This window comes from Homo sapiens, chromosome 13 (genome assembly GCF_000001405.40).
Source record: "Homo sapiens chromosome 13, GRCh38.p14 Primary Assembly".
Taxonomy (NCBI): Eukaryota; Metazoa; Chordata; class Mammalia; order Primates; family Hominidae; genus Homo; species Homo sapiens.
The window spans coordinates 21,473,187-21,737,017 of record NC_000013.11 but is presented as its reverse complement, the minus strand read 5'-3'; the positions used below and the strand labels follow the sequence as shown (position 1 = coordinate 21,737,017).

At 40.4% G+C, this 263,831-nt stretch overlaps 2 protein-coding genes, 1 non-coding gene and 4 pseudogenes across 8 annotated transcripts, besides 17 other annotated features; 5 read left to right on the top strand and 2 right to left on the bottom strand.

Annotated features, from left to right (window-relative positions):
* FGF9 (fibroblast growth factor 9) lies at window positions 32,520-65,945 on the bottom strand. Of its 2 annotated transcripts, none has more exons than NM_002010.3 (3): window positions 64,829-65,945; window positions 55,873-55,976; window positions 32,520-35,828 (listed from the first exon to the last, which is right to left on the bottom strand). In NM_002010.3, the coding sequence occupies exons 1-3, from the start codon at window positions 65,103-65,105 to the stop codon at window positions 35,583-35,585; spliced, it is 627 nt and encodes a 208-aa protein (NP_002001.1). In that variant the 5' UTR covers window positions 65,106-65,945; the 3' UTR covers window positions 32,520-35,582. The 2 variants fall into 2 exon arrangements, with proteins under 2 accessions (NP_002001.1, XP_011533298.1); XM_011534996.3 differs by lacking the exon at window positions 64,829-65,945 and adding an exon at window positions 62,025-62,460.
* Window positions 49,877-49,996: an enhancer, noted in NCBI's record as "active region_7441". NCBI's record gives its function as "activates an Ori minimal core promoter by ATAC-STARR-seq in GM12878 lymphoblastoid cells {active_cell/tissue: GM12878}" and the evidence as "EXISTENCE:reporter gene assay evidence [ECO:0000049][PMID:35858748]".
* Window positions 61,522-61,571: a silencer, noted in NCBI's record as "silent region_5170". NCBI's record gives its function as "represses an Ori minimal core promoter by ATAC-STARR-seq in GM12878 lymphoblastoid cells {active_cell/tissue: GM12878}" and the evidence as "EXISTENCE:reporter gene assay evidence [ECO:0000049][PMID:35858748]".
* Window positions 62,982-63,111: a silencer, noted in NCBI's record as "silent region_5169". NCBI's record gives its function as "represses an Ori minimal core promoter by ATAC-STARR-seq in GM12878 lymphoblastoid cells {active_cell/tissue: GM12878}" and the evidence as "EXISTENCE:reporter gene assay evidence [ECO:0000049][PMID:35858748]".
* Window positions 63,132-63,351: a silencer, noted in NCBI's record as "silent region_5168". NCBI's record gives its function as "represses an Ori minimal core promoter by ATAC-STARR-seq in GM12878 lymphoblastoid cells {active_cell/tissue: GM12878}" and the evidence as "EXISTENCE:reporter gene assay evidence [ECO:0000049][PMID:35858748]".
* Window positions 65,958-66,017: a silencer, noted in NCBI's record as "silent region_5167". NCBI's record gives its function as "represses an Ori minimal core promoter by ATAC-STARR-seq in GM12878 lymphoblastoid cells {active_cell/tissue: GM12878}" and the evidence as "EXISTENCE:reporter gene assay evidence [ECO:0000049][PMID:35858748]".
* Window positions 66,038-66,087: a silencer, noted in NCBI's record as "silent region_5166". NCBI's record gives its function as "represses an Ori minimal core promoter by ATAC-STARR-seq in GM12878 lymphoblastoid cells {active_cell/tissue: GM12878}" and the evidence as "EXISTENCE:reporter gene assay evidence [ECO:0000049][PMID:35858748]".
* Window positions 66,868-67,127: a silencer, noted in NCBI's record as "silent region_5165". NCBI's record gives its function as "represses an Ori minimal core promoter by ATAC-STARR-seq in GM12878 lymphoblastoid cells {active_cell/tissue: GM12878}" and the evidence as "EXISTENCE:reporter gene assay evidence [ECO:0000049][PMID:35858748]".
* Window positions 97,909-98,028: an enhancer, noted in NCBI's record as "active region_7440". NCBI's record gives its function as "activates an Ori minimal core promoter by ATAC-STARR-seq in GM12878 lymphoblastoid cells {active_cell/tissue: GM12878}" and the evidence as "EXISTENCE:reporter gene assay evidence [ECO:0000049][PMID:35858748]".
* RPS7P10 (ribosomal protein S7 pseudogene 10) lies at window positions 107,959-108,620 on the top strand (annotated as a pseudogene).
* Window positions 132,516-133,134: an enhancer, noted in NCBI's record as "H3K27ac hESC enhancer chr13:22178023-22178641 (GRCh37/hg19 assembly coordinates)". NCBI's record gives its function as "activates a minimal SCP1, AML or CMV promoter by ChIP-STARR-seq in primed H9 embryonic stem cells {active_cell/tissue: H9 hESC(primed)}" and the evidence as "EXISTENCE:reporter gene assay evidence [ECO:0000049][PMID:30033119]".
* Window positions 132,665-132,734: an enhancer, noted in NCBI's record as "active region_7439". NCBI's record gives its function as "activates an Ori minimal core promoter by ATAC-STARR-seq in GM12878 lymphoblastoid cells {active_cell/tissue: GM12878}" and the evidence as "EXISTENCE:reporter gene assay evidence [ECO:0000049][PMID:35858748]".
* MICU2 (mitochondrial calcium uptake 2) lies at window positions 132,848-244,327 on the top strand. Of its 5 annotated transcripts, XM_047430142.1 has the most exons (13): window positions 132,848-133,079; window positions 134,200-134,274; window positions 170,074-170,221; window positions 197,330-197,361; window positions 197,641-197,716; window positions 214,368-214,415; window positions 215,691-215,773; window positions 222,600-222,665; window positions 226,917-227,014; window positions 233,921-234,092; window positions 240,858-240,966; window positions 241,700-241,857; window positions 243,665-244,327. In XM_047430142.1, the coding sequence occupies exons 3-13, from the start codon at window positions 170,134-170,136 to the stop codon at window positions 243,767-243,769; spliced, it is 1,035 nt and encodes a 344-aa protein (XP_047286098.1). In that variant the 5' UTR covers window positions 132,848-133,079; window positions 134,200-134,274; window positions 170,074-170,133; the 3' UTR covers window positions 243,770-244,327. The 5 variants fall into 5 exon arrangements, with proteins under 5 accessions (XP_047286098.1, NP_689939.1, XP_047286097.1 ...); NM_152726.3 differs by lacking the exon at window positions 134,200-134,274; XM_047430141.1 differs by lacking the exons at window positions 134,200-134,274; window positions 241,700-241,857; window positions 243,665-244,327 and adding an exon at window positions 241,176-241,626.
* Window positions 132,905-133,114: a silencer, noted in NCBI's record as "silent region_5164". NCBI's record gives its function as "represses an Ori minimal core promoter by ATAC-STARR-seq in GM12878 lymphoblastoid cells {active_cell/tissue: GM12878}" and the evidence as "EXISTENCE:reporter gene assay evidence [ECO:0000049][PMID:35858748]".
* Window positions 133,135-133,754: an enhancer, noted in NCBI's record as "H3K27ac hESC enhancer chr13:22177403-22178022 (GRCh37/hg19 assembly coordinates)". NCBI's record gives its function as "activates a minimal SCP1, AML or CMV promoter by ChIP-STARR-seq in primed H9 embryonic stem cells {active_cell/tissue: H9 hESC(primed)}" and the evidence as "EXISTENCE:reporter gene assay evidence [ECO:0000049][PMID:30033119]".
* Window positions 140,566-140,615: an enhancer, noted in NCBI's record as "active region_7438". NCBI's record gives its function as "activates an Ori minimal core promoter by ATAC-STARR-seq in GM12878 lymphoblastoid cells {active_cell/tissue: GM12878}" and the evidence as "EXISTENCE:reporter gene assay evidence [ECO:0000049][PMID:35858748]".
* Window positions 141,439-141,498: an enhancer, noted in NCBI's record as "active region_7437". NCBI's record gives its function as "activates an Ori minimal core promoter by ATAC-STARR-seq in GM12878 lymphoblastoid cells {active_cell/tissue: GM12878}" and the evidence as "EXISTENCE:reporter gene assay evidence [ECO:0000049][PMID:35858748]".
* Window positions 142,249-142,318: an enhancer, noted in NCBI's record as "active region_7436". NCBI's record gives its function as "activates an Ori minimal core promoter by ATAC-STARR-seq in GM12878 lymphoblastoid cells {active_cell/tissue: GM12878}" and the evidence as "EXISTENCE:reporter gene assay evidence [ECO:0000049][PMID:35858748]".
* Window positions 156,825-156,944: a silencer, noted in NCBI's record as "silent region_5163". NCBI's record gives its function as "represses an Ori minimal core promoter by ATAC-STARR-seq in GM12878 lymphoblastoid cells {active_cell/tissue: GM12878}" and the evidence as "EXISTENCE:reporter gene assay evidence [ECO:0000049][PMID:35858748]".
* Window positions 185,608-185,714, top strand: RNU6-59P (RNA, U6 small nuclear 59, pseudogene; annotated as a pseudogene).
* Window positions 205,184-206,332, bottom strand: FNTAP2 (farnesyltransferase, CAAX box, alpha pseudogene 2; annotated as a pseudogene).
* On the top strand, window positions 209,118-209,218 carry LOC124903270 (small nucleolar RNA U13). Its single transcript, XR_007063969.1, has one exon. It is a non-coding gene; the product is annotated as a small nucleolar RNA U13 (small nucleolar RNA).
* On the top strand, window positions 252,844-253,184 carry H2BP6 (H2B histone pseudogene 6; annotated as a pseudogene).
* Window positions 259,661-259,710: a silencer, noted in NCBI's record as "silent region_5162". NCBI's record gives its function as "represses an Ori minimal core promoter by ATAC-STARR-seq in GM12878 lymphoblastoid cells {active_cell/tissue: GM12878}" and the evidence as "EXISTENCE:reporter gene assay evidence [ECO:0000049][PMID:35858748]".

Genomic DNA, 263,831 nt, shown 5'->3' with positions numbered 1-263,831 from the left:
GCAAGTCACCAGGACACTCAAGGTGGTCGGTGTCTGGAGATCTCAGATAGGGATAATCCCTTTATTTAGAGGGGGTTTTTAAAATCTTGAAATCAGGAGATCTTTGCAATAAACAATGTGCGTGCCTCCTTGCAAAGTAATGTAAACCAATAACAGGCTCCAATAACGCTATTTTTAAAAGGCTTTAAATAACTTTTCCGATGCAAAACAACCCACTTAACCAGACTTAGTTCATTTTATGGCCAGTTCTAAAGCTGAACCACTAGTGTTCCGAGATCATCACTGAACCAAACGGAGCCATTTCATGTCACCACCACACAGGCAACTTGCTCTGTGACATTAAACCAATAGATTCCACATAGGTGCAGGCCAGAAAGAGTACTATTTGCGGGGCTCCCTTCACTCCCTCAGTGGCGGGCACTGCCCTAATAGAATTCCCAGTGTTCTTGACTGTGCCTGTTTCATGCACCAAAAGGAAAAAAAAAAAAGTTCTTCATCTGAGCCTCTGGCTCCTGGCAAACCTGGAGATAAGTTCAGCTGATGTGTTTTTCCCGATAAGTTAGTGTTACAGGCTTCACAATGGTGACCTCAAATCCACATTGCGATGGACAGCAGTGCAGCCAACGCACCAAGCTCGATAGCCCACTGCCTGCCTTTTAATTAAAATTCCAAGTTGGTGTTTTTGTTTTCAAAGGAAGGATGGAGCCCATCAAGGTCACTCAGTGCAGCCAGGCGCTGCTGGGAAGAATGCCTCGCTGCATATTTACACTTCAGCAGCTCCTGGGAGGGCAGCACGCTGCCGCAGGAAGGATTTCTAACAACTTTCAGAATGGTTTCCAGATATAAATAGCCGCTATGGCATGATATATTCTAGCAAGAAAGACTGGAACAAAAGTAGGTTATTGACTGGCAGAAGCCTGCCTGCCAGTGGGCACTGGAGCCTCCGGGACTGGGCTCTTTCCAGCTATATTTAGCATCCACATTAATGTACTGCCTGCCGAACAATGCCCTCTAGAAGAGCCACATAAATCAGAGGAGGAAAGATTACTCAAATTTATGAAGCAATCACGGGAGAAACCCCTGGGCACAATCACTGTGATAAATACCTTGTTAAGCCCCCTGCCCATCCCCACCTTATGCTTCCTGTTAACACGAGGGGTCCATTACTGAGCGCTGCTACTTCCCAAAGGAGAAGCCATCTGCATTGAGGAGCTGTGCAGCAATCTGGGCCCAATCCAACCTGGCAAAGCCATTCTTAGAATTAAAGAGATGGAAGAGCCCGCTAAACAAGCACGCTCCCTCCCTGGATTTTTCAGGGCGATCATTTGTTCTTTTCAATGGCAAAATCTTTTTTTTTTTTTTTTTTTGGTAATTTTGTTCTTTTCAGTCGCAAAATCATTAAATACAGAAGCAAAGAGGTTTTCATGTTTGTTCCTTGACACGATTTTTTATGTAAAGAATTGTCAGGGAGCAATCCTGGCTGGGCGCGGTGGCTCACACCTATAACCCCAGCACTTTGGGAGGCCGAGGCGGGTGGATCACCTGAGGTCAGGAGTTCAAGACCAGCCTGACCAACATGGTAAAACCCGGTCTGTACTAAAAAATAGAAAAATTAGCTGGGTGTGGTGGTGTGCGCCTGTAGTCCCAGCTACTAGGGAGGCTGAGACAGGAGAATTGCTTGAACCCGGGAGACAGAGGTTGCAGTGAGCTGAGATCGTGCCACTGGAATCCAGCCTGGGCGACAGAACGAGACTCTGTCTCAAAAAAAAAAAAAAAGTGTTGTCAGGGAGCAATCATTTGTTGGACTGTGTTCCCTGGTTCTGGGGTCAAAGATGAGGAGCCCTCGCGGCTTTGAACTCCCCATTTTGAAAATGCAAGTGAAAGGACACCTCCCCCACAGAAGAGCAAGCTGGGCCACATGAGAGGCAGTGTTGGGTCTTGCATCAAGACATGGCACCAAGGGCAGCATGCCCCCTGGACAGGAAATTGGATCATTACCTCATTGATTCTGGCTCCTGGTGGGACAGCTGATTTCACGGTGGGCACACAGTGTCATGGCTAAGAATAAATCTAGTATCAGCTCCATCACTTACTGACTCCATGATCTTGGGCAAAATCCTCCAATTCTCCCAGCCTCTGCTTCCTCATCTGCAAAATAGGCGTAAGAAGAGACCCCACCAGGAGGAGCTACTGCAAAAATAAAATGAGAAAATGCAAGTTGTAAAGCACTTATTGCAGTACCTGGCACATAGTGAGTGCTCAAGGAATATTAGCCATTATTTTGACAGATGTTGACGATTCCTCAAACTCTGCCTGCATCTCCCCCAAGCCAGAGAGGATGCAGGGTAGACAGGTGAGGTCAGGGCTATCCTGCCAGTTTGCCACTGGGAGTGCCATTCATTCATTCAAATATGAATTGAGTCCCTACTGTGCAGTAAGTATTCTATGAGTGGGCATCATGTCTGTGCCTTTGTCTTCCCTTGTATGAAGTAGAATTAGGTATCTATGTTCAAAGATCATAATTCCATAAATCCAGTCCACTAATTGGCTGATTACATTCACACAGATCATTTTCCTTTTTCATGGTGATAATGTGAATATCATTCACGGCACACAATTTTCAGAAATAAACTGAGCCTGAGAAACGTTAACGTAATTGGACAAAGCAAAGACCTTTCATGTATTAAGCAATATAGACAGACTGGAAATAAATTATTTTTCCCTTAAAACTCCAGTGTCTTTTAACCACTTGGAGCAAGATGTCACTATTGAATGGAACAGTGCTAAAAAGTGGTGAGAAAGGATCTTTTGCTGACGTAAGTATTACTGTAACCTAATGTGCTAAGATCTAAATAACAGAGAACAAAGGGGTGCCTCCACACTCCCCGAAGACAATGGAACGGGCTCCCAATTCTTCAGCTTCATCAGGGTGTGAGTCACTCCGAACAAATCACTTCACCTCTGCAGGCTTTCATTTCTTCATCTGTAAAAAATGCAAATAATGACACCTAACTCCAAGGGTTTTGTGAAGCTTAACTGAGGGAAGCTGGTGCTTAATGATGTGGGACACAGGAAGTAGAGACCCTCCTATCCCTGGGGAATACCCCTCCCCCATCCAGTCTCTACCTAGGGCTCTCAACAGGAGAGTGAGAAGTTTCGAGCAAGGCCAGTCACAGGCGGCCCCTACCCTCCTGTATACCCCAATGTCTCTACATAGATGGACTTAGATTGCTAGGAACATCAAAGCAGGGTTTGAATTTTCCTTCTGCCCTCACCACTCTACTGAAACTCGGCAAGACCTTCTAATCTCTGAAGCTAATGACCTTTGGCCAGGATTCATTTTCCTCCCTCTTTTTGCAGCATTTGACACTGGCTGATTTTCATCTTGAAATCATTTTCTCTTTTGGTTTCTATGATATGACGCTGTTCGAAGTTTCCTTCTATCTCTCTAATACTTTCCTTCAAACTCCTCATTATAGGCTCCACTTGTCACTCTGATTCATAAATATACACAACCCCAACATTTCTAGACCTCTTCTTCTCCCTCTAGATTCTTTCCTTCCATCTATTTTATTCATTTCCATGGCTTCAACTCTCTCTTCACATCTCTCTTTCTAAAACCAAATCTTTATCTGTGGTCCTGACATCTTTTCCTAATCCTACAACAGGTGGTTGAGCACTCAAATACCTACAGGGGCCAGGCAGGTAATATGGTAATATAAGTAACAAGAACAGCCTGGACCAGAGAGGATTATAGGGAGCAGTGGGGACTGCAGCAAAGTGGAGAGCCTGTAGTTCACTCACAATTCCACCCTTGTAGTTTTGTAGGAATGAGTGCCCAGTATTTCCAAAGCTTAACATTTTTCAAGATAAATCATAAATGCAGCTATAATAAGCAATTAACTTTAAACAAATTCAGTTTTTAGATGTGCAGATCAACCCCATGCAGGGCAAATTGCACCTAAAAGCCAAATGTGGCCCATGAGCACCTAATTTACCTTATCTTTCTAGTCTCACAAGTTTAACTGCCCATTTTATGCCTTATTGCAAAGTCTTGCTAGAACTTCAAATTTCACATTATTCAAACCCACCATAATCTTCCCTAGGCCAGCTCTTCTTACTCATGCCTATAATTCAGATATTGCCAAACCCATTCCCCCCAGCACACAGGTTTGAAACTTCTACATCACCTTTGACTTATTCACTTCTACTCTCCACTGACCAGCTCCGCTACATCAACTTTGCAATGAGTCTTGAGTCTAAAAGCTCCATTACATGCTCACTGACACCATTAATTCTCCACTGTGATGTTACAGTAGGCTTCCTGGTCTCCCCATTTTCTCTTTCTCCCCTTCTTAACCCATCTATGTACTACTGACCACCTTCCTAAAATACTCCCTTTCATGTAACTCCTCTGCTCAGGAGCTTTACAGCTTCCTATCAACCCATAATCATGAAGTTTAGTGTAGATCCTTGTCAACCTGGCATTCAAGATCCTGCAAACTCAGATACTACCAGTTGTTCTTTAATGTACATTCTCTCCTTCTGTGGTAATAGAACTCCCAGTGATCTGCTGGGAACATAGACACGTAAAACACAGTCTGTTTCCCAGCCTCTCTTGCAGCTAGGCATGGCTGTGTGACCATATTCTAGTCAATGGAATGGACATAAAGTTTTATATGGCTGTTTCTGTAAACCTTCTGTAATAGATAAGACATACATGCCACTTCCTCTCCTCCTTCTTTGTCCCTTTCTCCATTCTGATGTCTAAAATATGATTATATTAGTCAGGGTCCTTCAGGGAAGCAGAACCAGTTAAATATAGATATATATAAAAGGATATTTATTATAGGAATTGGCTCACGCCATTCTGGAGGCTAAGAAGTCCCAAAATCTGCTGTCTGCAAGCTGTAGAGACCCAAGAAAGCTGGTTGTGTAATTCAGCCCAAGTCCAAAGGCCTGAGAACCAGGGAGCCAATGGTGTGAGTCCCAATCCAAGGCAGAGGGGCTGAGAAGGAGGGTACAGGCCTTGGTGTAAGTCTTAGGGTCCAATGGCCCAAGAACCAGGAGCTCGATTGCCCAATGGTGGAAGAAGAGGGATGTCTCAACTCCACCTTTCTGTTCTATTTGGGCCTTAACAGAACAGACCATGCCCAACCACACTGGTGAAGCAGATCTTCTCTCTTCAGTCCATGATTCAAATGCTAGTGTCTTCCAGAGACACACCCAGAGATGATGCTTTACCAGCTATCTGGGCATTCCTTAGCTCAGTCAAGTTGATGCCTAAAATTAACCATCACAATCTTGGACTGTCAATTAAAGACCCACACTGTAGAGCAACAAGGTAGAAGAAACCTAGGTCCCTGACACAAGGAGCACCATTCCAGACTGGACCTGCTGGGCTTCACATATTTATATCTTAAGTCATGGGTGCTTTTGGTTTTCTGCCACTCTTAGCCAAACCTTATTCTCACTAATATAGATTCCCCCTAACCTACCTCTTCCCACTCCCCTAACCTTATCGTATCCATTATTCAAACTGTTCCCCAATATGCACCTCTTTTTCTGCCTCTCTGTCTTTTCTCATACTACATCTGGATTGCTTTTCTCTCATTGAAATTCTATCCCTCTCTCAATATCCATCTCAAATCTCATTTTTCACTTTCATAAAAACTTTTTTCTTCCCTCTAATAGCACATGATCTCTCTCATTAACTCTCTCTCTCTCTTTCTCAATCCCTCTCCCTCTCCCTGAGAGGCATTTTGTCTGTTTCTCTTTCTTCTCCTTGCACATATGTATCCTAACACATGCTCATACACACACAGCCAGCATGATGCCCCAACATTGCCGGCCTGTGTATGTTGAACAGAATGGGTCCATGATACAATCTGTAGAACTGAATAGAGAAAAATCACCCACAAGGGAATAGCAAGCAGCTGAGGAATGGGTACAGAGGAAGTCCCTGCAGGTCTTAGAATGTCTGGGGACAAGGGCAGGTTGTGAATAGGCTTTCTGTACGTCTGTGAGCTGGAGCTGTTGGATGCACCCGCTGACAGAGCCATGTCTACATCCCTTCTTAGAGCAACAGCATGGAATCCCGCCTTGCCGCTGCTCTCCCTTGGCCTTGCTCCTTCCCAGTAAACCCGGGGCAAGGATAGCCTTGGCATTAACCACTTGATCATCAGACCATTTTGATTTTGTATTTGATCAGGCACACATTTTACAACTATTCACTTGGGCAAATCTCCGCTGCGCCCTAAGATCCACACACCCTTCCAGATTTTTCTTTTGGAAACTGCTCTGAATGACAATAAGAATAGCTTGGCTTGGCAGAGGGTCCAGGTTAGGATTACATGACATATGGCCCTGTTGGATGCAAGCCACACTTCTTAGATTATCCAGGGGACTGGTCTTGGTGCCCATGAGCTACTTACCTAAGAACCCCTTTTACCTCTTCTCACCAGAGAACTTTGACAAAAGATGACATTTGAATATAAATACCAAAGAATGGAGTGGGAAAGAAGACAGAAATATCCTTTCCAGGCTCCAGGTTACTCTGGGGCTGAGCCTGCCAAGCAGTCAGATGATCGCCCCAATATCTCTCCTGGGTGACATATGTTCTCTCAGGAACTGTGGGCTCTTCAGCAGTCTGGGCAGGAGGCTCGCACCATCTCTGAAAACATAGCTGCTTGCTCCTGCCTCTGTCCTCCCAAATGCACGTCTTTAGATTTCTAAACCTAGGTTCGTGCTGAGGGTAACCACAGATAGGAAGAAAGGAGAGAGCATCCGTGTCACAGGCTGGGTGCATGGTGAGGACAGGAAGAACACGGCAGAAGAGGAAGGAGATGGGAAGGGGAGAATGGGGAGGAGCTGGCCTCCCCGTAAGACACTGAGTGTGGCCTGCCGAAGGCTTCTTCTCACTTCTTGAAGCCTTTGTTCCGAGCCATCGATCCCACCATCATCACAGACGCAGACAGCATTTACCCAGGCACATTCAAAGAGATTAATTTAGACAAAGACCTTGGGTTGGACCTTAAGTTTACTGTTGGTTTTTTTTTTTTATCCTTTGCTTTTACTATTTTTTCTATCCTTCTTTTCGTGCACTACTTTTAACTTATTCTCTGTTTTTATTAACTTAACATTTCATCATTTACCTGTATATTTTTAAAGTGTCCAGCACCATCGTATGGTGCCTCTAAGATGTCTTAGATCTGGGGTCAGCAAATTTTTTCTGGAGAGGGCCACATAGTAAATATGTTTAGGCTTTGCAGGGTTTATGGTGTCTGTCGCAGTTACTCTACTGTTGCTGTAGGAAAGCAGCTATAGACAAGACGTAAACAAATAAGCGTGCCTGTGTTCCCATAAAACTTTATTTACAAAAACAGGCAGCAAGCAGGTTTGGCCTGGAGGCTGTAATTCGTCAACCCCTGCCTTAGATCCAGAACCAGAGAAGATACGAAGAACCCAAGAAAAACAGCTTCAGAAAGAGCCAAGTGAGTGAACAAATCTCACTGTCCTTTCAACCAGGCACCCACTCCTATTCCCAAGCTTCCAGTTCCTGGTGCTAGGATCATGGGGCCTCTTTGCTCACGTCTGAGTCTCTTAGTAACCGTATTTTTTGGTCTTCAATAATCACCCAGAAGCCCTGCTAGTCAGACTGTGGACTGAACCTTTCTCATTCTCACTCATTACTGGCACTGATCCTATATATAGTCTAGTTTTCATCTCCACCTAACATCAGATTATGAGACTTCTTTCCAGACAAAATGCTAAAGAGAGCATAGGGCATCCAAAATGTATCCATGAGTCAGGTGAGGTGGCTCATGCCTGTAATCCCAGCATTTCGGGAGGATCACTTGAGCCCTGGAGTTCAACACCATCCCGGGTGATATAGCAAGGCCCCGTCTCTGCAAAAAAAATTAAAAATTAGCCAGGCATATTGGTGCACACCTGAGTCCCAGCTACTCGGGAGGCTTAGGCAGGAGGATCCCTTGAGCACAGGAGTTTGAGGTTATAGTAAGCTAATTGCAACACTGCACTCCAGCCTGAGTGACACAGAGAGACTGCAAAAGAGGGGAAAAAAATGTATCCACGGTTTTATGAAAGGCACCACAGAGAAGGCAGCATATGAGCTGAGTCTTTACCGGGCAGAGAAGAAAAAAGTACATTTCAGGGAGAGGGGAAAAAATGACTAAATAGAAAACTGACATGATCAGATTTTAATTTTAGGAAGGTAAATGGCTTCAGTTTGCAAGGAAAGAGTTGGGCAGGACCAGAGGCAAGGAGACAAAACAATAGGCTGTTACGAGAGCCCAGGCAAGCGAGGATAAAGATCCAATGAAGGCAGTGGTAACACAGCTGGGATGTCATCTCACACATGAACAGTTTCTACTATAATACTGAGAGAATTAAGTGATCTGCTGAATACGAGCAGTAGGAGAGAGGAGAGCGGGGTTAGGTAGTATTTGGGTTAGGATTAGAGAAGGGTTTGGGCTAGAATTAAGGTTAACACTGGTTTACTCCCCATTTGAAAACATGATTCAAAAGATTCTCATAACCTGTCATATTCGCCCCTTCTAAAACACATTCTTTTTCCCATTTTAATATCTCTAATTATAAGAGGTATGTTCGAACATTCTTTGTGTCTTAGTTTAATTGACAGTATATTTTATCTCCTAGTGATAGCAGCACAATTAACCATTGTGGATCTTCAAATCGATGGCATCTTGGATTTTATGAAATATAGTGAATGTGTTCAAAACACAATAGAAAAATCAAATGATTCACATTAGGCCAGAGGGAGCAGAGCCATCACTGATGTGTATTGTTTGCTAATCATATTTTAAATCTTGTGTTTTAAACAGCAGATATTTTAAATCTTGTATTTTAAAGCTTGCAGAGACTATGAAGTGCTTCCCTGAAGAAAAGCTAATCAAACTCACTTATGGGTTCAGGAGAGACTACAGAGGGTCAGGTAGTTACCTTGGTGGTGTTCAGTCAACGACATGTAAGAACACATAAAAATTAAACAATAAAAACTGACGTGGATTCTAAAAAAATAAATAATAATAAATAAAAAAACGAAAATGGAGTTCTTAAAAAGAGAAGGTAAGAAATGCAACAGAAAGTATAGGAGTAAATTACGACACAAGAGTTATTATGGGAATTTAGTTCAGGAATATATCAAGCAAGTGAATTTGGTAAACAAATAGCTATTTTTAAAATAACTTGTGACTCATTATCAACCTAATGTATGATTTGAGTTCATTCAAATGGGTCTTTTGTTGTTGTTCAAACTGGACCGCGTGAGTATCTAATAAACAAAGTGTCATGTGAGCATGTTAATTGCCTAAATCCGGAATAGGGCTAGAAATCCTAAAAGGTGCCTAAGGATAAGAAACTAAAGTCTCCCTGAAAAAGAATTCTGCTTTCCTGCTTCTTGGCCGCACATGTAGATGAATATAACCGCCTCCCGTTTGGAATCCCTGACTCTGGTCTTATCTGATCCAATCTATGCCTCATGCCTCTACCACCCTAATTCTTCTTAGATACCATTTTCACATCGCTGTTGTACTCCGAAACCCTTAACAGCTTTCTAGTGCCTCACAATTACCATCTAAACATTTCTGCCTGACTTGTAAGGCCCCTGATCTGGTCTACGTAGCTGACCCAAATTCCCACTCTTTCTTTCCTTGTGGCCTCCACTACCAACAGCTAATCTCAGTCTATCATCTGTACCTTTTCTAAGATGTTTTTCTCCCAAACTGATATACCCCCTTTAAAACTCCTGCCCATCAAGGTCCACTCTTTCAGAATCTTCCCCCAACGCAGTCAACAGGTCAGTCAGGATGGTCGCAGTACCCAGAGCTCCCTGTGACACACACTTTTATAACCCAGCCCTGGAGCCACAGCAGTTCCAAGGGGCTCCTTCTGCATAGGTGATCATGCTCCATATGACCGAGATACTTTGGCCAGAGCTGATTGAATAAGGGTAGGCTCCTAACCTAGGTCGATAGTCAAGAGGCTGGCCAGGGTCCCATGAGTTTGCCAGATGTGAAAGATCTGCTTAGAAAAGAACGGTGAAGTTGCCCAGACCGATGGGATCCCCTCTCTTGGAAACCTCTGCAGAAGACACAGAGAGCAGGAGTCCTTCCAGGAGCAGGAGTGGAAACACCAGCGAGCAGTCAACACTCACAGTAGAGCCTGAGAGGTGAGTCGGGACCTGCTGCGCCAGGCCACAAGACTGCCTTGTTACTAGAATGCTTTTGCATCTGGTACAGCCCCCCAAGTCCAGTTTCCATGGGGCCAGGTATAACACTGTTTTCATTTTCCCTAAGAACCCTGTCTGAAGGACCTTTTCTGGGATCTTGTGAAGCCTGATGACTGAGGTTCCTGTTTCCCATGCATATCCATACAATACCTAAGGGAAACAGAATGTATTAATTCCATAAAACAAACAAACCTGATGCACACACTGACCTTCACTGGTCCCTGTTCTCTGAATGTCTACAGCATTTCCAGCCTGAGCCCACGCAATCTGGCACTTGTTTGTAACATCTTCTAAAAGTCTCTGACATTGCATATGCTTTAATTTTGCTTCCCAACAGATTATATACTTCCTTAGGGTAGGGTTCACAGTTCGTGTTTCTTTATTTCTCATCGCATAATGACCTTAAATAAGGTATTTAACCTCTCCAAGCATCAGTTTTCTCATTTTCAAAATCGGAATAACAATAGTACCTAGTACTTAACAGGCTAATCTTGAAGAATAAATGAGAACACATCTATTAAGCAATTGACTTACTGCATGCCATACAATAGGTGCTCAATAAGTGCTGCTGGTGATAGTGATGGTAGTGGTAGTATTGGTAGTGGTAGTGGTTGTGATGATGGTGGCGGTGGTAGTGATGGTGCTAGTGATGGTGGTGGTGATGGTGGTGGTGATGGTGATGGTGATGGTGATGGTAGTGGTGATGGTGGTGATGGTGGTGGTGGTGGTGGTGATGGTGGTGGTGGTGGTGGTGATGGTGGTGATGGTGATGGTGCTGATGGTGCTGATGGTGGTGATGGTGATGGTGGTGATGGTGATGGTGATGGTTGGTGGTGGTGGTGGTGGTGATGGTGGTGGTGGTGGTGGTGGTGGTAGTGGTTGTGGTGGTGATGTTGTTAGTATATGCATCATATACTTCTGAATATATAGTAGATAATTTGGGAATATTTCTTGATATGTGGGTTGTCTGGCAAACTATACGCTACATGAGTTATAAAGGAGATAAGAAGTAGAGATAACTGGAAATGAAAACCAAATTTGTGAACCAACTGCTTGAATATCAAGCTCTGTGCAGGATATATTATCTCATCTATACCTCACAAAAACTGATTGGCAGAAATTCAAATTTAAAGATGAGAGAAGTTAGAATAAAATAAATGTAATTACGGGCCAAATTTTACAATACTAAGAAATAACAGTGGCTGTGTTTGAGATCTGATGACTCTGGTAACAGCACCTTTCCCACTACCCCATGCTATTGCACAAGTAAGCCTCTGGGTAATTAATGGCCAGGAAGAAGAGAAGCCCAGCAATGTTTTTTCAAGACCATGATGGTTTCAAAGTATAAACTTCATAGTTTTTCTCTGAAGGGGCCACCTTTATGCATACTAACTGTATCTATTGTATCCTGATCTCCCCGTCAAACTGCATTTTCCATCGACAACTGATCAGGGTTTAAGTGTTAGCGGTAATAAAATTGAATACTCAATTTCAACTTTGATGTAAAAAGAAGAGGAAACACGACAGTGAGGTGTCAAGAAGCGCTGAGGCTGCGGGCTGGGAAGCCGCCATCAGGACGCACGTCGAGTGAAGCTCCATTGAGAAACCTCCTCAGATACATCATCAGCGAATTCTGTCCCTCAGAATTCAAATGATGGAAAGAGCTGCTCTGTCGGGGTCTGTTTCACTGAGCAAGTGAGAGAAATTAGAATAAAATTAATGTAATGACTCGCCCAATTTTACAATACTGAGAATTTGGGTGACTCTTGAAGCTACTTTCTGGACAATTGGCGTTGAGGGAGGCAGGAGAGTGCTAATATTTACGGAGCATCTAGGAAAAATTGAACCTCCACTCGCTTATTTAAGGAGCTCAGTGGTCCTCTGAGGATCTACGTTTTCTCAGGATGAAGGAATGAGGCCCAGACAGTGCTTGCTGGGGCTCCTCGGTGAGCAAACGCCGAAGCTGAACCTCACTGCCGCGTCCGTCATGGCCGCCTGCCTCTCACGTCCCCTCTGGAGAAAAGCAGAGGCTGTGGAGTCAAGCCGGCTTAGATTCCAACCCAGCCGAGCCACCTTCAGCTGAGTGACATCTGGACACTTACCTAAATGTCCCTGAGCCTCAGTTTCCTCAGTCGGCTAGATGGAATTCTTAGGAGTGTTAAATAGGGGAATCCATAAATAAGCCTCAGCACATAGCCTAGCAAGTAGGCAGCACTGGACACAAGCGGCGACTATTACCGTAATTAATTATACAGCTAGACCTGCTCCCTGGGTCTCTGTTCTCGATTTTTTCTTCCTCAGATTCTCGCTGCTGATCCCTAACAGCTAAAAGCTAGCAAAACCACTGTAGAAGCACCAAAGCCAGCACTACGCATCAAGCAGCCGCTCTGGCTGTGTGGAAGAGCTGCCAGGGTGATGGAGAAAAGAAAATGAGATATGAGTTAGTCAAGCCGATACAGCAGCAGAAGGGCTAATGCAGTTGTGGGCTTTGTTCCCAACGGTTTCATCAGCGGAGAACAGGGGTGAGAGGCCTTTCTAATAGCCTTTCTCCAACCCCACCTGGAAAATTACATTAAATTCCGGGCACTTCAATACCATAAAGATGTAGAAAAGCTGAAGGGAGTTCAGAGAAGAGTAATAAAAATGATGGGGAGGTTGGGAGACTTGATTTACTAGGAAAGATTAAAATAACTAACTATGTACAGCACGTCTGGGTGGTGATGCTTGGGAGCAGCGGGGGGAAAGCTCGCAGCCTATAAATAATGGGGCCATGTAAACACCGGGGCAGAACTATCTACCCGGTGCAAGGAGGCACAGCCCCCGGGGAGGAGGAGACGATGGGAAAGGACAATGTATGAAGAACGCTGGGAAAGTTGTGTCGCTGGGTTTTGGGTTTTGATGTTTTGTTTGGTTTGGTTTGGTTTTAAGACAGCAAGAAAGGCAGAGAAATTAAAGACACCAAGGAGTAATGTTCCAACTCAGCAGAAGAAAAAAAAATCCCCCTTTTTTTTTTTTTTTTTTTTAAGATGGAGTTTCCCTCTTGTCGCCCAGGCTGGAGTGCAATGATGTGGTCTCGGCTCACTGAAACCTCCGCCCCCTGGGTTCAAGCGATTCTCCTGCCTCAGCTTCCCGAGTAGCTGGGATTACAGGCACCTGCCACCACACATGGCTAATTTTTTTGTATTTTTAATAGAGAGGGGATTCCACCATGTTGGTCAGGCTGGTCTCGAACTCCTGACCTCAGGTGATCCACCTGCCTTGGCCTCCCAAAGTGCTGGGATTACAGGCATGAGCCACCATGCCCGGCCGAAAATCTTTTTTTTCTATATCATACTGGTTTCCGGTCTCTGCAAATCTACTACCCCAACTTATATAACACTCTATTGCCATTCCTTCCCAATAGATTGTCAACCCGGCAACAGGGGAAATGCATCCGTTTTGCTCACCGTTGACTCCATAGCCCCTAATGCAGTACTCAGCTCATAGCCATTATTCCATAAATATTGGCTGAAAGGGAAACTGAATGAACAGTTTTCAAAGAAATAGAATGAAATAATTGATTACCAAAAATGATATGTAGTATTGATCATTTTAAAGCACCAAAGATCTCACAAGATCGTTGCCATGGATTGTAAGATATAAAATTTGGGAGTGAGAGGGGCCATTAAAAGTCATATTTCAATGATTCTCAACTTTTCTTCCAAAAGCATTACATGTACATACCTATATTAATGCACAGTTTTCAGGACATTAATACATTTCTGTTTCTTTCTTTCCACCTCTGGAAATGTGTATCAGTCAATGGATGAATGGATAAAGAAAATGTGGTATATACATACAATGGAGTACTATTCAGCCTTTAAAAAAAGAAGGGAATCCTGTCCTTCGTGACAACTTGGATGAAGCTAGACGACATGATGCTAAGTGAAATAAGCCAGACACAGAAAGACAAACACCGCATGATCCACGTATGTGTGGAATCTAAAATAGTCAAACTCATAGAAGCAGAGAGTAGAATCTGTGGTTAACAGAGGTTGTGGGGAGAGGAAAATGAGGAGATGTCGGTCAAAGGGTGCAAAGTTTGAGTTTGCGAGGTGCCTCAGTTCTGCAGCTCTGCTGTTGTACGGTGCCTGTAGCTAACAACATTGGATCGTTTTCTTGAAATTTGCTGAGAGCGTAGATCTTAAGTGTTCTCACTACAAAAAAGAAGAAAATGGTAACTATGTGAGGTGATGGATATGTTAATTACCTTGATTGAGGGGATCATTTCACAGGGTATCATATATCAAAACAGCAAGTTGTAAGCCTTAAATAGATACAAGTTTTATTTGTCAATGATAGCCCAATAAAGTTGTTAAAACAATTTTTCTACAGTGTGAAATAAAAGGAAAATGCAAAAAAAAAACACCTCAGAACACAGCCAGATGAGAGTGGCATTACTACATGAATAACCTTGACGGCACTCTTATCTGTTAAAAACAAATAAGTAAATAATTCATGGGCTGTTTGTATTAGTCCTCCTTGACTGCCCCTGAGCATTGCTTACTTACAATCTGTGTCCCCTCCTGGGCTTTAACATCGCTGCAGACAAGGGCTGCCTGGTTCTTTGCATGTCCTCAGCCCTGAAGCAGGGTCCAGCACATTCCTAGGTGCCTGAGAATATTTTTTTGTTTTGTTTTGAGTTTTGAATAACAACAGTATTTGTTCCATTAGCCATGTGACTGTGACTTGTGTTTTGGGGTAAACAGAGGGCTGGAGACCACCATTCTAGCTCAACATCTTCCTTTTCAGATTAGGTGGCATGGCTCCCCAGACAACCCAATTCACAGCACATTCAAAACTATAGTGATCCCTCAGACTGACTGAGTTTACCAGCACGGTTCTTAGTATGCTGTTGTTATTTACCAATGAGGAGACTGAGGTTTAACAAGTTCAAGAGTTGCCTAGAGCGAGCGGTGAAGGCTGGCTTGAGCACCTGCGGAGCCCACCTGCCCAATGCCCTGCCGTGCTTCCTTACACAGCCTCACCCACTCCGCAGATTCCTCTGCACCAGGTCATCAAACAAAGCTACCAAGCGCAGGCTCATTGAGATTGCTGGTGAACAATTTTCTTTGTCAGTCTGTCCAAACAGTTACAAAATTTGGAGGCAAAGCCCAGGCATCCCTTGATGCAAACATTTGTTTCTGCAAAAGCTCACTTTAAAGCCTAAAGTCCATCTATGGAACTCCAGCTCCCCCATTAACACCCACAAGAAAATGGCAAATATATCCCAGGCAGAAAGCTAGGAGAGAGAGCCCTTTCTTCAGTTTGCTCAGTACCCCTGCCTAGCGCCCCTCCAGCCTTTGGCCCTTTGAAGGCACTGGGAAGACAAAGGTAAAGGAGACTGAGCCTTTCCCTCCACCAACCTGGGGACAAAAACAAACCGCGCTGTACCACTGTGCTGCCAGGCGAGTGAGGGGAAAGCTGTGATCTTGTGGGAGCCCAGCAAGGGAGCAGGAGAGGTCCTAGGGAAAGGGGCTGCATGAGCAAAGGTGAGCAAAAGCATAAAGTCAAGAATCGCTGGGGTGTGCAGGGGGGATGCAAGCATTTCAGGGACGCTGGGACAGAGAGAAAGAGGAGCAAATGTTGACCCTAAAGGAGTCCAGGGAGCCCAGGTGATGGCAGATGGGATGCTCTATTAGAATTTGTCCCGCAGGCTAACGGGAAGTTCCTAATGCAAATAGGGTGGCACAGGCACAGTGAAATTTAACTGAGGGTAGACAACTTGGAATCCGAAAAGTTCAGAACGTGAAGAATCAATTCCTAACATATTGGATGAAAAAATCAGACCCAATCTAAGCTTAGGACATAGGCAAAACCTGACGTGCCTTGGTCTGAAGCTATGTATAGACTTTATTTTATCCACTTAATGTGGTCAATTTTTCCATGCAGAAACATTAATGTGTTGGAACATAAGGTGCTACCTCAGACCCTGCTGGGTGTTACATAATATATGGTGTGTATGCTACATCACCATTCTGAAATCTGGACCATTCCAAAACACAGCAGGCCCCAGAGGTATGAAGTTGCAGCTCTGTACTCTCCTGGCATCTCTGTGAAGGATGGATGGGGGCCATGAGCCTAGGCGGGGAGTCCAGCTCAGATGACTTGGGGGAGCCTAACTGTGACATGGCAAGAGAGATAGAGGAAAGGAAATGATTTTGAAAAATAATTTGATGATAAATCTACAGGATTTGATTATTGTGACATGTAAGGTTGGAGGGTTGGGGACAAGGACTCTCAAGTTTCTCCCTGACTGCCAGGGTAGATGGTGGTACATTGTTGAGATGCTTCCCCCAGAAGTAGGTTAGGGAGTAACATCATATGTTCCGTTTGGGATACACTGAGTTGGAGGCACCAAGGAGACATCCAGATAGAGCTATCCAACAAGGAGCTGGATATACAAGTCATAAGCTAGCTCAGGGGGGATGTTTGGCAATGCGTGGTGGTAAATTAAAATTTCATAAATTGATACTGAGCAAGAAAAGAGAGAAGAGAGAAGAGGCAATTCAGAGAATTCTTTTCCACCTACCAAGAACAGAAGGCAGAGAAACTCCAGCCAGGCTCTCCAGCAACTTCCTAAAGATGATCAGCCATCTATGCTGAGGCAGGTGCTGGAAGTCAGAGAAGAAGCTCTTGAATTGCCCCAACTTTCTGTTCCTCCTGCCTGCCCTGTGCTGGCTTGGTCGCATACAAAGCTGCTGACTCCCGTCAGCCCAGGTCGGCACCCGAACACCTCTCCTTGGACTAGACAGCCTCCACTGCGTCCCAAGGATTGTCACCCCAAAGGGCCTCTTTCATTAATTCCAGAGACAAGTTGTCAGGTGAGCAACATGGTACTAATTCAAGCTCCATTATATAACTAAATAAAAACACCTTGTTGGTATTTTTTTTTTTAGTTTCGCTTATTTGTTTTGAGTTATGGAGGTGGAAGAATGTGGATTTGGGTATGTTTTAAAATTGGTGGAATAAGGAGTTACGCGACCTCCTGTGCCGGCTTTTTATTAAGTGTAGGTAGAGTGAATGACTCAACATTCCTGTCTCCTCCCACCTGCACTTCTCCTAGTGCTCGGTTCCATGTATACAGATTTGTGTACTCTTCTCTAGATGTCTCTGAAGTGTTTTTAAAAGTCATTTATAAAATGCAGGCATGATCCTTAGAACAAACACCCAAATTCCAAACAGGAGGCAATGCGTTAACAGTATACCCAGCAAAGGGTCACTAACGAGGTGGTTTTATTCAAATGTGCAGTTCTAGAGAGAAAAACAAACAATGATTTACCCAAGCCTGCAAAGTCATTTTCTATGAAACAAATTATTCTCACTCAGTGAATGTAGATGAGCAGCACCGTTTATGAGCCATTTTTTGTTTTTGTCTTTGGGGTTTGTTACTCACTTAAAGTGGGTAAAACTCCATTGTGAAAGACCCAGCATAAAGCCAAGGTTAAGGCTAAGATAAAACAAAGAGAAGCAATATTATAGTCTCAAATAATATGTCCTTGTGGGTTTTTTCCTTTATTTATTTTTTAATTGATGAATAAAATTGCATATATGTTGTAAAACATGATGTTTTGAAAAATGTATACATAGGCTGGGCACAGTGGCTCATGCCTGTAATCCCAGCACTTTGGGAGACTGAGGCAGGTGGATCACTTGAGGTCAGGAGCTCAAGACTACCCTGGCCAACATGGTGAAACCCCGCCTCTACTAAAAACACAAAAATTAGCCTGGTGCAGTGGCACGTGTCTCTAATCCCAGCTACTTGGGAGGCTGAGGCAGGAGAATCACTTGAACCCGGGAGGCGGAGGTAGCGGTGAGCTGACATCGCGCCACTGCACTCCAGCCTGGGTGACAAAGCGAGACTCTGTCTCAAAAAAAGAAAAAAGAAAAATGTGTATATTATAAATGTATATACTAATATTGCAAATGACTAAATCAAGCTAATGAACATAGGTATTACCTCACATTTATTTTGTGGTGAGAACACTTACTATCTACTCTCTTAGCAATATTTAAGTGTACAATACATTATTTTTAACTATTGTCATCATGATGTATAATAGATATCTTGAACTTGTTTCTCCTATCGACCCCAACTGTTGTGTCCTTTAATCAATATCTTCCCAAGCCTCCCACCCCAGCCCCTTTCTACTCTGCTTCTATGATTTCAAATATGTCCTTGTGAATTTCTCTCTTCCATGAGGACATTTAGGGAACTAAGGTCTTTTCTCTCTTGTACCTCCATCATGCCACCAGCCACGAGGCTGCAAGGTCAAAGCTGAGTCTCAAGGTCAGATGTGTTTCATGGGCCTGGCTACCCACCAGTTGGAAAGAAAAGACCCCACCTTATTGTACAGTCTGAGGTCTTCTGCCCTCGTGCCCAGTGATAAGTTTGGCCCAAGCCAGTGCTGCCTCTGGATCCCCTGACTACCTATGTAGCCCAATCTCCTCAGCATGGAGGAGGGAATAGAGGGATTTAGAAGATGCAACAGAAGGGAGACAGCATGTTATTGGGAGACATATGTGAGAACTGGACAATCAGGCTTCAAAGGTGGACTGCATCTCACTCCCAGTGGCAACCAAACCAAATCAAGTCACATCATTTCTTGAATTTCCATTTGTTTTCAATTTGGAAATAAAGGAGGCTCGCCCAGGGCCATTGCATCACCTCTCTGGAATGTGGTGAAGGTAAGTGAGATTGTGCCTGCCCACTGCTTTGCATTCCAAGAGGCACCACGGCTTGCAAAGAACCTAACCTCATGGACGCCACATTTGAACTGCCAGAGCAGAGGCAGGAGGGGCACCCCGAAGGCCATTACAGTGCAAGAAAAATGCTAGGTGGAACTTTCTGGAAAGTAGAAATCTTAGTGGGCAGCACCCCTCAGGTGCTATAATATAGTATAGAGAAGAAAGCTAAGACCAAGTCAGAAAGCCTAGGTCCAATCACAGACATGATATGAACTACCTAGTTTGTTATTCATAAAACAGGGATAATCACAGCTCCTTCTTATGTTACTTTAAGGATTCCAGTGTGAGATATGTAAGGACAGCCAATATCTGATGAGTGCTTACTACGTTCCAGACGCTATTCAAAATGCTTCACAGACCTTTACTTAATCCTGACAGTCCCTGCAGAGGCAGGGATAGAGGACTAAGCTAAGGCACAAAGAGGTAAGTAATTTTGTTCCAGGTCACAAAGTTAGAAGAAATGGTGAAGATGAGATTCAAATCTAAGTGACCTGATTACAGTGTCCATGCTTTTAAACACTGCTCAGCCGCCTGGTGGAGGGTGTTTAACAGATGTTGAAGAATGACACTATAATGTTACCTCCACTATCCTTAAAATATTGATGTCTCACTGATCTCCCTCAGTCAGCATCCCACGAAAATTCAAATAAATATTATTTATAAACTATTATTACCCAAGTGTGAATTCGTACCAGCACAAATGATTAATATTTTAATGGGCTCGAGTCTCCTTTTTAACTATTAATAGTTCAGCATCACAGTCAGAATGTGTAATTTTTAAGTCCAGAAGATTCCCCTTTAGTGTTGGGCACAATGCTACATAATGAAAAGCAAAAAAATAAAAAATTAAAAAAATTTTTAAAAAGTCCCCATTTCCAATGAGACAAACCACAGCTGACTTATTTACTGCCCTGCTAATAAAAAGGTTTCATGTCCAGTTGTAGAAAGCAAAAATAAGGCTTTGATTGGATCTCCTCTCTTTTACACATAACTTGTTTTCAGACCATTCATCCGTCATCCTACAGTCTTGACCTTTCTTTGTGTCATATTTTAAATATAAAGTCCTACAGCCCTAAAGATGGGTAATTCAGTCATCGTCGTATTAATTTTTCCCTCATCTCTCGTGAACTTCACAGCATATGTCTGAACTCTGGCATTTGCTTCAAATGCTCAGCCTCTGATAGAGAGCAGTAACTGATCAAGTGAATTTGTAATGTGTTCATACATTTGTCACATGGCCCTTAATATAGTTTCTTGAATGTGCTCAGAACCATCGGGCGTGGTTCCTAATTTAGCCTCCTGACAGTCACGTGTTTCTGTGATAAAAACAGCTAAACAGGAATTTTGCAACTTAACTGCTGTTCTGAACTAAAAATATAGAGCTAATCATTCCAAGGCGCATCAAAAAGATATTCCGTATGACATTACATATATGACTTGATGTTCTTTTTTGATTTGCTTCCACATCTCCTTTACTGTATATTGTAAGTCAAGTCACTTTGTAACGGAAGGCTAGAGTTTCCCGTACGCAGGTTTGGTAGAACCCAGGTGGAGGTCTATTTGAACCTTCACCCTCTGTAATGCTCTCCCTTGTCCCCAGATTCATCCACCTGTCTCTGGCAGATCACTCCACCTCTTAGAGCTGAATTTTAGAAAATGGCAGTCAGGAGCAAATATCCCGATATTATTTCTCTTCCTCTGAATTTTTTCTATCTTTGCTATTTAGCAATTTGAGGAGAATGTCCTTGATGGGAAAACATCAGTCTATAGTTGCAAGGAAAGGGGGCTGACTTAGATTTGGACTCCCTGACATGCCAGGATCACAACAGCATCCCTCATTTTAACTGCATGACAGCTCTGGAAGGTCATTATGGTTTGTGAGCATTTCATATTATATGTTTAAAATGTGTCATCATGGTACAATTGGCATACAATAAATCTGCACACAAGTATATACTTTGACAAGTTTGACATATTCATACACCTTGTAAATCAAGATTGTTAACATATCCATCACCCCCAAAAGTTTTCCCATGCCTCTTGGTGATCCCTTCTCCCACCCCTGCCTCTCCTTGTCATCCCCAGGCAATCAATGATCTTTCTAGAACTCTATACTAGCTTTAACTTTCTAGAATTTTATGCGCATAGAAATGTACAATATGTACCATTTTTTTCTCTAGCATTTCTCCTTCAGTACAACTATTTTGAGAATCATCAATGCTGTGGTGTGATGCAGTAATTAATTCTCTATTACTGCTGAGCAGTATTGCACAGTATAGATATACTGTAGTTTATTTATTCATTCACCTGTAGTGTTTTGCCCAGTTTTTGGCTGTTACAAATAAAGCTGCAAGTTTTTGTACGAACATATGCTTTTAGTTCTATTGGGTACAAACATAGGAGCTGAATGGCTGGATCGTATGGTAGGCATATGTTCAACTTTTTAAGAAACTGGCAAAATGTTTTCCAAAAAGATTGTAGAATTTTACATTCCTACCAGATGTGTATGAGAGTTCCAGTTCCTCCAAATCCTTACTGACACATAGTAAATTCCATTTTTTTTAAATTTTAGGCCTTTTAATATGTGTTGTATGACTGTGGTTTTATTTTGCATTTCCCTAATGAGCAATGATGTTAAGCATCTTTCCATGTGCTTGTTTGCCATTCATATATTTTTTGGTGAACTGTTCAAATATTTGGCCATTTTTTTTCACCTTAGTTGTTTATTTTCTTGAGTTTCGAGAGTTCTTTCTACATTCTGGATATAAGTTCTTATCAGATTCATAATTTACAAATATCGTACTGTCTTAATTACTGCAGCTTTATATACAATGTTGAATTTATGTAGTGTCAGTCCTCCAACTTTGTTCCTTTTCAGAGCTGTTTCATCTATTCTAGAACCTCCACACTTCTATATGAATTTTAGAATCAGCTTGTTAATTTCTTAAACTAAAAAAGTATAAATGCCTGTGAAATTTTGATTGGAATTGCCTTAAAGATATAGATCAATTTTCAGGAAATTGACATGATACCAACATATAAACATGATATATCGCTCCACTTATTAGACTTTTTTAAATTTATCTGAGCCATGTTTTGTAGTTTGCAGTATATTGGTCTTGAACATCTCCTGTCATTTCTCATCTCTATTTCATTCTTATCCTATTAAATGGTACTTTTATTTCAACATCCAATTGTTTATTGATAATATGTAGAAATGCAGTTGTTTTTTGTACAATCGATTGTTCTTGCATCCAGAAGCCTTGCTAAACTCACTTTTTAATTCCAGTAGCAACTCTGTAGATTCTATCAAATTTTCTACATACATGATCATGCAATCTGCAAAAAAAACAAGACAGTTTTTCTTCTTAGTTTCTCATCTGGATGTCTTTTATTTCATTCTCTTGCTTTATCACACTGTCTAGATCTTCAGTACAATGCTGAGTAGGAGTGATAAAAGTATACATGTCTGTCATCTCCCTGAGTTTTGCAGTAAAGCACTCATTCTTTCATAAGTATGATGTTCACCATAGGTTTCTCATAGACCCCTTTTATCAGGTTGAGAAAGTTTCTTTTTTTTCTTCTTCTTTTTTGAGACAGGGTCTCACTCTGTCACCCAGACTGGAGCACAGTGGTACGATCTCAGCTCACGGCAACCTCTGCCTCCTGGGTTCAAACGATTCTCTGCTTCAGCCTCCCAAGTAGCTGGGATTACAGGCACCCGCCACCACGCCCAGCTAATTTTTGTATTTCTAGTAGAGATGGGGTTTCACCATATTGGCCAGGCTGATCTCAATCTCCTGACCTCAAGTGATCCTCTCGCCTCGGTCTCCCAAAGTGCTGGGATTACAGGACTGAGCCACCATGCCCATAATAAATTAGTAATAGAAAGAAACTTTCTTTTACTGGAAAGTTTGTATCCATATTCATGAGGGATATTGGTCTGTACTTTAGCAGTGGTCTAGAATTTTTGATATATTGTATTTCAATTTTTATTCAATTCAAGTGACTTTATAATTTCACTGTTGATTTCTTCTTTGAGCCTTGGGTAAAAGGATATCATTTAGTTTCCAGTATTTGGGGATTATCCACAGATCTCTCCAGTAATTGAATTCCATTGCCAGAGAACATACTTTTGTGAATGCTTCTAAATGTATTGAGATATGTTTTTTGTTGTTGTTGTTTAATTATACTTTAAGTTCTAGGGTACATGTGCACAACGTGCAGGTTTGTTACATATGTATACATATGCCACGTTGGTGTGCTGCACCCATTAACTCATCATTTACATTGAGTGTATCTCCTAATGCTATCCCTCCCCCCTCCCCCGACCCCATGACAGGCCCCGGTGAGTGATGTTCCTCACCCTGTGTCCAAGTGTTCTCATTGTTCAATTCCCACCTATGAGTGAGAATATGTGGTGTTTGGTTTTCTGTCCTTGTGATAGTTTGATCAGAATGATGGTTTCCAGCTTCATCCATATCCCTACAAAGGACATGAACTCATCCATTCAGGACATAGGCATGGGCAAGGACTTCATGACTAAAACACCAAAAGCAGTGGCAACAAAAGCCAAAATTGACAAATGGGATCTAATTAAACTAAAGAGCTTCTGCACAGCAAAAGAAACTACCATCAGAGTGAACAGGCAACCTACTGAATGGGAGAAAATTTTTACAATCTACCCATCTGACAAAGGGCTAATATCCTGAATCTACAAAGAACTTAAACAAATTTACAAGAGATATGTTTTATGGCTCAGAATACCTTGGTAAATATTCCTTGTGTGCTTGAAAAGACTATGTAATACTCTATTGTTGGATGGAGTCTTCTATAAATATCAATTAGATCATATTGTTTGATAGTACTGTATAAACATTCTGTACTGGTAATAATGTGCTGTTTACTTGTTCTATCAATTATTGGAAGAAGGTTATTGAAATCTGAAATTATAATTGTGAATTTGTGTATTTCTCCTTGAGGTTTTATCACATGTTGCTTCATGCACATTAAAGCTCTGTTTATTAGGTATGCAAACATTTTGGATTTTTATGTTTTATTGATGAATCGACCCCTTTATTATTTTGACATGATCTTCTTTATCCCTGATAATATTCTCTTCTGTGAGATCATCTTGTCTGGCATTAACATAGCCATTCCTGCTTTCTTTTAATTATTGTTAGCATGGTGTACATTTTTTCATTCTTTTACTTTTATCCTATCTGTGTCTTTATATTTAACATGTCTGTCTTATAGGCAGCATATAGTTGGGTCTTGCTTTTGAAAATCTGACAATCTCTGCCTCTGGGTGTTTAGGCTATTTACATTTAATGTGATTATTAGTATGGGTAGGTTTAACTATATCATCTTGTTATAGCTCTTTATTATTTTAGTGATTGATTTAGGATTGATACCACACATCTTTTAACTTGTTGTAATATACCACTTCAGGTGTAATATGAGAACCTTACAATAATAAGTTTTCATTAACACCCTCCCAGGTTCGTACTATTGCTGTCATCTATTTTACTTTTACATAGGCAATAAATTTCACACCACATTGTTATTATTTTTAAAGTCAATTATCTTTTTAAATGATTTGAATAAAAAGAAAAAATATTATACATTTATTCACATAGTTATCATTTCTGGTGTTCTTCAGTCCTTTGTATAGATCCATATTTTCATGTGGTATCTTTGTCCTTCTTCCTGAAGGATTTTAACATTTTTAACATCAACAATTAACATTAAAAAAATTTTTTTTTTTGAGACAGAGTCTCACTCTGTCACCCAGGCTGGAGTGCAGTGGCACGATCTCGGCTCATTGCAAGCTCTGCCTTCTGGGTTCATACCATTCTCCTGCCTCAGCCTCCTGAGTAGCTGGGACCACAGGTGCCCACCACCACGCCTGGCTAATTGTTTGTATTTTTAGTAGAGACGGGGTTTCACCATGTTAGGCAGGATGGTCTCGATCTCCTGACCTCGTGATCCGCCCACCTCGGCCTCCCAAATTGCTGGGATTACAGGTGTGAGCCACCACGCCCGGCCAACATTTACAATTTTAACATTTCTTACAGCATGTCAGGGTCAGCTGATGAATTCTTTCAGTTTTTGTAGGTCAGAAAAAAATCTTCACCTTTGTTTTTGAAATATATTGTTGCTAGGTATATAATTCTAGTTTCACAGCTTTGTTCTTTCAGTACTTTTAAGATATTACTCCTGGCTAACACAGTGAAACCCCGTCTCTACTAAAAATACAAAAAAATTAGACCGATGTGGTGGTGGGCGCTTGTAGTCCCAGCCACTCGGGAGGCTGAGGCAGGAGACTGGCGTGAACCCGGAAGGCAGAGCTTGCAGTGAGCCGAGATCACGCCACTGCACTCCAGCCTGGGTGACAGAGCGAGACTCCAGCTCAAAAAAAAAAAAAAAAAAAAAAAAGATATTACTCCTTTAATAAAGATATTAAAGATATTACTGTTTTCTTTCTTATATTGTCTCTGATAATAAATCATCTCTAATCCTTAACTTTGTTCCTCTGTAAGCAGTGTGTTTTTTAAAGGGCTGCTTTTCAGATTTTCTCTTATCAATGGTTGTCAGCAATTTGATTATCATGTGCATTGGTATAGTTGGATTTTTTTGTTTTCCTTATACATGAGGTTTATTGAGCATCCCAGATCTGTATGTCTACAGTTTTTTATCAAATTTAGAAATTTTCTGACCATTATTTATCCAAATTTTTTTTCCTCCTCTTCTCCCTCTCATCTCTTTTGGAGACTCCAATTACATACATATTGAGCTACTTGAAGTTGTCCCACAGTTCAATATTTTTAAATTCTCTTTCCTCTGCTTTTCATTTTAGTCTCTATTGCTGTAATTTCAAGAGAATTTATCTTTTCTTTTGCTTTAAATTGCCATTTTTAAAATACCTTCATTCTAGTGTATTTTTCATCTCACACATTGTAGTTTTCGTCTCTAGAAGTCAAATTTTAATCTGTTCTTGTATCTTCCATGTCTCTTTTTGAAAATGTAGAACACAGTTATAAAAACTGTTTCCATGTATTTTTCTACTCATTCTAACATCTTTCTATTTCTAGGTCAGTGATATAATTTGGTTTGTCCCCGCAAATCTGATGTTGAAATGTAATCCCCAGTGTTGGAGATGGGGCCTGGTGGAAGGTGTTTGGGTCATGGGGGTGGATCCCTCATGACTTGGTGCTGTCCTCGTGATAGTGAGTTCTCATGAGATCTGGTTGTTTAAAAGTGTGTAGCACCTCCCCTCCCCACTTTCTCTCTCTTGCTCCCGCTCTCACCATGTGAGACGCCCACTCCCGCTTCACCTTCTGCCATGACTGTCAGCTTCCTGAGGCCCTCACCGGAAGCCAAGCAGATGCCAGCACCATGCTTCCTGTACAGCCTGCAGAACTGCGAGCCAAATAAGCCTCTTTTCTTCATAAGTTACCCAGTCTTAGGTATTTCTTTATAGCCATACAAGAATGACCTAACACAGTCAGGTTGAATTGACTGATCTTTTTCTCCTTAGTATGAGTTACATTTTCCTGCCTCTTTGCATGTCTGGTGGCTTTTGGTTGGATGCCAGGCATTGTTTATCTTCTTGGGTGGTGGATTTTTTTAATTCTATACATATTATTGAGCTTTGCTCTGGGATGAGCCTCTTGAATATAGTTTTATCCTTTTTGGTGTTGCTTTTAAAATATGTTAGGTGGGGCTGGAAAAGTGTTTAGGACTAATTGTTCTCCATAACCGAGGCAAAACCCTTCTCTGTACTCTACCCAGGTCTCTGTGAATCTTGACGTTTTCTAGTCTGGCTGTAGGAACAAGCACTCTTCCTGGCCCTTTGTAAGTGCCAAGCACTGTTACCTCTCATGTTTTAGGGTGGTTCTTTCCCTGTCCTTAAGAAGGTTCCTGAAACTCATGCACTAATCAGTTCACAGCCCCTTTCTAGAGAGTAGTAGCTAATCAAATATATTTATAAATTGTTCATACATTTGCCACATGCTCCTTAATATAGTTCCTTGAGCGTGCTCAGAACTACTGGGTGTGGTTCCCAAATAAGATAGCCTCATGACAAGCTGTCACATGTTTCTGAGATAAAAACAGTCACATAGGAATTTTGAATCTTAACTACTGTCCTGAACTAAAAATATAGAACTAATCATTATAAAACATGCCAAAAAGGTATGCTAAATCACCACATATTGACTTTATGTATGTTTTATTTTTCAGAAGCACAATTCAAAATCAAACCAAGAGGAATTCTTTTGGGAACAATTTTAAGCACCCAGCTGAATGAGAAACAAAATATTTCCAAATGGCCTAGGTCTGTTATTTAAAGTACTTACTTTAAAGAGATAGTCTCTATTTTAAGTCATATCCCAGTCCCTTTCCCCACCAAGGAGTGGTATTTTCCATAAGGAAGACAAGAAAAAAGAGCTCATGAAAATTAGTTCACCTCACTTCTACAAGAGGCATGCAAAAACCATACGGATCAATATATATTTATATTGTACATGAAAACAGATTTTAATAATTGTTTTTACTTTAATCTTAGAACATAGTATTTATCAATAATTGCTTGCTGAATATATTAGTAAGTTTCAATGAAAAGTTCCCTTCACTTGAATTTTGGTCAGGTTCTAAGCTATATGGGAATTATAGACATGGTGAAAAATCGTGGGTTTACCTAAGACTAAACTTCAACTGTTGGCCAGTTTTTAAAGGTTTGTTGTTGTTGTTGTTGTTGTTTTAAAAAGGCATCAAATATGATTCATGACTACAAAAATAACCTTTATTATTCATACTATAATATTTGCTATTTGTATTTTAATTCTCCTATAAGCTGACATTTTGATATTTGAAAAAATATATACAACCCAAGTGTCTATTAAAATCAGTTCATTAGGACATAAAACAACTCATCTGAGATGTAATTTGGCCATTTCAAGGTACTGATACTTTTGAAACACATTTAGGACCACATGGAATACAGAATGGGGCCAAAACACAGAAATCTGCTTTTGGGCTCATGGATATGGATTAGAGGTGACTAGACTATATTTTCAGTCAGGTGAATTTATCCACTTCAACAAAAAGCATTGTTAATTCAATACAACTCTTCCACCCAATAATCTATATTTTAAAAGAAATAAGCATTTTGCATCTGGAACAAAATGAATGCTCTGAGATGAAAATAGTAGAATTCAGCCTGCTTGCACAGGAAATATGCCAAGAGGAAGAAAGAGGAAGCATACATTAGGCACATTAGAGTCACTACAAATTGTAAGTCCCTTCTTTGAAGCAAATAATCAGAAGAAATGGCCTGATTTCTAATTTTGTGCCCACTTACCAAGAGTCATTCATAACCCTCATCTATCTCCAGATGGCACTTCAGATGCTAGGTGAATGGCAGCATCGTGGAAATGTTTAGGCTTTACTCAACCAGTGTCAGTCATGAAGTATCTCCTGAAGAATGGAGAGTTTCTTTGTTTGCCAAGATGCCCTGCTTTGAATACTGCTCTGATTCAATTCACTCTTATTTCCTAAGCCAAATTTAAGATCATAAGACTCTTCTGAGAAAATTCTAAAGACCATCCATCACACTCTGTCCGTTCTACTTATTCTGTAATATGAACCTAAACATTTCTACTCTTTAAACATGGGATAGGGAAAGGGAGACCCAAGAGAGTAGGAATCCATGGTCCACCCTCTCAACTAGGAAAGGAAATCAAAGCAAGCCACAAGGAATCCAGAGACAGATTAATTACGGATTTGTCATTTGGTGAAGATGAGCAAAATGAAAGGTTTCATCTCTCTAACCAAGATGTACAATTTCATCTCTCTGGCATTAAACCTATGACTATATATTAGATGCCCATTGACATTCCAATGAGAAGGGTTTAATGGGAGAAGAGGAGGCATTTTCCAAGCTCCATCAGTCCTTTTAGCCCACTAAGTGATGTCTTCACTGAGCTCTCATACCCTTAAAAGACATCACAAATCTACAACTGAAAAACTTGGAATGCCATTGCCTTTTCCTTTGAATTTTCCCAAGGAGAGGAGGTCAGGGAACTGTTTATTTCAAAAGAAACTCATTTTCTGCCAAGCAGTTGCTCATCTACCGAAACAATCTGTATCATCAAATTTGAGGACATTCTTTCCATGCCATCCTACTTAAACCAACAGAACTTGAATAGCGCTGCTTTGAACTGAGTTCTTACATATTAAGGTAAATTAAATACATAGTTGAAGAAGAGCAAAGTTCATGAAGAATTGCCGAGGTGTCCTAATTTCTTTGGATGTGGGCATCCCAGTCCTACAGTTTCTTGAGCAGGTACCATGTGTCTATAGATTCATTGACATAGAACTCAGCTTGGTATTTAAGTAACAAGATCAGAATGTTGTCTTATTTTTTACTACTATATCCCCAGCCCTGTTTCATATCATATAGCAGTTGCTCAATACAAATTCATTGAAAGAATGAACTGGATATTTTAAAGATTATGTTTTTGCCTCTTTTATTTTCCTGTATTTTAATTATTTTTACACTGCAGATATTGCCTGTGACATGAGGCAAATGTGAGAGGGATAATTAAAATAAGTAACGTTAATAAAAACATGTAGGGGCGCAGTGGCACATATCTGCGATCCCAGCACTTTGGAAGGCTAAGGCAGCCAGATTGCTTGAGCCCAGGAGTTCAAGACCAGCCTAGCCAACATGGTGAAACCCCATCTCTACTAAAAACACAAAAAATTAGTGGGATGTTGTGGTACGTGCCTGTAATCCTAGCTATTCATGATGCTGAGGCGGGAGAATCGCTTAAGCCTGGGAGATGGAAACTGCAGCGAGGGGAGATCGTGCCACTGCACTCCAGCCTGGGTAACAGAGTGAGACCCTGCCTTAAAAAATTAAATTAAATTAAATTAAAACACAAATGAGTAGGATAACCTCTCTCTGGAAAGAAACCAAGAACAACAGAAGAGCATTCTGAAAGAGGCCACAGGTGAGCCCAGGGCAACAAAGCTGATCTGACGCAAAGACTGTGTTCTGATTGTCTCCACGAACCAACACCCCCACACAAGGCTTAGGAAACCCTGCAAGACCAAAGCTGGCCCATCAGCCAGCACTTTTTACCTCAGGCTTTTTACGTCACTTTTATGTCAGGCTCAGCCACGGTTATCTGGGAAACATCAGAGATAGAATAAGCCCAAGTTCACAAGGGAGAAAGCACTTTCTTGACACATATAGAACGCCAGAGAATCTATAGCTGTCTTTTCCGTAACCCTTCTCATTCTTTGCGTTTCACCGTAAACATCACATCCCTGGGCCCTTGTAAGTCCGGATTGCGTGCAACTTACTTTCTACAGCTCCCAGTACCTTCCTTATCCCAGTATTCATCACGATGCACCATGATGTCTATTTGTCTAAACTGTGTGTGTGCCACCAGTGACGTGTCTGTCTTCTTCATCCTGACTCCAGCTCCACATAATGAAATTAAGGAAGGAGGGAGGGGACTGAGAAGAAAAATAGGCAGGAAAGAGGGAGGACGAGTGTGGTCAACCACAGAGTAAGGGGACATCTGGAGTATTGCTTCCCTCTGAAACAGGAGTTGTAATTCTAACATCTTCACAGACTAGGAAGAGCCCTCTTATTAGTAAGTGGTAAGAAACAGAAATCTCACCAGGCTGCAACCCTGTGCCTGTGCATACACCAGGAGCTAGAGGCAACAGCCAGGAGGAACTTAGAGAATGTTTTGCAACATCCCACAAAATGGTAAGGAAAAAGCCTGCATGAGTGTTTCCAAAAATAAGTTTCTCCAAGCTGGACCATGAACATTGTCAATAATGCTTGCCCTTCCCCAGTGTGAGGAGGGCAGCACTGGTTGTTCAGCTCTGAATGCTCTCAAACACAACTTTTTCTTTTAACTCCTTTTAATTCCAGATTTTCCTGAGTCTACTAATAGGATCATTACAATAATAATAATACAATGGGAATCATAACCAAAACAGCATAGCTAGAAGGACCTTCAGAAAGGGACAGAAAAAAAAAATAGCAAGAGCGCAGCTTGCCAAAGGCTATTCAGATATCCAATTATGCCTATTTTTTTTTTTTTTTTTGAAACGGAGTCTTGCTCAGTCGCCCAAGCTGGAGTGCAGTGGCGTAATCTTGGCTCACTGCAAGATCCGCCTCCCAGGTTCATGCCATTCTCCTGCCTCGGCCTCCCAAATAGCTTGGACTACAGGCACCTGCCAGCATGCCCGGCTAATTTTTTTTTGTATTTTTAGTAGAGACGGGGTTTCACCATGTTAGCCAGGATGGTCTCGATCTCCTGACCTCATGATCCACCCGCCTCAGCCTCCCAAAGTGCTGGGATTACAGGCGTGAGCCACCGCAACCTGGCCCAAATTTTTAAATTAAAATTAAATTAAAAAAATTTTCCAATATATAAGCTGGAATATGGCTGGAGAATAATGAGAATTTTAAGTAAGAATTTTCTTTTCCTATGAACCCAAACAGCAAAGAGGCCTCATAACTGGCTGACCTAAGAGCCAGATGTCTGTCTAGCAACCTGGTGACTAAGCTGGTGGAGAATACACATTAAGAATATTCATTTTCAATTTCTTCCAAAAGAAAATTACAGAAGTGTCTATTTCTTATTTCTGCATGTTCCTCTCTAATGAAGGGTACTTCAAAAAGTTTTTTCTAAAGACCTCAGGGCAATGATAGAAGCGTGCTGCAAGTAAAAGGTACAAATCACACTTTGAGCCGTTTATTCACACATTTGTGACCAAACATTCTGTGGCCAGGGTCCATCCTACAAACCTGAAGCCCTGAATTTTGGACCGTGTCCTAAGGAAGTAAACGCAGTTTATTGTTATAATTCCTCCCCATTCCACTTTTAAGAATAAAATATAAGTTTTAAAATGTGAAATGTCTCTGGATGCATGTGGGTATCATAGAGCACGTAGGCCACATGTATACACACGTACACTTGAGAGGGCCTTGGTGGCTAATATTTCTTTCTATTCATCTGGCATACTCCCCGACCCCCACCATTTCATTGCTTTTTCGTGCAAGTGACCACAAACAGTGGATCTAAATTTGGCACATTTCAAGGTCAAGTGATGCAGCAAACAGAATCTGACGTCAAACAATATGACTTTGTCCATTCACCCGTCCACGTAAATGTGCACACACACTTAGCCTCGCTTGCTCCAAGTTCATAAATCTTCATCCCAGAACATGACTTGCTTCTTCATCGAACACTTACAGAGAGAACACATCTGGATATGTTTGTTCCTTCCCCTCCATCCCCCATAACCCTCAACCCCTCAACACATAGCACAGCTGTAAGAGCAAGGAGAACATGCTTTTTAAATTCCATTGGCTCATGTAGGCACAGAATGTGAAGCAGCTCCAAAATGGACATCAAGTAAAAAATACCAGTTTTCAAAACTCTGTAATTATGTATTTACACAAATTACATAATCCTGTATGTATTTACATACAATTACAGATTATCAAGTAAATAACACAAGGTTGTAGTGTTAATGAGATGAAATAGAATAAAAACACCAGAAGGCAGCCATTTGTTTATCTACAAAACAGGACCTGGCAGGGCAGGTTCCCCAACACTGACCTAGCATGTCCTTCACCACTGCTTGGGGACATTCACATGACAGATGGGAAGGTTGTTCAGCCCATGCTCGGTAAGTCTTTGACCACAGTGCAAGTGTTGGCACCAACAAGACAGTGGTTTGGCTATCTAAGCATCTGTTTGTGAAACCAGAACCCCCATTCCACAGTGGCTCAGGGCTGCCATTCACTGGGCTTTGGGTCTCTTAAGACAAGAACTGGATGCAAACCCATGAGCTGGGGATGACTCACTCTACTGCCCAAGAGACAATGCCCACACCGAAACCCTGAGCCATCCACTCTCCCAGTTCCACTATTTACATAAATCGCATGAGTCAATATTTATTTATTTACAGACCATTACAGTTTATTGTATCAATTGCCAAAAGCATATAACAATTTGCTCGTCTTAAAAAAAAAAAAAGTACCAAACAAAATTAACTCCAAAAGTAGACCTTAAAGTAGCGTTTTATAGGAATGCATGAAGATTTTTGTCTTTTTCACAATTTTCTTTCTTTTAGGTCGATTATCTAAGGTCTCATGCTACTTTAAGACTACTTTTGGCTGTCACCTAAAATCAATTTTTTCAGTGCTACATAGTATACCTATGACATCCTAGAAACTTGATTCTTCCCTGTGGTCAAATGTTTAATATTTTTCAGCCAAAAAAAAAATGCCTTTTGGAAAAACTAAAGCCTGAATATGTGCACATTTTAGCAGCAGCAAAGGGTTAAATAATAAATAAGAATACTACTTTTTGGAATTAAATGCAGTTTCTGTTTAGAAAGGAAAATAAAACAAGAAAATAAATGAAGAGGACATTCTGAGCTTTATCATAAATCAACTATTTTACATTGCTTCTGTCCCCTCCCCCTAAAATATATCTTAATTCCAAATATTAGACTTAGATTTTCCTTAATGCACATCAGCAGGAGGGCATTGCCATGTACTCCAACTTGGACCACAGAAAGGCAAGACATCGTCACAATAAGTCATGCGCTTCTAGCTCATAACAGCTGTCACTCACCAGTGACACACTTTTATTTTTCATAGAGAATGTGCATCAGAGCAAAATAAAGTTTGAATAGTAAATTTTAAAATTAGTTCAATAAATCCCAACACATGTTTAAACCGTCACTTTGCACTTCTCAACACAACTGGCTAGAAAGTGTCATATGTAGATGAGAATTTGTTATAAATTCCTTTTTTCTTAAATATTGCTTTAAGAATTTGGCTCTTTTCTCCTTAGTATATAGTAAGAAATAGTCTCGCTTGCCCAAGGGCAAGTTCCAAAATTATTGCTACTAAAGAAATACGTATTCTTATGCTTTTCAGCATAAAATGTTATAAAAGCCTTGTAAAAGATATTCTATATAGTAATATCCCCTCTAAAAAAATTGAGCGCTTGTGGAGACCATTTTAAAAAACAAAACACAGTCAACAAGTATAATACTTTCCCCCTCATTGTCATTATTGATAACGATTTATTAGTTTCATTTTGCAAGTTTTACTAAGGGTGCTATTACCACGTAATTATGACAGTTCACACTGATAGCCATTTTCTCTAAAAGATGTTACAATGACCCCTATGATACTTCTATAATTTCATATTTGATAGCCAAGTGAACCAAAAAAAGTTTACAAGTATGATCCTGTTAATCTGATTCTTACGTCTTTAAAAAAAATAGTCTGTGCTATGTACTTTTTTTTCCTTTTTTGAGAATTCTAAATCAATACAATGTTTGATGTTAATACTGTCATTCTGGAGATCGGCTAAAATGAAAGCATAGTTATTATTTAGCTTTGGTATATTCTGCGACAGATTTAAACAAGTAAGACATATATCAACCCTCATATTTTCCAACCATGAAGTTACAATAGTGGAGTCACTTATGAGAGAGGAAATATTGCAGACACAGAATCAAAGTTTGAGACCCAGTTTATCTTTAATCCTCTGGGATAAGCTATGAAACAAGCAGTCTGAAGAGTGAATACTCAGTGTCATGAGCGATGTGCATAAGTTTACAATAATATGGGCACAAAAGAGATTGTCGCCTTTAGTACATTAGGGTCATTAGAATTTCTTATATCCATGCACCATTATATCTACTTGCATGAATTTACCACAGGTTCATAGCGGACTTTGCCATTTAATGCTTACAGAGCCTAAAGCTTCCAAAATGCCTATCTGGCCTGTACATGTTTCATTAAAAATAAACTCTATATAATAAATAAATATATAAAATAAATAAAATGTTGCCTTTGGAATTTCTATAAATAAATTTAACTTTTTTTATTTTTATTTTTTATTTTTTTTTATTTTTTACTAAGAGGTCTTTGCTTTAAGTTCACTGCGATGATACCAGTGAGAATTAACTGAAAGTCTTTTAAGTAAGACTGCACCCTCGCGCAGGCCACCAGCCAGAATCCTGATAAGTCGAAGTATGGCAGCTGTGCTGATATAGGATGAAGTACAACTGATCAGAAATGAAAAGCGTGTCTTTTTCCAGCATGCATCAGGCCGCAGTCCTTTTGCTCTCGCTCCGCCCACATCTCCCGCTACACACATACACACACACACACACACACACACACACACATACACACACTCCTAGCGCTCAGTCTCTCTCTCTCTCCTCTTCTCTCATGATAAATCAAGCAAGTGGCCCTAGGCAGCCCTCCAGGAGGAGAAGCCTTTAAGTGCAGAACAAAATCAGCATATTCCCATCCAAGCCTCCATCATACATTATGCATGCGACAAAGTTTGGCAACAGTGGAGCTGATGTGATGACACAGCGAATCAATAAGAACCCACCGCGTGAAACCTTTATAGTGGTTACTTTTTTAAGGGCTCAAGTGAAGAAACTGTCTTTGTCAACTTTGGCTTAGAATATCCTTATACAGTTCAGGTACTTTGTCGGGGTCCACTGGTCTAGGTAAAAAATGTGTGAATTTCTGGTGCCGTTTAGTCCTAGTCCCTTCTCTCGGGGTCCCATCTTTATTTAATGCAACATAGTATCGCCTTCCAGTGTCCACGTGCTTATATAGGTTTGATGAGTACGTATTATACCAGTTTTCTTCGAACTGTTCTCTGAATACACACTCTTGGGTTAGTTTTTCCTGTAAAAAGAAAAAGAGGGAGAGCATTAGGAAAAATAGCTAATGCATGCTGGGCTTAATACCTAGGGGATGGATTGATAGGTGCAGCAAACCACCTTGGCACACGTTTATCTATTTAACAAACCTGCGCATCCTACACATGTACCCCAGAACTAAAAATTAAAATTAAAATTTTTTAAAAAGGTAAATAAATATGTTGCATAATTAGCTACATTCAATATTAAAAGTAACATTCCGTTGCTACACAATATAACCCCCATGAGAAAACACTGATGTTTTAGCCCATTTTAACCATTTTAATGCATTTTGCAAAAACTGCCTAACCCTACAAATTTAACTACATTCTAATCTCTAACTCATAATGACTAAAACACTAAAGAGTCTAAACGTTTTCTAGTTAAACTCTTGCACATACCAATCATTTGAATGAGTCAAATGCAAGGAACACCTAATGTCATACGTTGTTCCCATTTTTCCTAGAGCAGCTATGTGGTGACCACACTGGGAGGGAGAGCCTGTGCCTGTGGCAAGGCTCAGATATAACAGCTTTAACACCAGTATATATTTTATAAAGTACCTGCTGCAGAGATCAACATTAGCAACATGATCAGTGATGTCAGATATGTTCTGCCCTTTTTAGCAGCAGCATTTACTTACTACTCTCTATGAGTGGTTTTTAAACTTCATTCCGTGTATAGCAGAATCACCTGAGATGCCTTTTCAAGATGCAGACTTCTGAGCCCCAAACCTTTAAAACTCTGATTCAGCAATTCTCAAAATATGCATTTTTAACAGGTCCCTGGGAGAATTCTAATGCAGAATCCTAACTCTCAGTCTACATTTTAAAACATAATGCTTCTATCATGACTGAGTTTTCCTGAATCCAACGTAAAAGCAAATATTCCGGCCTTTTCCTTGAATTTACATAGAAGAAGAGACCCCTAACTAAAAAAGCTACATTCTCAGGTTCACAGATACCAAGAAGAAACGTGCATTGATCCAGATCACAAAGCTTCTGCATCTTCCCAGATGGACTACACTTCCTCTCTACTCGAGCTTTATGAAAGCTGGGGTTCAGTTGAACCCCACAACCTAGGGCTCCTGGGGTTGCAAAACTCATGGGCAGTAACAACAAAAATAACACACACACACACACACACACACACACACACACCACATCCCAAAGCTGTGAACACGCCCCAGGCAAAAATGTGTGCATTGAAGCTGGCCCCTAGAGAAATAAGGTGACAGGACTTACTGGCCTTTTTGCTCTTCTCACTGTTCAACTGAAACTTTTAAAATCGATATCTTTAGTGTTTAAAACAGTAAACACGAAAATAACTTGTTAGAAATAGTTTCTTTTCTCTTACCTACCTGGCGCCTTATATAAATAAGAAAACAAGCAAATACAGATAAGGACATTCGTTTCTGTCATTCAGACCCAGGGGACAGACAGTAAACTTTATACATCACCAAAATACAGACAGTTCTCTTTCCAAGTATGTAGTTAAGGACCCAATTTAATAAAATGAATTCACAGATATCAGTTGGGTAGAATCCATCATCCCCAACTCCTTGCAGAGTAAGTCAGGAGAGCAAAGGAGAGGAGAAAGGGACAGAATTTGACAAAATCAATCAACAGCCCATCATGAGGCCACCTTCTCTAGGTCCCCTCCCTAATCCAAAGGCTTAAACCACACTCAAGAGGTCATGAGGGCCGGCACTTCCTGACAAGTGCTCTTCTATGTGTTTGGAAGCACTGAGTAGGTTTTTAGCAAAATACTATCTCACTGGACAAGTTTTGCTAAGTGAGCTGAAATGGGGGGAAGCAGAAAGGAAAGACAATGCATCAGGCAAAGACAAAAAGGATGGGAAAACTTTAGACCTCTGGTGCTGTGTTCATGGGGACAGAATGAATCGCAGAAACCAAGCCCCACCCCAAACTGGAATACTCTCACCTGAGGGTGGCCGGGAGAAGCAGCTCTACCCCACAGGAGGGGTGCACAGGAGAGAGGCACTCCTGCACCCTCCTCTGCATGTGGGCCTAGAGGGGTGCTCTTCTGGGGCAACCCAACCTCCTCCTTAGCTGGGGAGATTGGGCTGAATGTGACTTCCCTCTCATCTCTATTGAAACGGATAGAAGTTTAAGTGTGTTAAAGACATTAATGGCTATTTTAGTCCTTACTTCCATTTGCATAATAGTCTCCTCACAGGCAAGATTATTCCTGGCTAAAAATAGCTGGTTTCGGTTTGCTGTAATTAAGTGAAATTTCTAAACAAATATGTGCATTTTTTTATCATTAATAAAACAGACCAAAAGATGGGATTGGATGAGCTTTTAGTTCTACAAGGGACAAGAAAAACTAATTAAAAGTCAGCTTTCTTTTTTCCAGCAGGAAATCACATCACCTACAAACACTACGGAATTAAACTGTATTTTAAATGTAGAACACTTCCTCCTCCTTTTTGAGCCATGAGTGAGGTGCTAGCTTATATTTCCTCTGCATACATAGCACACCCATAGCACAATGGTTTTTCTTGGATCAGAAACAGATACACAAAAGTCCCAGCAGAAGATAATGAGTTTATGTGATGGGAAAGCCTGACGTTGGAGTGAGAAGCCTGCTCCTATCCCAGCTTCACCCGTCACTAGCTGCAGGGCTTTACAACTGGTTCTCTCACCTCTCCAAGTCTCAGTAACCTCATCTTTACAACAGGTTAGTAATAAGTGTCTTGAGGCAGGGTTGTGACAGAGATCCAATCAGAGAGCAGTGCTGAACACCGAGGAAGCTCCCAGTCAACAACAGTGTTGTTAATATCACATTAACATCTTAACATCTTAGAACCTGAATAAACCTTAGAAAACAGCAAATGCAGCTTTTCCAGTTAAAATACATGGGACAGCAAGGCCCAGATGTGAAGCAATTTGCGCCTGGTCTGTGCCACAGGATCTTGTTATTATGTAATGAAGCCACCAGAGCAAGAAGTTTCCAGGAGCCCTAGCACAGCCACCACCCTCTTGGGACCAGGCCCTTCCACTTTTCACTTTTCACTAAGCATAGTAAAAAGAGTCTTACGTGGGGGCCGGGCGCAGTGGCTCACGCCTGTAATCCCAGCACTTTGGGAGGCCGAGGCGGGCGGATCACGAGGTCAGGAGATCGAGACCATCCTGGCTAACACGGTGAAACCCCATCTCTACTAAAAATACAAAAATATTAGCCAGGCGAGGTGGTGGGCGCCTGTAGTCCCAGCTACTCGGGAGGCTGAGGCAGGAGAATGGCGTGAACCCGGGAGGGCGGAGCTTGCAGTGAGCCAAGACCGTGCCACTGCACTCCAGCCTGGGCGACAGAGAGAGACTCCGTCTCAAAAAAAAAAAAAAAAGAGTCCTATGTGTCTATTTCAAAATGCAATTTTTGAATAATTCTATTTATCTGCAGGAGGAATGAGTGGAGAGGGCAGGAAAATAGCAATCGTGAACAAAATTCCGCAGTGGTAGAGGTATCACTATCTAAGAATGAAACATGAAATTGTTTTCAGTGCTTAAGAAAAGATTCTCATTTTATACTTTTTTAAAGAATACGAAAACCCCCCTTTTAAAAAAGTAAATATGCTAAGAAATTGAACTGACCTTTTCACTGCCAGTTAACACTGCCCTATTTCCCTAGCAGGCTATTAGAGCATCGTTCACGCACACACATAACTCAGAAAATAAAGCCAATTATTCAATTTCAAACAGTATCATTGGCCAGGCACAGCAGCTTATGCCTGTAACCCCAGCACTTTGGAAGGCCCAAGCAGAAATATCACTTGAGGCCAGGGGTTCAAGACCAGCCTGGAAAACATAGTGAGACCCCCATCTCTACAAAACAAAAAATTAGCTGGGCATGGTGGTGCACACCTGTAGTCCAAGCTACACAGGAGGCTGAGGCAGGAAGGTCACTTGAGTCGAGGCTGCAGTGAGCCGTGATTGTGACACTGCACTATAGCTTGGGCAACAGAGTGAGACCCTGTCTCTAAAAATCAAAAACAAACAAAAGAAAAACAGTATAATCTACAGCCAGCATTTTTTGTGATGGCTGAGTCCAATTCCAATTGTCTCATACACAGGAGGGTTATATAACTTCAGTCAACAAGTTAAATGAGATTGTGCAAACATGACATTGCAAAATCACCGGTACATTTTAGCTCCTGCAATTACACCAATTATGCCACACAGATCAGTTTAGATCCCTTAAAAATTAAAATTATCATGAAAAGTTATAAAGACTGTGTTACTCATCTAAATCATACATATGCTTTTAAATAATTTCTTCCTCTTATTGGGGATTATGCCAATGTGTGATTTTTGTTTTAGACGGAGTAGCAAGATCTACAGAAATAATCTCTTTAGGATCACACTTCAGTACTTAGTGATACAATATTTAGTTGAGGTGAAAATACTTATGTTATGTATTTCTACTCCAAAATCATTTCTCTAAATAAAAAATAAGTAAATGAATGCAAATTTGGATAGCAAAAAATATTAACCTGTATTCTTATATAGATGTGCGGATGAAGGGAAGGGGTAGGGGAAGGAGTGTCTGCCTTCAAATAAACTATACACTCTAGAATTATAGAACTCAGATGTTTTAAAACCCACCACGTTTCTAATGCAGACGGTTTATAGAGTATTCCACTATAAAGTGATCAATTCTTGTTTTATTGTGTTTCCATGTTTTAATTTTTTTTTAGATTATTTAACTATAGCTGTTTATGGCATACCTATCTTTGAACTGTTGGATTATATCACTAGGCTTGGGTGGAGAATGTGGATTTAATTCAAAAGTCTACTAAAGTCCATGCTTTGGAACAAAATCTGGTGAATGTTAGCAACGATGGAAACCTCTTTTCATTTTATATCATCAAATTCCAAGCGGTGGGAAAAACTGAAATTAAAACTTCAAAACTTTTACCAAATCCTATTAAAACCAAAGTATGAGATAATAATGTGAAAATTATAGTACAGCCCAGGGAATGCTTAGGAATGTTATAACACATAAACTTATACTGACACTATTTAAAAATATTAGACAATTTGAAAAAGTGTAATCCACATGGGCAACATTATGCTCAATTCGTATCTATGCCCACTTAAAAAATGAAGCCAGAGTTGTTTCAAAAGTCAAGACTTAGTAATAGTTATTGAAAACGTATAGACTTACGCCATGCTGTTATTTTAAAACATAATTTCCATATTAATAAACATGTGGTGTCGTTTTGTCCACATGTTTGCATTTATTCTACTCAATGGGCCGCTTAGACTACTTGCTGCTATGTTATAAACTACTACAACACATCAGCTTATGATCAGTGACTGTACAGACATTGACTTCACTGTAGAGGTCCCAAACATTTCATAAGTTAATGACTTCAATGTAATCATTCATTCTCATATCTACTGTTTATTACAGTCATGATATTGTAAACCTCCCTTAACCACAATTACTCGTACAGATGTACTCTTCCTCATTAATAATCTAGCAGTAAAGCCTTAATGGGAGTTGTTGCAAGGATCAGGGTGATTAAATATAATGACTAAAGGACCGTTAATAAGAAGCCAGGTCTTTTCACTCTCCTCTCATGGGAGAAGTCCCCAACTACACAGAAAGCAACAAACACAGACAGACGAGGCAAGAGGGCACTATTTATTTCATGAGAAGCTCCCACCCAGACCCAACCCAATATGGCTCACCTCAAGCCCTGTTTTCCAAAACCTCTAAATTCCCCAGTATTCCAGATGGGCCCTGCTTTTATATCCACATTCCTGGCCATCAAAATTGCCACCAGAATTGTGGGAACAATTGAATCAGTTGTGTCTGGTCCACATAAACAAAATAAACCAAGTAGGTAGGCCATTTTTCATTTTGTCTCATCAAAGTATATAGGAAACTAAGAATTCCTAAATTCTCTCCACTCCTCCTCCACCTAAAACAAAAAACGAAAAGGAAAACAGAAAAGACCCTTTCCCAGAAGCTGCTTACGTCAATATTTGGGAACTCAATGATATGGGTCCCAGGCTGAATCTAGTCTCTCTCACACACACACACACACACACACACACACACACGCACACACACACACGCACACATCTTCAGTGCTGCATGCTCACCAACCATGTGGTACCCAGTCTGCTGCCAAGGACAGAACCTGCCAAATATACCACAGGACAAACTAGACAATTGAGAGGTCTTCCTTGGAAGCTGCCTATAAAAATGAATGTTTGTTTAGCAAATCATATTAGCTCATAAACTTTTAACACATGTTCAGAGGGGTACTCCCACAGAGGAAAGAAAGTCTTGCTCAGGGAATAATAGAATTCAAGTTTTCAAAGTTTAATATTTACTTTGAGAAGTATTTTTGCTTGTGTTAATGTTTAGTCAATGTACATTTAATCATTCCATAAACAAACCTACAGGAAAAATTCATCAAATTTAACATCTTACAACATCAAGTTGAAAAAAAAATCACATATAACATTTTTCCCCCATAGACTAGTGTCTGGTAAGAGTAGTAAAATAATTCAATGATCACTTAAAATGCACATCAAAGATATGCAAAAGCTGAAAATACTTCAAATTAAACATTACTCAGTAAAAGCTGAGAGTAGAATGCCCTTGAAGGATCAGATTGGCAGACAACAGAGGAGAAATGGAAAGCTAAAAGGCTGAGAAGTAAAATTAAGGAAATAAGGATTCAAGAAAGACATGCTACAAAGACAATTGACTACATCTACTTTGTTCCCATGATAATCATGGGAGATACTGGAAGGGGCAGAATTTTTTTTAATGTACCAGACTTTCTATGATAGAGAAAGCAGACTAAATTCAGCACATGATTTGTAGAAATAAAAGGACAGAAAACGAAAGATTAACAAATAGAATGACAGTATAAGCTCAAAGACAGATTTTGAAAACTAAAAGATGCACAGAGTGTCCCTAGTAGAGGCATGCTGACCTTCCAGCAACACACACACATACTCGGGTAACTGTGGGTGAGTCGATTAACATTCCCGGGGCTCCATTTTCTCCTCTGTAAAAATGAAAAAATTGCACTAAGATGTCTAAGGTCCCTGTAAGCCTAAGATTCTAGTGATTCAGTCTTGGAAACATCAAAATGTGGAAAGCAAAGTTATCCACAGTAACTCTGGAAGGACATATTGAACAGGAAATGAAAAAAGGGACTCAGTGCAGTTGGAAAACAGGGAAAGAAACCAAATGAAACGGGCTGCATCAACTTGCCCAGTGCAGCAGGGAGGGGCAGAGGATGGAAAACACAGACTGCGTTCACGCTTCCAGAAGGCGGCAGAGAATGAGATTGCTGTTTCAAGGAGGAAAGGACAGGGAAGAAGACAGCCACTTTGGCCCCAGGGGCTCTCCTTCTCTTCCCCGGGAGACCACTGGGAGGATACAGTCCTCGAAGGCATCGCTACTTCCTTGCACTCTGGGGCCTGCCGCATCCTCTTCCCAATGTTGGCCTCAATAGACAGGGCTCATTCATGAACTGTCGGCTTGACCAATAAACCCTACATCATGAACTGCCCAAAGAGAACTTACTGGGAAGAAAAGCCAAATCCCATAAGAAAACAAAAAGTTAGCAATGTCATAGCACACTCAAATCTGGGGGAGCAGCTGGACATAAGCACAAGGCAGAGAAAACGCACCCTGAAGATCAATGATGCCAGGGATCCCTGGGCACTATATGATATTTCCACGTGGCTCTTGAATTTCTCAGATACCCACAGCGGATGCCCATGTCCCCTCAGCACCCCCATGTCCACCCAATACCCACAGAGAAGTCCTAAGCAAGAATGCAAGGGAGATGAGGCTGTCCCTGGCACCCTCCCCACTCCTTGGGCCCCAACTCCTAGCCCCCACTATACTCACATCAGCCCCGATTTCTCGGGAACTCATCCCTTATGCTGACACCACCTTTTGATAGATTAATAGAAATGGCCCTTCCCCTCCTCAACACTGTGGTGGGCTATGTCTAATTCTCTCAAGGATAAGGTGACCTGACCATCTGGTCATTCCATTCCTCCAAGACACCAAATGAATATGCTGGCATGGACCTTTTTAAAAATTGTGCCTTAACCCTGAGAGACCGTCTCTGATGACAGAATTTTGGGTGCTATGGCAGCCTGTAAGTTCACCATGTAAAAAATAATAAGTATAATCACAAAGTAAATTAAACCCCTCATAAAAGAAATTTGTTTAATTGAGCAGATAAAATAATCATGAGCAGCACATGAGAATAAAGTATGTAAAATTAATCTTGGTAAATAAGGCTTTATTGTTGGCATTTTAATATATAATTTGAGGAATGTCATGTTGGGATCTGGAGGAAATTTTTTATTTATCTTCGGAGGCTGTGTCATGGGTCTTAATTTCAGAATTCAAACTCGCAAGAAACACAGTGTCAGTGCGTCTCTCGTGTGAGTACAGCATTTCTGTCACCCCCACACACTTGGGAGCGTGACCATGTGCTGAGCAGACACAAAAGTCAAGCACTACATGGGCCACTTTGTAGGCGTCATCTTCTCTAATCCTCACAGCCCAGCTATGAAGTGTCTATCGTTAGCCCGTTCTATAGCCTCAGCTCAGAAAGAGTGAGAAGACGGCCCATGGCTGCAGGGCCAGTGAGTGACAAAGTGGCGATCCCGGGGCCTGTGCTTCCACTAACCGTGCTTCATCTCCAAGTTGCAACTGGTCAGCATGCAAGTATAGACTAGAGTCTCCCATCAAAACGCAGCAAAATGAAAATCAGCTTGAAAAAGAGAGAAAAGGAAAAAGAATACAAGCCAAGTCAACACAACCAGAAGAAAAATAGCTGAAACACAGAAATTCACATGGAAAACGAAAGAAGGGGGGAAAAGGAAGGGAGGAAGCAAAGTGGGGAGGGAGAAAGAAAGGAATAGAGCAGGAGAACCTAAAGCTGAGAGCGGACAGCTGATTATGTGTGAACACACAATGCAACATGGCAGCTAAATAGGCAAAAATAATTCAGGGCTACAGCAAAACAATCACGCTATGTACCATGGGGACAGGGATGTCTTTGGTACGACCTTGGCAAGTCTGTTCTTAGAATACTGCATTTAAGCTTTGGGCACTTCATTACAAAGAAGCAGCAAACTTCAACAGAGATTTCAATGAAGAATTACAAAAAAAAAAAAAAGATTAAAAGGGAATCAATTAATGTCAGGATCGTAAGCATTTAGAGACAGCATGAAGAAGACAGCTCTGAGTGTGGCTCTCACACTTAGCACCATAACCTTTTAGTCCTCGGGGGAAGCCCTCTGCAACGGGGGTGTCAGGGATGCAGACATTTTTCTCAGCCGGTTGTCACAGTGCCACTGAGGCACACCAGGCCAGCCGGCTGACAAATGATGTTTCTGACCAAGTTCAAGTCAGTCCCTGGTGAGGGGGAGTCGGGAGGGGTGAGGCGACCAGGCCACTGCCAAAGCTGGCCCAGGACAGTGGTTCCCACTCCACTTTGTAAGGATGGAGGGCATCTCTCGGGCCAGGACGCTGAACGACAGCCCCGGAGGGGCTGCTGATGCTGACAGGGGAGGACTCTCCACATGTCAGCAAAGATGCCTCTGGCAGCAACTAGGATAAACAGAAGCAGAGACAAGATGAGGCAGATGAGGCAGGGACAGAGGAAAGACCACAGAATCCGGAGACATCCAGAAGCCTCCATGTTTCTAAACCCTGCAGCAAAGTTGCCTTCTTGGCTGAAAAGGTTTCTCTACTGAGAACACCTGCCTGTTTTTCTCCATCTCCTCTGTGAATAATCCTGACATTCTCTCCTACTCCTAGAATTAAGCTCCCTCCTGCAAGCTCTCCAAGCCCCTTTTGTTTATAATTCTAACATTCATCACACCAAATTATAATTCTTGGTTTACATGTCTGACTCCCTCAATGAAGTTGCAAGTTCTTCCTGAATCAGCTCTAAGATCACCCACATGAGGAAGTACATTTGCATTTGTAGGTACAGCTGATTCTCCTTATTTGAGGTAGTTAAGTTCTATAAAGTCTCCTAGAATACTGAACCATTGCTCCCGGGGGAAATACAGGGTTGGGTTCCTGTGAGCCTCTGGTCATAAGATTTTTGTCAGCCAACAGATACGTAACCTTGTTTTATGTGTGTTTCTGTTGAATGACACCTCATTTAATATCTGTTGCTGATTAATTAACATCAAACTCACAACCAGCGGCTTCTCTAACACACATATTTGCTCCTTAAGCCGCATTACAGCCTTCTTGCGCTTAGCAACAGTTGACCGCACTTCAGTATTACACTGAGGATGTTTTCTACAGCAAAATCACCAATAAAAAGCACAAAACATGGCACATGGCACGAAACAGATCCCAAAGAGGACCCTTGCTTCCAGCAGAGCTGAGACAAGAACAGCATCTTCTTCAACCTCAGCTGGGAGCGTGTGCATGGATGCTACTCACATTTTTTGCCCACGACCACAAATAACCATGAAAGTCAGACAAATATTGATTTGGGGGTTACAAGCAAGTTTTAGTAAGTAGGCGAATTCACAAAAACCAGAATCTGTGAACAATGAGGATCAACGTATTTCCAGCACCTACAAAGCACCCAGCATGCATTATTAGTAGGTAATCAATAAGACTTGTTGACTTTGGGAAAGAAAACAAGAAACAAGGGGTTGTGAGGTAGTGCATGAGTATGAGGGTGTGTGTGTTGTAGGTGAATGCTAGTGTGTGAGTGGGTGTGAGCAAGTGAGTGTGTGTATAAGCACGTGGGTATGTCTGTGAATGGAAGAGTGAGCAAGTCAGTGTGTGTGAGTGAACTATGAAAAGAAGAATGTGTGTGAGCAAATGAGTGTGTAAGCATGGGAGTACTTGTGTGAATGGGAGTGTGTGAACAGAAGAGTTAATGTGTACATGAGCATGTAAGCGTGTTATGTGTGGATGGAAGAGTGTGTGAGTGTGTGAGCGAGTGTGCGAATGTGTGACTGATTACAGAGAGCTTCCAATTTGAGCCCTATTCTGAATCAGGCTGTGCAGCAGTATTAACTCAGGGAACCCAGAGAGACTACGCTACCCTGGAGAGAAGTAGGAAGCTCTGCAATTCAGGAACTGACCATGACACTGAGGCTCTGGTTGAGGGGTTCTCCAGGGTTCCATGCAATGAACAATCCATTCTGAAAACAGGGGTGATGTGGGAGAGGTGAGAGGAAGGAATGCCAGGATTTAGGAGGCCAGGAGGTGGAAGAAGCAGGAAGAGCTTGGAGACGCTGGGCTTGGGCCTCTGTTGTCCCTGAAGCCACTGTCACCTGGTTATCCTTGCAGACCCTAACTTACAAGCTGATCAGACTTCTCCAGTGTGCCTCAAGGCTCAGGATGAGGGGAAGCAGGAGTCAGCACTGTCAGGAAGCCACAGACAAGAAAGACCCTCACACAGACTGCTCAGTGAGGAATTCATTTGAAAGTGTTAATGAATTCAGAGGAATTGCTGTCATAATGCATTCTTTCAATCATAAGACACTTAGAAGTGCAATTACTAGCATGTGGGGCTCCCTAACACTTTTTATCAAAAAAGGAACCTTATACTCAAAATCAGGAACCACAGGTCTACATGTCAACTCCTCCAGCTCTCAAATACCTATTCAAGAATCAAGTACTTATCAACTAGGGTCTGCCTAGTCCATTTTTTGTAAGAAAAAAAAAAAAGATGATTTGGGATCCCACTGACAATACATTCATTCGTTCAACATTCATTAGGTGCCAAGTGCATGCAAGACTCGGTTTTAAGCACTGGCAGGACCATGGGAAGCACAGTCACCAAGTCCCTGCCTTCGCAGAGCTCTGCTTTACAAAATGGGGCAGCTTTAATAGGCATCTGACTCAGGGCTTCCCAAAACTACTCTCTCAGGCTCTCTTATCAGGCTTCTCAGGCAGGGACCCAGGCAGGGGCACTTCAGAAAATGCAGCAGTGTGAAGCAGGGAAGAGAGTAAAATCCAGCGTGGGAAAGAGGGGCGTTGGGCTCATGTGCGAAAGCTGCACCTGTTCTTAGGAAAACTCTGCTCCGGGATTCCTGAGCATGTTCCTGGGAACCCACGACAATATTCCTCCAAATTCGCATCCCAGACGGGAAATGTCTCTGCTGAGCAACTAATAATTTAAAATAATCCTTTCCCAAACCTGGAAAATCTCCAGACCTGTGTTCTATACTAGCTTGGGATGTTTTAAGTATGCCTTAGACAATTAGTAAATGTAGCTACCATGCTCAACACTGTAACTAAAATCAAATAGATACATTATTTTAAAAGACGATTGTCCACTAACTAATGGCCAGCAGTATAGATGCTAAGGAAACAAATGAACCACTAAGTTAAAACTAGGCTACTGGAAAAAAAAAAAAAAAATCCTCCAAAATCACATCTGTGTAAGAAATATTAAAACCTTGCCCCACTATATGGTTAATTCCAGTTAAAAATATTCATGTGATTAATTCTAGTAAATATATTTTTATTTACAAAAATGGATGGCCACTCTTAACATGCATATGTATCAGACAAGATTTACTAATTTACCTACATTCAAATCCTGACTTGTCATCATCTATGTGACCTTCAACAAGTCACTAAGCCACTAAAATCTCACCTCCTCGTCTCTAAAACCAGGACGATGTATGGACTCAGTCATACAGCAGAAGCTGCCCTCCATATCGTCTAAGAATTATTATTCAATTCTTTGAAAATTGGTCACGCACATATGAAACACAGCATAAGGCAATGCTCAATTACTCAAAATATCCGTTGAAAACCACCCATCTCCAGGGCATGCCTGTTATCAGGTAGGTTACTAAGGAAATGAACCTATTCATCTCCTTTGTGTGAACTGCATTCTTTGTACAGGACGTGTCTGAACGTCTCCCATCAAAGCAATCGGAACTGAACCACTACAGTGACAAATCAGAAGCTGAGTGGTCCTTGCCATGTGGTGTGGTATCCTGTTCCACGAACACATAAGGTCATTCTCCTTGTTCAAAAGTGGCTCCAAATTGCTCCTGCAGAGCACCTGACGGAGACAAGGGGGTCTCTGATGAACTGCATGGGTTGGCCTCCGTCCCCAACTCTGACCCTGCCCAGAGCTTCGTGCCTATGCAGTGTTCTCCCACACTGGCACCGCAGATACCTAGAAGGCAAAGGGCATAATCTGCGGGGCCACAAGTTCCCTCCAAGAATGTCTTTACTTTGCCTTTCCAGGTCAATGAAAAAGTACTAGAATTGTTTTAAGGGTATCCAGGAGCCCACAGATGACCATCCCACAACCACATAACTGTCCCCCAAGAATGGACTGGGGTTTAAAATTATTGTCAGTGGTACACAGTGCTACAATACTTTCACCATCAGGACCAACAGGAAAAAGAAAAGGCACACTGAGTACATCGGTGGTGTGTCTGAGATAAGTGAAGATCAGATGAGATCATTTGTTGTCCCAGGAACTCACATAGGAAGAAGTGGGGCAGGGGAACAAGTCATCCTGAGGTGCTCTGCAGAACAGGCACCCTGAGCTCACAGGAAGCTGCACCAAGCGCCAAGGCTGGATTTACAGTGAGGCAGCATCTTCGTCTCAGTCAGGGAGCATCTTCCTTCATATGAAATCCACTGTGTCAGTGTGCATTTTACTGATCTTGCCGTTTAACTTGAATTTTGGCATATAAATGTTTTGAATTATAGTTGTCAAAGAAGTATAAGGAATTTATATCTAGTTATCTAGTTTAATGTGTGCACATATTCAAATAACATAATAAAAATAACCTAAGTCGATATAGGATTTTAAGGATCTGAGGTACTTCATTGTCTCCTTTTAAAGAGGTGGATATGTCTCTCAATTCTGGGACAGAGGGACCTACAGGGCTCCTGCCACCTGCCCCACAATATGGAACACCATGCAAGAAACTTCTTTGACTCATGTGTGTCTGCCCAGCAGAAAAAACTGCCCCAAATGAGGTATTTACTAAAGGAAACTTTCTGTGCTTTGGAAACAGAGTTGAAACCCATCATACCTTGGTTACTGATTACATGGAGCCATATAAACCAGGGCCCTGTTGTGTCCTTGGAAACATAACCAAACCTACTAGTAAACACCTGTTTTAAGAAGCACCTGTCAGGATGAGGCTAGGAACGGCTGCAAAGTACTGGTCTGAGGCAGTCAGCATGAGGCTGGTCCTCACTCTGCATCTACAAGTTTTGGGCCTTTGAGCAAGTCACTTAACCTCTCTCATTTTCAGTTTCAGTAGCTGACTAATTCCTGTGGAAACACCCTGACTCTACAAGTTCACAACCCTGTATCAGTGCTATCACTATTCGATGCTCATGTACAGTAGACACTGCATGTGCGTGTTCATGACGGAGTGAATAATTGGGTCAACAAACATTTACCATGTGCCAACTGCACATAAATTGCCCTGCCTGGTCTTCAAGAAATAGAAAAATTATAAAGCCAAAGACTCTGACTCCAAAAAATTTCATCTAACAAAGAGACCAGCAGGAATTACAATTCTGGGCAAAATAATGTAAGTGCTACAAAGGGATACAAACGAGAAATGTTAGCACCTCCCCCATCTCTGCGCCATCCTCCAGTGTCACTTTTGCAGACTCCATGCTGTATGTTCCAACATCCTTACAATGTTAGTACCTGTACCAGCTACGTTTTTTAAAGAAAAGGTCAATTCCTTTTGTTAAATGCAAGCTTCTTGAAGGAGATTAATTTTTTCATGGCATTCTTTTTTAAGGAGGCATTTATTATGGTCAATTATTCTTGATGTTTTAAAGTATCTTGAAAGCCAAGCATGGGGGCTCACGCCTGTAATCCCAACACTTTGGAAGGGTGAGGCTGGCAGATCACTTGATGTCAGGAATTCAAGATCAGCCCGGTCAACATGGTGAAACCCCATCTCTACTAAAAACACAAAAATTAGCCAGGCTTGGTGGCACGCACTGTAATCCCCGCTACTCGGGAGGCTGAGGCAGGAGGATGCAGTGAGCTGAGATCATGCCACTATACTCCAGCCTGGGTGACAGAGTAAGACTCCATCAAAAAACTTCTTTAAGTATTTTTATAATACTCAAACAGTTTAGATTAAGACTCTAAAAGTAATTATCAGAGCCATGCCTCTAAACTTTCTGATAAGAACAAAAGTGACCAATGTTAATGAATACTCTAATCCCCTGGCCAAGTGTGTAATCTAACATCCTCTCGAAATTTCAACCTGGCAGCGTATTTTAATTGTGACATTTGAAGGGTCACGTGACCTAACCTGCCTGCCCTTCCTTTTCTGAGGCTCCTATTTATCCCTCAAGACCCATTTTAAATGCTACCGCTCAACCTCCCCAAGCAGTTATTTAAACACTCCTCTGGGATGCCAAAACATCTGTCCATTCCTCTACTATGGGAAATTTCACACTGCCCTGAATTATTTACAAGTATAGCTATCTGTTTCATTGCTTTGCACTCATCACAGTGCTGGATGAGTCAAAGCTATAAATAGGAAATAAATAAGCAAATGAATGAACGGATACATGGACAAATTATCACGTGAATACAATAATCAAACACCATCCCCAAGTTAAAATTATTCATATTCTCCTTCTAATCAAATCGTTATACTCATTAGCAATATAGTTTTTCTTATTTCCACATTCTAATAGGATATCAGAATCCTGTATATTTTTCTGAAGAAGTATTAACCCATTTACCTCTGACCTTTTAGATCTACTCTCAAGGTAAACCTGAAGACAAAAACAAGCAAACAAAAACTACATAGATGAAAAGAGAAAATTAATCCCAAAATAGGAAAATACGCTTTAAATGAATTTCACATTTACACATTTACTTTACGAAAGTGATTTCCCCAAATCTCCTATTTACCTTCTTTCGTAATGAGATCAGTTTCTAACCGTTTAGAAAAAAAAAATCTCCAATTTAGTTTACTGAGCTTCATGCAACTTCACACAGATAAAGATTCCTGGAGGCTCCAAATGTTAGTGTATTTAGTAACACAACCATTGCCCGTTTCTTTCCTTCTCTCAATCTCATCACAATGAAAATGAGATATTTTAGTCACTCCTCATTCTCACTGCCACACGAGGCATGATAACCACAAACCCAGTGGGAAATATGAGATTCCAGCCCCTGAGGAACAAGACTTTCACTCTCACCTTCCCCCTCACCTGCTGGAGGAACAGACCAAAGGGAAATAACCTGCTGCCCAGGAGCCTCCCTCCCAGCTCCTTACAAAAGAGACAAAAAGGTCTCACTGCACAAACATTTTGTGTGCACAGAGAACATCATGGGTCACACAGAGAAGACTTGAGAAAGAAGGCTGAGAAATTCAAACTACAGAATTCTTGGGATCCATCCAGACTGGGAAGAAACATTCCAGATGTCTAACTCGAGCTCTTCATCTTACAGAAGAGGAGAAAGAGGGCCTGGTGCCTACTTCGTAGCAGATACAGAATGAGAGTTAACCATGCCCTTGACACTACATTATCTTTCCTCCAGCTTCAGCCTCATTCCCCCTCAGGCCACACACACCAGAGACAACACAGGCACACACAGGCCAATTATGCATAGAAATGGAAGATGGTGATTCCTCCTTCAACTGGAGACCTAAGTACACAGCAGCCATACAAGCGAGATACTGTGAGGCCACATCTATGCATCCAATGCGGGACAAAAATAATCATAATTTTTAAATCAGTTCAACCCAATGAGCGTTCATCGAGCACCTACTATGTACAAGAGCCATAGCTGTGTGTTAGGAAACCAAAAAAAAAAAGAATGTGGTCCATGCCCTTTAGATACATTAGGGAACAGAGAAATACAATTGACCACACTGTAAACTGTACTGTGACTTATGTAATAATGGGAACAAAGTATTCCTAGGGCCCAAAGGAAAACATAAGAAATGCTAACTAGAATAAATAGGATTAGAACTGGGGGTGTAATGAAGGTTTTGCAGAAGAAGTAATATTTCCATTGAATTTAAATAAAGAGTCCTGCTTCTTCAGGTGGAGAAGGCAAGAGAAAGGCATCTGAGAGAGAAATTCACTTGGCCACAAGTATAAATCAGACTGCATGATGTGTTTGGAAAACAGCAAATAGACAGACTCGAGTTGCATAGGCAAAGAGGCACACAGGGTGCTCCTGGCAAAGCAGATCCAGGCAGCGGTTCATCCTAAGCATTGGGTGCCACATTAAAGAACGTGGGCTGTATCCTTCAAAAGCAAGAATTTGAAGGGATCTCTGTGCACAAGTGACACTCCTGTCTGGGTTTTGAAGGTACTTCTGCCATCAGTGTGGAGAATGGATTGGAGACAGAAGACTAGGAAGGCAAGGAAGCAGCTGAAGACGTTTCCGCAAGGAAAGCATAATACGGAAAAGTGTCTCTCACAGCCACCCTTCCTTGGAGCAGTTTCCAAGCCTGGGCACTCTTCACGAGAGAAGATGTGTGCTTCTCAAGCACACACGGAAGAAGAGCCATTTTACCCTTTCTTTCATTGCCCTTTGCCTGACTGGGACTCCATGACTGGACTGTCGGCAAGATGTGCAGCTGTATGGCAGTGGTGACAAGTCTATTCCTGCCCACGCACTGTGTGTGTGCTCAAAAAGCCCAAGGTGAGGCAGCCAGGAGTCACAGAAAACCTAAGAAGACAGCTGGGCTTCCCAGAAAAGGGGAAAGATGGTGCTCTCCAGCTGTCTACCTGGCTGCCGTGTCCCACAGTATTGTCACTGGCACTCCGTGGGTCTACACTCAATGTCCCTCTCATGCTGCCCCAGGCACTGTGCTAGGAACTGGGGTGTGCCAGGCAGGAAGGCATGAGTAAGAAACCATTTAAATCATCCAGAAGGAGAGATGAGACAGCCTGGGCAACAATCCTACCAGCAGCTTTGCTGAACACAAAATTAGACATGCTCTCCTTGTCAACCAATAAACCACAGGAGTCTGAATCATGCTGGTGATTTCATCTGAAAGACTGGTCAGCTCTCAACTGGGAAAAATTCAGAGGGGTGTGCAAGGTGATCCTTGGAGTGGGGAACAAATAGTAGGGCCCTATTTAGGTTTCCTCATTCATTCTATTCTTTAAAATTGTTTACTTTGCTGTATCTCTTATAAAATAACATATATAAACTATACTTTGAGATAAACAATTTTAAAATAATTTAATATTTGAGATGCATACTCAAATTAAGTATATTTATTTGAAATGCATATGTTGAGATGCATATTCAAAAAAAATTTTTTTGGTGGGGATACGTGATCAAAAAATTTGGAGGCCACTGTGATAAAGTTCCATCTACACACTAAAAGTCAGAACTTCTCTTCTACACACACAAAAAAAGCATTTTATTGAGTTCAACTGTGACCCACTCAAACCCACATTACATACCTAAAAGCAAAAAAAAAAAAAAAAACTGAAGTTGTGACAAAAAAGATCATTTTCTATTTTTTTAATGTAAGTTTCCTTTATCTTGTATCTTATCTTTTTTCACACTTAAAGGTATTCACAAAAATTGTGTAGGGAGTTAATAATTTTGCCTAAACCATCCACTGTGTTTAAAAAGCTAAAGTCAATCCTATACTTACAAATACATTTTAGCATTTTATATATATGTATGTGTGTATCTATATATACATATTTTTACAAGCCTAATGGTAGAAAATTATATCTAGAAAAAGTTTTGCCCTTCATTTCTGTGTATTGAGAACTCCAAATCTTTCCTCATTCTAAGCTTCTTTTCATTTTCAACTTTTTGTAAACTAAAGTTCTCATATTTCAGAAAACATGGATTAAATTCTCATTTGACCACCAGTAATTGCAACGATAAGTTACTTTGGGAGACCAAGGCAAGAGGATCACTTGAGGCCAGGAGTTCAAGACCAGCCTGAGCAACATAGCGTGACCTTGTCTCTACAAAAAAAAAAAATTTTCGTTAACTACGTGTGGTGATGCACACCCATAGTCCCAGCTACACAGGAGGCTGAGGCAGGAGGATCTTCTGAGCCCATGAGTTCCAGGCTGCAGTGAGCAATGATTACACCACTGCACTCTAGCCTGGGCAACAGCAATACCCTATCTCAAAAAAAAAAAAAAGAAAGAAAAGAAAAGAAAGAGAGAAAGAAACGCTACAGATTAATTTCATTACAAGTTTGAAAGTTGAAAACCCAAGTTAGTATATATTATTCATACTTATACATTCAGCAAAAATGTATTAAGTCCCTGCTGCGTACCACACACTGTGTTTTAGGTACTGCATTAATAGGAGTAAAGTGATACCATGATGGAAAGTTAGTCCCCGCCACAGAGTGGAAGAGTAGACTTTGTCTCATTCACACCTCAGCACCTATAACAGTGCCTGTCTGGCACCTGGCAGAGCACAATAAATACTTCTTCACTGTCTCCCATGAGGACCTTACAACCTAGTGGGGATGTGGAGTGGGAAAAAAAGAAATTCATAACATTTGCAAATAATTACAATATCGTAATATTCTTATTCACGTACAAAAATATCTGACAACAATTTCCATCTCCCTTCTTCTCTGCATAATGAAAATCTTGGATGTAGCTCAGAGAGAGTTTAGATTCACTGCATGGTCTATTTCTAGTTTTAATTACAATGCTTGGCAAAGCTTAGGAGGAGATCATTTCAATTCATTTCAAAAATAACTCTCATTCAATACAAAGAGATGGGATTTTTCACACTTGTAAATTTTTTTATTTACTTGATAATTAAGATGGTTTGGCATATAAATAAAGCATTTTCTTAGCAACTTTGGTCTAGTGAAGGTGCAGAGCTGTTTATCTATTAATAAAAATAAAATGGCTTTCCTCAAAAAGTAAAAACTTACACTCGCCTTCCAAACAGACTCAGTTGCATTTCTGGCCCTTTTTAATCCAGAGAAAAGACAGCTGTTCAAATCAAACATGGAGATAAAGCTGGATGAAGTCCCTCCAGTACTTACTGATCCATACAGCTCCCCCTTCTCATTCATCCCGAGGTAGAGTCCACTGTCCACGCCTCGAATGCTGACCAGGCCCACTGCTATACTGATAAATTCCAGAATGCCTGTAGACAAAGGGTAGAAGGCAGAGGACAGATCAGATCACAGAGCATGTCCTTAGAGTCCCAGCATCCCTGGGGTTTTGGAGAGGACACTAAGCCCAGCTCCCCACTTGGATAACCCCACGCTAGTTAAAGAAGTGTCTTCTCTTTGAAAATCACTGTGTAAAAGAATTGATTTTCAACTAAATTCTATCTTATCATAATGACACAAAAATACTTACCAACATGACTTACACAAAAAACAAAACATTTTAAAAATTAAAAAGTTAGTATCTACATAGATATGCTAAGAAGTAATAGGACAGAAAAACCAGTGTGTACATAATCTAATTAACTTCAAAGAGTAGAATTTAAGACAAAGACAACCTACATCCACTTTGTAAACATGAAGTTAAGCATCTGTCTGTGATTCTCTTATTTTGAGAGACATAAGACCATTCGCTAAACAGAATACTTTTTTAGAAAAGACAACCTATTTCCACTTTATAAACATGAAGTTAAGTATCTGTGTGTGAGTATCTTGCTTTTGGACTTCCCAGCCTTTAGAACTGGGAGAAATAAATACCTGTTTAAGTAGCAAAAAAAAAAAAAAGTATTCTGTTTAGAGAATAGTCTCTCAAAATAAGAGAATGAAGTGCTAACTAAAGCCTTGATTGGTTTATACAGAAAATTATCCAGCTCTCTATTGTGTTAACTTTTTTTAACTCTATCTAGAAAACTAAAACTGCCCACATACATCCCAATTATTTTTGCTTAAACAAAGTATTGGTTTTTGCTATACTTATCTAAACCTCAAAGAGATAGTTAAGCAATTAAAATAATAATATTCTGAAGAGATAAATACTGCTCTTGATTTAAAGTAGGCATGGAATGCTGTATTCCAAAATCAAATCGACACAATGATCTTATTTTACTTCCTTCTTTCCCCTTGCTTACCTCACTAAGAATAACACCTAAGCTGGGCATAAATCCAGAATTTTATGGCCACACAACAGCAGTTTCAATTTCTGTAACTACAGTGTGGTTATAAGATGATTAGCCCACAGTATATTTAGGACACTGCTAATTTTTTTTTTTTTTTTTTTTTTGAGATGGAGTCTTACTCTGTTGCCCAGGCTGGAGTGTAGTGGTGCGATCTTGGCTCACTGCAAGCTCCGCCTCCCGGATTCACACCATTCTCCTGCCTCAGCCTCCTGAGTAGCTGGGACTTCAGGCTGGGACAGCCACCACGCTGGGCTAAATTTTTTTTTTTTTTTTTTTTTGTATTTTTAGTAGAGACGGGGTTTCACTGTGTTAGCCAGGATGGTCTCAATCTCCTGACCTCGTGATCGACCCGCCTCGGCTTCCCAAAGTGCTGGGATTACAGGCGTGAGCTACCGCGCCTGTCTGGACACTGCTAATATTATTTGTACTCAGCCATTTTTTCCTTTTTATTGTAAATTAAAGTGCTACATTTTATGTAGACCTTACATTAATGCATATCAAATATTGAGTTCTTGTTTTAAAAATACTTTCAAATATTAAAAATTTTACTTACATTTAAGAGTTCAGAAAAAAACTTAGGGTAACAATGTGCTATAGTCAGTCTCATGTGACTAATAAAAAAGCACTTACATGAATTTTTCAACAATTAATTCTGCAACTCTCACAAAATACACTGGTACTGCAATCAAAAGAAGACATGAACAGCATAAATCTAATAAAGGATTAACTCAAGAGGAAACTATTTCAAGGTGATGTAAAAAAGAAGAGCTATTTCTTCTAAAGGGGCATTCCTAATTCTTTTATAAGGACAAAATGTAACAAATTTATCTTGTGCTTAATGTAATTATTTTAATAGGATGTTAAACAGTATATCAAAAAAAGTGAAATTACAAATTGTGTTTTGAATCTGATAATCTATGACTCTATGATGGAGAATACATGCAAAAGAAGCCAGTTTATTACTAGCCTTCCCTACTTCAAAAGCAAATGGGAATATAAATAAGGCAATATTTCCATGAGATTCATTTTTCATGAGATGCACTCCCTTTTTGATGCATTTTATTTCATTGTACTATTCTTCTGAGTCAAAATAACTAAAATTGTGGCATTTTATTATTATTAGCAGTCACATGTATGTGAATATCTTCTTAGTAACCTGAAAGCACACCAAAATGTGGGTCATACATACCCTGAAATTAATGTAATGAGTTAATTAATGTTCAATTTTCGTCGTAAGATGAAATGCAGGAAACATTTGGCCCCTTTTGAGGTCTGAATGATTTAATTTACCAGGTCAATAAGGAAAGGTTTAATCATAAAACTAAAAAATATTTGCAGCTTCTAAGGGAGCATGTGATGATCTTTCTGCTTTCCCTGCACACGGAGTAGCTGAGGACTAATAATGAATATTAGCCAGTGTTGCCCATCAGGTCCAACAAAGAATAAGGTGCATGTGATTTCACAAAACCTTTTCACTGGCTGGTCTGCAGAACATCAAGAAAAAAAAATAACAGCAGCAGCAATGATAATTGTAATAGTAAAAATTCTTGAGCATTTAGTCTATGCCAAATGAGAGGCCGTCTCTCATTTAATCCCCAGAACAACTCTAGGCATTACAATATTCTAATCCCCAGTGTACAAATGGGGAAATTGAGGTTTAAGGAGGTTAATAATTAGCCCCCAAGCAACTGGACTCCAAAACCTATTTCCTTAACTATTATGCACATCTTACATTTGGTTTTACCTTTTTTAATGTTTCTGTGATTTCTGTACCATTTTCATATAGCTGAGTTCTGAAAGTATTACTATATAATTTAGAAATGAAGATATCAAGATATCTATCTCGTTTCTTTTTCTGGCATTGACAAGACAGCTGTAATTCATATTCGTTCACTTTTTCATTCAAGAAGCTATTATTGAGGGTTTATTATAAGCCAAGCACCATACCATTTATTGAGTATATAAAGATGAACCGGATATAGCCTAGGTCCTATTACCCTCAAATTTTTGCTCACCATCTGTTGGGAAGAAGAACACGTAAACAGATAAATATAACAACAGTGTGGCAAATGCAGTTGAGAGGGAGCTGTTCAGGGTATGGGCAGTCCAAAGATGGGCAGCTCATCTGGGTTTCTGAAGGCAAGTCAGAGGCTTCCCAAGAAAATAAATACCTGAGATAAGTCTCCAAAAAGCTATCCAAGCGAGAAGGAACTACCTACAGACCCCAGGTGGAAAAGATTTCATCACCTCAAACCACCACCCATTTCTCCGCAGTTCCTTAAAAATAGAGACGTCAAAATAACAGCCCAGCTTTTTATGTGGTCACCTCAGTGATGCAAGGACAAGCAGACCAACTGAACGTAGGAGTCACAGTCATTCTCCCCCATGCAAAGAATTCCACTGTTGTAAGGTCAGGAAGATCTAGCAACCCCGCAACAGGATCCCACCCCAACCAGACCAGAAACCTCATCATTCCTGGTACCCTCTTGTCCACAATAAATTCTATAACCTCAACCAGGTCCATTCAGCTCTCTCTGGGGTGGAGCTGGTGCCAGGCAAGTGCTTCCAACTACACTCCCTGAGTACAACCCACTCCACATGTTATCTGCTCACATGACTGGGCAGCAGAGGGGGCTGGATCAATAACAGCCAGGAGAAGCCTTCTGTGCAGAGACATCTGAATGTTTAATGATCAAGGAGAGAGAAAGGGAAAGAAGGAAAGAGCAAAGAAAAGAAGGAAGGAAGAGGGGAGGAGGAAGGGAGGGAATGATGAGTTTGTGCCTAAAATTAGAACTGTGGCACACACATGTGTACCATGGCAGCCTGTCGCTCATTTTGGGCAGACACAGCCTTGACATCCTTAGCTCAGACGGCCCACAGTAATGGGTAGTGATAGGGTGACATGGGAAGCACAGGGTCGATGACTGCTGTCATTTCTTTGTTCTCTTCCACAGCAGTCAACAGTTCCAAATGAGGATATGCTCATTGGGACCCCATTGGATTTGATGAGGTGTGAGATCATCCATGGTCCATGAGAGACCAGGTCAATGCCTGGACTATTTCAGGAAAATCACCACACCGGACCTTCCTCATTGCCCCAGACTCACTATTAGTGACTATCCCCAGAGCTGATGGGCTGCCCCAGTTCTGTTCACATGGACCATTATCCCAAAGCTGGCACCGCCCCCTAGAGCCCATCTGTGCTGGGCCTCACCTCCAAGGCCAGGCAAGGCAGTGGGAGAGGAAGGCAGTCAGAGCTGCTCCACTCTGGCCCTCATGACATGGTTCTCTGGCTTAAGAGCCCCCAACGCATTACAGAACCGCACTCTTCAGACCACACAAATGTAGGCAGACTGTCGAGAGGGGCAGGGCATGAGGCTGCAGAAAATTAATGATTAAGCCTCTTCCCTGCAGAGCTTCCTGCTCACCCAGAGAAGCTCGAACCAGGGCTGCCAGATCAACCATCTCAGATCCTGCACCGGGGTAAGTTCGGATCTGTAGCAACCTGAGCACATCTCATAGAGTTTATATAGGAAATGACTAACTGAATGGGAGTTATAACTCCACTAATTTTTCCAGAACCTGAAGCAATCCTAAAACCATCTCCTTAAACACCCAGTGTTTTCCTGAGACATTGAAGAGTCAGATACATAGAACAGAATTAAAGTTCAAAACCCTGGAAATAAGTTTTAAACACCTGTTTAAAAAAATCATACTATCATATTTCTCCCCTCTAGTAAAACCTTCACCTGACCCAATTTGAATGGAAGCCCCAGTTTGGGTGCTCATCTGAGGTCCTGATGAAGACCGGCCTTTCAGAGCTACCTAACCCCAGCCAAAAAGGGAACAGACTTAGGTTTCCTAAACAAGTTAAATAGCAGATCAGGCCCAGCGTTCATGTTTTTATTATTTTACATTACTATTTCCCCAAATGATTTTCTGCTCACATTTCTATCCATCTAGCAAGGCTGGAGTGCTTTAAAAGTGAGCTCTATATATAGGCATATAGATATACAGATGAAACAAGACATCTCGCTCCCCCAGCCTACTGCACAGAGATACAATTGCGAGTTCCTTTTCTCCTTGTTCAATCTTATCTCCACACCACCAATCCGAGGGGGAAAAAAAAAAAAAAAGGCTCCTTCAAGGTCCCACCTAAGTTGTCACCTCTGCAGCTCCTGCTGGAACAGTAAGACTCCCCCACCCCCACGTCCTCTGCACTGCTGCTGCTGTGTCACTGCCAAGCTTGCCAGCAGCTGCAGTCACCTGCGGCTGCATGGGGGCGGCAAAAATCCTTTTTCCAGCGCGTTTCCTTCTGCTGTTTGATTTCAGGTAGAAAATGCACCTTCTATTTTAATCAAGGTGTAAACCCACCGCACCCCCCACCTACAGTTACTCTTTTCTAGAGAAACTGAGTGTGAGGACGAACTCCCCAGAGGGGAGCCGGGCTGCGGAGGAGAGGCTGCTGCCGGAGGAGGAGGAGGGCCGAAGGTGAGGCCGCGGCGGCGCGCGGGAGCGCCAGGTGTGCCAGAGCCGGGGCACCGCAGCCCCCTCGCCCCCTCCCGGCGCCTGTGCCCTCCCTCCGCCCTCCCCGCGCGAGCCGCGGTGTCCTAGCGCCGCCGCGGCCTCGTTCCGGGCGGGGCTGGGAAGGCGAGGGTAGGAGGCTCCCGGCACACGCACCACCGCTCTGCGGAGGTTGCTAATATTGGGACCTGCCGCAGCGGCAGCAGCGGGAGACCGCGGCACTGCTGTCACCCCGGGGGCCCGCTTCTCACTGCAACCGGATGAAAGACTTAAATAACCCTCCTGCCTCACCCTGCTTCCCCACCCCCACTGCGCACAGCCACCCACTCAACTCCATCCCAGCCAGAGTGAGTGGCACAGCGGAGCGCCAGAGCGCCCTTCCCCCTCGGCCGACGCCAGGCCGACGGGCTAGCTAGCGGCTCGGCGCCCCCAGTCCCCAACCTGGGCCGGGGCTTCCGCTCCCCTCCCATCCAACACTACCCCTAGCCCCTCCCCCCAGCCCCCACATCCCCCCCAGCCCCCACATCCCCCGCAACACTGTACCGAGAGCGTCTAAGGAGTGGAGATGCCACTTCCCTGACAACACCTTTCTCTGACCTCTAGGGGTGAGGGGTCTAGCTTTTTGTTTAACGGTTTCTATTGAGCCACTGTAGCCCGCCGCTGTCCTCATCCGCTCACCCTAGAATGCGCCTCTCCTGCCCTCCCCTCCCGCGTGGCCCCCGCCCTTGCATCCGCGCTCTCTCCAGTGGCAGAGTTACGGGATTTCTAATGACTCGACTGCATGTGGCAAACGTCCTATCCTAAAGGTGACTGCATCAAAAAAAAAAAATGCTCATGGAGGGAAGGGGTGCGTGAAGAAGCGCCAACTAGAATATCCCATAATCTCTGCACACCAGGGCCCAGTCGTGCTGCACCGGAGTTCTAATAGGGTCTCTCAAAGACAGGCTCGGCTGATCCACACAATAAAACCGGCTCGGGCCCGCCGCGGCGCCCCTGCAGCCGTGCGCCCCCGCCGCGCTCCCGCGCACACCCCGGGCTCCCCCGGTTGTGAAGCCGGAGCGGAGGCGGGGGCGCGGGAAAGCCAGATCGCGATCGGCGAGCTCGCGAGCTCTGCTCTCGGAAAGCGGTTAACAATAGCACGCCGCCCCCTCCGCCCGCCTCCGCGGCCCTTTGTCCCCCCCACCCCCACTCCTTTCCCTGCGGCTCCGGCCAGGGGCCCCCGACCCACCTCCCGGGCACCACGGAGCCCTTCGAGTCTCCAAAACCCGGCTGCGTGCTTCAGAAGAAGGACACGGAATGGGACAGGGGAGCTCAGGGGTCCGACCTCCAGCCCGTCCTCTGTCCCCGCCACCAACTCTCCTGCCGCTGCGCGCGCCTCCAGCCGTTCCCACACCGCAAACCACCGTGCAGCCCAGGGCGGCGGCTGTCAGCCCCGCCAGACCCACTCTCACACACAAAGAGAAAGCGAAGGGGCTCAACTTGGGCCAAAATGAAAAACCGGATTCCCTAAACGCGGCCAGAAGTGTGTCAGCCCCTGCCTGCCGCCCCCCGGCCCCCGTGGTCCCCGCAGCACTGAAGGGCGCACCCGAGCCAGGCGGAAAGGGAGCCGGAACGCGAGCGCGTTTAGGACCGCGCGGAGCCGGCCGGGCAGCCGCTAAGTGCGCCGCGGGGCCCGGGCGGCCGAGCGGGCACCTGCCGACCGCGAGCGCGGGAGGGCTGGAGCTCCGGCCGCCTGGCACACCTAGGCCGGCCGCCCACGCCGCTCGCTTCGGTCGGCGCGGCCCCGACACCCTGCGGGTGGCCGCCGCGGCCCCGGACACGCTCGCTCGCCCACCCAGGGCCGCCCACTGCCTGTTGTTCTGGTATCGAACGCTAGGCAGGGTGGCAGCCCTTAAAGAGGCCAGATGGAAACGGCACTTTTAGTAAAGTTTAGTCTTCTCTTTGCAACAACCAGAATCTACCTTTACTTCTGGGGTGGGGAGGGGATAGTTATATTTCAACTGAATAATTGCAAAGCAAAGAGCTATAACTTTTTTTTAAGCAGCGAGTGGAGACGGCCGGAGCAATTTCACACTACTAGGCTCAGCTGTGGGCTTAGGCTCAGGGGTGAGCATGAGGAGCAAATCCTGGGCCTCGTGGATCTGGGACCATCCCCAGCCCAGGCCTAAGTCCTCCTCACCTTCTGGCATCATCCGCAGCCGCACGAAGCTAAACATACAGTTTAGATTGTGTTCAACATCTGGCACTAAAGCATGAGGAAGAAAAATCACCAGAGGACTTTGTTTTTTACGACCTAGTTTAAGTGTTGTCAGGTGGGTTCACTCAGAAGTTAACTCCTTCCAACAGTCTAGTTGCCCAAACTGGCGCTTATTTTTTTTTTTTTAAGTAAGGAAAAAACTCAAGAGTCCACCCAATTGGGACTGTGTTAGTTGACTTCGTGCCGTTGGGCTCAGGGTGCCCCGGCAAGCACGTGTGTGCAAGCATAAAGTGGGCAGAGCCACCAGCCCTCGAGTCTGCAGCCCTCAGTGCTGAGTCACAAATACCCTCCGCTGAAAAATGAAATCCTCGGAATGCCCTTTAAAATTCGCTCGCAGCGTTTGCACGCGCGCACACACTCACACCAGAGAGCCACGCAGGAGACCTACACAGGGCTGCACACTATGGAAATTTAAAAGCAGAGGTTATCACTTGATAGCTGGAAGGACAAAAACCCCTGAGCGCCCTGCCTCTTCCCAAGTCATTTTCCCCCAAGCCTCTGCCCCTGCTTTTCACGGAGCCTAAAATATGACTTTAGTCCTCCCAACAGGACAATCCGTCAGCAACCTTCGCCTATGGGGCTTTCAGACCCTCACAGGGGAGAATAAACAATGCACTTAATATACAATTCAAGTAGTATACTTACTAGAGGAAAGGGGGAAAGGAAAAAAACCTTAATTTGGGCACAAGATACCCACTGCCTTCAAGAAACTGCATTAAGTTCTTAGTAGTTAATGATTAAAGCTTTAAACTCGTGCAATCAGTCCATTCAAAAGAAACTTCCTAAACCCGTGTATCTGATGCAAAAGAACTGGAAACTTGTATTATATTTATAAATTATGCCCCCCTTTAAATTAAAAGTAGGGGGCCTTTCAGTGTATACTTGCATCAGTGCCAGCAGCAGATCTGCAATTCCGGAGGCATTTTTTTTTCGGAGCTGGCAAGACAGAGAGAGAGAGAGACAGAGATACAGAGAAAGAGGGGAGGAGGGGAGAACCCTTCCCACGTCCCCCACCCGGCCACCACCTTCTTGGTAGTTATAATTTCAACATGTCATCTCATGGACACTAAAGGGTTAATGGTATACCTACCAAATCGGCTGTGGTCTTTCCTGGTTCCCTGGATAGTACCATTGGGGAAGATTTCTAAGTGAAATCCAGTCCTGCAGTATAGCTGCCTCCGCCTGAGAATCCCCTTTAAATGATCCAAGTCCGTGACTGCGGGTCCCCTGGGGAGCCCCCCTGCTTCGGACTGACCCAGGTGGTCACTTAACAAAACCGGGCTGTCCACCGGCAACACGGGCACATTCCCAAACGGTACCGCATCCTGCACACCGAAATAGTTCCCAACTTCACCTAAGGGAGCCATCAGAGGACTCGGCTTTTGGAGCACAAGAATAAACAATAATGATGGTGTCAACCCAGGAGATATTAGGCGAGGTATATCCAACTCCCCTCCCTTACTGCAGTTGCAGAGAGAGAGAGAAAAAAAAGGTTCTTTTCTTCAATCCATTAAATGCATAAATAAAAGTAATCTGCTGTTTCACTGGCACAGGTTCAAGGTCAAACCACTGATAGTCTAAGAAACCACCACTTTATACTCACACACTGACATATTGATAAACATATCTATGTATCTCTATAGATAGATCCCCAGCTCTTAGCAGGCAGGAAGGTCTTCATCCCATCCGACCGTAATAAGGAAAAAAAATCCGTAGTTTCTCCATTTGGTTTGAGATCAGAATGACCATAGCAACTTAAATGCCTAGGCGTTATTATAGGGATTTTTAAGATGCACGGGCTACGTCAGAATTTACGGATCCTGACTCCAGGAAGGCATGCGCTGTTTTTACTCTCTAACCGACTCTGCAGACATCAGCATGAATCCTTCAAGGGGAAAAAAAAATCTCACGTTGGTGGCGGCGACAAATCTCCCCTCCCGGTCCCCCCTCCAAAAAATGATAATAATAATAAAACAAAAAGAAGAAGAAACTTTAGGCGTCCAAAGCTAGTATCCAGGATTCTCCAGAGGCTCGGCAGATGTCCATTGGCTTAGAACGGGTGGCGAGCGGCGAGCGAGGAGAGCCGCGTCCGGGAGCTCGCGTGCCGCCCAGGCTGCCGCGAACAGGTGTTGCCGCGCCGGCTCGCGGAGCGTTGTAGCCGGGCGGAGCGCTCCTCCTGCGCAGCCCCCGCCGGCGCGCAGAGTGGCGCAGGCAGCGGCATTGGGCTGGGTTTAAGGTAGCGCCGCCGCAGCCCGGGCTCCCCGCGGTCCTAGCGCCCGGCTTACTGCCCGCGCCGCTCTGCGGCAGGCGAGGTGCGGCGCGCCAGAGCGCAGGACTTCCTGGGAGGCAGTCGAGGAGCCCTGGCTTTACAAAGAAAAGCAAATGAAAGATGCACTGCGAGAGGCGGGAGGAAGAAACCCTGAGTCTCCCGAGACTCAAAGTTCTCCTGCAGAATAGAAGCCGGTAACCTACAATCTAGCTGGCTGGCTACATTGATGGAGGGTCAGAGTGAAACTGGGAAACTAGTTTTCACTGGGGCTCTGTAACCTTGCGTTGTATTATAGAATATGACTGAGTTGAGAGAGTCGGAGGGAAGGGGAGTTGATTTAATGGACTCGGATGGCCATGGCAGTTTCTCTTCCATTCTTCGGCCACACACACAGAAGCGCAAACTATGTTTCAGGTAAGATCAACTCCTCTCCCCCGTCACACACACACACACACACACACACGCAGATGCGGCCACCGTTTCTGTTTTGTTTGGAGCGTTCTGCTGGGCATCTTTGGGTTGGGGCTATGTTTAGGTCCCGCCCCGCTGCTCGGGTCCCGGCGGCCGCAAAGCAGTCGGCAGGGGGGCGCCAGAGAACCTTCTCTGTCCCCGACTTCGACTCGGGCGCGCGTCTTCGGGAGTCTGGGTGGAGGGGAGCGCTCCAGTAGGCGTCTTCTCGCCCTCAAACCACGCTGCTTAGGACGAGCGGCGCCATCCCAAGCCGTGCATCGGCTCGGGGAAGCGAAAGGCGAGTTCTGGTGTCTCACTCCACCGTCCGAAGCCCGCCGCGGAGCTGGGAGGGCCGGGCACTGGATGCTTGCGGGGCGCCCCGGGGCTGCAGCCGCTCCTTCCTGCTCTGCCCTGCGGGGCCGCACGTGGAAGCCTGAGCTCCGTTGCGCGGGCTCGGGTTTCTGTTAGCCGCCGGCGGCCTTCGCGCCCAGCGGGAGTCAGGGACAAAGAAACCCGCCTCCGGGGGCCGCCAGGGGCCCTGCCGGGCCGGGCCCGCCAGAGAGACTGGAGGCGGCGCGCTCTGCGCCCGGGACAGCCTGCCTGCGCCCGGATCCCCAGTGGCGGCGGGCGCGGAGCGCGGCGCCCCCCAACACACACACACACACACACACACACACACACACACACACACTCGCCCACAGCCCTCCCGCGGGGCCCCCCTTCCCTCCCCCTGCTCCTCTTTGTTCACATTGTCTTAGAAACGGCCCGACTCTCGGGTCAAGATGGTGAAAGTTGCCGAGACTTGAGCGCAGCTCCACACTGCGGGGCGTGCAACTGAGAAGCAAAGTCGAAAGCAGAGACTGAACCCCTGCGGTGGGGAAGCGAATCAAAACCTGGTTATGGGGGAGAAGTCGGATCCGCCTTAGTAGTCAGCTAAAGGCTGGAGATGCATAACTGGGGCTGGCCCTACTCCGGACGGGAGGGCTTCGCCTGAAGACGAAAGGGAGCGATGAATTTGCAGATTTCGGGGGCGCTGGAGGTGCCAGCGACCTGGAGCGACCTTCCCCTGCCCTCCGGGGAGGAAGGCGTGCTCCGGCCCGGGCGAGGAGGAAGGAGAGAAGAGCGAGTGGTCCTCCCCTCTTCCTTTCCCACCCCCCCTTTGCCGCAGTCCAGGGTCATTGGGTGTCCGGGGCTGGCTCGGTGCGTCTTGCTTACGTGTTTCTGAAGCATGAGAGCCCTGCCCCGTGGTATTTACAGCAGTCACATCCGCGGTGGTACAGAGCGGGCTTTAACGTTAACTGCTCGGCGGCAGATACAAGAAGCTGGGTATTAAGTGTCACTTCTCATAAACCACCCGAGTCGCTCGCATTAATCTCCGAGGCAGCCAGCAGTGATGGGTACAGCAGGGGCGTTCCTCGACCAGTTGGGTACAGTGCGCCGGGATGGTTACTTAGTGGGGAAAAAAGCGATGGAAGAAACAGAGACAGGCCCAGAGAGACAGGGAGACGCTTCATAAGAAGAGAAACGAGCAGCACGTGGACATTGGACATTTCCAGTGAAGACAAGACTGGGACCATTTCCACCAGCTGTCTCCAACCACATTCTTTCGATCTGAATTTAGATTGTCATCCAATGAGCAAAGACCATTTCCGCTTCCGAATCCTGCAGCGTGTGACTGTCGCTTTAAAAAGCGTTGCAGCAGTGGAAGAGAGGGCGAAGTAGCTGATGGAGCACTTTCCCAGGTTGAGCAGCCTCCCCCACTTGCAGTTGGCTTGATCCACCTTTCATCCGCATCCCTAACTCCAGCTGCAAGAAGCTTTTGCTGCTTCCTCGCCACTTCACCATCAGATTTCTCTTGCTTGGTTTTGTTGGTTGATTTGGTCGGGTTGTTTTTCTTATTGTAGTAAGAGAAACAGTGTCCTTCCTTGCATTGGCCACATCACATTTTTCCTGTACTCACCCCACTCGTTAGGGCTGACATCCTCAAGGTTCCTTCACAGCTCTGGCAAAACCATGAACTCCTATGTCCAGGACTATGAGTATGTTTTACAAGTCTTCTTCAGTGAGTACATAGATGTTAGTACACAAAGAAGACTGAGGCCTTGCCTTCTAGAGACACGTGGTGTAATTGGGTTAATAACTCCTGCCTCGAAAGACTGTTGTTAGGAGTAAAAGGAAAAAAAAATGCACACGAAACAAGCAGCACACAATAGACCCTCAAGACATAGTCGCTATCATTACACTATTCCTTATATAGTTCCCCCATGGATTTCTCCCATGGGGGTATTCAGCAAATACTGTTATTGATTTTAATCCCAAAGCTCCCTGAGGCTCTGTCTTCTCAAAACGTTTTAACTCCTCGTACTTTCCTTTCTTCCCCTTTCCTGTGTTTTCTATCATCTTTGTCATCTGTCTTTTCTGTGGTCAGTTTAGTACTTAGGCCCAAATGGGAATAAATGACAAGAGAAGTAAAAGAGGGCTATGAAGAGGAATGAGCACTGGAATGGGAGTCTGCAGATCTGAAACACATCATCTGACCCTCTGCCTACTCCATGTGTGGCTACGGGCCCTCTCCTCACGGGTCCCAGCTCTTTGCTGTGAAGACTGGTTCATGTAGGTTAAAGTGGCCTGTCAGCTATAAAGTCCTCTGCAAATTTGAAGTGGCCCTTTGGAAAAAGTCCACCTTCCCCTCTTTCTTCATTAGCTTGTCTTCCTTCAGTTTCCCTGGACCCCCAGATGCAAATCAGTACAGAGTCATTTCATTCCTTCTCTGCAGTAAAGGTGTCACTGGGCCTCTGCCCTTCCATCTGTTTCCTTCGTTCTCCTCCTCCCCACCCCACAACCCTTCAATCTACTTATGGGCTTTTGTTTAGGAGCTGTAAGGAGCATGGGATGGAGGGGAATGGTTTGGGAAGGTTGAAGTCTATTCCCAGTGTGACCCCAGGAACTAGGTTTGAGTTTCATGGTAAGAGGATAGAACCTTTGTAGCCACCATTTATTGACTGCTTACTGTGTTTCCAACACCCTGCTAAGTGCTTTTGTGCTTTATCTTCTTAATATTGAAAACTGTCCTATGAGGTATTATTTTATCCCATATTATAGATGAGGAAACTGTGGCTTATAGAAATTAAGTAGCCTGCCTATTGCCACAGTGCTAATAAATGGTGGAGCCAAGTTCATAGACATCAGACCCTCATTGTGTAACACTGCCCTCGATTATAACAGGCATATACTTTTAAATTGTTTAATAGGATGTCTTCTCAAAATACACAGAAATAAATGATGGGCATATATACTTGTATATATCAACAACCAGTTACACTGAGTGTATATGAACAACAACCAATTAGAAGACAAAATGAAGGAAGGAAAAGACCCCAGTTACAATAGGTTTTTTAAAAAGGAAAGGAAAGTGAAGGAAGGAAGGAAAGGAGACATAAGATCCCCAGGAGCAGAATTAACAACAAAAAAATGTACAAGATCTACATGAAGAAAAAAAAAATTTTTTTTTTTTTTTTGAGACAATGTCTCACTATGTTGCTTAGGCTGGTCTCGAACTCCTGGGCTCAAGAGATCCTCCCACCTTGGCCTCCCAAAGTGCTTGGATTACAGGCATGAGCCACTGCTCCCAACCAAGAAATACATATATATATGTGGTTTTTTTGGGTTTTTTTGTTTGTTTGTTTGTTTGTTTGAGACAGAGTCTCACTTTGTCACCCAGGCTGGAGTGCAGTAGCCTGATTTTGGCTCACTGCAACCTCCGCCTCCCGGGTTCAAGTGATTCTCCTGTCTCAGCCTCTCGAGTAGCTAGGATTACAGGCATGTGCCACCAAGCCTGGCTAATTTTTGTATTTTTAGTAGAGATGGGGTTTGCCGTGTTGGCCAGGCTGGTCTTGAACTCCTAACCTCAGGTGATCCGCCCGCCTCGGCCTCCTAAAGTTCTGGGATTACAGTCATGAGCCACCATGCCCGGCCTGACCAAGAAATATTTTAAGATATTTCTTGGAATACAAAAGATGCCCTGAACAAATTGAAAGGCATATCATGTCCTTAGATAGAAAAATTCAATTTCATAAATATATAATCCTTCCTAAATTAATCTAACCACAATAACAATAAAAATGCCAAGATGTTTAAAATTAGATACACTGATGCTACAGGTAATATGGAAAAATAAATTAAAATTGACAAGAAATTTTTTTAACAAGAAAAATTAAGGGGTAACTAGCCATACAATATTTTAAAATATTTTTTAAAGCTATAATAATTAGAACAGTGTCATATGAATTATTTGTATTAGCCTATGAATAAACAGATAAAGCAATAACAGAATAGAAATTACATAGATCCAAATACATATTAGAATTTTATATATGATAATCAACTAATGGGAAAAAGTGAACTATGAGTAAACGGTTTTGAAACAACAGAATAAACAACTAAAAAACACAAATAGTGTTTATTCTTCATACTTACATGAGGATAAAACCCAAATGCAAATATTTTAAATGTAAAAAATAAAACTATAACAAGTCCTAAAGGAAACAATGGAAGAATTTCCTTATGATCTGAATTGTGAAGGCCTTTTTAAATGTGTCATAGAATCCAAATGCCTAAAAGAGAATATTGATAAATGCAACCACACACACACACACACAAATTTTTAACTGCGTGGGAGAAAAACATGAATTCAAAAGATAAATGATGAAATGGAAAAAATGCATCTCATATAAAGGACTCATTTTTCTAATATATAAAAAGCTGGCTGGCGGCCAGGTGTGGTGCCTCATGCCTGTAATCCCAGCACTTTGGGAGGCCGAGGCGGGCGGATCAGGAGATCGAAACCATCCTGGCTAACACGGTGAAACCCCGTCTCTACTAAAAATACAAAAAATTAGCCAGGCATGGTGGCGGGCGCCTGTAGTCCCAGCCACTCAAGAGGCTGAGGCAGAAGAATGGCATGAACCTGGGAGGTGGAGCTTGCAGTGAGCTGAGATTGCGCCACTGGACTCCAGCACAGCAAGACTCTGTCTCGAAAAAAAAAAAAAGCTGGCTGGCACGATGGCTCATGCCTGTAATCCCAACACTTTGGGAGGCAGAGGCATGAGGATTACTTGAGGCCAGGAGTTTGAGACCAGCCTGGGCAACATAGCAAGACCATGTCTCTACAAAAAAATTAAAAAATTAGCTGGGTGTGGTGGCACACACCTGTAGTCCCAGCTACTTGGGAGGCTGAAGTGGGAGGATTTCTTCAGTCCAGGAGGTCAAGGCTGCAATGAGCTGTGATCATGCCACTGCACTCCAGTTTGAGTGATGGTGATATATGTGTGTGTGTATCTGTGTCTGTGTGTATGTGAGCATATATATATTTTTATATGTGCACTCATCTGACCCCGTTTATGTAAAGCTCCTACAAATCAATAAGAAAAGTTGGTGTCTGATCCAACATGTTAAGTGCTTGGAAGTCATCATTCCCATGCACACAAGGAAAAAGATGAATGAACTGAAAATCAAGAACTCTTCTTAGATCCATCAAGAATTAAGGTCATAGGAGAAACTGCTGCCTTGAAAATTGGAGAGGCAGACAGGCAGATACAGAGAATCACAGCTTACCAGAGCAGAAGCAGAAGAGTAGGAGCCCACAGCTGGAGCTGGTATCGGTAGGAACACTTTAAACTGTAATTGCTGGAGGCTCATTGTGACAAGCTTGAGAGTTAAGAATTCATCGAAAAACTCTCCTATGAATTTTCTTACAGGAGTCCCCACACTTTCCTGAGTTTTACCTTCAGGAACCCTACCAGGTTCTCCCTGTGAAGATCTGAGAAAAATCCTCTTCTACATCCCTCAAGAAGAAAGGAAAAGTGACCATTTTGAAATATGCCCAGGGTTCTCTCTTCTTAGCAAGGCCTGCCCTCAAGGAAAACTATTTGAGCAGAGCCTAACCAACCTGGAGAAGGGGAAATATACAACTCCAGCCCCTTCTAGCCTTCAGCGTGGAGATAGGGAAATACCCAGCCCAGGCTGACTAACAGACTGTGCCCTAATCATAGTAATCTATAACACGTCTCCTCACACCTTACCACTACATCACTAGAACTAAACTAAACTACACTAGAACTAAAAGAACTGCAAGACTCAGACACCAGGAATCTCTAGGGAATCCCAAAGACAACAGAGCAGACTGAAACAAGGACATCAGAGGACATTTTAGCCTCTGACACCTACAGCTACAGCAAAGAGTAAACACAGCCTAACCCCTAGCCAGATAAATATAAAACCTCACACTAAAGACCTATCTACCTCAGTCACTTTTATTCAATATATCATGTTTAGCTTTCAACAAAAAATTATAAGACATGCTAAACGGCAAAAAAGTACAGTCTGAAGAGACAAAACAAACAAGAACTAGACTCAAAAACAGCAGAGATTTTGGAATTATCACACTGAAAACTTAAAATAACAATGATTAATTTGCTAAAGTCTCTAATGGAAAAAGTGGACAATATGCAAGAATAGATAGGTAAGGTCAACAGAGAGATGGAAACTAAAGGGAAGAATCTAAAAGAAGTGGTAGAAATCAAAATGACTATAGCAGAAATGAAGAATGCCTTTGATGAGATTGTCAGTAAACTGGACACAGCTGAAAAAGTGATTAGGTGATTAGGGAGCTTGAAGATATGTCAACAGAAACTTCTCAAGCTAAAATCCAAAGATTTTTTTAAAGATTGAAAAAATAGATCAGAATATGAAAGAACTGTGAGACAATTATAAAAAGTATAAATATTCTAATGGGTATGCCAGAAAGAAAAGAAAAATAAATGGAAGAAAATTGGAAGTAATAATAGTTGAGAATTTTTCAAAAGTAATTATAGACTCCAATCCATCAACTAGGAAGCTCAGAGACCTCTAAGCAGGATAAATACCAAAAAAATTACACCCGGGCATATATTCAAACTGCAGACAGTCAAAAATAAAGAGAATATCTTGAAAGAAGCTAAGGTGGAGGAGGGGAGCAGGGGACACCTTTACTATTGCTATGGTTTGGATGTGGTTTGTCTCTACCAAAACTCATGTTGAAATTTAATTGCCAATGTCAACAGTATGGAGAGGTAATAGGACCTTTAAGAGGTGAGTCATAGGGACTTCGCCCTCACAAAGGGATTAATGCAGTTCTCCTGGGACTGGGTTAGTTCTCTCAAGAGTAGGTTGTTATAAGGTGGGTTGGCCCACTTCGTCTTTCTCTTTGCACGCACCTGCCTCCCCCTTCACTTCTCCACCATGCATGATGCAGCGGGTGGCCCACACCAGAAGCTGACCAAATTTAGCTGCCCAACCTCCAAAATTATAAACTAAAGCAACCTTTTTCCTTTGTAAAGTACTCAGTCTGTGGTATTCTGTTACAGCAACAGAAAACGAACTAAGACAGAAAATTGGTAACAACATTGGGGTTGATGCTATAACAAATGCCTGGAAATGTAAAAGCAGCTTTGGAACCAGGTAATGTGTAGTGTCTAGAATTTGAAGGAGTCGGCTAGAAAAACCCTATACTGTGAGCAGAGCATTGAGGGAGATTCTAGTGAGGGATCAGAAGAAGACAAAGACTAGGGAAAGTCTGGAACTTCTTAGAGATTATTTAAGTGGTTGTGACCAGAATTCTGATAGAAATATGGACAGGAAGAACCATTCTGATGAGGTCTCAGATGGAAATGAGGAACAAGGTATTGGAACCTGGAATAAAGGCATCCTTGTTATTCAGTTGCAGAGAACTTGGCTGCATTGTTTTTATGCCCTAGGGCTTTATGGAAGGCGGAATTTAAGAGAGACAACTAGAATATCTGGTGGAAGAAATAGCTAAGCAGGAAAGTGCTCAAGATACTGCATGGTTACTTCTGGCCACTTACAGTGAGTTACAGGAGCAGGGGAAAGCAGAGTGTAAAGATTTGGAAAATTCAGTGTGGCCATGTAGGGAGCAAAAAGTCAATACAAAGATGCAGCCAGACTATTGTTTGCTAAAAAGATTAGCAGACAGAAAGAAGCTAGGTTTTGCTCATCAGGACAATGGGAGAATGGTCCTGAAGGCATTATAAAGATCTTTGAGGCTGCTCCTCTCATCTTGGACTCAGAACCTTAGGGCCTTGAGGGCAGAACAGGCTTGCTGCCTAGGGCCACCTCCAGACTGTTCCCCACATCCCAGGGAAGCAGTTGCCCTGGCAAGGCTCACATGACCCCAGGTGTAATTCGGGCCACTGCTCAAGAGGGCACACACCATAAGCCTTGGTGGTGTCCATGTGGTGCTAACTCTGCAGGTGTGCAGAATACAAGAGCTTTGGAGGCATGGTTTTCTCCACCTAGATCTCAAAGGATGTCACAGAAAGCCCACGGGACCAGCAGAAACTTGCCACAGAGGTAGAGCTGCCACAGAGTTCCCACCATATCAATGCCTAGTAGAACCATGGGAGTGGGGCTGCCACTGGGACCCCAGAACTGTTGAGCCACCAGCAGCATGCAACACCTGCCTGAGACAGTTACAGGCACTGGGAGAGTGGCCACATAGTCTGTACCCAGCAAAGCCATAGCGGTGGGGCTGCCTGAAGACTCAGGAGTTTACCCCAACCCCAGTGTGTCCAAGAGGTGACATATGGTGTGAAAGACTATTCTGGAGCTTTAAAAATTTAATGTCTTCCCTGCTGGATTTGGGGCTTGCTTGGGGCCTGTTACTCCCTTCTTCCTGCCTACCTCTTCCTTTTAGAAGGGGAATGTCTACCCCATGCCTATCTCACCATTGTAGTTTGGAAGTAGATAATTTGTTTTGATTTTACAGGCTCACAGCTGGAAGCAGTCTGCTTTAGTCTCAGATGAGACTTTGGACTTTTGAGTTAATGCTGGAACACATTAAGATTTATGGTACTATTGAGATGGAATGATTGTATTTTGCATGTGAGAAGTATGTGAGTTTTGGGGGTCCAGGGGCAGAATACTATGGAAGTGGTTTGTCCCCTCTAAAATTAATGCTGAAATTAAATTCCCAACATAACAGTACTGAGAGGTAATGGAGCCGTTAAGAGGTGTTTGAGTCATGGGGGCTCTGCCCTCATGAAGGGATTAATGCGGTTCTTAAGAGACTGGATTAGTTCTTTCAAGAGCAGGTTGTTACAAAACAGGTCAGCCAGCTTCATCTTTCTCTTTGCATGCACCCATGGTCCACCATGTTATTACACAGCATGAAGCCCTCTTCAGAAACTGAGCAGATGTAGATGCCCAATCTTGGACCTCCCAGCCTCCAGAATCATGAGCTAAATAAACCTCTTTTCTTTATAAATTACTCAGTCTCAGGTATTCTGTTATAGCAACAGAAAGTGGACACCTATAGAAGAACAAGGTTAAGAATTACATCAGACTTATCTTCAGAAACCATGCAAGCAAGAAAAGAGTGGAATGAAATATTTAAAGTGCTGAAAGAAAAAAATATCAACAATAGAATAGAATAATCAGTTTACAGAAAAGGAAATACAAACATTTCTTAAACATTAATAACTATGCTTAACTCTGTTCATAATAAAAGAAATGCAAAATAAAATTACATCAATATACCATTTTTAGCCTATAAATTTGACAAATATTAAAAAGTTATATAAAACAATATGTGTTAGAGTTTGGGAAATCAGGCACTCTAATATACTACTAATGGAGATTAAATTGACACAGTCTTTATGAAGAGCACTTTGGTAAAATCTATTAAAATTCCAAGTACATGGACCCTTGGACTCAGCAATTTCTCTTCTAGAATTTACGTTATATATGTCTATGCATGCATATGCAGACTTTTATGTGCCAAAGATTCCACACTGTGGCACTCTATACAGTAGCGAAAGATTGCAAACAGCTGTGTGTCCATCCAGAATGACTGATTAAGTGAATTACAGTAAACCTATAAAATAGAATCTTATGTAGCTTGTTAAAAGAAAAAATAGGGAAGCTTTTTGGATAGTGGTAGGGATTAATTGTCAAAGAATATTAAGGAAAAAATACATTCCAGAAGAGTGTATATGGCATGCCTTATTTGTATCCTAAGGAGAAACCTTTTATATTTATACATATCAGTAATATCTCCAGAAACATATATAAGAAACAATTACAACAGCATTGGCTACCTTTGGAAAAGAAAATTGCATAGCTGGGGGACAAGGCGTGGGAGGGAGAATTTTCACTAATACACTTTATTGAATGTGTTATTTATTTACAAAAATAATAAAGTTTAACTTTTCACTATTATTACATATTCCTGTCTGAAAGGCATGGAAGTACCATGCCTGATGCAAAGATCTTGTGAGCAACTGCAGAAAATGACATAATTAGGGAGCACTTTCCCCCACATACCCCAGGTGTGTGCATGGATACATCTCCGAAAATGTGAAGACAAACTCATCAGGCCTTTGGGGAGCTTGGCAAGGTCTGCTGCTTTCCAGCTTTCCACTGTAACTCTTGTCTTTCCTCAGCCATGTCTGGCTTTTTTTTTCCTGGTCATTTTACTTTCTAGCCTCTCTCTATTTCTCCTGTCAAAAAAGATGGCTGACAAAGCCCTGGGATTTTCTTCACTTATCACTGTCCCCATATTACATCACATTGCTGGTTCAAACTGTCCCATCTCCCTCTCTGAGTCCAGCCTGATGGCCAGTAAAGCTGCCCAGCTTCCTGATGTGACCTCCTCCTCTTCATTTGCCTCTTCATTTCCATTGCACTTCACTCTTCTTTTGGTCTCACTCCAGCATAACCCATTTTAACTTTTCCTACTTTCATAATATAGATGGGGCATAAATAATAATATTAACAACAATTATATTTATCAAATACACACTATGTAAAAGAACTTCACATATTTCATTTAACTTCATTACACTACAAGTTCAACATTGTTATCTCTATTAGTTAAAGCTGAGGAAACTGGGGCTTTGAGAGGTTAAGATGCTTGACCAAAGTCACACAGCTAGGAAGTAATGGGCAGGATTCTAACACAGATCTTTCAACACCATAGCCTGTGTTCTCTGCTACTTAGTCCACTGGAATGTAAGAATGAGTTAAAGCAGTTTTTTTTAATCTATTACGTAGCTAGCTTCCACTGAACATGTGAGCGGAGAAGACTTTCTTACTTTTTTGCAAAGACATCTTTAATATTTGCTTCTCTTTTGAAGTTAGTGGGATGCTCCCAGTATTCTCCAAGGATGAGTAGGAACAAACTGCTTTTCACTGGTACTGCCATCATCTCCTGAAATTAATGTCCAACTACGTACATCCAGGGTCAGTTCTCAACCTACTCAATTGACCTCTCGGCAGAATTTGGCAGACTTAATCCCTCTCTTGGCTTTCATATGCTTATTTTTTCATCTGTCATCTATGACAGATGAACACATTCTAGGTTTTACTCCTACATCACAGATCGTTTTTTCCGTTTCCTTGGCTGCATCTTCTTCTCAATATCCAGCATTTGGAGTATCCAACAGCTCTGTTTTCAGGGTTCTTCTTTTCCCTATACTCACTTCCCAGATTTCATCTACTCCCAAAGCTTTACATGCCATCCACTCACTGAGGCTTCCCAAACTACATCTCTAGCCCTTCCCTACTCCAGTGTTTACCCAGCTGCTTCCCTGACACCTCCGCTCCATATTCTAGGAGACCTGCAAAACCCAACAATACATACCTGGAGCTCTTGCATCTCCACAGCCTCTCTCCCCAGAAACCTGGGCTGCAGGTGTTCCCTGTCTCAGCAAACAGCACCGCATCCACTCAGCCACCCATGCAAACCCCAACAGTTCTGCTTTCAAAGAAGATCCAAAGTCCAACCATGTTCTGCCATCTTCTCTGATCCCATGGTGGCTCTAGCCACCAGCATCTCCCCCTGTGGATTACTGCAGTGACTTCCTCACAGTCTCCCTGGATAGGCGTCAAACCCACATGCCACACAACATAAGCCCAGTCTATCGCTCTGTTACCCTCATACCGGATTACCTACAAGAGCATTCACTAGCTGACTCCACCTCCCGCTATCATTCCATCTCCTACCACCATCTCACGTGTTCACACTACTCCTGCAAAATGGGTCTCCCTGTTTTTTCTCAAGATCTGGAACGTTTCCATCTGCTAGCAGACCTACTGGGGGATTGCTTTTCCCTCAACTGTCCATGCCTTTTTCCCTGGCTTCAGTAAGCTCTCTATGGAATTGTGACTGCTCAGAGAGGTTTGCTTTGATCACTCTAAAATAATCCTTCACCTATCACCTACTATCACTATTTTCCTTCATAATATTATAAGTATTATATATTAAATTAATTGTAATATAATTATTATATATCTAACTAGTTATAATAATTTTTACTGGCTGACATATTTACAATGATAAGACAGGCAAGGACCTCGCTGTTGTGGAGCTTACATTTTGTGGAGAGAAACAATAAGCAAGTCAACAGGATAATTCTAGATAGTACTGAGTGCTATTAGGAAAATAAAACAGTGCTGTGGAAGGGGCTGAAGCTTTGCTTTCTAGGGCTTTCTGAGAAGATGACACTTAAATTGAGACTTGAATGACAAAAAGGAGCTGGCCTTGCTAAGATTTCAGTATAGTCGTCCACCCTTATCCCAGGTTTCACTTTCTGCAGTTTCCACCACCCGCTGACATCTGAAGTCTGAAAATATTAAATGGAAAAATCCAGAAATAAACAATTCATGAGTTTTAAATTGCATGCACCATTCTGAGTAGCATGATGAACTCTTGTGCTGTCCTGCTCCATTCCGCCTGAGGCATGAGTCATCCCCTTGCCCAGCAGATGCATGCTGTATACACTCCCCACCCATTAGTCACTCGTAGCCATCTTGGTTATCAGAAAACATGAGTATATGTAGGGTTTGGTACTATCCACGGGGTCAGGCATCCACTGGGTGTCTTGAAATGTATGGCCCATGGTTAACAGGGGAACCTTTGTACAGGGAATTCCAGTGGAGGGATTACTGAGCACAAAGACCATGAGGCAGGAATGAGCTTGAAATGATCAAAGAATAGAAAGAAATAGCAGTGGCAGAATAAGTGAGGAGCCCAGTCGTGTGAAACGAGTCGGAGATAGACATGGACCATATCTCGTAGTACCATATAAGCCTTGCTCAGGAGTTGAGTGTTACTCTAAGCATGGTGAGCAACCCTTGTGATGGATGACGATTCCCTTAAAAGAATCCACAGGCTGCACAATGCAGTTTCTTCACTTTTCAAACAGAACAAATGCTAAGCAGTGTTGAATAACAATCATGAAATCCTCTGCCTGGAACTTGAGTAACTCTCATTAGAATCACAGTCTTTACCTTTCCCAATACTTTCTATCACTAATTATCCTTTTCCAAAACCCTATCTCCCTCCCAACACCCCCCACACACACCTGGTTCCTCTGCTTCTACTTCTCTCCAACTTAAACCTAATTTATAATCCGACTCTCACTGAGTTATCTGCCTATATTCTCTTCTTCTCCATTTGTTTCCAACTCTTGCCTTTGTTATCCTCATTAATGAGGATACTATGAATAATGGAGCATTGGTCTGCTTTACTTCTTATAGTTTTATGCTTTTTTGTGATTCAATGAATAATTACCAAGTTACCATTTTTGTAGTAAGTATGACCTTAAAACATAAGACATAGGAAGAATAGAAAAACTATAAAAGTATAAATTATATTGATATGGTTTGGCTGTGCCCCACCCAAGTCTCATCTTGAATTGTAGCTCACATAATCCCCATATATTATGAGAGGGACCCAGCAGGAGGTAATTGAATCATGGGGGCAGGTTTTTCCCATGCTATTCTCATAATAGAATAAGTCTCATGAGATCTGATGGTATTATAAAGGGCGGTTCCCCGGCACATGCTCTCTTGCCTGCCGCCATGTAAGATGTGCCTTTGCTTCTCCTTCACCCTCCACCGTGATTGTGAGGCCTCTCTAGCCATGTGGAACTGTGACTCCATTAAGCCTCCTTTTCTTTATAAATTATCCAATCTCAGGTATTTCTTCATAGCAGTATGAAAATGGACTAATACAATGGATATTAAGAATAAAATAATATCAGATGTGACTTAAATGTGTACAAGTCATATATCAAATATGATGAAGGATGAGTGAAAAAGAAAGAAAAATGGTAAAAAGAAAATTATTAAAGAAGAGCATCTAACTCCTATTATCTCTCTGCCAACAAAAATTTCATATCATTAAATAATTGCCTTTATAATTAGATCAGAATTTCTTTAGGGGAAAATATCCAGAAAAAATTTTCTGAGCACATACTTTGTATAAGACATTGTACTAGAGTTTGTTTGGGACATGCATACTACATATAAAACATGGTTCTGAATCTCAACTTTTATTTGTTATGGCCTGTATTTACTTACATTTGTGCTTTCTTTTATTCCACACTGAATTTCCCTATTTTCATCTGGAATCATTTTTTTTCTTCTATTTAAAAAACTCTTTGTGGTTTTTCTTTTAGTGAGGGCTACCAGCCACAAATTCCCTCCATTTTTGCTAGTCTGAAATGTGTTCATTTCACCTTTTAAGGACATTTTCACCAGGAATAGAATTCTTGGTTGACAGTTATTTTACTTTATTATTTTAAAGTTGTCATCTTATTGTCTTTAACTTCTGTATCTGTGGATGAGATGTCAGCTGCAAGTCTTATTGTTGTACTTTGCAGGTGATGTGTCTTTTATCTCTGGATGCTTTTAAGATTTTTCTTTTTTAGTATTTAACTTTCAGCAGGTTTAATGTGTTGTCCCTAGATAAAATTTGTGTTTACTCTCCTAGGAGTTTTCTGAGCTTCTTAAATCTATAATTAATGTCCTCTGAATTTGGAAAAATTTAATCATGTTTTTAAATATTGCTTCATCCCTTTTCTCTCTCTTCTCTTTTTCTGGGACTATAATTATGTGTATGTTGGACCTTTTTTTCTATTAGTTTTTCTCACTGTGCTTCAGTTGGGACTTCAGTTTGTGTATTTTCTATTGACCTGTCTTCCAGTTCACTAACCTTAGTCTCTACTTTGTCCCTTCTGCTGTTAAACCAATTCACTTAGCTCTTAATTTCAGATATTGGCTTTTTTCAATTCTAGACTGTCTACTTGAATTTTTAATAGATTCTCATTCTCTGGTGAAATTTTCCATATTTTCGTCTGTTGTTTCCATCTCTCTCTTTCTTTTCTTGAACATTATTTTTAAAGTTCCTATCTACTAATTCTAATAGTTTTATCATGTGGTCTGGTTCTGCTGTCTTTTTTGTCTCTTTATTATCATGCACATTTTCTTGTACTTTTGTATGTCTATATATTGTTAATTGTTATGCCAGACATTGTGCATAAAAGTGGAGCCACCAAACCATGTTATATTCCACCAGAGAATGTGTCTTTTTTTTTCCTTCTTTTAGACAGACTGGGTGAGAGGCTATGCACCTTAATCCAATCAGGAATTGAATTGAGGTGGGGCTTGGTTACAGTTTTAGTAAGACTTCATAGATCTTTGGTTCATCCCTGTCCCTTGGGTATACCCCTCTCAGACCTTTGATGGAGAGTCTGGTGGGTATCAATTTCCTCAATCATGAAAGATTGTGAGAAATGTATCTCTACCCTTCAGAGGTTTTCAAACAAGCTCACCAGTCTCCTGGCCCCGGAAAATTTCAACATCTGGCAAAGGTCTTAATGGGGAAAACAGTCATGTGCTTATAGCAGGCTCTACCCTCTAGATGCTTCTTGTTTCTTAAGAGCATAAGCCTGTGGGAGGTTTCATTTTACTTTAGACATTTTCAGACTCACTCCTCGGTATCTTGTAAAGTCCAAGAACTCAGAAAATATCTTGTGAAGAAAATCAGTTCTGAGTTTGAACCACTCCAAGTTTCCAATTCATCACACTAGCCTCACGTTGGTTAAAGCTTTGCTGGTTTGTCTTTCCTTCACAAGGACCCTCTGCCTGAACCAAGTCCAATCCTCATCCTGTGTCCAGGATCAACAAATGCCCCTAGGGCCAAAGAAAACTGTCAATCATCAGCTTACCTTGGAACAGTTTACCCCTCTCTGTAATTTTAGCTCATCTAGTACTCGTTTCTTCCACAACTCTCAGGTTTTAAAAAATATGATTTTTGTAATTTCTCCAGTTTTTTCTAGTTGCTGCAGTAGAACTAGCTATATTCTATCCAAAAGTAGTAGTCTCATATTTTATTTTTGAAAATGAGAAAATTATTATATCAAGTATTCTACCCTATATTTCATAGTGTTTTATAGTTTTCAAAGGCCTTGCACATTCACTTTCTCAATAAAACCTTTTCCTAAGTCTGTGATGTAGGTAAACCAGGGTATCTGAGTCAGCAGAGAGTCTCTGAAGTCACACCACCTGAGCACAACTGTCCATGTGAAAGGCAGGGAGGGCTTTTCCAGGTTCTTCTGAGGCCTAGCTTGTCTACACTCTCTCTAATTTAAGGACATATACATAAATAGAAGAAATGCACTAGGCCAAAATCTTCAACAGAGTTGCTTTTTTTTTTGAGACAGATCTCGCTCTGTCGCCCAGGCTGGAGTGCAGTGGCGCGATCTCGGCTCACTGCAAGCTCCGCCTCCCAGGTTCATGCCATTCTCCTGCCTCAGCCTCCGGAGTAGCTGGGACTACAGGCGCCCGCCACCACACCCGGCTAATTTCTTTTGTATTTTTAGTAGAGACGGGGTTTCACCGTGTTATCCAGGATGGTATCTGTCTCCTGACCTCGTGATCCGTCCGCCTCAGCCTCCCAAAGTTCTGGGATTACAGGCGTGAGCCACCGAGCCCGGCCCAGAGTTGCACTTATTAGTCTTTGTTTATAAGACTGCATGAATGCAGATTCGAGCTGAGATTTAAACTTACTCCTGAATCATTTTCCTAGATCTTGGTAAAGGCAAGTTCATAATATTTATAAAACCATCACCTCAGGCAGCATTTTCCACTGGGTTGCTGACTGGAGAGAACAGGAAATCAAAAATAGCATTCCAAATTTTTCTAAGGCTAAAATTGTACCCTGTATGAACCTTCTGGCAGGTTAACTCCGTGACTTATGCTGGTGTGTAGGCTCACCTCCTAACATCTATCCTGGCTTCTCAATATTACATAGGACTGAGAGGATATGTTTGTGCTTACCACCTCTCTAGAGAGCCTTACCAAGCTGAAGTTTCAAAGAAGTGGAATGGAAAACATCCTTACGTATCTTCTAGATAGCTTTTGTAATCCAGCAAAGCTCCTTTCATTGTGCAGGGTAGTTGCTACTCAGCTGAGCTAGTCTTTGGCATAGCGATCAGCAGCCCTTATGTATTGTCCTCTGAAGGAGGACCAGAACGTCTCAATGCTCAAAACCTCCACCAGCACTAGCACAATTTTTTTAAAAATCAGAGGGGAGAGGAGAGCAAATCTTGTTCATGAACTAGCCAGACCAAGAAGACACACAGTTAATTTCAAGTTGTATATAAGCCTTTACTCAAGAATAATTGAATAGCATGGGTACCAAGAAAAGTAGGAAAATATGCCACTCTTGCAATACACAGGAGCTACTTGAGGACAAAGGAAGTGAAACTGTGTTTTAAAATGCCAGTAATGGTAATCCTTCCTTCTCTGCAGTGCTATAATCTGATCATGTACATATTTTAATTATCACTCATATTTGGGATTGTTGAGTTTAGTGTTTGTTTGTTTCAATGTGTTGAACACACAATGAAAAGACAATGAAAATTTCTTAGTATTTCTAAGCAGAACCAAACAGGGAGGGAAATCTGTATTTTGAATCACTTCTTGCACCTGAAACATAAGAACTCCCCTGATGGTGCCCAATATTAATCTTTGAACATTTCCTTAACAATAACCAAAATGTATGTATTCATTCATTTATTTTATTTTGCATCCTTCCACTTGGATTACATGACCCTGTAGTACTTTTTCTGTTGGCTTCAAATATGTACCTGATTATGTGGAGTTCAAATGGTATAATTACCAGTGACTGACTCCAAGCCTACAGACTTCATGGCTTTATCCTCAGTAAAAAATTATTGAAATGTGAACTAAATTTGAAAACATGAACAGAAGTGAAACATCAGTAGTCACGCATCTAAAAGAAAAAAGGTATGGTTCACTTTGCTAAGTTTAAGAAACTCTCATAAACTAGATGGTAAAAAATGAAGCCACATGTTGAGTCTTGGCACATGTTCTTTTTCACAGAGCAAGATGAAAAGGAATGCTCTCCCATAGTTCATATATCCCTTCATCCACAAAAGAAAACAACGTAAGGCCGGGTGCGGTGGCTCAAGCCTGTAATCCCAGCACTTTGGGAGGCCGAAGCAGGCAGATCAAGAAGTCAGGAAATCAAGACCATCCTGGCTAGCACGGTGAAACCCCGTCTCTACTAAAAATATGAAAAAATTAGCCGGGCGCGGTGGCGGGCGCCTGTAGTCCCAGCTACTCGGGAGGCTGAGGCAGGAAAATGGCGTGAACCCGGGAGGCGGAGCTTGCAGTGAGCCGAGATCGCGCCACTGCACTCCAGCCTGGGCGGCAGAGCGAGACTCCGCCTCAAAAAAAAAAAAAAAGAAAAAGAAAATATAACGTAAAATTAGCAAAAAGAGGCAGTACAGCAAGGTAGAAGGAGCGTATTCTTCAGAGGTTCTCCCATCCGGCAGATTGAGGGAGCTCTTTATTTGTTCCAAGACCAATTTCCTCATTGGCACACTGGGAACGGTAATAACGCTCACCACATACTTGTTTTGAGGATAAAAAGAGATAGACCATGTGAAATGCATAGTTCAGTGTATGGCATCCAAACACAGCTCAATAAGCCTACATCTTTTTTGTTGTTTTGTTTTGTTTTTTTCAGGCGGAGTTTCGATCTTGTCGCCCAGGCTGCAATGCAATGCTGCGATCTCGGCTCACTGCAACCTCCGCCTCTCGGGTTCAAGCAATTATCCTGCCTCAGCCTCCTGAGTAGCTGGGACTACAGGCGCCCACCACCATGCCCGGCTAATTTTTGTATTTTTAGTAGAGACGGGGTTTCACCATATTAGCCAGGCTGGTCTCGAACTCCTGACCTCAGATGATCTGCTCCCCTCGGCCTAGCTACATCTTATTAATAAGCATAAACTAATTTTATCTCAACAGTAAAGATATTTTCAATAGGAAAAAAAGAAAAAAAATGATGTATATGAAGACTAATAACGAGGGGGAAAGCAGGGAAAAAACGTAAGTATAGTATGATTACCACTAAACAAAGATAAATGCATAATAAGGTAGGGGTTCAGGAGGGAAACCTGAAGGAAATACCCCAAAATACTGGCACTAGTGATGTCAGGATCATGAATTTACTGGTGTTTTTGCTTTGTTTTCCAGAGTTTCAGCTGTGTGATTCTATTACTCAAATAATGAAATACACATATATATTTACACATGTATTCAATACATATATACATATATTCAATACATATATATGAAATACAAATGTATGTGTATATATGTGTGTATTTCATTATTTAAGTAATAGAATCATTTAAGTAATAGAATCACACTACTGAAACTCTGGAAAACAGGGCAAAATAGAACAGAATCACAGGACTTTATATATATATATATGTTTATATATATATGTCTATATATATATGTCTATACATATATATAAAGCTAAATAATGCCTTTTTAAAACAAATTACCTACTTCCTAGCAGATAGTGTTTTATATGCTCCAGAGCTGTTTGCAATTATTGCTAACAATGATTTCATTCAATCCATCATTTACTGAGAGCCATATCCCAGCCTCCAGGAGGAAACAAAATAAATGAGATAAAGTCCCGTCCTCATTATGTCCCTTGATAATAACAATGGTGGTGGTTCTCCCATTGTAAATCAGTGTGAGCATTAAGGGTCACTGTATCAGTCAGGATGCCACCAGGGAAACAGAGAAAGAGGAAGAAGGAGGGGGCTGGGGAGGAGGAGGGAGAGAGAGAGGGGAAAAGGAAAAGAAAGGAGAGGGAGAGGGAGGTTTATTACAAGAAATTAACTGGCTTACCGAAATCTGTAGGGCAGGCTGCAGGCTGCAGGCTGGCAGTTCTGGGACAGAAGCTAACCCTGCAGTCCACAGGCAGAATTTTTCCTTCCTCAGGGAAACCTTGGTTCTGATTTTAAGGTCTTTCAACTGATCTGATGAAGCTCACCCAGATTATCTAGGATCGTCTGCCTTACTAAAGTCAAACGAACACTCATCTCTATCTCGGCAGATGTGATCAACATCTACAATCAGTTGACTTTGCATCATTAGTTCTGAGGTTGAGACACCCTAGTCTACACCATCCTTGTAGGAGTTCGGCCACAAATTACAGTCTCGTTCCTCAAAAAACAGGTCTGCAAAGAAAATAAACTTGTTGGCCAGGCGCAGTGGCTCACACCTGTGATCCCAGCACTTTGGGAGGCTGAGGCGGGCAGATCACGAGGTCGGGAAATCGAGACCATCCTGACTAGCTGCAGAATGGCGTGAACCCGGGAGGCGGAGCTTGCAGTGGGCCGAGATGGCGCCACTGGACTCCCGCCTGGGTGACAGAGCGAGACTCTGTCTCAATAAAAGAAAAAGAAAATAAACTTGTTAAATTTTCTTAACCTTTAGTTTGCTGGCTTTGCTGAAAGTGCCTTTTGTGTCAAAGTTTTGAGTGATTTTGGAAGGGTAAGAGGAAAAAATCGTGTCCTTTTTTAAAACAGGTGAAAATACTAATTTCCTGAATTAGTGAAAGTTATTGTTACTGCCTATAGTAAAAGCATTAAAACTTTAAATACAATCACATGTATAACATGTCTACCAACCTGCCGTTAATTAGTTTATCAGGAAACATAGTTTATGTTATTAATTTTTTTTTTTTTTTTGAGATGGAGTCCCGTTCTGTCGCCCAGGCTGGAGTGCAGTGGCGCGATCTCGGCTCACTGCAAGCTCCGCCTCCCGGGTTCACGACATTCTCCTGCCTCAGCCTCCTGAGTAGCTGGGACTACAGGCACCTACCACCACGCCTGGCTAATTTTTTGTATTTTTAATAGAGACGGGGTTTCACCGTGTTAGCCAGGATGGCCTCGATCTCCTGACCTCGTGATCCACTGGCTTCGGCCTCCCAAAGAGCTGGGATTACAGGCGTGAGCCACTGCGCCCAGCCTATGTTATTAATTTTTAAAGTTACATATCTCCGGAGATTTATTCAATTTTCACTTGACATTTTTGAATTGAACTTACACATTAAACACCATTTGCTCATTTCAAAATCTCTTTTGTCTCAAAAGAGGAATAAGAGGAAGTTTTTTTAGATTGTAACAGTAGCATCCTCATGCCCCATGTGTCCAATGTATAATGAACACAGCACATATTTTCTGCTAACAATCCAATATGTTTGTTGAGAGGAAAAATTGGCTGAAAATACACTGAAAAGCATGTATTTTTCATTGCCCATGATATTAGTCAGAATTCTCCACAGAAACAGAATCAACAGGAGATATATAAAGATATATATAATAAGCTAGAGAGATTTTCTTATAAAGAATCGGTTCACATGATTATGCAGACTGGCAAGTCCAAGATCTGCAGAGCAGATTTCCCGCTTCAAGGCCAAAGGCCAGAAGCTGCTGTAGAACCAGGAAGGGGCCATGTCTCAATCCAAAGGCCATCAGGCCCGCAATTCGGCCACACAGATATATTCTAAATGATTGCTTTTTAGTGTGGTAGAAGATTGTTTAGTGCCATGGAAAGGTTTCTTAAATACTATTGACCAGGTCTCTGCAATCATAGACATGAATGTTTATAGTACCTTGAGATATAACTCATCCCAGCCTATAAATTTGAACCCAGTTAGAGTGCTCAGGTCCTCACTTACTAAACCCATAAAATAGAATCATATGGCCAGAAGGAAACTTTGTGATCATCTCATCCAAATCCCCGCTAAGAGTGACTTAAGGAACAGTAAGGCAGTGCTTTCAATTTATCTGAAATTATTGATGGAGACTTGATTCCAGACACTTTTAAAGTAATAAGCATTTAAATATGAAATCAGGATCTGATGCTGACCACAAAATGAATAGGGAAAGTACAGACCTGTGTTGGTAAATAATGTTCCACTATTGCTATTTTTTCTGAAAGTCAAGATGGCATAGGGAGACCAGTCGACACTCTGTAGAGACTGTTGCTAGCATCCAAAGGAAATTCCAGGAGTAGGTCTTACTCCTGGCTGTACCTCAGGACTATGTGTGGAGTGACATAAAATTACAGTTGCATGGGACCCATCTCAGACTTACTGCTGAGATTTCCCTCCCCTTCAGTAGAGAATGCTAATTGAGAATTCACTGAAACTTTTGGCTTGCTTTATTTAGACGTGCCAAGGCAAAAAGCAGAAAAAAAACACTGGACATGCAAATTACAATTTTTTTAAAGGCCTACAAGTTCAAAAGCAGTGTTTTCAGAATTACTTTTCTCCACCTGTAAAATAAAGTTTTGATCAGAGAAAGTCTTATAAAGTCACTTCTGAAGATAATCACCAAAAAGTAAAAATACAGAGTATTGATTTTAAGTTTATCTATGTCTGGGACCAACCTTTCAGAATTCAGTTATAAACTTAGAATACATCTATCTGTTCACAATACTTATATGTCTAAATGCCACCCCATTGGAGTTTAAAGCTCTGATATTGACAAAAATATTCTTCCCGTACCATGTGGTATGCATGAACTGCAACAAACTCCAAAGAAACACTGGTTCTTATTGCCAGGATATGACTTTTAATTATGAATCTGAAGAAAATGTGGCACATATACACCAAGGAATACTATGCAGCTGTAAAAAAGGATGAGTTCATGTCCTTTGTAGGGACATGGATGAAGCTAGAAACCATCATTCTGAGCAAACTATCCCAAGGACAGAAAACCAAACACCGCATATTCTCACTCATAGGTGGGAATTGAACAATGAGAACACTTGGACACAGGTGTTCACACCAGGGCCTGTTGTGGGGTGGGGGGAGGGGGGGAGGGATAAGAACTTCTCCTACTGGTGTAAATGTAAATGACGAGTTACTGGGCGCAGCAGCACACCAACATGGCACATGTATACATATGTAACAAACCTGCACATTGTGCACACGTACCCTAGAACTTATACTAAAAAATAAATAAATACATACATAATAAAAAAAATTATGAATCTGTTACTTTTGTACTGAGAAGTGAGGACAGTACAAACTCCAACAGAACCATTATAAGAAGAATGACTATAAAACACATTAAGATCATTGGATAAAAGTGCCACATAAAGACAATCTCTGAAGCCACAGCATTATTACAACTGCAGTAACCAACATAATCAGAAAATTTTTCTTTCATTTTGCAAAATCAGTTACTGAAATAAGTTTCCTCTATTGAAAAAGTTGATGAACTAATTATTCTTAAGCTTAATTCAATAATTTATCAAACACCCTCTTTCTCACAGTCAACAGCCTCCTATAACTAACTGGCTGCCAAATGAGGATGCTGCTACTGAACCACTCTCTGGGGACAGAGCGTTCTAGAGCTTTACCTGGAAATCACATGGGATCCTTGTTTAAATGCATGTTCCTAAGATCAGCCTCATAGAGATTCCAATTCAGCATCTCTGGGCGGGGTCGGAGGTAGGGGGAGTGAAACAGCTGCATATTTAATGCATACCCTAAGTGATTCGGAATGGTGATCAGGAAACACATACTTGGAGAGACTCTGCTATACAGTGTAGCCTTTGACTGGTTTCACCTGTTGTGATTTTTGCTGATTGACTTGCATTCTCTCACCTGGCTTCCTTCTTAACCTAATGGTTCAAAAACTTGGCTGAGTGTTGGAATCATGTGGGAGCCAGACCTCACCCTCAAAGATCCTGAGTAAATTAGTCCAGGGGGACCCCACCTCCATGAAGTTTTGTAAAGCTCCCCAGGTGTCAGTCCAGTTTGAGAACGTCATCAGTAGTCTGCAAACCAGCTGTAACTGGCCCCCTGGCACACTCTGCCAGCCTCATCACCAAGTTGTAAGTACCTGAGCCAACTGCATGTTAGGGTGCCCAGGGCCAAGACCCTAACTTCAGGGGACAACAAAATCACAGAGATTACAGACCTTCATGCTAAACAGAGAGTGGCCCTTCTGAACTGAAGCCTCCCCATCCTGGACACAATCCCAGAGAGGCCCTTTGGGGACACTGCTCTTTACTCTCCACCAAAAGAAATCCAAGCCCAGTCAAATAAGAGGGCTTTCAGTCAGAGAAAATAGGATTTTTCCACTAGTAAAGGAGGGTGCCACTCCCTCATGAGAACTCTTCTGCTTTAGCTAGCCAAAAGCAAAGAAAGAAATAATAAATACTTAAGTATTTATTAAATTATATATATTACTAAATATTTATTAAATATTTAATAAATGCTTAAGATATTTATTTATATATTTATTTTTGGCTACTAAAACAGAAGTTTTCATAAGGCTGAGGGACCCTCCTTAACTAGGAATATATACATATTTGTGTGTGTGTATATATATAATACACACACACACACAAAATATATAGGGTATTGCAAAAGTAATGCAAGCTTGTTTTAAAACACTCAAACAACTCAGAAGTGTGGGAAGTAAAATTAAACAACCCCTCCCGTCCTCTCAAAGGCACTCACTAGTACTTGGTGCAGATCCTCCCAGAACTTTTTTGAAGTACTGACATATATGCATAGGGTTGTTCCTTTAATAGGAACAAAGTGTACATATTGATATTCAGCATGATTTTTAAAAATTAATACTATACCCTGGCTATCCTCCTCAGTCAGAACCTTCAGGCTTGTCTCATTCTTTGTTAATGGCCACTTCATTCTCCATAGTATCCATGTACCATGATTTAAGAACTTCTACTGGTGGATTTCTGGATTGTCAACAGTTTTTCAGTCTTCCAGACAATGCCATGATGAACATACTTAAAAACTGAGCACAGTTCCCTCCTGAAGTGAACACCTCTCTTTGCACAACTGCAGGGAGTGGGGCTTGGAGAAGACAAAAGATATGCCCTGGAGTTGAGGTGAAAGGCCTGCCCCAAATGACGGCTCCTTTAGCATAGTTCTTGGTCTTACAGTTCTCCTTGAGGAGGCTTTCCTTGCCACTTTGTAGAATTCAGCTCAGACCCATAAACCTGGACTGAGCGCCCACTAAGTGCTCAGCCCCATGCTAGATGCTAGGGATCCAACACTATGTGGGACGTGGTCTCTGCCCTCAAGAAGCTCTGCCATAATGCCAGGTGTCAAGTCCCAATCTAGTAATAGAAACAGCTGCAAAGGGAGAGCCAAGGGGGACAGAATGGCCTCACCAGCCCCTGATCTAAACCTCTGCTCAAACGTTCACTAATTATGCTGCCAGAATAACCCAGCTGCTATCTCAATACCTGCCTAACTTTCAAGAGATGACATCACTCTAAGAACATCTCAAACATTTCTCCTGTGGGAGATATGTTGACTGTACATCTTGCAAAAACCAATAAATTATATATCACACACACATATATACATTATGTGTGTGCATACAACACACTAGAAGTGATAAACCAGCCTCGTGCATGGATGTTACAGTACTCATTACCTCAGACGGAAAAAACTTTTCCCTCTGTATAATCCCACTCATCTACCTACAAGTTAGACACAAAATGTATTTGTTCTCTAGATGCACAGAACTATGTATGGTTTACTATTTTGTATGTATCTCTCTGAAACAATGATTCAGTATTAATTTATGTTCAATAAGTTTACAGCTGTTTCAAGTGTTTAAGATAGAATAAATAAAGCTTAAATATTCTTCATGGGCTTGGTGCGGTGGCTCACGCCTGTAATCCTAACACTTTGGGAGGCCGAGGCAGGCAGATTACCTGAGGTTGGGAGTTTAAGACCAGCCTGGCCAACATGGTGAAACCCCATCTCTGCTAAAAATACAAAAAATTAGCCGAGTGCAGTGGCACGCACCTGTAATACCAGCTACTTGGGAGGCTGAGGCAGGAGAATCACTTGAACCCAGGAGGCAGAGGTTGTGGTGAGCAGAGATCACACCACTGCACTCCAGCCTGGGCTACAGAGCGAGACTTTGTTTCAAAAAAAAAAAAAGATTCTGTGATGATTAATCTAATGTGTCAACTTGACTGGGCCACAAGGTGCCCAGATATTCGATCAAATATTATGTGTGAGTATGTCTGTGGGGATGTTTCTGGATGAGCTTAGCATTTGAATGAGTGAACTGAGTAAAGAAAATGGCCCTCCCTAATGCGGCCTCATCCAATTCATTGAAGGCCTGAATAGAATACAAAGGTTGAGGAAGAAAGAATTCTCTGTCTGCCTGACTGCCTACAAGTTGGGACATTGGCCTTCTCCTCAGGACTCAGACATGGACACCATCACTTTTCTTGGTTCTCAGGCCTTCAGACTCAGACTGGAACTATACCTCAGTCTCTCCTGGGTCTCCAGCTTGCCAACTGCAGATCTTGGGGCTTATGGGCCTCCATGATCAAATGAGCCAATTCACTACAGCAAATGTCTTTATATATATTTCTGTTTCTCTGGAGAACCCAGACCTCTTCCAGTTTCAGGAAGACTACACATAATTTAGCTCTTGTGTTTCAGGAAGACTACACATAATTTAGCTCTTGTTTTTCCCTGCATCAACATTGCATGCTAGTTCTCATTGCTGCTCTTCCACATCTTCGAGTTTAGATTTCTTTCCTAGCATTTGGCCTGGTTCATTCTGTACTATCCTCCAATGGAGATGGTCACCAAGATAACAATTCTTCATATATGTGAATACCATCAATAAGTCTCATTCTAACTGTGTCTTCCCAAACTGAGTAACACTGATCTCCTTATTTCATTTTCATTTTCCTCACCTTCCAACCTTACACTATATATTAGATTTCCTCGAACTCTCTATTCAGTAGAATATGTTTCCCCATGCCCACCCAATTGTAACTCTTTGTCCTGTTTGCTGATGTATCCAAGTCTTAAGAAAGGGGGCTGGTCCATACTAAGCACTCAATGACAATTTGTTGTCTGGCTAAATGGATCTCCCTGTCTCTCCCTTCTACGTCTCAGGTCTGATTATATCTGACAAGTGTACCAATTAAGGTTATGTGCCAAAAAATTAAGTTCTCCCCTCCTGATCATGATTGTACTGGTTATCAAGATGTTTGATTAGACCTTAAAGCCATCTGCTTGAATATAAGGGGAGAAGTTTTTAAGTTCTATAAAATTATTTTTGTGACCTATAATGCCAAATAGTATGTCTATCTTGCAGATAGACATACTATTGGAAAGTGACTACTTTCCCAACTTCTATCACTCACTCAAGGCATTTTATATTCTTCAACCTTGATGTTACAGCATTAACTTTGCCTTCACCCATGTTTCATTTCTGGTTTCTAAAAAGCAATGCAGTGTTTCTGTGCCAAGTTCCAGCTGTGCAATTATTGATAAGAATGCATAGTTTGGCATTATAGGTCAATGAATATTGAGACTTGGAGTAGAAACCAATTTTGGAACAAAAGGCTAACGCTAACATTTTTCTTTTCCTTTGTGGGTGATTATTTTCTGTTCAACTTTTGTTATAGAGCACTGTGATTTCTCTAAGAAGCTCCTTGGCTTGGAAAAGCTGGGGTAGATTGACTCTCAGATAAACTAAAAACTACCTTCTTCACTTCTTTATGCTAAGGAGTTTTGCTGTTTTTCCTTAGATTATGCAAAAAGGAGAGAAAAACTTAAAAAGAGGAATCTGAGAAACTATGAAGGCTCCATTAGACCTTGGCAGAGGCCCAAAGAGACCACCAAGCTTGCTCATAAATGCACAGTGTCTAATAAAAATGCAATGATTATTATTATTATACATTTATTGAGCAGCAAAAATGCACTAAATTAAAAAATATATGCACTGTGTTTTTCATATCTCCTGATGGGTATGTAGAGACTGCGGCTGTTTGTTTTCCTCAGTAATTGGCACGTCGTCCTCACAGTCCTGTGGCTGCCAGGGGTCACCATTCTGCTCATGTGCTTGAGGTTTTCTGGGGACCAAAAACTGCACCTAATGCCATCACTTCACCTTGGTACCCCTAAATTACGGATCAGTTTCATTCTATGGATTGAGTCAGTGTGGGACAAGAAGGTTTATGAAGCCCATTGGATTTTTTTCTATTTCTCCAAAGGAAAGGATTCAGTTGAGCTTTTGAAGTTGAGGAATTTGCTTCTTAACCCAAAGATCACGTGCAAACGTGACTTCCTGTGCTACCCTACTTCTGATTTAGGAATCAGCGCAGGTAACCACTGCTGTCTTAAGCAAATTCCCATTCTATTTGGAGAATAACAACAAAAAATTGGCTCCTTGGGGAATTTAAAAACTCCCTCAATAACCATTACTTTACAGGCACGTTATGAACTCTTAGGCAAAGTGTTTAAAAAATACATCAAATGTTTAACCAATGGGAAACCATACTTGTATTTCAAACCAGAAATAGCTGCTTCGTGAATTGCTTGCCATCTCTCAATTCTGCGATGAAAAGAGTAAAATTCAGTCCATAGAAAGCTCTTCTTTTAAACACCATTAGGTCTGCTGTTTCTCTTTGCACCTCTTCCTCTTTAAAGCTACAAGTCACTGAAATGACTCAAACCAAAGTTGAGAATGACTGTTGCAGGACCCAGCTTGCCTGGACATTATTACCACAGCACACCTAAGGCCAGTTGCTTGGAAGCTCCCCTCCCTTTTTGCACCTACAATTATTTTCATGCACAAATAATAGAAGTGAAGTTGGTCATTTGGGAGCTGAATTCAGCACTGGCTCCTCATTCTGACTGAATAAGGGATGATCTGGAGAAATCATATTCCATGAGCAATTTTTGTGTCTGCATGCTACAGTTGAGACAAATGCTTAACCCTAAAAATGCCAATCACAACTCTTTTAAAACTTAGTACACGACATATTTGTGATTTTATCTTGTCCTTCATGCTGTCTTTTCTAAGATGATAAAGGAACAGCTATCATACATACACAAATCCAAAAAAATCTAAACCACATCCAAACTGTCTCATTTTTCTTTTTTTGAACAAAAGTAACCAGACGTGTCAGTCAATTATGCTCAAGGAAAATTATTATGGTGGGAAAGACCTAGCTTATCTTTGAGACCACTTAGTTGCTGTCTTAAGTTTTGTTTTCTTATATTAAAAATATTTTGCAACTTGGCCAGGAGCGGTGGCTCATGCCTATAATCCCAGCACTTTGGGAAGCCAAGGCAGGCAGATTATTTGAGGTCAGGAGTTCGAGAGCAGCCTGGACAACATGGTAAAACCCCGTCTCCACCAATAAAATACAAAAATTGGCCAAACATAGTGGTGCACACCTGTAGTTCCAGCTACTCGGGAGGCTGAGGCAGGAGAATACCTTGAACCCAGGAGGTGGAAGTTCCAGTGAGCCGAGATTGTGCCACTGTACTCCAGCCTGGGTGACAGAGAGAGACCTTGCCTCAAAAAAAATAAAAATAAAATAAAAAATAAATATATATATATACACACACACACACACACACACACATATTTTGCAACTCATTCAATACCTATATCTTTCTACACAGAAGATATAGTCTCTATATATGTCCATATTATGTCAAATTTAGCAATGTATTAAATTTAGTAAAAATAAATTAATCACATCATTTAGAGAAAGGATTCCCATGACTGAAAATTCAGTGGTTCTTCTCAGGGCTAAGACTGGGATGAAGCGAGCAAGGTGCTTCTGCTGCAAAATTTGATAGGCTCTCCGTCCCTCCCTCCCTCTCGGGAGCTAGACCTGTACTGGCATGACCCCGAGAGGGAGCACATGAGGTACTTACATTTTGCATGTGGGATGCCTCACTCTGGTCAGACAAGTTCATTTCCTTCTGGGGTCCAGTCAATGCTGCCATGATCGGGCAAGGCTGGTTATTCTCACAGATGAGGCAAAGCCAACCATATGAGCCACCGGGAGCCGTCCTGTGGCCTGAAGATACAGGGCTCTCCTGGGCAAGGACAGGCAGCACTCGTTTTTGTCACACTTGTGTTATTAAAACCTGTGATAGTAGCCTGGTTCAGTTATCCTAAATAGCACTGAACAGCTCTTGCCGCTGGAGTGAATCCAGCCTTCCTTATGGACTAGCGTCAGGTGAACGCCCTTCTGTCTTTTGCCCCTCCATTTTCCCTTCCGAAGTGCTGCAGTTTGTAAACGTGAAATCAGAGGTTGGGGGTTGGCAAATGGATCTGTCTGTGACTTACTGCTCCATACTTGTTGAATGGAATGCCTGAAATCAGCAAGAGGCTAGCTCTGCAGAAGATGGGTTTTGAGAGAAAGCATGGTTCTTTTTTCACTCGCTATTCCAACTTTGTTTTTGCCAATGGGAACAGGTTCGTGTCGCATGAAACGTGTTTGGCTTTCTCAGGAGCTCCTCAACCTCCAGGAGACGTGAAAAACACTTCTAGCCAACAACGCAGAAGTGCTAGTCACTGAATGCACATTGTTGCAGGCCTGTTGTTGCTCAATGAGATTAGTCTCTAACTGATGCACACGGGTCTTATTGAAAAGGCTATTCTGTAATTGTTGCCATTAGTGAGGCTACCATTAGGCAGTTGCCTAAAACTTCCTGGAGGGACTCACTGGAGGCTCCAGCAGCCACGGTTCACTCATGTAGAACAGCAGGAGCTGCGCTAATTTCCACTCTCCCATCCATTAGGGGAGAGAAGCAGCTCATTAGAGGTCCTCCCCTCTCAACTCCAATTACCCTGGGATAATGACAAAACATGGAGCACAGTAGAAACTCTGAGAGCTCCACAGCCATTCCTCTCATTCATGATCTCTGTTGATTACATCCACAGAAATAAACTCCAGACCCCCAAATCTTCGCACAGCCAAGCTTGTCGACATAATCAGCCATGTGAATGCCTGGTCACATTAATTTAAAGGCTGAGCGTTTTAATCTACATATGAGACTTTTAGGGGAAATGCTTAACATAATAGCATAGCCCAGAAAGTTGTTTTGTTTTGTTTTTTCCACGTCTTCTTCCTCTCACAAGGAAAGAAACTCTCACAGCAAGGTGAAGCAAAATCATTAGTCTCAAAAGTTTTAATATTATATTTCTAACCTTTGTAGAGAACTTAAATGCTAACCCAGATATCCCCTCCCAAAGTCATATTAGTTCAGCAGCAAAAAGATTGTGGGGGTGGGGGTACAGGGGGAAAGGCTGGGTGAGAGAAAGAGAATTATTTCCCAGAAAAGCATAAAATTGCAAGAATCTCAAAAAATTGCATCTCCCTTTGCCACTGTATCATACCACCAGGCATAACGGGGCCCTGGGCCGCAGGGCCTGTGACTTTCACACACTTTTGTTCAATGCCATTAAAATTTCAGTTCTGCTTTTATGCTCTCTTATCTGCTTAGTTGATTATTTATGTTGCAATTCACACTAAGTTCAAAAGCCACCACTTTTTGATTTTCAGATGTCTTCATCCTCACTGGTGTCCACCTCATCCCCAGGCCTATCTCTGGGACAGGCAGCCCTTTTCTTATTTCTGGATGGGATCTGAGAAACTGTCATGATACTTGTCTGAACTTGTTAGTGGTAATGTCTCCATAGTGCTGCAATAAGCAAATGTATCATTCAATTGTCTCACTATTTTAAGTGAAGCAACCAGTTGCTTTCTGTGTTATGTAAATATTCTTTCAAATATGCAGAAGCATATTTTGGAGGGGGCTATTTTACTGACATCTTTTTCATGGGCACTAATGAACGAGATATTTTTACAGATAATCTAAATAGCATAGAGCTCATGTATTATAAGGATACTGTTAAAAAGAAACAGTGCTAACCACATATCCCAAAGTCCTGACGGAAAAAAACTGTAACTGTTTGGAATGTAATAAAACTGTCCAAATTTTACATGAAGTCAGCTCTGCAAACAGCAAAACATAAGTCACTCTTCTGTTTATTCTGTGCCAGTAATAAACATAAATTGTTGCTTCCAGATAGAAAATAAAAACAAAGAATAGAGGCGCCCTCTTGTGGAGAGAACCAACACTACCACTTCAAAATTGCTAGCTTTCTCCAATTCAGACCATGTCCCAAATCATATGTTCATTTTTAAAGGAACTCGCCTTCCTAATTATTGCTCAAGTGAATAGTTGTGCTACTAAGCAAGGGATTCGTAGTTTCATTTGCTCTGCAATCAGAGGCCTTGCCTCCCAAATTCTAGTTCTTGGGTTAACTCAGCTGACGCACCTGTGAGTTACCATAACCCCATGACCTCGCCAAGGGCCCATATACATAGTGCCTCCTTTGCTGGAACTTCCCTCAATGCCTGGGGCCAGCCTGGCTAGGGCTGTGACTCTTAAGGGTCTCACTTCAGGTTCTGCCCCTCTGGGGACATACTGACCCTTGTTACTACATGTCTGATGAACTGGTCTTTCTCTGTATTGTACGTTAATTTTATCTTCATTATTTGAAAAAGAAAACCTGTTATCAATAAATCTTGCAGTCATTGTCCTAAGAGCAATAATTGTGCTGTTCTTATGTTTCGAGAACAAGCTAGAGCAAGCAGTGTTTCATAGCATTTATTATGGTTTTCCAAAATTGCTGAGCTTTTTCTGTCTCTCCTCAGATGACAAGCACTGGAAAGGCAGAGACCCTTACCTCCTTTGACTTCACACCGTCAGGGCCTTTCATGGTTTCTAGTATACAGTGGGTGCTTAATAACTAGGTGTTGCACAAATAAATCCCATTTCCACATCCAAATTTGGTTTGCTGAAAGCAGCAGCCAAGACAGCCACATAGGTAGTAACGCGCACAAGGGAGCGGCAATGCAAAGAGGAACTGTGGCTGAGGTGCCCGGAAGCTCCGCTTTGCAAACCGGGGACTGCAGGGGAGAGAGGACGGAAAGGCCGTGGCGGCCGAACTTCCGAGGCTGAAGTATGACACATCCACCTCACTCTGCCGCACCCACACTTCAGTGGGATCAGGCTCCCTTGGAGGGTTTGTTAAATGCAGGGTGCTGGGCTCCACCCCAGAGGCTGTGAGTCAGTGGCTCTGGCGTGAAGCCCAGAATATGCATCTCTACCAAGTTTCCAGGTGATGCTGTTGGTCTGCAGAGCACACTTTGAAAACCACTGAGGTAAAGCAGTGCTTGATTCACACTCCGACTGCAAATAAGGAACACCTGGAGACTTCTGAAAATGTGGGTCGGCCACACCACGTCCAAGACAACTGAAATCCCTATGGGGGAGACTCAGGTGGCAGTCATCTTCAACTCCACCCCCACCCCACCTGGCAGAAGACTATAGACAGAAAGTCTTGGCCAAAGTCCAGGGCTTTGTGTATATGTTATTAGTTTCATGGAAAGAAACATACAATAACACGTCACTTTACTGCGAAGATTTCCCCTACATTATCTCATTTGCACCTCAGACAATCCTGGGGGGAAAAGAAAGCAAAAAATGTAGCTCAATTTTAAAGAAAAAGAATTGAAGTAATAAATGGCAGCCCTTGGACTTAAGCCAGATGATTTCTTTTAAAATACCACCTTTAGAGTTAAGTAAACTTGGAATAGAGGTCAGGGTCCAGCTAGGGAACCAGAAGCCTCTTGGAGAATTTAATAAACAGCTTGGCTACAGAGGGGATGGAAGAGCTGAGCAAAGCAATTCAGGGATTAGCAACACCAGGAAACTGCCACCAACCTGAAGAAAGCGCGAGAGGGGTGAGTGGCCTTCACAGTCACCTGGTGCAGCAGGACCCCGATGGGCCTAGCAAAGCCATGGAAGAGAGAGAATGAAAGGGAGAGATTCACTGGCTTCTCCCTTCCTGCCAAGCTCCAACCAGTGTCTCCTATTAACCCAGCCAATGCAGAAGCCACCTGACCTGGAGCTTGGGAAATGCAGCCGGGCAGGCTCAGCAGAACTGTGAGGGTCCTAGCACAATCAGGCCCAAAGCTGGCCACATGGACTTGAATCTCAGGTCTGCCCAAGTAAATTGGGTAACCTCGGACAAGTTACCTGACCTCTCAGAAATGGAATTCTTCAATCCATAAAATGGAATTCTTCAATCCATAAAATGGAGATTATATCTAGATTCAATAATTGACCCTAGCATGTCGCTGGCCCTGAGCAGGTGCCCTATAAATATTAGTTTCCCTCTCTTCTCCCTGCTCCTCTGCTATCAAAGCTGTTGGTCTTCTCTCTATCCCACAATTAAGAAACCACTGGAAATGATGAGTCCACACTTCAGCGATCTCTATGCTACTTCCACAATGAGAGTTGAGACTTTCCCATGGGGCATGGCGGATATTGCTGCCTAACCGTGGATGTCATCAAACCCCAGAGCTGCTGTTGCTGTCACAGGAGAGCTAGAACAGGACTACAGAAAGGTAGCTACCATAAGCTATAATAAGACAGCGTCTGCTAGGGTGCTTATGATGGGGCAATGGTCAATTGAAAAACCTTCTTACAACACAGCCCAGAGAAGCGATGCCTCTGGTGAATAAATTGACACAGAAGTGTGAGGTACAGACTGGCCCCCAAAATATTGTTACCAGGCCATCAGGTTGGTGACCACAAGCTACGGAGCCAATCTCCCAAAGTCTTCCAACAGAATACCCAGGAGGTAAAACGTTTCCCAAAGACATTTTCAGGCACATGTAGGGCATTTATTTTTAAATCACTGTTTATCATCAATAAAAGCAGTAGACTCACCTTCTTGTCACTTTCCCATTTAAAGAAACTGGATGCACATTTTACAAGAATTAATTAGTAAAGACAGATAAGAAAAAAGAAAGTGTTGGAGGTAGGAAATGTAGCTTCATGATTATTTGGTAAGAAATAAACAAGACTTTCATCATTAACAATCTAACATGCTAGGCTTTGTTTTTATTAGTCTATCTTAGAGTATGCTAAATTATTAAAGCCTAAACAACAATTGATGTTTTTTTTTTTTAAAAAAAGGTAAAATCTTCACTTAGAAGAAAGTACGTAACTAGGAGTCAGTAGATCTGGGTTCTATTGCTGGATCCAATGCAAAAACTTCAAGTCTCTGGGTTTGTTTTATTTCCTTTTTAAAAGTAAAGTTAATAAATACTCTCAAAGATTTCTCCCAGATCTAAAAGTATACAATTCTTTTCCAATTTCAGATGTTACCTATTATCCCACTGAAAATTCATTAGTTGGGGTGGGAGTTTAGTTTTAAAAAGAGCGATGATATATCAATAGTGTAGTTCAATGACTTTCTCCCTGAGAAGTAGCACAACACTGAGTTGAAAAGGAAGACTGAGCATGGCGTGGTGGCTCACGCCTGTAATCCCAGCACTTTGGGAGGCTGAGGCAGGCGGATCACCTGAGGTCGGGAGTTCAAGACCAGCCAGCCTGGCCAACATAGTGAAACCCCGTCTCTACTAAAAATACAAAAATTAGCCAGGCAAGGTGGCACACTCCTGTAATCCCAGCTACTCGGGAGGCTGAGGCAGGAGAATTGCCTGAACATGGGAGGTGGAGTTTGCAGTAAGCCAAGATCTCACCACTGCACTTCAGCCTGGGTGACAGAACTCACCTAACTTCTCCAAGCCTCCGTCCTCAGCAGTCAAACACGGTGACTTCCTCCTAGGGCTTTTGGATCAGTAAGTGAGCCCAAACATGTTGGACACTGCATCAGTGCAAGGCATGAGGTATCGCTCATGTTACCTTTTATTATACCACAGTTAAGTGCCAACAAAAACCTTTTCCTTTTAGTTGGTCATTATTTAAGAAATCTGCAGAATCCTATACCACAATTTACTTTGGGAAACAATATCTTTAAAATTTGAGGTCAATTTTACTAAAAAATATAATTAACTTCTAGAAAACTCAAACCTTCATATAAATGCATATAATGAAAAGAACAAGTCTTTCTCTCTTGCAGTTAGTACAGATGTTAGAATAATCATAACTTTTCCTCTATTCAGATAGCATCTCTTTTCCCAAAGAATTTGATGTATTTTTCATAAGTATTTTCTTTAAGTATCTTGACTAGAGGATATAATCCCAGTTAAAATATGATGTGCTGGCTGGGCGTGGTGGCTCACACCTGTAATCCCAGCACTTTGGAAGGCTGAGCCGGGTGGATCACCTGAGGTCAGGAGTTCAAGACCAGCCTGGCCAAGGTGGCGAAACCCTGTTTCTACTAAAAATACAAAAATTAGCCGGGCATGGTGGCAGTCACCTGTAATCCCAGCTACTTGGGAGGCTGAGGCAGGAGAATCTCTTGAACCTGGGAGGCGGAAGTTGCAGTGAGCTGAGATCGCGCCACTGCACTCTAGCCTGGGAAACAAGAGCGAAACTCTGTCTCAAAAAAAAAAAAACGATATGCTTTGTTGGAAACAATAATTATGATGTAGTTTTACAATCTTAAACTTTATTGAGGGAGAAATATATACTTTGTCATCTTCAATATTATTTTTTAAAGCATCACATTTTAAGATAGACTTTATTAATTATTATTATTATTAACAATAATAATACTAATTATAATCATTAGCCCTTGGCAGCTGCTCAGACAAAGAGAGACTCGATAAGCTGCTTTGAGTTTAGTATTTTTATGCAACATATAATTTTAAAATACTGAAAATAGATTTAAACACTAGTAACTCTATATTTGCTTCCTTAATAGTGTTGTGACATAATACATTTCTTTCCTGTTTAAGTTGTTTCTTCCAGCTGCATACAGGGCAATTATTCAAAACTCTGTAACTCACATTAGACTTAGAGACAGAGATCCTAATAAGCCTTACTAGAGTTTGGAGTAAAATATATCAATTAACTTTGTTACTCTTGACCTGTTTCATTGTGCTTCTTAATTTAGCTTATTTCAGAGCCTAGGGAAAAACATATATAAACTTCTATCACAACATGTTTTTTTAATCAATAAAAGAAGTAAAAAGATTAATCATCTTAATAAAAATTAAAAAGAACTAATTCCACTAATGTTACACATCCTTAATGCTCTGGAATTAATTATTTCACCTGAGTATCACTATTGATGCTTACCTGAGAGGAATCTGAAAATGCTCAAAGGATAGTGTTGAATTACAGCATGTGTGCCTTATACATTTTTCCAAAAATTATTTACGTTTTTCCCAAAAATTATTTACCTTTCCCAGTCCTGTTTAATCCACGTTTGTTTGCTTTTTTTTTTTTTTTTTTTTTGGAGATGGAGTCTCGCTCTGTTGCCCAGGCTGGAGTGCAGTGGTGCGATCTCAGCTCACTGCAAGCTCTGCCTCCCGGCTTCACGCCATTCTCCTGCCTCAGCCTCCCCAGTAGATGGGACTACAGGCGCCCGCCACCACGCCTGCTAATTTTTTTTTTTTTTTTTGTATTTTTAGTAGAGATGGAGTTTCACCATGTTAGCCAGGATGGTCTCAATGTCCTGACCTCATGATCCACCCGCCTCGGCCTCGCAAAGTGCTGGGATTACAGGCATGAGCCACGGCACCCAGCCTGTTTAATCCACATTTTTAAAAAACCTTCCTTTATATTTATATGACCTACTCTATTCTGTCTCTGTCCAAACTCATATCTACTAAATTCCATTTATTAAATTTAAAGAGTACAAGTTTTTGCCCTTAGGTAAATCAAATTATATAGTATCTCCTAATTCCACACATCTCAGAAGAACTAGTCAATTAAATTTTTTAAAAGTCAAAATAGGATTTGTGACACCTATTGCTTCTCAATCTTAGTGCCACATCAGAATAACCTAGGAATTTCCAATCCAGCAGAATGGTAGGCTAGATAGTCTGGTAGGCCCTCTCACTGTGAAACAAATAAATTCTGCATAATATACAATTTTTGCTGCATCACTAGGCTTACGGTAATTAAGATATGGCAGGCATTACTAGAGTTCCCTGACACCTGGTTCTTTATTCTTTCTTGGGCACATGAAAAACTGTACTTCTCAGGTCCCCTGCAGAGGGAAGTCACATAACTAGTTCTGTATGGTTAAAAATGAACAGATGGCAAACATCACTTTTGAGTTAACAGAGTAAAGGTTGCATGTATAATTCTCTACACTCTCTCTTCCTTATATGCCATGAAGTTGAGGCCTCACCTTGAGATAGTGGAGCCAAAAGAACAAAGTAACCTGGGCAGGTAGATCATGGCATGGAGGACAGGTGTGCTGTAGATGCAGGTATTCTGACCTGGAGCAGACCTTGAATGGCTAAGAATTCAACTTGTATTATTGTAAATCACTGAGATTTTTTTGAATTATTTATTAAAATCATGCAAACTATCCTACTCTAATTGATTCATAATAAAAACCCACAAGAATAAAAAATAAACGGTGAGCTACAAGAATAGGTAAAGGGCAGCATTGCCCCAGGGATAAATGTTAACATTAACCTAGCCCGCACAAAGGGAGGGGAGTCGACTTCAGATACAATGGTTTGGCCAGAGAGTCTACAAGGGCCTAATGAAAACCCTGGCCTCCAGCAGAAACAAACAACTTCAACTTAGGTCCCCAGGTTTTCCACACATTAAGATCAACCATATATGAGCCCCCAATCAAAAAATCATGAAGCCAAAAAAGAAAAGATAAATCACCAAGAGTGGGAGTCAGCAGAAATAACAAACAACAGAATTGGATACTCAAGAACTTCAGATATTTACATTACCACCCATAGACTATAAAATATTATGCATATTATGTTTAGATGGAATCAAAAAAATCAAACTATAGGAAATTATCAAAAATGAAACATTTATAGTTTATAAATAAAAAATAGCAATTGTCAAAATAAAAAACAATCAACATATTAAACAGCAGAAAACATGGTGGAAGAAAAAATCAGTGAACTGGAAGGCCGATGTGAAGAAATTATTCAGAATACAGCATAGAGGGCAAAAATATAGGGAAGAGAGAGTGTAGAGAATTATACATGCAACCTTTACTCTGTTAACTCAAAAGTGATGTTTGCCATCTGTTCAACTGGAAAAAGGCATTAATAGATACAGGAGAATGGAAAATAAAAGTCTAATAGAAGGAGGAAATAAAATGGAGAAGAGACAGTAGTTAAAAAGATAATGACAAAATTTTCCAGTACTAAAGAAAGATATGAATTCATAGACATTGGAAGCACCACATTATGTAACAAGACAAGAAAAAATTTACATCTAGATACATCTTAGTAAACTACTGATCACTACAGAAAGACTTTTTAACAGTAGAAAGACAAATCACTAAGAATTAACACTTGGATAGTAAGTAGATATCTCAGAAGCAATAATGGAAGCAAGAATGCAGTCAAATATCTTCAAAATGCTGAGAATAAGTAATTATCAATCTAGAATTACATGTCCAGAAACATTATCTTTCAAGAGTTCAAAATAAAGAAATATTCTGATAAATTAAAAACTGAGAGTGTTTACCACCAATAGACTATACTAGAGGAACTTCTAAAAGATGTATTCAGAAAAAAGAAAAAATTATCTCAGAAGGAGGAACTGAAATACAGGAAGAAACAGTGGGCAAATAACTTGTTTAAATTGTGGGAAAATCCAAGGAAGTATTTGTCTTTTGAATCAACAGCAGTGTCTGATTTGTAATGATAAGCAAAAGGATAGAATGAAATAATGGATGAAAATCACATGTAAGCTGGGAGAAAGTGATCAGTGCTAAAGCATTCTAAGGACCTGAATTGTTCAAAAGGAGACTAAAATATTAATTGGAAGTGTTGATAAAGTCAGTACAGTCAGCCTTCTGTATCCACAGGTTTCACATTCATAGATTCAATCAATGACAGATGGAAAATAGACTTCAGCCTACAGTGGTTCCATCTATACGGAACATGTACAGACTTTTTTTTCTTGTCTTTATCCCCTAAGCAATATAGTGTAACAACTATTTACATAGCATTAACATTGTAATAGGGATTATTTAAAGCATATGAGAGGATATGCATAAGTTATATGCAAATACTATACTATTTTATATATAAGGGACTTGAGCATCCATGAATTTTGGCATCCTTAGGGGTCCTAGAACCAATCACCCATGGATAACAGGGGATAATTGCATGCATAGCAAGATTTCAAGCATGAAAATAGATGTAATGATTTTCTTTTCTTTTTTTTTTTTGAATGTAATAATTTTCAGCCAGTAGACAGGGAAATAATGAATTAAATGAATAAAATTTTTTAAATCAGTATTTAAAAGGCAAGAAGGAAGGGGTAAAAGCATAGGAAAATCTAGACAAATAGAAAGTACCAAGTGAGATGATTGAAACAAAATGAAATATATCTATAATCCCAATAAAAGTGGGTCAAATTTTCCAATAAAAAACAGGCAAAAACCAGCCATATGCAGCTCACAAAAATCAGACCTAAAACATCTGGACTACGGAAAATTTAAAAGTAAAGATATAGAAAAAGAAATTCCAAATCACTGTAATTCTAAAATTTATGTATCTCAAAGTGTATCAAGCAAATGTTGCTAGAACTGCAGGAAGAAATTGAGAAATTACCATCATAAGGTGGGGGCAGGGGAGTTCAACACATCTTTCTCAAACAAAGAAAAAAGCCAAGTCAAGGAAACAAAGAATAAAAACCAGCAGCTATAGCTATAGAGAATTCCAACAACACAACGGCAAGCTTGACTTACTGAACATATTCAGAACACAGTCAATAATTAGAAAATATACGTTCTTCTCAAGCACAAATGAGATATTTACAGAAAGTAAAATAAAGCAAGTCTCTATATTTTAAAGAAATATCACACTGGCCACATTCTCTAAACTTGAGAAACACAGTAACAAAAAGATAAACCAAAGTCTGTATTTGGAATTTTTAAACCTCGAAAAAGGGGTAAAAGAAGATATTGTAACGGAAAATTTTGAGTATGTGTAAATGAATGCTAGAAATACTATATTTGAATACTTGCGAGGATATAGCAAAATTGGTACTTCAAAAAAATGTTAAGACATATGCTTATATTAGAAAAGAATAAAGACTAGAATTTAGACGTGCCCTTAGGAAGTTAATAATAAATAAATAAACAGAAAGTCAAAAGAAGGAAACAATAAAGAGAAGTACAAACATTCACTCAATATAAAAACAAAGAGGTTAACAAAGAATCGACGCCCTAAGAATGTCCAATTAAATTAGTGGCTCTCAAACTTTACCTTGCAATAGAATCACCCGGAGTGCTTCTTAAAGCAAGGACTACTTGGCCGTATCCCTGAAATTCTGATTCAGCAGGTCCAGGACAGGTCCAAGATTCTGCATTGCTAACAAACACCCAGGTGATGCTGATGCTGCTGTCCGAGGACCACACTTTAAGAACCACCAATATAAGTTAATGTCTTAAATTCTCACCCAAATAACCATAAAACTACTTTCAGTTCTAGTTAAAGAAGACCTCTTCCTAAGCCGGCGCTCGGCGAGTTCTCCCAGGAGAAGGCCATGTTCAGTTCGAGCGCCAAGATCGTGAAGCCCAATGATGAGAAGCCGGACGAGTTCGAGTCCGGCATCTCCCAGGCTCTTCTGGAGCTGGAGATGAACTCGGACCTCAAAGCTCAGCTCAGGGAGCTGAATATTACGGCAGCCAAGGAAATTGAACTTGGTGGTGGTCGGAAAGCTATCATAATCTTTGTTCCCATTCCTCAACTGAAATCTTTCCAGAAAATTCAAGTCCGGCTAGTACGCGAATTGGAGAAAAAGTTCAGTGGGAAGCATGTCGTCTTTATCGTTCAGAGAAGAATTCTGCCTAAGCCAACTCGAAAAAGCCGTACAAAAAATAAGCAAAAGCGTCCCAGGAGCCATACTCTGACAGCTGTGCACGATGCCATCCTTGAGGACTTGGTCTTCCCAAGCGAAATTGTGGGCAAGAGAATCCGCGTGAAACTAGATGGCAGCCGGCTCATAAAGGTTCATTTGGACAAAGCACAGCAGAACAATGTGGAACACAAGGTTGAAACTTTTTCTGGTGTCTATAAGAAGCTCACGGGCAAGGATGTTAATTTTGAATTCCCAGAGTTTCAATTACAAACAAAAATGACTACATAAAAATATATATTCACACACATTTATCTTCTCTCTTTTCTGATACTCTGTTAAAATACAAACGTAAGTAATAATGAGATCAGGAGAGACACATCAGCAGGTGAGAAATTACAAAATTCTGGAAGAAAGCAGTTGGAATAGTGGTAGCAGAAGTGCACAGCGAAGAAAAACGCAGGTTTCTTACAAAATAATACGGATACTGGATTACTTCTGACAGAAACCCAGACAGGATCAGAATCCATCTAAGATGTGTGACATCAGACTAAGAAGGATTCAAGGATTGGGGAAGGCAGAGAAAGTAGCACAAAAAATTATCAGTGAAATACTCAAGAAAGTAATTTGGCTTCAAGTACCTTAGCATCTACTTGGAGAGAGATATATACAAGTAAAGACAATTATCAAACTCAGGCAATCTGGGTAATTCGGAATGTTGGGAGTGATTTTATGAAAAAAAAATAATTTGACCTAATATTTAAAAATATATGTTATATGGGTAGTGTATGTTTCTTAAAGTTGTTTTTTAATGCTTCACCTTCCAAAGTATTTTGTATCATTGATGAGTATTAAGGTTAGGTTACAAAACTTACTGAATTGCTAAGGAGAATTACTAATTTTAAGTATTTGATTTAAAAATTAGGATTTGAGGCCGGGCGCGGTGGCTCACGCCTGTAATCCCACCACTCTGGGAGGCCGAGGCGGGCAGATCACGAGGTCAGGAGATCGAGACCATCCTGGCTAACATGGTGAAACCCCATCTCTACTAAAAATACAAAAAAAATTAGCTGGGTGTGGTGGCGGGCACCTGTAGTCCCAGCTACTGGGGAGGCAGGAGAATGGCGTGAACCCGGGAGGCGGAGCTTGCAGTGAGCCGAGATCGCGCCACTGTACTCCAGCCGGGGCAACAGAGCGAGACTCCATCTCAAAAAAAAAAAATTAGGATTTGAGATGTAATCATAGCTTCCATAGGCAAGCAAGAAAAGTAGATAATAGAAGAAATATTTTATTAGCAAAAGATATTCAAGTAATGTGTATATATTCAAAGCAATGTATTTTTACTCCAAAGACCATAAAGTCCAAAAACCACCTGAGCCATACTATACCCTTGTAGATGTTTGGTATTAGGAAAGATTCAAAATAGGCCAGGCGTGGTGGCTTACGCCTGTAATCCCAGCACTTTGGGAGGCCCAGGCAGGCGGATCACGAGGTCAGGAGATCGAGACCATCCTGGCTAACATGGTGAAACCCCGTCTCTACTAAAAACACAAAAAATTAGCTGGGCGTGGTGGCGGGCGCCTGTAGTCCCAGCTACTCGGGAGGCTGAGGCAGGAGAATGGTGTGAACCCAGGAGGCGGAGCTTGCAGTGAGCTGAGACCGTGCCACTGGCCTCCAGCATGGGAGACAGAGTGAGACTCCATCTCAAAAAAAAAAAAAAAAAAAAAAGATTCACAATAAATTTGTCAACCTATAACTAGAAGGAAAAAAATTAAAGAATTAACTTTAAAGTATTCATAATAAGATATTTAGTTGTACTGTTGTACTTGGGTGTTTATATTTCCTTAATTCTTGCTCTAAATCATATATCATTCTTATACAACAGTGGAGGAACATTTAAAATATTCCTCCCTTACATTTCACAAATAAATGAAGGAGACTCAGAGGTATTAAATTAATCCATTGATTGTTGTGCTCTTATTTCAATAAAGATTTTAGTTTAAAGAGAAAATTTAACAGCAATTAGGTTTTTACAAGGTGATATACAATTAAATTTAGCTTATTTTAAAAGAAACCTTTGTGTAGTGAAGGTTGGCAACACTCTGGTGATAAACACCCAAATTGCACTGCTTCTTAAGAAAAAATTAATAAAAGAGTGGGGCATGGTGGCTCACGCCTGTAATCCCAGCACTTTGGGAGGCCAAGACAGGCAGATCTCTTGAGGTCAGGAGTTTGAGACCAGCCTGGGCAACATGATGAAACCCTGTCTCCACTAAAAATACAATAAATTTAGCTGGGTGTGGTGGCGGCTGCCTGTAACCCCAGCTACTCGGGAGGCTGAGGCAGGAGAATTGCTTGAACCCAGGAGGCGGAGATTGCAGTAAGCCAAGATTGCGCCACTGCACTCCAGCCTAGGCAACAGAGGAAGACTCCATCTCAAAAAAAAAAAAAAAAGAAAAGAAAAAGAAAGAGAAAGAAAAAGAATAAGAAAAAATTAATAAAAGTTTCATGTGTGCTAGTTTTACAAATGCAAAACGTAAGTGACGAGAAATGTTGTATGATAATTGTAATCAATTCTCCATCTTCATGGGTTTTTCTCTCCCCTGAGGACATTTTCTTAGTCATCTACATGATCAGCACGCTTTTTACACATTTTAGGAAAAAATAAGCAGAAAGTACATAACACCTTTTTTTTGAAGTTTCAAAGTCCTGGGGCATTTGATTATCATCCCATTTCTACCCTTCTTGCTTTTTCTTCCCCACTCTCTCGTGCAGCTTCTACTTCTGCCAGTGTTGTAGTGCGACACACAGGTACAATCGTTGGTGTCCTCTGTTCTTCGGAATTTATTTTGAGAAATCAGATAGATTTTCTGGTTAGACATTTCCCAAGACAGCTTGTTTTTCTTTCATTTTTCTCAATAAAAGACCAAACTACCTCACATATTTGGGCATTTATGTCCATAGTTTGAAGCGCCTACCCACTGGAGCACAACTCTTATTTCACGTGGCTCCCCAACATATCTGTTCATCAGAATTGAATTCGTTGCCTTCGAGCATTTTGAATATTTTCTATTTCCCTCCTATCTCTTGGTATTTCTGTTGGGTTGAATACAGATGAGACGCTTGTGTGCTGGTGCCACCTATTGTTAGCAAAGTAGATGTGACTATGATGCTTGCTAACGAGACTACACATTGAACTAATACTGACTCTGACTACAAAACGGCAAAACGATAGAACAAAAATCTTATTTTTAATCTATTATAAAAGCACTACTGGAGTAGATGAAGATACTAAGTAGTTATATTTTATCTTTATTTTTATTTAATATGTACAAAGACTGGCTGTCTTTACATGGTGGCTCACACCTGTAATTCCAGCACTTTGGGAGGCCAAGGCAGCAGGATCACTTGAGCCCAGGAGTTTGAGACCTGCCTGGGCAACACAGCAAGACCTCATCTCTATTAAAACAAAAAAAAATTTATTTAAAAAATGTTTTAAAAAAGATTTATGAAGACTATTTTCAGTTTTTCCATTTTCAGTTGGACTAATTATATGACAATAGTGAGCATAAACACATATTCCAAGCACAGAAAAGCAATTAAAATTCAAATAGGCTGAGTGCGGTGGCTCAGGCCTGTAATCCCAGCACTTTGGGAGGCCCAGGCAGGCAGATCACGAGGTCAGGAGATCGAGACCATCCTGGCTAACATGGTGAAACCCCGTCTCTACTAAAAGTACAAAATAAAATTAGCCAGGCATGGTGGCGGGCGCCTGTAGTCCCAGCTACTCAGGAGGCTGAGGCAGGAGAATGGCGTGAACCCGGGAGGCGGAGCTTGCAGTGAGCTGAGATCGCGCCACTGCACTCCAGCCTAGGCTGCAGAGGGAGACTCTGTCTCAAAAAAAAAAAAAGAAAAAAAAAGCTAAGTAATTAAGTGTATCACGTATGTATAGACAAAATTTTCAATGTTGTAGTCAATTCAAAAACATATAAGGCATTTTGTATTGGTATCAAGTTGTCAACTATGATAACATACTTTGATAATTTTTTCATTTAAACCCAAAAAGTTGGCTCAACATTTTTTTTTTAATTTATAAAGAAAAGAGGTTTATTTAGCTCATGGTTTTTCAGGCTGCGAAGTTCAAGGGGCATCGGCTCAGCTCTAGTGCTACTCACAGCAGGGTGGAAAGTTGAAGGCAAAGCAGACACATGCAAAGGGGGATATGCACTTTCAAAGATATTGTTTAAAAATAAATCTTCTCTTCATGGCCCCTTTCAAAATTTAAACAAAGTAAAACATCCATTAAAACATGTTTTCATTCTTATTCTTCACACCCAGGAACTGAAAACGTTAAAGGGTTAGAAAATAAGAATTGGCGGGGCACGGTGGCTTACGCCTGTAATCCCAGCACTTTGGGAGGCCAAGGCGGGCAGATCACGAGGTCAAGAGATCAAGACCATCCTGGCCAACATGGTGAAATCCCCATCTCTACTAAAAATACAAAAATTAGCTGAGCATGCTGGTGTGTGCCTGTAGTCCCAGCTACTTGGGAGGCTGAGGCAGGAGAATGGCTTGAACCCAGGAGGTGGAGGTTGCAGTGAGCCGAGATCATGCCGCTACACTCCAGCTGGGCAACGGAGCAAGACTCCGTCTCAAATTTTAAAAAAAGGTTAGAAAAATAAGAATCATGAGGAAAGATGAAAGGCACTAATTATTTACAATTTTCTGTGGTCCTTTCCACTTTGGGTTCCATGAGAATTAACAACAGGATTGTCAGAGAACAGTAACCAGCTTCTTATAGACAGTGCCTGACACAGTCCTGAGCAACCAATCCTGGAAACAACATGGAAACCTCTCACATTCAGGGTGTCACTGAGGCCAGCTTCCCACTCAGAGTAGGGGTGCCTTTTGAAATATCCTCAACAAATGGCCAATCAGATTTTTCTTGAACATTTCCTGAGTGGAAAATGTAAGGCCTCCCAATGAAGCCCATTCCATTTTGGGCAACCATTGGGGAAATCATAGTCAAATTACATATAACTAGAAATGTCTTTTACTTGATTAGAAGGACTTAATTATAGCAGGTAAAAGTATTTTTCCAGTTCAATGGCTGCCTGGAAAGCCCTGTAATCTGTCCTATCCAAATTTTTGTGTAAATATATTATACAACATTTCAATGACCCATTAGAAAATTTTAAATCCCCCAATAATGAGACATCCTTCAATCAAATACTTCTTTCAATTAGGCCCTGAGGGTGATACATACTTCTTTCCCTAGAATCCTTAAGTCTTTTCTTACCCTATTAATGTTTTTCCTTTTTGTATACCTTTTCCTCTTTAGGCAGTTATGCTTAGTAAATGCTAATGCTTTTGTTTCTGTGTCTCCCAATACAATAAATTTACTTCAAATGTGGATAATATAGCATTTATTTATTTTTATTTATTTATTTATTTATTTATTTTTTTTTTGAGACAGAGTCTTGCTCTGTCGCCCAGGCTGGAGTGCAGTGGCACGATCTCGGCTCACTGCAAGCTCTGCCTCCTGAGTTCAAGCCATTCTCCTGCCTCAGCCTCCCGAGTAGCTGGGACTACAGGCGTCCACCACCACGCCTGGCTAATATTTTGTATTTTTTAGTAGAGACGGGGTTTCAGCATGTTAGCCAGGATGGTCTCGATCTCCTGACCTCGTGATCCACCCACCTCAGCCTTCCAAAGTGCAGGGATTACAGGCGTGAGCCACCGCACCCAGCCAATAATATAGTATTTCTATAGTATAAAAAGAGCTCGTCATCCCCTTTCTTTGTAAACTTCATTCTTTAGTTAATACTCTTCATCTCTGAGCCTAAGAACCTAACCCTGACTGCTCTTCAAAATTCCAAAAATGCATTTTCACTACCTGCTGGACTTCCCTACATCATTATTACAAAAATACTTCAGAGGCCAGGTGCCATTGCTCATGCCTGTAATCTCAACACTCTGGGAGGCCGAGGCAGGCAGATCACCTGTGGTCAGGAGTTTGAGACCAGCCTGGGCCAACATGGTGAAACCCCATCTCTACTACAAATACAAAAATTAGCCGGGTATGGTGGCGGGCACCTGTAGTACTAGCTACTCAGGTGGCTGAGGCAGGAGAATCACTTAAACCCGGGAGGCAGAGGTGGCAGTGAGCCAAGATCACACCACTGCACTCCAGCCTGGGCCACAGAGCAAGACTCTGATTACAAAAAATAATAATAATAAGCTTCAGATACCACTAGACCAAAATGAAGTTGTCACTCTCCCTTCTTCACCCCATCTCTTCTCCCTTCATAAAGCTGCTCCTCCCTGGGCCCTTCCTCGTTCATGGCAAAGCAATGCCAAGATTCTAATTGCTCCGTGGTTTCCCTCATCTTCAACATCCCATAACCTGCCAGGACCTTTTGATTCTACCTCTACCTTATGCCTCCGGGCTCCCCATTCACCACATCCTCTGCTCCTGTCCTCAGTCAACTCTTCATTTTTGGACTCTTAGACCATTTCAACAGCCTTCTAACTGATCTCCTAATCCTCCAATTAGAAACTTTGGTGATTCGCCTCTAAACATAGAATTCAAAGCACAGTGCTTCACTCTTGGATCTTTAAACGTCTTTTCAGCCTTATCTTGCATGACACTTCTCTTGAACCACACTCAACAGTTGTTGGTGTTCTCCCAAAATATGGTCTATTCTGTCTTGCCTCAGCAGCTTTGCTCAAGTAGCTCTAGTGGTAACGTCTTTTGAGGAATGTCTACTATCGGTGTACTTGCCACTTTTGAATTCCCAACACAAACTCTATTACCTCTTCTAAGAACACTCCCAGTCATAATTAATCCCTTCTTTCTCAAATATATCCCAAACACTTTGAACCTTTCTTGCAGCATTTATCCCATTTTACCTTATGTAAGAGTTGTTTATATATTTCTCCCAAAACTGCAAACTTCTTGAAAGCAGGGACTGTCTTATTTATTTCTGTATCATCCACTCATGGTAGCAAAATCCTTTGTTCATAGTGGGCATATTATAAATATTTGTAATAGGAATGACCAAAAGTCTCATTGAAATCAGGGTAGATTAACCAGTAACATGAGCCAACCCTTTAAGAAATGTTAAGAGATGTCCTTCCTGTTTTCTTAATTTGTTTCTATGTCTATATATTGGTTGATAAGATACTGTACATTGCTACCATGTACTCTGGAAATGAGTAAGACAGGATGGAAGATTTAAGAAAACTGGCTCAAGCAAACCTTGGTTGACATCAGGCACAAAGAACTTTACAAACCTGCTCTACAGTTTGTCCTCAAAATGCTGCATTCGAGTTGTTTTGTTCATAAATGATGAAATTTCATAAAGTACTGATAATCAAATGGGGAAACGTAAATGTCCTTTGGAAGTTCTTTGATCACATAATGTATTTCTTCCTTGCTTTGGGGCTCAAAGAATGAGGATGACAGAGAGACTGAATGGAAAATGGAATGGTGAGGGCAGAGAGAGAAGAAGCAAGTGGTAGGAAAGAGTGGAGGGAGAAAATAAAAGGCACAAAAAGCAACTTAAAAGGACCAGAAGTGATTTATGACCCGTTTGGTGTCTAGTGTGCTCATCACTCTGCCCTCTGGTCCCAGACTGTCTTTGATCTTCCTCACGGCTCATCCCATCTGCTGCCTGGAGGAGCTGGAAGGACCAAGGGTCAGAGTAATGTTATTTCTTCTCTTGTTAAACCTCACGCTCTCCTCTCTCTGCTGTCCTGCTTCCTTACTACTTGTATCAGGGCTGGAATCAATGACCTGCCTGTATAGTCTGTATATATATTTGAGGGAACTGTTGTGGGTCGAACTGTGTCCTCCAAAAACATATGCTCAAGTTATAACCCCTGGTACCAGTGAATGTGACCTTATTTGGAAATGAGTCAGATGTAATCCACTTTGCTGATGCAGTCAAGCCAAGATGAGGTCCTACTGGATTAAAATGGACCTTAATCCAGCGATTGGCATTTTTTTTCTTTCTAATCTTTTTTTGAATCTTTTTTTTTAATTTCAACTTATATGTTAGATACAGGGGGTCCATGTGCAGGTTTATTACATGTGTATTTTGCACTCAGGTAGTGATGATAGTACCCGATGGGTAGTTTTTCAACCCACACCTCCCTCCCTCCCGTGTCTGGTGGTCCACAGTGTCTGTTGTTCCCATGTTTATGTCCATGTGTCCTAAATGTTTAGCTCCCACTTATAAGTGAGAACATGTGGTATTTGGTTTTCTGTTCCTGTGTTAATTCGCTTACAATTATAGCCTCCAGCTCCATCCAGTGACGGGTATCTTTTTAAGAGAAAGGAGAAGGAGATTGGGCACAGACACACAGAGAAGGCAGCCCTCTGCTGAGGGAGGCAGGGACTGGAGCGATGCAGCTTAGGCCAGGCAAGCGCCAGCGAGGGCCAGTAACCTGCAGAGCTGGCAAGAGGCAGGGAGGTACGCGTCCCTCGAGCCCTCAGAGAGCCCTGCTGACACTTTGACTTCAGACTTCTGGCCTCCAGCACTGTGAGAAAATACATACCTGTCGCTTTAAGCCACCCAGTGTGTGGTGATTTGTGTGGCAACCCTAAGAAACTGATACAGGGACTTAAGGATGTTGAGTATTCAGAGGAGATCTTAGACCACAGCATAAAGCCATACAAGTTTCTCAGCTCCTGAGATAGATGTTAATCCATTTGGCCCAGATTTCTAAACAATGTGGTTTGCTCTACTTAGAACATATTTTGTAATATTAAGTTCTGGCTTTGCAATTTCATTTTATTAATGTTTAAATCTCAACCAGAACAATGAAGCTGTCACTGAAGAAGAGAAGAAAATAGAAGAGTCAGCAAATGTCTGGTATCTAGTAGGTGTTTAATAAAAATACTTGTTGAATGAATGAATGGAAACAATTATCAGAAAATGTCATAAGACATAAAAGCAGAACCTCTGATCCTGATCCCTGAGCACAAAAGTAAGATTTCACAGGCTGAGCTGAGTAACTCAAGAGCAGATGTCTACCACAGGCGGAGCCACAAAATCTAAGAGTAGAGCACCCACCATAAAAGGTATATAAAGAAGTAGACTAGGCTACAGCACTGCAGAAAGCACTATATGCTCAGGTGGATAGAATGTTTTCCTGAGCGGCTGGGTTCTAGGAAGGATTGGCGGGGTAAGGTGGTGTGTACCCACTGCTCATAGAAAATGTGAGTCAAAAATATGGGTTATAATGTGAACAAGTAATGTTTCATCTTTCTTTGTTTTTCCCCGTACTTTACCTTTTCATCATTTGTGTGTTGCCTTTCTTTCTTTTGAGACAGTGTCTCTCTGCTGCCCAGATTGGAGTAGAGTGGCGTGATCTCCAGCCTCAGCCTCCCAGGTAGCTGGGATTACAGGTGTGCACCACCAAGCCCAGCTAATTTTTTTGTATTTTTAGTAGATACAGGGTTTCACCATGTTGCCCAGGCTGGTCTTGAACTCCAGAGCTCAAAGTAACCCACCCACTTTGGCCTCCCAAAGTGCTGGGATTACAGGTGTGAGCCACCACGCCCAGCCGTAAGTTGCCTTTCAATAGACAGAAGATGTATTAATTGTCAGAGGCTCTGAGGTACTGAGCCATTCATTATCCCTGGCCAACCATGAGAATCTCTCCCTCCCCTGTACACAAAGACCCTTACTGCCCAGTCTAAACCTGCCCATTCCATTAGCTTCCTACTCCAGTTTACATGCTGTCATGAGAGCAACCGCTGCCTAGTTAAACATTCTTCAGAACTTCCAGCCACCACTGGAATCAAGCTTTCATCCTTTCTGTCTCCCTGAGTAGCGGCACTGTCCAGTAGAACTTTCCGTGGTGATGGAAATGTTCTGTATCTGTGCCATTCAATGCAGCAGGCACTGGCCACATGTGGTCATTGATCACTTAAAATGTAGCTAGTGAGACTACTGAACTTGATTTAAGCTTTCCATTTAATTTTAATGAATTAGAATTTAAAAAGCCACAAGTGGCTAGTGCCTACTCTACTGGACAGCGCAGCTTTTAACTATTTTTGAGGAAACTCTAGTCTTTTTCATTGCTTCCTTACCCTGACTCTGGTCTAACCAGAGACAGTTCACAGCCATTTATCTACAGACACTCTGTCCATTGGCCTTGAAATCTGCAGAATCTCCCAGGCATCAGAGAGATTGCCTGCCTCTATGCTGCCTCTGAAGTGGCAAATACTTGGGGAATTAATGAAGTTGCAAAGAAACCCACAACCCAGTCGTTTGGATAATCCATTGCTGAAAGGAATTCTATCACAAGAATGAATTAACCAGGCTCCACCTGGAATTTTCATCTGGTATTTCCAGTGATCTATGATCATGTCCGTCAGGTGGCATTTCTTAACTGTGCTTTTCTAGACACCCTGTAAAAAAATGAAAAAGGTATTGACCGGGAGGGGCCTTCCATCTAATTGGGAAAAAATCCATCATTCACAAAGAAATAATTTACATGTAAAAATCAGATGTTTAGGATATATTTATGTGTCATCTTACTTTTGCTTATTTGTTTCATCTCCTACTGTATATGTCACCTGCCTAAGGTGAAAACTACTCACACCTCCTCCATTCTCCTCCATTCTCAGTCTAAACTCTTGCTACTTGAAGTGGTCCTCAGACTAGCAGCATCAGAAACTCTTGAGAGCTTCTTAGAAATGCCAGCTCCACTTTATTCCTACAGAACCTGAAATTACATTTGAACATGGTGCCCAAGTTATTTTGTTTGCACATTACAGTATTGAAAAGCACTGATCTAAACTAGTCAGAATTTTCCACACTGATTCCAGTAAATATCTGTGCTTATTAGAAAGATAGGCTGGTCCTCAGCTGTACTGTATTTAATGGAATGTTTTAGTTATTTGTAAAAAGCTCATCAACTAGCTAATTTGCTGTAACTTGAATTTGAAAAGTAGTATGTTGTTATGGGAAGGGTGCTAAATTGATACGAGGAAACCTGAATTTTCTGTTTTTGACTCTGTCATTGTCTGTTGGGCAAGCCATTATTTTTGTTCAGTTTCAGTTATTTTGGTTTTGTTTTTAATTATTATTCATTTAAATATATAACATGAGGTTTTTCTACTAATTGCTCCCAAACTGGGCTTCGCAGCTCTTTAGAATTTTACAAAACAGGAATGATAAGACCTCAAACAACTTTTTGTATATAAAAAAAGCCTGACATTGGAATTCTGCCTTTAAGCATGATAAGGTTACCCAGAATTTGCACTTTAGCTACCACTTTAGTCTTCCTTGCTGCCCCAGATTAAAGTCAAGATTTAAGCTGTCTCAGACATGTGAGAAGTTCTCTCATTTTTAAAGACTTCCAGAATTCACATGGAACTGATATTCAACAGTCTTGACTGTAAATGAACCTAAACCCCTCGATCTTTAAGCTGTCTTTTCAGCCTGTGTCCTTGCAGTCAGTGGAGGGATGCAAGTCACCCTTTTCTGAAAAGAGCCTTTTATATAGACCTTACCAGGGATTAGTTGTCAGCTCCGGGCCAGACCCTCCAGGAATGGTACACAGGCTACTTGTCGGGGTTGTCATGAAAGGAGGAAGTAAAATATGACAAAGGACAAAAGTATTCACTGCACAGTATTGCCTAGGGTCAAAGGCCTTTCCAGTCAAAGACAAACAAAAAAGATGGACACTTTTTTCCTTTGCTCACACTTTTGTGTGGCTTATTTCTTTCTTGGCCTTTACTTTCAATGTGAAGCCTTTTTTTCCTCTTTTTTTTTTTTTTTTTTTTTTCCTGTTTGGTTTCAGTGACTCCATACAGTCACTCTTTTGTAAAATCGAAAGCAGATCTATCCCCGATAGGGATTCCTGAAAATTTTCCCATCCCTCAATATTCTAGGGACATAGTAAAGGTTATATTTAGATGCCACACTGCATTTCAGGGAAAATGTGATTTTCCTTTAAGGGTTTGCTTCCACATCTCCCACTTGCACCAAATACACTTTCAAGTTAATAAAAGCTCTACCTGCTGAGGCAGCAAATCAGGCTATAATTAAAAGGGAGGAAACATTTTACACAAGAAAATGTGTGGTTTGGTTTAAGCGTAAATATGAAAAAAAGGCATGAAAGCTGATAACAAGATATAATTTGTATTCGTGGCTTTTATTTATTGAACAAACTGTTAGAAGAAAACTTGCTTTAATTATTAACTTACTATATTCTAATAAGTCTTTAATGTTTCACATAGCTACTGCATTGGAGCTTGTAAAAATAACTTTAAATTCCAATGTCAAGTGGAGCATGAAGATTTGGTTTCATTTTCAAAACTGCTTTGCTGAGAAATATACCCTAAAAAGCAATTCTCATTTTACTTCCTTACAGCTCCAACAGCTGCAGGATGAATTATAAAATGTATTTAACCCAATCTGAAAGTTAGAATTTTGATCTCTGAAGAAAGTATTTTTGAAGACCCTCGCACATGCCAAAAAAAGGATTTAGAACTTTGATAAGGCTTCAGAAAGAAGCACTGTGAAATTTTGACAAAGAGCTACCTTCTTTTTTTTTCTTTTTTTTTCCAAGAATGCTTCAGATCTATACTATACGATATAATACTGTATTATATATGGATGAATAGTACTTTACTTTATTCTTGAATTTTTCATCCTTCTGGGCACACTGTATTACCATAGACAAAAAGGTATTTTATACCAACAAATTCAAATAAGCATTTATTTGTTCCTCAAATAAGCGAATGTTAGACACATACATATACATCAGCATATATATTTATGTTTTCTGAATATTCATTCAGAATGATTATGCTTTCAATCACTGTGTATCTTTCTGAAGCTGCAGACAGCTCTTTGAGGAGTGGCTGGTTAATAAGGACCCACAGCCATGGTGATTTTTCAAAGCCTGTCCCAGGGGAACATCACAAATCTCTAGGGAAGGATGGAAATGGTTTACAGCACCTTCTGTATGGACTGGTGGCCTTTAGGATGCAGAGCTGCCTTCCCATCCAATACTGGCAGCCTTAAGATAGGGCTAATGTCATGTCCTTATCTGCACTTACAGTGCTGTGTCATTCATCATTGCCATCATCTTTGGAAAAAAGTCACAATACCGTGTGTCAGTATGTGTTTCTCCACAGCTATGATAATTTCGGTATTTGCACTAGGGGGAAATATACTTAGACAATTCTTATAATAAAAAATTTTGCATGTGCACATGTGCTATCTCACTGCTTTTCTCCTTTTACTTTATTAAAAGATTTTTAATGAAATTCGTGAGCACTATGTTCTGCTTAAATAATATCTTAGGTTATTGTGCTTCTCAATCTATACATTTGAATGAGAAATTAAATGTTTCTTACAAAATGATTGTAATACATTCTGATATCCTTTGAACTGAAATATAGAAAATATGTAACAAAAGATGTGTGCACCATCTAAATACACCTATAGATTTGTTTCTGCTCTCTAATTGTTTAGTATTATAATGTCCCCTTTCCTAAGTTCTCCTGTTCCATTAGTCTCATCTAATTCCATTTTAAATTTAACACTTTAAATCAACACATATACTAATATCTTTATTAATCAATCAACCAATAAATAATTCTTAAAAATTATGAAGAGAGCTACCAAAAATCTAGAAAACATGTTGCAAACTCTCAAGAAGATAATATCCTAACTGAAAAATATGACAATCCAAAAATTATTGGCCGGGCGCCGTGGCTCATGCCTATAATCCCAGAACTTTGGGAGGCCAAGGAGGGTGGATCACCTGAGGTCAGGAGTTCAAGACCAGCCTGGCCAACATGGTGGAATCCCCTCTCTATTAAAAATACAAAAAAATTAGCCATGTGTGGTGGCAGGTGCCTGTAATCCCAGCTACTCGGGAAGCTGAGGCAGGAGAATTGCTTGAACCGAGGAGACAGAGGTTGCTGTGAGCCGAGATCCCCCCATTGCACTCCAGCCTGGGCAAGAAGCACAGGACTCCGTCTCAAAAAAATAAATAAATAAAACAAAATGATAAAAGTCTACATATTTTAAAATATCTTTATATCAGCTTCTTTACCAAAAAATATTTGAGACATTTGAATAAACGCCTAAAAAAGGAATTGTTTTTATTTTTTAGCAAGAAATTGTGGTGTCGCAGGAAAACAAAGGTAGAAAACTAGAATAATGCAGATCAGAAAGCCCACACAATTACTAGACATGAGCCACAGAGTCAGAACTGAGGAAAACATGATCACAACCAAGATGCAGAGTGTCCAAAAGAGCAGGCTGGGTACAAGGTGAGGGGTCTTTTATTATCACTAGAACTAAGAGAAACTTCCCCTATTGATTCTTATCAGGGCATACAATATGGCTTACTGAACTAAAGCCTCAACAACAGTCTTTTAATAATATAATATTGGGTTTCATTTTGCTGTACAATGTTCTTCAAAGTGATGGCAATGATAGACAGTAAATAATTGAGAGCTGCATTGGAGAATTTACATAGGGAATATTAATAGATAGCCAGTGTATTAGTCAAGGTAATCCATGCCAGCTGCTGTGACAACCAACCACAAAAATCTCAGTCTCTTAACACAAGAAAGTCAGTGAAATGTAGATTGTGTGTTTCTCCTCAGCAGCTCTCCGTCAACAAGAGACCTACCCTAGCTATGCCTGCTGGCATGCATGGCCTCTAAGAGCCCTGCAGAAGATGAAGAGGCGGGGCATGGAGGAAGGTACATTGGCTCTTAGCTACTTCGGCTGAGAATGGACACAGTCAGCTCTCCTCACATGCCATTGGCCAGAGTGTGAGAACATGGCCACACCTCACTGCAGGGGAAGCTGGGAAATATATCTTCCGTGTGCCCCAGAAAAAGAAAATAAAATGAGATTTGGTGAATGTATAACACTGTCTCTGCCACAACTGAGAATGCCAGGCTGTGGAGATTGGATGTGATTGAAAATGCACTAGCCTGGGGTTCTTAAAGGGGAGTGTCATACCACATGGGATAAACTAATGGTATGAGAACAAAATATTAAAACTTCTACGCATTAATTTTAATCAAACAACAAATATTTACATTATATATATATAATATATTACATATATATTATATATATATTTTAAGAACTATAGGCTGGGCATGGTGGCTCATACCTGTAATCCCAGCACTTTGGGAGGCTGAGGTGGGTGGATCGCCTGAGGTCAGGAGTTTGAGACTAGCCTGGCCAACATGATGAAACCCTCTACTAAAAATACAAAAATTACCTGGGCATGGTGGTGGGTGCCTGTAATCCCAGCTACTCACGAAGCTGAGGCAGGAGAATCGCTTGAACCTGGGAGGCAGAGATTGCAGTTAGCCAAGATCGAGGCATTGCACTCCAGCCTGGGTGACAAGAAGAAAACTCCACCTCAAAAAAAAAAAAAAAAAAAAAGAACTATATCTATATATATTATATAGGCCCTAAGTAAGATGACCTCATGTCATGATATGCAAGACAAAAGAGCGTAAGTTCTGTGACTTGAAGGATTCATGAGAGGTGTCGTTACTTGACCGTGAGCTTTCAATAAATTGTTAAGGGTTGCAGTTTCTGTGCACCCAGTTAGGTGGTTTTACCAGTTATATTATCTAGTGTTAACGAAAATAAGCCTGATGAGAATGGATACCTGGATTTTTTTTCTTTTTTCTTTTGAAACAGAGTTTCACTCTTGTTACCCAGGCTGGAGTGCAATGGCATGATCTTGGCCCACTGCAACCTCTGCCACCCAGGTTCAAGCGATTCTCCTGCCTCAGTCTTCCGAGTAGCTGGGATTACAGGCACCTGCCACCATGCCCGGCTAATTTTTTGTGTTTTTAGTAGAGACAGGGTTTCACCATGTTGGCCAGGCTGGTCTTGAACTCTTGACCTCAGGTGATCCGCCCGCCTCGGCCTCCCAAAGCACCGGGATTACAGACTGAGTCACCGTCCCTGGCCAATATCTGGCTTTAAAAGAGTCCTGCGAAAACTCTACAGACTGATGATGCTAAAATATTAAAATGCCAGTGAACAAGAACAAACTAGCAGGGCTCATGCTTCTGCTCTCCAGCTTTATTATAAGATAGAAACAACTATCTAATCAGACAAAATCAGTCCCCAAAAAAGGTAATTTGAAAAAAATGATTTATATCCACTATCATTAATAATGCGCCTAATCCTAAATGTACATTAAGCCCTAAGATATTAACTATTAATGGTATGAAGCCAGAGTAAGAACTCAATACCACTATCCAAAGCATGAAGACCAGCCTCTACAAATACATTTTTTTCAGGAATATTCAATCCAGTACTTGACAAAATTTTACTCAGCTTGCATATTCATTAGTCCCAAGTGAGAAACTCACAAACCCCATTGAAAAAACAGGAGTTTTATTACAACAGGTTTTTCCCATTGTAATAAAATCACTAAGATAATATTCATTCACTCAAGCAGTAATTACTAAGTGCCTACTGAGGGCTAGGCATTGCTGTAGGCATCACAGATTTAGGGATGCACAGAACATGCAAAACTGACTGCCCTCCTGGAGCTGACATTCTAGGGCAGTGGTTCTCAGCTGAGGGTGATTTTGTTCCCTGGGGGATATTTGGCAACATCTGGAGACATGATATTTGCTTTTCACAGTTGAGGCAGGGAGGAGTGGGGGTGCTACTGGCAGGTGGTATGTGGTGGGTAGAAGCCAGGAATTCCACTAAACACCCTGCAGTTCACAGCACAGCCCCCCACCCCCAACAACAAAAAAAATTCTCTGTCCCTGCGTGTCCACAGTGATGAGACTGAGAAACCACCACCGTTTAATTTTGTAAGAATAAAATGGCTAATGTATCTAGTCTTTACAGTACTCCGGAATAAGTCAGAATGTGGCTATGAAACACTTTTTCATTTCATTCGATGGCGTCAAAGAGTCTGAAGACTTCAGAAGACAAACGCCCCCCAAGTGGAGGACGGAAATGTCATAGGAATACCAAGAGGATATTTCGGGCCTGCAGTCAGAAGTGTGGGGCACCCCAGCAGCACCCTCCCTGCCATGCCTGGCACCCGCCAGGCCCCTATGTGAGAGCAGGTCGGACCGCCCACGCGCAGCACCGCAGCGACTGCCTCCTCACCCAGCGTGCGACTGTGTCCGGAATTGGTGGGTTGTCTGACTTCAAGAATGAAGCCACAGACCCTCGCGGTGAGTATTAGTTCTTAAAGATCAGGAGTGAAGCTTCAGACTTTGGCGGTGAGTGCTACAGCTCTTAAGGCGGCGCATCTGGAGTTGTTCGTTCCTCCTGGTGGGTTCCTGGTCTCGCTGATTTCAGGAGTGAAGCTGCAGACCTTCCCAGTGAGTGTCACAGCTCATAAAGGTGGTGCATACCCAGAGTGAGCAGCAATCAGACTTATTGCGAACAGCGAAAGAACAAAGCTTACGCAATGTGGAAGGTGACCTGAGCTGGTTGCGGTGATGGGCTCCAGGGGGGCCTGCTTTTATTCCTTTATTTGGCCCCCACCCACGTCCTGCTGATTGGTCCATTTTACAGAGTGCTGATTGGTTCATTTTACAGAGAGCTGATTGGTGCATTTACAAACCTTTAGATAGACACAGAGCACTGATTGGTGCATTTACAATCTTTCAGCTAGATGTAAAAGTTCTCCAAGTCCTCACCGGACCCAGAAGCCTGGAAGGCTTCACCTCTCACGACCCCGGCACCTGGGGCTGCACCTGCTCGACCCACTGGCCGGCCTGCTCCAGGGCCCAGTGCACACTCTTGGGGTCTGGGTGCTTCCTCATTGAGAACCCCGCCCAGGTTCTGGCACAGGTCCGCAGGTTGGGAAGTGGCCCAGCCCTGCCAGCCACCAGCCCGCAGGCCTCAGGCACCCCAGGAAGCCAGGGGACCTCTTGGGCCTGGCGCCCACCCTTAAGAGGCCCTGGGTGGAAACAGATCACACCTCCCGTGCATCCTGTGGCCGTCTCCTGGAAGACGGACCTCCGTGGTCACCACTTCCCCAAGCAGCCCAGAAGACCCTTTCACTTACCTGGCTGGTGCTTCTGCCTAGGGAAGCCCCCAGGCTGAGGTGCCCCCAAACTAGGTACAGCTCTGCAGCGGACCCCACAGTCCCGGTGTCTGGGCTTCACGTGTGAAGCGCCCACCGATGGCAGGAGCTCCTGTGAGACAGCTCTTTGCCTCTGCCAAACACGTCCTGGCCCCTAGGTCTTTGCCCCCATCTGAAGCACTCCCAGGAAACTCTCAACACCCAAAGGTTGCCATGAAGTCCTCACAACTGGAAGAGGTCACTGTGGCTGTGGCCAGAGGAAGTGATGAGGCGAATGAATCAAAGCTGTGGTATCACCCGCCTGTAGGCCAAGCAGGTGGCAGCAGTCACCAACACTCCCGGCCACCAGTCTGCTTGTGTGCAAGGCGCAGGCCTGCCCACCTGGGAGTTACCTGTCATACCTGGCTCCACCCTCCTTGCCAGGTCTCCACTGTCTCTAGCTGGAGACAAGACCATAAGGTCATTGTCTATGAGAGCCACTGAATGGTGACCATCTCAGTGTATCCAAGTCTCGGAAGTGCAAAAGAAACTCAGGGCAACCCAGTCAATTGGAGAAAGAAGCTCTGGAGAAAAGCCAGATCCTGCTGCCAGATGCCCAGCCTCCTGCCCTGCTGATGGCCTCTGGGTGGTGGTGCCGACACCACGTGTTCACACCGTGCTGTAGACTAAAGACAGCTAACCAGCAGACTGGCTTTGGGGAAAAGGAATGAAAGATGAAATTGAAATTTTCATTTGGGTTTTTAAGAAACAATAAAAATGTCAAAGCATTTGCATTTACTTAGTGGCTTGGTCTTCTGCATAGTTAAGAACAGGCTATTAAATTCTGGATGTCTCAATGCACAAGAATACACATCACAGACTTGAACATTTCTGCAGAAATCTTGGGATCAAGGAACATTTCATGAAATTATTTAGATCTTGTCCCTTGCTCCTCTGGATGTGCTGTCTTTCTTAACTCTTCTCTGTCACCATCTTTGATGTGCTTGAGATGTACATTTTACAGCTGAAAAGGAGCAAAGGAAAGAAAGTGTGAATTGTCTCCTTTGGTGGGCTACACCGAACTTTGGAGATATTATAACGGATTTTAAAATACCAATCAAATTCTTCTGACATACACAATCTGTTCCATAAACGTGTTTCCAGAAAAAATATTTTTTTGCAACCTCAAATGTTGTGCTGTCACTAATTTTCGTAAGTGTACTTTATGAGAACACAGATCCCTCTCCCTGAGATGTGGAAGTGTTACACAACACTCATACAACAGACTTTTTAATCTTCTTTCTGTTAGTGTCCCCCCAGCCTCCTAGCATTTTCAGCAATTTACACAACTTTTTTTCTTCAGTAAATGTTTGTTTCCATTGGATTATAAGCATTATTAAGAAATACAAAAACAAAATATTGGTGTGTGGGTTTTCTTTTTATGAGCACTCATCTTTTAAAAATCCATAATGAGCTGGCCACAGTGACTCATGTCTGTAATCCCAGCACTTTGGGAGGACGAAGAGGGAGGATCACTTGAGGCCAGGAGTTTGAGACCAGCCTGATCAACATGGTGAAACCTCATCTCTACAAAAAATACAAAATTTAACCAGGCAAGGTGGCACACGCCTGTAATCACAGCTACTCGGGAGGCTGATGCACGAGAATTGCTTGAACCTCTGAAGCAGAGGTTGCAGTGAGCTGAGATCGCGCCACTACACTCCAGCCTGGATGACACAGTGAGACTCTGTCTCAAACACACACACGCACACATACACACAAAATAAAAAATAAAAATAAAAATACATAATAAAATATGTAGAATAAAATTATATGAGCCTGGGGGCTATGCCAACATAATCTAACTGAGGGAAAAGGAGAAGGTGGAGATGAAATAAGACTGGCCATGAGTTTGTAATTGTGGAAGTCCAGCTCTACTCATCATTCTAGTCTAATTTTATATATATTTGAATTTTTCATAAGAAAAAGCTAAAAAAAGACAAGTATAATGGTTTCATTACCTCAACTAATAGTACAGTCACTCCCTCCATTCAGATTAATATATTTTTGTGAGGTACCTTTTTGAGCTATGACAGTCATCAAAAACTAATGTATAAATTAACTCAACATAATACCAGACCTTCTATCTCATAAAACCTAAATCAGCATTTTCCAAGTTAATGAAGCCAATTTAATCACATAGATCTCACTAAAATACTAACAGTTTTAGAATAAAACATTCATTGCATCTTTAATAATAAAAATACAATTTTATTTTGTAAATACTAATTCATCTTTACATCACCATTTACATTCTTACTATGTGGCTTTTAACATTTAGTTGTAAATGTGTAGATTTAAGAAATAAGCATACATAAATGGCAGGTTACATACTTTTAAAAGTTTTCAGCATAGAGGGCATAAGCCAATGTGTGAGACCACAGCCCGTGCCCAGGAAGCTCTATCCTATTTGTGCTTGTTGTCTCCAACGTGTGGTCCCATGCCTGGCACATATTTCACATTCGATACAGTTTGTCAACTGAGCAGAAAAAAAAGACACTTCGGAGTGGCATACAAAAAGAATTTTAGAAGTGTAAAAATAAACCAAAACCCATCTCCTCATTTTCCAACTGGGAGACAGAGGCTTAGGAAGGGTAAATCACAGAGCTAATGGATGTATGGTGAAAGAAATGTTTTAGGAAGATTGATCTAACATAGATCTGTGGGATGCTTCAGAGAAGAGAAAGACGAAGCAAAGGCACATGTTAAGAGATGGTCACAATAATCACAGGGCAAGGTAATGGGAGCTGCACTGCGAGGAAGGGAAGGTAATAAGATGCAGACGAGGATCTGAAAGACATACAAAACGCTCCTCTGGGCACTGCTTTCTCACTGTCAGTAAGATTTCACTTTAACCTATTTCTACACATGCTGGTATCAATCACGATACCCAGATATTTTTACTCATGGCCCCAAACTGCACAAAAAGACATAATTAGCAGTTCTTTTGACTCATTTAGGGCCTCTGAGAGTGATTCATACCCTCTGCTACACAATTATCCACCATAAATATAGTTCAACCTCTGACTATTCCAAGCAATGGTTCTTTATAATATCCATGCATATGCTTTTTACTTCATTCCTATAGGAGTCCAACCTCTTTAACTAATCTTTTGAGATCTCCCATATTTTTTCTCCTCCACCTAAGATAATCTGTCTCAGTGCACATTATTCTGGAATAGAGCAGTAAACAATCTTTCAGAATCCAATAGCAATTTTTGTTTTTCTCCCCACACATGCTAAGATCAAAGATGTGTTTGAGTTAATAATTTCTTCTAAAATGGAAATACAAAGGAGTAGATATCTTCAGTAAAAAAACTAGTTGACCTCTTTTGTTCAAGACCAGTAACCCAGAGGGAATCGAAGTTTTGATTGTCAGTAAAAAGGACAATAATTTGAAGAAGCGTGTGGATAGCGGCTAAGAAAGGCCAGGATAAAGTCCGGGCAAGCAGAAGAAATACACTGGTGGAGCATCTGAGATTCAGAAGAGGAGCTCAGCCTCAAGGCGGGTGGGGACGCTGAAAGGGAAGCATGAATACGCCAGTGACAAATGTGCAGAGGGTCAAGGGGGCTGACAACTGTTCCACAGACTGGAGATCATTGTGTGGCCCCTGCCTGGCCCTCAGGACACTCCAAGCCAGTCCCCAGCTAGCCCTTCTGCACCAAGCCTGTCAGCACACACTGTATGCACCCTCCCCCAGGCTCTCACCCTGCCTCAGACCCCAGCAAGTTCCAGATCAAGTCTTCTGTCTTCCCTAGATGCTTTTCTGCCTGTGCCAGCCCACCTCACCCTTGCTTCTCTGTACAGTATAAAAGTCAGAGACAATTGTTTTGAAATTCAAGCCTAGCCTCTCCAGTGAAAATAAAGCTCCTTAAGAGCAGTTTTTCTGACATATCACTTTCGTTCTTCTTCAGAAAAAAAGAGCAGGAGTAAGTGAATTAAGAATACTTTGAAACAATAAGTATTTCCATCCTGTTTTCGTCCAGTTATTTAAAACAGCATACAATGTACAGCTTTAGAAGCAGCTTCTTATTTGGGGGTTGGTTTATAAACTGCATGGTTGAAAATACATCCCAGCCCAGGACTTTACAGCTGATGATGAAGAAATGAACAAAGCTGGAGCCCAAAAAGACCAATATAGTCAATGTGCTTAGACAAATGTCAGCAGCTGCCAAGGAAGATTTCATACTTAGAATGGTTATTCGACTAGAGATTGGTTCTATTATAAGAATTTGTTTCCTCTGCATAAGAAAAGTTTGAATACATTAAATTATAAGTGAGAGTTCTAGATGCCTGGGCACATAATGAAAATTTAAAAAATAACTAATTACACTGTTTTCCAAGTGGGTTCAAAGATTTTTGGCAAAATAAAAAGAAGCTTTTGTTTTGAAAATAAAGTACCCCAAAGGAATAATATACTTCTGTATTTTGGATGGCCAAAGCATAGAAATATGAACCCCTGAGTTTCATTTGTGCCATTTATTTATTCACTTATTTACTCACTCATTGAATGTCTATTACGTGCTGGGCATTGTGCTAGGTGCTAGAGAAACAGGGAAAAGGAAGACATCTCACCCACAAGGATGTCAAATTGTGGGAGAAAGACAATGTTCTTAAATATGCTACATGTTTTAATGGGAATCTAAACTTATCTTGGGCTTAAGGCAATACTGAGTAATAGATGCCAGGTTTCATTAAATACCTAGAGGAACTGTGTGAGGCAGTTAGAAGTATACACGTAAAGACTGTGGTTTCTGGAAATCAAGAATAAACTACAAGGTAAGACATCCAGGGTGTCCAAAATATCCTGGAAGTCCTATTATCACCAGGAAACAAGCTAGATGTCAATAGTCCAGAAAAGCAGGACATGTGCCAAAGCTACCAGAGTTAGCAGAGGTGAAAAACAGTCCAGAGGTTGACAAAGTCAGGCTAGATACAAAAAAGCAGGAAAATCTCAGGTTAAGATGGGCTAGTGATCTGGAATCATGGACATTCAGTCAAGCTCATTTGTGTTCACAGGGCAGAAGTAAACCAAACCTTGACCACAGTAAACGCACATCTGTCATGAGCCTACCATGTGCCAGGCATTTGGCTAGTCACTTTATATAAAATATCTCATTTAGCTTCCCCACCCCAAACTGTAAGAGGGTTGTTCACAGATGAAAAAATTGAGACTCAAAGAGATTAAATACCTTACCCCAAATAGCAGTGATCATCTACCAAATCGTGAGTTATTTACAAATGAGAAAATGGAGACTCAGAGAGATTAAATAATTTGCCCCAAACCACAGTGATCATCCTGGTAGAGCTAAGATTCAAACCTTGAGGTCTGGCTCACAAGTCGGTGAAGTGAGGCTCATCTCTCTACTTCCTACCTGGGAAGGCACACTGAAAAGTAAGTCCAGAAGCTGACGGAAAAGTGAGGAACCTCTGACTGCAGATTAATTTAGACAAGCGGGCTAAGAGAAAGGGAGCAAGGATTAAGGGCAGATAATAACAAAGGGATCCACGGAACTTCCACTGAATGATCAAATTAGATTTCGTGTGACAGGTTTTTGTTTTTGTTTCTTGAAGTTTTGTTTTGTGCAAAACTTCAAGACAGCAGTGATTATGTGATTAGGAGTCTTGGCCCCTTTGATGTTGGCTCCGTTACTGCATGCCCAACTAAAGCTTCTAATAGCTGGGGACATTTCAGAGGCTGAACAAAGAGTTTATTAAAAAGAGTTACTCAGGAAAAGTGAAGACCAAAGAATGGAGGATTGGAGGCTGTTAAATAAAACCAAGTAGTCTGCCTCAGCTACATCACTTATCACCAATGCAACAGCCAGGACTGGAGGTATCGTTCTAAATCTGCACTGGGGAAAACCTCTGGGTCCCTGATGATAGAGACATGGGGCTGGTGTGCTGCTGTCTCTGACTTTTAGTTCTAGGTAGGATAAGAGCTACTATCAAACCTTTTGTTGAAACTGAATTTAAATTCATTATAAGCAAATAGTGAGGGACTGAAATAAACAGAATGCCTTGTCTGAGAGTTGTTTTAGCAGAAATGAAAGAACAGTCAAGACTATAAGCATAGGAAGACATGAACAACACAGATGCAGAAGAGACTATTTCAAAAAACGTTTCACAGTTTTACAAGGTGAAAAAATGAAAAGGAGAAACCTGCCCACACAACCGAGGGCACTATCTTGTTTTGGACTAGGAAGTCATATTATACTGTCTTGATACTCTTCCTGTCATCCCATCCCCACAGCCTTAGAAGGCAGCCCCGGAACCGAAGGCCACCTCTTGCGGCTGCGAGCGTCGCCTCAGCAACCGCACCCACGGCGCAGGCCCGGTAGGCGGGGCGGAAGCCTGTCGGATGTCGCGAGAGTTCCCAAGCGGTAGGCGGCGGCGCCGGGAGAGAAGCGCCGCCTAGCTGCGCTTCCGCAAAGATGGCGGCGGCTGCGGGTAGCTGCGCGCGGGTGGCGGCCTGGGGCGGAAAACTGCGACGGGGGCTCGCTGTCAGCCGACAGGCTGTGCGGAGTCCCGGCCCCTTGGCAGCGGCAGTGGCCGGCGCGGCCCTGGCAGGAGCAGGAGCGGCCTGGCACCACAGCCGCGTCAGTGTTGCGGCGCGGGATGGCAGTTTTACAGTCTCCGCACAGGTACAGGACTAACTCCTTCTGCTAGCCCCAGTCAAGCTCCTCCCTCCCCTGACGCCCTTAGGCGGGGAGTGGTTTGGCTCTGGGCGGCTCTCCCGGAGCCGTGGGTGGAGGTGCCGCTGCGGATCGGAGCGCCCTGCGACTGGTGGGACTCGCTCCTTCCTGGACCGGCCCCCGGCCTGAGTCCCCGAGGGCCTTCGAGGCTGGTGACCGGAGATTCTGCCTCCCTTGGGAGAACCCCGCGGACGCTGAACACCACGGCCCACAAAACTGGCCGCACTAATTTAGTGGTGATGAGTGTGGGCGTGTCTTAATTCGAGGCTCCTAATTCAGAATCTCACTGCGCCTCGCCTCTTGCTACCTCTCTGGTCAGTGAAGTGGCATTCACATCCGCAGGTGGTTTGCGTCCAGTTACCCCTGTGGGATATACCTTTGTTAAGCTTTGCAACTAAGTTTTACGATCTTTTCTTTGTATAGCATGATGAAGTTCTGTCGATTGCTTTTTTAAGTCACGAATGTGTCAGCCACAAAAATTAACCAGTTGATTTCCAGATTTTATTATCAACTTTAAGGAACATTATTGCATGATTATAAACCTTAATATCTTAGTGGACCATAAGTTCTAAGCAAAAATTGCTCCTAAAACCTCCATCTATTAAAGACAAGAGTCCGCCGGGCGCGGTGGCACACGCCTTTAATCCCAGGGCTTTGGGAGGCCGAGGCGGGTGGATCTCCTGAGGTCAGGAGTTCGAGACCAGCCTGGCCAACATGGTGAAGCCGCTCCCCACCCCAGCCCCGCCCCCCCGGTCTCTACTAAAAAATATAAACAATTAGCTGGGTGTGGTGGCGGGAGGCTGAAGTAGGAGAACCGCTTGAATCCGGGAGGCGGAGGTTGCAGTGAGCCAAGATCGAGCCATTGCACTCCAGCCTGAGCTACAAGAGCGAAACTCCGTCTCAAAAAAAAAAAAAAAAGATTCAAGTTCCCTATTTCAGGATAAATGATGTTGTAACGCATTTGAAAATTTGAATGAGTAGTGCTTTAAAATTTTTGTAGACTTAGTAAGTTTTTACATATGAGCTTTTTTGAAAATTGAAAGTAGTAGTTTATTATTTTCTTTTTTAGATTTACATTATGCCTTTCTAGCGAAAAACTCAAGGAACATTCAGATACAACAAAAAAGAGAGGAAAGAAGGCCTTGTGAGTTAAAATTAAGTATTGGCAACTGATATTCCTTATTTGTATTAACATACATTATAATTATATTGTAAACATATATAATGGAAAGATCTATTATCTAGTGTTTTTATAGCATTTTTGTGAATCTTGTGCCAAGGAGTTCAGTGTATTCATCATTAGTTTCTCTCCCCTAGATTCATCCTGGTTTTTTTGTTTGTTTTTTGTTTTTGTTTTTGTTTTTTTTGAGAGGAGTCTCGCTCTGTCGCCCAGGCCGGACTGCAGTGGCGCTATCTCGGCTTACTGCAAGCTCCGCCTCCCGGGTTCACGCCATTCTCCTGCCTCAGCCTCCCGAGTAGCTGGGACTACAGGCGCCCGCCATCGCGCCCGGCTAATTTTTTGTGTTTTTAGTAGAGACGGGGTTTCACCGTATTAGCCAGGATGGTCTCGATCTCCTGACCTCGTGATCCGCCCGCCTTGGCCTCCCTAAGTGCTGGAATTACAGGCGTGAGCCACTGCGCCCGGCCGATTCATCCTGTTTTTAAGACCCTTAGGTTAATCTTCTCCGGAGTATCACTTTAACCACACAGTGTACCCTTCTTCAGAAACCCTTCTTCAGTGTCTCATTTTGCCAAGAGTAAAATGCACTTTTTTTTTGTTGTTGAGATGGAGTCTCTGTCACCCAGGCTGGAGTGCAGTGGCGTGATCCCGGCTCACTACAACCTCTTAACTCCCCGGTTCAAGTAATTCTCCTACCTCAGCCTCCCAAGTAGCTAGGATTACAGGCATACGCCACCACGTCCAGCTAATTTTTTTTTGTATTGTTAGTAGAGCCGGGGTTTCACCATGTTGGCCAGGATGGTCTCGATCTCCTGACCTCGTGATCCGCCTGCCTTGGCCTCCCAGAGTGCTGGGATTACTGGCGTGAGCCACAGCGCCCGGCCAAAATGCACATTTTAAAACTTTGTCTTTCAGAGCCTTTTATAGTCACACTCTGACCTGACACTACTCAGGCACCTTCCCACTAAAGTGATTCACTCACTATCCCTAGAACAAGACTTAAATACCGCTCACCCGCCAGCTGCAATTTGTAGACTCTTGATTTCACTTATCCATCTAATTGTTTTTTTTTTTTCTGGCCCACTTCTAATCTTTCTCCTTTGAAATCCCTGACTTGATTCTAAAAGCTTCACACTAGTGTAGTTATTTTGGATTCTCTTCCCAACTCTCAGCTCTCCTTCCCTGCAGCTTTGTAAGTTTAATCTTAGCTAAAGTAATACAGAAACCATTTTATTATCAATCGTTTTATAAGGTCTGTTGGCATAGCATTTGCCTGATCTGCTATTGGACCGAGACAGTGGTTCTCATCCTTTTGCCACCACGGTGGACATTCCTTTCAGCATCAGTGGCTGAATACAGGAAGGATTGAGAGGACCTATAGGTTGAAAACTTTGCCTTCGCCTCAGTGATTTTGATACATTTCCCTAAGAAGTGGGCCTACTACCACTACTTTAGGGACAGGTGTGCATAGTTGAGCTAGATATATACCAGAATTTTGGCTTGTGATGAATCTTTCATTGCAATAGAATTTTATGCATTAATATAGTTACATTGGTATTCCAAGTTGGTAAACTCTTCCTGACGCGGCCCTATAATAATAGTGAATATGTCCGGCCGGGCCTGGTGGCTCACGCCTGTAATCCCAGCACTTTGGGAGGCCGAGATGGGCGGATCACGAGGTCAGGAGATCGAGACCATCCTGGCTAACACAGTGAAACCCCGTCTCTACTAAAAATACAAAAAATTAGCTGGGCGTGGTGGCGGGCGCCTGTAGTCCCAGCCACTCGGGGGCCTGAGGCAGGAGAATGGCGTGAATCTGGGAGGCGGAGCTTGCAGGGAGCCGAGATCCTGCCACTGCAGTCCAGCCTGGGCGACAGAGCAAGACTCCGTCTCAAAATAATAATAATAATAATAGTGAATATGTCCTTCATTTTCAGTCATTACACTAAGTGCTTTTTTCCAATAAAAATATAAATTTATATTAATGGAGTCCTACACTTTTCTAGTTCCCATTGTGACCAACAGCTTGCATTTGTGAGGGTCAGTCGGGAATTAAGGGTAGAGTTTCATGTCATGAAACAGTAGATAAATTGGAACCTTCCTTTTTTCTTTACTTTCTTCCTTTCACAAGTTTTGAAATCTTACTCTGTGCTAGACAATATGCCAGGAGCAGGGATTAGAGACACAGTTTATGTGCTTACAGTTTAATGGGGAACGGCAGTTTTAATACAATGTGATAAATGCTGTGGTAGGGTTAAATACTGGGTGCTGTGGAAGCATAGTGGAAGAGTATTTCACAAAGTCTTGGTTTCCTGAAGGAATTATGTGTAGGTTGACACCTGGAGGGTGACTGCAAGTTTGCTAGGCAAAGAGAAGGGGAAGAGTTTTCTAGGCAAAGGAGATAGCTTTACAGAGATCTGGAAGTAAGAGTTGGACTCAGCAGAGTAAGAGCTGCAAAAGATGGGGTTCAAAATTGGGTGTGAGCAATGGCTGGGAATCAGATCATTAAGTGTCCCATAAGCCATGTGACAGGAATTTTTATCTTGAGGACAGCAGGAAGCCATTGCAGGATTTCTTAACCCTCATGGACCCCCATATGTCCATGCATAGAATTTAGGGGATCCATGAACTTAGAAAAAAGATTACATTTTTGTTTTCATTGACAAAATTTCATCGACAAAAATTTTGTTTCATTGTTTTCATAAATTGTTTAATGTTTTCTTCATTTAATGAATGTAGGCAACAAGCTATAGTGGTATTACAGTAACTGCCTTTGTCATCAACAGAAATCTCAGATATTTTCGTACTATATTAGAGTTGTTGTAAGTATCTCAGAGTATCACTTCTTCAAAATGAAAACACTTTTTAAACCTGCCACCATATCATACTATTTAATGCATAAATAAGTCCATGTAATACTATGTCACAAATTTGTTTCTGACCTTTGGAAAGAGTATTGGGACTTTAGTAAAGGGAGTGAATTGAAAACTAGATTTAGGGAGCTGTTGCAATAATTCAGGAGAGAGTTGATGATAGCTAAATTAGTGGATGAATTCAAAAGACATTTAAAAGATAAATTCGTAAAGACTCTGAATTGCAAGTCTATGTATGGTGTTGTTATACCTGGCCAACAAAATAGTGCCTCCTACAAAGAAATTCTTAGTGGAACTTGTTTTAGATCATGTTAGCACATCAGTTATTTCTATGTAAACTGCTGCTTTTAAAACAATATTTGAAAACTTTTCTAAGCTTTTAGTATTACTCCCATTACAATGTTATATTTGATTCAGACATGTAAAATCAGAAATCATAGAAGGGAGGAGACAGACTTATTCTGTTGTTCCAGTCCATTCTGCTATAAAAGGATAGCTTCATTCTTAAGCCTTGATACATTTTTTGAAATTATAAAAAGTTATTTCAATGGAGAAGGGAGGTTTAGGAACTAGAGAGTTTTAGAGTTGCAAAGGTATAAGTGTACTTCTTTCCTGCAGGAATTTAAATAATAAAAGTGTTAAGGCAGTGGTCCCCAACCTTTTTGGCACCAGGGACTAGTTTCATGGAAGACAGTTTCTCCACTGATGGAGGTGGGGGTGGTTTTGGGATGCAACTGTTGCACCTCAGATCATCAGGCATTAGTTAGATTCTCATAGGAGTACAGTTCACAGTAGGTTTTGCGCTCCTATCAGAATCTAATGCTACTGATCTGACAGGAGGTGGAGCTCAGGTGGTAATGCTCTTTTCACCTACCACTCACCTCCTGTTGTGTGGTCCGGTTCCTAACAGACCATGGACCCTTACTGGTCCATGGCCCATGGGTTAGGGACCCCTGTGTTGTGGTTACTATTGTATTTCCTTATTATAAGCTAGAATCATATATTGGCAAATCCAAACTGATTAAAACAAACCTCCATTTCACTAAGTAGATACTCAACAGTAGATGATGAGACTAAAAGTAAAGCTTTCTGAACCATTACTTTTTTTTTCTTTTTTTGGAGATGGAGTCTTGCTCAGTCACTCAGGCTGGAGTGCAGTGGTGCAATCTCGACTCACTGCAACCTCCGCCTCCCGGGTTCAAGCAATTCTCTGGTCTCAGCCTCCCAAGTAGCTGGGACTACAGGTGAATGCCACCACGCCCAGCTAATTTTTGTATTTTTAGTAGAGACGGGGTTTCACCATATTGGTCAGGCTGGTCTCGAACTCTTGACCTCAGGTGATCCGTCCGCCTCAGCCTCCTAAAGTTCTGGGATTACAGGTGTGAGCCACCGCACCTGGCACCATTACTATTTTAAGTCATTGTAATAATGCCCAAAACTGGGGAAGAAAAGTAAAAACAGCAAAGCCAAAGTAAAATACAATATAGTTCACAGTTGACAACAGTGATATCAGTGATATTTTATTTGTTATTGTTCACTCGTTAATTGCATGAATATTTCATTTACTCCCTAAATTTTCTTTCCAAATTATACGTAATATTGGATACTTTAGTTTTTTTTAATTCATAACAGGTTTTTGTTGTTGTTGTTTGCTTTTCAATAGAAAATTTTTCCACTACTGTTTGAAAAATAAAATTATTTTGCATAGCATTCTCTATAATGCTGTATTTTTTAATCTAAATAAATACAAATTCCTTATTATACAAATTCATTGATATTTTCTTTGATATGTTTATTTACATTTGTATTTATAAATACGTAAAAGTCTTCTCTGTTATCAGTTGTTGTTTTTTTCTTTCATAGTACTTATCGCTCTTTGAAATTCTTTTTTTTTTTTTTTTTTTGAGACAGAGTCTCACTCTGTTGCCCAGGCTGGAGTGCAGTGGCGTGATCTCCACTCACTTCAAGCTCCACCTCCTGGGTTCACGCCATTCTCCTGCCTCAGCCTCCCAAGTAGCTGGGACTACAGGTGCCCTCCATGACGCCCGGCTAATTTTTTGTATTTTTAGTAGAGACGGGGTTTCACCGTGTTAGCCAGGATGGTCTCAATCTCCTGACCTCGTGATCCACCCGCCTCGGCCTCCCAAAATCCCTGCTGGGATTACAGGCATGAGCCACCGCGCCCGGCCCTGAAATTATTTTATATACTTGTTTATTTCGTCTCCCCTTACTAGAATGGCCTCTTGTCTTTTTCATCTCTGTATTCTTAGTACCTAGAATAATCGCAGTCACATAATGTCACATCATAAATGTTTATCTAGGGTGAATGAAAGAACTGAAATGCATTAAATAACAAAGTGACCTTCTCTAACTTCGGTTTGATTGGCATTTATAGAAATATTAGACAACCAATATCTAGAAATGGTTAGAATCAGCTAAGTTACTAACTGTCCCAGATATATTAAATTACACACTTAGAGCCATAGAGACATGTCATCCCATATTCCCATTAGAAAACATAAGTAAATAAGAGACTTCGCTCTTATCTGCTATGTCCCAAGGGCCTAGAAAAAAGTCTGGCACATAGTAGGTGCAGTAAATATGTATTGAATGGGTGAATTAATTGATGACATCTATAATGTTTTAATAATAGATATACCTTTGTCTCTGAAGTTTAAAGATGGGTCAATTTAACCTGTGACTACATATAAGATAGCATTTTTAATATATATTATTAACATTTATATTTGTCTTTATATAGCAAGATTTTGTCCTTTGCTATCACATTAAAATATCAAATATTCATTTTAGAATTTAAGATTATATTTTCATTTCAATTATTGAGATGCTTCAACTGGTAAACCTCAAGCCAATTAAATTATTTTTAAATTTGGAAAATAATCCTGACATGGCAAAAACCAACTATATTAATAAACTATTTTTGCATTTTAGTCAAATGCATGTTACACATTTTACACCAACTGAAGATATAAATATAACAAGCTCTGTATCTTAACAATTGGCTGAAAATCCTCTTAGCAAGAGAATGGCTTTGGTTTACATACTATGTGTTTGAGGTAGAGAGTAAGCCCTATGAGAACCTGAATGTGAGGCCGGGCATAGTGGCTCATGCCTGTCATCCCAGCACTTTGGGAGGCCGAGGCGGGTGTATCGCTTGAGATCAGGGGCTTGAAACCAGCCTGGCCAACGTGGTGAAACCCCATCTTTACCAAAAATACAAAAATTAGCCAGGCATGGTGGTGCATGCCTGTAGTCCCAGTTACTTGGAAGGCTGAGGCAGGAGAATCACTTGAACCCCGGAGGCGGAGGTTGCAGTGAGCCAGGATCGCACCACTGCACTCCAGCCTGGGTGACAGAGCCAGACTCTGTCTCAAAAAAAAAAAAGAACCTGAATGTGGCTGACTTAGGCTTCAGGGGTGAGAGAAAGCTGCTTTGCATAATGCAAGCAGAAGAATTTGGAGCATATAAGGAAATGTGGGGGGAAGTGAGTCCTGGGAGTGGAGATGGAGGGAGAAGGAAGGACAGGATTGGAAAAGCAACTCTGTAGTCTTAAGATCTCCCCTTCTTTCAGCCCATCTTAAGTAAAGCCTAGCAAATGCACAAGTGCTTTGATAGAGTTGCACAAGGCTCCCGTGGTTTTAAGCAGAAGTAGCACTGAATGGAAGTGACAATCAAAAGAGGAGACGTGGAGAATGTAAGTACCTCCATTGCAAGTACCTCCATTGCAGTTCTTAGCAACACTCCTGGAAGGATTTTGAATATTACTAGATTGTGAAATTAAAGGTAGGATTTATCTCTATCAGAGTCCAATAAGGAGAAAGAAATCAAACCAGTAATTTGAAGAAGGAAATTTAATGTAAAAAAGTAGTAGAAGGTGATTGACTACTAAGAGAGTAATACTCACAGGGGTCCAGAAGTAGCAGGTGTCAAAAAGTAGCTACTGCCTATAGGCTGAAGGAGAGTGGACCGTGAAGGAACTAAAGACTTAGGAGAGGTATCCTCCTCCACCCCAAAGCAGGGATTGAGCCTTTTCCAAGAGGCTGTGCCTATCACAAGAATATAAAGCCTGCTGCAGCTGAAGAAACTTGTCAGATGGCACAGGCCACAACTAGTCTGTAGAAGGAGCCTACCATTGGTGGAAGGGGTGAGTGGGCTGGAACTAGAGTACAGTATTGACCTGCTGGGTGGAAGAATGTGGCCTGAGGGCCTGGCTTAGAGCTACCACAGAGGTGGTGCCCTGGAGCAGCTCATAGCTGCAGCCTGGTGGGTTGTGTGTGGCCTAAGGGCCCCTGGAGCTGCCATGGAAGCTGTTCATTAAAGCTGTTTGGAAGCCACCCACCAGTGTGTCCTGAAGGTGCAGCTGAAGTCACTATGCCTGCCTACCAGTACTAATTGGAAGTGGTTCTGGCTGGTCTGTGAGGGCCTTTGGGCTCCAGTTCTGAATAACAAAAGGTGGACTGAGACCTGAGAGGAAAGTGCCTTTTTGGCTCTGCTGTCTTGCAGTGTCACTCCCATGCCTTCTGTGGACAGAGTTATCCCAGCTGGCAAAGGAGAAGAGTTTACAGAGTCCAGCTCTAGTATCACCAAGCAAAGAAGTGTGGATTTTAGCTGGGAGACAATAAATTGACAGCCGGTATACAGTTCTAGAGAGTTTCACCCAGGTTTCAAGAAGCAAGGAAACCCCCAGTTGACTACTTGTAATGGTACAGGGTAAAGATTTTCTTTTCTTTTTTCTTTTTAAGTTTCTGGTTTTTATTCTTAAAATAAAGTTTCTAATTTTGTCTTTAGTTGGTTTTTCTTTATTCTAAAAAACAAAACAAAAACAGGATACATGTGCAGAACATGCAAGTTTGTTACATCGGTATATGTGTGCCATGGTGGTTTGCTGCACCTGTTGACCCATCCTCTAAGTTCCCTCCCCTCAATCCCCACCCCCTAACAGGCCCGGGTGTGTGTTGTTCCCTTCTCTGCATCCATGGGTTCTCAATGTTCAGCTTCCATTTATGAGTGAGAACATGTGGTGTTTGATTTTCTGTTCCTGTGTTAGTTTGCTGAGGATGATGGCTTCCAGCTTCATCCATGTCCCTGCAAAGGACATGATCTCATTCCCTTTTATGGCTGCATAGTATTGTATGGTATATATGTACCACATTTTCTTTATTCAATCTGTCATTGATGGGCATTTGGGTTTGTTCCATGTCTTTGCTATTGTAAATACTGCTGCAGTAAACATACGTGTGCATGTGTCTGCATAGTAGAATGATTTATATTCCTTTGGTTATATACCCAGTAATGGGATTGCTGGGTCAAATGGTATTTCTGGTTCTAGATCCTTGAGGTCGCCACACTGTCTTCCACAATAGTTGAACTAATTTACACTCCCACCAATAGTGTAAAAGTGTTCCTATTTCTCCATAGCCTTGCCAGTATCTATTGTTTCCTGACTTTTTAATAATCACCATTCTGACTGGCATGAGATGGTATCTCATTGTGGTTTTGATTTGCATTTCTCTAATGACCAGTGATGATGAGCTCTTTTTCATGTTTGTTGGCCGTGTAAATGTCTTCTTTTGAGAAATGTCTGTTCATATCCTTTGCCCACTTTTTGGTGGGGTTGTTTCTTTTTTTCTTATAAATATGTTTAAGTTTCTTGTAAATTCTGTATATTAGACCTTTGTCAGATGGGTAGATTGCAAAAATTTTCTCCCATTCTGTAAGTTGCCTGTTCACCCTGATGATAGTTTCCTTTGCTGTGCAGAAGCTCTTTACTTTAATTAGATCCCATTTGTCAATTTTGGCTTTTGTTGCAATTACTTTTGGCATTTTTGTCATGAAGTCTTTGCCCATGCCTGTGTCCTGAATGGTATTGCCTAGGTTTTCTATTAGGGTTTTTATGGTTTTGGATTTTACATTTAAGTCTTAATCCATCTTGAGTTAATTTTTGTATAAGGTGTAAGGAAGGCGTCCAGTTTCTGTTTTCTGCATATGGCTAGCCAGTTTTCCCAGCACCACTTATTAAATAGGTAATCCTTTCCCCATTGCTTGTTTTTGTCAGGTTTGTTGAAGATCAGATGGATGTAGATGTGTGGCATTATTTCTGAGGTCTCTGTTCTGCTCCATTGGTCTATATGTCTGTTTTGGTACCAGTACCATGCTGTTTTGGTTACTGTAGCCTTGTAGCATAGTTTGAAGTCAGTTAGCATGATGCCTCCAGCTTTGTTTTTTTTTTTTTTTTTTTTTTTGCTTAGGATTGTCTTTGCAATATGGGGTCTTCTGTGATTGCATGTGAAATAGTTTTTGTGTTTTTTTTTTAATTCTGGGAAGAGTGTCAATGATAGTTTGATGGGAATAGCATTGAATCTATAAATTACTTTTGACAGTCTGGTCATTTTTACAATATTGATTCTTCCTATCCATGAGCAAGGAATGTTTTTCCATTTGTTTATGTCCTCTTTTATTTCATTGAGCAGTGGTTTGTAGTTCTTCTTGAAGAGGTCCTTCACATCCCTTGTTAGCTGTATTCCTAGGTATTTTTATTCTCTTTGTAGCAGTTGTGAATGGGAGTTCACTCATGATTTGGCTCTCTGCTTGCCTATCGTTGTAAAGGAGTGCTTGTGATTTTTGCACATTGATTTTGGATCCTGAGACTGCTGAAGTTGCTTATCAGCTCAAGAAGTTTTTGGGCTGAGATGATGCGATTTTCTAAATATAAAATCATGTTGTCTGCAAACAGAGACAACTTGACTTCCTGTCTTCCTATTCGAATACCCTTTATTTCTTTCTCTTGCCTGATTGCCCTGGCCAGAACTTCCAGTACTCTGTTGAATACGAGTGGTGAGAGAGGGCATCCTCGTCTTGTACTGGTTTTCAAAGGGAATGCTTCCAGCATTTGCCTATTGAATATGATATTGGCTGTGGGTTTGTCTTAAATAGCTCTTATTATTTTGAGATATGTTCCATCAATACCTAGTTTATTGAGAGTTTTTAAACATGAAGGGATGTTGAATTTTATCAAAGGCCTTTTCTGTATCTATTGAGATAATCGTGTGGTTTTTGTCTTTGGCTCTGTTTATGTGATGGATTATGTTTATTGATTTGCGTATGTTGAACCACCCTTGCATCCCAGGGATGAAACCGACTTGATCGTGGTGGATAAACTTTTTGATGTGCTGCTGGATTGATTGGGTTTGCCAGTGTTTTATTGAGGATTTTCGCATCAATGTTCATCAGGGATATTGGCCTTATGTTTTCTTTTTTTGTTGTGTCTTTTCCTGATCTTGGTATCAGGATGATGCTCTTCATAAAATGAGTTTGAGAGGAGTCCCTCCTTTTCAGTTACTTGGAATAGTTTCAGAAGGAATGGTACCAACTCCTCTTTGTATTTCTGGTAGAATTCAGCTGTGAATCCATCTGGTCCTGGGCTTTTTTGGTTGGTAGGCTGTTAATTACTGCCTCAGTTTCCCAGCTTGTTATTGGTCTATTCAAGGATTCGACTTCTTCTTGATTTAGTCTTGGTAAGGTGTATGTGTCCAGGAATTTATCCATTTCTTCTAGATTTTCTAGTTTATTTGCGTAGAGGTGTTTATAGTATTTTCTGATGGTAGTTTGTATTTCTGTGGGGTCAGTGGTGATATCCCCTTTATCATTTTTCATTGTGTCTATTTGATTCTGCTCTCCCTTCTTTATTCTAGCTAGTAGTTTATCTATTTTGTTAATTTTTTTTCAAAAAACCAGCTCCTGGATTTGTTGATTTTTTTTTTTTGGAGGATTTTCTTGTCTCTATCTCCTTCAACGCTTCTCTGATATTAGTTATTTCTTGTCATCTGCTAACTTTCGAATTAATTTGCCCTTGCCTCTCTAGGTCTTTTAATTCTGATGTTAGGGTGTTGATTTGAGATTTTTCTAGCTTTCTGATGTGGGCATTTAGTGCTATAAATTTCCCCTTTATCATTGCCTTAGCTGTGTCCCAGAGATATCTCTTTGTTCTCATTGGTTTCAAAGAACTTGTTGATTTCTCCCTTAATTTCTTTATTTACCCAGGAGTCATTCAGGAGCAGGTTGTTCAATTTCCATGAAATTGTGTGGTTTTGAGTGAGTTTCTTAATCCTGAGTTCTAATTTGATTGCACTGTGGTCTGAGAGAGTGCTGTGATTTCAGTTCTTTTGCATTTCCTGAGGAGTGTTTTACTTCCAATTATGTGATCAGTTTTAGAATAAGTGCCATGTGGCTCTAAGAAGAATGTATATTCTGTTGATTTGGGGTAGAGAGTTCTGTAGATGTCTACTAGGTCCACTTGATCCAGAGCAGAGTTCAAGTCTTGAATATCCATGTTAATTTTCTGTCTCATTGATCTATCCAATACTGACAGTGGGGTGTTAAAAGTCCCCCACTAATATTGTGTGGGAGTCCAAGTCTCTTCTCTTTGTAGGTCTCTAACAACTTGTTTTATGAATCTGGGTGCTCCTGTATTGGTGCCTATATATTTAGAATAGCTCTTGTTGAATTGTTCCCTTGACCATTATGTAATGCCCTTCTTTGTCTTTTTTTGTCTTTGTTGATTTAAGGTCTGTTTTGTCAGAGACTAGGATTGCAACCCCTGCTTTTTTTTTTTGCTTTCCATTTGCTTGGTGAATTTTCCTCCATCCCTTTATTTTGAGCCTGTATGTGTTTTTGCACGTCTCCTAAATACAACACACCGATGAGTCTTGACTCTTTATTCAATTTGCCAGTCTGTGTCTTTTTATTGGGGCATTTAGCCCATTTATATTTAAGGTTACTATTGTTACGTGTGAATTTGATCCTGTCATCATGATGCTATTTAGTTATTTTGCACACTAGTTGATGCAGTTTCTTCGTAATGTCATTGCTCTTTATATTTTTGTGTGTTTTTGCACTGGCTGGTATCAGTTCTTCTTTTCCATATTTAGTGCTTCTTTTTGTTTGTTTGTTTTGTGTTTTTTGAGACAGAGTCTCGCTTTGTCGCCAGGCTAGAGTGCAGTGGCGCGATCTTGGCTCACTGCCACCTGCACCTCTTGGGTTCAAGCGATCCTCCTGCCTCAGCCTCCTGAGTAGCTGGGACTACGGACAAATGCCACCACACCTAGCTAATTTTTTGTATTTTTAGTAGAAACGGGGGTTTCACCATGTTGGCCACGATGGTCTCGATCTCTTGACCTCCCAAAGTGCTGGGATTACAGGCGTGAGCCACCACGCCCGACCAATTCTTATTTTCTAACCTTTTAACATTTTCAGTTCCTGGGTGTGAAGAATAAGAATAGGAACATGTTTTAATGGATGTTTTATTTTGTTTAAATTTTGAAAGTGACCACAAAGAGAAGATTTATTTTTAAACAAGATATTTGATATCGTGCTTCTTTTAGGAGCTCTTGCAGGGCAGGCCTGGTGGTAATGAAATCACTCATCATTTGCTTGTCTGGAAAGGATTTTATTTCTCCTTCGCTTATGGAGCTTACTTTGGCTGAATATGGAATTCTGGGTTGAAAATTATTTTCTTTAAGAATGTTGAATATTGGCCCTCAGTCTCTTCTGGCTTGTAGAGTTTCTGCTAAGAGTTCCACTGTTAGTCTGATGGGCTTCCCTTTGTAGGTGACTTGGCCTTTCTCTCTGGCTGCCCTTAGCAGTTTTTCCTTCATTTTGACCTTGTAGAATCTGATTATGTGTCTTGGGGTTGGTTGATCTTCTCATGGAGTATCTTAATGGTGTTCTCTGTATTTCCTGAATCTGCATGTTGGCCTGTCTTGCTAGTGTTATATATAAAGTTTTGGTGCTGCAAAAGAAATAGCACTCAAATATAAAATTTTCTTTTAATTCTCAGCAAGGCAAGGTACTTCTATAGAAGGGTGCGCCCTTACAGACGGAACAATGGTGAGCGCACACTTGGACAAGGGAGGGAAAGAGGTTCTTATCCCTGACGCACGTGACCCTTGCTGCTGTATTTTTCCATTGGCTAGGGTTAGACTGCACAGGCTAAACTAATTTCAATTGGGTAATTTAAAGAGAGTGCACTACGGGGTGAGTGGTTTGGTGGGAAAAATGGTTATGACAGAACAGGTGATCAGAATCATGAAGTCAGGGTGGAATAGGTAATCGGAAGGAGTCAGGGTGGAGCAGGTAATCCGAATGAGTCAGGGTGGAACAGGTGATTGAAATGAGTCAGGGTGGAGCAGGTAATCGAAAAAGGTTGCTTTATGAGGAAGTTAAGTTTAAAAGTAGAAGGCAAAGAATTGAACATACTGACATATTGATTCTTTGAAGAGAAATTTAGAACTCATATCTAACAACCCCTACCCTTGTGTTTCCTTAACAGCTTTCTTTTCAAAGTTTTTTTAACATGTCTTGGCTTAGTTGTTTTGCTTGATTTTCCAAAAGAAGAAGCTTCTCTGGATAAGGTGGAGGATAGTTAAGGGAGGTTTTAGTAAGTGCCGTTTTTATGAGCCTCTGCACCAACCTACGGATGTATGGTATGACACAGCACCTGACAAGAATAAGTACACCCATTACGGCTGTGAGGGAAGTAAGAATTGAGGCTATTATTCCTTTCCATTTACCAAACCACTTTTCTAGCCATCCTGTAAAGGGGTCATTTACCCCTGAGTTGCAGGCTAACTCATTGGGTAGAGAAGTCAGACCTTGCAGTACCTTTGTTATACTTCCATTAGGGGCAGTGTTGTTTAGGATGAAGGTGCAACATTGAGTTTTAATCATGATGCAAACTCCTACTCTTTCTGCTAATATCATGTCTAAGGCTATCTTATTTTCCCAAGCCATCTGGCTAGTAGCCCTTAATTGTTCAGCTTTCCTTTAATAGCATTTTTAGTGTAGTTAATAAATCGCTGTTGGTTGTAGTAGATGTGGTTTATCTAATCTACATTTTTATTGTTACCTATCAAAATATTGACTTAAATCCTGCAGCTATTTGATTTTGGGCTTTAAATTGATCTGGTATTCCCCGCGAGATTCTAATTGTGTCTAAACAGACCTGAGAGTCGAAAGATCCAAGGGGCTTCTCTTGCTTTACGATGTCTTATTTTTCCTTCCTCTGGTTGATGAGATGCTAGGGTGAAAGGGATAGCCAACTGGACTAAAGCACAAGTGCCACTTCTGGTTATTTGGCAGAGTGTCCAGTAAAGGTCCACCACAATACCACCACACATCCGCTTGGGGATGAACAAGGGCTGACTCATTGATAAGCTCTTGAAAATTCTTAAGCTCACTGCATCCTTCCAGTCTCCAAGGAATGCTAAATTTCCTCCCTGTCATGAGAGACACGAAGTGAACTTAGTGTTGGGAGATGGAAGCTAGATGGCCCTTGGGGGCTGACCTGCAGGGTGCTGGACTTCGGGATATAGCAGAGAGAGCTTGGGATGACTTATTACTTGAGGCTGTAGGGTCCTGGAAAAGAACTACCATGCAGCCCACGCCTGGTCAACTGGAGGACCACCTTAGTGGAAAGGGGACAGTTTGGGCCTCTGGCCTGCCATGCACACAAGCATAACAATTGTTTTGTTTAACGTGTGGATGGAATATTTGATCCATTCCAACCAGGCATTTGCATCTTGGTATCCTGTCTTAATTGCCAAAGTTTGTTTTAAGTCTTTAACTTCTATGATCCTCTAGTAAAATGAATGTATGATTTTAGGAAATTACAAAAACCGGTTGGGGCAGTCCATCCTTGCTCTTTAGTGGTCCGCAGAACGTTGGACCAACTATGGCATAAAAGCTCTACATCGGGGGGCAAGACTCCTGGTTGACACTGGGGTCTGTATTGAAATGCTGAATTTGATATTATTTACTTAATAAAATTTAAGTTGGATGTCTTCATGTTCAGAGAAAGCAGAATGCCTCCACCTATGCAGTTCAAAGTCTGACTTCTTTGAATCTATCAAAAAAGAAAAATCAAGATTCAGTATTCACTGAAATGTCATCTACTTAAAGTGCACATTTAGTTTTTAGTATCTTATAACTACCATTCTGAAGTACTTATACCTAACTATTCAGCTTTTATTCATCATTTTACTAATACTTAGTATAGTCCCTAGTTCATCATAGGTACTAATTAATGACTGTTAAGTGAGTGAGTGGTTGAATGAATGGTAAGAGTGTCCAGCTAAAGCTGTGCTTAAAATGACTAAATTCACTTCGAAATCAGCATGCTTTTCCTCCGATCTATAATCCATTCGTATTGTTCCTATGCCTACTTGCATTTGCAGTTTTAAAGCATTTTCACCTATCATTGAGTAGTGGCTATCTCCAGAATCTTCCTTAATTTAGGTTTGGTTAATGTTTCCTCATGATTCATGCACTTTTTTCACAAATAACACTAAAGCCATGCTGTGTCCTTTTCAGTGCATCATATTAGGAGGTAAACAAATTAGATTTCTACTGCTGATAATTACAATTACTTTTATCATTTGGTAAGAAGACATCTGTCAGGTTTCTTCATTAAAAATTTAATAAGTACTTTATACTCATTAATAAGTATTTTGTGGGGAGATAATTTTGTGGCTTCATAGGGCTTTGTCCTCTCCACTGTTTACTCATTTATTCATTTATATCTACGGACTCATGGATTCCCATTTTACTCAAAGAGTCCATTTATTTTGATACTCAATTGCCCCATATGTAACCAGTCTCCTGAAAGCTGGTGCCTTGAATACTCGGTTCTCTCCTCCCCTCGTCCCTGGCAAAGGGGAGGAAGGAAGAGAGGGTGCAACCAAGTCTTGATTAACCCATCTGAGAGAGGAGAGCTTTTAGCTTTGATGTACAAAATGACAGATAATTTTCCTAGGATATAGATTATACTCTCTGGAATGTCAGACAAATAATAATGGGAAAGAGGGAAGAAGATGCCTGGGAGAGCAGCTTCTAGGAAAACAAAATTAAGCATCTTCTCTCACCAACTTTAATGCATCATTTTTACATACTATATTTAAATGTTTGTATATTTATGCTGACCTTGATACTAGAAAGATTTAGTGACTTAGAAAAATGCTGCGCAAGTTAGAATTTTTAAATGGAGAGAAAAATGAGAGTAATAAACATAAGCTTAAGCTATAAGGAAGACTAAAATATATGCTGTAACACGCCAGGTGTGTTGGCTCCCTCCTATAATCCCAGTGCTTTGAAGGCCGAGGCAGGAGGATTACTTGAGGCCAGGAGTTTGAGGCCAGCCTGGGCAATACAGCAAGATCTCATCTTTACAAAAAAATAGAAAAAAAAATGGCCAGGATTGGTGGTGTGCATCTGTAGTCCCAGCTCTTTGACAGGCTGACGTGGAAGGATCTCTTGAGCCTGGGAGGCTGAGGCTGCAATGAACCATGATCACACCGTTACATTCTAGCCTAGACGGCAGACCAAGACCCTATCTTTAAAAAAACAAACAAAAAACACAAGTAGAAAAGTTGGATTTTCATAGCAGCAGGGATATTTTTTCTGTTGCAACAGGAATGAAAGCAGAGGGTATAGTAAATTCTAGAAGCTGATTATAGACTAATTCTACATTTTCCTTCTATTAAAAAAGGCTTAAAGAAAAAAACGGATAGTGAACTGCTCTGAAAAAGTAGATTCAGGGATCTGTAATCATCAGAGGGATCTTAGTCTGCTACTGGAGCGGGTAACCCAGATAGTTAGGGGGAGAGGGGATAATTTACAAAACTGTGAAACTGAACCATGAGAGCTGAGATGCAACAATTATGATAAATATAGGACCAATTGCCACAAACTTCTAATGGCTTTCTTCTAGTGAGTCAGCTAATTGGGGTTTTTTAATGTTGCTGTAAAGTATTATCTAAAAAATGTTTTTTCATAAACCTTGGTATTTGAGTTTAATACAAGTAATATATTGGGCATTAAATTTAAAAATTGTCAAAATTCTAAAATAGAGAATACTAGATGGTTTGCTTTTCTTTGATATTATTTAAATTCATATTTTGAACTCATTTTTTATTTTGTGAGTACAATCTGACTAAAAGAGATGATTACAGATGTTAAATAAAAGCAAGAAATGTGGACCGTTATGTTTAAACAAGCAGAACTATATTATTAATAACTTAGGAAGTGAATTTGCAGTTTTATTAGTTGTAGAATCTTTGTCTATTGCATGTCAGTGAATATTTTAAACACTCAATGTAGTTAATAAGATGGATCTATTTGAATTTGCTATAAGAGCCCTAATCATAAAATTAAATTGGCATTGTTTTCTTTTATTTCAAGCTGTCTGACCATAGATTTGTAGTGATTATTTTTGTGAAAAAGAAAAAATATATATGCTAATAGGACATTAACAGTAGGTAAAACTGGAACTTATTGGAGTGTACTGCTAGTATATTTGTGTGCAGTGCATTGGTTTAATGACAGTACATGTAAAATTGGTAGGCCAAGAGCAGTAAACTTTATAGCAACATACAGAAGTTTAATAACCATGAAACATTGTAATCCCAGTGAAGACTAAAGCTTTCTTGCAACAGTAAAGGAAGAATGCAAAGAAGTTTTTATACTTTACTGCCTCAGGTAAAAATATCTGTAGAAACAGGTGATGACAAAGCTATGATGTTAATAAACCCAAATGGAAGTCAAAAATCAAAGTTGTAAATGGCTAGATTATGAAAAGAGAGATGACAAAGTTATACCCTGTAATTAGATGTAATTTGTGCTTTTGGCATAGCTGTTTGTCCTGCATGAATGAGAGGTTGTCTTACATTCCTTCATTGTGTAATAGGACAGTAGTTAACGATCCTACTGTAAATCTATACAGTGACTCTTCTGGGGGAAAGAACAACAAATTGTAACAGCAAAGTATATTTAACCTTTTCTTTTGCATTTATATTGTTTAGTGGAATCCAAGTAAATATTACTGTTTGTTCTTGTTCTATAAACCATGTGTTTTAGTAGCTAATATATACAAATTATGCTTCTGTTACTGTGAATTTTGGGGTTTTATGAATTACAACAGTGCATAAACACACCATAAGCCACTAATAGTAGCAGTATATGAATTTAAATGTTTTATTTATAGTTTAAAAAGCAGTAAATATTTGGTAGAGTAAATTAGTAGTAAATATATTGTCTCAATAACTTCATAAATAACATTATTAAATGTTTTCAGAGTATAAGTAATTTCAATATAAAAATAATAATGAATCATATTTTTTAAGTATAGCCTGGACTTAAAATTTTCATAGACATCTATGAAAGTTCCATAGATATGTGGTTCCATAGATAGTTCATAGATATTTCTAAGGAAATAAGGTGTTATAAAATCTGAAATTTATCCACATGGATATCATTAACTTTGTGTGTTGTGTACTAGAAACTTGTATACCTTAAGATCGCAGGCATCTTTGTCCTCAGTCCCTCATCACTTAGCTGTATGTACCCTGGAAATGCAAACCTTTTTTTTTTTTTTTGAGATGGAGTCTCGCTCTGTCACCCAGGCTGGAGTGCAGTGGTGTGATCTCGGCTCACTGCAAGCTCCGCCTCCCAGCTTCACACCATTCTCCTGCCCCAGCCTCCCGAGTAGCTGGGACTACAGGCGCCTGCCACCACGCCCAGCTAATTTTTTGTATTTTTAGTAGAGACGGGGTTTCACCCTGTTAGCCATGATGGTCTCGATCTCCTGACCTCATGATCCACCCGCCCCAGCCTCCCAAAATGCTGGGATTACAGGCGTGAGCCACCGTGCCTGGCCAGTGCAAACCATTTTTAAAATTAGGCAAAATGAACCCTTAAATATGAAAGCACAATGTGTTTCTACAAACTGTTCCAGATATTTCAAAGGAAAATATGAATAATGCAGCACATCTACTGTTTGAAATTATGTCATTTTTCTTATTCACTAGTATATGCAATTAGAAGATTATATACAGTGAGAAGCTGTAAATGGGTTGATTTCTATGTTTCTTAAATGTCAGGAGATTAAATCACACTGTTGTTTTAAGGACAAAAACTTTTTCAGTTTAACTTGGTCATAATTGCCCAGTTAAGAAACCAGCTCAAATCAGCACATTTTCAATATGGCTCTGCCTCCATTCAGGCCCAGTCCTGGGAAGTTCTGGAATGCTTGGAATGCTCCAGGATTGAATTTCAGGTCAGGGAACTGCTCTTTCGGTGATGGTAGTAGTACTGCTTTGACTGTTGCTTTAGCGGGAGCCCCATGCATGGAGCTGTGACTGCCCTACTGCAAAGGAAAAACAGGAAACAGCTGAGCACTTCCCAAAGGCTCATTTAATTATCAGATGATAACTGATCCAGCAGCCTACATATGTTGAAGTATATATGAAAGACTTGTCTGTCCTAGTATTTCCTATTCTCAGACATACCAAGTGTAAGATACTTTAATGGCAAGCCAGAAAATAATGATTATGAGGAAGCATTGGGGTTCAACCAGGAAACCGTTGCAATACAAAGGCAATCAGTAGTGTATTTTACAGAGACACACTTTTATTTTTTAAAAAACTTAATACTGACTGATCACTTTTTATCAGTGATTGAAGCATGTTTATTTATTTAATACTGCAACTTTTTTGTTTTTGTTTTTGTTTTCTACTTATATAGACAAGGTCTCTGTCGCCCAGGCCAGAGCATAGTGGTGCAATCATAGCTCAAGGCAAACTCCTAGACCCAAGCAGGCCTCCCTCCTCAATCTCTCGAGTAGCTAGGACTACAGGCATGAGCTAGCCCAGCCTTTTTGTTTTTAAACTAGTACTTTGTATTTCATTAGTAGACTTGACCATTAGGCAGTGCTTAAATCCATCTTAAATTATAGTTGTAAAAAGATTGCTTCCTGAAACACTGAAGAAATGGTTATAAATGAAGTTTCCACGCTGCAAAAGAAATAGCACTCGAATATAAATTTTTCTTTTTAATTCTCAGCAAGGCAATGTACTTCTACAGAAGAGTGCGCCCTTACAGATGGAACAATGGTGAGCGCACACTTGGACAAGGGAGGGGAAGGGGTTCTTACCCCTGATGCACGTGGCCCCTGCTGCTGTGTCTTTCCCCTATTGGCTAGGGTTAGACCGCACAGGCTAAACTAATTCCAATTGGCTAAAGAGAGTGACGGGGTGAGTGGTTTGGTGGGAAAAACACTTATGGCAGAGCAGGAAATTGGAATGAGTCAGTGTGGAGAATGAGCAGGTAATTAGAATGAGTCAGGGTGGAGCAGGTAATCGAAAAAGGTTGTTTTAGAAGGAAGTTAAGTTTAAAAGTAGAAAGCAAATAATTGAACGTACATATTCTTTGAAGAGAAATTTAGAACTCATATCTAACAAAATAATAATTTATGTTTACTGAAATTCTTTGATATATATCAGGAAGGGGGCTAGAGCTGTTGCTTGTTTCTCAATTCTTTTTTAAAAATTACTTATGTTGGCTTTTTTTCTTATTGAAATACATGTATATTATAGAAAAATTAGGGGAAAAGTCAAAAGGAAACTTGTAAAAAACCATCCTCTTCTTATGATGACTTGAGAAGACTAGTTACTGTTAAAAGTTTTGGCTATTGTATCTTCAGTAGATAGAGTTTTTATAGAAATAAAGCTATTTAGTGCTAAAGCTAAGACATGATTATTGTAGTTCCACATTGTGTCATTAGAGGGAAAGTAAGCTGTCCAGGCCCTTTTGGAGACTAGCCCTTGCCCCTGTCTCCTTGCTCTCCAGTCTCTTGTCACCCGTATTTCTCTTTAGTTGTTTCTCTACTAAAAGCTATAAGTATTTATCATAGTTAATGTGATGGCCACTTACTTATATAGAGCAGGGGAAGGCACCCCGCAGTGGCTTTGTTGCCACATCCAGGAAAAGGTATAGTGAAAACAAAAATCAGAATTATGCAGATATGCATGTAAGGTTTTGTTAAAGACCAAGCTTTTATTAAAAAATTTTGTGTAGCAATGATTTCCTGTAGTTCTTTGCTTTATTTGTGCTAGATAGCAGTTGTGTGTATTCTTTATTTTAATTAATCTGCTTTAGCTGGTGACATTTTTAGACGACCTGGAATTAATAGATTTTACATTTCATACTTAGTCATGTTGGGTAAGCTCTTTTCACTTAAATTTTAAAAGAGACCTTTACTACTAGATATCAAAAAGGGACTGAGTCAAATATTCATCTCAGCTGTTTAAACTTCATTAACTATATACATTATTCTAACGTGCACTACTTAAAATTGAGACATTTTATTTTACTAATTATTGTATTTTACCATTTTATCATTCATCTTTGTCATTTTTCCTGATCTTTGAATAGGGTGTGAATCTGATTATGTGGTAAAAGTTACATACTCTTTCCCAAAAAAATGCACAAACATGTTTCACACAGATTTCAGGGAGTTATGAACCCCAGAAGTATGATTATGTCATGTAAGGTTAACAACCTCTGCTGTAGGCAGAGTAGTGGCTCACACCTGTAATCCCAGCACTTTGGGAGGCCAAAGTGGGTGGATCACTTGAGGCCAGGAGTTTGAGACTAGCCTGGTCAACATGGTGAAACCCCATCTCTACTAAAAATACAAAAATTAGCCTGGTGTGGTGGTGCATGCCTGTAATCCCAGCTACTCAAGAGGCTGAGGCACGAGAATTGCTTGAACCCAGGAGGTGGAGGTTGCAGAACCTCTGCTCTAAATTTTCAGGTTACATCCTTGTCTCTTCCTAGTTCTTAGTATTTATCCTTCACATAAAATGTTTCAAAGGCTAGATCTAAACTTATTTTCCACTTCACTGCTTTGATTATGTCACTATATTACTGCTAATTTTTACCTGCTGTTACCTTCAGATCAGGTAATTGTTGATGTTTGCCTCTTGCTCTTCACTAGTTCATCTCTTTTGTTCTGACTCTGTACATTCTCTATTCTAACCCAGTTAGCCCTGTTTTACTAGCTTATCCTGTTTACACCTTTATAAATGGAACAGACACCTTTGTCTGTTGCCACTAACCTTCATTGTTCAAGGGAGCTTCTTCAAGTTTATTCATCCTCCAGCCTGTAAGTGAGTTGGGGTATTCAAGTTTTCACAGCCTAAGGAGTATACCCATAATTTCAGGAATATTATTAATACTGGTAATAATATTTGTTACTTACATGAAGTTTTATAAAGTTATAAGTTAAGAGACTATCTAAACAATAGCCCATAAATATTTAGAAACTAATTTTAGACTAAAAGTGACAAAATTCATTTGAGTTTTCAAATATTTAAGAGTTACTCTTAAATATTTAAGAGTACTTCACAAGCAATTCAAGTTTGGAGATTTAGGTTGCCTGGATCATTGTAGAATATCAGGCTCTGTCTATTCTAGTCTACAAATGTCTGCTCCCCTCTCTTCCCAAGATCTAACTAGGATTATTCTTGATTATAAAGACACAGGAGTAGATTCGCCAATAAGTTTTAAAAGGGAAAGATTACCCAAATGCTAGCTCTGTCCATGCCTACCCTTAAAAGTATGTATGTAACAACTTATAAACTACAAGTTTTCACTGGTTTTGTTTCTCATATAAGATTCCAAAATTCTTGGGGATCAAGGTAAAGATTTTTCTTTAACCTGCACCAGAGAACTTTGTATTTGGTGTAGACCTCACTGCTGCCTGGGCAAATGCTAACAATTTTACTTAGTATATGATTCACTGGCATAATTTTATACTGCTTCCTGTGCTTGAGGTTAAGATGTAGCACTCACATTTCCCCATTTGACACCAACTGTTGTAAAAGAAAAATGGGTAGAGGCAGTTGAAGGAGAAAAGTGACCCTGGTTCTAGTAGTGGTGGCAATTGAAGTAGTAAAGTGAGAAATTGTTTTCTACATATTTAGTAGTAGTTTTACTTTAGTTATGCTTGGTGCTACTGTAAAGCAAAACAGAAAAATAACCAAAAAAACCGCAAAACTTGTTTGGTTTCCGTCGTTATACTGCAAATTCTGCAATGAAATTTTTTAGAATCTTCACTGTTAAAAGTATCCTCAGAAATTACTGAGAGCATAGATTTTTTTTTCAGTTAATGATGTATTTTATTGGATTATATATTTAATATTTTTTTGAGACCATGGGTATCTTACAAAATATTTCAGAAAGAATAAGGTAAAAGCAGAAAGGGAGACTTTGGCAAATTTGTGCTAGATCTTCAATGATTTGCTCTATATGTGTTCATAACTGATATAAAGCAGAGCTTTGAGTCGGGCGTGGTGGCTCACGCCTATAATCCCAGCACTTTGGGAGGCTGAGGTGGGTGGATCGCCTGAGGTCAGGAGTTCAAGACCAGCCTGGCCAACATAGTGAAACCACTTCTCTACTAAAAATACAAAAAATTAGCTTGGCGTGGTGGCGGGAGCCTGTAATCCCAGCTACTCAGGAGGCTGAGGCAGGAGAATCTCTTGAACCCACGAGGCAGAGGTCGCAGTGAGCCAAGATTGCATCATTGCACTCCAATCTGGGCAACAAGAATGAAACTCCATCTCAAAAAAAAAAAAAAGGCAGAGCTTTGCTTAAATAATACATTAATTTGCCAGAATATTATATAATCATATCTGTATTACTTTATTTTTGTATTGTGCAATTTATATGTTTATTTACTGGTGATTTAATTAATAAACAAGAACAGAAATATGAATTGCATGTATCTTAGTACCTTTGCTGGTAAACTACCTGTTTTGGTATAATATCTGGCTCATTCTTTGCTCATTTCCTGTAAGTACATTTTATTAGCAGAATTTTATCTTAGAAATATCTCATTACAGTCTGTTAATGTACTCCAAGATGAAGCTGAAAAACTCCACTAAAACCTTAATCAACCATGGTATAAGGCCTGAAATCCATCAAGTCATTCATTCAGATTTACAGGAGAATGTGAAGCAGCTGGTGTAATCCAGTTTCAGAGCATTCTGTTTCTAAGATTCCATGATTTCTATGCTTAGCGAAAAATAAGGCAGTATCCTTTGGTACAGTTAACACTGCCACCACCTGTCAATGGCTTTACCTCTTTCCTCTTGTTACAAAGGCATTTTTAAAATCTAAAGTAATTAGCAATATGCAGTAATTTACAGTTAAAGGGAAACTAAAGGGCCCCTATTTGTGTATATCTTTAGTGAGGTTGCACATAGCAGAGTATATACCTGGTTATCTAAAGATATTTCAGTAAATTATTAATAAGGCTTTAAAATACATCAGCATAACCCACTTTTGCATATTGGTTCACAGACTAAAATATTTTTTTTTTTTTGAGATGTGGTCTCACTCTGTGACCTAGACTGGAGTCCAGTGGCGCAATCATGGCTCACTGGCTTACTGCAGTCTCAACCTCGCAGGCTCAAGTGATCCTCCCACTTCAGCCTCCTGAGTAGCTGGGACCATGGACATGTGCTACCATGCCTGAGTTAATTTTTTAAATATTTTTTAGAGATGGGGTCTCCCTGTGTTCCCTAGACTAGTCTCAAACTCCTGGGCTAGAGTAGTCTTCCTGCCTCAGCCTCCCAAAGTGCTGGGATTAAAGGCGTGGGCCACTAAGCCCAGCTCTAAAATTATTTTTTAAGGACACACTTTGAGTTTGGAATTGATTCCCATTCATAAAAACCCATGAATGTTACCATGTTAGCCATGCACTAGGCACTGGGGATACAGAATAAAAAAGATACTTTCTATTCTTGAGGACTTCAATGTAGTAAACAGGCAATTCCAGTGCAGGGTTACTACGGCTTTGATAAAAACTTACTCAGGGTTCTATATGCCCACAAGGGAGGACACCTAACCCAAAATAGCTGCTTCTAGAAGGACTCCTAGAGCAGATAACTACTGGAATTTTTTTCTTTTAATTTATTATTATTATTATTATTTTAAATTTTTTTTGGAGACAAAATCTGTCACCCAGGCCGGAGTGCAGTGGCACAATTATAGCTCCTGGTTACCTTGAACTCGTAAGCTCAAGTGATCCTCCTGCCTCAGCCTCCTCAGTGGCTAGGACTATAGGTGTGCGCCACCACATGTGGGTAACTTTTTTTTTTTTTTTTTTTTTTTTGAGACCGAGTCTCGCTCTGTCACCCAGGCTGGAGTGCAGTGGCATGATCCTGGCTCACTGCAACCTCTGTCTCCCGGGTTCAAGCAATTCTTCCACCTCAGCCTCCCAAGTAGCTGGGATTACAGGTGCACGCCACCACACCTAGCTAATTTTTTTGTATTTTTGTAGAGACAGGGTTTCACCATGTTGGCCACTGGTCTTGAACTCCTCACCTTGTGATCCACCCACATCGGCCTCCCAAAGTGCTGGGATTACAGGTGTGAGCCACCACGCCCAGCCTCATCTGGGTAATTTTTTTATTTGTTAAATTTTTGTAGAAACAGGGTCTTGCTGTGTTGCCCAGGCTGGTCTACAACTCCTGGCCTGAAGTGATCCTTTTCCCTCAGCCTCCCAAAGTCCTGGGATTACAGACATGAGCCACCAAGCTCAGCCCAGAATTAATTCTTAACAAGTAAGTTAGCCAAATTAAAAAGGGAGGCTATATTACATGCTTAGCTTTGTAAGGTGTTTTAATTAGAGGCAAGTAAGTGGTTATTTAATCTGTCTTTTGGAAAGGTTTACTCAAGTTAATGTAAGTCAGTCAAGTGAATGCTGAAGCTCTAAGGACACCCCAGCAAGTCAAATCTGTTTTAGGAAAATCTTGTTAACAGTGATCAAAACTGAGATTGACATTGAAGAGAGCTAGTACTATATTTGTTTTACACACGTTTTGTTTTCTGAATTGTACAAAGACCAATTCAGAAATAATGTCAATGGAATTTTTTAAAAGAAGTATAATTTTTTAAGTAAGAAATTGCAAATCTGCTCCTGAATTCAAACCTTCGTTATTCCATTTACCTGAAAGTTTTAAAATTTTTTGTTCTATTTTTGTTTTGGATAAAATTTCTATTTGTAGAGCAAAACTGTCTCAAAAAAATCTATTTGTGTGCAATCAACATACTTTGCAGGGCTTTTTAAAAAATAATTCCAGTATTTAAGCAAATTTTGTATAGGGTTAGGGGTGGGGCATGAGAGATTTGGTGATAGAGAGGCAAACTGCTATCAGTCAGTATTCAGCCATGAGCTTTAAGAATCCTCACTGTCAGTTTCCTGTAAGCTGGGGAAGCACATGGAGGTGACAGCCATTTGCTGAGGACTGGGGTATGGAAGTCTGAGTGGGTCACAGAAAATGGGGGAGCAGGGCAAAATACTATATGAATGAATCACTTTCCTACTGCAGTCACAAACTGTAAAATACAGCTACAGACTGCAGCTGTTCCCCAAGAAGGGATAGAAGAAGAGAGGGATCCTTTAATCCATCTCCTCTTTGCTTCATACTGTGTCATATATTATAGGATATAATATCCTAAATGTTGTTATCCCTAGTGGTAGCCTCTGTTTATGACTCAGCCCCCCAATAGCACCACTTACTTGAAGTTCTCAGTTTCCAGGAAGTCTTTTTGCATGGGTACATAAGATTCCTGAAATTAGAGCTTATATCACAGAAGTTCCTTGTTACTGCTCTGCATCTACTTCTCAGCTGCCCAAAAAAAAGAGATCACAGTCAAGATAAATCAAGATACCAGACCTGTTGCTAGTTTTCTATTCAAATTTAATTATATAACACTGAAAAATATTAGTCTGTTGCATATCTCATTGTGAAAAGTAAGAAATCAAAATGTCATGGTTGAGAAATAATGTGTGAAAAATACTTAAATTTATCCTCGTGGAACATACACATTTGCTAAATGTTTGTTGTTCCTTTCATACTTCTGCTCTAACATCACCTTCTATTATGCCTTCCCCACTAGGGAGTGAGTTCCTCTTCACCCACCATTTTATCTCTGTAAGATGGTTGGTCATGGGAGACAGGTTTATTAAATAAATTGATAATGTTGAATAGTTGTAGAAAGAGTTCACAAGTAGTATTTTACCTTCTCCTGTGGAGGAAAATAAACTAAAGTAGCTCATTCAATTCTTAAGAAAAATGTTATTTAGTTATAGTTGCAATAAATGATATTGATGATACCTTGGTGGGAGTATTCAGATTTTAAATTAAGGCTCTAGCCTTTTTTTTTTTTTTTTTTTTTTTTTTTGAGACAGAGTCTCACTCTGTCGCTCAGGCTGGAGTGCAGTGGTGCGATCTCGGCTCACTGGAGCCTTGACCTCCAAGGCTCAAGCGATCCTCCCACCTCCACCTCAGCCTCCCAAGTAGCTGGGACCACAGGTGTGAGCCACCATGCCTAGCTAATTTGTGTGTTTTTTTGTAGATATGATGTCTCGCCGTGTTGCCCAGGCTGGTCCCAAACTCTTGGGCTCAAGGGATCCTCCCACTTTGGCCTCCCAACATGCTGGGATTACAGGCATGAGCCACCCTACTCGGCCTAGTCTTTTTTTTTTTTTTAATCATTCGAAACCTAGTTTAAACTTTTTGTTTCAAACAGAGACAGAAATATATGTAGTTATGGTGTACCTCTTGGAAGGTAATTATGGAAGAAGCAAAAATGAGTATTCCGTTCAGTTATTTAATCAGGAAAGAGAAAGCACTGAAAGAGAAGATGCTTGTTTATTTACTCATCAGCATCCCCTGACAGTGGCCACTGTTCTCCAGATAGAAATCTATGGGGTTGAAAAAAAAATTATGTGTGTATGTGTGTCTGTGTGTGTAAGCATATGCCATTTCATTTTACCATCCTCATCTAAAAAAAGCCATGCTAGCTTTCTTCCAGTCTCTGGGACAAAGTCTAGACTAGACCATCATAGATCAGACGATATTTCAGAAGCCAGAGAGAGTAGTTCCTAGAGCTTCCAGGTTTCCCAGGAATGACAGTTGTCTCATTGGCTGTCATTTTGTAGAATGTATTGTGAGGCATAGCTTATGCAGTGAATATTTTTAATTTAGTCTGGCAGTATTTTGTTTCATATGCAATAAAAGCTCCCTAATTCAGAACAAAATGGAAAAGTTGTGTCAAATGAAAATTTCTGATTGTAAAGGTTTCTTTAAGAAGGAAAGATAGTCATCCAGTTACACCACAGAAAGTTCAAAGACAACAGAGCAATTTTATATTTTATCCAGATTATTACAAATTCGAAAATAAAGGCCCCAAATGAATAGGTCTCACTATATTTTGTCTAATGCCATGTATATATATATTGAAAGCTATAGGGAAGGCCCTTTCTTTTCCCACTTTCTTCCTGAGAAATGTGGAGACCAAAGAATGTTAAACAAAGAACAGAGAACTAACTTTTTCCAATATGTCACTTCATGGATAAAAAGTAGAGACAGAGTGGTGAAGCACCTGTTGCTTTAGAGGCAATAAACTAGTGAAATGTTTTAACAGAAGTCATCAGCTTTCAAAGATCTCTTTTATCCAGTTCACATCACTCATTGCTCTTAATTCCTTTGTCACATTTTTTACTGCATTACAAGTAATCCTTGAAATCCATGGAGCATTTTATATATAACTAGAACCATGTGGATGGTTCTCATGTGTTCAGTATAGCCCCAAATCCCAGCATTTCTTCTGCTCCTCTTTTTCCATATATTTAGTAGTAGATGCAGGTTTGAGAAGCAAATCATGGCAATAGAAGGAATCCATCCCTCCACTCCCACCACTTTCCACTTCAGAAGACTGTAAGTTGCATCTCGGGTAGGGATAGGATAACAGCCACCAACAGTCCCTCAGCAGCTCTTTGATCTCCACCACTGCATTCCATACCCTTCCTCTCTTCCTGACCAGCTAGTTCCTCAGGCAGCTGCTTCTCCTGCCAGTCCATTGGTTATTTATATGTAACTGTATACACTGCCAACCGAGTAGGTTTGTAGAAGCAACTTAGGAAATCTCAAATGAAGGTTAAGATTAATATTTTTTGTTCCACTCCTTCTGAAATGTTGTGTTTAACTACAATAAGCAGTTTGAGGTGAGGAGGGACAAAAAATTCTCTCCAATTTTGCAGGTTGAATAGTAGCAGTGCTGTTACCCACCTTGTACTGCTTTTATTTCTCCACATAATATATGAAGGCAATGTGTGCCTTTTCAGAATAATCTTAATTATGTCTAATCCTCTACTGTGTCTTTTTTTTTTTTAATTATTAACTCCTTGGACAACAGTTTTTAAAAGGTTGAATGCAGCGGTCAAGGCATTATGGTTCTAACCTTATTTACATTTTCTGAGAAACTAAAACGGATCAGTTTCCCCTGAGGTCCTCTAGGATTGTTCATACTTAGTATGCTTAAACATAAGATGGCAGCAAGCTGGGCGCAGTGGCTCACACCTGTAATCCCAGCACTTTTATAGGCCGAGGTGGGCGGATCACTAGCTCAGGAGATCAAGACCATCCTGGCTAAGACGGTGAAACCCCGTCCCTACTAAAAATACAAAAAATTAGCCGGGCATGGTGGCGGGCGCCTGTAGTCCCAGCTACTCAGGAGGCTGAGGAGGAGAATGGCATGAACCCAGGAGGCGGAGCTTGCAGTGAGCCGAGATGGCGCCACTGCACTCCAGCCTGGATGACAGAGTGAGACTCCGTCTCAAAAAAAAAAACAAAAAAATGTATGTTAACATTGTTAGAAAGGTGAAAGCATTTGCATCATGTGGTATAATTTTATTTGACATGTAACAGTATTTGACAACCCCAAACTGTCTACCTTTATTTTTCTGAAAGACTACGTCTCCACTCACAGCTCTATTTTCAGTTTATGTAGATATAGCCCTGGTATTTTTATATAACATACATTCTACGAAGTACTTTGAATATATAGTAAAATCAGACAATAATGTTGAATTTATATGGCATTAGTCGAGTATGAGGCGTGTGGTGTATGTGAATCTTCCCAGGTAACTAAAATTAGCTGTGTAAGCAGGAAAACATTTTTTTTTTGTATTATTTACATTAACAACAGCTAAAATGTATTTCATATTTTTCTACATTCTGATATTCCCTAATAATAAATTACTCTGGACAGAAAATCATCACCATGTATAGACCTGGGCCTGTTGATTGGTTGTAATAACATCGATTGGTCCAGGCAATTGCAGCTGTGTCTACTATAAAGAAAAATTTAAAATCCCAGGACCCCCAAACTTAAGCCTGGAGGCTGAATCATGCAACAGTATACTTTAGCGAGGTCCTCCTGGAAAGGAAAAAAGCCTTAGGCATGTGGGAAGGGCTACCCCACAGACTATTCATAAGTAAATTCTTTGCTAGCCTCCCATAAACAAGGACATGCCAATTATAACTTTAGGTATACAGTCTAAGTCTAGCTCCTAAAACTAAAGTGTGTTAAATTCTACACTGATAATGTGAATTACAAATGTATCTCCCAGGGGAAGTACAAAGAGAAAAGGACTACTCCCTTTCTCTCCACTCACCTTATCTTCTGTAAAATGTAGATTCACTTGGCACTAACGGAAGTCTCACAGGAATGTAACCATTCGCCTTACCCCTACCTGCCCCTCTTCCTACATGCCCTCCCTCATTTTAAGGAAATGTATAAATACTAAAACTCCTGAAAACCTCCAGAAAAACAGCCACAGATACGTTTGTAGCTTATGTTTTTCCCGGACACAGCGTACAGCTGGCTTAATAAACCTCAATGATTAAAACTTATGCCACAGTCACTCATTTCACTTGTCACTGTTTTGTATTATTTTTCTCTCCTGCCTTACTGTCAGGCTGTTAGATCTCCCTTCTACCATTAGTGTATTTTAATCTAGCACTTATAATTTAATGTTTTTAATATGGCAGGGTTTTGAAACTAACTAAGTTTATTAGATAGGTAGATTAAGAGTGCTGAATCATGGTATCAGATATCCAATTCCAAATTTCCATATAGGCTCCAGTGTCTTACATATTTGGTGGCTATTTTATAGATTAACAAAAGAAAATGTGAAAATTCATGATGATCTTTGCAGTACTGTATGGCTGCTGTTACTTTGCTCTGTCCATTTTTGTCACATAGCTCAAAGACCCTCTACATCATGAATCTGGCTCCCCAGCTGTCAGAGCCACCTTTAGTGGAGCTTGCTCTACTGCTGTTCCCTGTCTTGGCAAACTCCTGCTCATCCTTTAAGATCCAGTTTAAATATCTCCTACTCTGTTTTGCCTTTCTTTTTTTTCCCCTTTTGAGACGCAGTCTCGCTCTGTTGCCCAAGCCGGAGTGCAGTGGCACGATCTTGGCTCACTGCAAGCTCCACCTCCTGGGTTCACGCCATTCTCCTGCTTCAGCCTCCCGAGTAGCTGCGACTACAGGCTCCTGCCACCACGCCTGGCTAATTTTTTTGTATTTTTTGTAGAGACGGGGTTTCACTGTGTTAGCCAGGATGGTCTCAATCTCCTGACCTCGTGATCCACCCATCTCGGCCTCCCAAAGTGCTGGGATTACAGGCGTGAGCCCCCGTGCCCAGCCTAATATTGATTTTTTTTAAAATTTTAATTTCTATTATTTTTATAGAGACAGGGTCTCACTACATTGCTCAGGCTGGTCTCAAATAACTTTGATATCTTGACGTTTATTATATCTCTTTATCCTCCCCATCCAAACTGATATTCTAACTGTGCTTACTTAAGTCTACAAGCCGTTTTCTTTGCCTTAGCTCAGTTTACCAAGCCTAACCTACCACGAATATGCCACAGTGAAAAAGAGATAACAGAGATTAAAGTAAATGAGTACCCGAAGCAACATGGTTAGTTCAGGGAACATGAAAATAGCAGCAACAAAAAAAAAGCAACCTGAAACCTAAGAGGGAAGAGAAAACTGGGAAAAGAGAGAGCACGCACACGTTACCAGGAAAAGCACACGGAAGGAAGGAAGAAGTGAAGAAAGAAAGGAAAAGAACAGATTAAGAAATAGTTTACATTTTCTGCCAAAGGCTTATTGTAAACTATGTTTTTAGTTGTTCAAGTTATTAATAAGGAATAATTTGGCATGCATTTCCCTAGGCTATAAATTAGCAGCATTTGGACCTTAGCCACTTGTTCCCAACATTTATGTGAAGTAGTTAATAAGCAAACTAGTTAACCAAACAGGGTATGGAACTCAGAAGACATGACTTCTGGTCCTTTACACAGAAGTGTTGGACTAGATGATCTCTAAGTCCCTTTTAACTCTTAAAATTCTATGTCGTATGTCAGTTATAGTCGCAATATGTGTAAGGCACCAGGCCAAATGCTTTGCACAGTACAGTGAAACAAAGATGAAATTTATGCTTCAAGAGTTTAGTTGACAAAATAGACAAAAAACAGACTTTTATTACAGTGCATTCGTGGAAATGATATAATAAGGCACCTTTTTTCTTCTTGGGAACAATATTGTGGTTATTACATTCTTGACCATTAAATCTATCAAGTCTGGGATTTGATCAGAATTATTATAAAAATGAAGTAAAGCAAGCTAAGCCTGACAGATGAATAAAAGGTTAAAAATGGCATTGGCAAATTAATCTTCCAAATTCTATGAAATAAGCATAAATATACACTGCACATTGATTATATTAGTGATCCTTTAAAATGTACTTTTAAAATTCTACTACCGTATAATAAAGATGACCTAAAAAAACTATGTTGGTTCATCAACTTGGAATTAGAAAGGCTCTGGTAATTTCAGAACAATACATGTTTTTTCCTTTACATAAATTTTGTTGTAGCAAAGAAACACATTCAGTGCATCCTACTTACTTTAAATTTGATTGAACTAGAGAAGTAATACATACCATTTAGGAAATGGACAACAGTTAGCCCAGGGACTAAAGGATGACTAATTCTAGTTCTGTTGTTATTTATTCTCTGAAGTTTAGCTTAAATCCTATTCTTTTCATAAAAACTTTCCCAACTACCATTACCCACACTGCTTTTTCTATTTTCCTAATTTATATTATTCTAACAGGAGCTAGTATAGGATCGTGGTTGAGACAGTGGGGTTGATGTCATACTGCCTGTGCTATCACTTACAATCTAGGCAAGCTGGTTAACTTTCACAAGCCGTAAGTGTTTTGTTTTTTTTTTTTGTAAAACGAAGATGACAAAAATGGTGTCTACTATTAAGGGCATTGTGGAGACTGAGTAAGAACATGTATGTAAAGATATTAGCACCCTGCTCTGCATATACTACATACTTAATAAACATTAGATACTATAATACAGAGTATTATATATTAATATATAATACTACAGTATATTATAATACTACAGAGTTGCCCCCTTGATTCTTATGTGTTCTGTCTCTTCCTAGAGTCTCCTCAAATTAGTAAATGCTCAATTCAGTGTTTTCTTCAGAGAAGGTGGGGCTTAGGATGAACAGAAAGACTAATAGTAGGAGATGGTGACTTGGGGGCTTCCTCTGCATATTTCCTAAGGAAAATGGTAGGATTACAATCTGCCGTGGTGATGACCTCCAGATGATAGTTTTGTACTCTATAAGCAGAGCATGAGAGGTAGTGGAAAGGATTAGGAAAAGGAGAGACATTATTAGTGCTGCCAGTGGGAGTTGAAAGGTTTGGGGGTAGTAGAATAGGTTTATTTAGACTATAGAGTAGCAGGAAGGAAAAGCTACCATACCAAAATTAATTGGGGGGATGTTGATAGCGTTGTTGGAAGGTTTTATACCTCACCATGTACTGGTAGAGTCATGGCAGTCGGACAAATTCAGAGGTCATTTTTCTATAAGTGACCTTCTAAATTCATGGTCTGCAATTCAATGACAGCCTCAAGCTCGGAAATCAACCTCTGAAAGAAAGCGAGCCTTAGTTTCAATTCCTCTACCTTTTCTTGTTCGCTACAGGGGATATTTACCCAAAATTCAAAGGAGTGACAGTTCACTCAACCTTTCAACTCAGTAAGATGGCACTTCCCTGAATAACTGACTGAAGCCTCTTCAAAAATGTTATCCTGTATGAGTTATAGGCATGTATAAGCATATAAAAATGGTAACCATAAGATAGAGGAGTTTGTGGGGTCTAAACCTCCTAGAAGAAAAAAAAAACAGAATTTCTTTGAAAATAGTTTTCATGTCTTGCTGTAAGAGAGTGGGAGGTTAGTGTTTTTACTTCTTGATGAGATTTGATATTAGTTAGGACCAGGAAAGAATAAGATTGCTACAAGTTAAAGGACAATCAGAAGAAACATAGAGTTAATGGCCTATCTTGTTATGGCACCAGTAGAGGACAGGGATAAACGAGTAGCTGACCTTTTTTAGTTGGTTGAGGTTTGGAAAGAAGAGTTTGTTTATTTTTACAAAAAGGATCAAGTTGTTGGTTGAAAACATGTATATTTGCCCCACGTTTAAAATGTTCAGAAAGTATCAATAAAATTTAGTTTTCTGATTACGGGGATGGTAAGTGTGGACTTACGTAATTAAAACATTCCCCTTCAGCTATTTTTGTAGTAGTCATTTAAGGGAAAAGAAAAGGAAAGGCATAGGGAAGGTGAGGGTACAGATCATTACAATATTATTGATATTCTGTACACGTGCAATATTCTGGTAGACACTGACAACACAAAAGAGGTGTAAAACTAGCTGCTCAAGGAAGCCTGTTGTCTAATTAAGAGAGAGAATTAATACTGGTCAGAGAACTGAAATCAGCCAAAAGAAGGGGTTGACAGCTTTGAATTAAGAGAGATTTAAGCAACTGGAATTCATGTTTTTCCCATTTCAATTCAAGTCAGCAGTCACTGAACATTGCCTGTGTGTCAGAGAGTATTATAGAATCAGTATTCAGTGTGAAAAGAAGGTGATATGTCCAGGAAGGATACTGTGGTCCAGGTTAGAGCAGTGTCTCAGGAAAGCAATCCAGAATGAAAGCCTGCTATTGGATTTCACAGATAATATGTTCTTGTATCAAGATTCGTGCATTGACATAGGTGTCTTTTAACTACTGTGTCATCTTCCTCCAGTCTCCCTAGTTCACAATGCCCAGTCATGTGTAGGAGGATAGTGTGGTAGTTAAGAGATTAAAACCCTTTGAGTCAGACCTAGCTTTTTAGCCTGCCTCTGCCGTTTACTTTTCAGTTTCTGTATCTACTGCTCAAAGTTATTATGAGGATTAACTAAATAATCTATGTGAATACTTGATTAGTACAGTGCCTAATACATAGAAATGCTCAACAAAAAGTTCTTTGTAAAGATTTCAGCACTCTCTTCATTAGCACTTAGTCAAGGTCTAAGTCCTACTGCCTGAGGTGCAGACTCTTCCACCATATTCCTATATATTCTGCAATATTTTACCCATCCTTCTTCTAGCTCTTTCTACCCATGGTTCTCTCACATTTCTGAAAGCAAAGCTATTTATCTAATATGATATATTTTATCTTTATGAAAGCACAACTTCACATGTTCTGTTGCCCTCCTGACTCTCTTCTGCCACTCTCTTCTTTCCTCAGTCACTCTGGTAACGTGGCCTTTCTGCTGTTCCTTGACCACACCAAGCTTGTTCCCACCTCATGGACTTTGTGCTTGCTTAGAATGCTTTTCTTCCAGAGACCCCCCAACCCCAGGACACACTAACTCCACCTCGTTTAATCTCTCTAAGTGTTACCTCTTCAGAAAGACCTTCTCTGACTATCTTATGGTATTACCACCTTATCCCTTTCTTATCCTGCTTTATATTTCTATGTAGTACTTCTTACCGTTTTACATTATTTTATACATTTATTCATTAATTGCCATTCTCCCTTTTTGGAATGTCACTTCCCTCAAGTTAGTCTTATTCACTATTGTATCTTCAGTGCGAAGTAGGCACTCAGTTAATATTTGTTAAATGAATGATTTTAAAAGTTTGGGGATTGTCAGATCCAAGCGTGAAAGTTACTTTTTAAAGATTGTCCTAGAAGTGACTGGGAATAACACTGAAAAAATCTTCAATTGCAATTTATTTTTCTTTTAGAAAAATGTTGAACATGGAATAATATATATTGGGAAACCGTCTCTTCGTAAGCAGCGCTTCATGCAGTTTTCTTCACTCGAACATGAAGGAGAATATTATATGACACCACGAGACTTCCTCTTCTCAGTGATGTTTGAGCAAATGGAACGTGAGTTGGGTCTTTTTTTTTTTTAATTAAAAAAATCAGACTTCAGGGCTGAAAAACCTGTTTTTCAGGATTGATAACAGCTTTTCTTCATTTTAATTATCATCTTTGTACCATGCATTTGCTTATTTAGACTTTTCTTGTGACACTACTTATACTTTTATATTTATCTTAGAAATAGTTGTTTTGTATGTATGTTTCTCTAAAGAGACAGGAAAAATAGTTTAAGTTTTAATTGCTACTAAATATGTCATTAGTAATTACTTTGTCCATGTTATAAATTGGGCCAAAAAAAAAAATGAAACTAGATTTGAGAAGTTAGGAGAGCTGCTTAATGCAGTCATGATGTCACAGGTAGAAAATCCTGAAAAAAATGAGAAACAAGAAGTTGAAAAACTATAATTACATGATTTTATTTAATAAGCAGCCAACGTGCATTTGTTTCAGATTTCAGAAATTCTTAGTTTTATTATCTAAATTAGTCCTCATTTTGCATAGAGTGGATTTGACCCCATCCTCTGTGCCCATATTGAAGAAGTAGTCTGTGAAAACTTGTTGGCTTTCTGACGCCTTCCTAAGTGTACTGGAATACTCTCTATAAATATGCAGCAGCTGAAATGGGTGAGAGCAAGGTGAGCAGTCAGAGTAGTATAGATTGAATTCAAAAAGGCTGAGAGAACATGGGACAGCATTATAAACATTGAGGGATGATGAACAAAAACGAAATGAGTGATCATGGTGTATTCTAGGGACAATAAATTCAGTGATCACTGGAACAAAAGGATTACTTTAAGCAGTAGTGAGGGATGAAATTGAAAAACAGATAAGGTCTGGATTATCCAGAAGACTTCAGTGGCCCTCTCCAACCACCAGATGAATGGTATTTGGCAGGGATGAATGGCATTGAAGGTTTGTGAGCAGAAAAATAAGGTGGTAAAAATATGTTTAGGGTTTTGTTTGTTTGTTTGAAACAGAGTCTTGCTCTGTCTCCCAGGCTGGAGTGCAATGGCATGATCTCAGCTCACTGCAACCTCCGCCTCCCGGGTTCAAGCAATTCTCCTGCCTCAGCCTCCCGAGTAGCTGGGATTACAGGTGCCCACCACCATGCCTGGCTAATTTTTGTTTTTGTTTGTTTGTTTTTTGAGACGGAGTCTCGCTCTGTCGCCCAGGCTGGAGTGCAGTGGCGCGATCTTGGCTCACTGCAACCTCTACCTCTGGGGTTCAAGCGATTCTCCTGCCTCAGCCTCTCAAGTGTCTGGGATTACAGGCACGTGCCACCACGCCCAGCTAATTTTTTGTACTTTTTAATAGAGACGGTGTTTCACTGTGTTTGCCAGGATGGTCTCAATCCCCTGATCTCGTGATCCACCCTCCCCGGCCTCCCAAAGTGCTGGGATTGCAAGCATGAGCCACCGCGCCCAGCCTTGTGTTTTTAGTAGAGACAGAGTTTCACCATGTTGGCCAGGCTGGTCTCAACCTCCTGACCTCAGGTAATCCACCCCCCTTGGCCTCCCAAAGTGCTGAGATTGCAGGCATGAGCCACCTCGCCCAGCCTAGGTTCTTTTATTACAGCTTTTTTGCAGGGAAGTTTGTGTATACTAGCAACCTTAAAGATATTTACCCACATTAGTACAGTAAGTTCATAATGTAAGTAATCAAAGATATGCAAAAAGATTTCTCTTAAAAAGTAGTTTAGCCTCTAACAGGTAAAGCACTTGGACGTTGTGAATTCCTGTTAGATTCATCAGAGAATTGAGGTCACACTTGAGCTGGAAACTGAAGGCAAGCAGATCCATAGAGTCAGCTTACTACCAACAGAAACCTCTAAGAACCCACCACTGGAGCCAGCTTCAGGTAGGAATATTTAAAGGGTAATTAATTGCTGGAATCTGAGTGTGAACTAGCTTGAGAGATAACAACTCCTGAAGAGCCAGCCACGGAGAAGCCCATACGCTTTTGTGAGTTTTACCTTGAGGAACTCTGCCAGGTTCTCACAGTGAAGATCTAAGAAAAATGTTCTCCCCTCTTCCTCATTGGGAGGGAAAAGTAGCCATTTTTAGATACTCCCAGAGCATTTCATTCTCCTTAACAAAGGCCTGCACAGAAAGGAAACTTTTTTACTGGAGCCCAGCCACCCTAGGGGGATGGAAATTCCCAAATCTATCCCCCTCTGGCCTTCTTGTCTCACCAAGGGGAGTGGAAAAACAAAAAAACTGAGAACCGCTTTTGAAGGGTACATCCCTTCACAGTCACACAGTCCGACTGAAAGACTGACAGCTGATCATAGGACTGTACAATACGTACCTCCCTTTTCACCTCACCACCACATCCATAGAGCAGGCCCCTTTGCAATAATAAGGCAGTACTGAAAGAACTTACCTCTTAGATTTTATTTAAGGAGAGAAAAGACAACGGGGGAGAAGAAAAAAAGGCACCAGAGGAAATTTTAGCCTCTGTCACCTACAACTACAGCAAACAGTAAACCCAACCGATTCCTACCCAGATAAACATAAAAGGCCAATCTACCTCAGTAACTTTTACCAAATACATCATGACTAACTTAGAACAAAAAAAGTCACAAGGCATGCTAAAAAGAAGAAGCACAATCTGAAAAGACAAAGCAAATATCAGTATCAGATTTATATATAGCAGATATTTGGAATTATCAGACCAGGAATTTAAAATAACATTAATATGCTAAGGGCTCCAATGGAAAAAGTGCACAGCATTTAAAGTAACGTAAGCAGAGGCAGAGAAATTCTTAGAACAAACCAAAAGCAAATGCTCAAAATCAAAAATAGTGTAACAGAAATGAAGAATGCCTTTGAAATTAGCCAGGTGTGGTGGCACACACCTGTAGTCCTAGCTACTTCAGAGGCTGAGGATCACTTGAGCCCAGGAGTTTGAGACTACAGTGAACTATGATTGCACCACTGCACTCCAGACTAGGTGACAGAGTAAGACCCTGACTCAAAAAAAAAAAAAATGTGTTTGTTGGGCCCATCAGTGTAACGGACCTGGCTGAGAAAAGAATCAGTGAGCTTGAAGATATGTCAATAGAAACTTCCCAACTTGAAAAGCAAAGAGGAACAAAAAGACTGAGAAAAACAGAATATTCAAAAACTGTGAGTCAGTTATAAAAGGTGTAACATATAAGGAACAGGAACACCAGGAAAAAAAGAAAGAGGAAAAGAAGTATTTGAAATAATAATGACTGAGTTTTCCAAAATTATTAACAAATGTCAAGCCATAGATTCAAGAAGTTCACAAAAACACCAAGCAGAATAAATACCAATAAATGCCTAGGTGTATCATATTCAAACTGCAGAATTTTTTTTTTTTTTTGAGACAAAGTCTCACTCTATAGCCCAGGCTGGAGTGCAGTGGTGCAATCTTGGCTCACTGTAAGCTCCACCTCCCGGGTTCATGCCATTCTCCTGCCTCAGCCTCCCGAGTAGCTGGGACTACAGGTGCCCGCCACCACGCCCGACTAATTTTTTGTATTTTTAGTAGAGACAGGGTTTCACCGTGTTAGCCAGGATGGTCTCGATCTCGTGACCTCATGATCCGCCCACCTTGGCCTCCCAAAGTGCTGGGATTACAGGCATGAGCCACCACGCCCGGCCAGAAAAATTTTAGAGAACAGAAGAAAGAGAAAAAAATCTTGAAAGAAGCCAAAGAAGAAAAAACACCTTATCTGTAGAAAAACAATGGTAAGAATTATATATTTCTTTTTAAGCAAGAAGAGGGTGGATAAAATTTTGAAAGAAAAATTTACCAATGTAGAATTCTATATCTAGTGAAAATTATCCTTCAAAAGTGAAAAAGAAATACATTCTCAGACAAACCAAATTTGAGAGAATTTGTCACCAGTAGATCTGATTTACAAGAAATGTTCAAAGACGTTCTTCAGAAAGAAGGAAAACGATATATCAGGAACTTGGCATGAAGAAAGGAAGACAGTTAAGGTAGAAAAGGAATACATGAATATAAAATCACGTTTTTAAAAATTGATATAACAGATAACAGTTTAATCAAAATAATAATAGCAACACAATATTGGATGATCAAATTGTATGGATAAGTGAAATATATAACAGCAACGGTATAAGGGACAGGAGGGAGGAATTGGGAATACTTTTGTTATAAGATACTTGTACCACCCACGAAGTGGTATAGTGTTATTTGAAAGTGGACTTAGATTAGTTGCAAATATATATTGCAAACTTTAGGACAACTACTAAAAAAATATTTTTAATAAATAGAATTGACATTCTAAGAGAGGAGAGAAAATTAAGTTATGTAAAATACTCAGCTAAAATCAGAGAAGGCAAAAAAAGAGTGGAAGACAAAAAAAATGAAACAAAACTCAAGTGCAATAGTTAGATATGGTAGATATCAATCCAGATATATCAACAGTCACTGTAGATATGTATTTTATGCATGTGGTTTATAAGAAACTTTTCCACTGTTGGTGGGACTGTAAACTAGTTCAACCATTGTGGAAGTCAGTGTGGCGACTCCTCAGAGATCTAGAACTAGAAATACCATTTGACCCAGCCATCCCATCACTGGGTATATACCCACAGGACTATAAATCATGCTGCTATAAAGACACATGCACATGTATGTTGATTGCGGCACTATTCACAATAGCAAAGACTTGGAACCAACCCAAATGTCCAACAATGATAGACTGGATTAAGAAAATGTGGCACATATACACCATGGAATACTATGCAGCCATAAAAAATGATGAGTTCATGTCCTTTGTAGGGACATGGATGAAATTGGAAATCATCATTCTCAGTAAACTATCGCAAGGACAAAAAACCAAACACTGCATGTTCTCACTCATAGATGGGAATTGAACAATGAGAACACGTGGACACAGGAAGGGGAACATCACACTCTGGGGACTGTTGTGGGGTGGGGGGAGGGGGGAGGGATAGCATTAGGAGATATACCTAATGCTAAATGACAAATTAATGGGTGCAGCACACCAGCATGGCACATGTATACATATGTAACCTGCACATTGTGCACATGTACCCTAAAACTTAAAAGTATAATAATAATAAAAAAAAAGAGACTAAAAAAAAAAAAAAAGAAACCCACTTTAAATGTAAAGATACAGATAGAGTAATTGCTAACACTAATCAAAAGAAGGCTGGAGTAGCTAGCCTTCAGATAAACCAAATTTCAGAATGAGGGAAATTATCAGGAATAAAAAGAGGCATTGCGTAGTAATTTTTTTTTTTTAATGGGTGAGTACTCCAGAAGACATAACTATCTGTAATGTATGTATACCTAACAACAGGGCATCAAAGCACATGAGGCAAAAACTGATAGAACTGCAAGGAGAAACAGATGTGTTCTTAGAAACTATTATACTTGGAGATTTCAAGAGCCTTCTGTCATTGATTGACAGATTCAGCAGACAGAAAACCAATAAGGATATACCTGAATAAAACAGCACCACCAAGTAACTGGATCTAATTGCCACTTATAGGATATTTCACCTAACGATAGCAGAATATACATTCTGAAGCTAACCTGGAACCACTCACCAAGATAGACCAAATTTGGGATCATAAAACACAGTTTAAAAAAATTTACAAGAATAGAAATCATACAAAGTATGGTCTTAGACCACAGTAGACTTAAACTAGAAATCAGTAACAAAAAGATAGCTGAAACATCTCAGAGTATTTGGAAATTAAATGACACACTTTTAAATAACACATGGGTCAAATAAGGAATCTCAAAAGAAATTTTAAAATATTTTCAACCAATGAAAGTGAAGCTGGCATCTTCAGAAGAGTATTTGGTCCCTAGAAGAGAACTCTAGGCAAGAATAGTTTAGATGACCAAGTGGAAAATTTAAAACCTTACAGGACCAGTCAGAAAAAGAATAGTTTTGAATCAAATCAATATAATATAGTCGGTGGGACAAGCTATATAGCTAACTAGAGTCTAGATGTTGTTACAGGCACTCAAATTGAAAATTTTTACAGAAATTCTGCTACCTAGACATTTCTACAAGCATAATTGGGCCTGTTGACCTAGTTTGTAACCCCTAATCTATAAATTCAGTGTAATTGCAATAATCCCAATGGGGTAGGTAAATGTGTGCTCACACATGTATGCACACGTGTGTGTGTGTGTGTGTGTGTTTTTTGACAAGCTGATTTGAAAATTTATACGGAAAAACAAGGGGCCTGAACTGGCAAAGACACTCTGAAAGAAGGAAAAAAATGGAGAAGTTAACTCTATCAAATAATGAGCTTTATTATAAAACCTCAGTAATTAAGATCAAATGGCATTGGCATAGGGATAGACAAACTGACCAGTGGAACAGAATAAAGAGCCCAGAAACACAAGGGAACTTTTATATATGAGAGAGGTGGCATTATAAATCAGTGGAAAAAGAGGGACTGTTCAACGAATGGTACTAGTGCAGTTGGATAATGGTACTAGTGCAGTTGGATATGCATATGGAAAACAAGCAAACATTTTTCAAAGAAAATTTTAAAATCTGTCTCCTTAGGTTAAAGAAATCTTCCTTAAATAAGCCACAAAAAGCACTAACATAAAAGATTGATAAAATTCAACCATATTAAAATTAGAACTTCTATTGATCAAAAGTTGCCTTAGAGAAATTGAAAAGGTAAGCCAAAGACTTCCAAAATTTAAGACAATACTTAGTATATGTAGAAAACTACAAATCAATAAGAAAAAGACAATTTTTTTAAAAAAGGGACAGAAGTAGTAAGTAGGCATTCACAGAAGAGGAAATGTATGCAAAAAAAGAACATAAATATGTTTACCCTTATTAGTGACTACAATAAGATATAATTTTATATAAGATTAGCAACAATTAATTTTGTTAAAGACAAAAGTTGAAGAGAATGTAGATCAGCAAAGATTTTTATACACTGTTAGTTGGACATGCCAATTGAAACTACTACTTTGGGCTGGGCATGGTGGCTCACCCCTGTAATCCCAGCACCTTGGGAGGCCAAGGCAGGTGGATCACCTGAGGTCAGGAGTTCAAGACCAGCCTGGCCAACATGGAGAAACCCTGTCTCTACTAAAAATAGAAAAATTAGCCAGGCATGGTGGCGTGCATCTGTAGTCCCAGCTACTCAGGAGGATGAAGCAGGAGAATCGCTTGAACCCAAGAGGTGGAGGTTGCTAGGAGCCCAGATCGCACCACTGCACTTCAGCCTGGGCAACAGAGCAAGACTCTGTCTCAAAAAAAAAAAAAGAAAAGAAAGAAACTCCTACTTTGGAAAACAACTTAGAACTGTTATATAAAATTAAACATTAGCATAACTTTTGACATACAAATCCCATTCCTATATATACACTCTATATGCAACAGGAATATTTGCCCCTGTGCAGTGGGATATATGTGTAAGAATGCTTGTAGTAGCAGTGTTATATTAGCAAAAGCTGGAAACAACTCAACTGTCCCTTAATAACAGACTGGATAAATAAACTGTGCTACAGTGTATTCACACAATGAAATTTTACTGAGTAAAAGTGAACAAACTTAGATGGTCGACTTTCATCATGGCAGCATGAGTAACTCCATTGGCCCACTTCCCACTGAAACTGGTAAAAAAATTTTAAGACCTTCCTTTAAAGTCTCTGGAAGTGGTCTTGGAGTCGTATAGCACATTAAAGAACATCTGTTTAAGAAAATCTACTAAAATTGGATAAGAAAACTAAGAGTCTGGGATGCTTGAACCAAGAACTCCCTCCCTACCCTGTCCCAGTTTGTTGAATGGAAATTTATTCCAAACTGGTGCAGCCAAGAACAGAGGGTTTCCTCTCCCCTCAGTACCCATTCAGAGGGCTTTCTTCCCAGAGAAACCGGATACCAGCATTTCTCATCTTGCCCCCAGCTACTTGTTTTTGAGGCTAGTTCTGGGGAGTGCAGCTGAGAAGTGGGAGCTCCCTTCTCCCTGCCATCCCTCACCTGTGAAATGGAGGCTCTACCTTGGGCCTTGTACCCCTAAGAATACTGGGACCCTGATTGCTCTTGTCTCAACTTGTAAGACAGGTTCCACACTGAGAGAGGCAAGTCAAGAAGACCTGAAGTTACACCACTGGTCCCACTCCCAACCCCAGAACCCCAGCCCACAAATTTTGTGGGGTGAGAAGTGGAGGGTGTGGGCAACAGGTAAAACAAATAGCTCCTTATCTCTTCCCAAAGAAACCGACTTCACCATCAACAGAAAATGGAGAAGTTCAAGCCTAAGATCCACACTCAAAAACACGTGGAGGTTGTGGTGAAAGGTAATTGGGAGGACATTAACAAATTCAATTAAAATAACAGGCTAAACTGTAGGCTGGCTGCTTTGCGGAAGAGAACTAGGGAAAGAGACAGCTATAAGGAGCCCTCCTGGGGTCATTACAAATATTAAACACTGACAGTGGAAATTATTCCTTCAAAGGACCCCAAATTAGTGGAGCTTAACATCTTGGTATGGTCAAGAAAACGGAAACTAGAGTGCTGCCCAAATTACTCTCATCCCAGGGTGACTGAAGGCATACCCAAAACTGCCTCCCTGAGGAGCAACATCAGAGGCTTAACACTGGGGGGCGATAGTCTTCATTAAAATAATCCAGCTTGGCACTAAACAAATAGCAAATAAGCAGATAGCAGTAACAACCCTGGGGGAGCAGGGAATTGTTAATAGTACTCAGAGTTGCTACAGTATATTATCTGAAATGTGAGTTTTTATAACAAAATATTATGAAATATGCAAAGAAACAGGAATATATGACTCTACTGGACAAAAGCAGGTAACAGAAACTGCTTGTGATTGCAACCAGATATCAGATATACCAGAAAAAGACTTTAGAATAGCCATTGTAAATATATTCAAAGAACTAAAATAAACCATGATTAAAGATTATAATGTTTCCACTTTTATTATTCATTGGAATGCAATTAAACTATCAGAAGGCATTTAGCTAAATCAAGAATTCAGTAATTTTGCAGGCCAAATAATACATCCTTTATGCATGTGATGTACTTCATCTTCATTTTTCATCATGGATAAGAAGGATAATAATCTTGGTTGCATTCCTACAGATCATTATGAACAGCAAAATAAGGAAAAACAGGGCCAACCCACTGACCCATGATCTCCATGAATAAACAGAAAGATACAAAACAGTCTAAGATTTATTAGATCCTAAACTCATTTTTACGTAGTATGTATCTTTTTGGATTTTTTGCAAATAATACACTTTATTAATAGTAGTTAATGAGGCTTCTGTAAACCATCTCCCCATGCTCCTTTCAAGTAGATACTCATTCTTCCTGTTTCCTTGGTAGGCTTGAGGGAAATCAGTGTCATCCTCAGTCCTCCATTGTGCACTCTAAAAACCATCAAATGTGCTGCTTTGAGACCTAGCTTATCTAGCCAGAATACCATTTCCCTTCTTTACGTTCTTTTCTACTGAATTTCTTTAGCCTTATAGTTCTTTAGTTTTCATTTCCAGTGACCTTCATTCTTATTCACTTCCCACGTCCATTACCTGGAATTGCTCCAGTTTTAAAATCTCAAATTGCAGAATCCCATTCTCTGGCAACAAGTTACTGTTGTCCCCACCCTGCCTACTTTCTAATACCCAATGCACCTATTCTCAGATTTAATAAAAGCTTCTAGTCTCAACTATCCCATCATTCCCAAGCTCTCTGTTCCTCTTGGATATTTTTCCTCCCCTGTAGCTACAGGTTTGTCATTTTGTCACTGTTGAATAACTACTTGCAAATATCTTTCCCCTTTGTTGTTCTTGTCGGACTTAGCCTGCTGTCAACTTTGGGAGAAAATCATGTGATTGTGCAGATCGGAGCCACTAATTTTGATAGTCCTCACCTTCACCTAGAGTTTTCCAATCATTTTACACATGAATTAGCTTTCTCCTATTTCCTTCGTCAGCTCTTCTCAACTCTTGCTGCTTTTTTCAGACTTTTTATCACATCCTTTTTTCACATTTATAATATTATTTCACCTATTTTTGACTGAGCAAATTAAGGCCATAAGCTAGGGAGTTCTTCAGATCCCTCCCTTGCTGCCCGAGAACTTGCCTACATGCTTCCTGGCCTTTTAAACTGGAAGTAGTGCTCTTGCCCTGCTAAGGCTGATTCCTCCGCCCCCTTCTCTAGTTCCATCACTTTTTCTCTCCACTGTCTCATTCTTTAAAACTTCCAAATAGTCTCATGTCTTCGCTCTCCTGAAAACTGCGTAGACATTAGAGATGTAAATTTAAGAATCTTCAATATATACGTGCTATTTAAGGCTAAAATACTTGATGAGATCTCAAAAATGAGTTTGGATAGAAAAGATAAGTCAAAGGACTGAGTGGTGAGTTATTCCAACATTTGGAGGTGAAGAGATAAGGAAAACCCAGAGAAGGAGCAGCTAAAAGGTAGGAAGAAAACCAGGAAAGCAGAGTGTTGTGAAATTTAAGTAAAGAAAGCATTTCAAGGAAGGAGTAATCAACTATGAAAAATGCTGTTGAGAAATCAGGTCAGATGAGGACTAAGAATTGACCATTAGATTTGGCAATATGAGGGTTATTGGTGACCTTTATAAGAACAGTTTTGGTGCATTGGTGTAAACATGAAAGCCTGACTAGAGTGGGTTTAGGAAAAAATGGGGGAAAAACAAAAGACTCCAGAGTGGCTTGCCATAAAGAGAAAGAGAGAGATGAAGCAGTAGATGGAGGTGGAAATGCGATCAAGAGGATCTTTTAATATGTGTTGGTAGGTGAGACAGGAAAACTTGGCAGTGCAGGAAGAATGAAAAATTTCTAAAACACAGTCCTTGTGAAGACAAGAGGGAAAAGAGTTTGAGAGCACAGTGGAAGCTTGGATTAGGTAGGAGCACAGAGTTCCTTCATAATACCAGGAGAAAAGGCATGCACACCACATGACATCTAATGGAAGCTGGTCAAGTTGTTTATTACCTTTCTTTCTTTTTTTCTCAGTGAATTGGGAAGCCAGGTTATCAGCTGAGAGTGAAGAGGGGGGGAAGGTATTGAGGTTTACAGAAATAGCCTTATAAAACAGTGAGAGAGTTGATGGATTGAGAAATACAATATGATTGCCAGTAACCTTATTAAAGTCCCCACTTGAAGTTATTAATTCTGAAGTTAAAATAAGTCTATTTATTTTCAAAGGGAATGCTTCCAGTTTTTGTCCATTCAGTATGATATTGGCTGTGGGTTTGTCATAGATAGCTATTATTATTTTGAGATACATCCCATCAATACCTAATTTATTGAGAGTTTTTAGCATGAAGCATTGTTGAATTTTGTCAAAGGCCTTTTCTGCATCTATTGAGATAATCATGTGGTTTTTGTCTTTGGTTCTGTTTATATGCTGGATTACGTTTATTGATTTTCGTATGTTGAACCAGCCTTGCATCCCAGGGATGAAGCCCACTTGATCATGGTGGATAAGCTTTTTGATGTGTTGCTGTATTCGGTTTGCCAGTATTTTATTGAGGATTTTTGCATCAGTGTTCATCAAGGATATTGGTCTAAAATTCTCTTTTTTTGTTGTGTCTCTGCCAGGCTTTGGTATCAGGATGATGCTGGCCTCATAAAATAAGTTAGGGAGGATTCCCTCTTTTTCTATTGATTGGAATAGTTTCAGAAGGAATGGTATCAGCTTCTCCTTGTACCTCTGGTAGAATTCAGCTGTGAATCCATCTGGTCCTGGACTTTTTTTGGTTGGTAAGATATTAATTATTGCCTCAATTTCAGAGCCTGTTATTGGTCTATTCAGAGATTCAACTTCTTCCTGATTTAGTCTTGGGAGAGTATATGTGTCGAGGAATTTATCCATTTCTTCTAGATTTTCTAGTTTATTTGCGTAGAGGTGTTTATAGTATTCTCTGATGGTAGTTTGTATTTCTGTGGGGTCGGTGGTGATATCCCCTTTATCATTTTTTATTGCATCTATTTGATTCTTCTCTCTTCTTTATTAGTCTTGCTAGCGGTCTATCAATTTTCTTGATCTTTTCAAAAAACCAGCTCCTGGATTCATTGATTTTTTTGAAGGATTTTTTGTATCTCTATTTCCTTCAGTTCTGCTCTGATCTCTTGCCTTCCGCTAGCTTTTGAATGTGTTTGCCCTTGCTTCTCTAGTTCTTTTAATTGTGATGTTAGGGTGTCAATTTTAGATCTTTCCTGCTTTCTCTTGTGGGCATTTTGTGCTATAAATTTCCCTCTACACACTGCTTTGAATGTGTCCCAGAGATTCTGGTATGTTGTATCTTTGTTCTCGTTGGTTTCAAAGAACCTCTTTATTTCTGCCTTCATTTCGTTATGTACCCAGTAGTCATTCAGGAGCAGGTTGTTCAGTTTCCATGTAGTTGAGCAGTTTTGAGTGAGTTTCTTAATCCAGAGTTCTAATTTGATTGCACTGTGATCTGAGAGACAGTTTGTTATAATTTCTGTTCTTTTACATTTGCTGAGGAGTGCTTTACTTCCAACTGTGTGGTCAATTTTGGAATAGATGTGGTGTGGTGCTGAAAAGAATGTATATTCTGTTGATTTGGGGTGGAGAGTTCTGTAGATGTCTATTAGGTCCGCTTGGTGCAGAGCTGAGTTCAATTCCCGGATATCCTTATTAACTTTCTGTCTCGTTGATCTGTCTAATGTTGACAGTGGGGTGTTAAAGTCTCCCATTATTATTGTGTGGGAGTCTAAGTCTCTCTGTAGGTCACTAAGGACTTGCTTTATGAATCTGGGTGCTCCTGTATTGGGTGCATATATATTTAGGATAGTTAGTTCTTCTTGTTGAATTGATCCCTTTACCATTATGTAATGGCCTTCTGTGTCTCTTTTGATCTTTGTTGGTTTAAAGTCTGTTTTATCAGAGACTAGGATTGCAACCCCTGCCTTTTTTTGTTTTCCATTTGCTTGATAGATCTTCCTCCATCCCTTTATTTTGAGCCTATGTGTGTCTCTGCATGTGAGACGGGTTTCCTGAATACAGCACACTGATGGGTCTTGACTCTATCCAATTTGTCAGTCTGTGCCTTTTAATTGGAGCATTTAGCCCATTTACATTTAAGGTTAGTATTGTTATGTGTGAATTTGATCCTGTCATTATGATGTTAGCTGGTTATTTTGCTCGTTAGTTGATGCAGTTTCTTCCTAGCCTTGATGGTCTTTACAATTTGGCATGTTTTTGCAGTGGCTGGTACCAGTTGTTCCTTTCCATGTTTAGTGCTTCCTTCAGGAGCTCTTTTAGGGCAGGCCTGGTGGGGATGCCCTCTCTCACCACTCCTATTCAACATAGTGTTGCAAGTTCTGGCCAGGGCAGTCAGGCAGGAGAAGGAAGGAAATAAAGGGCATTCAGTTAGGAAAAGAGGAAGTCAAATTGTCCCTGTTTGCAGATGACATGATTGTATATCTGGAAAACCCCATCGTCTCAGCCCAAAATCTCCTTAAGCTGATAAGCAACTTGAGCAAAGTCTCAGGATACAAAATCAATGTGCAAAAATCACAAGCATTCTTATACACCAGTAACAGACAGAGAGCCAAATCATGAGTGAACTCCCATTCACAATTGCTTCAAAGAGAATAAAATACCTAGGAATCCAACTTACAAGGGATTGTGAAGGAACTCTTCAAGGAGAACTACAAACCACTGCTCAATGAAATAAAAGAGGATGCAAACAAATGGAAGAACATTCCATGCTCATGGGTAGGAAGAATCAATATCATGAAAATGGCCATACTGCCCCAGGTAATTTATAGATTCAACGCCATCCCCATCAAGCTACCAATGACTTTCTTCACAGAATTGGAAAAAACTACTTTAAAGTTCATATGGAACCAAAAAAGAGCCCGCATTGCGAAGTCAATCCTAAGCCAAAAGAACAAAGCTGGAGGCATCACGCTACCTGACTTCAAACTATACTACAAGGCTACAGTAACCAAAACAGCATGGTACTCGTACCAAAACAGAGATATAGATCAATGGAACAGAACAGAGCCTTCAGAAATAATGCCGCCTATCTACAACTATGTGATCTTTGACAAACCTGACAAAAACAAGCAATGGGGAGAAGATTCCCTATTTAATAAATGGTGCTGGGAAAACTGGCTAGCCATATTTAGAAAGCTGAAACTGGATCCCTTCCTTACACCTCATACAAAAATTAATTCAAGATGAATTAAAGATTTACATGTTAGACCTAAAACCATAAAAACCCTAGAAGAAAACCTAGGCAATACCATTCAGGACATAGGCATGGGCAAGGACTTCATGTCTAAAACACCAAAAGCAATGACAACAGAAGCCAAAATTGACAAATGGGATCTAATTAAACTCAAGAGCTTCTGCACAGCAAAAGAAACTACCATCAGAGTGAACAGGCAACCTACAGAATGGGAGAAAATTTTTGCAACCTACTCTCTGACAAAGGGCTAATATCCAGAATCTACAATGAACTCAAACAAATTTACAAGAAAAAAACAACCCCATCAAAAAGTGGGTGAAGGATATGAACAGACACTTCTCAAAAGAAGACATTTATGCAGCCAAAAAACACATGAAAAAATGCTCATCAAAACTGGCCATCAGAGAAATGCAAATGAAAACCACAATGAGATACCATCTCACACCAGTTAGAATGGCGATCATTAAAAAGTCAGGAAACAACAGGTGCTGGAGAGGATGTGGAGAAATAGGAACACTTTTACACTGTTGGTGGGACTGTAAACTAGTTCAACCCTTGTGGAAGTCAGTGTGGCGATTCCTCAGGGATCTAGAACTAGAAATACCATTTGACCCAGCCATCCCATTACTGGGCATATACCCAAAGGATTATAAATCATGCTGCTATAAAGACACATGCACACGTATGTTTACTGCGGCACTATTCGCAATAGCAAAGACTTGGAACCAAGCCAAATGTCCAACAAAGACTGGATTAAGAAAATGTGGCACATATACACCATGGAATACTATGCAGCCATAAAAAATGATGAGTTCATGTCCTTTGTAGGGACATGGATGAAGCTGGAAACCATCATTCTCAGCAAACTATCGCAAGGACTAAAAACCAAACACTGCATGTTCTCACTCATAGGTGGGAATTGAACAGTGAGAACACGTGGACACAGGAAGGGGAACATCACACACCTGGGCCTGTTGTGGGGTGGGGGGAGGGGGGAGGGATAGCATTAGGAGATATACCTAATGCTAAATGACGAGTTAATGGGTGCAGTGCACCAACATGGCACATGTATACATATGTAACTAACCTGCACATTGTGCACATGTACCCTAAAACTTAAAGTATAAAAATAATTTAAAAATAAAATAATTTTAAAAAGAAGTCTGTGTGCTTGCTTTGGCAGCACGTATACTAAAATTGGAAAAATACAGAGAAGATTAGCATGGCCCCTATGCAAGGATGACACGTAAATTCGTGAAGCATTCCATTTATTTTTTTAAATGTATAAAAAATATATAAGTCTGTTTAGCATGATTGTGGTTCTTTTTCTCCACTGTGTTCAGCTGCAAAAGTGCTGGTATGGAATAGGCAGAGAGTTGGATCTAGGCAGTGTTGGAATTAGCCAAGAGCATATGACAAAGTGAAAGAGAAGCAAGGGAGTCAGTGTGTACACAAGGGAACAGTTCTGGTGGTTGACCATGGAAGCTGAGCCAGGTGGCATGTTAGGACATGAGCAGGTGAGAAATAGTGAAAATGTCGTAGATTCAAAAGATTGTAGGGCCCGTTGAGATCAAAGGATAGTTGGAGTCCACACACATAAGTGAATAACAAAAGAATGGGCATTATTGTATAGTTGATAGTACAGGTCCTGGAATAGGACAGAAAGTGAGTTTGAATACTGACTCCACCACTTAGTAGTATTGTGTCTGTGGGCAAAGTTATATAAGCTATTAGTCTAGGTTTCCTCATCAGTAAAACGGGAGTGCTAATAGTACCTACGTCAAAGCGTTGTTGTAAAGATTCAATAATACAAGTAAAGAGCAGAGTACCTGGCACATAGGAGGCTCTGAAACTGTCACTCTTACTAAGGAAAATGCAAAAATATTGGCAGTTATTATAATTGAATTCTTCAACTATGGGTGATTTTAGATTTTTAAATATTTTCTATATCTAGCTTTTAAACGTTTTATAATGAGCGTTATTCCCATAATTGGTAGACCCCTGCAAAAGTTTTTGTTTATTTTGCTTTGTTTTGTTTAAGAGATAGCGTCTTACTCTGTGGTCCAAGCTGGGGTGCAGTGGTGCGATCATAGCTCCCTGCAGCCTCAACCTCCTGGGTTCCAGCAATCCCCCTATCTCAGTCTCCGAAGTAGCTGGGACTACAGGCACATGCCGCTGTACTCAGCTAATTTTTTAATTTTTTGTAGAGAGAGAGGTTTTGCTTGGTTGCCCAGGCTGGTCTTGAACTCCTGGCTTCAAGTGATCCTCCCGTCTTGGCCTCCAAAAGCACTGGATTATAGGTGTGAGCCACCATACCTGGCAGTAAGTATTTTTAAGTGTAGCTCAGCATAAGTTGAAACTGCAAACCAAAAGTTAATAAATTTGTGTAGCTTTGGAAAACCAAAATGTCTGGAATGAGATGATAGAGTGGATTTTGCCTTAAGTCTTTATTAAGTTAAAGCAAGCAGATATTTGTGGCTCCTGTGTGTGCAGCTAGACCTTACAATCATTGTTGGTAGTAATATTTAAGGGAAAACTAAAACAGTGCTAGCCCTACCCTTTAAAAGTATCTATTCTACCACCTGTTAGACCATGATTTTAGCTTAAGTTCCCTGAAGGTTTTTTTCATACATCCACGAGCCTGAGGTCACAGCTTAAACCTCTGTTAACTTCTTAATAATTAGCCAACTGTAAGCAAAAATGGGTCACAGAACAGATGCCACTATTAAAGTCCCACTTGAGGTTATTAATTATTATAAAGTTAAAGTAAGTCTGTTCAGCATACTTGTGGTTATATTTCTCCACCATGTTCAGTTGCACAGTTGCTGAACTGGGAAGAGAGAAATAAGGCGTTTAGAGAGACACCACAGGAATTTTGCCCTATGCTGGTTTTGACTATTCCTTATACCAGTATATGATATGCCCTTATTTAAACTTACAACATGAGATTTTTTTGCAAATAAATATGTAAATAATAAACAAATGAACAGCCAACCCAGACAGCCAAATTCAGATTAACCAGTTGATTACTCTGAAAGGGTTGTAATTAGGGTGACCACAGAATTTATTATGGTGCACGTGCCAGAGTTGCTCATGTGACCCCATATCTTTGCGAATTTATCTTGGACTTTGAAATTCCACAAATGAATCTTAAATTTGAAAATTAATTGCAGTTGAACTGTGTAGTTCTTGTCTTTGCCACCATATACTGTAGCTTAATCTGATTTGGGGCTCATCTTCCTGCTCTGTAAAACTGAGTATCAATTATCTAATGTGATAATAGAATTTCACAAACTTGCCTGACAGTAAATTTGCTTGGGGCCCTTGTTTAAAAACTCTCAAGCTTGTCAGCTGGGCACGCTAGCTCACGCCTGTAATCCCAGCACGTTGGGAGGCCAAGGCGGGCGGATCACGAGGTCAGGAGATCAAGACCATCCTGGCTAACACGGTGAAACCCCGTCTCTACTAAAAATGCAAAAAAAAAATGAGCCAGGTGTGGTGGCGGGCGCCTGTAGTCCCAGCTACTTGGGAGGCTGAGGCAGGAGAATGGTGTAACCCAGGAGGCAGAGCTTGCGGTGAACCAAGATTGTGCCACTGCACTCCAGCCTGGGTGACAGAAGGAGACTCCGTCCCAAAAAAAAAAAAAAAAAAAAAAACTCTCAAACTTGTCTTCTCTCCTCCCCCACCCTGGGAAGTTTTTATTCAGAAGGTCTGAGATACGGCGATAGAATCCTTGTATAACCCTCCCACCTTCTATCTACCTCCCTCTCTTAGATTCCTGTATGCTTAGCAAGCACCCTCCGGGTGATTGTTTTGATCAAACAAGTTTGAGAAATATTTATAACCTATGTGAAGGTGTCTTGGGATGCCAGGTGTCAATTGTGGTAAAGGGTGGCTTATTGGAGTCAAACAGGACCTGGAGACAGTCCTCTTTCCACAGCTTCACTAGCCCCGTTGTAACCTTGGGTAAACTACCTGACCTGGCCTGTTTCCAGATCTATAAAATAATAGTGTCTACCATATAGTGTTGTTGGGATGATTAAATTAGAGAATGTGAGAAGACCTGTAGCTGCTATAGGTTAAAATTAATATTCTCAATTAAAGGTCTAAAATTTTAAAAGATTAAAGCCTTCTATCCACAAAATCTGTGTTAAGATCTTAACCACACTCATCAGGTAAACATTAGCAGCTACATATTTTAGATTAAGAAATAACACTTTTTTGTAATAAAACCTATGTTCATATTAGAAACTAAGACATTACAAAGTATAGAGCAGAAAATAAAGTCAACCAGATTGTCACCACCATTCAGAAACAACCAACATTAACACATTTCTTTTTACAAAGTTGAGACCATGCATTATGTGCTGTTTTTATACCCTAACTTTTTCTGTATAATGGATCATGAGTTATTTTCCTTGTCAACAAATATTTTTTCTAAAATACTGTTTTTGTGACTGCACAATATTTTATTAATATGCCATAATTTATTTAATTGGTTCCCTAATGGTAGAACATTTGTCTATTTTTTCACTGTTATAAATAATGCTATAGTGAATATACTTTTTCTTGTATCTTTGACTCTTCTTCCTTGATGATCTTATCCACATCAGTGATTGACTTGTTCCCTGAACACTGATTTTCATACCTATATCTCCAGATCAGACCTCTCACCTGACCACGAGACCCATAATATTCCTTGTTTCTTGAACATCTCTAAGAAGTACCAGAGGCATCTCAGGTAAACAACTCTATATGCACTGCAGATGCTCTACCCCCACCCCCACCCCCAAGTACACATGGACACCTGTGCCTACCCCATCCACAGTTCCTCTGTTAACCGCATCAGGGTCTGTCTTACTTGACATCATATTCCCAACCTAGCACAGTGCCTGGCACAGATGTTAGTCAAATAGACTCGTAAATACATCAATCAGTACAAACTCTTACATAATGAAATAATGAGTTATAATCCATACATTTCTTTACATTTTTATTTGATTTACCCTATGTTAACAGGTACTGTGTTAGGCCTTGGGGATATAATGGTGAATAAAACATACTATTATTACATTAATAGAATTCATGATATAGTGTAAGAGTTTCAGTAATAGACTAAAGTCTGATAACATTTCAGCAGAGAGATCTATGAGGGCTGGAATAATCAGAGATTTCACAGAGGATATGTGAAGAATGGATAGAATTTCCCTAGGTAAAGCAGGAAAAGGGAGAATATGCCATATGAGGAGATAAATCATTAAGATGCTGTAGCATTTGCATTTTCAAAATTGAAAAGACAGTTTCTGGTCCCACATGCTCATCCAGAACCTTATCACTCCCCATCAAAAGTGGAGCCTTTGTCCCTCCCCTTGAACCTTTGTGGCTGCCTCAACTCATAGAGCATGTGCAGTAGAGACTTCTGAGACTAGGCAATAAAAGGCAGTAAGTACATAAAGCCAGTTGCTAATATTCTTAATGATGAAAGATTGAATGCTTTGCCCCTAAGATCAGGAACTAGGCAAGGCTGTCCATTTTCACTGCTTGTCTTCAACATTGTACTGGATGGAAGGTCTAGCCAATGCAAAAAGGGAAGAAAAAGAAATGAGACCTACACATTTAAAAGAGAGAAATAAAGCTGTCTTTGTTTATGTACAGGATGATGACCTATGTAGAACATGCCAAAGAATCAATATTAAAGCTATTAGAACTAATAGTAAGTTTATCAGGGTCACAGGATTGAGCAGCACTATATAAAAATCAGTTGTATTTTTTTAAATTAGCAATCTCAGATGTATCATGCTGAGTTTCTGCAAGCCTCTAGCTATCCTTAACACCTTCCCCTACACACTCTATCAAATTACCCAACCACCTAGCTACAGAGAAAATGGAAATCATTAGATAGGAGCCACCTCAGCCTCCTCTGCTAAAACTACTAGCCTTGGCACTTAGCTTCTCCTGCCTTCTCATCACAATAGAGGAGACTGGCAGGACCTGCCATCTGGTCCTAGAACATTGCAACACATACCCATCTCAGAACTTACACATAGCATGTGTGTAATACTTTTAACCTCACTTTTCTAAGCTAATTCGTACACTTAAGATCTTAGCTTAAGCAGCTCATATTTGGAGAAGCTTTCCCTTACCTCTCCCTCCCCCATGTTATATAATCTCTTAGCTGCTGTATTTCTCCTTCAGATCATGTTTAAACTAATTAAATAATTTGTTGTGTATAATGCTCTTATTATTTCACAATGCTTGAGGTTGCAAAAAAAAAAAAAAAAAGTCTTTTTATCCCTTCCAAAACAAATGTATTTGAAGACCATACTTTGGAAATTGGCAAGGAAGCCAGTTTTAGGCATTTTAGGGAATAACCATTTGTTTCCCTTTAGAAAAAATACAACCAGAGACTACCTTTGCATCCACTATTTAAATATTCCAGCAAACATAAACAAGCCATATACTTTGTTGAAGGAAAATAGCACCACTGAATTTGTCCTCTTTTTTTCTTCAGTTACCACTTAAAATGTTTTATTTATTGATTTTTTTTAACTGACCCATAATAATTGTACATACTTATGGGGTACATAGTGATGTTGCAATACATGTAGTATGTAGTGATCATATCAGGGTAATTAGTATGTGCATCTCAAACATTTATCATTTCTTTGTGTTGAGAACATTCAGTTTCCTCCTTCTAGATCTTTGAAACTAGGTGATGTATTATTGCTAATTGTAGTTATCTTACAGTGGTATATAGAACACTAGAACTTTGCCCTCCAGTCTTGCGGTAATTTTGTATCCTTTAACAAATCTCTTCCTATCCCTCTCTTCCTCCCACCCTTCCCAGCCTCTAGTATACTCTGTCCTACTTTCTACTTCTATGATATCAACCCTTTTTTTTTTTTAGATGGAGTTTTCGCTCTTGCTGGAGTGCAGTGGTGTGGTCTCGGCTCACAGCAACCTCTGCCTTCCAGGCTCAAGTGATTCTCCTGCCTCAGCCTCCAGAGTAGCTGGGATTACAGGCGCCCGCCACCACACCCATCAATTTTTGTATTTTTTAGTAGAGATGGAGTTTCACCACGCTGGTCAGGCTGGTCTCGAACTCCTAACCTCAGGTGATCTGTCCGCCTCGGCCTCCCAAAGTGCTGGGATTACAGGCGTGAGCCACTGCACCCGGCTGAGATAAACTTTTTTTAGCTTCCACATATCAGTGAGAATATTGGGTGTTTAACTTTTGGTTCTTGGCTTGATTTCACTTAGCATAATGTCCTCCAGTTCCATCCATGTTGCTGTTAATGACTGGATTTCATTTTTTTAATGGCTGAATAGCATTCCATTGTATGCATATACCACATTTTCATTATCTGTTCTTCATCTGTTGTTGGACACTTAGGTTGATTCCATGTCTTGGCTGTTGTGAATAGTGCTGCAGTAAACATGCTGGGGAGATGCAGATGCCTCTTTGATGTATTGATTGTTTTTTCCTTTGGATGAATGCCCTGTAGTGGGGTTGCTGGATCATATGGTAATTCTATTTTTAGTTTTGTGAGGAACTTCATACTGTTGTCCATAGTAGTATATGTTCTAGTTTACATTCTCACCAACAGTGTATAAGAGTTCCTTTCCTGGCCGGTGCAGTGGCTCACAAGTGTAATCCTAGCACTTTGGGAGGCTGAGGTGGGAGGATTGCTTGAGTTCAGGAATTTGAAACCACCCTGGACAACATAGCAAGACCTCATCTCTACTAAAAATCAAAAAATTAGCCAGGCCTGGTGGTGCATATCCATAGTCCCAGCTAGTTGGGAAGTTGAGCAAGAGGATTACTTGAGCCCAGGAAGTTGAGGACTCAGTGAGCTATGACCATGCCACTGCACTCTAGCCTGGGCAACAGAGCAAGACCCTGTCTCAAAAAAGAATTCCTTTTCTCTGCATCCTTGCAAGAGTTTATTTTTTGTCTTTTTGCTAATAGCCATCATAACTGGGATGAGACGATACCTCATTATAGTTTTGATTTGCATTTCCCTGATGATCAGTGGTATTGAGTTTTTTTTTTTTTTTTTTCATGTGTTTATTGGTCATTTTGTATGTGTTCTTTTTTGAAGTGTCTATTCAGGCTCTTTGCCCATTTTTAATTGAATTTTTATTTTTTGCTGTTGATATTTTCTCCCATTCTGTAGGTTGTCTTTTTACCCTTGTTTGTTCCCTTTGCTGTACAGAAGCGTTTTACATCATCTCACTAATTTATTTTTTAAGTTTGGTATCATCTCACTAATTTATTTTTTGCTTTTGTTGTCTGTGCTTTTGAGGTCTTATTCATAAAATCATTTCCCAAACCAATGTCCTGAAGTATTTCACCTGTTTTCTTAAAGTGGTTTTGTAGTTTGAGGTCTTACATTTAGGTCTTTGATCCATTTTGAGTTGATTTTTATATAAGGTGAGGGGGTTAGATCTGGTTTCATTCTTCTGCATGTGGACATCTAGTTTTCCCAGCACCATTTATTGAAGAGAGTGTTCTCTCCTCAACTTAGGTTCTTGGTACTTCTAACTAAAATCAATTGGCTGTAGATACATGGATGTATTTCTAGGTTCTCTGTTCTGTTGGTCTGTGTTTCTGTTTTTATGCCATACCATGCTGTTTTTTGGTTACTACAGCTTTGTAGTATATTTGGAAGTGTGGTAGTTTGATGCCTCCAGCTTTGTTCCTTTTGCTGAGGATTGTTGTGGCTGTTTAGGGTCTTTTGTGGTTCCATAGAAGTTTTAGGATTTTTTTTCTACTTGCATGAAGAGTGTCATTGTTATTTTGATAAGGATTACATTGGATCTATAGATCACTTTGGATAGTGTGGTCCTTTTAACAATATTAATTCTTCTGATCCACGAGCCGGGGATGTTTTTCCATTCGTCTGTATCCTCCTCGGTTTCTTTCGTCAGTGTTTTGTAGTTATTTTTGTGAAGGTTTTCACCTCCTCAGTTAAATTTATTCCCATTTGTTTTGTGTGTATGTGTTTTTGTACCTATTGCAAATGGATTGCTTCTTGATTTCTTAGTTCATTGCTTGCATATAGAAAATGCTACTGATTTTTCTATGTTGATTTTATATCTGCAACTTTACTGAATTCATTTATTCTAAGAGTTTTTTGGTAGAGACTTTAGGTTTTTCTATGTATAAGATCATGTTGTCTGCAAATAGGAACAGTTTGACTTCTTCCTTTCCAATTTGGATGCCCTTTATTTTTCTTTCTCTTGCCTAATTGCTCTGACTAGGACTTCCAGTTCTATGTTGAATAAAAGGGGTGAGCATCCTTGTCTCATTTCAGTTCTTAGAAGAAAAGCTGAGAGCTTGTAGTATGATGTTAGCTGTAGCATTTACCACTTTTATTAGTGATATGAAGAAGGTTAGTTTTGCTAATGCATCATTTTCTGCCTTGGTTTCCATAATAGCTGTGACTGAATAAAAGCATGTATTAGAGTATAATCAGCTCTGTCTTAGGCTGATTCTAATATTGATGCCAAGTTGTCACATATATTTATGAAAAAGTTATGAAATAAAGAAAATGTGTCTATTGTCTAATTTTTATGTATTAGACTAGTAACCTCTACAAAATGAAATTAAGTTATGTAGTGCTGGTGTTGTTTTTGTAATTATGATTATCAAATAACTTTATTTTGGCCAGGGGCAGATTTATTGGATCTATAAGAACACTTAATGTGTATCAATGCAGCTTTACTATTTTAAGTATTAAAAGGCTCACTTACCTATAACAGGATATGCTGTATCTGGATTTTACTTCATAAATCCTCTGTAAATAGTGAAAACCACATGGTGGAATCTCTAATATGGGTGGAATCCTTTTAAAACATTTTACTTCCTGAACCAAAATTCCTAGTGCTTCAAGATCTATGCCGCCTCCTACAAAAACAAAAACCCCTAATGTGTTTTTCTTGTTTTCATATTCATACAATGAAACATTACAACCTCAATTCTAGATCTTTTTTCCTGTTTTTTGCCCCATTCTGTTATTTTCATACATAAGTGTGTGAATACATATCAAATAGCTGTGAAAATAATGAGACTGAATTTTTTATTTGTGTGAATGTGGAAATAGCCAAAGAAAGAGAGACAGGAGTGTCCCCCTACCCTACATTGAAAAAAACAAACTCAAACAAAAACAGAAGGAAAAATTAGATTATTTGCCAGATGGGTTTTATCCTTAAATAGAAAAATATTGTCCAGAAATACTTAGGTGTATTTAATATGCTCTTGCCTTGTTACTGCTGTAGGGAGAAAAAAGGTCATGGCTCCTGCTGTGCAGGTCAGACCATGGACCTCTTATTTTGCTGCTCAGCCATGAACAAGTAGTATAGAGTAAGCATCCTGGGTGAGACAACTGTCTACCAAGAAAACCCTGCCAGAGTGTTCTGGATTAGAAACACCACAACCTCTCATAATACTCAGGGAGAGGTGCATTAACTGAAGAGAAAGAGGAAGCAGGAGAGAACGGGTGTTCATTCCTAGTATCTTTGCCTTGTCTTTTTTTTTTAATCTAAAAATGAATTTTATGTAAGAGACTAGCTTCTAAACTTTTAATCAAAAAGTTAATTTCTTCATTATTTTCTAATTATTTATTCCATTTGAATTAAAAAAATTTAAAAAGATGTTTTTACAACTTAAACTGCATTAAGTATCTGGTTTTCTCCTTTTTGATGATCAAATTTTTATATACATGTCAAATAGAACTTGTAATCTACATTAAATAATGAAAAGCAGCAAAACTGCCTCTATAATCGTACCATGCATAATTATTCAGTTTTGTTAAGTGTTGAAAGTAGGCCGCAGGCTCTTTTTACTACTGTCATGGAATTCAAAGAGTCTAACACCTGTTTTTGAAAAATCTATATGAGATATGAAAATAAATCCTTCAAGGCCCATATTGTTACCTAATTCCTCTTGCCAATTTGTTTTACATGTAAAGTGGGGATATAATAATTTATCCAAAAGACAGGGACCTGGATAAGAAGACATTGTGAAATCTTTTCTGATTTGTTTATTCAGTTACTCATTCAACAAATATTTAAATGTTTAGCACTGACCTACATAAAAGTAAGACAGGTATGAAATCTGCCTCCATAGATTTTATAATTTACTTTTTACCTGTAATTCTGGTGTTATATTATTCAATCAATTCATGACTTTATTGTGGTATTTCATTCACATAGTATTGAATTTTATTGGCTTACCTGTTTGGCAGCCAGACTTCTAGCTGGAGGGAAGCAAACATTACCTTCTTTACTCACTCAGTTTCAAGTAGAAGGATTTTTTTTTTTAACAGATTTTTGAAAGACCAAAAAGGAATCTAGCCTTCAAACAGATAACACCCCTTAGAAATAATCTGATTTCTAAGAAACTCTTAGACACCATCCATTTTGCTACCTTAAATTCTTGATCCTCTTCTGCCTTCAAAATGTCAATCATTGCTTTCTAGACTACTTTAAGTTGGATGTAAGGATTAATCCGCTTTTTAAAAACAGATAAGACTAATTTTAGTTGTCTAAAAATAAAAGGGTACATGGTAATGACTATTTGTGGCGTAACTTTAGGACAAGCATAGAAATAATGATCAGTTTCTTTTTTAAGTTAATTGACTATGTAAAGATAAGTAAATACATGTATTACACAGTTTTTTGGAGTTCATTATCAGCATTATATGACTACGTATTATATACACATTCACTCACTTAGATTTGTCCAATAAATGGTAATTTTTATCTATTTGATTATCTGATACTATAACAACACCTAACAGTAGAATCTGGGGCTCTTTGTCTTTGGCTGGCACATAATAGTTTCTCCAGTGAGTAAAAATTATCCCAAAATAACAACACCTAAGCTTACAAACATAGTCATAGATGTTTCTAAAAAGTATGTAGTCATATTCACAAGTAATGTTTTGACTAATAATGTAAAAATAAAATCCTGACAGTTTACTAATACCAAATAATAGAATTTGCCCTTGTAGATTTATCGTCCAAATTAAACAACCCAAACTACAGAAAAGCCACATCTAAAAGCACTCTTTTTTAATGTGCCACCTGAATTTCTACAGACTGCGTAATTGTGCTGAAGGAACTTCATAGACAAGATAATTTTGAGAGCAATAAGTAAAGTTAGTGCTGTATATTGCTTATGTAAGAAACAAAATAAAACATTTTTCAGTTTTGTTCTGGATGTTTAAAATGATTTGAGGCTATCATCAGAGTAAGTCCTAAAAAAAAGAAACAATGTAATAGCTTTAGAATTATGGTGGATATTAGGAAAATGATGTAGGCAGTAAAGAGGGTGGCTGAAAACCTGAAAGAATTTTAAATCTCTGTTATCCAGTAGGAAATTATTAAAAATAACTACTTTAGAATGGATGGTTATGTTGGCTAGACTTTTACATTTGACTGGAGAGTTATAAGCCTAAGAGGACTTTCCAGAGTTCAAAAAAAGGAAGCTTTATAAATCATGAGTGTTTTTTTCTAAATCAATGAAAGTAAAAAGAGAGTGATTTTAATAATCATGTGAAGAAATTATGTTTGACAAGAATTAATAATATGATTCATACAACTAGGATAAATCATAGATGGTTATATACAATTTCATATGTATGAAATAGGGTGAGTGAAATTGAAAATGGATCTTGTGAAAAACTGTAGTGTCTTTGTGTTTAGTCTTAGAATTCTCTGACTCATGATTATGGCTTAAGGATATTAGCTAAAATTACAAGCCTTTGCTTTTTAAATAAATATTTAGTTGTTTGTTTTGTCTTTTAAATAATTTTCTTTCTTAGTGCAAGTTGAGTTTTACCAAAGAATATGGATACTAAATAATGTTTCTTATTTGTTGTAGGTAAAACTTCAGTCAAGAAGCTGACAAAAAAGGTAAGCATCATGTTGTGGGGGGCAGGGTTTGTTTTTGGTAAGATAGAAAATGAACTTTTGGCCGGGCACGGTGGCTCACACCTGTAATCCCAGCACTTTGGGAGGCCAAGGTGGGCGGATCACGAGGTCAGGAGATCACCATCCTGGCTAACACAGTGAAGCCCTGTGTCTACTAAAAATACAAAAAGAAATTAGCCGGCTATGGAGGTGGGCGTCTGTAGTCCCAGCTACAAAGAAAATGAACTTTTAGAAGTTTAATTTTAATATGTGTATTCAAAGGACATCGAGGATACACTGTCAGGGATCCAAACAGCTGGCTGTGGATCAACTTTTTTCAGAGACCTTGGCGATAAAGGTAATTTTGGTTTGTTGTTAAATTTCTAGTTATGTGTTTTATTTAACTGAAGTATTATTAAGGAATTAAGGTATGAGATTTGTACCATGTTATTTAATAGGTGTTTTTAAAACATGAAGTAAGGAGGTAACTTTTTCAAAGTCTTTGAGCAATTACAGATAAATTATTAAAACATCAATGTTTTAATGGATGAGGGTATGAGGCAGAGTATCTAAAATAAAAGATGAGAAGCCTTCAAGGGCATCCAGAGGAGCCACACCACTTAGGGGAGTGGACGGAAAGAGGTCATGGCAGAGTAATCAGAGAGGTAGAGGAATGCCAGGAGAGTGTTATCACAGAAGCCAAGCAGAGAAAGTGTTAAAGAAAAAGGGAACTTATCAAATGTCAAAACCAAGTAAATGTAGGGAGTTGAGTGAGCTAAGGACTGAGAAGTATCCTCTATATTTAGCAGCTGGAAGTGTTTGACATTTTAACAAGTACAGTGGTGCCTTGTTATCTATGGGGTATTGATTCCAGGACCCCCCTTGGATACCAAAATCCAAGAATGCTCAAGATCCTGATATAAAATGGCATCATATTTGCGTATAACCTACAAACATCCTCCCATTTAGTTCAAATCATCTCTAGATTACTTATAATACCTAATACAATGTAAATGCTATGTATATAGTTGTTATATTCTGTAACTCTATTTATTTGTATTGGTGTGGGTTGTTTGGGGTTTTTTTTTTTTTTTTTTGAGACAGGGTCTTGCTCTGTTGCTGGGTTGGAGTGCAGTGGCGCAGTCATAGCTCCCGGCAGCGTCAAACTCTGGGACTCAAGCAGTCCTCCTGCTGCAGCCTGCTGGGACTACAGGTGTGCACCACCATACATGGCTAATTTTTTTTAATTTTAGTATAGACGGGAGTCTCACTACATTGCTCAGGCTGGACTCAAACTCCTGGGCTCAAGCAGTCCTCCTGACTTGGCCATTGAAAGTAATGGGATTACAGGCATGAGCCACCACACCAGACCTTTTTTTTTTAATATTTTTGATACACGGTTGGTTGAATGCATGGATGCGGAGGGCCAACTGTACAGATCAGTGATAGGATGAGATCTAAAGCCAAGTTGCAGAGCACTGAGACGTGAGGGCGGATATGAGAAAAGTAAACGCAGACCTCTTGAGAGACATGGTCATGAACAGAGGAGTTAGAGGGTAGTAGCTAAGGGTAGAGAAAAAAGGCCAAGAGAATATTGGTTTATTTTAGGTGGTGAGCATGTTTCTTGTTGATGAGAAGGAGAGGTGGACAATACAAAGGAAGTATGAATAGGACAAAATCCTGGAAAATAGGAAAGAAGGGATTGTCTTCAGAACAGGAGTGGAAGGATCAGCATTCCACAGGGAGGATGTCTTTCCCACTGTATCAGGAGAAAAGGGTGAACAAATGAGCATTTTATGCAGATATTTGCAAATTACTGGCAAGCAAATGAGGGAGGTGTTTTGGAGTAGCCTTGATTTTCTTTATAAAATAGGATTTAGGGTGAGGTGCGGTGGCTCACGCCTGTAATCCCAGCACTTTGGGAGGCCATTGAGGCCGAGGCAGCCCGATCACCTGAGGTACAGAGTTTGAGACCAGCCTGGCCAACATGGGGAAACCCTGTCTCTACTAAAAACACAAAAAATTAGCCAGGCATGGTGGCGGGTGCCTGTAATCCCAGCTACTCAGGAGGCTGAGGCAGTAGAATCGCTTGAACCTGGGAGGCAGAGGTTGCAGTGAGCCGAGATCATGCCATTACACTCCAGCCTGGGCAACAAGAGTGAAACTCTGTCTCAAAAAAAAAAAAAAAAAGAAAGAAAGAAAATGTTGGATATAGTAGGTCTGAGCTTTATGGAGAAAGAAGGTTTGAAGTAGCTTCTGGGATATGGAAAAAGAACTGATGAGAGAAACAGACTTCTGGGAATCCTTCAAGGACTAGAAGAGAACATAGATTATGAAAGAATGAGTCATTGATCAGTGTAGTTGTAGATTAGAATAGTTGGACAGTTAGGATTTGCTAGGCAGAAGAATGGAGGAAGTCACGGCCTAGGGAGTTAACAGTGTTAGGAGCAAGAGAGGTTTTAACTAATGAGCCATGGAGTTTAAGCAGAGACAATAGAGAATAAAGTAAAATAGGAAGAAAAATTTAAAAAGAAAGTAGGAAAGTCAAGAGGGAAAAAAATCCCCTTTTCATGATAAACTCCAGGAATAGAAAAAAGCCTAGAGAGAAAGCTGCCAGTGAGGTTGAAAACAGATGTAGTGGATGTCCAAGAGCAGAAAACAACCATGGTCATAGAGTAGGTGTCTGAATTTACAGTTTCTAAGCTGAAGCACTTGCAGGTGATTTCAGGGTTCAGGGAGTGACCGTAGAAATAGACAGCTAAAATAGAAGTTGGCATAGTTAATTTAGTGAACCTTATCAAGGATCTGAGAGATGGACCACTCTTATTTTATAAGTGTAGAAAAAGTGTTCACCTGAGATTGGTGATAAATTAATTATTGTTTCCTGTTGTCTAAAGAAGGAATTGGAGAATTAAGAAACAAATGTAATTTCTAAATCAGTGGTTTATAACCTTTCATTGAATGCAGCAGAGCTTTTACAGTTATCTCAAGAGATTTACAACATTCTCAAATCAACATTAATTTTATGGCTGAGTGCATTAGCTCACGCTTGTAATCCCAGCACTTTGGGAGGCTGAAGCAAGAGGATAGCTTGAGCCCAGGAGTTCAAGACCAGTCTGGGCAGTATAGCAAGTCTCTATCTCTACAAATAATGTAAAAGAAAAATTAGCCAGGCGTGGTGATGCACACCTGTAGTCCCAGCTACTTGGGAGGGTGAGGTGACAGGATCGCTTGAGCTCGAGAGGTTGAGGTTGCAATTGCAGTGAGCTGTGTGTGGTCACCTGGGCAACAGAGCAAGACCGTGTCTCAAAAAAAAAAAAATTTAGTTTTAAATTGAGAATAAGTTTATCATATAACACTCCATGGAGAAGAAAAATATGACAAAGGTATAATAACTCCATAAAATCAATATTAATCAGTTATTGTTTATTGATAAATATCTATTTCTGTACATTCTGTATCAATATTTAGTGGACTTTCATTATATTCTGTGAGTATTAGTTCCTTATACTAAACTGTCTACTTATCTTTATACCCACTTCACCCCACCCTTTACCAATTCCTTCCAGTCATAGCACCAGAACATCCCTATAGACTTTGAGGTTAACAAGCTCCTAAATTTTTTATAGTGGGAATTTACTGGAATGTAGTATATGGTTAGTGAACAAAAGTGTGTGTTTTGAAGTTGACAGACTTAAATTCAAATTTTTCCTAGTTTTATGACCCGGGGAAATTACTTAATCTCTTTCATCCTCACTTTCATCACCTTTTAAAATAAGATAGTAATGCCTTCCTTATGGGATTGTTGAAAGAATTTAATAAAATAAGATATTTTAAACATTTATAGTATCTGGTATGTAGCCTTAAAAAATATTAAGAACATGGGTTTTAAGCCTGGTTTAGATTCCTAGCTCTATTAGCTGTGTAACCTTGGGCAAGTTGGTTTTAGTTTTCTTGCTGTGTGTCTGGTACATTTTAAGTTTATAATTGGTAATATTGCTATATTTTTTTGTAAGATTTAATATTAACTGAGCCTTAGCCTCTTAATGAGTTTGTAAATAAATGGTATTTTTAAAATCATAGTTAATAAATATTTTGTAAGGTTTTACTTTAGGAAATTACTAATTTGGCATTTTAAAGTAGATTTTAAGCAAGATGTTTAAATTTCAAGTACCAATATTTAGATCAGAGCTATGGCTTTGAGGTACCTTTCCATAATATAGACTTTTCTGGAAGCATTTTGAGACTCTTAAGAAAGATATTTACCAGTTGTGAAAACTCAGATAATCTCTGTGGATATAAACTGAGTTATCTTATGATTATTTGATGTTTTTTTCCTGAAGTAAGGAAGGCTGGGGAGGGTTCTATAATAATTTTGATCTAAAGGCAGAATATGAGAGCCAGAGTAGATTAATTCAGCTTTTGTGTAAAACTCTACATAAATATAATGTGATTTTAGAAATTCTATTAAAAAGTGTTTTCAAGAAAAATGAGTAAAATAAAAACTGAAGAGAGAAAATTTAAATCATCTTAAGGAAAAAAAAATTGAGAGATAAGAGATTAATCTTCAAAAACTGAAAAGACAACCCCATTTCAAAACCTTAGAAGCATACCGTGCTTCTGAAAAGAAGTACCTGTACAGCTTCATTGCTGCATTCACAGTCCAGACTCCTGGTAGTGCCTCAAGTGCTGCCTATGACCTTTATATGGAATTACCATACTCCTGCTCCCTGCTAAACAGCTTCCACTTCTCAGCTACCCTACTCTATGAAGTCATCTGTGAAACCAATAAACAGTCTTATGCTTTCTCATTTTTTGTATTTTGTTACACTGTACTCTCTGATTTCTAATCTTTCTTAATTAAGCCATAATCTCAAAGTGGAAAAATATATGTGGTTATTTTTATATCCCCAGTTGCTTGGTATGTTGCCTAAAAACATTCTCTGACACATAATAGATGCTCATCTAAAATTAACTACATGCTAATTACAAATTATCCTGATCTATTTCAGTGAATCCCTTGAGTATTTTTGCTATGCACTTTTAGCCTTTCTGTGTATTGAAAGTATGAAGACTACGTGTTTTTTTAAATATTTCCCAGTTAAAACTTTCAATAATTTATGTTGGTCTTCTTCCCAGTTAGTATTAATTGGGGCCAGGCATAGTGGCTGATGCCTGTAACCCCAGCACTTTGGGAGGCCAAGGCAGAAGGATCACTTGAGCCCAGGAGTTCAAGACCAACCTAGGCAACATAGGGAGACCCCCATCTCCACAAAAAATAAAAAAATTAGCTGCACATGGTGGCTCACGCCTGTAATACCCTCTATTTGGGAGGCTGAGGTGGGAGAGAATCACTTGATCCTAAGAAGCTGGCTTCAGTGAGCCACGATTGTACCGCTATACTCCAGCCTGGGCAATAGAGTGAGACCTTGTCTTAAAAAAAAAAAGGAAAGGAAAAGGAAATATTTAAAAATTTAAAAAGGATTACTTGGTATTATTTTGTCAGCAAAATTAGATCCATTTTGTAGTAATGCTTTCATACATTTTAGAAATAATGCATCAACTCTTTTTTTTTTTTTTTAGACAGTCTCACGCCCAGACTAGAGCGCAGTGGCGTGATCTTGGCTCACTGCAACCTCCACCTCCCGGGTTCAAGTGATTTTCGTGCCTCAGCCTCCTCTTTATCAGATATCTGAATAAAAACATGAAATTATCCTCTAATTTTTATCTCCTCTTTATCAAAATATTTGACTTTGATGTGAATTATTTCTAAGATATACTAGAAGAAAGTTCTGCCTCCTAATGAGCAATGTTTTATCAGCTTAATAGTTAATGACCTGCAACTGTAGTAGGATATTTTTTCTTTTCCCTAGCTATTTTTTTAAATTAGGGCTATTCGATGTATTACCATATTTAATGTGGTATACAGTTATTTCAAAGTGTATTAGTCACAAAATGCAGTCACTTAATTGAAGAAGAAAAATCTGATTCTGGCAGTATTAAACACAAATAGAATTTTTAAAAATTGCACTGCCTTGTCCGGGCGCAGTGGCTCACGCTTGTAATCCCAGCACTTTGGGAGGCTGAGGCGGGCGGATCACGAGGTCAGGGGATCGAGACCATCCTGGCTAACACGGTGAAACCCCGTCTCTACTAAAAATACAAAAAATCAGCCGGGCGCAGTGGCCGGCACCTGTATTCCCAGCTACTCGGGAGGCTGAGGCAGGGGAATGGCGTGAACCCGGGGGGCAGAGCTTGCAGTGAGCCGAGATTGCGCCACTGCACTCCAGCCTGGGAGACAGAGCAAGACTCTGCCTCAAAAAAAAAAAAAAAAATTGCGCTGCCTTACTATTGATTACAAAAATATATATATAAAATCATTCTATACTCAGAATCATAAAGATAATTATTAAAATTAGTTGGATTCATTATGAAGTATATCCTATACACCGTGGAATTTAATAAACTTTTTAAGGCATTTTTTCTTTACCTAAAGAAAGAAAGAACTCACCTCCAAATCTGCTGTTGCATCTGCATCTTACAGCTGCATCCATCTTGTCTGTCTTTGCTATCTTTATAGATCTATTCTGTACAACATAAGCCCATGTCTCTGTATTTGCTCTAGGCCTCTTTTCTTTCCCTTTCAAGACTTTTCTACTTTGATATTTTTCCCTATTTTACCCCATCACCAGTTTGTTTCTCTCTACCTTATTCCTACCTTATGTAAACTTAAAAGTATGTCCCATTTTTTAGAGTAAAAAATTTTTCCTTTACCCCCATATTCCCTGGTGTGTTGTGTTCACTTCCTCACCTCTCATTCATTCATTCAGCTCATTTCAGCCTGGTACCCACTCCACCGTGGACACTGTTTTGTCATGATCACCAGTGACCTCCTTGTTACCAATTCAATGAGGACATTTTGTAGTCTCAGCTTATGTGACCTCGGCAGTATTTGATATATTATCTACATCAGAACAGCCCCTTGTTTTGGCTTCTATGACCCCATACTTTGTTGTATTGCTTTTCTCACCATCCTAGTTGTTTCTTCTCTGTCTCTTTTGATGAAATTCAACAAGAACCACCTAAGCTGGGGAAGCAAACAATTAGATCATTCTAGTGGGGTGAGTTTGAAGGAAGGGGCTCACTAGTCAGTCCTGAAAGAGCACTGAGAAATTCTCTATCTCGTGAGAGATAATGAAGATATGAATGAGATTTAACAAACTTTGGAGAAAATTGGGAGAGTACTTGGCAAATGACAAGTAAAATGTTTTTCTTTTTATTGACAAGTAATATTTTTGAGGCATAAGTATGAAAAGAGTTGGAATTTCAAAGAGCAGTAAGCAAACATTTTATTTTCTTGGTATGAAGATAGCAAATGGTAGTGGAGATTATATGAAATGGGTTAATGGAAGTTTTGAACGTAAAGAGATTTGAAGACAAGGTAGAAAGTTATTGCAGTTTAATTAGTTTTGACTCTTCAGATAGAAGAAAAATCTGTAGATGTTCTTTAGTTTCTTCTTGAAATTGAGATCAGTGTTCTCTTCATTCGCCCTCTACGTATAGGGGCAAGATTTGTGGAGCAGCTTTTCATATTGGCAGAGGAAGACTTGGGAGGGGTGTTCATACCTCCTGCTAGTCTGCATCAGAGAATCCTGTTAGATTGTTGTCACATCCAGAAGTCAGGATTCTGGTCTCCAGAAGGATTGTAGTATTTCTTTACCAGCTTTGCTGCCTCTGTGCCATAAGGGAGAAAAAATAGGTACTTGTTTTTAGAGGATACTGAGAAAGAATATCGGTAACTTCTTTTTTTGTTCGTTTGTTTTTGTTTTTAGATACAGCTATGCTTTTATTACAAAACCGTTTTTTTGGCATTAGTTGGCTACAGTGATAGCAAGATAACGTGAGTGTGCAGACCAGCTCTGATGGAACCACTGTATTGTATTCCCTGCTTACTGAACCAAACTTCAGCTACCTCATATCCATTACATACAAATGACCTGCAGTTATTACTTCTACAAATCTTGACGCGTGTACTACTGAAGGAAGAGTTGATGCTAAGGGATTTGATTACATGTTGATAAGACTACAAAAGTTCCTTTATGGGACTTTTTCTTCCTCCTCCCATCCAGTGACTTTGCTTTAGAAGAATCCCATTACTTACAGCTAGTCTGAGTAGCAGCAGCACCCAAGGAGCATCAGTTCTTGTTAAAAAGCAATACCTGTGTGATGCACTTTGACACCACAGGCAAAGGGAAGGACCACTCTCGTTTTAAACTCCTGCAGGGTCCCTTAATAAAAAATAAAAGCATTCCATCAAGTTTTTCGGGTTGGTGTTATTGCTGTACATTTGTTGGTGAGTCATTTTCTGTGCTGTGTTTGCTTTGAAGGGATCTTCCAATCTATCTCCAATATTCCTTTCTTATAGTGTCCTTTTCTTGAGCTAGGATCTCACATAACTCTAATGCTTTATTAAGAATGTCTTCCTTTTTGTCACAGTGGTTTTCTAGCATGTCTTCATAGATAACCACAAGAAAGGCAATTAGGTAGGGGGAACTATGCCTTGGTTGTAAATCAAGTAATTGACTTAACAGATTAGGATATTTGGAAAGACCACGATCCTGCAAAATCCCTTTCAAATAGTTGCAGGCACTTTCATTATGTGGTACTAGTTTAATCATTTCCAGAGTGTATATTTGTCACTGTAAATGATCTGGACCACAGGATTGGGGCCAACATTCTGCAGCACTAGATCTATATCAGCCCATTCTGCTCTGTCGCTGTACAGGACGTAGGAGGGTGAGTCCAGGCTCAGAAACCCGTCGTCCATGGGGGCACCACGGCTTGCCTGGCCTCGGCCGCCATCTCTTCCTGGTGCTGCTGCTGGGGCGGTGGTGGGTATGGCTGGGGTGGGGGCTGCTCTGGCTGTCTGGGCTCGCCACCTTGTGCAGCCTCCCCGACCCCCTCAGTGGCCACCCCAGTAACTTATTTTTATTTTTATTTTTTTAACTTTCAGAGAGAGAGACATAGTAGATAATCTTTCTAACTATCAAGGAGATAAATTCATCAGCCTGCACACACATTTTCCTCATTAGATAGTTTTCTTTCTTTGTTATTTACATAGATGGAGGACTGTTTATGTTCTCAGAATGAACAACAGCATTAATCATATATTTCCAGGATTTTTTTTTTTTGAAGGAGAATTAAGACCCAGTATTTCGGATGATTGGGAGAAAGACCTTAGTGATGAACTATTAGAAAAATAGGATTTTCCCCCCTTAGGCAAAGTCTATGAGGATATTCATACGAGAAATAGAGGAATGAGCATGATGAGAGGGGAAGGGGTGAGGGAAGGAGGCTTTAAAAGGAACCAGAAACAGTAAATGGCTGTAAGGATAGAGAATATACATAGCATTCATTACAGAGTCAAAGATAAATTTTTAAAATGCACATGCAGTGGCTGTGGGAGGAAAATCAACTTACATTCCTACATTCATAAAGGACTGGCAGGGAAATCAGGACTGTAAGATGTAACTTAAGGATGACAAGAAAATTAAGCAATTGGCAGGTAAAAGATGAGGCAGAACTGGAGAGTTACAGAATTGGGAAGCGTTAGAAGTATCATGAAAGGGCAAGGTGTAAGATCTGCTCTCTCACCATTCATCCAAATGCTGGCCACCCTTAACTTAGACTTTTCTATACTTAGACTTCTCTGTACTTTTATCCCACGCTGATTGGGGTCTCAACCCTGATCCTTCCCCTTCTCCATCCCTCCAACACATCTACTGTACCACATTCTAGCTGGAAGAAGAGTGTCCCTAATTGTGAGAAGCCTTCACAGGCTGAATATATAGAGTCTCCCAGCTCCTGTGTAGCTTGTGGTTTATGAGCTGCTTTAAAGCCTACTTCATCTGTAAAATAGAGATGATAATATCTACTTCAAGGTTACAGTGACTTACATGAAACTTCTGACACAGTGCCTGAGATCATGTCAACGAAAGATCTGTTAATTAGGCAAATGTTTGTGTCACAAGTCCTCTTGATTTCTCTGAAACCACACTGTCCTAGTCTCTCTCTGTCATTGGCCCTCTTCCACCTCCTGCCTATTAAACATTGGCACTTCATAGAATTTTGTCCTTCACTTACTACTCTTCTTCAGCCTCCTTGGTTTTAGCATTCATGAGATGACTCCCAAATCTCTTTCAGTGCTTCCAGCCCAGGCTACACTCCTGAGCCTCAGCCATCTGTGTATTTACAAACTAGCTGCCAGACACCTGGTTTTGGATCTCTCTCAGTTACCTTGGATTCAGAATATGCCAAACTGCACTCATCGTCTTCCCCCTAAACCAACACTTCCTGTATTCTTGATCTCATTTGGTAGTAAAAGCTTTCATCTAACTCACCCAAACCCAAGAAATATCTTAGAACCCTTTCTCTCTCTCTTTGCCCCTCCCACCCTTCATATTCAATCAAACACAAAGTCTTTCCAATTTTACCTAAGTATTTATCGAATTCATCTTCTCTTCTCCCTACCTCTAGAGAATAGGAAACAGATCAAGTAACTTTGTCACTTAATAAATAAAATCTAACTTCCTTAGTTTGGTGTATATAAGCCCTTTGTGTCCTGTGCCCTGCATAAGCTTCCCTGCTGTCCTCTCTTGCCATTCTGCACAGTGTGCCACGTCTTTTTACGCTTTCATACTTTTGCACACGCTCTTCCCTTTGCCTGTGCCATTCTCTCTCTCCCTCTACTCTCTGACTCACCACCTTCTCCCAGCCTTCTGTTCATTGGAGAATTAACGCAAGCTTCACTTCTTCTGGGAATTGTTTTTAACTTCTTCAGTAGAAAGAATTGTTCCCTCCCCTGCATTCTCATCATTCTTTATATATTCTTTCTCACCACGTTTTATTATAATTGCTGGTTTATGTGTCATCTGCTAACTTCTTAGAATATAAATTCCTTGAGGGAAAAGGCCCTTTTCTTTGTAAACTTGTGAGGTCTAAGCGCAATGGCTAGCATGTGGTATATGCTTAATAAATTGTTTTTGACTGAACAAACAGAGAACAGTAGAATTGTTTATTAAATTGTGAGGAAGCCCAATACAGTGGAAGGGCTGAGACTCTTGTATATCTTGTCTGTAATGTTGATTGTGATCTGATAGTATAGGAAAAAAGTGCTTACAAGTGCAATAGGGAAACATCTTGAGGAAAGACAACAGTTACTTTTTAGTTCCCTGAAATACATGAGTTGACATGTACATTTCCAACTTAAAGAAAAAAACACTAAATGTTTATTTTATAAAAGATTCAGAAGATACACTTTTTAAAGATATACTTTACTGTTGCTGTTAATAGTGATTTGAAGAAAAACAATGTAAAACTTAGTTATACTTGGGACCCTTTGAAATATTCCATCTTACCACATATAAGAACTATCAAAATTTATACTCTATCGTAACTAGCAAAAGGTAGTACATTCCTAAAATAAGAAAATAATTTACCAACACGTATTATTATAAGGAAGAAGAAGTTGTAGTTTACTATATATATATTTTTTAAACTGAGCATAATTTTAATACCATCCTCAAAAATATACTGAATATAAATTATGAGATATGTTGTAAGATATAAATATATTCTTGCAATAGGTGGGATAATCCAATCTCTTTGGAAAACAGGATTCACAAAATTGTACTTAACAGCGGTCATATTTTAGAATGGTTCCATCTTAATATTTCTAGATAAGCATTGTAACTGACAGAATTTATTCATCTTAAGTGTGATGACTGGGTTTTCACATTGATGAGTGAGATGCGCCTCCCTCAAACCTTGTTTACAAGGACAACATATTGGTTGTCTGACGTGAGGAGAGGAAAAAGTCAGAACTTACTCGTTTCTCCTAGTGTCCCTCTTAAGAGATTCTTTAACAAACTTTTAAACATAAATTATTTAAAATACTGTCCTAATGCAGTTTTGAATCATTGCCATTTAACAGCATTTACTTTACAATTAGATATAACAAATATATATTAAGCTGTTTCTCCTGTCAATATTCTCGTGTGTCAGTTTTCTTTAAAAACATTTTCAGAGGGCAAATGCCTAGAATGCTGTTGTAGAACTACCTTGTTTATTTGTAACCCACCTTGAGAGTGAAAGGTACTGTTTTTATACTGTCTCAACTCTGTGATTATTCAAGCTTTTTATTTAAGTCAGTATTTCAAAGAAAGACCCTGGAATTTTCTTTTTCAAAAAGTTCTGCTTGCATAAAGGACCTGTACCTGTGTCTAAAGAGAAGAAAAGCAAGGCCTCCTTCTGGCATCAAGCCCAGTGGAGTCTAGAGGTTTGGCCATTTTTTTCACATTGCCGTATTCCTTTGAAAATGAGAAAAATTCTTAAGGCTGCCGAAGAATGAAATACTTTGATCTTTCAGCTAACATTAGAGCACTTCTCTCAGGTACAAGATATGACAAAACACATTTAATTTATTCTCCCTTTATAGAAGGACTAAATAGTTTAAAGCAAAAGAAAATCTGAAAACGTACTATAGTCTTTTTGTTAAAGAAAAGTACACCTGCTCCAAAATAGAAACAACAAAAAGTTGGTAATTCAAAAAAAGGAAGCCATTGAAAACATTTAAAATATTTACTTATAGTTAAAACATGGAATCATCTAATAATACCATGTTTGCTTTCCTTGCTCTGAACTACCTTTGGCCCTGACTCCCTCCTTTATTTGCTTGGGAGTCATTAGGGTATGTTGTCCTGCACAGAAGGGTAAATACATTCCCACCGTCATCACCCTCTGCAGCTCTTTATTCTTCCTGTCCGAACTACCATAGTAGTTTTTTTTTTTCCCATTGCTGCTTCCACATGAGCATTATTTCAGACAATCACTTTGCAGTTTTCATATTCAGCTTCATCTGTCTTAAATAGCTTTCCCATTTATACCACATCCGCTTAATTAAAATTTTTACCAATCATTCAAAGTTTACTGTTAGAATTACCTCCTCTGTGACATCTTTGATCATCTAAACTCCGTAAATGCCTGCACATTTTTCTAAACTTTTGTAACTCTTACTATTCGTATCTCTCTATGGTATCTAGTATTTTCTGTAAACATCTGCATTTTGGCCTCCTAATGGAAGTATACAATGCCATCTGTGAAGAATTCTTGTCAAAATCAAACCTGAATCTTAGCACACATCTGGATTTAAGTACCATTTGTAGAAAATACAGAAGGTAGAGGAACATGTGAAATGATACCAAGGACATACAGTCATCAGAATTTTATAGACTATTAGAAATTTTATGGGACCAATGACCACCTTTTTCAACAATTAAATTGAAAGGTAGGGGCAAAAAAGACAAGGGAGAAAACGTATATATTAAGAGAGACATAAGAGACAGGAAAGCTGGGCACAGTGGCTCACACCTGCAGTCCTAGCACTTTGGGAGGCTGAGGCAGGAGCATCACTTGAGCCCAGGAATTCAAGACCAGCCAGGGCAACATAGGAAGACCCTGTCTCTCCAAAAAAAAAAAAAAAAAAAAAGTATTTTAATTAGCTAGACATGGTGGCACATGCCTGTGGTCCCAGCTACTCAGGAGGCTGAGAGGTGGGGAGGATCGCTTGAACCTGGGAGGTCAAGGCTGCAGTGAACCACTACTGTGCCACTGTACTCCAGCCCGGGAAACAGAGTGAGACCTTGTTAAAAAATAAATAAATAAATAAATAAATAAATAAATAAATAAGACTACATCACAATTAAGAACATTTGTGAATCAAAGAACACTGTCAAGAGAGTGAAGAAAAGACCCACAAATGGGAGAAAATATTTTCAAATCGTATATATTCATATATATAATAAGGGATAATAACCAGAATATGTAAAGAACTATACAAAACTTTTCTTAATGGGAAAAGGACTCAAGTAGAAATTTCTCAAAATAAGATATACACATGAAAAGCACATGAAAAGGTACTCAACGTCACTAATCATCAGGGAAATGCAAATCAAAACCGCAATGAGATACCACGTGACATTCATTAGGTTGGCAGTTAAAAAAAAAAAGAAAATACAAGCGTTGAGGATGTGGAGAAATTTGGTGGGAATTTGTATTTCCACAGCTGCTGTGGAAAAGGTAGGGCGATTCCTCAAAAATTAAATCAGCATTGGCCAGGCGCGGTGGCTCACGCCTGTAGTCCCAGCACTTTGGGAGGCCGAGGCAGGCAGATCACGAGGTCAGGAGATCGAGATCATCCTGGCTAACATGGTGAAACCTGTCTCTACTAAAAATACAAAAAATTAACCGGGCGTGGTGGTGGGCGCCTGTAGTCCCAGCTACTCAGGAGGCTGAGGCAGGAGAATGGCGTGAACCTGGGAGGCGGAGCTTGCAGTGAGCCGAGATCGCACCACTGCACTCCAGCCTGGGCGACAGAGCAAGACTCCATCTCAAAAAAAAAAAAAAAAAAAAAAAAAAAAATTGAATTACACAGCATTACTGTATGATGCAGCAGTTCTGCTTCTGGGTATATACCCAAAAGAAATGAAAGCAGGGGCTTAGATAAATATTTGTACACCAATATTTGTAGCTGCATTATTCACAGTAACCACATGGTAGAAACACCCCAAATGTCCATCAGCAGGTGAGTGGATAAACAAAATGTGGTACATAGGTACAATGGAATATTATTCAGCCTTAAAAAGGAAGGATATGCTGACATATGCTGCAGTATGAATGAACCTTTAAAACATTATGCCAAGTGAAATAAGCAAGTCACAAAAGGACAAATATCGTATGATTCATCTTAGGTACCTAGATAGAATAGGCAACGTCACAGAGACAGAAAGCGGAATAGAGGTTGCAGGGGCCAGAGGCAGGAATGGGTGGTGGGATTCAGGAGTTAACATTTAATGTGTACAGTGTTTCTGTTTAGCATGATGAAAAATTTCTAATGACGGTTGTACAACAGCGTGAATGTACTTAATGCTACCAAACTTAAAAATGGTTTAAATGGTAAATTGTATGTTATGTTTATTTTACCACAATATTTAAAAACAGGTGATTTAAGAGACCTACTCACCAAGTGCAATGTAAGGACTTTTCTTTGGATGCTCATTTGAACACACTTGAAAACTTGTCTAAAACAGGAAAATTGATAATGCTGATTTGAATTTGAAGATGTTAAGGAATTATTGATACTTTTTTAGGTGTGGTAACTATCTGGCAGGGAGGTTTTTTTTAGATATACAGGCTGAATTTTTTACTATGAAATGATATGTATATGTGGGTTTTGTTTCAAAATAATCCAGTGGGAGGTAGGGAGTGAAAAGGAATATAGATAAAGCAAGACCTGCCATGAATTGATAATTATTGGTGCTGAGTTTCATTGTGTTATTTAATATAATTATATATAATTATTCATCATATTATTCTCTCTGTTGTTGCATATGATTGAAGTTTTCCATGATTAAAAAAGTGTTTTTAATTGTTAATTGTGCATTTTGCTATTATACCAATCTTTTGATCCGGAGGGAACAATTGTTTTTTAGCATATCAGGAAGCCATGGTTTTTGAGATATCGTTTCTGTGTAAGCAGCCTAAAACCTGACACAATGTACTTGAGCAAGCAAGAAAGTTTAGTGACTAGACAGAGTTAGCTTCAAACCCAACTTCATCCAGGGCTCAAACATCACCATATTCATTTTCCAGATCTGGCAATTAAAGATTGGCTACATTCTCGTGCTCTAAATACTGGCTTCTGGCAGTTCCAGGCACTCTCTCCATTGCCTCACATTCCTGAGAATAACATTCTCACATCACCAAAGCCCAGCACAAAATAAAAATGTGAAAGTCAGTGATCCAGCATTTGCATCAGAAATCCTGCTGTACTACTCATGAGTGGCCCAACTTAGGTGTTAGCCCATCCCTGAACCAGTCCCTGGAGCCAGACTAGTGCAACCTCCTTATTAGCTTGGGCCTGAGCTACTTGCCCATCCCTGCATCAGTTCCACAGAAATGCAGTGATTGGCTTCAGCCAATTAGCATTTACTTGCAGAGGCAAAGGTAGGGTCATCCTACCCAAACTGCATATTTGAGACTGACAAAGAATGATTTCCCAAAGGAAAAATCAAGTTACTGCTACAAAGAACTAATTACTACGTTTTAAATAGTGTAATTTGACTCTCAGTATATCCCAAGTCTCTTGTTATTCTACTGAATTTATAAATTTGCTTCACTTGAGATGTTATGCATAGTAAAACTTTAAGTAGAAGTAACTAAAGTGCCATGTAAATAAAACTTGTAGTGGATGCCTGTTATTTGCGAGCCAGCTTCGATTCTTCTGTATTAGTCAGTGTTCTCCAGAGAAACAGAACCAATAGGAGATTTAGATAGAGGTTGGCTGTGAAGAATTGGCTCATGCAATTATGGAGGTACAGAAGTCCCATGATCTGCCATCTGCAAGCTGTAGACCCAGAAAAGCTGATGGTGTAATTCAGTCCACATTTGGAGGCCTGAGAACCAGGGGAGTCAATGGTGTAAACCCATCTGAGGGTAGAAGATAAGATGTTCCAGCTCAAGAAGTGAGGCAGAAAAAAAGGGTGAATTTCTCCTTCCTCTGCTTTTTGTTCAACAGAGTGGATAATGCCCACCCACACTGCGGAGAACAGCCTGCTTTACCGAGTCTACCAATGTAAATGCTAATCTCACAGACACACCCAGAAATGATGTTTAATCTGGACACTCAAGATGTTCAGTCTGTGACACAGTCAAACTGACACTTAAAACCAACCATCACAACTTCCTTACTAGTAACAGTACCTGATGAAACATAGTTTCTTTTTTTAAGTATTAGGCCTCTACTTCAACTATTATAAAAATTTTCCACTGTATCAAAGAGAGGTAATTTAAAGTAAAATTGTTTTTTAATTAGGTGAAATTTCAATGTTAATGTCTCTATATATTCTAAACCATCTAAAGCTTATTTTCTGGTATGTTTTTATCTCTTTCAGGGCTAATTTCATATACCGAGTATCTTTTCTTGCTTACAATCCTCACTAGTAAGTATCCCACAGTTTTTCTCAGAGATCATGTGGAATTCTCTGTTCTTACCAAACAGGATTTTAAAAGTTTGGCATTTATGTCTTTATCATTAAAAACATTATTGATGCCTTAGTTTCTATATCTGCAAAATGATAATGTTGGATTAGGTTATCTCTTTGGGTCACTTCTGCCTCCTGTGCACTATAGCAGCCCATAGCTTTGTCTCTTTAATAGGAAGTTTGTTGAACTAGAGAATCATAGTGGTAGTCTAGGCTTTAAAAATGCTTATCTGACATTATACAAAATTCCTGACCAGTACTCTTCAAAGTGTGAAGGTCATGGAAAACAAGAAAAGACTGAGACACTGATACAGATTAGAGAAGACTCAGGAGACATGACAGCTAAATACAACATGGTATCTTATATTTAATCCTAGAATAGGAAAACAGCATTAGTGAAAAAACATAAAACCCAGATTAAGTCGATAGTGTAGTTCATAATGCTGTGCCATGTTAATTTCTTAGTCTTTATAAATGTACTGTGGTTATGTAAGATGTTAACATTAGAGGAAGACCAGGTGTGGGGGCTCACCCCAGCACTTTAGCTTGAGCCCAGGAGTTTGAGACCAGCTTGGGCAACATGGTAAAACCCCATCTCTACAAAAAAAATTAAAAATTTGCGAGGTGTGGTGGTGCACACCTGTAGTCGCAACTACTTGTCGAGGCTGAGGTAGGAGGATTGCTTGAGCCCAGGAGGTTGAGGCTGCAGTGAGCTGTGATCACGGTACTGCACTCCAGCCTGGGTGACAGGTGAGACCCTGTCTCGGAAGAAAAGAAAAATTAGAGGACTCTGTGGACTCTTTGTACTATCTTTACAAAATTTCCATAAGTCTAAAATGATTGCAAAATACGTTGTTGTTGTTTAAGTACTCTGAGAAAGGGAAATAAAAAGTAATCATTAATTTGAAAATAACCAAGGTACTGTAAGAATATAGAAAAGCCCCTAGTGCAGCTAAAGAAATAAATTAAGCCTACAAACTAATTTTGCATTGAAAGGGAGAACACTTACTAGCAGAGCAGCAGCACCTATGGAAAGAGTGTTGAAGAAGGCAGGGAACAAAGCCATAACACCAAATATCAGCCTTTGGAATTGTTATAAGAAATCATTATTTTTCTGTGTAGGCACTTACTCATACAGTTTCTGCTAGTGTATGTCAAATTTGAAGACCTATCTATCTACAAATAACTTGGTTTTCATCAACATTTAAATATTCATTTTTCACTTCACTGCAGAACCCCATTCTGGATTTCATGTTGCTTTTAAAATGCTGGATACAGATGGTAATGAGATGATTGAAAAAAGGGAATTTTTTAAGGTAAGTGGACGCTAATTATTTTAGGTTTATCATAAAATACCTGGATGTTTGTGTGATAATTTTACATTTCCATTAAAATCAAAATTGTATTCATTGTTTACATATGAACTATCAGGAAATTATTTGGACATTCAAAAATATTAAATTTTCTATAATACAACCATAAGGACACCAGTAAGTGAACAGAGCATAAGATTCCAAAAAGAGAAGTAAGCAGAAGCATCTGTTTTTTAGGGTTACATTTTTATGATTTCAGCAAATAATATGGTAAGAAGAGTTTCATAGGATATATATTTTTTAAAGAATATGTGTTGATATGCTAAAATTATACTAAAAATTATTAAAGATATACAAAAAGAATAGACATAATAAAAACTTAAGCCTTCATAAAGAATTGGAAAAAAGTGAAAATGCTGCAATAGTTATAAATTGGTGCAAATTTTCCAGGAATTTGCTCTAAGGCTAATATTTGAAGAGCTGAAAACGTGTTTAAATGGTATTTTCTAAGATGTAACTCTAGAACACCCAACAAGTAAATTTGACTCCGTTCCCAAAAATTTGGTGCTAATATTAAAAAAAAAAAACAAAAAAACCTCAATGCACATCAACAGTTTGGTATGTGCCAGTTAGGGTTAAGTGTTTTTAATCGATTGCAGTGCCTTATGGAGAAAAGAAAATATAGATATATATATGGCATAGTGCTTAGCACATACTAGCTATCCCTCTTGATGAATTAATGAGTACTTATGTAAATGACAAATTAGGCGTGTACATAAATGACTTACAACATTTTTTTTAAAGCCTTTGTGATATGAAGCAAACGAACCTCTTACATTGCTGGTGGGAATAAAATGGTACACAAATGTTAGAAAACAAAATTGGCAGATTCTTTTAAAGTAACATATATCCTTGGCATATGACCTAGCAATTCCACTCTTACTTAGTCAAGGAAAACATATTCACCCAAGACCTGTATATTAATATGCATAGTTGTTTTATTCATGATAGCCAAAACTAGAAACAACCGAAATGTTCATCAAGTGAGTGGATAAACAAATAGGATCCATACAATAGAATACTACTTAACAGTAAAAAGGAACAAACCACTGATAAATGCAGCAACATGGACGAGTACATACTGTACGATTACATTTATTTGAAATTTTAGAAAAGGGGACTTACCTACTAAAAGCAGATCACTGGTTGCCTGAGGCCAGGAGAGAGTCAGGAATTGACTGCAAAGAAAAATGAGAGAACTTTCTGGAGTACTGGAAATATTTTAGATCTTCTTTGGAGTGGTGGCTACACTGGTATATAAATTTGTCAAAACTCATCCGGTGCATGATCCTGAAAGCAAAAACTGCATTTAAAGGGGTACATTTTACTGTATACAAATTGATTCCAAATCCATCTTGTTCTAGAGCCCCTGCTCTTTCCTCATTGTCAGCCCTCCTCATTTGAAGAATTCTTAGGAGGCCTGAGTTGAGAAAGATCCTGACTCTGAGCTTGGAAATGTTGGGCTTGAGCAACTGAATGGCCATCCCTACAGATGGACAAGAATAGCAAGCAACTGGAGATCAGTAATGTAGCCAGGATTGGGGAACATCCTCATAGGGGTGATAATTAAGTCCTGAAAGTATATGACCCCAAAGGGGAAGAAATAGAGTGAAAAGGGATAAGACCAGAGACTTGGGGAGCAGTGTTTCATTTATGAGGTCAAACTGAGGTTGAGAAGCCAACGAATGAACCTGAGAAGGAGCAGAACAGTGAGCAGAGTACCAAAGAGCCCAGAGAGTGCAGGATAATGGAGTCTGAGTGCAGGATAATGGAGTCTGAGGAAGACAAGAGCAATGGGAGAGGGAGTGTTTAAAAGCAGTGAACTCTCGAGGGTGGGCACGGTAGCTCACGCCTGTAATCCCAGCCCTTTGGGAGGCTGAGGCAGGCGGATCACCTGAGGTCAGCAGTTTGAGACCAGCGTGACCAACATGGAGAAACCCCGTCTCTACTAAAAATACAAAAAATTAGCCGGGCGTGGTGGCGTATGCCTGTAATCTCAGCTACTCAGGAGGCTGAGACAGGAGAATCGTTTGAACCCAGGAAGCGGAGGTTGTAGTGAGCCGAGATCGTGCCATCGCAAGCGAAACTCTGTCTCAAAAAAAATAATAAAAATAATGAAAAAGACACCGAACTCTTAAGAATAAAAAGTGGGCAGCTAGGTAGGGACTGAGTAGAGAGCCTCTGAAATTGTGTAGGTCAGTTGGAACCATTACAGAGCAGTTTCAAAAGAGTCGTGGGGACCGACACCACAGAGCAAAAGGCTAAAGAGGAGTGAATAGAACTTCAAAACTGGTAGCAGTAGATAAAAATATTCATTTGAGATATTTGAGGACTTAATCAAATATCTCAAATAAATATTTGAAGGAAATGTGTTTGCACAAGTGGGACCTGAAATACCAGTGCCATAAGTCACAAAATACCATCCAGCTACTTCACTTTACCTCAGGGACAAGAAATTGATAGATTTAAAACTATTATTATTCATATGGGGGTAATTTGTATGAAAAGGCCATATACCTAAATAAGTGAAATTCTGTTAGGTTAGTTAAGCTGTGAGAATTTGCATTTACCATAATCCTTTCAGACTTGGGAGGATTTTATTTCTGTTTTTATTCTTGGGAGTTACAAGGTACACAGCCAAATCTTGGAATTACTGGACCCACTGTACACACATCCAAGAATAGTAAAGCTGGAGGCGATTTTATAAAGTGGGCATAGCGGAGCCCCTGATAATAATAGTGGGTGTCATACTCATCAGCACCAAAGTTTTGATGCACTGTGGTAATGTTTAGTGATATGTGGCCAAATCACAAAGTCCGTAGACAAAGGAGATCCTGAGCATGAAACTGAACATGAAAAAAGGCAATAGAAGGCATATCGTTGTTGTTGTTTTCACAGAGCTACACTGATGCGCCTTTTACCATACAGTCCTTATTGTACCTACAGCCTCTACTCCTGAATTTGTTATGCATACCTACTTTAAAATTTTTTCAAATACATTTTTTCACACAATAGCTTAACATGCTGAATTTATGGAACAATTTCTGAATACCACAGATATCTCCATAAATGTTGGAAAATTGTTGGGTGATTACCTCATGAATTAAGAAAATATCCAAAAGAATATGTAAGGATACATCATTGATTTTGTTTTTAAGTATATAAAGGTCACTTTTGTAAACATGAAAGAAGGTTCTTTGTGCTGATCATAGAAATGAACCACTAAAGTTGATTACCCATAGAGCGTGATACAGCATGTCATTTTAAAAAAAAACAGCATTGAAGAGGAAAAACTACATTTACATTAATTATTTGAATAGTTTTTTCACTTCCATGATCTTTGTATTAGTAAACCTAAGTATGTAGCGCGTGTGCGCGCGCGCGCGCGTGTGTGTGTGTGTGTGTGTGTGTGTGTGTCCTCGCTCTGTCACCCAGGCTGGAGTGGTACAGTGGCGCAATCTCTGCTCGTTGCAACCTCTGCCTCCCGGGCTCCAGCGATTCTCCTGCCTCAGCCTCTCGAGTAGCTGGGATTACAGGCATGTCCCACTGTGCCCAGCTAATTTTTTGTATTTTTAGTAGAGACAGGGTTTCACCATGTTGGCCAGGCTGGTCTCGAGCTCCTGACCTCAGGTGATCCACCCGCGTCAGCCTCCCAAAGTGCTGGGATTACAGGCTTGAGCCACCATGCCTGGCTGTATGTAGCATCTTATATTTGAGATTTTCTTCAAAGAACCAAATAGTTCTTTTCACATCAAAAAAGCATATTTAAAAGGCAGGGATTTATCTTAGCTTATCTAAATGTTTTCCTAGTAGATTTTATTTATTGCTCTCCCCACCATATATGTACTACAAAAGTAATGAGAATCACTTTAATACCTAAAACATAAATGTAACAAAGTGATTTGAGTAGCAAATGTAAAAGTAATAATGAAGTATGGTAATAAAAGCCTTGTGAAGATGTCCTAAAATACAGATTGCCTCAGTTTGTTACTTTTGTGTTTTGTAAATATTCATGTTTTATTAACATTCAGATCTGAAAACTGTGTTAGTAAGTGTATTGCTTACTTCTTTATCCCAAGAACTCGTAAAATAGCAACTGTCTGTGTGAGCTGTTCTCTGTCAGCTAATAATAAAAAATAGCAACTGTGATCAAAGCCAGGAATGGTTAATCCATTTAATCTTTACCTTGATCAATGGTACATGTGCTTATGTGGGATACATGCCAGGGTTTTAGTGCAATCTCTCTAAACAGTAGATTAATGACAGGTCTGTTTCCTAGTATCGGTTGCTCCTTAGGTGGTCCTTTTATTTCACATTGCTTTCATATTGGTGGGAAGGACTGCACACTTAATATAGTAGCATTATAGTTTTATCATACTAAATACACCTGCTAGAGTTATTTTTAAATAAATATAGGTGCCTTTTACGTGAGTTGTCAGGGAAATGCAAGTTAAAACCACAATGACATACTACTACACTCAAGAGAATGACCAAAATTAAGAAGACTGGTCACATCAAATGTTGGTGAGAATATGAAGAAACCAGAATTCACTTTGGAAAATAGTTTGGCAGTTTCTTATAAAGTTAAACAGATTTGTTATCTCCTACGTGTTTATCCAAGAGAAATTAAAACCCACATCCACAAAATTGAGTTGTAAAAGATGTTTGTGGCATTTTGATTCACAGTAGCCAAAAACTGGAGCCATGAAAACACCTATCAACAGGTGATTGAATAAATAGTGGTATATTCATAAAATGTAATAAAACACAACAATAAATGGCAACAGACTACTGACAGGCAAACAACATGGGTGACTCTCAAGACCATTATGCTGAGTGAAAGAAGGCAGACACAAAAGAATACATACTAGTTAATTTCATTTATTTGAATTTCTAAACTAAGGGAAACTAATTTAGGTGGGGAAAAAAATCAGAACTGTCTCTGTGGGAACAAGAATAAAAGAGAAACCAGGATTGACTGGGAAGAGACACAAAGAAACTTTGTCAAAATTGGCTGATATTTGTACATTTTAATATATGTATTTTTTCCTGAAGAGCTGTAAATAATAATTGGGAGGGGAACAGGGAGCAGGTAGAGGTATAGAAGAGCCAGGAATAGCAGAATACTGGTAATTATTGAAGATTAATAATGTTTACATGGTGACTTGTTGTAGAATTCTGTTCATTTTACTTAAGTTTGAAATTTTCTGTAATAAAAATTTGTAAGAGGTTCCAGGGGAATAAGCACAGGGAGAAATGTTTGGATATTGAACTTGGCATTATATCATTTGATTGTCAACTTTAAAAATAAAAGGTAAAATAAATATAAAGCTTTTTAACTTTTTTCCCAAAAATAATTAAGTAGGGGAAAGGGGGGCATTGAAAACTGGCTGAGAGATTTAGAGAACTAGAAATAAACCACTTGCCTAAAACAAACGTAATAGAAATAGCTAAATTCAAAATAATTAATACGGAATTAATTGCAGCAGTTTTCAAACTGTTAAATAGCCCAGAAAAAAATGGATAGAGGTTTGTCTCCTAATTGATTTGAATCCATAGTTTGGGATTTTGTCTACATCTGATTCTTTTAAAATGCTTTCTTTTTTAAATTTGCTTTCCATATGAGGATTGATACAATTGATTCTGAAAGGCAGGTAGGTTTTTTAATGTACTCAATTTCAAAGTACTATTTACAGTGTCCTAATTAGTAGAAATGTAAGTCTTTAAATTATTTTAATGCTTTATAAATGCATAAAGGGAAAAGGAAGACTATGTGTATGATATAAATAGCTTTTTTAAAACTATAGGCCGGGCACAGTGGCTCAAGCCTATAATCCCAGCACTTTGGGAGGCCGAGGCAGGTGGATCACAAGGTCAGGAGATCAAGACCATCCTGGCTAACACGGTGAAACCCCATCTCTACTAAAAATACAAAAAAATTAGCCAGGCATGGTGGCGGGTGCCTGTAGTCCCAGCTACTCGGGAGGCTGAGGCAGGAGAATGGCGTGAACCCGGGAGGCGGAGCTTGCAGTCAGCCGGGATCGTGCCACTGCACTCCAGCCTGGGTGACAGAGCGAGACTCCGTCTCAAAAAAAAAAAAAACTATATACTTGAAAATGTCACCATAAACTAGTGATACAACTAATTATGAATAAAAATTATCTTGAAAGGACAGCATAATCTTGAAGTTCTTATAGAGTGCTGCCTAAGAACATGTATCTATTAAGTAAACTAGCTTTCTTAGTAGAAGATTGTAGTAATAATAATGTTAATACTTTGTTATCTCTTTTGTCCTTTGATTCTTGCATTGTCTAAGAGAAAAAGATAATAGGAGTTATGATTAGAAAAAATTTAAGGTGGTGGCTCACACCTGTAATCCCAGCACTTTGGGAGGCCGAGGCGGGTGGATCACAAAGTCAGGAGATCGAGACCATCCTGGCTAACACGGTGAAACCCCGTCTCTACTAAAAATACAAAAAAAAAAAAAAATTAACGGGAGTGGTGGCGGGCGCCTGTAGTCCCAGCTACTTGGGAGGCTGAGGCAGGAGAATAGCATGAACCTGGGGGCGAAACTTGCAGTAAGCCGAGATTGCGCCACTGCACTCCAGCCTGGGCAACAGAGTAAGACTCCATCTCAAAAAAAAAAAGAAGTTAATATTTAGCAAATAACTAGTATATATTTTATAACAATAAGTTGGCATCTATTTTTTAGGTTGTTTTGAAAAATCTGGTAGGCACACATGTAAACTCATGTTTGTAATCTTTTTAGCTGCAGAAGATCATAAGTAAACAAGATGACTTGATGACAGTGAAAACTAATGAAACTGGATATCAGGTATGTACAGATGATTTCCAAACAATTGATATTTATAATAGCTACTCTATTTTGTTTGTTCAGATATTCCCGATAGTTACCAATAGATTTGGTATCAGCAATTTAATTTTTTTAATACAGTCATGCACCACATAACTTTTCAGTCAACAACAGACTGCATATACGTGGTGGTCTGAACAATAGGCTATACTTTATGGCAGAGGTGTGTGGTGGGGTATACCATCTAGGTTTGTGTAAGTACACTCTGATGTTTGCACAGTGACAATCACTTAACAATGCATTTCTCAGCAATACATGACTGTATTTTAAATATATGTGCTATATTTACATGTTCCTAACTTCAGGTGGTGCACAGGAGTATGTAGGTAGAGCAGAATTTCCCTCTCATTCACACAGTTCTCCTCCCTGGGCAATTAGTACTTTTAGTTTCTTGTGTATTCTTCCAGAGAGATTTTATGTATATATAAGTATACATGTAAAGAAGTAAATAGATATATCTATATTATTTTTTCTGTTTTAATATAAGAAGTAACATACTCTACATTGTTCCACACTCTTCTTTTTTAACTTAATATATGTAAAGTTGTCTTTTTTTTTTTTTTTTTTTTTTTTTGAGACAGAGTCTCACTCAGTCTCCCAGGTTAGAGTGCAGTGGCGCGATCTCAGCTCACTGCAACCTCCACCTCCCCAGTTCAAGCGATTCTCCTGCCTCTGCCTCCCAAGTAGCTGGGATTACAGGCACATGCCACCCACACACCCAGCTAATTTTTTGTATTTAGTAGAGACAGGGTTTCACCATGTTGGTCAGGCTGGTCTCAAACTCCTGACCTCAGGTGATCCGCCCGCTTCGGCCTCCCAAATTGCTGGGATTACAGGTGTGAGCTACTGTGCCCAGCCCGTAGTTTTTTTAAAAGCACTCATTAAAACAAATAGGGCAGGGAGGTGGGCATTGAACTTGGTAAAGAGCATCTACAAAAAACCTACAGCTAACATACTTATTGATGAAAGACTGAATTCTTTTCCCCTGACATCAGGAGTAAGGCAAGGATGTCCATTCTTGCTACTCTTGTTCAATACAGTGCTGAAAGTTCTAGCCACTCCAGTAAGGCAAGACAAGGAAATAAAAGGCCTATTGATTGGAAAGTAAGAAATGAAACAGTCTCTTTTCGTAGATGGCATTGTCTCTGTAGAAACTCCCAGGAAATCTGCAAAAAAAAAATCACAAAACAAAACAAAGCTTCTAGAACTAATAATTGATTTTAGGAAGGTGACTAGGTACAAGAAAAATGTACAAAAATCAGTCATGTGTATATATCAGTGAACACCAGGGACACAAAAATTTTAAATATAATACCATTCACAATTTTCAGAAACTAAGGAAATCTCTTCAGCAAATGTTGCTGGTACAACTGGATATCTATGTGTAAAAGAATAAAGTCGGACTCCTGTCTCACACCACATATAAAAATTAATTCAAGTAGATGTAAGAGCTAAACTTATAGAGCTCTTAGAAGAAAACATAAGAGCAAAGCTTCATGGCATTGGATTTGGCAACAGTTTCTTAGATAATGATACTAAAATCACAAGCAACAGAAGAAAAAGTAGATATATTGGATTTCATCAAAATTAAAAATTCGTCATTTTGGGAGGCGGAGGTGGGCAGATAACGAGGTCAGGAGATCGAGACCATCCTGGCTAACATGGTGAAACCCTGTCTCTACTAAAAATACAAAAAAAATTAGCTGGGCCTGGTGGCGGGCACCCGTAGTCCCAGCTACTCAGGAGGCTGAGGCAGGAGAATGGTGTGAACCTGGGAGGCGGAGCTCGCAGGGAGCCGAGATCGAGCCACTGCACTCCAGCCTGGGCAACAGAGCGAGACTCCGTCTCAAAAAAAAAAAAAAAAAAAATTAAAAATTTGTGTTCATCAGAGGACACTGTCAAGAGTGTGAAAAGATAACCAACATAATGGAAGAAGATACTTGCAAATCACATATCTAATAAGGGTCTATCAGTATATATAAAGAACTCTTCTTACAATTTAACCACAAAGTGATTAACAACCCAATTAAAAACTGGACAAAGGACTTTTAATATTTCTCCAAAGAAAATAGGCAAAAACAAGCACATAAAAGGATATTCACCACCTTTAGTCATTAGCGCAATGCAAATTAAAACCATAGAGAGATATACAGCCACCCAAATGACTAAAAACAAACCACTGACACACCAGATGGTGGCAAGGATGCAGAGAAACTGAATCACTCATTGCTAGTGGGAATGTAAAACCACCACTCTGGAAAATAGTGATTGTGCTCCTGGGATTGTTCGTACAAAACCTGTACACACATGTTCTTAGCAGCTCAGTTGGGCAGCATCCAGCCCAAACGGGAAACAATCTAGATATCTTTTGTTGAATAAACTGTGGGACTCCATTACCATGAAATACTGCTCTGCAATAAAAAGAAACACAATTGATATGGCAAAAGATACGACAACCTGAATGAATCTCCAGAGAATTATGCTGGGAAAAAAAAAAAAATGCCAGTTCCTGAAAGTTACAAACTGTATGATTCTATTTATATAACATGTTTGAAATGACAACATAATGGAAATGGAGAATTCATTAATTGTTGTCAGAGGCTAAAAAGAGGGTGGGAGCAGGAGGAAAGCTGGTGTAGCTATAAAAGCAACATGAGGAATCCTTGTGGTGAAGGAATGTTCTATATGTTGACTGTGTCAAGTTGTGATATTTCACCATAGTTTTGCAAGATGCTACCATTGGAGGATACTGAGTAAAGGGCAGAGAGGATCTTTTTGTATTGTTTCTTACCATTGTGTGTGAAATCTATAGGTATCCCAAAATAAAAAGTTATTTTCTTTAAAGGTCTCATGAGAAATACTTATTTGTTCCTTGGGTTATCAGTTCTTCTAGACTGGGTTTTTGTGCCTTTTACCTGATTTGTTCTTTTTCTATTTCTTGCTACAGTGTCTTTGTATAGTTGTCATGCCTTACATTTTCCTCATGCCCATGCTCTATCCAGACCCTCTCTGCTCTGGTAGAGCACAAATGATATTCTCCTTAATACTCTTCCCACCATATCTGGAACTAATTTATCTTTTCCCCTGAGCTGCAGGTGCTGCATTTTGCTCCACCATTTTGTTGACTAAAGGAGAGAAGGGAGTTCCCTGGTCTAAATGTAATCCTTACTGGAGCACCTAGACTCTGCTTTCTCTCTGTGATTCTATTAAAATGTTCCAGATCACAGCCCACTCCACCCTCCAAGGTATATCCCACCCTGTGGGCTTCTGATTATTCCCTCAATTTAACATAGTGCCCTGAAAGAAGCCGTTGAAGCCCTTCTTCACTGTGCTCAAGTCCCACCAAGCTCCAGAGAGGAGCTTGCTGAAGAGTTTGCCATGACTTGTCTCAGGGTTGTCTTCTCACCCTGTTAATCTACTTATTGCAGAATTGAAGATTTTAATGAATTCCTCCTAAGGAATTCATTAAATGAATTAATGAATGAATTAAATGAATTCATTTAATGAATTCCTCCTAAGGCAGTAATCTGACATTCTGAGAAGCGGGGTCGGGGTGGTGGTAGGATTAGGAGACATGCTAGACGATCCCACACCTGAGTCTACTGTTTCTCTGACTGCTGTTTTTCAAAATTGTGGCTTAAACTTATACCCCCTTTTGTTGTTTGGTTGCTGATGGTTTTTTCTTTTTTTTAGCAGTTTTGTTATTTTTGTTATTTTATTAAAGAATTGAAGAATGTGTGAATCTGCCTCACTCATTACGTTTAATGGAATTCTCACCTGTTGATTTTATAATTAGGAAAAGCAAGTGTTTTCCAAGTATTTCCAACATTCAACAAAAGCTCAAAGACTTTCTTGCTTTAACTCTCTCAGTGCTGCTTCATTAGTAAAGGCCTAGAGATCATATTTTGAAGTAACATTTATTTCACTATTCTAAACTTCCTTTTTGGCCTGATCTAAGATCTTGTTTCATGCTGAAGTCCACCTTGAGTATTTTATCCCTTATTGTTTATTGCCTACTTGAACAACGATGGTTATGGAGTGTTATGCAAAATAACAGAAGGAATGGCTCTATCCCTCTTTTACAACTTTTGTTGTTGTTGTTGTTGCTGTAAGAAGAATCCTTTCTGGATATTATTCTAAGATTTCTACTCTACAGATTCTATTTTTATTCTTATTTATAATTATTTTAAATTATTGTGATTTTTTTAATAGGAAGCAATAGTGAAAGAACCTGAAATTAACACAACTCTTCAGATGCGTTTCTTTGGAAAAAGAGGACAAAGAAAACTTCATTATAAAGAATTTCGAAGGTAAATGCAAATATTTACATTCATTTAGGGAAATTTTATGGGTAAGAAATAAAGAGAAACAGAATATATTCATTTTCTAGAACTGCAGATCATAAAACTAAAATACTGTTTGTGGATTTTGTGGATCTGTGTAGTATTTATCTCTGAGAACTAAACCTATGAAATAGAAACTAAAATTAGTATGCTCAAAATATCGTACCTTACTATAGAAAGTAGTATCTGTTTCATAGAATACAATAATTCTTTTTAGTAACTTAATGTTTGCAACAAAGAACCATGCGCCTAGCGTCAGTTGTTCTTTAGGCGAAACAAACCAACCCAACTTAAAACAACAACCATTTGTTATTTTTGTGAGTCTTTGAGTCGGTTGGGCAGTTCTCCTGATTGGAACAGGATTGGCTGATCTTGACAGTACTCTTGCATTTGCAGTCTGCTGATGGGTTTGCTGGCTGCTGGCTTTTCTAAGATGGTCTCAACTGGGACACCTCAGCTCTGCTTCATGTAGTCTCTCATTCTCTAGCACAAGGGTTGGCAAACATTTTCTGCAAAGGCCTAAAGAGTAAATATGGTCTCTGTCACAACTACACAACTCCATGGTTGTAGTGTGAAAGCAGCCATAAACAGTACATTAACAAATAGACATGGACATGTTCCAGTAAAGCTTTATACTAACATTAATTTTAAGTACTTATTTAACCTCCCTAAGCTCATTTCTTTATCTAAAAGGTAGACATAATAATGCTTACCTTATATGATTATTATAAACATTAAAATACAGTGTCCTGTCTACCATCTTCCCAATGATAATAATGCCATGCATAGTGAGACAGTGCACCTCCCTGTGCTACTCCACTAACCAAAGTCTTAAAACAGATATCAAAAAGCAGTACAGAATAGTGGGGAAAAACACTGACTTGGGAGGCAGGAGACCTGCATCTTATTCAGCTGAATCTAGTTTAATAAAGATTTATTGAATGTGATATATGCTATTATGTGTCAAATTACCCCTCAAACACTAGGGATAGTACTGGAAACTATCTAGTAAACATGCAGAAAAACATTTAAATACATTGTAGTCAGTGCTTTCTTAGATAAATAGGGTATTTGGGTAGCACAGAAGATCACTTAGTGTACCCTGTGTTGAAGGTTGGGACTAGGTGATCAGGGAAGGCTTTCCAGAAGAAATACTAAGTTGAATCTTGACAAACTAGCTGGGATTAACAGGCAAAAGTGGTTTGGGCAGGGAGGCATTTGAGGGAATGATAACACAGCAAGAGCAAAGACGTAGAGGCATGAAAGTGTATGGTTTGTAAAGGGAATTAGAAGCAGTAGAGTTGATAAAGTAGGAAGCATAAGGTGAGGAGAATGGAGGCTGGGAAGTATGAACTTACCTGTGTGAAGGTTTTATACACCATAAGATAGAGGTAGCTTGTTGATTAACTCAGTGATGAGAGGCCCTGAAGAAGGCCACGTGAAGGGTATTTGGTCAGATGTGCCCATCACTCTGGCAGCAGAGTAAAGGATAGGTTTTATGAGAGAGAAGACCATTCAGATATTCCAGAAAAGAAATAAGAGCCTTGGGCCGGGTGTGGTGGCTCACGCCTGTAATCCTGGCACTTTGGAAGGCCGAGGTGGTGGATCACGAGGTCAGGAGACCGAGACCATCCTGGCTAACATGGTGAAACCCCGTCTCTACTAAAAATACAAAAAATTAGCCAGGCATGGTGGCAGGCACCTGTAGACCCTGCTACTTGGGAGGCTGAGGCAGGAGAATGGTGTGAACCCGGGAGGCAGATCTTGTAGTGAGCCAGGATCGTGCCACTGCACTCCAGCCTGGGTGACAGAGCGAGACTCCGTCTCAAAAAAAAAAAAAAAGAAAGAAGAGCCTTGAACTAGTGTAGTGGCAATAAGGATTTTGAAGTAGAAAAGATTTCCAGACACAGGAGATAAAATTGTAGGGCTCAGTGATTGATTAGATTTAAGGAACGAAGAAGAATGCATGAAAATCCAAGTGCCTCCTGCCCTTCAGCCTGGGTGACAGAGTGAGACTCTGTCAAAAAAAAGAAAGAAAGAAAGAGAGAAAGAAAAAGAAAAGAAAATCTGGCCGGGCGCGGTGGCTCATGTCTGTATCCCAGCACTTTAGAAGGCCAAGGCGGGCAGATCACGAGGTCAGGAGTTTTTAGACCAGCCTGGCCAACGTGGTGAAACCCCGTCTCTACTAAAAATACAAAAATTAGCCGGGCGAGGTGGCAGGCATCTGTAATCCCAGCTACTTGGGAGGCTGAGTTAGGAGAAGTGCTTGAACCCGGGCAGCAGAGGTTGCAATGAGCCAAGACTGCGCCACTGCACTCCAGCCTGGGCAACGGAGTGAGACTCGTCTCAAAAAAAAAAAAAAAATCTAAGTTTCTGAATTAGATTTTTTCTAACCCCACTAATCCCAGTTTACCTGATGGCTACACTGAGTCATTTAAGCTCTCTAGAACAATTTTTTCAACAAAATTTTAAACCATACCTCTTCTTGTATATTTAAAATATCAGTCTCTCAATGTTTTTTAACGTTCCAAAAATATCATAATTTAAAACAAGGAAAGCTATTATCATAATACTGATATTGTCATATTACTGGGATAATTTTTCAAACTGTATTCACAGAGATACTAATATGTCACTCTACTTCACTTTACGATTCCCTAACTTGTTAACTTTTAAGGTTGCTTCTCACCTTACTTTTCTTCAATGGGAATGATTTTGTTTAGAATTCTTACTTTAAATTTTTTTAAATTAGTTCTTCTATAAATTATGGGCACTGTGAAATTTGTCATACCATCATGCAATTTTTTTAATCCAATTAAATTAACAAAAACTTTAAAAATGAAATTTTTCAAGAGCTTTCTTAGATATTGCAAAGTGTCCCTAAAGGTAAAATTGTAATTATACTAGGCTGGAATTTATGGCAATCATAAGATAATCTCTTAAATTTTGCTAAGTCATAAAATAACAGAAAATGGCTTCTAATAATATTTTCAAAAGCTTGCACTAACGTACTAGCCAAATTAATCATTGATATTCCACAAAAATGGTTTCATATGTAATATTTTGAGCTTATACTTTTGTGTTTCTGGGAGTATAATGTTATAACATGTTTAACTGACGATGTAAGGAGGCAAAGGCTGAAAATACAGGAGTGACAGGGTATCGCTAGAAGAGCAAGGTCCCTGAAGGGAGGGAAGTACAGGAATATAGGTGAGATTCAGAGTGCAGCCATCGACAGGAAAAGGGACTCCCCATCCATTGTGACAGGAAGAAGAGGGTGGGGAAAAGGATGAATGTGGATGCTGTTACAATTTTTAGTGACAATAAGAAAATGAATGAATTTATTAAACAATGATTTCTAGTTTCTGTAGGAAGCAGGGGCAAAGTCATAGGCTGAGGATAAACAGAAAAGAGAGTGAAAATGAAATAGCCTCTATGTAAAATCAAAAAGACACATTTCCAGGCTAGCAGAAGAGTGTCTGTAAGGGTCAAGGACCCAGTTGAAAATGTGCACCATGAATTTGTGCAAATACCACTATGTGCAGTTAGTTATAGTATGGTTTTCTTTAAGCCATACTTGAAGAAGGCCTTTTGCAGCCCATTAGAGCTGAGGTTGTGGGTGAGAAAGTGGAAAGCAATTAACAACGGAGTCTGGAGCTGGGCGCGGCGGCTCACACCTGTAATCCCAGCACTTTGGAAGGCCAAGGCAGGCAGATTGCTAGAGTCCAGGACTTCGACAGCAGCCTGGGCAACATGGCGAAACCTCATCTTTACAAAAGAGATGGGTGGGGTGGTGTGCACCTGTAGTCCCAGTTACTTGGGAGGCTGAGGTAGGGAGGATCACCAGAGCCCAGGGAGGTTGAGGCTGCAGTGAGTTGTGATCACACCACTGCACTCCAGCCTAGGCAACAGAGTGAGACCCTGTCTTCAAAAAAAAAAAAAAGTGGAGTCTGGGCATGAAGAATGAAAACGAAAAGATAGTTACATATCATCCTCAGTACCATCACAGCAACTGGCAGGTACTTACATGGTGCATGGCGTCTTTCTAAGTATTTTCCATATGTGTCATCTCACCTATCCTTACAAGGTGAGGTAAGTGTCTTCTCTTTATAACTAGAATCTGATGAGGTTGAGGGACTTGATACAGGATCACATACTTTAGAAACTGAAGAGGCGAGATTCAGGTTTCTCATGAAAGGTTTAAGTGATCATGTAGTTTCTGAAAGAGTTCCACAGTTCCCTGGTAGGTGGTGGGTGCATTGAATGGGCTTTCAAGTACCAGACTAGGTTACCAGAAGGACAGTCATATACAGTAGATACTACCACGGATCAAAAGAAACTCATCAGTTAAAGAAAAATTTGTCACTTCTTTTCTGATTTTTTTTTTACTTATACAACTAATCAAAAAGATTTTCCAGCTGAAATATCACTTAACCGTTTAAGTAAAAACCACAGTGTAATTTAATTCTGTCTCCCAGAATTTTGGTGTGCTTTTATTGTTATGAAAGCAGCAGATAATTTAAATTCTGAAAATTGAGTTTTCTGTCAACCTACTACGTATTGTTCTGGGGGAAAGCATTGACTCTTGGGCTACTCAGGCAGCTCCTGATGGCATTTACCCGCCCTGCATCAGTGCCTTCTGATTTTGTTGTGTTTTTCTGGTCTTTTTTACTCTTCTCTCCTACTCTCTTTGGTGATTTTTCTTCTTCTGCATTTCTTTTCTCTTCTTTTAAACTCCATGATTAGCCTTAAAGATAGTGACCAGAAATAATCCCTGAGTTTATTTCTATTCTGACACATTTGACCTCATTTTTTATTCCAATGAATTTTTTAAACTGAAAATAAACCTGTGACTTAAGATATATAATGGTTAGAGGGAAGAAAATTGGCCTCAAGTCTTCTCGTCAGGAAAAATTGGGGAGGATATTGATACTGATGTACTTTTTAGGGCTGAGTTTGTTAAAAATTCTGAAATACCAATTATTAGTTGAGGATTTCTGAGTTTCATGAAGCGTTTTTATAAATTCAGAGGTGTCTAGAGGCAGTGGTGTGCTAGTAAATATGTTTAACAATCATCTGTCTCAGGAAAAACAGCCTTGATTTGTAGTGTTTGCCAATTAGTAGTATAAATAAATAAATACTCTACCATGCCAATGTCAAGCTCCCCTGCATGAAGCAGAGGTGGGAAGACATGCATGATAGACTCACAGCCTGTACGCGCCACTCCAGTACAACACTGCCTAAACAATTCCAATAAGGAAAAACAGATCTCTCCCATTGTTTCCAATTAACCCACTAATTTATAAAGTATGTAATTTGTTCACAATGTGTCTGGCAGCCTTATCTACTATAAATTTTCCAATTCATATATGCATGTTCAGCTCATGTTCCAGAGTTTCATGTTATAACAAGATAATATGATTTTAGGCTTAAAGGGAAAAGATTATCATCATAAATTGATTTATATTCATTAAAAGTAGTGTAATTAGGTAAGATGAAAGTAGCTTAATCCAGACAATGTATAGTTTAACAGCAATTAAGTTTATAATATTTCAGCCTCTGGTAGAGGCTCGCATAGAGCCTGAAGAAAAAAGGGAAAGGAACAAGTTAGTAATGGTTTTATGCCCTATCTTCTGCTTGCCTAATTCAGTGTACACTCATTTGCAAGTAAAGCATACATTTAACAGTTCTAATAAGAATCAGTTGAATGTCATTACAGTATACAGGGCAGGAAAACTCAACAAAATAAAAGGCAAAGTATATCAGTAAAATATTTTGTTGCTCTATCAGTCCAAATTTGAAATACTTCAAATTTTAGATAAAGTTCTGCTTTGACCCAGAAAGAAACATGGCATTGATGAATCCGTGTATTCAGTACATTCAGAAAATGTTTTAAGTAACAAACTCTTGCCTACCATGTAGACAGAAGTCTAAGATCAAACTCCTCCTTCATGCTTTTAAGATTTATAGGATAAATGTAGAACTTCAAGCAAGTCATTTTTTAAGTGATGATTTTTCTCCCACTGAACTGGAATGTCCCTCTTCTATCACCCCATGTATATTTTCATTTGAATTTGACATGACAGATAGTACCGATCTTTTCACATGTGGAAAAGTGAATAAAGGGATCTGCAGCATATTAAAATGCATGGAGATGATAATACTTTTCACATGATTTAGGTTATAAATAAATCAAGTGCAACGTTTCTGGGTTCTTGTTCAAAGAAGATATATTTTCATCTGATATCTTTTCAACGTGTCCCTTTCCTGGGAAGCCATTGATGACAGTTTGATCGAAGTACCATGTTGTTTTTGTAAGAAAGGAATGTTGAGTCATATCGACATGTATTATTGTCAAAAAGATTATGTTTTTAGATAGAGCTAAGCTTTTGATGCCAAGCCATTGATTACACTGATTAACTTTGGTATTTGAAAAATATTAGGAAGTAGTAATTATGATTAACATTCTAAAAGCAGTGTCCCACCTCAATTTTAAATTTATCTGATTATTGATAATTTTTCTGTATTGGAAAATAGTTTCCATGGAATTGTTATTTTCTATGGATGTATCAAAGCAACATTTGACATATTTTTTTAAGTCTTTAGGTTTATCAGAATGTAGGTTGCCAGGTATAACTTACACAAACAAGTTGAGTATAGAGAGTTACTGATGGAAGCCAGTGTTGGACTTAATCAGTTTCTCTGCATCCTTCCTCTCCCCACAATCCTTGCACAGCACTAATGCTTCATCCTGCTTACCATCAGGAGGCAGCCACTCAGTAGGTAATAGTGAAGGTACTTTGCAGACCCATTTACAATATTTAAGGTTGAATGCCACTAGTTACCTTACTAATTTTGTATTTTAACATTCAGATTTATGGAAAATTTACAAACAGAGATTCAAGAAATGGAATTCCTTCAGTTTTCTAAAGGTTTGAGTTTCATGAGAAAAGAAGACTTTGCAGAGTGGCTACTTTTTTTCACTAACACTGAAAATAAAGATATTTATTGGAAAAATGTGAGAGAGAAGTTGTCAGCAGGAGAGGTTGGTATACCCTTTTATTATGCATGTGATAAAGATGAAATAATAAGTTAGACATGTTTACATAAAGTAACTTCTGAATTAACCAAGACTGTGCTACCCTCGATGGTATATAAAATCAACTTGAGGAATGTTCTCTACATGCTCTTCTCCTGTAAAGGAAAACTGCCTAAGACAGAATCAGTGTAGCAATTACAAGTTTTCCATTTCCAGTAAAGTCAAGAATAAGACAAGTATCACTACTGTTATTTAATATCACTCTGTAAATCTTAACCAGTCCAAATTAACAAGATTATTTAAAAGAGTATAAAAATGTGAAAGGGGGTAGTAGTTGTCTTTGTTTTTATATGATGCAATTATATGCCTAGAGAACCCAAGAGAATCCAGTAGAAAAACCGTAGAAACAATAAGAATTCAATAAAGTACCTGTCACAATGCTAATATATAAGCAGCAGCAGCTCTCCTATATACAAATTACAAGTAGAAAATGTAATGACATGCATATGTGTGTGTATATATATACGAGATGTATGAAATGATGATTGCCAAGCTATTAATAATTATTCATGTACAGTGGTGAGGTTTCAAGTGATTTTTACTTTCTTTCTTTATACCTTTATGTATTGTTCCAAAAAAATGTTTACAATGGACATGTATTTTATGTAACTTTTTAAAAAGTTACTTCTATTGTAAGAAAAAAATAAATTGCAGTAGAAGAACCCAGTTATAACTGCAAGATAAATATATAACAATTAGAAATAAATTTAACAAAAAAAAAGAAGAAAACTTGATAGCCTTGATGGATATAAAAAGAAAACTTATCTAATTATAAGACATCCCCTATTATTGAATAGAAAGTCTTAGAATTATAAATACAGCAATTCTGTCTTCAGTTAGTCTATAAGTGTAATGGTTATATTAGAACAGCCCAAGTTTACTGCAGTTACAAATTAACCCTGAAATCCCCCTGTCTGACACTGAGTTTCTTGCTCAGTCATGCCGCAGTTCCATTGTGGGCTGATAGGAGTCTCTGTCCGCATAGAGGTCTAGACCCATTCAGAGGTCTAGACTCTCTGAGGCTGTGCCATCTTGGAGTTACATCATCTGAAAGAAGTACCACGCTCAGAGGCTGTGGCAGGAAAAGAAGGAGGGGAGTCAAAATCCAGCAACTAAATGTTTTGGCCTGGAAACATCACATGACACTTGGCTATTGGCCAGACTAATCACATAACCCCACCTGAATGCAGGGAGGCAAGGAACTTCAGTCTTTCGTACGTGCAGGAATCAGAAAAGATCCAGATACTGGTGAATACTCGTGGGTTTCAATAAAAATACCATTGAATTATTGGGAAGAAACTAGACAAGCTATAAAACTTTATATGATCACGCCTGTAATCCTGGCACTTTGGGAGGCCAAGGCGGGCAGATCATGAGGTCAGGAGATCAAGACCATCCTGGTTAACACGGTGAAACCACGTCTCTACTAAAAATACAAAAAATTAGCCAGGCATGGTGGCAGGTGCCTGTAGTCCCAGCTACTCGGGAGGCTGAGGCAGGAGAATAGTGTGAACCCTGGAGGCAGAGCTTTCAGTGAGCTGAGATTGCGCCACTGCACTCCAGCCTGGGTGACAGAGCAAGACTCTGTGTCAAAAAAAAAAAAGACTTTATATGAAAAGAATGTCAACATATTAAAATATATTATCAAACCTTGGTAACTAAAACAGTTTGTTACTGACAATGAATTTGACAGACTCCAGAAATAGACTTAAGCATATGAAAAATTTAGTAATTATGAAATAGTATTTTAAATTAGTTGGGTAAAAGAATTATTAATAAATGGCAGTAGGATAATTCACTGGCCATCTGAGGGAGAAAATGAACATAAATCTTTACACCATTCATTACTCTAAAATAAATTTAGGATGAATCAAAAAATTAAATGTTGAAAAAATGAAACTGAGTAAGTGTAGAAGAAAACATGGAAACAATGTTTCATCTTAGGTTATATACCTTTCTAAGCAAAACCCAAAACCTTTCAAAGAAAACTTGATGAAATACCTAAAAATTAAAATCTGTTGCCTCACCTCGTCCCCTGCAAAAATTATAATGAGAGTCAAAATAAAAAGTTAACATGAAGAAGGGGGAGATATTGATATGTAAAGACCAATTTTCTTAATTTATAATGGGATCTTTAAAAATCAGTAGGGATTGGCCGGGCGTGGTGGCTCATTCCTGTAATCCCAGCACTTTGGGAGGCCAAGGTGGGTGGCTCTCTCAAGGTCAGGAGTTCGAGACTAGCCGGGCCAACATGGTGAAACCCCATCTCTACCAAAAAATACAAAAAAAAGTAGCCGGGCATGGTGCCACACACCTGTAGTCCCAGCTACTCAGGAGGCTGAGGCGGGAGAATTGGATGAACCTGGGAGACAAAGGTTGCAGTGAGCCAAGGTCACACCTGGGCAACAGTGAGACTCTGTCTCAAAAAAAAAAAAAAAAAAAAAAAAAAAAAAATCAGTAGGTATCAAGAACTTTAAACGGTCTGAGATTTTTTTTTCCCTATTTAATATATCATGAGAACTTGAAAATCAACATGTGAATAACTGTAAAGTGTCTGAAATTTTATCCCTTTGCAGGTTAGCCTGCACAGTTTCATGGATGCTTGCAGAAGATACAAGACTATTGAGTCAGACACAAAGAATTTTATTATCGTAATGTAGCAACAACATGAGTAACATATTTGTGTCAGTTCCCCCTTGCCTCCCAAGCCCCATGGGCATGATGCTGAGAGGCCCAGGTAGATGCTGCCCACACAGCAGATTCACATCACAGCTGAGGACCCTCATCTTAGTGATCTGAATGTTTTGTAATGGGCAAGTAAACAAGCCTTCCTGAGCTTTGCTGCAGTGGGAGGCATTGTGTATTCATGATACTGGACAGTAAGCAAAGCTGTCCTGTGCTCCTGAGGAACAGTGCTGTCCGCTATACAAACAATTCTCCTGCCTCAGCCTCCTGAGTAGCTGGGATTACAGGCGCATACCACCATGCCTCGCAATTTTTGTATGTTTAGTAGAGATGGGTTTCACTGTGTTGTTGGCCAGGCTGGTCCCAAACTCTCGGCCTCCCAAAGTGCTGGGATTACAGGTGTGAAATCCTCGAAGATATAATCTGGAACAAAAATGCAGTCGGTGCCTCTGATAGATGTACAGAAACGTGAGACCCAGCTGGGCACGGTGGCTCAAACTTGTAATCCCAGCACTTTGGGAGGCCGAGGCGGGCAGATCATGAGGTCAGAAGATTGAGAACATCTTGGCTAACATGGTGAAACCCCATCTCTACTAAAAATACAAAAAATTAGACAGGCGTGGTGGCGGGTGCCTGTAGTCCCAGCTACTCGGGAGGCAGAGGCAGGAGAATTGGTGTGAACCCAGGAGGTGAAGTTTGCAGGGAGCCGAGATTGTGCTACTGCACTCCAGCCTGGGTGACAGAGCGAGACTCCATCTCAAAAAAAAAAAGAAATGTGAGACCCATGGAGAACGGTCTCGCACAGTAAGTTACCTAACAACCCATTAGAAATCTGGGCAAAGGACATAAACAGGACACAAGAAGAGAAATCCACAAATGACTAATAAGCATGTGAAAAATGTTTAACTTCATTCACAATTGAAGACATGCAAATTCAGGCCGGGCCTATGGCTCCCACCTGTAATTCCAGCACTTTGGGAGGCCGAGGCAGGTGGATCACCTGAGGCCGGGAGTTTGAGACCAGCCTGGTCAACATGGTGAAACCCCGTCTCTTCTAAAAATACAAAAATTAGCGGGGCGTGGTGGCGCATGCCTGTAATCACAGCTTTTCAGGAGGCTGAGGCAGAAGAATCGCTTGAATGAGGGAGGCGGAGGTTCTGGTGAGCCAAGATCACGCCACTGCACTCCAGACTGGGCAACACAGCAAGACTCCGTAAGACATGCAAATTCAAACATTAATAAAATACCATTTTTCATCTATCAGAAAAGCAGACATCAAAAAAGTTGCATCCAGTGCCTACTTCGAGGTCATGATAGAAGCAGCCACTCTTATTTGTGCTGATAAATACACTGGTTTTTTTTTTTCCTTTTTTCCCTCTCTATCATCTTGTAAATATACTGTTAAGAGAATAAAGCAAGGTACAGAAATATGTGAAGAGATTGTTCCCATTGTGTAAAACAAGGAGACGTGTGTGTACATGTATACACTTTAATAAGAATAGAATATTAGCCAGGCGCGGTGGCTCACGCCTGTAATCCCAGCACTTTGGGAGGCTGAGGTGGGTGAATCACCTGAGGTCAGGAGTTTGAGACCAGCCTGACCAATATGGTGAAACCCCATCTCTACTGAAAATACAAAAATTAGCCGGACGTGGTGGTGGGTGCCTGCAGTCCTAGCTACTCAGGCGGCTGAGACAGGAGAATTGCTTGAACCTGGGAAGCAGAGGTTGCAGTGAGCCAAGATTGCGCCATTGCGCTTCAGCCTGGGTGACAGAGCGAGACTGTCTCAAAAAAAAAAAAAAAAAAAAAAAAAAAAAGAATAGGATATTTCTGGATGGAGACACAAGGAATTGGTAACTCATGTCTGGGGAATGGAACTGGGAATCAGAGTGGAAGAACTCTTCATCATTTATCCTTCATGTTGTTTGAATTTTTAACCATGTGCACATATTACTTTTTCAAAAACTTTATTGAAATATTTAAAAATAAAAATTTCATGAAGTCACAAAAGCTGGAAACCAGTGAACCTTGAGTAAGACCACACATTACAGAGGGCATGATCCTCAGCATCCTACAAAGAGAAACTTTTTTTTTCAGGCAGGGAAGAATTTACTTTCAAATTAAGAATTTTTAGCTGGACACAATGGCTGACACTTGTAATCCCTGCACTTTCTGAGGCTAAGGTGGGAGGATCACTTGAGCCCAGGAGTTTGAAACCAGCCTGAGAAACATAGCGAGATCTCGTCTCTACTAAAAACAGAAATAAAAACATTAGTTGGGTGTGGTGCTCTGTGTCTGTAGTCCCAGCTACTTGGGAGACTGAGGCAGGAGGATAGCTTGAACCCAGAATTTCAAGGCTGCAGTGAGCTGTGATCTGGACTCCAGCCTGGGTCACAGAGTGAAACACTATCTCAAAAACAAGATAAAAACTAAGAGAATTTTCATACTTTGTTTACTTTTGTTTTGTTTGTTTGTTTTTGAGACAGGGTCTTGCTCTGTTGCCCAGGCTGAAGTGCAGTGGTGCAGTTAGCTCACTATAACCTCAAACTCCTGTGCTCAAGGGATCCTTCTGCCTAAGCCTCCTCAGTCGCTGGGACCACAGGCACATGCCACCGTGCCTGGCTAATTTTTGTATTTTTTGTAGAGATGGGGGTTTCACCATGTTGCCCAGTCTGGTCTCCAACTCCTGAGCTCAGGCAGTCCGGCCACCTCAGCCTTCCAAAGTGCTGTGATTGCAGTCAGGAACCACCGTACCCAGCTTTTATTGTTTTAATGGAAAAAACTGAGTTTTCTTTTAACTTTTTTATTTATTTGTTTGTTTTTACACAGAGTCTCACTCCATCACCCAGGCTGGAGTGCAGTGGCGCGATCTTGGCTCACTGTAGCCTCCGCCTCACGGGTTTAAACAATTCTCCTGCCTCAGCCTTCCAAATAGCTGGGACTACAGGTGTGCACCACCACACCCAGCTAATTTTTTTTTTTTTTTCTTTTTCACCATGTTGACCAGACTGGTCTTGAACTGCTGACCTCAGGTGATCTGCCTGCCTTGGCCTCCCAAAGTGCTAGGATTAGACATGAGCCACAGCACCCAGCCCGTTTGTTTGTTTGTTTGTTATGTATTTTTTGAGACAGAGTCTCGCTCTGTCGCCCAGGCTGGAGTGCTGTGGCGTGATCTCGGCTCACTGCAAGCTCTGCCTCCTGGGTTCACACCATTCTCCTGCCTCAGCCTCCCAAGTAGCTGGGACTACAGGCGCCTGCCACCACGCCCGGCTAATTTTTTTGTTTTTGTGTTTTTAGTAGAGAAGGGATTTCATGGTGTTAGCTAGGATGGTCTCCATCTTCCGACCTCGTGATCCGCCCGCCTCCGCCTCCCAAAGTGCTGGGATTACAGGCGTCAGTCACCGCGCCCGCACCATTTGTTTTATTTGTAAGTGCTCAGATTTTGAAGTCAGATGGACCAAGGTTCAGATCCTGATTGTTCCAGTTAGTAGACTTTGGGCAAACTACATAACCCCTGAAGCGTTACTTACCTAAGACTTAGAGAGGCTAAGGTCATACACGTTATAAAGGGCAGAACCGGAATTTCAGCATTAAAAGTCCATCTAACTCCAAAACTCTGTGCTCTTACTCAGTGCTATGTCCACTAATAAAACTTAGCAGAAGTGGACCACTTAACAGAGTATGTTAGTCTCTTCAAGCTGCCGCCTCAAAACACCACAGGCTGGGCAGCTTAAACAATAAATTTATTTCTCACAGTTCTGGAGGCCAGGAGTCCAAGATCAAGGCACCAGCAGGGCCAGTTTCTGGTGAGGCCTCTTGCCCAGCCTGCACACAGCACCTTCTCACTGTGCCCTTTGTGTGGCCATTTCTGTGTGCACACAGAGAGAAAGGGACAGAGAAAGCTCTGTTGTCTCTTCCTCTTAGAATGATACTAGTCTCTACGGTAGAAAAGAAAGTTCATAGTTAACATTTATAAGATTATTTAATGTACTTACAAAATTGTAATAAAAACTCTTACTTTATTAGAGCATTAGTTTGGATGAATTCAAGTCATTTTGCCATTTTACAACCCACTTGGAAGACTTTGCTATTGCCATGCAGATGTTCAGTTTAGCTCATCGTCCTGTCAGACTAGGTAAGTTATATGAAAAACCATTTAATTTTTATCATCTATAAACAGTTTTACTATATTCTTCAACTAAATGCTACCAATCAAGGAACAAATTATAAGTAAAAATAGTTGATTGACCTTTTAATTCAGTGTGGTTATTCTAGATTTAGAATACCAGTACTCCAGTTTAATGGTTACTTTCTATACTTTTATTTTCTCATTCTCCTAAAAAGAAGGAAGAAGGCCGGGCATGGTGGCTCATGCCTGTAATCCCAGCACTTTGGGAGTCCAAGGTGGGCGGATCACAAAGTCAGGAGTTCAAGACCAGCCTGGCCAACATGGTGAAACCCCATCTCTACTAAAAATACAAAAACTAGCTGGGCGTGGTGGCAGGCGCCTGTAATCCCAGCTATTCAGGAGGCCGAGGCAAGAGAATCGCTTGAACCCGGGAGACGGAGGTTGTAGTGAGTCAAGATCGTGCCATTGCACTCCAGCCTGGGCGACGAGCAAGATTCATCTCAAATATATGTTTAGAGCATTGATTAAATTACAATAGCTCATTTGTCTTGCAGTGACTCTCATGACATTCGTCGGCTTATGGTTTGAATATTTTCTTCATGGGTATTTTTGTTTTTGTTTTACTTCCCAAATAATAAAAATTTGGATTTGCTTTTACTTCTCAAATAATGAAAATTTAGATTAATTTCACTTAGACTATTTCACATAGTTGATAAGTTGTTTTATGTTTGTTTTTTAGCGGAGTTTAAGAGAGCTGTGAAAGTAGCAACAGGACAAGAACTCTCAAACAATATTTTGGACACTGTCTTTAAGATCTTTGATTTGGATGGTGATGAATGTCTTAGTCATGAAGAGTTTCTTGGGGTGTTAAAAAACAGAATGCATCGAGGTTTATGGGTAACAGATTTTTTTTATATAATACATGTTTACATTGTCATTAACTGATATTAAACCTAGAATTTGGGCAATTGTACAGTCTTTAAATGGAGTTTTCATCACTTATAAAAAGACTATAAGCTGTAATTGAAATACAGAAATATATTTTATATATGAGATTAAACATCTTTGCTTTTTAAAAAATAATGTGAATCTAATAAGAAATCACTATTTAAAGTGACTGTGAGCTACGATCGCACCACTGCACTCTAGACTGTGCAACAGAGCAAGCCCTTGTCTCCAAAAAAAAATAATTTTTTAAAAAAGAAATTACTATTCAGAAATGTAGCCTAGCTGGACATGGTGGCTCACATCTGTAATCCCAGCACATTGTGGGAGGCCGAGCCGGGTGGATCACTTGAGGCCAGGAGTTTGAGACCAGCGTGGATAACATCATGAGACTCTGTTTCTACAAAAAAAGGGAAAAAAAATCATAGCCTAGGATTTGACTAACTACATGTAATTAGATATATGTAAATTCAAATCCCACCTCTACTGTTTATTAACTGCTTAATCTTGCAAAGCCACTTAATTTTTTTTAGTCTCAGATTCTTGACCCATACCATGAGGAAACTAATCTACCAGAAAGCATTATTGTTAGAATTTGATGTAAAATACTTAGTATAGTGGCTGAGATTATGAAGTAAATTTCACTATTAGCATTATTCACTCAAAGTCACATATGAGTCTATACTTGTGGGACAAATCAAATTCAGATTTTTGTTCAGATTAGAATGTGCTAGAAGCACTCTCAGAAAAGAAGTCTGCCAGGGGAAGACTAGGGTCCAAAGAGAATCTACATGGTTGGTAGGTAGGCAAGAAAAAAGGAAGGAGAGAGAGAGAGAATATGGTACTATTCATGAAAATAAAGCTATTTACAACTTAGAAAAGCAATTCCATTTCCTGCAACAAACATAACTTAGGGAAAAATAAATATTATTTTCATTAGCAAACATATTAATATTTTATAAACTTTGCAGTTATCCAACACCCATAAATATATTCCGGGAAATTAAGCCAGTCTTTTCAGTTCACAATTGAGTGTACCTGGGAGTCTCCTTGCCCTTTCTCAGAAGACATTAAAAAGAAAAGCTGTAAATCAGTCATAAGAAAAAGAACATATATAATCTGGAGTAGAATTTTGCTTCCACTTGGCTAATTTTCATCAGTGCTATGCTCCTGTGGTCCCCCGGATCCAAATATTTCCTAACCTTTACCTTTTCATTTTGTTGAGAGTAGTAGTAATCCACATGTATTTTTAGCTAACAAAACACGTCCATGAATTAGATTATTTCTTGAAGCTTTTCATCAAATACTTTGTGGCCTTTTTTTTTTTTAATTTTAGCCAATGTTAAATCAAAGCTTTAGGCTTATAATTGTATTCTACATAGCTAAACAAAGTTCACCAGAAAAAAAGGGAAAGATTATAAAACATTATAAAAGGAAAACATTATAAAGTAATTAAATTTTAAAGCCAGTATGTGAAAGAAGAGATGGCCCAAAGTCTTCATTACCCTCTTAGAGAAGAAACTCCATTAATGTGTGCTCAGTCTGGTTCCACTCCCTAGTAACCTTAAGCATAGTTACATTCACTTTTTGTCTTTTACCCCCATTTTCAGTTCTGTTGTGATCATCTTTTACAACATAATTCACCCTCAACTATTTTTGGAGGAGTGTGGGAAGGAAATAAACAGTAACGTAAAGTATATATGAAATCATGTTTAACCTTGAAGACAATGACCCCTTGATTTTTACTTTCGGTTAACAGGTACCACAACATCAGAGTATACAAGAATACTGGAAGTGTGTGAAGAAAGAAAGCATTAAAGGAGTAAAAGAAGTCTGGAAACAAGCTGGAAAAGGTCTTTTTTAATAAAAGATATAATAGTATGGCAATTATATTGTTCCAAATGTCAAAATTTGTGATTTTTTAGAAGTACTTGCTATTTATCTTCTTAAGTCTTCATTGATATTCTGTGTGAAATAAGCATGTCTTGTACTTGCTTTCTGATTCATAATTTTATTAAAGAACTTAGTAGAAAGAAAAGTAAGTATAAAAATAGATATTGGATTCTGTCAGAAGGCCTAGATTTGAAATAATGTTTTGTACTTCGGTAAGATGGAAAACTTAGTGATTCACTGATTTCTTAGACACTCTAATATGATATGCTTTCTGGAAGGATAAAACAAATACATATGGGAAAAAGTACTTGAGACCAAGGCCAGCATCAATTCCAGACATCTTCATGTTCCTAATAGGCTAAATGAAGTTAAAAACTTATTTCAGATTTTTCTCATCTGTACCTTATATCTCATAAATTTATTGCATATTTTATGTCAGTAGCTTAGCTGTTTATTGTCTTTAAAATAACATGTAAACTTCAATGTTCTATCTGGAAGCAGAATAAAATATTTACATAGATACAAAAAATACTGAGGTGCTTTTTATTTTACATGTGTTTTTAAAACTACTTTAAAAAAAATTGTAAATACTCTCATCCCTTGCCAGCCTCATTAGTTCTTAAAACCTGGTGTAGCTGGGAGAAATTTTGACCCCAAGGTCAGGGGCTCATGGGATATATTAGGTTGTGGGAAACAAATGTTGCCAGAAGGTAATTGGCATTAAACTGAATATCAAATGGCATTTTTTAAAACCTGGTAAATAAAAATTATAAAAAACTTGTGTCTCAGACACACAATTTAGAAAATTGCAAATATATAAAACCAGTTCCATTCTCTAGAGAACTGGCTGATCCCAAGGCCGTGACAGGGAAAGTCCAAGATAAGCCTAGAATATATTGTGCCTAAAAGTAAAGAAGGGCTCACAAAATGGTGAAGAGTCAGAAGGACAAAGCCAGCTTGAAGGGGCTGCCCCTGTCAAATCTGGTTCAGTTTGAGGGTCAGAATAATTAATGTCCGTAATAGATTATAGCCTATTGAATGAAATAAGAATTCATGAGTTTACACCAAAAATTAATGAGGCCAGAGAAACCTCTCCCTTATTGTTGAAGGATAATGCCTTGAAATATGTTAATCCACTAAATTGAAAAACTCTCCCTCACAGTTTAATGATTGAAATCGACAAGAGGCAAAAGCTTTTGTCCATTTATTACAAAAAATATTTTGCTCCTGATTCAAAAACAAATTTGCTCTAATGAATTGTTTTATAAATAATTGCTTATAAAATAATTTTTTCTCTCTCTTATAAAACCAAAAGATAGGCAATGCAAGAAAGTATAAGTATGAATGAATGAATCCTCCACCATTTTCTCTGTCAACCACAAAAATGCTGACTCCTCACCTGTCTTTCCAGATGCCCTTATGGGTCAAGATTAGGGGCACAAAAATCCAAAAATTAAGATGGTTTCTCATGCCTTCACAGGCTTCACTTTTTCAGCCTCACCTGGCACTGATTTGTCTGCCCCACTTTCCACAGCATTCCATGAATACTGTTTTGTGCTCCAGCGACATAAAGCTCCTGGCCTTTCCTCATGTACACCATGTGCGTTTCACATACCCCTACCCCTAAGCTTGTTACACATGCCATTTCCTTCTGACAGCGATGCCTTTCCCTCGCTATCTTTTTTTTTTTTTTTTTTTTTTTTTGAGACGGAGTCTCACTCTGTTGCCCAGGCTGGAGTGCAGTGGCACGATCTCGGCTCACTGCAAGCTCTGCCTCCTGGGTTCATGCCATTCTCCTGCCTCAGCCTCCTGAGTAGCTGGGACTACAGGCACCCGCCACCACGCCCGACTCATTTTTTTGTATTTTTTAGTAGAGACGGGGTTTCACCATGTTGGCCAGGATGATCTTGATCTCCTGACCTCATGGTCCACCTGCCTCGGCCTCCCAAAGTGCTGGGATTACAGGCGTGAGCCAACGCACCCGGCCCCCTTGCTATCTTCTTGGTGAAATTCTAGACATCAAGGTGCTACCCACATACCAAGTTTGTATCTACCAAAGTATTAAGAGCAGGAGCACTGCCTTAGTCATCTTTATATACCAGTCTAAGCTGAATCCCTGGCTTACAGTAGGCATCCAACAAATATTTGTTGAACAGAAGGAAAGAAGAGAGGGAGGGAGGGAGGAAAGGAGGAGATTTGGGATGGGAGGAGCTAGTAAAGTTCATGAGTTAATCAAGAAGTATGCCAAAAACCTGCTAGGCCCCAAGCATACAGTGGTGAAATAAATGGTTCCTGCTGTCATGGAACTTGCAGAAGGTGAAGACTGAAAACTAACCAGGAAACATTTTAAGTATATATATACAATTAAAAACTAAGATTTAAAAAAAAAAAAGTGATGTTAGAGATCAGAAGACTTTCTTACAACAAGAGTATTTAGAGGGTTGAGGATAGTTTTCCATTTTTCAAGGCTAAAAGGAAATTACTATAACTGAAAAGATTTCTGAAAACGAATAATGTTTGTCATGTCATTACTACAAAAGTACTTGATCCCATTTGAAAAAAATAGGGATAAATATATATCAAATAAGCAAACTAGATTTGCCAATATCTCCTAGGAGTACGGAGACATTTACCTTGAAAGCAGCTGGACTTCCTAAAAATCTAAACTGCATGAATCTTCAGTCATTTGTTTCTTTACTATCATTTTGTTAAATAAATGATCACTAGGTCTGATATTCTGGTAGATAGCTTGTATTTCTCTGCTTATCCCTTCAAGGTGGGAGACAGTTGCAGGGGGTATCTGAGCCCTGCCTTCACGGATCTTCTCCTCCTTGCCCATCCCCTCAGGAATCTCATCACCCCTCTGGCTTCTGTTCTCTCCTCACCTTCAGGCCCAGTTGCTTTCTAGATTTCTCCATTTGGTTTGTCCAACTCAAGCACATCCAAAACTGACCTGATTATGTCCCCCTCTTTTTCCAAACCTCATTTCTTCACATGTCTTCTGCCTTAGTGAACGGGTCTCCTACAAGAAACCAACTAGGAACCAGACAGTCATCCCGGATCCTCACTCCCTTACTCCTCTATAGTCAATCATGTCCTGTGAATTCTGCTTCCTCAAAATCGCCAGACATGTGCTCCACCTTACAACACTGTTGCCACTGCCTTAGTGCAAGCCCTGATCATTCATTACTTAGATGATCTCCGTGGAATCCTAACTTGCCCTTTGTCCGGCCCCTTGTAAGGCACAGCAATTAAGCATCCAAACTCTGCTGTTAGACTACCTGGATTCAAATCTCAGCTTCACCACATTAGTTATATAACTCACCACATAACCGTTTGGCAAAGTACTTGAGCTCTCTGTGCCCATTTTTAATCTAAAAAGGAATGATTTTAGTTGTGATGTCATAGCCTTTTTGTAAGGATTGAGATGATGTATGAAATGCACTGGAGTAAACCTTTAGCAGCTTTTAAATATTAATGCTGTTAACTTCTTATTTCAGATCCTCCTTCACAACAGACTTATTTTCTGAAACATAAATCTGATCATGTCACTACGCTTCTGATAATCTTACGACACTAAAATCGCTTAAAAAATAAAATTCAACTCTACATGATCTTGCCCCATCTATCTTTCTCATATCCTAACACTTGCCACCACACACTTTACACTACAACAATACTGAATTACTTCTCATCACCCCGCTTGGCCATGTTCTCACTCTCCAAGTGTTTGCACTTACTAGTGCTTCTGTTGAAGATGCTCCCACCTGCCTAACTTCCAGTGCCATTTCATCTGCAAAGTTTTCCATTTTTCTCCCTGCTTTTCCCTCAAATTCATTTAGGGATACATGCTGTTAGTTCCCTCACACGTTTCTGTCCACATATCTTTCAAGCCTCATTAAAGTATACTGGAATTCTTTTATGTATTTGCCTCTTCCCCTTGGCTATGAGCTCATTGATAGCAACAACATGACTCCTTTAACGCTATCTCCCAGCATCCATCAAAGAGCTAGCACATACTCGCTCAAAAAAATGTTTGACCTATGAATTAGTTAACAAAAAGGAAAGTGGAACAAGAAATAACCCTGGGCCAGGCACGGTGGCTCATGCCCACCGCTAATCCCAGCACTTTGGGAGGCTGAGGCAGGCGGATCACCTGAGGTCAGGAGTTCAAGACCAGCCTGGCCAATATGGCAAAACCCCAACTCTACTAAAAATACAAAAATTTAGCGAGGCATCCTGGCACGCACCTGTAGTCCAAGTTACTCGGAAGGCTGAGACAGGAGAATCACTTGAACCTGGGAGGCAGAGGTTACAGTGGGCCGAGATTGTGCCACTACATTCCAGCCTGAGTGACAGAGGGAGATTCTGTCTCAAAAAAAAAAAAAAAAAAAAAAATCCCCATATGTGCTTTAGCTGTTCTCACATACCAGCTTTTCTGTTACAGGACTGGACAGGAGAGAGTAGATGGCTTAAGGGAGCTTTAAGACAGCTCTGGTTTGGCCTCTGCTTTGGACACAGATAGCAAATATCAAGAGAGACTGGCCAGGGGTTCTGATACGGTTAGAAAGCAGAACAGGTTCTGGGAATGGAAACAAATTGAAATGTCCTCCCAAAGTTTGGAAACAAGGTTACCCTCCAGGTGTTAAATCATAAAAATCAAAGCATAATGTAGAGGCCAGGCATGGTGGCTCATGCCTGTAATCCGAGCACTTTGGGAGGCCGAGGCGGGAGGATCACTTGAAGTCAGGAATTCAAGACCAGCCTGGCTAACATGGTGAAACCCCGCCTCTACTAAAAACATGAGATTAGCCAGGTGTGATGGCAGGCACCTGTAATTCCAGTGACTCAGGAGGCCAAGGCAGGAGAATCGCTTGAAATCAGGAGGCAGAGGTTGCAGTGAGCCAAGATTGCACTCCAGCCTGAGCAACAAAGTGAAACTCTGTCTCAAAAAAAAGGCATAATGTAGGGAATGATGTCAGGGAAGATAGCAGAGCAGGAGGCTCCAGGAATCTGTCCCTTCACCTAAACAACTATTGAACTGGCAGGAATTGTCTTATTTTGGAACATTTCTGACATTTGAGGGAGAGTTTGATGAAGTTGCTAGTAAATTTTGGTGAACTTCAGCCTTTTGTGATGTAGCAGCAACAGCAAAAAGCCTGCCACCCAGCATCAGGAAACTGTCAGGGAAGCAGCCCACATTCCTGGGGCAGCTTCCTGGAACCAGTGTGAGCACAAAAGACCTTATCCTCCAGGAGTGGGGGTCATGTGTTCTGCTAGCTGCTTGCTGATTTTGATAAAGTGATGAGGGGCCAGGCTGGAGGCCAACCATTTTTTAATGCCCACTTCACAAGCTGAAGCAGCTTCCCAGCCACAAGAGATTTAAAGAGACAGGATATCTTCCCTCCTTCTTGAAAGTCAGACATTTAAGGACATTTTTGTCAGGTTACTGGCTAACTGTAGAGATAACAGAAAAGAAACCTCAGTAGCCACACACAACAAGGAAGATACATTGTTTGGAAAAGGCACAAATAGGAATGGGTCCAGCCCACAACAAGCAAAAACAAGCAATCCCTAAGGAGTAGAATTAGATTCCAGAGTTACTACAACATAATGCTCAGAATAACCAGTTCTCAACAAAAAATTATAAAACATGTAAAGCAACAGGAAAGTATGATCCATTCACAGGATATAAAGAATTTCACAGAAACCATACCTAAAGAAGACCAGACTTTGGAATTATTAGTCAAAGATGTTAAATCAATTGTTTTAAATATGTTCAATATGTTTTCTAAAGGAAACCATGAATAAACACTAATAGAAATCAAGAAAACAATGTCTGAACAAAATGAAAGTATAAATAGAAATTATAAAAAGGAGCCAAACAAAATCTGCAATAACTAAAATGAAAAATGCAATAGAGGGATTCAACAGCAAGTTTGAACAAGGAAAAGAGAGGACTGGCAAAATTGAAGATAAGACATTGAAAATTACCCAGTCTAGGGAAAAGAAAGAAAGAGTGAAGAAAAATGAAGACAGCCTGAGGAACCTATGGGACCTCATCAAGCATACCAAATACACATTATAGGAATCCCAGAAGGAGAAGACATAGAGAAAGGAGCAGCAAAAAATTTGAAGAAATAATAGCTGACAACTTCCCAAATCTGATTAAAAACATGAATATATACATCTAAGAAGCTCAATGAACTCCAAGCAGGAAAACTTTGAAGAGATACACACTGAGACATATAGTCAAATTATCAACTCCCATAGACAAAAAGATAATTTTGAAAGCATCAGGTAGAAGTGACTCATGCGGCCAGGTGCGGTGGCTCATGCCTGTAATCCCAGCACTTTGGGAGGCTGAGGTGGGCGGATCATGAGGTCAGGAGATTGAGACCATCCTGGCTAACACGGTGAAACCCCATCTCTACTGAAAATACAAAAAATTAGCTGGGCGTGGTGGCGGTCACCTGTAGTCCCAGCTACTCAGGAGGCTGAGGCAGGAGAATGGCCAGAACCTGGAGGCAGAGCTTGCAGTGAGCCAAGATCACACCACTGCAGTCCAGCCTGGGCGACAGAGCAAGACTCCGTGGAAAAAAAAAAAAAAAAAAAAAAGTGACTCATGCATGTACAAGAGACCTTCATTAAGAATGACAGTTTATCTTCCACTAGAAACCATGGAGGCCAAAAGGCACTGGATGACATATTTAAAGTCTTGAAAGAAAAAGACTGTCAACCGAGAACTCTATATACAGCAAAACTATCATTCAAGAATGAAGGAGAAATTAAGATATATCCAGATTTAAAAGACTGAGTCTTATTACCAGTACTGCCCTACAAGAAATGCTAAACGGAGTGCTTCAGACTGAAATGAAAAGACAATAGACAGTAATTCAAAGACAGAAGAAAAAAAAATACTACTAAAGGTAACTTCATAAGTATATATAAAAGCCACTGGGCCACAAATATGTGGAAATTAACAACCCACTCAAACAACCAATGCCTCAAAGAAAAGGGAAATGAGAACATACGTTGAGACAAATAAAAATGAAAACACAACAGCAAAACTATGAGATGCAGTGAAAGCAGTGCTAAAGAGGGAAATTTTTTTTTTTGGGGGGGATGAAGTCTTGCTCTTGTCCCCCAGGCTGGAGTGTAATGGCACGATATCGGCTCACTGCAACCTCTGCCTCCCGGGTTCAAGCAATTCTCCTGCCTCAGCCTCCTAAGTAGCTGGGATTACAGGCGCCTGCCACCATCCTGGCTAATTTTTGTATTATTAGTAGAGATAGGGTTTCACCATGTTGGCCAGGCTGGTCTCAAACTCCTGACCTCAGGTGATCCGCCCACCTTGGCCTCAAGTGCTGGGATTACAGGCATGAGCCATCGCGTCCAGCCTTAAGACAGAAATTAATAGCTATAAATGTTTACATTTAAAAAGAACAATAATCTCAAATCAACAACTTTACACCTTAAGGAACCAGAAAAAGAACAAATGAAATTCAAAGATGGAAGGAAATAAAGAAAACCTAAACTGTGATTTAATGTATTGACAGAGGCTCCTTACGGACAAGTTTGAGAGTTAAAAACTCCAGGCTGGGTGTGGTGGCTCACGCCTGTAATCCCAGAACTTTGGGAGGCCAAGGTGGATGGATCACCTGAGGTGGGGAGTTCGAGACCAGCCTGACCAACATGGAGAAACCCCGTCTCTACTAAAAGTACAAAATTAGCCGAGCATGGTGGCACATGCCTATAATTCCAGCTACATGGGAGGCTGAGGCAGGAGAATAGCTTGAACCTGGGAGGTGGAGGTTGCAGTTAGTTGGTTGAGATCATGCCATTGCACTCCAGCCTGCGCAACCAGAGCAACACTCTGTCTCAAAAAAAAAAAAAAAAAAAAAAAAAAACCTCCAGAGGGCCCTGACATGGTGGCTCATGCCTGTAATCCCAGCACTTTGGGAGGCCAAAGCGGGAGGATCACTTGAGGTCAAGAGTTCAAGACCAGCCTGACCAACATGGGGAAACACCCCGTCTCTACTAAAAATACAAAAATTAGCCAGGCGTGATGGGTTATGCCTGTAATCCCAGCTACTCAGGAGGCTGAGGCAGGAAAATCACTTGAACCCGGGAGGTGGAGGTTGCAGTGAGCTGAGATTGCACTACTGCACTCCAGCCTGGGTGACAGAGTGAGTCTCTGTCAAAAAAAAAAGAAAGAAAAGAAAGAAAAGAAAAGAAAGAGAAAGACAAAGAAAGAGAAAGAAAGAAGACAAAGAGAAAGAGACAGACAGAAAGAGAAAGAAAGAAGACAAAGAAAGAGAAAGAGAGAGACAGAGAGACAGAAAGAGAAAGAAAGAAAAGAGAAAATGCTCTTGTATAAAGTACCTGCATACCCTTGAAGTAGTATAGTGTTATTTCAAAGAGGACATGGACCCCCATCTCTACAAAAAATTAAAAATAAAATAAATTAGCCGGGCATAGCGATGCATACCTACAGCCCTAGTTACTCAAGAGGCTGAGGCAGGAGGATCGCTGGAGCCCAGGAGTTTGAGGCTGCAGTGAGCTGTGATTGCACTACTGCACTCTAGCCTGGGTGGCAGAGACCCTGTCCCCCCCCATCCCACCCCACCTCCCCCAAAAAAAAGAAGGAAAGAAAGAAGACATGGGTTAGTTATAAACATATACTGCAAACTCAAGGACAACCACCAAAAAAGTAAATAACTTCTTTAAGTTATGTTCAAAGGCTCCCATAACAATAAAATACAAACCTTCACCAAGGTCTCAAGGTTCTTCCTGCCCCTGCCCCTGACACTCCCAACCTCACCTTCTCTCCTTCCCACTCTTGCTCAACCACTATGGCCATCTTGTTTTCCCTGGAACCCCTCAAGCTCTCTCCTGCCTCAAAGTCATTGCCTTGCTGTTCACCTGGCCTATAATCTTCCAACTCTGGGTCTTTCATAGGACTCACCCCTCTGCATCAGTCAGGTCTCTACTCAGTTATCCTTGTGAAAAAGACCATCAGGGACATACTTCTGGTGTTTGAAGATGCCTGAGCCAGCCAAGTCTGCTCCCTCCCTGAAGAAGGGCTCCAAGAAGGCGGTGACCAAGGCGCAGAAGGTTGGCAAGAAGCGCAAGCGCAGCCGCAAGGAGAGCTACTCTGCTGAAGCAGGTCCACCCCGACACCCGCATCTCTTCCAAGGCCATTCGTTAATGACATCGTTGAGGGCATCGCGGGCGAGTCTTCCGGCCTGGCGCATTACAACAAGCGCTCGATCATCACCTCCAGGGAGATCCAGACGGCTGTGCGCCTGCTGCTGCCCGGGGAGCTGGCCAAGCACGCCGTGTCGGAGGGCACCAAGGCCGTCACCCAGTACACCAGCTCCAAGTAAACTTGCCAAGAGGAGACAACAGCCTTTAGACATATCTTTTCCAACAGTCGTCACTGCTGGACAGTGCTTCATCTTACAAATAAACCAATGAAAAATGAGTGATCCTAGAAGAAGATAAACGGAGGTATTTTAAACAATCAAGGAAGGACCAATATACACCTGGCTAAGAAAAACTAGCCCCTCTTTTTTCTGGGTATAAAACAATTAAAATGTTCTTCATAGAAATTTATGAAATGAGAAACATAAAGACAAAATTAAAATAACTCCTAGTATCTCCTATTCTTTTTATATGTATATCATATATATTCACATTCATATATACATATATCTCACATCATGTATCCCATATATATAAAATAAACTTAGGTGTCATGCTATATATATATTTAGATAACTAAATATGCTTAGAAATAATTTTTAATGGATGCATAATTTATGGATATATTGATAAGTAATTAGTTCTTCATTATGGACTATTTCAATTGATTCCCATTTCTATGCATTATAGATCATACAGCTCACACATCTTTGTACATAAATCTTTGTTCAAATATTATTTCCTAAGGATATTCATGAAGTGGAAATACTAAATCAAAAGTGAAAAACATTATCTAAGATCCTTAAATATGCATTGCCAAAAATTGCTATTCAGGAGCATGCCAATTTATAATCCCAACATAATGTGGAAATTTCTGTTTTATAACACTCATATTTACAATAAATTTTTAAAAGCATTGTTAACGTAATAGGCCCCCAAAAAGAAAAAATTTGAAATTACATTTCCTTATTTAAATTAATGACTCTATTAGTGAGGGTCATTTTCCCATGTTTTTTATTAGCCATGACCCTATAAGAAATAAACTGTGCTGCAAAATGATAAACATGATTTCAATCATTCCATGGGAAGGCACTATATAAAGAATAATACCTTAGGTTAAGTCCAAATAAATAATATTTATTAGGTGCCTCTTCTGCAGAGGATTCTGAAGGGATAATAAACTGCATTTAGCTGCAGGTAACTGAAACTACTTTTACCTACATTGTCTCTTATAAACATTGTAACTACTCTTCGAGAAAGTGTTTACTATGGACTGAATTGTCTCCCCATCCCCCCAAATTCGTATATTGAAGCCCTAAACCCCAATATGACTGTATTTCTAGACAGGACTTGTAAGAGGTAATTAAGGTTAAATGAGGTCATTAGAATGAGTTTCTAATTGGATAGGATTTTTGGCCTTATAAGTAGAGGAAGATTCTGCACTTGGTCCTCCAAATTAAATAATTCATTTAAAAAAAGTGGAAGAGAGAGATCTCTGCACACACACACTGAGGAAAGGCTGTGTGAGCTCACAGTGAGAAGGCAGCACTTACACACAAGAAAACTAAACCTAGGAGAGAGAAAGTTAAACTTATCCAAGGTCGCAAAAGCCAGAAACGAGTGAGGTGAGAAGTTGACCTTGTTCTCCTCAATCCAAGGCCAGGACTCCTCCACTCCACATGTAGATAGCCACCTCACAGTCAACAACCAAATGTCCCCAGAGTCAGCATTAGACCAAGATGTCTCACCAGGAGACAAATGTCTCATCTTGAATAAATATGTTCTAACATATTTATTGTTTACCCATGGAAAATACTGAACCTCAGGAGAAATAAAATGCAAAGTATGTACAAAATTATGTTTACTACCTGACACTGATATAAAGCCTAATGATATCCTTATAGTCTTGGAGGGGTTTGTATATGTGGTGAAACAGGTGCTCACACAGTGCTAATAGACTGTAAATTGGTCTTAGAGAGAAAAATAAATAAACTGGAAGGAGAAAAAAAAAAAAGACCATAACAAACCAATCCCCATTGTACCCCACCCTCTTTCTCTATGTTGTTTTTCTTACTAGAACTTGATCATCAACTTAAAATGTGTATATATACATATATTTGTATATCTGTTTATATCTGCTTATCCTATTAGAATGTAAGTTCCATAAAAGCAGGGATTTTTTTCCTTTTTAGAGACAGGGTCTCACTATGTTGTCCAGGCTAGTCCAGACCTCCTGGGCTCAAGCAATCCTCCTGGCTTAGCTTCCCGAGTAGCTGGGACTACAGCAGGAATTTTTCTTTATTCACCATTGTGTTCTTGAAACTTGAAACAACACCTGTCATAGAGTAGATGTCCAATAAATATTTTTGAATCCCTGAACAAATAAATAAATCACAAAGAGCATTGAGTCAGTCATGCAAGCATAGAAAAGAGGCCACAGAAACAAGCAATGCAGTGGTCATCCAAGAGCTTTCCAAATAAAGGGAGCCCTAGCAACGAAGCATTCTCCTTTCATGACAGATCTATTTCTATTTAAAGATGAGCACGTTAGATTAGCAGAGCCTGTTGCTGTTAATCACGTTATTATGTTAGTACACCTTGTTCTGATTTTACGGTCTCCGAGCAACCTTCTGATAATCTGGTTTCCATATCATCTGCTTACAGGGAAGGAATACTCTTTGGTACTCGAATCTTTCCTGGCCAAGCTGGGACCTTGATACAGGTTTCTCCATATGTAATCATTAGGACTCTTGGACAGAAACAACAGAAAGTCATCTCGAAATGGGTTAGACAAAAGAGGAGTTGATAGGAAAGGTCTACAGGAGTGTCACAGGGTCAAACCTGGGGAGGTCAGGGGAGCAGCTGGGACGTAGGAAAACTCCAACTGAGGACCTGAAGCCCTCGGAACTCTCACCAGGCTTTTCTCTACTTCGATCTGGGTAGCAATTTCATTCTCTTTTACTGCATGTACACCAGAGAAATTCTAACTATGCTCTCCCTAAGAGTCAAAAATCTCTGGGAAAGGGGCTGATTGGCTGCCCTGTCTGAACCAGGTTCTATTCCAGACCAATCCACTGCAGCCAGGAGGGCAGGGTCTATACCAACACGGCAGCTGCCATGTCCCTGCACTGTTGGAGGGCAGCAGGGAAGGAACATATTCTTTCTTTCTTTTTTTTTTTTTTTTTTTTGAGACAGAGTCTCGCTTTGTTGCCCAGGCTGGAGGCTGGAGTGCAGTGGCGCAATCTCGGCTCACAGCAACCTCCGCCTACCGGGTTCACGCCACTCTCCTGCCTCAGCCTCCGGAGTAGCTGGGACTACAGGCGCCCGCCACTACGCCCGGCTAAATGTTTTTTGTATTTTTAGTAGAGACGGCGTTTCACCGCGTTAGCCAGGACGGTCTCGAACTCCTGACCTAGTGATCCACCCGCCTCAGCCTCCCAAAGTGCTGGGATTACAGGCGTGAGCCACCCCGCCCGGCCGGAAGGAACATTTTCTAAAAGATGGGCGTGACTACTCCCAGACGGCAGCAAGGGTGCTGGGCGGACACAGTGGATTGTTACTCTAAGCTGTGCCATTCTGTAGGCTAAGACCAGCTTAGGAGACTCCAGGGGACCGCAGGGCAAATTACACTCAACACTAGAGGATCAGGGTGAAAGTCACAGGAGAATCTTCTTTTTTTTTTTTTTTTAGACAGAGTCTTCCTCAGGCTGGAGTATGCAGTGGCATGATCTTGGCTCACTGCAACCTCTGCCTCCCAGGTTCAAGCGATTCTTGTGCCTCAGCCTACTACCAAGTAGCTGGGACTATAGGCGTGCACCACCACAACCAGCTAATTTTTGTATTTTTAGAAGAGACGGGGTTTTGCCATGTTGGCCAAGTTGGTCTCAAACTCCTGACCTCAAGTGACCCACAAACCTCAGCCTCCCAAAGTGCTGGGTGGGACTACAGACATGAGCCACCACGGCCAACCAGGAGAACTTTCAAATTGGCTGCCTGGCTCCAAGACTTTGACATACTTATCCCTTTATAGCCAATACATTTGACAGCATGCGATAAATTAAGAGCTATGTACACGGTTTTAATTCAATTCATAATATTTTGCTTTTTCTCTCCCTGGGGCATGTTTTACTTTTATTGTGGGCCAAGAGGTAAGACAGTAGGGATTTAAGTAAGCAGAGAGGAGTCGTCTAGACCCTCAGCTGCCAGCCTTTTGAGTCCTGGGTTTTCATTTTCTGATCCCATAAGTGATATTTCTGCCACCCCTCACCTCTGCCCCAGTGATGTATAAGCAAGGGAAGGAGAAGAAAGGAGAAAAAGCAGCGCCCACGTTGCCAGGTTCATGCCTTAAACAGTTCTCTAGATTCCAATGTCTCTGCCAACATCATGCCAAAGAAGATCCAACATCAAGTGCACATGTTGAACAGCTGAACCTAACTCAAGCCAGTTAGGGAGAGAAGTTTCCATGCTCAGAGGAGGCATCCCCTGTGATTTGTTTAACTTCACATTTTCTCACCTCTGCCTTGGAAGTGACAGGTGTTTAATTCTAAATTGTAACAGTTAATGGACTTTTAAAGACATTTTCCTGATATTTTTCTGAGGGAGTACAAGACAGACTTCAAAGTCAGAGTTCCATGCAGATAAGCACACAGATCCGTAGACAGAGGCGGTAGAGGAAAAGTGAGTCACTAAGTTTTCTTTAATGGAAACTGCATATCTTCAAAAGCTGGAGTGCAAACTGACACTAATACCACATCGATGCCATAGAATGAATGAGACAAAATGATGAAATGCAGGGAGAAAACTCGTATTGAGAAAAATTAAAAGAATCCTGCAAATCACTTGTGGCGTTACAGTTGATTTAAAGTGAAAGCATTCAATACAAATGTTCCACAAGGTGGCAGCCTTGCTTTTCCAAAAAATTTTTATCTGCCTTGCATACACCAAGCATTACTTTCCTTTCCTTTCCCTCCCTCCCTCCCTCTGTTCCTTCCTTCCTTTTTCTTTCTTTCTTTCTTTCCTTCTTTTTCTTTCTTTCTTTCCTTCTTTCTTTCTTACTCTCACTCTCTCTTCATTCCTTTCTTTGTCGTCCCTTCCTTTCTCTCTTTTTTTTTTTTTTTGAGACAAAGTCTCACTCTGTCACCCAGGCTGGAGTGCAGTGGCACCATCTAGGTTCGCTGCAACCTCTGCCTCCCAGTTAAAGCGATTCTCCTGACTTAGCCTCCTGAGTAGATGGGATTACAGGCACCTGCCACCACGCCCAGCTAATTTTTGTATTTTTATTAGAGATGGGGTTTCACCATGTTGGCCAGGCTGGTCTTGAACTCCTGACCTCAAGTGATCCTCCCACCTTGGCCTGCCAAAGTGCTAGGATTACAGGCGTGAGCCACCTCACCCGGCCTTTTTTTTTTTTTTTTTTTTTTTTTTGGCAGGGCCTTGCTCCACCCAGGCTGGAGTGAAGTTGAGGGTTCCTCAAACTCCTGGGCCCAAGCGATCCTTCCACCTCATCCTCCCAAGTAGCTGGGATTAGGGGCATGCACCACTACACCCAGCTAATTTTTAAAACTATTCTGTAGAGACGGGGTTCTTGCTATTTTGCCCAGGCTGGTCTCGAACTCCTGGCTTGAATCTATCCTCCCGCTTCGGCCTCCCAAAGTGCTAGGATTACAGGGTGAGACACTGCACCCGGCCCACACATGATCTTTTTTTTTTTTTTTTTTTGAGACAGAGTCTCTCGCTCTGTCACCCAGGCTGGAGTGCAATGGCGCGATCTCAGCTCACTGCAACCTCCACCTCCTGGGTTCAAGAGATTCTCCTGCCTCAGCCTCCCGAGTAGCTGGGATTACAGGCACTAGCCACCACACCCAGCTAATTTTTTGTATTTTTAGTAGAGATGGGGTTTCACCATGTTGGCCAGGATGGTCTTGATCTCCTGACCTCGTGATCCGCCTGCCTTGGCCTCCCAAAGTGCTGGGATTACAGGCGTGAGCCACCATGCCCAGCCCACACATGATCTTTAACAGAAAAACTAACCATATAATAAAGAAGATATACAGAAAATTACAGAATATCTCAGAGATGACTTGCTTAATGAAGGAGAAACATTGTGGGAGGCTTTGAACTGACATGCCTCAGCTAAATATTGACCAACTCAGAGAAATTAGTGCTTTACCACATTTACCATTAGCACTTGCTGTTTGTGTTTGCTTACATTCGGCAAGGAAGGAAATTAATGTTTGGAATCTCTATGCAACATCTTGTTACTAGCCAGGTTATCTCTTCAGTATCATCAATGTCAAATCTTTATTGAAGCCTGCTCTATTCAAAGCATTCTGCTAGGTGCTAGTCTTCTTTCTAGGAGAGTTCTCTTGCCAAGAGGATGAAATGGGAGAAAACAGTGTGCTTATAGTACTTACCACACCTAGACTTATATAATATTTAAACATTCAATAGTGGGTGAAAATATATTAATAACTCCTTTATGCTTTGCAGAATGTCATGCGAGCTCTTCCCCAAAATTTTATGATCCAAAAAGAATTAAAGGAATGTTCACAGTAGCATCATTTCAAATAAAAATTCAGAAACAACATAAATATCTAGCACCATGAAAATGGATAAATTGTGCTCTAATTGTACAATGAAATTCTAGGCAGCTGTTAAAATGGCGAATGAGTAAATTAAGTTACTAAGCTATTGTCTCTCCGTTCCATCCCCTCGCTTGCACACATACTTGGCTTTGTCATGATGGGGCCGGTCCCAGACCCTGCAAAACCCGTTTCCCTTTGCTTGCTGGCGACGTGCTAGGCTCTGCCGATAGGGGGCAGTAGAGGGAGCCTGCAAGCCGGGAGGAGGGAAAGGGGCTCGTTCCTCTCTGTGTCCGGTCAGTGTTATTTGTGTCTGTACTCAGCCTTCATCCTGGCAGCGGTTAGTACCAGTCTCCTGGTTTTTTTTGTGTGTGTGTGTGGTTTTTTTTATGTTTTGTTTTGTTTTTGTTTTGCACTCCCGGAACCAGCCACATTGTGTCCTCTCCCCGCTCCCGCCACCCGCCCAGGCACTGGCACCAGGCGCCTCTTGGGAACGGCAGGCCTTTCTTTCCAGTTTCTGGATTTTAATCCCCCAGCCTCTTCTCTTAGTACCCTGGACCAGGGAGTGGTAGCTGCTTCCAGCATTTACTTTCTTCTTTGCTTCTTCACTCTTCTAGCACCTGTTTAACCAGCTCCTTCTATTAATTTTTTTTCTGTTAAGCTCCCCTTCCCCAGTCCTAAAAAAAAATAATAATAATAATCTATTGAAATACTTAATGTGGACCCTGACTCATACAATGACCATGTGTCAGGAACTGCAGATTTATAACACAGGTAGATAAGGAGGTAGAGGCATAGCAGACATGCATATATACATATTAGAATATTTCCATATACATATGTGTTATATATAAAATGCAGATATATACACATGTAAGTACATATGTATTTCTTACATGAGCTATATTTAGACCTATGTGTACATATATATAAAATTTCCTGCCAGGTGTGGTGGCTCACGCCTGTAACCCCAGCACTTTGGGAGGCCGAGGCAGATGGATCACCTGAGGTCAGGAGTTCGAGACCAGCCTGACTGATATGTTGAAACCCCGTCTCTACTAAAAAAAAACACACAAAAATTAGATGGGCGGCATGGTGGCGGGCACCTGCAGTCCCAGCTACTTGGGAGGTGAGACAGGAGAATTGATTGCATCCAGGAGGCAGAGGTGAGCCAAGTTTGTGCCACTGCACTCCAGCCTGGGCGATGGAGCGAGACTCTGTAGCAAAACAAACAAACAAACAAACAAACAAAACAAAGAATTTCCCCTAATCCTTACAATAAATGCTATGAGAAAGATACTATTATTCCTATTTTACAGGAGGAGAAACTGAATCTCAGGGAGATTAGTTAATTTCTACAATGCATAGCTAATAAGTGGTAATGCTGGGATTTGAATCCAAATATCCCCAACTCCACAATCTGTATCTTTCCCATATGCTTTAAAGTTGTTTAGACCTCAATTCAATCTATCCTTAACTGTGTTCTGCAATATAACTCAGTCCTTAGGCTAATCCACAACTGTCTTCTTACCTAATAGTGTAAGTAAATATAGCACTATTCTAATAAGTACTAGAGAATATAATCACCATAATACAAGACTGTTTCTGTGACTGAAGTTATGGGGAGGTTGAGAAAACTGTAGGAAAAGCATGGACATTTCTAACTCCAAGTTACTTGTCATTCATTCATTCAGTTAATATAATATAGTGCCTATTATGTGCCTGAAGATGTGCTGGACTCACGGTGATAAACAAAATAGAAATAGTCCTTCCTTTAAAAACTTTCCAATCTAAGGAAAGTGACAGTCTTTAATTAAATAATCATGCATAGGAGAAATACCTAACTATATCACACAGAGACTTAGCATAGACTGGGTACTTGACTACAAAGGCTGTTCTAAATGCAGCCCCCTGCCCCACACACGCACACTCAAGAGCTTGGCATCTGCCCCTCTCAATGTCTAGGACGGCATGCCTAGTCTGATTTTGTTTACCAGGAACTCATCAGTTCTCAGTCCAAAGTAATCTAAGAGAGATATCACAGTAATAGAGAAACAGAGATAGTGCAGCTACATAATGTTTTCTAAAAACCTGCTTTTCTGGTCATTTCACAACTTGCCTCCCATGTGACTTGTGACACTAATCAATGTTTTCAGTGGCAGCCTCTTAGCCCAGACTTTTCCTGTAGCCTAAATACAATCAACAACATATACCTGGACTGATCAGAGAATAATAGCCAGGAAGCTTTGTGAGGGACAAACTTCAAGAAATGCAGAAACAGCCGGGCGCGGTGGCTCACGCCTGTAATTCCAGCACTTTGGGAGGCCAAGGCGGGTGGATCACGAGGTCAGAAGATCGAGACCATCCTGGCTAACACGGTGAAACCCCATCTCTACTGAATATACAAAAAATTAGCCGGGCGTAGTGGCGGGCGTCTGTATTCCCAGCCACTCCGGAGGCTGAGGCAGGACAATGGCGTGAACCCAGGGAGCGGAGCTTGCAGTGAGCCAAGATCAGCCACTGCACTCCAGCCTGGGCGACAGAGCGAGACTCCGTCTCAAAAAAAAAAAGAGAAATGCAGAAACAGAAAATCTAACCAAACCAGAAGCTCATATAGTAATCAGGGCTGAGAATCTATTTATCACCCCACCATGACAGCTAAATCTCTAAACTCCCTTTTAGGTGCATTTTGTAGTCAGGAAACAGATCATTAGACCACCCTGCAGCAAAGAAAAAGAAAAAGACCTTGTGGAGTCAAGGTCCACTGATGGGTACTAAAAATTAGCGGGGGGAACTTCACAGAGAAGCAGGATTTCTGCATAGCCTCAAAATGCCTCTTCCCTAAGGACTTATTAATTACTGCAGTGATTGCACAAATTCTTTGATATTCCTCTTTCAGGCAGTGGAATCTCTTTTGTTTTGGTTTTTGAGATGGAGTTTCATTCTGTTGCCTAGGCTGGAGTGCAGTGGTGCTATCTTGGCTCACTGCAAGCTCTGCCTCTCGAGTTCAAGCAATTCTTGTGCCTCAGCCTCCCAAGTAGCTGGGATTACAGGAACATGCCACCACGCCTGCTAATTTTTGTATTTTTAGTAGAGATCAGGTTTCTCCATGTTGGCCAGGCTGGTCTTGAACTTCTGACCTCAAGTGATCTGCCCGCCTCGGCCTCCCAAAGTGCTGGGATTACAGGTGTGAGCTGCTGTGCCCAGCCAGGAAATTGAATCTAATTCCTCTCTTTTTGAGTGTGGCTGGACTTAATGACTGTTTTCTAATGAATAGTGTAGGGAAAAGGAAAAAATGATAACTTTACATGAAGACAACATCTTAACCAAGTGATCAAGGTTAATATCACCGTAAAAAGTCACATTGATTATCAAATACATCTTGACACGATGACATGGGAAAGGCATGTCACCTCTCTGGTTTTCTTCTCAAAAATCCATAACCCATTTGTTCAGACTTAATTTTTTAAAAAATCCATAATCCCAGGCTAGTCATGAGAAAACATTAGATAAACCCAAATTAAGGGACATTATACAAAATACCTGACCAATATTTTCTTGTTCCTTTTTTCAGGAGTCTGTCTAGTCCACAAAGACTACAACTCCTACGCAAGTCCTAGTGCTGTGCTGGGCTTAGAGCCAGTGGGCCTGGGGGACACCCACCCTAGTGAGACACCAGTCAGGGAAGCTTAGGGAGTGCTTGCATCACTCCTTCCCCAACCCCAGGCAACACAGCTTGCAGCTCCAAAAGAGACCCCTTCCTTCCACTTGAAGAGATGAGAAGGAAAAATAAAGAGAACTTTGTTTTTGTAACCTGGATGTAAGCTTAGCCTCAGTAGGATAGGGCACAGGGCAGAGTCGTGAGGCCCCAGCTCCCAGATGACATATCCAGACACACTATGGGCCGGAAAGAAACCCACTGCCTTGAAGGAAAGGACCCAGTCCTGGCAGGATTCATCACTTGCTGACCAAAGAGCCCTTGGGCCCTGAATAATCAGTAGCGGTAACCAGGTAATACACACCATAGGCCTTGGGTGAGACTTGAGACATGCTGGTTTCAGGTGTGACCTGCATATTCAAAGCTGTGGTGGCTACAAGAAGAGACTCCTTTTGCTTGAGAAAAGGAGAGGGAAGCTTACAGCTTAGATACCAGCTCGGTCACAGTGGGGGAGAGCACCACGTGGGATTTATGGGTCCCCAGTAGCAGGCCTTGGCTCTTAGATGGCATCTCTGGACATACCCTGG

Excerpts from the sequence above, each read along its gene's own strand:
- FGF9 (NM_002010.3), bottom strand. The coding sequence starts at position 65,105 with ATGGCTCCCTTAGGTGAAGTTGGGAACTATTTCGGTGTGCAGGATGCG. Across the intron at positions 55,977-64,828 it reads GAAAGACCACAGCCGATTTG|GCATTCTGGAATTTATCAGT; the intron begins GTAGGTATACCA and ends CTTTGTCTACAG. Across the intron at positions 35,829-55,872 it reads AGGGGGAGCTGTATGGATCA|GAAAAACTAACCCAAGAGTG; the intron begins GTAAGTACTGGA and ends TTCTTTTTACAG.
- MICU2 (NM_152726.3), top strand. The coding sequence starts at position 132,870 with ATGGCGGCGGCTGCGGGTAGCTGCGCGCGGGTGGCGGCCTGGGGCGGA. Across the intron at positions 170,222-197,329 it reads GATGTTTGAGCAAATGGAAC|GTAAAACTTCAGTCAAGAAG; the intron begins GTGAGTTGGGTC and ends TATTTGTTGTAG. Across the intron at positions 234,093-240,857 it reads AGAAGTTGTCAGCAGGAGAG|AGCATTAGTTTGGATGAATT; the intron begins GTTGGTATACCC and ends TTACTTTATTAG.